The 206204-nt window shown below is 42.7% G+C and overlaps 3 protein-coding genes across 10 annotated transcripts in view; all 3 read left to right on the top strand.

The window, feature by feature from the left end:
• BOD1L1 (biorientation of chromosomes in cell division 1 like 1) overlaps positions 1-3543 on the top strand; it is a 53752-nt gene extending 50209 nt beyond the window's left edge. Inside the window, exon 27 of the mRNA XM_049632632.1 lies at positions 2258-3543. Coding sequence (XP_049488589.1) covers positions 2258-2375 — 118 coding nt within the window. The 3' untranslated portion in view covers positions 2376-3543. The remainder of the gene's footprint in view (positions 1-2257) is intronic.
• Positions 3544-21322: 17779 nt separating this feature from the next.
• Positions 21323-24031, top strand: NKX3-2 (NK3 homeobox 2). The gene is made up of 2 exons (XM_049630320.1): positions 21323-21877; positions 23399-24031. The coding sequence occupies exons 1-2, from the start codon at positions 21412-21414 to the stop codon at positions 23932-23934; spliced, it is 1002 nt and encodes a 333-aa protein (XP_049486277.1). The 5' UTR covers positions 21323-21411; the 3' UTR covers positions 23935-24031.
• A 43294-nt stretch (positions 24032-67325) lies between these two features.
• Positions 67326-192317, top strand: RAB28 (RAB28, member RAS oncogene family). Of its 8 annotated transcripts, none has more exons than XM_049630314.1 (8): positions 78042-78314; positions 82967-83063; positions 88205-88293; positions 100448-100577; positions 148560-148663; positions 152920-152997; positions 163080-163199; positions 163617-163788. In XM_049630314.1, exons 1-7 carry the CDS (start codon positions 78240-78242, stop codon positions 163173-163175), a joined length of 669 nt encoding a protein of 222 aa, XP_049486271.1. In that variant the 5' UTR covers positions 78042-78239; the 3' UTR covers positions 163176-163199; positions 163617-163788. The 8 variants fall into 8 exon arrangements, with proteins under 8 accessions (XP_049486274.1, XP_049486271.1, XP_049486273.1 ...); XM_049630316.1 differs by lacking the exons at positions 163080-163199; positions 163617-163788 and adding exons at positions 161539-161633; positions 162866-162953; XM_049630317.1 differs by lacking the exons at positions 78042-78314; positions 163080-163199 and adding an exon at positions 67326-67416 and having other exon boundaries at positions 163617-163925.
• The last annotated feature ends 13887 nt before the right edge of the window (positions 192318-206204 follow it).

Below are 206204 nucleotides of genomic sequence, written 5' to 3'. Positions count from 1 at the left end.
CCCCCCCCCCCCCCCCCCCGCTGCTTCGGTGTCTTTGCTGTCCTTCCTGCCTCACCTCTCGCCTGCTGTGCGGAGGATGGCAGTGGGTCCCCCTCTGGACTGTAAGCTTCTTCCTTGAGATGCGGGGCGTGTCTTACTTTCCGTACGTCATAGCACCGAAAGATAGAAGATTCTTCACGCTGTACAAAAGCTGTCTCGACCTGTCCTACGACAGTTTGCTTCTCACAGCATATGGGTGTGTATAATGTGTACATGCGCTGATATCCCCACGTCCTGGAAAGGGAAGCGGACTAAAGGGCCAGGCGCCTTTCACATAGATTCTCCATTTAATCCTCATTATGTGGAATGTGGTATTTATCCTTATTTCATCAGGGAGGGGATGAATCTCAGGAAAGCCTGGTCCGTATTTCCCAAAGCGGAACTGCAGACCAATCATGGACACTCTCGCTAGGAAGAAGATTGCCATTCTGCAGGGTGGGGGGGCCGAGAGTCTGCGTTGCCAACAGCCCCAGGTGATGCTGGTGCCGCTGGTCACAGACCGCATCCTGGGGGTCCCACCCAGCCCCCACCCCCGGCCGGGAAGAAGCACCCTGACCGAGAGCTGCTGTTCCCCGCCACATGGCATGGGGCACAGGCCCGCCATACACCGGCTGCTCGGCAAATAGGTGTTCACTTAGTGGCCGGCGGCTTCCCCGACTCGGCTCGAGGTGGACGTTAGCTCATGCGGGCCCACCGGAACCGCGTCCTGTACAAGCGCAGGCGACTCCGTTTGAGTTCTGTCCCTGTGCCGTCAGAAGAACGATAGAGCAAACGCATTCTCCTGTCGGTGTGGCCCCACTGGTCCGCCCCTGCAGACTTGGCTTCCGCGGTGTTCTCCTTCCCGGGTAGCACACGGACAGGCGCGGACACGTGCCTGCGTACCCGGTACTGGACCCAGCAGCCGCCCTGGAGAAGCAGCCTAGCGGACGCGGACGCGTGGACGTGATTTTCAACTTTCCTTGGCCCCAACCGCACCAAAACGGTTTTGCAGCATCACCTGTGTTCACATTCTGCCTCTATCACCGAAACAAAATTTTCGTGAACGAAATTTAATAGAAGCAATGCCGGTGGCATTTCCTATTTGCCGGAGGTCTGTTCATATGTCGTTCTAGAACGATGACTGTATCCTCTAGTTGGAAGAGAGTAGCTCGCTCTGTGATGACGACGGCTTCCCGGAAGGAGTTGCTTTTGAACTGGGGCCTAAAAACGCGCACGTTTGCTAGACGGGAGGTGTGGGTGATTCTCCAAGAATTCACATGTCAAAGCACGAAAACGTAAAGGAATGTCGTGTTTGGGAACGGCAGGACTTCGGCAGGACCGTAGTCCAGGGTGGTGTAGAAGTCAAGGGCTAACTGTAAAGGACTTTTGAATTCTCGGGATGACTTTATCTTGAAAGCCATCAGATAGTCAACAGGGACATCCATATAATACTAAACAGGACAGTGACACGATTCGTTGGGGTTTCCAACAGATCATTGTCACGGCAGACAGGAGAGCGAGGAGATTGGCCAGAATGCTCTTAGGAAATTCCAGTGCCTTTTTTTTTTTTTTTTAAAAACGTTTATTCATTTTTGAGAGAGAGAGACAGAGCATGAGCAGGTGAGGGGCAGAGAAAGAGGGAGACACAGAATCTAAAGCAGGCTCCGGGCTCCGAGTTGTCAGCTCAGAGCCTGATGGGGGGCTCGAACCCATGAACCGTGATGTGAGCCAAAGTTGGACACTTAACTGAGCCACCCATGTGCGCCTCCCCCACCCGCCCCGAACTCCCCCTCCGGTGCCTTTTCTACCATTGCCAGCCCTTCTCTGTAAACTGGCCCGCGAAACACGATCAGGCCCTCGCCCAGACGTAGCGGACAGCCCTGCTGGGGTCCCACTGGCCGTCTCAACTCGGGGCAGTGCGTGGAGGAGGTTACTTTGTAGACAGAAGAACTAGGACCCAGAGAAGAAGGTGCTTGGACCCAGGCGGGCACCCGGAGCGTGAGGGAGCTGGAAGCAGATTACAGGCCTCCGAGCTGCCCTCGTGCCGTTTGTATGACTGGTCAGCGGATGACCAGTCAGCACTGCTCCCCCCTAGAGCCGCCTCTTCCTGCGGAAACGTGACCCGGGCTTTCTCCTCCTGGCTCTAAAGTCCAAAACCTCCCCTTGTTTAAAGAACTCCCAAGTTACTGAAGCCGTTCCCTTCAGCTCTCATCACTGCCTTGACTTTTCTTTCCTGCAGATCGAAGGCCCAGCTCTCCCCTCCTAGCAAGCGCAAGAGGGAGGCCAGCCCCCCCGGAGCCCGAACTAGAGGCCAGCAGAGGGTGGAAGAAGCCCCTTCGAAGAAGGCCAAGCGGTGATCCTGGCCACCGCCGCCCCTGGCTTGTGGGGGACACCGCGGAGAGAGGAGGGACGAGCCTCGGGGCCATAAGCTTTTTTTTTTTTTTTTTTTAAACCAGGGAAAGGACATGCATGTGCTCTGAGTTTCTAGGTGCAAGCTTTTTCTTGTTCTGTTTTAAACAGCTTTATAAACTACTGTTCATAGAAGATATTATGTACATTTATTTCAGATAAAGGAAAATAAGTTTACTTTGTATCTGAACTCAAAACAAAGTAGTTGTATATTTTAACATGTGAAATTGGGATTTCCCGATGGGACACGTCACTAATGCGAACCCTTCCAGCCCATCAGACACCAGGCTGCCTACTGGTAATCTGTGTACAGTATATAAACATGTAAAAATAGGTTGTATTTTACTCTATGTATGATGCTAATCAATGAACACTTTATTTATTTTACAGAGAAAACTTATCTGTGAACTTTACTATATATCTGTTTATTTTATTTTATTATTTTTTTTTATAAAAAAAAAGGGGGTGGGGTGGGTTTCAATGCTATGCAGTCATCAGTAGAGATGTTTTAGGACGCTGCCTGCCTTGTAACTATATGAATATGACCCGGCAGGAAATACAGAATCTTCTCGCATGTATCCCAGTAAAGTAGTTTAGCTCCAGAAAGGGTCTGCATTGCTTTTCTGTTCACAGCTGTGACTGTTTTTAAGAATGTACCTTGTTTTTAGATTACGCTCGCCTCTGTGGCTCTCCTTCCAGCCCCACTGGCGCGCGAGGTCCTACATCCCGTCACCTGCAGCAAAAACCTCTCTGTCGGTGTTCGTTCCTCCCCTCTGTGCTACTCCGAGGCTTCTACCCATTTTCTTTCCATATTGTCCTTTCTCGGTGACGAGAAATGCATTGAGATTAGGTCACTCCTGTCTATCGAGCTTCAGGATTTTATGTTGTTTTATACACGGTGATCTCAAGATAGAAACTGGCTTTATCGCCAGGTTCTTTTTTAAACATGTTTTAACTCCCATATGAACAAACTGTCCAACCTAAGTTTTTTCATAAGATTAAATTTTTCTTAAGATCAAATTTGTCTCTAGCAATGGATGTGATGAGTTGCCAAATAATTGAGATTATTTTAAAATGTTTTGTTCATATTGTTTTATAATTAAAATTTACATTCAGTGTGTGTGAATTTTTTTTTTTTTGACTCTTAATGTAAGGTGGATATTTCTGTCATTTTACATGGTTTCTTACAAGATTTTATATATAAATTATAAGATGTTTCCAAAACTTGAGCGGTAAGATTTTTTTTTTTTTTTCCGTATTTTAAATGTTCTTCCTGTGAAAAACACTTCTTCTCTTCAAATACTTGGTGTTGGAGATACTGTTCATTTTCACTTTCAAATAGGAGTCCGTGGTGGCCCCTCGGTAGAACTGAATGTTGGATCTGGAAGGGACCTTGGACACAAGAACAAGAGAGTTACTCGTTTTCATTTAAGTGGATGAATTTAACCAAAGCTCAGAAATGGAAAGTGGCTTTTCTTAGTCAAGGGAAGAAGCCAGAGTTGGTTCCAAGGCCCCAAAGTCCTGGAGCCACAGTCTCTGCCCTGTGGGGTTTGGATTGGATTACCAGAAACACCTCAAACTGTATTCTCAGTGCGAAACCTGCGTGTGCGGTTGGGTCACAGCCGTTCTGGGCATGGCCTGACAGCGACAGAGTCGTCGGACCAGGAGGAAGTGCTGCCTCTTTATAAAGTTGGAGCTAAATATCGGCACTGGGAAATGCAATTGGCCACTGTGGCTTCCAGTTGTTCTAAAAGCCAGGTAGGGAGGGGACACCGTCCCATGGGGCACCGGAACTACAGGGGAGCAGTTCTCGGTCATCACGATGATTCAGTCCTGCTGGCGTTTAGTAGAAGGGAGGAGGTCAGAATGCTGAACGTTCTGCAGGGGACGAGACCGCCCTCGCCTCCACAGAAACGTCTGCGCCAAATGCCTGTAGCTTCCCCCTGGAGACCCGCACAGACCATCTCCGTGTTTGCCATCCCCTGGTCTCCGCCCAGCTACCACTGTCCCCACCACTCTCTGCCCCTCTGCGAGCAACATGAACACCAGCACATCGCGGAGCTGAGACAGGGCTGGAATAAGCCAGCAAGACTTCCCGAAGGGGCAGAAAAATCCCCTGGTGGAAAGTGATGTGGCTAATTCCTCTTGAGCTAAAGCTGGTCATGCATGACCACAGTCCTTCCCTGCCTACTTGAGGCCTCTGCACGTTATGCCCCCACCCCCCACCACCACCACCTAGGCTTTTTAAAGACTACAACCTACTAACGATGTCCTGCCCTAAGCACCCCAATTAGGAATGGCTATCTAGTGTTCCTCTTCCCGGCGAGATCTCAAAGTGGGTTGGTGGCAAAGTTGGGACTCGACTCTCCTAACCCCCAGGTCGGGGTTCTCCGTGCCAGGCCCCGTGGGAGGGGGCCACTGATGGAATTCGACAGCAGGCCCACCGACCTCAGGACCATCCTGTAGTGGAGCCCAGACATCGAGCGACTGGTCAACCTACTAACCGATTTGAGACTGGCGGTTGACGATTCGAACTCAAATGCCGAAAGGTTTGCTTGCTTTCTGTGATTTTCGTGTCTTCTATTCATCCTATGTGCAAGAGCACTTTACATTTCCCCGAATTACTGCTTAGCCATCATTATGATGAAGTCAAGAATAAGGCGTTCTTCACCATCCGCTGACACCTCCTTGAGGCGAAGGAAATCGAGGGCCTGTCTTCCCATCGAAGCCACCGTGCTGGGGAATATGTATCTGACAAGCTCCTGCACCAGGCCTGGCACCAGGGATTCGAGTCTGAACCCAGGTGTTGAAGGGTGACATCAGTGAAACAGCTGTGCTTCACAGAGATTGCTGTCCAGGCACAGGACCCGGCAGGGGGAAGAGGGAAGCCAGATGAAGGACTAACTCCTGACAGACCAGAGGAAGAGGTCATTTGCTTTCTTTTAAGTATAAGGCGAGTTTTCAGCAAGGTTAGAACCTAGAGAAGAGAACATTCTAGAAGCTGACGAGCAGGGAGAACTGGAGGCCATGATGGGTGCCATCTTTACCACCAGGTCAACTTTCCAGAAAGTTCCTGGAAGCGATAACTGTTTCAATAGCTTCACATCACACAAAGCACTAGTTCCAGGAGAGGCTTCCTCACCCTGCGGCCCTTCTGGAAAGTTCACTGGATGTATCAGCAGCACACATAAATTTCCAAGAAATTAGGTTAGTTTATTTAACCCAGAAGTTACTAAACCTAAAACCCCTGTTTCCTCACCCCAACGCATACACACACACCTGCACACCCAGAAACGTAATTCAACATCCACGGAAACTGATGAGGTTCAAAACTGAAAACTCCACTCGGTTCTTAGCCCTGTGAAGGATATCGGCCCCCCTGTTCTATGGCAAGGAGAGGCGACACTCAGGTTGTATCACTGACTTCTAAGGACACACACACTACGTGTTGCTGGGACTGGAACCGAGATGCCGTGAGCCTCGTCAGCGTCCACAAGTGTGGCCGTGACCGTCTGCTGTGGCAGGAGCCAGGTGACCCGCGGACACACGTAGGCTGGAGCGTCCTTGCTCCCTCTTAGTTGTATGCTTGACCTTTTTAAACAAATGATATAAAACCTGAATTTTGTTAAATAGTAGCATTTTTGTTCTAAAAGTAATGTCTTGGTTGTGGAAAAAATTAAAAACGAAACCAAGCAGGGGCACCTGGGTGGCTCAGTCAGTTAAGTCTCCAACTCTTAATTTCAGCTAAGGTCATGATCTCATGGTTTGTGGCATCGAGCCCCTCAAACGGAGCCTGCTTGGGATTCTCTCCCTCTTTGCCCCTCTCCACTTGCACTTTTTCTCTCTCTCTCTCCCTCCCGCGCCTCTCAAAAATAAATAAACATTTTAAAAAACAGGAGGCAGAGATGGAAAAAAAAAAAAACAACAACCAAACCACTCGTAAGCCCACAAGTCAGATATGTTATTACTTTGATTGATACACAATTCCTCCAGACTTTTCTTTTTACGTACATATAAAACTCATATGCCATATTTCATGAAATCTAAGATGCTATTGACTATAAAATGCATCATCATTACTTTATATACTAAGAAAGAATAAACTGAGAGTGTGACACTCATCATAGTCTCACCAGAGACATGAATCCGTCATACCCACTTGTTGCTTTGAAATGAAAGGGACTGATGATTTCCTCCCACCGTTAGCTGTGTGCCTGGGAATGCACCACATAATCCTTTGCACATAGCTCAGGAACAGGATGGAACAGCCTCACCTGCTCTGGGATATCTTCCTTTCTCGTCTCACACGGAACTTGGTGGTTACTTTGCAAGAAAAGATGAAATCACAGGTATTTTTCCCCCAACACGGCATCTGCCTCCCTGATACGTCAGGTATTTCTTGCTGCCAGGTTCCTGGGACTTTCTGAATACACACTACCTCTGTTTTATTGCCAAATCATGATGCAATCTTTGAAAAGACACTTTAAATGATGTTTAAAATCAAAGGACACAGAATCAATGATGCACATCATTCACAGCAGTATCAATAGTTAGAAACGAGAACACATGACGATAACTGTAGCCTAACTGCCACTTGATCAGTACAATTTTAAGATACTTCCTGGGGTGCCGGCGTGACTCAACAGGTTAAGCAGCTGACTCTTGATTTCGGCTCAGGTCATGATCTCACAGTTTGGGAGATGGAGCCTCAAGTCGGGCTCCGCACTGACAGTGTGGAGCCTGCTTGGGATTCTCTTTCTTTCTCTCGCTCTGTCTCTCTCTCTCAAAATAAATAAATACACTTGGGAAAAAAAAGATACTTTCTAATTCCAGAGGTGTTAAAACATGGGAGGCAAAAGTGTGCCTTTGAATTAATGAAATAGGTAGATAGATTTTTTACAAAAATGAGATTTTACATATCTACATTTTTATACTCTTAAAATATTACGTATTTATGGAATATTTATTACAATCAATATACAAGTATATAATAAGAATATCATATGTCTTAGATAATATACATAATATGTAAGTATGGATATATGTATATACATATGCTATAAGATTATATATATAATGTATATGTGTATATACATATATATGATGTATGAACATATGCTATAAAGAATTTTTTTTAATTTTTTTAATGTTTATTTATTTTTGAGAGAGAGAGAAAGCACAAGTGGGAAGGAGGAGAGAGAGGGGGACAGAGGATCCAAAGTGGGCTCCATGCTGACAGCAATGAGCCCAATGTGGGTCTCGAACTCACAAACTGCGAGACCATGACCTGAGCCGAAGTCAGACACTCAACCGACTAAGCCACCCAGGCGCCCATGAATGGGTTTGTTTATGTACGTATATATGTATTTTTGAACGAGAGAGAGTGTGCACAAGTGAAGGAGGGGCAGAGAGAGGGAGAGAGAGAATCTTAAGCAGACTCCATTGACAGAATTGTTCTTTAAAATCTCATTTACTCACCCTTCAGCTTGAGACACAGAATCATAAATACCAACACCTCCTGGAAGTTCCCAGCATGCCCACAAAGTTACCGTGACCATTATAAATACAAGTTTATCATTTTACTACATGCGCATACGACCCTAAACAACATTGCAAGTTGTGAACATTTTTACACTTTACATAAAGGGAATTTTTTTTAATTTTTTTAATGTTTATTTATTTTTGAGAGGGAGAGAAAGACAGTGTGTCAGCGGGGGAGAGCCAGAGAGAGAGGGAGACATGAATCCGAAGCAGGCTCCAGGCTCCGAGCTGTCAGCACAGAGCCGGACGCGGGGCTCGAACCCACAGACTGCGAGATCATGACCTGAACTGAGGTCGGCCGCTCAACCGACTGAGCCACCCAGGCGCCCCTCACACCGTGTTTTAAAAGTCATCTCCAGGGGCGCCTGGGTGGCGCAGTCGGTTAAGCGTCCGACTTCAGCCAGGTCACGATCTCGCGGTCCGTGAGTTCGAGCCCCGCGTCAGGCTCTGGGCTGATGGCTCGGAGCCTGGAGCCTGTTTCGGATTCTGTGTCTCCCTCTCTCTCTGCCCCTCCCCTGTTCATGTTCTGTCTCTCTCTGTCCCAAAAATAAATAAAAAAACGTTGAAAAAAAAATTAAAAAAAATAAAATAAATTAAAAAAAAAAAAAAAGTCATCTCCAGTAATGGGTGTGGCTCCAGTTGGCTCATTTTCACCACTGTGTAGGATTCCAGTGAAAGACTTTATCACAATGTACTAAAGCCATTTAGTTGCCTGTTACTGGTCTTTGTGTCATTCCCGGGTTAAACAATGCTTCCATGAGTATTCTATGAATATTTTGTGGGCAGACCTTCCCAAAGTTACTCATACCGTTGTACGCATAGAAAATTATTAGCGTAGGCTCTACACTATCCGCATGAGACGAACTCATGAACTGTGAGATCATGACCTGAGTCGAAATCAAGAGTTAGACACTTAGCCGACTGAGCCACCGGGGGTGGGGGGAGGGAGGGGGGTCCCGATACCACATCAGTCGAGGGACATTTGGGCTCTTTCCATAATTTGGCAACTGTCGATAGCGCTGCTGTAAACATTGGGGTGCATGTGCCTCTTTGAGTCAGCATTTTGGTATCCTTTGGATAAATACCCAGTAGTGCAATTGCTGGGTCCCCGGGGAGTTCTATTTTTAATTTTTTGAGGAACCTCCATACTGTTTTCCAGAGTGGCTGCACCAGTTTGCATTCCCACCAGCAGTATAGCAAATCATTTTAGACCTGTTTCATCACGGTCCAGTCGGATATGAGAACCCACATCAGTTATTGTAATAAATCATTTAATATAGGGAACTGGCTTTGACTAACAAGCTCAAGGGGGACACACAGACGTAATACAGAGTAACTTCAGAAAGCAACCGTCACCCCAGCGTGGCTTGGGGGAACGTAAAGACAAGACTGAGTGTGGCAGGAGACGGAGGGGAAGCCCTGCAGAGCTCAGGGACTCAGACTCAGCAGCAATGCTATCCAGGTGGTGCTGGCATGCCTGACACAGGACAGGGGAGGCTCGTTCCGGGAGACTGAGGAAAAATCGGACACTGAAGCCAACGGTGACCCATCAGCTGCCACCGCTGCAGCGAAGAACCGTTGCAAGGGTGACACTAACAAAAGAGGGAGCCAACAGGAAGCAGCAAATCCCTTCCCCGGCTTCGGCCTCAGTCTCTTTTTAGTGCCTCCAACTGACAGACGGTGGAGAGCCAGCCGCCCAGGGAGAAACCGGGGCTGCAGACGGCCGGTCCCGATGCTACGAAGCAGCATCGAGAGGCGTGGCTCCGGGATGAAGAAACAGTAGCTTAGTAATTGGCACACGCCACACTCCTGACGACTCACCCTCCACACCCTGCTCTGCACCCAGGAACAACGGGCGGCTTGTACATTTCCCTCGTTCTCCAGCAAGCTCAGCAATGCACTTGACGTCTGCTTGCACTTGACGTCTGCAATCCCGGTATGTAATTCATCTAGCATCTGGGCGTTTCGTTGCAGTAGGGCTGTGCTAAATTCCTTCTGTGCTATGGTTCCTAAAGCGGAAACTCCAAATACATTTTTCAAAGCCTCTGCAGAAGTCTGTGTCCTCATTGACTCAGTTTATATCTCCTGACGGATCAGCCTCTCCGCTCGCTTTTAATAAATGTGTTTCCTATGACCACTCGCGGAATCCATGCAATGCTTTTTTTTTTTTTTTGTCATCTTTTCAAAATGAGTTTATCATCAAAACTCAGAGTTGTTTTTATTTGCGGAAACCAATTTGTCAGTCTTCCGCAAGGCTTACTTGAAATAGTCAACAGTTTTTCAACCGAAAAGAAGTATTCAACAAGACCTTGCCTTTTCCTATTTTTGGCTCACGCGTCCCTGTTCGCCCTCAAACACCGTTGTTCATTTCACCCCCGTCATTGTGGGGGCCCTCTGGTCCTTTAAAAAATTCTTTCCCCAGTAAACATGATTGGCGTTTAAAAGGATACACTTAGTTGTTTTGGGTTCTTGAAATTAAAAAAAAGCAAATCTAACCTTTAAGTGAAATCCATGTCTCAATAAATGTGTCCCCCCTCAACCCCCGGAACCCTACTTCCTTCCGGCCTGAATCTGGACTGACTGCAGAGTCGTAGCTTAGACAGAAGATACCACTGCTTTGCCTTTGTGTACTTCACTAAGAATCCTTTCTGACCTACAAGAAGCACGTGTCTCCAGCCCAGGTCACCTGCGCTTGTGCAGGGATTTCTCCAAAGCCTCCTCGAGCTTATTCCTTTGACAGTTCCCAGGACAGCTCAGGCCCATCTGTTCATCTGACATTCCATGAAGTCCACGTGCTACCACGACATCCTGTTTTCGCCCTTCCTGTTCCTCGCCACGCTTACTCAGACAGAATGACAGTTCGCTGTAATTCTTTGACATAAATCTCCCCAGTGAGCTTTCTCCCCCACCCTACACCCCTTTCTCTGAAAGCACAGCCTTCTGGCCCTTTCCCTTTCAAAGCCCGGTCCAAAATATCTCATAATGGAAATAAACATCTCCAAGTTGGGCCTCAGAAGATGATTTAACAACAACAAAAGAAACTGAAATATGTTATTTGTGTTAAAAAGCTAGGGGAAGAGCTATGTAACTGAGGATGATGGAGAACTAACCCGTTTACAGAGCAGGCATCCCAATGCAGTGGCCATGCTCTGGATGACCTTGAATAAACCACTTGGCTCCTCTGAGTCTCAGGTTCCTCATCTGTAACTAGAAATTCTGATTCCTGTCCCACCAGTCTCATTGTGTTGTATGAGGATCAAACGAGACCATACACTCAATAAATATTTGCCAAGGGACTATGATGTGCCAGACACCCCCACCCCCCCACCTCCGGGCACTGGGGGTGCGACAGGGAGTCATTTAAAACACTGTGTTTAAGTCACTGAAGGTAAGGGAACTATCGGGACTTCATCAAGATAAAAAGCTTCTGCACAGTAAAGGAAACAATCAACAAAACTAAAAGGCAGCCTATGGGATGGGAGAAGATACTCACAAATGACACATCCGATAAAGGGTTAGTATCCAAAATCTATAAAGAACTTGTCTAACTCAACACCCAAAACACAAACAACCCAGTAAAGAAATGGGCAGAAGACATGAATATATACACACACACACACACACACACACACATGCGCGCGCGCGTGTATATATGAATATTACTCAGCCATCAAAGAGAATGAAATTTTGCCATTTGCAATGACATGGATAGAGCTAGAATGAATTATGCTAAGCAAAATAAGCCAGAGAAAGGTAAATTCCACATGATTTCACTCATGTGGAATTTAAGAAACAAACAGATGAACATATGGAAAGTGGGGGGAAGAAGAGGGAAACAAATCACAAGACTCTTAACTGTAGAGAACAAACCCAGATTTGATGGAGGGACATGGGTGGAGGATGGTCTAGATGGGTGATGGGCATTCAGGAGGGCACTTGTTGGGATGAGCACTGGGTGTTGTACGTAAGTGATGAATCACTGAATTCTCCTCCTAAACGCAATATTGCATTGTATGATAACTAAAATTTAAATTTAAAAAAAAAGGAAAGGAAAGAAAAACAAACAAACAAACAAACATTGTGTTTATGAGATTCATCCCCGTGGCTGCCTGTGGCTGTAGACTGGTGATTTTCATTGCTGCATAGAATCCTATTCTGGGATTACATCATACGTGATTTATCCATGATATTCTGAATGGGCATTTGAGTGGTTTCCAGGCTTTTGGAAACTAGAACACAAGGCTATGGACATTCTGGCACATGTCTTTGGAGAACGTACCTGCACATTTCTGTTGGGTCAACTCCCTTTCAGTCTTTTTCATTAGGTCAGAGAGAGAGTCTCAGGTTGACACCTGTACGTTGTATTGTCTCTCCAGCACACGACGAGCTGCTCCTGTAAGAGAGCCAACCTCAGGCCCCCAGTCTTCGGCATCCCATTCTACCCAGCTAGTTTACTAATGCTGTTTTTTTGGCATTCCATGTTTTTTCAGATTATACTTGGCAAGAGGTTCCCAGTGCCCCATTTATTTACATACTTATATCCAAATACATGCTCTTTCTACAAAGGTTCTTTTGAAAATAAATCTTTTTCAAGTTTATTTTTTTTAATTTTTTTAAATGTTTATTTTTGAGAGAGAGACAGAGCATGAGTGGGGGAGGGGCAGAGAGAGAGGGAGACACAGAACTCGAAGCAGGCTCCAGGCTGTGAGCTGTCAGCACAGAGCCCGGTACAGGGCTCGAACTCACGAACCGTGAGATCATGACCTGAGCTGAAGTCGGACGCTTGCTGACTGAGCCACCCAGGTGCCCCGTTTCAAGTTTAAAAAGTAGTCATTTAGGGGCACCTGGGTGGCTCAGTCGGTTAATCATCTGACTCTTGACTTGGGTTCACATCATGATCTCACGGTTTGTGAGTTCGAGACCCCTGATAGGCTCTGCACCTGTAGCATGGAGCCTGCTTGGGATTCTGTCTCCCTCTCTTTGCCCCTCCCCAGCTGTCTCTCTTAAAATAAATAAATAAACCAAAAAAAAAAAAGAGTTTTTAAAAGTAGTCATTTAAATAAATCTATTAAGCAACTAATGATGACAGGTGGCTACAGATGGTAAAAAAAAAAAATGTGAAAAAGGTATCAAACACTGTAATGTAGGAAACGCTATTCTAAAAAAGCCACACTTTCGAATGAAATATCTTCGTTAATCATCGCTGGGCGGCAGTTTGCCCAGATGAGTTGCTCTAATTATAGACAAAGTGCTCAGGTCAGGTGTCCCAGCAAATCATTCCAAAGCACTGGGTTTCCTCGTTTCCGGGAGGGAAAGGTCACAACAGGTACGGGTGGGAGGGGAGCAGAAGGACTCCGAACTAAAGCAATACGTGAGCTGAGCTTGGCAGGTGGAGGACAATATCTCTGAAAAAAAAAAAAAAAAAAAAAGTACATTTTCCTGCTTCCGTGTTCTTTGCCAACTTTGTGGGTCAGTGGGATCTCCACCATGAGGAATAGGGCAGATGGCGGGTAAGTGGAAGAAACAGGAGCCAAGGTTGGAGGGTTTCGTGGGAACATCACGGCAGACATAAGAAATAAGAAATATTGGGGGAAATAAGGCCGGAGAGCACCCTCAGTGATCAACGCCTCCACCGGACGCCGTCACCCTTGACCTCGGTGTCACTGACAACTTGAGTACCTGTGAAGTCTTGACTAATTTCCCCAATCTGTGACTACGGCTCTTTCCAACTCATATTCCTGATACGCATGCTCCAGCACGCATCTTACTCTTCCAGAACTTCTAAGCCGTCGATCTTAAATCTATCCATCACCTTCCTCGTGTCGTCATTTTGCCCTGATCCAGCTTCGACTCCTTGGCTCCGAGCCTGAAATCCCCAGCTGTCTTGTTCTCTGTTCACGGCCCTGCCACACCCCAACCTCGGGAAGCCCAACTGTTTACCAGTCTACCTGTTTGGTTTTTTTCTTTTCATTCTTTGGCTTTCAGGTTTATTTTGTTTTGTTTTGTTTTACCCAGAGCCGGGGAATGTAGCTGGACAGAAGGACACATCTGTGCTAACCGGTCACACTTTCGGTGTAGGCATGTGAGTCTCAAAAACTCCCTCAATCCTGCCCAGCTGTTCTACCTTACCCTGGAATCTTCCTTCCCCGTTATCCAAAATGACCATTTCTCACCTCCTCTCCCCTGCTCATACTCAGCCTCTCTCTCTCTCAAAAATAAATAAACATTAAAAAAATGAAGGAAAAAAACAAAACAAAACCAACCACTTCAATAATGGGCAAAGGACGAGAACAGACCGAGAACAGACCGTCTCCAAAGAAGATACTCAGACGGCTAATAAGCATATGAAAACAAGCTCAATGTCCCTAATCACTGGGGAAATGAGAATCAAAACCCCAGTGAAATGCCACTTCTTGCCCATTAGCATGGCTACTAGCAAAAATAACACAACAAGAAATAAAAGTGTCGCCAACAATGTGAAGAAACTGGAACTGTGGCCACTGTGCGTGGGAATGTAAAATGGTGCGGCCATTATGGAAAAGAGCATTGGGATTCCTCAAAAAATTAAACACAAGTTACCGTATGATCCAGCAACTTTATTTCTGGGTGTATACCCAAAAGAACTGAAACCAGGGTCTTGAAGAGATGTTTGTAAGCCCATGTTTATATCAGCAGTATTCACAATGGTGCCAATGTATAGATGCAACCCAAGTGTCCACTGAGGGATGAATGAATTGTTTAATATGGGGTATATATGCATACAATGGGGTATTATTCAGTCTTAACAAAGAAAAGAAATTTTGACTTGTGCTACAACATGGATGAAACATGAGGCCATTATGCTAATGAAATAAGCCAGTGAAATATGCTAGTGAAATAAGCCAGTCGCCAAAGGACAAGTAGTGAAGGATTCCGTTTACAGGAAGAAATTAACGTAGTCAAATGCGTAGAGACAGAAAGCAGAATGGAGGCTACCGAGGAATGGGAGCTTGTTTCACGGGTTCAGTTCAAGGAGCTTCAGTTCTGCAAGAAGAATGCATTCTGCAGATGGGTGGGGGTCATGGTCCCACGGCAACGTAAATGTACGGAAATGCCACTGAGCTGCAAACTTCAAAACGGTTAAGGTGGTACATTGTCTGTTATACTCATTTTACCATGCCTTTTTAAAAGAAATCAGTAAAAGGAACATACTCCTGTGGTACTTGGCTGGTTCAGTCAGTGGAGCAGGTGACTCTAGATCTTGGGGTCGTAAGTTCGAGCCCCACATTGGATGTAGAGGTTACTTAAAAATAAAACCTGTTAAAAAACATACTACCAGAACAGATGCCAAGTCTGGCTTTTCCCTCCATCTCTTCTTCTATCTCTACCACCACCTAAGGGACTCACTAGCTTCTAGCTGGTCTCCCCAATTCTCCATTCGCCACCGCCTGAATCTTTTGGTTGCAGAACAGCCAGATGCAACTCATATTCAGTTAGCTCTGGGCCTCCGATCTCCCTGTGGCTTCCAATCATGCTTAGAATAAAGGTCACCCCCTTGACTGTGGCTTATAAAGTTCTGTGCTGTCTGGTCTCTGACCACTCTGCCCCTCCCCCCTCACTCTGGCCACGGGAGTGTCGTGTCCGGGGCCTTGAGCTCTCCGACTCTCCCCACCACGTGCCCTGCGCACTAGTTTTTCCCTCTAAAAATCTCTTCCTCCATATCTCTTTCGGCTTCGAATCTCACGCCCAATGACTGAGCTGAAGTCGGATGCCCAACCAACTGAGCCACCCAGGCGGCCCCGAAGATTTTGTATTTTTTAATTTTTTAAACATTTATTTATTTTTTGAGAGACACAGATAGAGCATGAGCAGGAAAGGGCAGAGAGAGAGGAAGACACAGAATCCGAAGCAGGATCCGGGCTCCAGCTGTCAGCACAGAGCCCGACGTGGGGCTCGAACCCACGAACCGTGAGATCGTGGACCTGAGCCGAAGTTGGATGCTTAACCCACCGAGCCACCCCGGCGCCCCAGAAGACTTTGTATCTTACAAGCATCTCAGACCCGACCAAGCAGCAGCACATAACATCTTCCTCTTTATCTACTCAAACCTGCTCCTGTGACTTCACCTCCCCACTCCTCAGATTATCACCATCATCATCCACCGCCCAACCGACAACCCAAATGAGAAAATACAACCTGAGGGACAAGATGGGTTCGTTTTAATGCCTGAACTTTCCGATGTTTAGGGCGAAATATCCCCAATTAGTGTCCTGAAGAAATTGGTTTCCGAAGAAACAGAAAAACCTTCCTACCGCACCATTTAAACACACTGAGAGCGTGCGCTCTATATGACCATCCATCAGGAGCCTGGAGCCAGCACTCTGGAGAGGCAGCCCGCGGAGCCAGCACAGAGGATGGAGGGGCTGTTAGGCCAGGAGGTGTCTGGGCTCTCCCCACTGCAACCACTTCGATTCTGAAACTGGTCCGTGTGCATCCCTCCAGGCTCCAATCTTCCCCTGGCCTGGAGTGGGAAAGTCTCCAGTGGGGGGTCCCGAACGCGTCTGCGTGAGTTTTTAAAATGGAACACCCCCACTACTACATCACGGACAACGTGAGGCTCTGGAAACAGAAAACTAGGAGCAAAGACATCCCGTTTTGTGAAGCCAACATTTTCTTCCTGCCTAAGCTGCTTATCCCGGCTCGTCTCTACACGGGTACGCCACACATCCCTCAGGGGCGCCCGCTAGGTGGCGCCCGTCCTCCACTGTACCCGGGCGGGTTCGGGAGTCCGCCCCGGGCTTTTTCAACAGGAGAGGTGATCTCCAGTCCCGACTTTTTACAGGTAGGAAAACGAAGTTCCAAAGTGTCTTTCGTGAGGTCGTATCACTGCATCCCAGAGCCGCGAGCAAACACAGGTCCCCCTATTTCTGAACCCAACCAACTTCCATCACCTGGCTGTCTCCCTCTACGCACGGTTTAGTTTGTTGATTATAATGATAATGCTGTGTTTCTTTCTTTGTATACAACAAGGTTTAGGTTCAGATGTGCAGGCCTTAGCGTCCTTTATTTCCAAATGCCCGGAACAGAAAAAATCGTTAGACTTGCCTGCCTGGATTCTTTCTTTGATTTCCTTAAGTTCTGAGCTCCTTTTCTGATGAATGAGTAGCATAGAAATGCGTAGGGAAGGCCATGGAAAACGTTTAATGAGAATAAATGTGAAGGTTTGAGAAGACAACGGTTAGAGTAGAAAACCCAACCAGATTGGCTTTTGACAACGTCAGAACTGAATCCTGATTTCGCCACTTTTAAACCCCGTCTCAGTTTACTGACCTATAAAATGGGGATAATAATGTTTTCTACTAACCACACCCCCAGGGTTGTGTAGGTTAAATAACACAATAGGCCATGGCTGCTGGTACACGTTGGTAAACAACACTTGTTTAAATGTAAAACTCCCTTGGTCCACAGTAAAGCTGCTGTCTTCAGACTGATACATCCGGACCACGTTTGTGAAAAGCCCTGACGCGGGAGGCCAGGAGCTGAGGTCTGCAGGCAGGAAAGCGGCATAGAGCTTGGGGCTTTGGGTGCTGCGGGTGCTTCAAGTGCCCTCAGAAGCCTGGGGGAGGTGGAGGTGGACAAGTGCGGGTGGAGACAGGCGGTCAGTCCCCGGCGCAGCCTCTACCTAGACCTGGCTCCGCGGGCCTGCGCGCTTCCCCCCTCCCGCCTGCTCACCAGTTCGCGCCGTTCCGCAGCGGCCTCGTAGGGCACCAGATGCAAGCCCTCGTTTTAAAGGATTGGAAACCTTGGCCTAGAGAAAGCAGGTGACTTCAGTCAAGGTCATCGGCGTCTGAGGGCCGAGTCCCGCGTGGCCTCCCACTCCCTCGGGCCACTCCGGGCACAGAAGGCGGTCTCTTCCCCCGGAAACCGAGGCCGGCCAAGGGCGCAGGTGGAGGGCGGCAGGGGCGCGCCCCCGGTGGCCCCGCGGGAAAATGCCGGCTGACTCAGGTCCGGGGGAGCGCCGGGACGTGCGCGTCAGCTTTCGGTGCGCGCGGGAGAGCCGGGTCCCCCCTCCCCGGCCCCCACGTCTCCCGCACCCCCCTCCCACCCTGCGCCCGCGGCCCGCACAGGCTTCGCAGCCCAGCAGCTCTGCGGAGCAGTGCAGTGCCCGGGGCGGGAGGGCGCAGCTGGGCAGGGGGCGCGCAAGAACCCAACTGCGGAGAAGGGAGCGGAGAGCGGGGTGGGAGGGGGGAAGAAGGAGGGGAGGACTAGGAGAGAGCCGGGCGAGGGGCCGGGGAGGAAGGCTCGGGCGCGGAGATCCCCGGCCGCCTCCTCGAAGGCTGGCCGGCTGCCGGGGCTCCCGGCTCCGCCGATCCGCGGGGCCGGCCCAGGCCAGAGCGCGGCGCCGACGGAAGGTCAGGCGCGGTCAGGCAGCCGCGGGGTTCCAGGAGCTCGCGGCCGCGCCCGGGACCCACCGCCCTCCGAGCTCCGGAAGCGGGGCCCTGCGCCCGCGCGGCCGCGCCCCTTCCCCGCCGACCCGCGGCCCTTGCGCGCGCTGACCTGCGGAGCCGTGGCCACACGCCCCCACTCACCGGCCTGGACTCTGCACGTATCCCGGGCAACCTCTGCCTACTGCTACGTCTGCTCACCGTCCCCCAAAGCCTTTTCACCCGCCTGCCAACGCCTTACCAGGAGCAGCTTCTAGTTGTAGCTCGAGACCGGTGTACTTTTACCCACCTCCCGGCCCAGCCTGCAGCCACTCACCAGACCTTCGGGTCCTCAGCCGCCGCAGTTGCCCGGAGGTGACACGAGTCTCTGTCGCTTTCGCCTGCTGAAGTCTCGGAATGCGGCCACTTTCCTGCGCTCCGGGCACGCACGAAAAACGGACAACTCAAAATCACCGAAGTGCCTCTTTAACGCCTTGTCAGCCTCTGCCGTAGACTGGCAAAGGGCAGATCCTGCTGTGATGTGGGTTTCTTTAAAAAAAAATCATAAATACGTGTGAGGGGCAAGGAAATAGTAGTTACTATTTTCAAGTAAGTCTTGGTGCAGCCCCCAAACTTACCCTGATACTAGGTCATTCGACCTCCAAAACATCTCGGTTGCCTGTGGGTGCGGAACTCTATTGTTTGTCCACACCAGGTCCTGGCCCCACAAACGCATAGCTGTTCTGGGACGCACAGTTCACACCTGCCCATCTCTCACCTTCTGGGCGACCTGTGTCAATCTCCTCCTGGATGCGCTCCCCAGAGAATAACAGGATGGTGGGGGAGGGAGGTCATTTACAGAGTAAATAAAGGTCAGCGGGAGGGAGGAAAGGACACGCTTTCTTTTGAAACCTCACGAGCATTCTGTTCTGTTCCCCTCCCGGCCTGAAGAGCGTCCGTTCCTTACACTGGCCAGATGCTAACACCAAATTCAAGCACCTTTCCCTTAAAAGTGATGTAATCCTAAAGAGCTGTAAAGGGCAATGATCTCTTCAAGTGCGAATTTTTCACCCAAGTACACTAACGGATCTGCACCGCCGTGTGTGGGATGCAACAAAGCATCATGTAGCTGAAGTGCTGGAAAATGTAGACACGGCAAAGCCCTCCCAAACGTACACCCTGAGCCCGAAAACTATGAATAGTGCATGTATTTCACCCTGCGGTGCGCAACAAGAAACAGCAACAACAGGGGGAAATGTTATTTATTTTAGTGACACCAACAACACCAATCCCAGCATTTACTAAACTGAACTCACGGTTCTCTAAACATACTCAGTGGTTCAAGCTGTGTCTCTGGCGTTGTTACACCTTCGGTAAAATGTATGGAAGACAGTAACATATGTCACTTGAGCAAATTTTTTTATTTAGAAATAAATAACGTAAATAAGTAACAAATGTTTTCATGCCACAATATTTGTGTTCCTTAGCTTGGTTCCTTCTGTTATGTAAAACAATCCAGGACTTATCTTTTTAAGAGAATTTCATGTTAAGTCAAGATCATTGCTACAGTAATTTCTATACAGTCCTTTAAGCAAACACATATCTTTTCTAATCTCATTCAACTCACAAGTAAAAGAATATGTAAAGAACAAATGGAAAGATTTTTTTTTTTCTCCTCCATCCTGGTGCAAAATGTAACAAGCTCCAATTAAGTTCAGTATTAACCGTCCAGGGAAATGACCGCGCCATTTCCAGACACTCTCCCAAAGATGCCTTCTCATTTCTCGCCTGACTTTAGTCCTCTAACTGTACCACCTTTTTTTTTTTTAATTGCTCTACAGTAATCGAATCAAATAAAGTAAGGTGAAGAAGGAAAAACAATATTTCTAATGATTTTAATTAACTGATTATTTCAGCGGAAAGAATTAGCAATGAGGCAGCCACGAAACTGTAACATAGAGGTTTTAAACAAAAGCAGCAGCATTCTGTTCTTCTCTTAGGACCTTCCTAGAGAACGGAAAACGGCGCGCGCGATTTACCGAACTGCGTTATTTTGGATTTCCCCCCTCCCCACACTCCCGCCGCCAGATTTCGACTATTAAATCGAATCCCTAAAAGCGCTGGCATAGGCGGATCCTTCCGCAGCGGTAAGACACTTGGTTTCTCGGCCAGAGTGTGTGGGTGGGTGAGCCTCCCAGTCGCCGGAGGATGCTTCGAGGACCGGGGCTTGGGAGGAAAGGGGTTAAGTCAGACCCTGACTTTCTCGGCGCAACGTGCCCAGTTTTGTCTGTTAAAGTCAACGTCGCCCAGCTGGAGCCAGCCAATAGGCGGCCGGGAGGGCCCGGGACGGCCCAGTGAAGGGGCGTGGCGCGAGGCTGTCACTCAGCGGTGAGGAATGACACCCGGGCGGGAGGGGGGGGGATACGGCGGAACGCCGGGGAAGGAAAGAGAGAAGAAACAGATAAAACCAGAGCAGGGGGTAAAAAGGTGCCCCGCGCCTCTCGGAATCCAGAGGCCGCCGCCGTCGTCGCCGCCGCTGGGGGTGGGCTCCGGAAGAGCCCGACCAACGGGGAGGGAAAGGACGGGCCAGGAGCGAAATCCTGCAGCCCGGGAAGAGACCGAGGCGCAAAGAAAAAAGTGACTCGGGCCGTGCGCCCCGGAGGCGCCCAGAAGGGGACTGCGGCCGCGGCGGGGGCCCCGCCGATCCGCCCTCCGCATCCTCGGAGGGGGCAGACCCCGGCCCGCCCCTAAGGGCGCGAGGCGATGAGATAATCCAGCTGAGCTGCGAAAGGAGAGCGTCTGGCGCTGGATTGGGGGGGAGGGGGTCTCCGCGCGGGGTGGGCCTCGGAAGTGGGGGTGAGGGTCGGCGCTGATCCCGGGCCAGAGGGGGGCGGGGGCTGCTGGGCCGCGCAGGAGTGGGCTGCAGGGGCCTCGCGCGCCCGGCTCACTCGCGCTGCGGCGGCCCGCGCGCTCCGTCCAGCTCGGAGCTGCCCCGCGCCCCAGCCGCCCGGCCGGCCGGCCGCTCCGGCCCGCGGCGCAGATGGCTGTGCGCGGCGCCAACACCTTGACGCCCTTCTCCATCCAGGCAATCCTCAACAAGAAAGAGGAGCGCGGCGGGCTGCCCGCGCCAGAGGGGCGCCCGGTGCCCGGGGGCACCGCGGTGCCAGTGGCTGAGGCTCCCGCTGTCTGCTGCTGGCGACTCTTCGGGGAGACAGACGCGGGCGCTCTGGGGGGCGCGGAGGACTCTCTGCTGGCGTCGCCGGCGGGGACCAGAACGGCTGCAGGGCGGACCGCGGAGAGCCTGGTTGCTTGGGACTCGGACTCGGCGCTGAGCGAGGAGAACGAGGGCGGGCGGCGCTGTGCGGACGCGCCGGGGGCCAGCGGGGCCGGCCGCGCAGGGGGGACGCTGGGCCTCGGCCAGCCGGTCTGCGAGCTGCCCGCCGCCAAGGACCTGGAGGAGGAAGCCGCAGGCCGGAGCGACAGCGAGATGTCGGCCAGCGTCTCAGGTCTGCCTGGGCTTCGCGGGGAAGGGGGCCGGGCCGGGCGTAGTGGGGGTGGAGGGGTCGGGCGAGGAGGGCAAACACGCCGAGTGGGGTGGGCCTGCTGTGTTCACCCTGCGCTCTGGGGCCCCGTGGCTGGTCGGGGACCGAAGCTATTGGCGCTGGCGCGGACTGCTCTGATCCTCCGGGAACTGAGCCCGAGAGAGAACCGAGAAACTCCCCAGGGCTCTGCGTCCTGCGGTGAGGCCTGAGAGGTCCAGGGACAAATGTGCCCTAGCCTGGGCTAGGAAAAAAACGCCGCGCCCTGGCTTTAAGTGCGTCGCCAGTGCTTCGGCCGTGTCTGGGTCCAGATCCCCCGAATCAGCGGCAGGGAAGAGCCGGGGCCCAGAGACCTCGGGTAGCCAGTGCCCTGGACCCTGGCCCATAAAGCAGAAACGCCCAGGGCCCGGCCCTCAGCTCAAGGATAGGTGGTGAGGGCGACCCCTAAGTGGTACCGAGGTCGTCCATCCACCCAGCCTGGGTTTTCGGGGGTGTGGGGGCTTATTTACCTCTCCCAGACCCCAGGGTCAGGAGAGCTGGGAAGGGCGGAGGAGCGAAGACCTTGGCCACAAACCCTGCAGCTAGCTGAAGACAGAAGGGCTTGGTGTGGGTCACCCCAAAGGTAGCAGGGAGAGGGACAGCCTCAGCTAGGGCTGGCAGGTCATTTGGTCGGAAAGACCCCCGTTCCTATCCCTGTCTGCCGGACGCCGCTGTAGGCCTCACGCTGGCTCCAAGTAAATAGTGTTTGCCAGAGGCCGGAGCTCTGGACCTCTCTGCTAGGGGGCTGTGTGGAGATCCAGGAGGAAGCTGAGGAGCTGGCGTCGGATTGGGGTTCAGGGACCCCAAGCGGGGGCACCTCCCTCTCTTCACCCTCGGTCCCTAGCCCTCCCCTCATTTGCCTGCAATAAGAGAGATAGAGAGAAGCCCACTAAGGCTTTGGAGCAGCCTGTTGCCACGGCCGCCGCAGAATTCCGGGTGCTTGGGGGTAGGTGGGTGGGTGGGTTAGGTCCCGAATACTTCTGTCCCGGGGATTCGGGCCCCCACCATCCCCTTGTGTGCAGTGGACGCCTGTGTGCTGAGACCGTGTGTGTAAGCGTGAGTGCGGGGAGGCCGGGGAACCCAGGGAGGGGAGTAGTCTAGAACCCTAGGGCTCAGCGCCGAGAACGGAGGAGGTGCTCAGACCCCAGTGCCCCACGATCCCGAGGGGAGCCTGGGGCCCAGAGAAGGCAAGGAGCTGGATGTCGGCCACGCAGCGTGGATGAGGCGGCTGAGTCCGTTTCCCTCGCAGGACAGGCCTAAATGCGAGAAACTATGGGACAGGGTTCCGAGACTGATTGCCGGGGAGCCGCGGCTTACACAACCTCCCCAAGCGTTCTTCGGGGATCAAAGTGTACTTCCGTACCCTACCCCACCCCCACGGTCGAGGCCGGACCTCGCTTCCCTGCGGCGCTGACGGTCTGTTGTTTCTGTTCCCCCTGGGATCCGCAGGCGACCGCAGCCCGAGGGCCGAGGACGACGCTGTGGGCCCCGGAAGCGCACGCGTCCCGGCGCTGTGCGGCCGAGGCGGCGGCGGCGGTGGCGGCGGACCGGCGGGCGGCGCGGAGGAGGAGGAGGAGCCCGCGGCGCCCAAGCCGCGCAAGAAACGCTCGCGGGCCGCCTTCTCCCACGCGCAGGTCTTCGAGCTGGAGCGCCGCTTCAACCACCAGCGCTACCTGTCCGGGCCGGAGCGCGCCGACCTGGCCGCGTCGCTGAAGCTCACCGAGACGCAAGTGAAGATCTGGTTCCAGAACCGTCGCTACAAGACCAAGCGCCGGCAGATGGCCGCCGACCTGCTGGCGTCAGCGCCCGCCGCCAAGAAGGTGGCGGTGAAAGTGCTCGTACGCGACGACCAGAGACAGTACTTGCCCGGCGAGGTGCTGCGGCCACCCTCGCTGCTGCCGCTGCAGCCCTCCTACTATTACCCTTACTACTGCCTCCCCGGCTGGGCACTCTCCACGTGTGCAGCCGCCGCGGGCACCCAGTGAGCCGGCCTGGGGCGAGGCAGCAAATGATCCCTGCGCCCCAGTTCCGGACGGCCGCGGACGGCTGTGCAGGTTGTGCTCTGCACAGGGGCGCTCCGCGGAGGGGGCAAGTGGAGGATGAAATCCAGCCTGGGCTCAGACTTCCAGGAGTGCGCCCTGGCAGCGGCACTGAGTCTGTCCAGAGAGGGCGCCTTTTTCTAATTCGAACAGAGGCACCCTATGGCCAAGGGGCCTTGCTCCCCTGTCGCCCGCCTGGAAGCTCTGGGACATTATTTATTATCACAACAAAGTTGGATGTGGATTGTACCTGCCAGGAGACCACGTTTCCCTGGAGCGGAAAGAACTCCTGGAGATCACTTAGCCTGAATCCCCAGAATTTCAGGCTAGCCGGGAGCTTCGTGCGCTAGGCCACAATAGTTCATGGTATCCATGCTACCAATCTATGTGTATCGACGTATCTATTTTTTTTTTTGGAAATTGCATTTGTATCAAAGAGGTGCGGAACCCTGGCAGCCCCAAGGAGCCCCAAGCCATGGGGTTGATTTGAACCGTGAAAGGTTTGGTTTTCCTGCCCTCTGCCCCACCCCTCCCCATGTCAGAGCTCGGGTGGGGATGCCCTATTGGGTGCTGAATGTAAAGACGGGAGCCTCTGAGCACAGGGCAGGGCATAGATCCCCCCCGGAATCTTTCCCCTGCGAAGTCCAGGGCCGCCACCAACTGGGGAGCTTCCTGGGAACCCCAAACCAGGAGACAGCAAACCCAGCAGCCCTTCACAGAAACTTTCCTGTATTTCTTTTTATTTTTTTAAAGGAGGTTAAAACTTGTAGCACTTTTCAGTTGTTTGTATTCAAATAACGGTTATTTTTGTATTCAATGTGAATATCCCTGACCAGCCTTTCCATGGCATCCCTCGCTGTTCAGCCACCTGGCCCTCTGTCCCTACCAACCATCCTCCGAGATTCTTGCGTTCTGACCCAGGATTCTGTCATCCCTCTCCCTGCCCCGAAGACAGATGATCCTGTCAACCTCGTCGCTTTTTGCCTCCTTAACGGCACTGTGCACTCATCTAGAATATTAACTTTAAAAAGATTTGTGAAGTTTGGAAGCTCTATTCGCTTTATCTTTTTTTTTCCTTTAATTTATAAACTTTTAGTTTAACATGCCCTCTTGGACGCCGTGTTTTCTCTGAGCCTCTCTCCGTCTGGCTTTGGGGAATCCAGTACCGTGAAAATGTCTGGGGCTCATTTTCCCAACCACTTTTCGGTCCTGGACCAAGAATGCCTCTCCCCTCGAGGAAGCGGCCGTATTTCCAGCCCCTCAGAAAGTGCTTAAACCCATGTAGTTCAGGGAATGGCGATTTAGGAGATTTTGCAGAAGTCACAGATGAATCCCACTAAATCGGGAGCAAATGCCTAGGATTCCCTTTTATTATTATTTTTTTCCGTGGGACTGGTTTCTGAGTCTGGAAATCGTTCATAACTGAACCTGCACCCAGCTTCAACCCCCTCCTAACCTGCTGACTTCTGCACCTGCCCATGTCCTCTCTGCTTTTGGCTTTCCGAGCGTTTCTGTAAGTGACCCTGTCTTCATTTCGTTTGGAGAATAGGCTAGCAAGAAGCTGAAATTCTAAAGCGACTAGGGGCAAACAAGGCTATAATGAGGGGACCCCCTGGGAGGGCCAACTGAGCTTTGACCCAGGCAGGGTGAAAATGGCCCTCTACCTTGTTCCAGAGCGATTCCACTCTCTCTGTGACACGGTGTCATCTGATCCACACAGAAGCCTAAGGCGGAAGCAGAGAATGAGTGGGGAGAGGGTTATTTATTATTTAACTTTTACAGATGAACACAACCCTCCCCCCCCCCCCCCAGGCCCCGTTCAGACTCCCCAGGCTGTCAAGGACTGGCCAGAGCAAAATGCTCACCGCTGCACTCCCCTCCCGCCGGGTCCGCGTCGAGCAAGGAAGAGTTAATGCCACATTGGAGGCTCTGAGGCCTTGGGGCCGCCGGCCGGCCGCCGGAGCGGGGAAACGCCAAACCCAGGCCCCAGCTACTTTCAATTTTACCAGGCACTGAAAGGCCGATCCGCCCTCCTCCCAGGCCGTGACCTTTTCCAGCCTCAAGACCCCTAGGCCTTTGTAGCCCAAAGTCCTTGGCCAGGGGTCTGCAGGCCGCTCGCCCAGCAGGCAGCGGGGTGGACAGTCGCGACTTGGGCTTTACCAAACCGATTCCTGTTTGTGGACACAGCAAACCGCAAAGGGAACAAGGCACAGGCCCTCGGGACATGCACACCCTTGTCCCCGAGTCCAACTACCTTCTAAGTGGTTCCTGCAATCATTTTGTTCCTTTTTGGCATGTTTAAAAATTCCATTTTAACCTCATAATTAATCATGAATGCATTTTCCTTGTAGAAAGAAAATTTTTGATAATGCCAGAGTCTCTGCCCTTCCTCTCCGCAGAGATCGCCACAACGAGAGGTTTCCCCGGCGGGGGTGGGGTGGGTGGAGAGGGTCGATTACTTCCCTCTGGGAAAATGTCAGATACTTGTGACTGGGGCCCAGGGGGGGTAAGTTTGTCTTCCACCCTTGCAGCTCTGGAGTTGACAGGACTGGGGATTTTCTTTCGGGTAGGCCCCGCAGCGCCTGCTCCCTTCGCGTCCCCTCTCCGCTCCCTGCCTGGGCCAGTGCCGCCGGGCTGGCTCCAGACGCCTGGGGAAAATGACCCAAACGAATTCAGTTTGCCCCGGGTTGTGGCAGTTTCCCTCTGACCTCCCCCGCGGCTGGCCCTGCCACCAGCGCCTTGTGATCTGATTCGTGGAGTCGGAGTCAGCCTGCGGGTCCAGCCGGGCTTGGGGAGGTTTCCCAACGCACTTGGGAGACCCAAGACCAGCATCTTTACCTGGGCCCCTGGCCGCGGACGCGGGACCTGTTGGAAACAGGCGGTATTACTTTCTGTTTCCTTTTCCTTCTCCACTCCCACCCCCACCTTAAAAAAAGAAAAAAATGGGAGAAACAGTCAGTCCTGCTCCCTGTCCACCTTGACGGAGGGAACCTTAGTCCACTCACTCTCTGCGCCCCTGGCGTGCCCTGTTCTCTGTCGGTTTCCTTGGGGCCTGATTTCCCAGAGGAGCTGCAGCTGAGCCCAATGTTGGGGGGGGGGGTACCTTTTCGTCTTTCTCAATCCTTTGGGGCCGGTAGTGAATCTCAGCGCTGGCCTTCGGTATAGTTGGGGACGACGTGCACACTTACAGGGGTAAACTATAGCGGGAGAAATGGCTGGGAAGGGGTGCGAACAGCTGTACCTGCACTGAAATCGGCCCCAAGGATTCAGGCTCAGCCCACGATGATTCTTGGGCTCTGGGCAGCAAATTTGGGATGACAGGCTGTCAAATGTCTCGTGTGTGTGTGTGTGTGTGTGTGTGTGTGTGTGTGTGTTTAACTCCAACCCCTGGCCTGTTGGCCTTGGCTCTCCCAACCTTCCTCTAACTCCAAGCAACTAGGTTTGAGGGGCTCACTGACGCGAGGGCGTATCTCGGTAGAGCTGGGCCAAACCGGGGAGCTTAGGAATGAGTTCCATTTCAGAAAATAAATGGCTTCCGGGCCGCAGAGAATCCGCACCCACCCGCCAGTCCTCCGCGCTAGGGAAAGGGACAGGTTGACTTGGTTCGAGAAGGTCCGAGGAAGGCTCCCACAAGATCTCCCTTTTTCTCTGAGAGCCCAGTCTGGATCCCCGGACCCCGAGGGGCTGCGCCCCTAGAGGGGCGGTGTCTGAGGGCAGCCCGGAGTGGGGAGCTTTTGCTGACCCGGAAAGTGGCAAGCGTGGGAGCGCCGCACCGAGCATCGCACAGAGGCCAGACCTCCTCCGAGGCCTGCAGAGGTCCCACCGCGTGGGGATCCTGCGACTCTGCGGCCGCCGGAGCTCCATCCTGGCCAGGCCGACCCTCCACTCACGTTTCGTCGGTGTTTGCCAGGAAAAGGTAGTCTCCGGCCTCTGCCTCCGGGGAAGCTGCCGCCGGCCGAGCCTGAGCAGCGGAGAAAATTAGACATCTCCCCGCAACCCGAACACTGGCGGAGGAGCTCCTGGTCCGCAAAGCACGAGGAGGAATCGAGGCAGACTTGTGCTAGGCGGAAGGGGGAAGTGGGAAGGGGGGTGGGGTGGGAGGCGCCCTGCCCAGGCGCTGCAGGGCTCCAGTCTTGCGGGCCACCAACCTCACCGTGCTAGCAATCTTAATTGGGAATCACACCGAGCTGCGTGAGGACCGCGGGACACAGCAAATGCTTGAAAGCGCTTCGTAAGTTGAAAAGCGCTGCGGGCGGTAGCGGCTGGGAGTTACGCACGCGTGGCTACTGCACAAGCCCTGGCTGAGAGTGAAGGCCGCGCCCAGACCCGCCAAGGAAGCGGGAGCTGAGCGCTCCATAATCCGAGGGAGGCCCGGGCAAGCAGTCAAACAATACATAATAACAACAACCCCAAACATCGGTAACTACGGTCTGTTGTCAGGGACCTTACACCTGAAAAGGTGCTTCCGTACCCTGCTGCGCAGCGTTTTCCTGTGGCCGCCTTAGCTGCGTGGGCTTGGTCTCCATTTTACAGACGGGGAAATTGAGGCTCAAAGAGGCAATGTGACTTGACCGAAGTTAGAGGCCATAAAGAGGCCTTTCGGGGTCACTCAAAGCTCAGAAGCATATTTTAGTATTTGAGGCTGGCAGTGTGGATAGATGGTCCTTTAGAGCAACATCTCCCAGGTTTGGCTTTGGGTGATTGGATGCGTGTGCTTTGAAAACCATTAAGCACGGTACAACCAGTGTGGACTCGCTACTACTGTGGCCATTATTATTATTATTATTATGAACTTCTGGGCAATGCTCGTAGGCAGATCTGAAACAGTCTCCCTGAACTCCTGCACCCTTCAGGGTTTTCCAAGTGACCTGGATGTGCTCAGCGAAGGGTCCCTTAGAGGTGTAGGGACTCTGGGGCTTGGCCAGTTTTCAAGTCTCCTGATCAACATGTTGTTGTTGTTGTTGTTGTTTTTTTTAATGAAGAAATGCCAAAGCAGGCTGCAAAAAAAAAAAAAAAGTTATACTGTAAATGGTTACATCATGTAATAAATTAATTTTTTTCTGTAGTTACACATAGAAATTATTCAACATAAATTTGGTTGCCCAAATCATTAAAACGTTTATAAAAGAAGATTGATTCCCAAGGCCCCTCAAGCTGGGGTGGTCCGGTATGGAGTCCAGGTTAAGTTGAACGATGAACTTCTTTCCAACCTGTTGGGTGTATAGGAGGCTGTGGGGGGAACGTCAAACGTCCATATTTGGGGCAGTTTGCGGATGTGACAAATGAGCAGATGGCCCCACCGCCCCGCACCCCGCCGGGAACGCTGCTGTTACGGTTACTTTTTGCCGTGGAGCGGGAGGGGGCGGATAGGGCGGATAGGGCGGATGGGGGGCAGGCGCCCTCCTTCTGGCGGATCCAGAGCCGACCCAGAATCGGCAGAACAAGCAAATGAAAGTTTTTGTTGGAATGTCAAGTTCAAAGGGAAGACGCAGTAGCTGCGGGAGCCAGGGCAACACCTTCCCCGGAGTGTCTGGCTAGGTGCGCTAGATCTTGGGCTCAAAGCTTCCTCCTTGCCCGCGGGAGAGTGCGTGTCCGGCTGTCTCCTCCCCCACCCCGGCCTCCACGCCCGGAGCCCGCGCACTCCAAACCCTCCCTCCCAGAAACACCCGCATTTTCTCCAGGGGTGCCCCGCCCACAGGCCCCGGTGGAGCCCCCGGACCCCAGCGGTTAGTGCGCCCGGGAGTTCAGAGCGCGTGATCTGGGCCTAGGCCTCGGTGCCTACATCACTCCTTACTGTTTCTGCAACAGCAACTAGAGTTCCAGGCATAAGGGGGGCTTCTGGTGGCTTCTCGGTGAGTCCTTCCACTCCCTGGCCTGGCCCGCTTCCTGTCGCCACACTCAGGCATCCCGACTGAGCTGCGCGCCTAAGACTTGGGGGTGCGCCCTATCCTTTTAGGGGAGTGCGGCCCTGGACATCTGAGATGTCCAGGTGAGAGCTTCTCTCTCCAGCCTGCACAAATCAGACTCCATGGCCCCATAGATCCATAGAGTGCTTCTGCCTCGGGCCTGAGTCTACAGGCAGGAGTCAGCTCTGCCACTGACTTGATGAATTGGAGGCAATTAACTTCTCTTCTCCGCATCTATATTTAAAAAAAGAAAAAAGGTTGTGACATGCGCTTTAAATCTGGGTAATGTTTGGAGTCCACACTCACCTCTGGCTTGGAGTGGAGGTAAAAGACAAAGCCTTTCTGCTTTAAATAACGAGCCGCGCCCTTCCTGAGCAGTCTTTTGGAGGGAGAGTTGTTTTGTGTTATTTTTTAAAAAGGAGCTAGGTCCCCCAAGTTGCCGCACCGTGGGTCTCCCCAAGGCCGTTATCTCTGGGCCTCCTCTGTCCACTTCCCAAGCCTGGGTGGTCAGCCGGGTTGGAAAGTCCAGCTTTTCCTCGGCTTGGGCTTCTCCCCACCCACCGCGCTCTGGAGTGGGGGAGACCTGAGGCTATTCCGCCTCTGTGGCCGCACTGAGCCTTGGAGAGTCCCCTGTCCTTGGACGGAAAACACGTTAAAAAAAAAAAATTAATGCCACTGGTGCCTTCTCTCCCATGGTCCACCAGAAAGCAAGGGTGGGCAGCAGGCTGTAAAACGAGCCAGTAAAGCCGATTATTTTAATAAGCTTATTAACATTTTTGAATGGCTCCCCTTGTGCGCGCCAAGGCCTCCCTTGGCGGTGTGGCCCAGCAATGCGGGGGCATTTTTTACGCAAAGACAAGCTGCTGCCCTGGGCGCAGGGGGGCCTGGCTGGGCTGGGGCTGTGGGGGTGGGTGTGGGGGTGTCCACAGTGTTCTCTCAGGGACCTCGGTGTCCCCCTCTGGTCCATGCCTTGCTGTGCACAGCCCAGCCCGACAGACTGCGTCCATTGAAGGATGTGGGACTGCTAGGTTAGAGGTCGCCAAGGAGCTGGAGTCACCTAATGTGGCCCCAAAGCGTGCCCACGGCTTCGAGGAACCCGCAGGTCTGGCCTTTTGTTCCCACCCTGCTATAGTTTTGCTTGTGTTTTTGCAACGATCGATTGTCAATGAAAGTGGCACCTCTCCCTGAAGATCGAAACACTAGATTGTAAAATCTCACTCGTGTGCAGGTGTGAGGGCGGGCCGACAGGGGCTTGGTCCGCCCGCACGCGAGACCTGGAGCTGGAGTGTCGCTAGGCTGACTGACTTCTGGGAATCCCTCCCTCTAGGGGAAGCTGAACAACAGGTCCTCCTCCCCCCACCCCCACCCGGCCTTCACCAACTGCGTTGGAAAGGAAGCTACACACGGTATATAGGGTGAGGAGAAAGAGTAGACAGACCTCCTAGGACACAGAGCAGGTGAAAGAAAAAGTCGGCTAAAGGGAAGACCTAGCCTGACCAAGTTCATGGTGGCCCTTCAGGCCTCAACATACAGGTCTCAGGCCTTCCCTGACTCAACCCTCCCGGCAGATTTCAATTAAACGTGCCCCCTGAGGCTGTCCCACTGTCTGGTTCCTTATCACTTGCTGCAGTGATAAGTAATATTGGGTTCAGTATCGTGCTCTGGCATCATCTGACCTGGCCTTCCAACATCCAGGAAGACAGGGTCCCAGGGTCCGGAGGGCTTGCCCCTGAAGTGGCCCTAAGTGCCTCGCATGGAGTCTGTTGCTCTTTGACGTGCTGTTCATACTTGAAGGACTCTTGAATGACGATCAGGATCCTTAAAGCTTTGTCCCTGTCTGTCCCCACTCCATCCTCCCCCTCGGCCCGAGTGCGTATCCACAGGCCGGCCTTGAGGCCGGCTGCACTTTCCCCAACCTCACCAAGTCTTGTTCTCCCAGCTGGGCTCAGGGAGGAGCTTCGAGGGTCTCCGGGTCAGGCTTCCAGGCCTGGGGCTCAAATTCTTCCTGGCGCTCTGGCAGCCACCTTAGCTGTGAGCAAACTGGATAAAGCCTCTCACCATCTCATACTTCATCATATTAAAGTGTACACAGTAGGGGCACTTGGGTGGCTCAGTCAGTTAAGTGTCCAATTTCGGCTCAGGTCACAATCTCACGGTCTGTGAGTTCAAGCCCTGCGTCAGGCTCTGTACTGACTGCTCAGTACAGCTCAGAGCCTGGAGTCTGCTTCAGATTCTGTCTCTCTCTCTGACCATCTCCCACTCATGCTTTGTCTCTGTCCCTGTCTCTCAAAAATAAATAAACATTACAAACATTTTTTAAAAATGTACACAGTACCTGACCAACTAAGGACTGAAAAAACCATTTTCCTGAATAATATTGTGCTTCCGGTTTTTATGGGAGGGGGACTTGGGGTGGGGTGGGACACTGGTCCAATTTCAAAATTGGACAGGGGCTATGGTGGAGAGTGTCAGCTGGCCCACTGAGTGCAGAGCCGGGCCAATGGATGGGGACACCCTGGGAGAGCTATTTTGGTGGATCCGGTGGTGGGCCTTAGCTGGAGGGGGGGCGGGGGCTCATTGGCCTTGGGCACAACGGCCTCATCTAGAGGCCTTGAGATGAACTGGGTCTCCCGTCCCCGTCCCCGGGGAGCAGACTTGTGATCACCACCTAAAGGCTGTGCTGTTAGCTGGGACCACTGCTTTTGAGCAACTCTCTGGATTATCAACTCAGGGCCTGGCGCTCACATGTTTTTAGATGAAAGATTCCTACTGTCCAGCGGCTTGTGTTTCATGAACAGATTCTCCCGGCCCATTTCTGTTCAATGTCGGCGGCAAGCAGTTTTGGTTCCATGAGTAGCCTCAAGGAGGGAGAAGCTGGTGCCTGCAGAAAGTTCACAGACAGAAATGCTGAACCCAGGCATCCAAGTACATCTTTTTGATTCTCCAGGAGAGAAGGCGTTAAGAGCTTCCTCCTGAAAAACCCCATGGGAACAGAGACTTGGAACTAGACGGTTGGTGAAGACCCACATGAAGTTGCTCTGCTGAAAATAGAGATAATTACCCTCCCCCCAACCGCCGCAAAGATGGGGTAGTCTAAGAACGGAGTGCTTCCTGAACAATAGGCACCATGAAATGCTCACAGCCTAACTGATAATATTTTTTGCCCAGTTAAATAAAGACATTTACCAGTTAAAGAAACGTATCTACGGAGATGGGTAGGGGTGGACAAGAGATGTTGAGTGATTGTAAAAGCAAGCAAAACGGTGCGAACAGTCAACCCGCACCGCAAACCCTGCAGGCAACAGGTCCTGTGTATTTTTGCGACTGCAGTGATGCTTTTAAAATAAATTCAGTGTGTAGACTTTTAAGGTTTAAAGAAGACGTACATCAACGGCTTTCCAGTTGATTCCTTCTTTTTTTCTTTTTAAGATTTTATTTTGTTATGTAATCTCTACCCCCAAAGGTGGGGGGCGGGGCTCGAACCTACAACCCCGAGATCTGGAGTCGCAAGCTCCACGACTGAGCCAGCCAAGCGCCCCTCCAGTTGTTTCCTTCCATCCACAAGAACTGGCAGAAAAGTTTCTTAAAATAATTGTTTTCTAAGATGCGTATTATTTATTTGATTTCCGCTAATCCTTCTGTGCAATGCTGCCTACGGGGAAGCACTCCCCCACCTCCATGCTGCTGCTGGTGTCTGCGGGAGGCTCGTGTCCTGCTTTATCATTCGGTCTGGAGAAGGCAACCCCAGAACACCCTTGGAAAGACAGCCACAGGATAGCAGGGAGGAGAGCTGGGGTCTCACCCTTCACAGGTGTAGGTCAAGGGGAGACCTCAATAGAGCTGGGAGGGGAATTACAGAGAGGGTGTTTTTCCCTTTCTTTCTTTCTTTTTCTTTCTTTGCTTTTCTTTCTTTAGAGAAACCTCCTTTTGTGGAACTGCTGACAGTCCCTCTTTCCTCTTTCATTCATTTGTTTGTCCAGATATCCAGCAATATTTGTTGGGCGGCTACTCTGTGCCAGGGGTGCAGAGGAGAGAGGCCCCATCCTAGTGGGGTTTACCGTCTAGTGGGAGGCAGGGATGAGAGTGCCGAAAGGAAAATAAAGCAGGCCGTGGGGCGGCGCGCGGCGCGCAAGGGGTATCATTTGCGAGGTTAGTCCGGGAAGGTCACTGGAATGTCAACCGTGTGTTAACAGGCTTTCAGTGCGAGCCGTTCGCTAGGGCTGAGTCTCCGCCTGGCTCCACCAGGAGGTCCCTTTTCGGGCCAAGTCCCTGCCCCGTGGTGTCCCTTCCTTCAACCCCGTCTTTGAGTCTTCCCTATTCTGAGAGCGTGGGGGCGGAGAAAAGGCCGGGAGCTCCCAGAGCGGGCCGCTCCTGCCTTCCTCCCGTTTGAACAACTTCCTTCACCTCGCAGAGGCCTGCGGGAGGGCCCAGCCTCGTGCCCCAGGAGCTCTCGGAACCGATCTCCAGGGCTGGGAGCGGCTGAAACGCTGAGAAGTTTCCGGAGGGGGCTGGGGCCAGCCTCTCCTCCCCAGACAGCAGCCGTCCAAGCCTGCGCGGGCCAACCGCCACCCTGGTAATCAGTGCTTTATTTAGCGCTTACTCTGTTTCCCTGAGTGCTTTCCTTGAATTATTTCATTCATTCCTCCTGGCAGCTCCATCCCTGTTACCCCACTTTGGGGATCGACCCTGCGCTGCGGCTACTGCTGGCGGAGATGGGGTTCGAACTAGACTGTCTGGCTCCAAACTACTTAGCGCTGGCCATATTTCCGCTCTGTTCCCCACCGCAGAGCCGCGGCCACCGGCATCCCATTTACGGAGGAGAAGAATGAGGCCCGGGAAGAATGCGCTGGGTCAGGCACCGAACTGAACGTTTCAGTTTCGTAGCTCATTTCATTTCCACCGCTTCTGGGCGAGGCGAGATTCCCCACCCAGTAGCAAGAGACTCAGATGAAGGAGGGCCTCGGGCCGCATCGCGGGGTTAAGGCTCTGGAGCCTGGGCGCGCTTGGCTGTCACTTCTCCCGGCTTCTGTGGCCCCTGGGCGAGTTCCCTAACCTCTGACCCTCAGCTTCCTCATAGGAAGGAACTCTGGAGACCTAGGTGTGGTGGGAGATAATGGGAGAAAATGTGGGCAAAGCCCACAGGACTTGGTGCCTGTACAGAGCAAGCTCTCCGAGGTGACAAGGGTCCAAGGCAGGACAGGAACCAGCCTTCTTTCACTCACACTGGTCTTCCCCCCCCCCCCCCCCCCCACCCGTCCCCCCCCCCCCCCCCCCCCGCAGCAGAAGGAGGGGGATTTTCCCCAAACTCCCTGCAGAGGAGAGCAGGGGATAGTAAAATGCCTTTTCATCTGGGCAGGGGACTGAGAGGGCTGCCCGTAAAGGAAGATTTCTTACTCTTGGTTCCCTTTACCATTTACTTCTCCTTGGTGACAGTGTGGTGTCCCATGACACCACGGATCCCTCTGGGCTGGTGGCTGGGGCACCCAGGGAGGCACAGTGGAGGACCCGGCGCTCTGTTTCTTTGGCAATGTGATGGGGAAGTGGGTACGAGGTCTACCCAAGGCTCACGGGTTGCTCTGAGTTTACCCCTCCGTGATTTTCAGAGATTCTGACTTCGTTTCTCAGGTCCTGATTGGCAAGGGCGTCTCAGCTGCGGCTACCCAACCCTAATCTCCAACCCTTCCCAGCACAAAGACAGGGCCTGTCACGAGGGCCCCAGTGCAGAGGAGGGTGCTCCTACAAGGGAAAAGGCATCTCTCAGGTCTGAGGGTTTCTGGTGCTCGTTGGTGACCAAATCTGATCTCATTTAATCCTCAGGAGAACCCCATGAAGTGGGTGGGATTATCTCTCCTTTGCAGATGAGGGAGCCAAGTTCAGGAGGGGTCAAGTGACTAGGGCAGGGTCACACAACTTCCAAGTGGTGAGCAGAAAACTTACCCCGGGGGCCTGTGAGACTTCAAAGCTTCCAGCTACTGGCCAGGGACACTTCTGTGCCCCACTCCCTCTCCTGGGGTGGGGTCTGGGCGGTGGGGAGAGGTGAGGAATTCCCTGGTGGGGGGCGAGAAAGCGGGTATTAATTCTCTGGGCAGTTTCCTATTAAGAAAACACGGTGCTGTGGCCCGCCTCCTGCCCGGGGCTGCTGCTCGGCCGCCTGAAGGCGAGGCCTGTATATTTGTAGTTTGATTCCGCCCGTCAAGCCTAATTTCTCCCTACAACTTAATGGACTCGGCTTGACATGCGTAATGATTCCTAATCACGAACATTATTTTCGCTAGCTCGGAGACATGTTCCAGTTGTTGTGACAGATCGCGTTTCAGCCATAATGACGGAAAATTACCATTTCTAATTCTCCGGTTTTTGACACCTAAATCCACACACCATATGTGGCAGCGGGAACTGTGGGCCCCACGGTTCTCCCTCCCCGCTGGGGCAAAGAGATCTTGCGGCCCGTGCTTCCCCCCACCCCCTCGGCCGCGCCCAAGGTGGGGGGGAGAGCTGGAGGGGCCCCTGGGGTGGGCCCATCTCTGCTGGCTGCTCAGTCTCCCGGCCTCTCCCTCCAACAGGAGGTTCCTCCAACTACCAATGGCAAACACCGGAACTTGGAAGGGACCTCAGAGGCGGATGCATTTTTAGGGACCCCTCCCTTTGCAAATGAGGGCACAGAGGGGCAGAGAGGGGAGTGCATCTTGTCCAAGATGTCAGGGCTGGTCATTGGAGGGGAGGTTCTTCTCAAAACCATTTCTGGAGTGCTGAGCAGTAAGACTGTTGTGTCCCTCGGCCCGAGAAAGGGAGACCTGGCATGTTCCTTTACTTGCAAGCTTCGGAACGAGGGAGGCAAAGTTTTCTAGGGAACGTTGTGGCGAGAGTTCATGCAGAGGAAGAAGTTGAGGCACAGAGAGGCTAAGTAAGTAATTTGCTCCAAGGGCTGGTACAGATGGAGTCGTGCCCGGAACCCAGGCTCTTGACCACTTTCCAAGGTGGTGCAATTCACCTTGACCACTCATATCCAGCGCGCACACCAGCAGGGTGCAGATTATTATTCCCACCTAGGGTGTGAAGAAATTGAGGCCAGTAGGCAGAAAGCTGAAACTGTGAGTCCCCCGTCCGTGTCTCGGGTGTTGCTCGTTTTTAGAGGCTCGGTGGACCCAGAGGACCTCTCTATTGGCCAACATTCTCCAGTTTGCTTCAAGAGTAGCTTCCCTTGTGCTCCTCGAACTCCCCCCCACGTCAGGCGCGTCTTCGGGAGACCTCGAAGAGAGAGAAATGGAGATACAGCCCCTCCACCAGGGGGTCGCAGTAACAAGGGTTCATCACACAGGTGTGAGGGCCTGATAGTGACTGATGAACTTTGTTCTAGGGAAGCACGAAGGTCCACCGGCCCGGGAGGAGTGTCTGCTCAAATTGACTACTTGGCCTTGGGAGTTATGTCATAGAACCTCAGATCCATTCTCTGTCCGATGGGGATGAAAACACCCACCTATGAATATGGTTGAGGGAGCGGTAGAGACCTCTTGTCCAGGTACTGGGAAGGCGCCAACCTTCGCTGGGGCTCCATTCCAGCAAAGCCACTGTGCCACTTCCACGGTGGTGGGTGAGGGATGCTCCTGTTGCTAAGGAATGCAACCCAATCTTGAAAGGAAGCCCCGAGCTTCCCTAGAGGGTGTAGGTGCCTCCTAGAGGTTATCTGCTGTCTGTGCAGAGTCCTGAGCCAAGGATTCGAGGGTCCAGAAGAAGAGGAGACCCCGGGTGCTCTCTACAAAGTCTCTTCTGGGAGGGACTGACCACCTGAGTTTGCAGACATCACTCCGATCTAAGTGCGCAGAAGCAGCGTAGACCCAGCAAGTGGGCAGACCAGACGCCCACTCTGGAAACAGCTGGAGAAGGGAAACAACGCGTCCCGGTCTGAAAGGGGGGCGGGGTGGCTCTCCGCCTCCACATTGCCCCATCCCCACCACTCCACTGTCCCCGCCCCAGTGCCCTCGGCTCCCTGCCGTCCCTACTGCCTGGCATCTCCCCACGGTTCCCCGCGGGTCTCGCCACGCAGGGCGCCTCTCCCTGCACCCAAGGTCTGCTGTGGACCACACTCGGTCACCGCCGCAGCCTCACTTGTTGTTTCCAGGTGGCCTTAAGCTAACAGATACTTAATCTGCTTGTGCCTTGGTTTCCTGTTATGTAAAATGATTTTTAGAAGATAGATGTAAACATTGATCTCACTGCCTAACAGTAAGAGTTCAATATTGTTAGCCCTTATTTCTTCTTGGTGTATGAACTGCCCTTACAGACACGTGTGTTCCCAGTATAGAGGAAGATGATATAATCATGCTCTGGTGAGCGCCTGGGTATGACCGCTCAGAGATAAGGACTTTAGGGATTACCTGAGTTCAAGGCTGACCTGACCGCTCACAGTTGGGTGACGCTGTACCCATTACGGCCTCTTGGAGCCAGCTGCCACCTCTCCAAGAAAGACAACAACTTCCATTTAGCAGTGGAAACTCCAGAATTTCCTAACAGGAAGGGCCGGGGAGGCTTGGGTCATCTGGAAGTTAGTCTTAAAAGTGTTCTGCAGAACAATCAGTCTCTTCTTAGATTGGATGCTGTGATCCACTGGAAGGGACCCCGCAGGCGTGGCACCAGCTGCCCCAGTCCACTGGTAGAGAGCGAAGTGCTGTGCTAATACACCTATCATAATCCCTCAGGTCTTCGGGTTCGTGCAGACACAATGGATGAAGTCTGATTGACAGGGCACTTGCTGCCTAGCCCCTCACAAAAGGCCAGCGGAAGGGCCGAATTCATCTGGGGCTCCCCAACTCCTCCTCCGCAGGACAATTGATCAGAAATCCCCTTTACTTGCCAGATCTTAGAAACCACTTTGCGTTTGCCCGTGGGATTTAAAAGGTCCACAGGCTTCAGGACCTATTTTGTAGATTTAGAATTAGAGCATGTGAAAGGTTTGGCAACTTGCCTAGCACACAGTCCTGGAAAAATGGAAGCCCCTATTCCTAAATCAGATCATAAATGCCTGGAATAAAAGGGCCTAAGCGGGACCTTCTGGGACACATTCACAAGAAGCCTCCCGGGGCATTTTTAAGCCTTCCCGGATGAGCCTGCAAGAGGCTTGTGGTGCAACTTCTGTCCATTTCACTGAGGGACATCCCGAAGCAGAGAACTTTCCTGCTAGAATTCTTTCAGACAGGAGGCTATCTAGCAACTCATTTCGGAAGAAGCGAAGCCGGGGGGCCTCTTAGCACCTGCTCCTCCGGCTCCCGGGTGCCCAGCGCGGGTGCTCAGGGCGGGTTGGGATGAACCGTGCGCGCGGCTGCACCTGCGCCCGCGGTTTGCTCTGGGGCACCTGGTCGCGCCGGGTGCCCGGCGCACTGCTGGACCGCCTCGGGCGACCCAGAACCCTGAGGTCTGGGAGAGCGAGCAGGATCTCTGCGCTTCCGGCTCTCCGGCCCTGTTGGCAGGGGCCGAGGGTCGGCATCCGCCGGGCTGGCGGCCGCAGTGCGGGCGTCTCCCTGCGTTCTTCACGTCTGCGCCCCTTCCTTCTGATCCTTACGGAGAGGTTGCTGTCGAGACTGATGGATAGCACGCTCGCTGCTCTGAAGCAGGATAATGGAAGTGACCGCTAACGATTTGGTGAGCTTTCCACAGGGGTCAGTCTCCATGGCAAGCTCCCTATGCCCATTCGATAATTTGCCACATCCGTTCTATGAGAGACGTATTGTTACCCCCATATCGCAGCTACGAGGACTCAAGTGCAAAGAACTGAATTTTTCTGTGGTCCTGTAATTTCCCGAGCAAAAAAGCTGGGTTTGAACCGTGGCACCTCGCATCTCTAACCGCGCCTCTACGCTGCTTTCCGCAGCGTCTTTCCGGCCCAGAACGGTGCCTGGCTACTTGCGGAGAGAGGAAGGCATTGTTCTCCTCTTGTTACTAACGGTGAGCAAGCGGACAGACTTGCTGAGCCAAGCCCGGGGCCCGGAAGGGGTCTGATGCCACGCTGGCGTGTCTTCTCCCCTGCGACCGAGGTGGACTTGAGGAAGGGGGACGGGGCCACCAGCCGGATCCACCCTGCCTTCAATACCTGGGTCTTTCGGTCCCAACCAGAGCAGGGAGTTCTGTGAATTAGGGGCTCTCAGCCCGGCGCGCAGAGGACACTGATTTAGTTTTATTTCCGAGCGCTCCAATCAGAAGGCCACCCCATTTCCGCGGACTAAACGTTCCCTCCACCCCCCCCCCAAAACACTGAGTCCCTCAAGGGTGCTGGAGGCCGAGGATGGAGAGCCAGGAGTGTATGCGTGTGGGTGGGGGGCTGCTCAGGGCGGCTGCGATCTGGATCCTGTCGGTTTCTCCTAGCAAGGCACGCAAAAAGGATGAGGCCAGGAATCCGGTCCCGGGTTGGTGCCTGGGGCAGCCTCGCGGGTGGGAGGGTGAGGGGGCGTAAGCCGGGCCTGAGTGGAGTGTAACCGGGCAGGAGGCGCGGGCCCCCCGCGGGTGGGATGAAACGGCTTAGGGGCCGCAGGGGCAGCTTGAGTTGGGTGCGGTGGGGTTGAGGGGCGCAGTCCCCACTCTCACGAAGATGGCCTGGCCCCCACGCACGGACACCTGCCAGACCAGTCCTCCCCTTGCCCCTCTTGGCGAAAGCCACGCAGGGTGCAGTTGGCCGAACCAGCCTCTGCCCTCAAGCTGGGGGCTCCGTCCCCCCCCCCCCCCGGAACCCCCCCCCCACCCCGAACGCCAGCCTCTGGGTCCCGGGGGGCAGGTGGAGGGAGTCGGTACGCAGGAGCAGTGGGAGCCAGGAATCTTCCAGGCCCTAGCAGCCCTGTGCTCCGCCCCACGCAGGGCTCGTGCGCGCACGGCCCCAGCCGCGCAGGGCCGCTGCCCGCGAGGGGCTTTGGGCGCCCCCGCCCCTCTTGGTGCTGTAGGTCCTTCTCCTGTAAGATGGGGTGGTGATGTCTCTCTCTTTGCGAAGCTGAAGATGCTTCTGAAACGCAAAAGCTGCGATCGGCCAGGGCCCAGCAAGCCTCCAACTTCAGCCCGAGTCAAAACTCAGAGGGGAGGGTGCTTGCTTTCACGGGGTGAGGGTGGGGCCCCGAGTCCGCGTTTTCGCCCCACGGGTGGTCCTGGTGCACGTGGTCCGGGGACCTCACAGGGAGACCGCCGCCTGCGGCGGGAGGGGGGGGGGAGCGGTAGGCGCGTGCAGAGCAGTCCGGCCTGGGCCGGGTCAGCCTGTCCCGACAGCCTGGGTGCCGGGGGCAACGGGGGAGCCAGGGACAGCCAGAGACTCGCCCTCTGGGAGGTGACAGTTTAGCAGTCGAGAGTCAGGCCTGGGAACAGGACTCTGCCTTTGGGCTACTTCCTCCAGCCAGGCGGAGGTCCACGTGCCGCCACCTGCCCCAGTTTCCCGGAGTCGCTTTCGCGCGGTCGGTGTGGTGGCGCACGCGGTGGGGGTCCGGGACGGCACAGGCGTCCCCGGGTCCCGGCAGGGGAGGGAGCGGCCACGCGCTGCAGCTTTCCTGGGGCCCCGAGCGCTTTGGCGGGGGACCCAGCCGACACTCCCTCCGGCGACGAGGCGTTTGCCAACTTGGGGAGGGCGGTCACCAGCTGGGGAGTCTAGGGTCCAGCGTTTCCCAGCTCTGGTCTTGCAGCGGTTTGTGCCGAAGCACTCGAGCAAACTGGGTCCCGCTGCAGCCGACCGGCGGAGGCCTCATTCTCCTCGCAGGGAACAGAAGCGTCGCTTCCTGCCACCCTGGGCGGGGGTCACGTCAGGCTTCCCAAGCAAGCGGGTTTGCGCCCGGCCTTGTGCCAAGGAGAGCCACCTGCGGAGGCCGCGGGCGAGTGCCGAGCTGAACCCACACCTGGGAACGTGCCCCTCCCCGGTTCCCTCCTCAAAGCCCTTTCCCGGCCGGTCTGAAATGAAGCGAGAGGTTCTGTCTCCTCCCTTGGGTACAAGGCAATGAGGTTGTCGGGGATTCACAAGCAAACAGTGTTTGCTCGCCTTTACCTATCCAGGTGAATTATTTGCGGTGACTTCTAATTTCCTTCCCCCAAAGAAAACCATGTCCTCCCACCTTTCCACCTTTTTTTTTTTCCCTTTAGCTTAAATGCTTATGAAAAATTGATGGAAAAACATCTTCAGTGGCCTTTGGGTTTCTCCTAGAAAAACAGCCCAAACCCACACCTCACTAGTAATAGTGAAAACCTTAAAATTCAGCTCTTTATCCCATGCTTCCCCAGTTTTCAACTGACAACGCAAACATGTTTGCACTTCAAATGCCAAACTTGATATCTGGCTGTTTTACAGAGATGGCTTGGCTGAGAAAGGACACAAAAGGTAACATGTTAATTCTGATAGATGTGGGGACCTTTTGCGTTTCCTAAGCCGGCCATCGGCTTGCTGAGTGACCAAGCTAGTCATTGAAAAGTGTGTGTCAATATATTGGCGGTTTATAGGGAAGAAAAATAAGGTGGAATATTGAGCTAGTGAAACTCAGTAAGAATACCGTTAGAATTTTCCCTTATTCGTCATTCCCCCTTGGTTTCTTTTACATGGAAATCCATATAAAACACAAACTATTTATATAAAAGTTTGCAGAGTGTTGCGTTAACCAAAAATACAGGGAATGAAACAATTAAGGAGCACATACAGGCATATTAATTACCCCACCTTGCACATGCAGGTATATGTTCTACATGGCATTTTTCATTACTACATGAGCTGTTAAATGTATAAAGTAGGTACATTTGTGGGCACATTAACACACTATGAGAACTTGAACTTGTTCATTTCCTGGCTTTTATGGGCCTGGTTGGGCTGTATGGGCTTGCTTTACACAGGCTCACATGCCCTGAACTCCCATTGACTTCTGGAGTCCCCACCTCCATGGACAGAGGGAGGCAAGTAGAAAATGGCACCGAAGGGTAAGCTGGCTAAATCTATGTTGTCCTATATGCCCAGCAACAGCCAACAGCCCCCCCCATCCCCACCCCACCCCAGTGGCTGTGGCTCTGGTCCCAGGGACAGAAGAAAGCTCTTGATCCCTCAGGAAACTGGGCCTGGGTAGTTTCTTCAATCAGTTTGTCTCTTCAGAGATCATTTGGCAAGAACATCATTGTGCTGGAGGGGTGCGTGTGTGTGTGTGTGTGTGTGTGTGTGTGTGTGTGTGTTTTCCATTGGTGTGCCTGGGCTGTTCTTCCAACTTTACCTTACAAATAGGAAACCCAAACTGAAGCTTCCTTCAATAGATATATTGATAGATAGGTAGATTCCTTGCTCCCTTAACAGAGTATCCAGTTTTCCTCTTTAAAGTAAATGAGTATGAAATAATCCTCACCCCCCTTGCAGACAGCGAGCCACCTGGGCTTTTATCTTGGGTTTCTCTACTCCTTTATTTGTAAACATAAGACTAAAAATATTGATAAGGCAATTAGACTCCCAGTAAAGAACAGGTAGATTGGCATAAACATAAATAATCTTGGGTCCTGATGGGTGTTGCAATTAAGAGAACTAATTTATATTACCTATATTGAAGAAAATTGCTTGTGTATGCAAGAGAACTGAAGGGGAAAAAAAAGTACATACCTCTACCTACCATTCATACAGTTTTTTTTTTTTTAAGAAATCAAGATTCTAGCAAAAAAAAAACAAAACACGTAGTTAATTTGAATCTGGAGTTAGAATAAAGAGCAAGGTTTGAGAACTCGACGGTGGACCATAAAAAGAAATTTCAAAATCAGCTTCAAGACAAATCTTGAAATAAGTGTTTAAAATACAATTTGGTTTACATGCACATGGCAAACGAAGGAACATAGTTTTTAAGATGGTAAAAGCCTTTGAAGAAAAGTGAAACATGCTCTTTGTCACTTTAAGTCTTGTTTACAGAAACAGATAACCAGAGGAGTGCCTGGATGGCTCAGTCAGTAAGTGTCCGACTTCAGCTCAGGTCATGATCTCCTGGTTTGGTTTGTGGGTTCGAGCCCTGGGTGGGGCTCTGCTCTGACAGCTTGGAGCCTGGAGCCTGCTTCGGATTCTGTCTCCCTCTTTCTCTGCCCTTCCCCCACTTGCACTCTGTCTCTCTCTCTCAAATGTAAATAAACATTAAAAAAAGAGAAACAGATAACCAGATATTTTGGAGGGAAAAACCTGACCTACCGTGTGTGTGTGTGTGTGTGTGTGTGTGTGAAGTATTTTATGAATGATCCAGGTTTTCACATTTTATCTGGTGTGTATAAGCAGTGTATGATGGGTCAATTGAAATCTGAACTGAATACTGGTAAAGTTTTAAAAGATGTGACTGGCCATTTTTAGTCTAAAACTACTCCATCTAATTTTTAAAAATAATCAGGTTGAGCATGGAGATAACTACCATTAGGGAGGGCTTCCCAGGTGTTAGGCACTACGCTTGATCCCTTACAAACATTATTTCATTTCCTTCTTATGAAAATTTTTGATATGATCCCTAGTTAACAGTTGAAAAGGTGGAGCCTTGCAGGGTACAGTTAACTTTCTTACAGTCTTATGGGTAGTAAAGAGTGGACCTGGGATCAGTTGACCTTCAGATGCAAATTTTAGCCACTACTCTAAGCTACTCTCTCCATTGATATGAATAGCCATGTTTCACTGAACAGACATGAATTCACAGAACCTTGTATTAAAAAAAAATGTTTACTAAATTAAATGGTTCGAGCTGAAATGGAAGAATTGGCTATGAACTTAGACTTTGAGAAAAATTACCTGGCTTTCAAGAAGGTGGTCTTATTTGCTAGGCCTAAAATGTTTTACTTTACTGTTCTGTTTTGAAATGTCATTTTTTGGAACAAAACCAGTGGTAAGGTTCAGAAATGGAAATGCCGATATAAAGGATGAAATGCTGGAACTTTTTCAAGTTGTAAACCGGAGGGGGCTGAGTTGGGGGATTTCATATGCATATCAATTTCGTATCAGACCACTTCATATATCTGATAGATTTCATGTGGCCTCTTTCTGTGAAAAACATTTTTCTTTAACATTTGTTTGCTAAAAAGTGTAACTCCAAGCACCAAATTCCCTGGCTTGTCTACTGAAGATATTCAGCGTTTTGAGTGTTAAGAACTGCGAATTAATCCCCGGGAAAAATTCCTTCCATTTCCAAGTCTGCCAATGCAGGATTTTCAGAAAGGATAGTTGACCAAGGAAATTAAACTCCCTTTTACTATGCAGATGTCAAGAGAGAGCATGCTCTTCAAAGCAAAACTATGAAACAGAAGAATTTTTTCTTCCCTTTGAAATGTATTTTCTTCTTGCTGTTGGTATCTAAATTGAGTTCCCTAGGAAAGGTCTAGTTTCTTTCTTCTTGGTTACTGTGTGGCACTTTTTTTTTTTTTTTTTTTTTTTTTTTTATCACCCAGCAACAACTTTGTGTAAAGGAAATTTAAAATTTCAATGGCAATATCCAATTCTCTAAAATGGAGAGAGTAAACTGGAATTAACATACATGCCATTGAAGGTTGAAAATTTAAATTTGGTCCTAATTGTCCCAATACTTAGAATTAGCGGAATTATTTTGTGGTTAAAGACTCTTTAATAGTATTTCTAGAATGTGGTACATGCTGATTGAGCAGGTTAATGTGCTGCCTTTTTAATAGGGAGCTCTTGCTACTGGCTTACCTTCCATAAGGCATGCACTTGGAGTTGTTTTCCAGGGCTGTGAGCGCTAATGAAGGCCAATTTAAAGCAATTTTCTTGAAGATTGCTGTTCAGCGCCGTCTGACTTGTAATTCCAACACTTATGCCAGGCAGGAGGGTGTAGCAAGAGGTTAGTAAATACAATTATATTAATATTGGTGTTATTTTAGTTACTAAGAGTTCAGTTATCTTGAAGGCAGCCAGTCAACTAATATAGACCCGGACTACTCAATGCACGCATTACACCAATAACCCTAGCATTTTAACAGACCTTGAAACTACGTGTCTGAGGAAGGGTCAGCATGTAAACACTCATGGTCAGGCTGAGCTTGCTCTGAGCTGATGAATGAGGGCAAAAGATCCTTCTAGAGTGTAGTAGATGAGTTATGGGCATGTGTTACCTTAGATATGTCACTGCCATGTTTACCGTGGAATGATTACAGCGTCATTTTTTTTTGAGAGGTGAAATGGTTTTGCTCTGTTAGAGATATTATATTTGTTTATATTTTCTGAGCAGGATGCAATCTTTCAGAATGGACGGAATAACACAGAATCAGTGGCTCAGTTGGACATACAGAATTCACACAGAGGCTAGTTCAGTGATCTTTGCACCATGAAAACTCAGTAGGGTCCCTCTAGCCCAGTGACTTCATTATTAGGAAAATAAAAAAGGGAAAATACGGCTTTTACACATTCTTCTGTCATTTTGCAGCCTCCCAGCCATTTTCAGGTTTCACTTTTCATTTTAAAAACAAAGTTTCATAGGCTCCCTTCCAAACTATTTAATTCACTTCTGGCAACTAAAAGGAAAAATGAGGCATAAGTTGCTTTTGAAAACTGAGAAAGGTACCTGTATTACTGAACATAATATTGTGTATGACTTAATTAGTATAATATTTTATACCTTCAATTCCTTTGAGACTAAAATGAAAAAATGTTCTCTTTGAGGCAAAGGATAAAACTGATTTCAAATACAATGACTAAAATAGGGTATTTTTTTTTTTTTTTGCTCTTTCTTATTTCTAAATTATTCCTCCTTGATTAAGAGAGAATGAAAAGTTCCAGGGAGGAAAGCTTAAGGGTATCTAATATGCGATCAAAACTAGTAGGTTGGTATTTGTACATTCTTTTGCGATTTTTGAGCTGTAGTATAGAGATTATTTGATTTATCAAAAACATTTCATGGAATTTCAATGGAAATGAAAATAAATGATGCGTGCTACATAAATTTTGACATTTGAAGAAAATTACTTTTTTTCCCCTCCAAGTATCAGCTTATATTGATATGTAAGAATGTGCCCTTTTATATGAAAGCCACAATTATAGAAATAATTTAAATAAAATTTAAAAGGAGGTCAGTTGAATTTCCATTGTTGTCAGTGATTTACATTTAGTTCAATAATTTAACTTTTAATATCTGAATAGTGGCAAGGTAATTCAGGATGAAGTTTCCACTTTGGGCCTTTTCCCCCAGTTTGTGTTTTGACTTGCATACACAACAAATGTATTCTTAAAAAAAAAAAAAAAAAAATGAAGACGTTGAGGTTGGCATTCAAGGCTTCTTTGAATGTTAAAAAAAGTGAGATATTTACAAGTGTAATGAGCACTTTTTTGGTGCTCACTTCAAAAGAATATCAGATTCATATTGATAGCAAACAATTTTAAGAGATTTTATTACAGTGGCCCTTGTAAAAGTGTGAGAACACATCCTCTCTCTCAGAGTTTCTCTTTGTCTTTCCATTTACGTGGAGAATAAGGAAGTGTGTGTAATTTATTACTATTAAGGAACTTTATGAATGGTCTTTCTCATATTTCCCCCTTGGAAGCCATTAGATAATCTGTTTTTGTAATACTGAGTCAAACATTTGGTTTAATATTCTTTTTTCAGAACAGACCACATAATCATAGGATTATTAGACATGTCATAATTTTTAGAGGTGTCTTAAACCCATGCATGGTTATTCCTGTGCTGAGTTTCCTAAAGTTACAATCTTTAATTCTTGTTCTCAAAAGCAAACAAACAAAAAATGTTACCCAAGATGCACATAAAACATGCATTAAAAGCGTTTCCTACTCTATGTTTTTTTATTATCCCTCTACCTTACCACCCACCAGTGTTGTGGATTTAAGAGAGTCGACATAATTGAGTAAGTAAATTACCAAAAACCTAGGCAGCTGCTGCAGACGCCTAGCAATTGGCTGTTCCTTGGTTCTAATGTTCTCGTATTAGCACATTAAAACAAGCAGAAAGGGGGCTCTTAATTACGCCTTGCTTTATGGGAGCACAATAAATTCCTTTTGTTGACCTTACTGCAGGCTCAATGGTGTTTTTGTGCAGTGTTGAATTAAGAGATATCAAAAGTCATAGATTGAAGGATTATTCTGAGCATTTCAAGAACGTGTAAGTAGGTAGTAATGAACCCCCGGTACAACCCAATCTGCTCGTCTGAATGCGAAAGTACCAGTTATTCAACATTTCACACTGACAGCTTGTAAATGTAAATTTTATTAAATGCACAGCAATAAAAATTTGTAGGTTTCTGTCACTTTGAATTTTCGTGGCTCAAAATGAGGCCTCGAGCCTTTTAAATCACAGCAGGTAAAAGCAGAGCTCTCAAGCGTTCAGCATTTTCAACCGGGAACTTTTTTCAGGTTTCACGATGTTCACTTCATTTGCTCACATAATATCCTTTGCAGGATTCAAGAATGGATGTGTTATGTCACTTAACAGGATTGCATTTTCCACTGCCCTTATATCACAGTTCACGAAATGTTTCCCTTGCAACCCAGGAGAGGGAGCGAGATAAGAGAGAAAAAGTGTGTGTGTGGGGGGAGGGGGGGGGGGGGGGGGGGTGGGGGGAGGTTGTTTAAAAGGAAATGAAGAAATTAAAGAGATAGAAAGATTAAGAAGGTTATAAGAAAGTGTACCGTATTAATGTTTTGCGATGTGAATTTTTTTAACTTGTCAAGCTCTTTCTCTTGGAGATGTGGAAAATATAAACCTGACGGAAGTCATAGAAGATAAACATAATAGTGAGGAAATATTGTGGGGAATAAAATCTTGGTTAAAATATCCCAAAGGCTTGTAAAACCTAGAAGGGAACATCAAAACCATGCATGTATCAAGGCTCAGTCTGTTGGACAAAATGATAATTGATGTTTCATTAAGGAAGTCTGATGCCAGATTTAAGTAACAATTGTTTCCTAGGTTCTCACCTTGCTTAGTAACAGAAGTATTTCATTTCTCTACTTGTCCTATGGAGAAGGAGTTTCAACTGATAACCTGACAAACGTCAGAGTTTAAACTAGTACTTGAATAGGCAGTTTGTCAAATAATATTCTTTTACCTTGGTGAATATTGTTGCCAGAAGTGACTTTTCTGATGAGACTTACGAAAAGGCATTTGGCCACCTGCAGTTGTTAAATATCCCCCTGGCACTTTTCCTAAGAGTTGAAGTATTAACCCGTGTTTTGGCCACATTCCAGTTTGGGCTAATGGCATTCATCCTTTCGAAGTTTCCTTTGCAGATTTAATTGGGTCTGACCCTTTTCTTCACTTGAAGGAGTCTTCCCCCCTCCAAACATTTCCATTCTGGCAGAAAGAAGACAGTCATCCCTTCTTCGACTAAATTTCTGAGAGTATGAGGATGTTCTGTGCATTATCAAACTGGCTAAGGGTGAATTTCAACACTGTGCATGTATTAGGATTAGGCGACTTTTTAGCATTTATAAATTATAAACATCATTTGGCGGATGCATAGAAACTCCCTTCAAAAGATTTTACTTTTAGGGTACTTTAAGAGAGGATGTAAAGCAGTTATTTTCATTTCAGAGTTTCAACGACTTATTTTTATGTGTATTTTTTTTTTTTTTAGTGTTTATTTATTTTTAAAAGAGAGAGTGAGACAGAGTGTGAGCAGGGGAAGGCAGAGAGATAGAGAGAGAGAGAGAATCCAAAGCAGGCTCCGGGCTCTGAGCTGTCCCCACAGAACTCAACGTGAGGCTTGAATTCATGAATCGTGAGATCATGACCTAAGTCAGTTGCTTAGCCAACTGAGCCACCCAGGCGGCCCTCAACAGCTTATTTTTAAAGTGGGGGAAATCAAGAATGCCTTATGATAATAATTTACACATATTAAAAGATTGTGATTATTAAGATAGTGATCACATCTCAGGAGGCTAACTTTCCTATTTGTATTAAAAGTCAAAATACTCAGGGTGCCTGGGTGGTTCAGTCAGTTGGGCATCCTACTCTTATCTTGCTTCCGGTCATGATATCATGGGTTCGTGGGATCAAGCCCCACATTGGGCTTTACGCTGATGGTGCGGATCCTGCTTGGGATTCTCTCTCTCCTCCTCTCTCTGCCTCTCTCTCTCAGAAATAAATAAACTTAAAAAAAAAAAGTCAAAACCCTTTCTTAAAGACCCATGGGGACCAGCTAACATCTATTTGAAGCTGTTACAATTTTAATAACTCTTGTTATTGCTGGGTCTACTGAATCAAAACTAGAGTCAAGTATGGAGTACGTATCAGTCAAATGGTTTTTACGTTTTCTTTTTTTTTTCAATATATGAAATTTATTGTCAAATTGGTTTCCATACAACACCCAGTGCTCATCCCAAAAGGTGCCCTCCTCAATACCCATCACCCACCCTCCCCTCCCTCCCACCCCCCATCAACCCTCAGTTTGTTCTCAGTTTTTAACAGTCTCATATGCTTTGGCTCTCTCCCACTCTAACCTCCTTTGGTTCTTACGTTTTCTTAGCTAATATGTTTACATTTGAGAGGCAGTCACTTTTGAGAATATTTCTATTTATGGTTTCTCACCTTCCCTTGTCACTTCTGGTTGGATGTGCTTCTGACATCAACGCTCTGTCTTGTTAGGGTTACCAATATTTTGGTGGATAGCTGTTCAAGGGAGGGAGGTGGAATCAACATGGACAAGTGGCCTAAAATCATGGAATTTCAGAGTTAGAATTTCAGGACTCATACTTAGTCACCTTACTTTATTTTAATCTGCTTCATGTTGTTGTTTTTTTTTTTTTTTAATTTCAAATTACATAGTAATACATGGCTATTAAAAATACATCAGTTATATAAAGTAAAATAATTTACTCTCCCTCCATCCCCCTCAATCCTAGAACCTTCCCAGTGGTGATTACTGATGTTGCTTTGGCATTGGTCCCTCCAGACACAAATGTATTTTTGTACATAATTTTGTTTTGTGTGAGTTATTTCAAACATAAATGGAATCATACCATACCTTTTATGCATCCTGCTTACTTTTCACATTTTAAACATTGTTTTAAAAGTTTTCCATATTAGGGGCACCTGGGTGACTTAGCCAGTTAAGTGTCCGACTTCGGCTCAGGTCATGATCCCAAAGTTTGTGGTTTCAAGCCCTACATCAGGCTCTGCACTGATAGTGGGGAGCCTGCTTGGGATTCTCTCTCTCTCTCTCTCTCTCTCTCTCTCTCCTTCCTCTGTTCGTGCTCTCTCTCTCTCAAAATAAGTAAACTTAAAAAATATATTTAAAAAATTAAAAAATAAAGTTTACCCTATTAGTACATATAGATATACCTAATTCTTTTTGCCTGGGGCTTGTAAATCCATACTATGAGTCACCTCCCAAGTGTTGAATGTTCCATTATCATAACCATAAGCCCTTTGCCCCTCTTGATATACGTGTGGGATTATTGCTCTAGAGTAAATGCCCATGGACTGTGCTGCAATCCTCTTATAACCGAGGCACCCAGACTCCACAGAGATAAAGCGATTTGCCTAAAGGATGCACAGTTTTGGTAAAGCCAGGACCAAAGCCCCGGTCTCCTGACTTGTAGTTTACTGACTTTTCTGTGACACCATATATGGTGGCTATGCTGATGCTCTGCCGGAATCCTCTGTCCCCAGGAAACGCTCTCCTCCTCAGAGGCTAGGGCCACTTCTGGCTGCTCACAGCTGCATTCCTCAGGGAGAATTGCCCTTGGCTGCAGGAAACTGCTTTGGCCCAGGTTAAATGCCCCCCTCTCTCCCCCCAGAGGGTCTCACGGTGAATGATGGGCTGATTTCAGAATTCAGGGACCTGGCTCTCCTCTTTCAATTCGGGACAACCCCAAAGAGCCACACCAGCCCCAGAGCACCAGGTTGGGTTAAGGCCTCAGCTGCAGCTATATTCAGGGTCAACTTCTCTTGCTGCCCAGTGCACACTTCCCTACAGGAATATCTCACTGGAGCACCCAGCAATCAACCTCTTTTTTCCCCTCCCCAAGCCACCTTCCGCATGCGATTCTCTGGCTCAAAACCTGTTGTCAGGGAACCCCATCCGAGAAACATATAGCTTCATGTATATGTTCCTGAAATATGAACTTGGAAGTTCAGAGGCAGTGCGAGAAGTGACGTTCAGAACTAGACGGTGTCAACAGCGTCAGCGGTCCCTGTAGGCTTGAAGGCTACGTGTCAGCATTGAAAGCTAAGCATTGCACATAACTGGTACTACAAGAAAAAGTGCAGAGACGGAAGAGGGAATGTGTGTGTGGGGGGTGGTGGGGGGAGAAGTAGAGATGAGAGGGACTACTTTAAACACATTTTTTTAATGTTTATTTTTGAGAGAGAGACAGAGTGCGAGTGAGGGGAGGGACGGAGAGAGAGGAGACGCAGAATCTGAAGCAGGCTGCACGCTCTGAGCTGTCGGCACAGAGCCCGACGCGGGGCTCGAACTCACGAACGGCGAGATCACGACCTGAGCCGAAGTCGGAGGCTTCACCATCTGAGCCACCCAGATGCCCCGAAAGGAGTTTCTTAAAATCATTTTTGGAAAGAGAGACGATAAACCTCAATCAATGAACAGATGTATTAGGATTGAGAAGTCGTGTTCGCCAGAGTTCCTTTTCTAGGTACAGGACTATCTTTATGGGATAATGCAGTGATTAGTGTAATGCTCTCTCATTTCCCAACCTTCCCCCCAACACCCTCAACCTGAATATGCAGACATAGGTGGGCGCCAAGAGCTCAGAGGATAGAGAGGGAGGAATGTAAAGTTCGAAGGGAAATCAGGAAGAAGGAAAATGAAGACAGGGTCGCCAGGAGTTGGGTTGCTTAGAAAAGACAGACAGGAGGGACCTGGGTAGAAAGGGGGCTGAAATAGAGCCGCTGAGGGACAAACGTCTGAAGGGATTTCTGTCAAGTTGTTCCCTATGAACCATAGTCTATAGATTCCCCTCACCCTTTGTCAGGTAAGGGTCCTCCCCCTACCAGGGACCCTGCCTAGTGACCTCGGCCCCCAGCTTCAGTTGATTAGACCTGTAATGGACCCCTGAACTCATGTGGGCCAGTCAGAAATTTGGAGTTGGGATTCAGAGACAGAGGATTCATGTCTGTGTGCGGTTGGAATTATAGTAATGTAAGCCTGGGAGCTGAGGCATGGCTGTCTTCCAGACAAGGAAGCAAAGAGGACCAGGCTACATAGAGTGGACTAAATTATGTGCATAGAGAAAAAGAAATATGAGAGACAGGCAGAGTACTCTGTCTCCCTTATGGATTTCTAGGTCTTGCTTGAAGTCTGTGAGGCTCAGTTCCATTCAGGTCCTTTCGTTTTATGGGAAGCTCTTGTACCCCAATAACAAATTAAGTCTAGTCCAAGGTACATTTTACTACTTTAATTAAAAGAGTTTTCCAGGAGCGCCCGGGTGGCTCAGTTGGTTAAGCATCCAACTTCGGCTCAGGTCATGAACTCAAGGTTCGTGAGTTCGAGTCCTGCACTGGGCTCTGTGATGACAGCTCAGAGCCTGGAGCCTGCTTCAGATTCTGTGTCTCCTTCTCTCTTTGCCCCTCCCCCGCTCGAACTCTGTCTCCGTCTCTCTCTCTCTCTCTCTCAAAAATAAATAAACATTAAAAAAATTTAAAAAAGGTTTTCACTTTCATTATCTGAAGAAAATGAAAACACTATCTCAAAAAGATATCTGCACCTCCATGTGCATTGCAGTATTGTTTACCGTAGCTAAGACATGGAAACAACCTAAGTGTCCATTGACAGATGAATGGATAAAGAAAACGGGGTCTACAATGGAAAATTACTCAGTCACAGAAAAGTAGGAAATCTTGGCACTTGTGACAACATGAATGGCCCTGGAGGGCATTATGCTAATTAAAAGAAGTCAGACAGAGAAGAAAAATATTGTATGATCTCACATTTATATATATGGAATGTGGAATCTAAACAACAACAACAAAAACAAAAGAAAAAAGAAACAGCTCATAGATACAGAGATCAGATTGGTGTTTGCCAAAAGTGGGGGGTGGGGGTGGAGGAAAGGGGTAAAGGGGGTCAAAAGATACAAACTTCCAGTTAGAAAACAAATAAGTCTTGGAGATGTCATGTAGAGCAGGGTGACTATAGTTAAGAATACTCTACTGTTTATTCGAAAGTTGCTAAGAGAGTAGATCTGAAAAGTGCTCATCCTAAGAAAAATCACCACAACTAAGGGAGGCGATGAATGTTAACTAGACTTATTCTGGTGAGTATCTTGCAATATATAAAATGGCAAATCATTATGTTTTATACCTGAAACTAATATAATGCTGTATGTCAATTATACATATAAAAAAGGTCTGAACGAAGGATGGCGGTACAAGAAGTTGGGTTGCAAACAACAATAGCCCTTTAGAGAACATGTAGAATTGACTCTGTTGAAGTGATATAAAATGGAGTAAATAATGGAGATTTCGCTAGAGTGGGACAGGCAAGTAGCTTGATTTTGTAACTTACAACCATACACATATGCCCATGATTAAAGTGGAGAAAAGAAAAGTGTTGAGGGAAAACCATTTTGCAAATTCCCTTAGAGATCACTAGAGAAAAGAAATGGGTGTGGAAGGGAACATCCAGTGTATATCAGGTGAAAGAGTTCAGGAAGTGAGTTGATAGCAATACTTATGTCTTCAGATGAAGAAAATGTTACAAAGAAGCAAAGCCAACTTTACATTTAAATGGGATTATATATGAGCACTTATAGACGAAAAAGGAAAAATGTAGAGTGGTGGGTATTGTATTTGTGTCAAAAAATGGAGGTGTCGTGTGTTAGTTTTCCAAGTAACGCAGACTGAGTGACTTAAATCTATTGTCTCCTGGTTCTGGAGGTGAGCAGTCCAAAACCAAAAACATGACCAGAGGGGCCATGCTCCCTCTAGAGGCTCTGGTGGAGAATCTTCCTTTGCCTCATCTCAGTTTCTGGTGGTTCCAGGTGTTCCTTGGCTTGTAGCAAGATCACCCCAATCTCTGCCTCTGTCTTCATATGGCTTCCTCCTCTCTGTGTCCCCGTGTCTTCACATGGCATTCTCCTCTTTTCTCTCTTATAAGAATACCAGTTATATTGGATTAAAGGCCCACACCAATGACCTCATTTTAACTTGATGACATCTGCAAAGATCCTATCTCCAAATAAGGTCACGTTAACAGGTGCTAGGGGGGTGGGGAGCTGGAAGGTTGGGACTTCAACTTTTTTTTTTTTTTTTTTTTTGGTGGTGGAGGGAACAATTCAACCCCAACTGGACTGCATGGACATGTTTCATTATTCAGTAGACAAATGTTTTTCTACTGTAGATACTGTAGCTCATATCTTCCAAAAAAGGCCACCACGATGTCTCCCATTCTAGGTCCTCTTCTGCAGTGTGTCCTTACCACTCCTCCACTGATAGATGGAGTGTAATTCCCTTCCCCAGAATACAGACCTGCTTTAGTGAATCTTGTTGTAACCGGTAGAATGCAGCACAAATGATACCATATGATTTCTGAAGTTTCTCCAGAAGAAGCCCGGTGGCTTCTGTCTAGGTCTTTGGGAATGCACGCTTTCTGGTCGCACCTTCTCAGGATGCTCCCTCTGGGCACGTGGCCGGTAACCTGTGATCAGCCCAAGACGCCCAGTGAGAGGCTGCATGTCGGTGCGCCAGATGGCAGCCTCAGCTGAGCCAAGTTTTCAAGTCATCCTTGCACAGGATTTAGGCATTGAGTGAAGAAGCCCCCAGGTTACTCCAGACCTAAGGCATTTAGGTCATTCCCTGTCATTTGATTCTTCCCAGCTGTAGCCCCAGGCATTGCAAAACAGAGACAAACCACCCCTGCTGTGCTCTGCCCAAATTCCTGACCACCAGAAGCCCTGAGGATAATAAAATCGTACTTGTCTCAGGCCACCAGTTTGAGGGGATTTGTGATGCAGCCACAGTCATTGGAATGCTGGGGCACAACTCATTAGTTGCGTTACAACGTGAGTTTAGTGGGGCACTAAAAATTAAATTAAAAATTAAAAATTTTGTATGCTATATCTTGATATTTTATGTAAAAATATAAACAGCATATTTTTGTTGTTAAAGTATATAGTTACATTTCTTTAAAAAAATTTTTTTTAATGTTTATTTTTGAGAGACAGAGGGCGAGCAGGGGAGGGGCAGAGAAAGAGGGGACACAGAATCCAAAGCAGGATTCGGGCTCTGAGCTGTCAGCACAGAGCCGGACATGGGGCTCAAACTCAGACTGTGAGATCATGACCTGAGCTGAAGTCGGATGCTTAACTGACTGAGCCATCCGGGTGCCCCCACAGTTATGTTTCTTAAATAGGATTGCCAGTATATCAATTAATAACCCCAGTGTCAGTGAGAACCTTCTTCCCAACCTCAGATGGAAACTTTCAATATATATATTTTTAAGTTTATTTATTTATTTGGGGGGGGGGCAGGGGACAGAGCAGAAAGAGAGAATCTCAAGGAGGCCCCATGCCCGGTACGGAGCCCAGTGTGGGGCTGGATCCCACAAACTGTGAGATCATGACTGAGCTGAAACCAAGAGTTGAATGCTTAACCAACTGAGCCACCCAGGCACCCAGAAACTTTCAACATTGTAACAGTAAGTGTAATATTTGCTGTAGGCTTTCTGTAAATTGGTTTATCAAAATAGGAGATAAAGTATTTTATTCTGGTTTGCTAAAAGTATTTTTTAAATATTTTATTTTTATTTATTTATTTTTAAAGTTTTTTTTATTTCTTTTAGTAATCTCTACACCGAATGTGGGGCTTGAACTCATGACCCTGAGAATAAGAGTCACATGCTCTTCCAATTGGGCCAGCCAGGCGCCTCTAAAGGATTTTTTTAAATCATGACAGGATGTTGAATTCTACTGAATTAAAATCTTTTCCTCCATCTATTGAGATGGTCATAATTTGTATCCTTTAATCCTTAAATGTAGCATAGGGTATTATTTAATTTTATATTGTCAAACCAACCTTATATTCCCGTGAGAAGTGCAACTTCATCATGACTTTAAACCAAGTTACTCTATGCCTTTCTTTCTCCTGCTTGTACCCAATTATTGTCATGTATTTTAATCCTACCCTTTTAAGCACTACAGGATATGATTATTGCTATCTTATATATTCAGCGTTCATTTGTTCACTAACTTATTTATCCCTTTCTTTTCTTTTCTTACATGTCAGTCCATATGGGATCGTTTTTCCTGCTTGAAGTGTATTCTTTAAAATTTTCTTTAGAGTGGGTCTAATGGTGGTAAATCATTTCTACTAGCCTGGAAATACCTTCATTCTGTCTTTTTCCTTGTCCAATATTTTCTCTGCATATAGAAATCTAGCACGATGGTTATTCACTTGTAGAACATTGAAGGTTCAGTTCTTCAGTCTTCTGACTTCAACTATAGCTGTCAAGAAGTCAAGGGTCAATATACCTCTCTTTCAGTGGTAACTTTTCAGATCCTCTCTTTGTCTTTGAAGTTCTGTGTTTCCACAGGATGTATTTGGGTGTGGATTTATTTTTACTTAACGTGTTTAGGATTCATTGTGATTCTTGAATCAGTAGATTAATGTTATTCATCAGTTTTTGGAAAACTCTTTCTGCCCTTTATCATGACAACTCTCCCCTCTTAGCACCTGCTCTGTTTCCTCTTTCATTGCATTCTGGAGCTCAGATTAAATACTCGATAGATCTTTCCACTTTATCCTGTAGGTTTCTCAATTTTTATTTCATATTTTTAAAAAATATTTTTTCTTTCTGTGCTGCATTCTGGATACTGTCATCTGGACGGCCTTCTAATTCAAAGATTCTTTTATCATCTTTGTCATATCTGTTGTGTTTTCAGTCTCAATTATTTTCATTTTCAGGTTATGAAATACTATTTGATTTTTTTTATGTCTGCTCTGTTGTATTTAATAAATTCCTTTTCCCCGCAAATATATTCGAGCTTTAAAGCTTACCTTTTATCTCTTAAAAAATTTTTTTTAATGTTTCCTTATTTTTGAGAGAGAGAGAGAGAGGGAGAGAGAGAGAGCAGTAGCAGGGGAGGGGCAGAGAGAGAGGGAGACACAGAATCCGAAGCAGGCTCTAGGCTCCGAGCTGTCAGCACAGAGCCTGACGCAGGGTTTGAACTTGTGAACCACGAGATCATGACCTGAGCTGAAGTTGAATGCTTCACCTACTGAGCCAACCAGGCGCCCCTCCTTTTATCACTTTAAACATACCAAGCAGATTTTCTTCATTATCTGTATCAATAATTCCATTTTCTTTTCTTTTTTTTTCTTATAAAACTAATTGTGGGGATGCTTTGTGCATAGGGTATGGGTGCCTACCTCCAGAAATGATTTGTTTTTGTTTTTTCCCATGTACCTAAGAACACTGAGGTTGGAGATCCATTTTAAGCTATACCCATGGCTTGAATTTTGTCAGTTATATATGTGGCATAGGTCTTCCCTCATAGCTTGCTTTTAACTTTACCATGTTTTTTATTGAACTAAAGTTTTTTTTTTTAATTTTAAGGAGAGCATTAAAATTTTTCCTTGTCATTTTGTTTTAGAGGTCCCTATTCTAAGTCATATGTTCTTAAGAGGTCCCTATTCTAAGTCATAGGTTCTATATTTTTTACCTAAAATACTAGAAAGTTTGATTTTTATATCTGTAAATTATGTTTATTTATAGTGTAAGATAGAAAATTTATTTCTTTTCCTAATGAATATCCAGTAGTCTAAGTGCCACTTACTAGATAGTTTATTTTTTCCTTGCTGATTTGAAGTACCATGTTTCAGTGTATGTAAGAGTCTATTTCTGTGTTCTCTCTTCATTCCATTGATGCCTTTACCTCCACATAGTCTGCTTAATTTGTTTTTCTTTTTCAAACTTACTTGACTACCAAAATTTAGGATCATCCTGTCAAGTATCACATTAAAACCTGTTTGAAAAATTAATTGAAATTGGGTAGAATTTTTGTAGATTTGGATCTACTTTACAGTAGTAACTTTAAAAAGTTTTTAAGTCTTGGGGTGCCTGGGTGGCTCAGTTGGTTGAGCATCGGACTTCGGCTCAGGTCATGACCTCATGGTTCGTGAGTTTGAGCCCTGAGTTGGGCTGTCTGCTCTCAGCACAGAACCCACTTTTGATCCTCTGTCCCCCTCTCCCTGTGCCCCTCCTCTGCTCACATTTTCTCTCTCTCTTTCTCTCTCAAAAATAAATAAAACATAAAAAAATAAAAACAAACTTTATTAAAAAAATTTTAGTCTATCTATGAATATAGTATATATCTTTATTTCTTCAATGATGTGTTATAATTTTCTCAACAAAATTCTTGCAGATCTTCTGTTCCTCATTACATTTATAATTTTTGTGTTTGTATGTAGATGGTATCCTTTTTTTTCTTTATACTTTCTACTTGATTTAGCTGGTCTTTAGAAATACCATTATTTTTTGTATGTTGATCTTATATCCAGCAACTTTAATGAACTCTTTTTTGTACTCTAAGTTTATTGAAATGCTTCTTTGGCATTTCTATGTCTTTGATCATATCATCTACAGATGATCATATCATCTACATCATCTGTCTTTTCCTTTTGAATGTTTATTCCACTTAAAGTATTGATTAGTAAGCATTCTTGTTTATTCTTAAGAATGTTTCAATAGTTTTGCCATTTAGTGTGATGAAGGTTGTGAGAATTTTGAAGAATTTGAGAGTTATTTTTTTTTATCAGATTAAGTAAGTTCTCTTCTATTCCTCTTTTTCCTAAGTCCCCCCATGAGTTAATACGGACTCTTGTTGAATGCACTTTTGGTCTCTGTAATCTTGAAAGAGATAAATTCTTTTGTCTTTTCAAGACCTGAAGTCATTTATGCCCATAGTTTCAGTTCTATCTATGGTCTTAATCTTTAATTCAACATGATTTATACCTTGAATTCTATTTGTATACTTCACCTATATAATTTTATATGTACACAGTAGAGGAAATTGCCTCAAATCAAGAGGTTATAGAACTATTTTAACTAGAAGTCTGATCGAAAGATGTAGTACTCCTAAAAAGATATGTCTGTATCCTAATCCCTGGGACTTGTGAATGTGACCTTATTTGAAATGTGTCTTTACAGATGTTATTAAGTAAAGGATCTCAAGATGAGATCATCCTAGATTATCCAGGTGAACTCTAAGTCCAATGATAAGTGTCACTCTGAGAGACATACAGAAGAGGAAGGTGGATTCCTTACACGGTCTTCTCCCCCTTCTCTCTGTATCACACGGCCACAAGCCAAGGACTGCCTGCAGCCACCAGAATCTGGAAGAGGCAGGGAAGGTTTCTTCTCTAGAGTCTTTTTTTTTAAACTCTTTTTAAAAATTTATTATTTTATTTATTTATTTTTGAGAGAGAGACAGAGCACAAGTTGGGGAGGGACAGAGAGAGACACACACACAGAATCTGAAGCAGGCTCCAGGCTCTGAGCTCTCAGCCCAGGGCTCGCCGCTGGGCTCAAACTCATGAATCAGGAGATCATGACCTGAGCCAGTTGAATGCTTAACTGACTGAGCCACCCAGGCACCCCTCCACTAGTCTTTAGAGGGAGTGCAGCTCTATGGACAATTTGGTTTTGGACTTCTGGCTTTCAGAACTGCGAGACAATAGATTTCTGTTGGGTCAATTTGTTATGACATCCCTAGAAAACTAATATATTAGGGGTTCTTTATTCTTGTTATTAATTCTTTCTCTATTTTATATGTTGCAAACCTCTTCCATGAGCCTCTTGTTTTTTAACTGAGTATGGGTGATCATTGTCTCTTTTCACACAGGGAGTCCCATTGTCTTCTGAGCTTTTCTTCCAGAAAGATTAAAAAAAATTTTTTTGTGTGTGATTACGGTAAAGGTGGAGTCATAGCAGTCTCAAGAAAAAGTATGGTTCTTATTAGAGGCACTGAAAGTGGAAAGTCTCTTGGTAAAACACAAATCAATTTTGAAATTGTTGTAACATTATTGACAGTACTAATTAAGGAAGGATCGCACCTTCACACGAAGCAGGAAGACATTTTTATTATTCTGGGGCAATTAGACAGGGAAAATAAATCTATAAGATTTATAGAAAAGCAGCTGAAATCTATTCATTCAGTGTGTACTCAGATGAAAAATTCCATGTACATTTGTGTATGTGTGTTAAAGTATCATTGCTTATAGTATTTAAGATGTAGCCTTTTGTAATGTCCTGTATACTCTTTTCTTAGTCTGAGATAGAACTTTGTTTTTATAAATATTTCCCTTTAGAATGACTTAAGCCTAGAAAATCCCAGACCGATAATATGGTGCCACCAACAGTTATTATTATGCCATTGCTATTAATAGATACTATTCAGTAGCTCAGTAATTAAGTGCATTATCTAAATAGAAAATTGCTTTCAAGATTTTTAGGATAGGTATTACATTGCCATCATCTCTAAAAGCATGGATTTTCCCCCACCTTGGGTCACCAGTAGAGGATCTTCATATGCATTCACACGGATAAGTATTTTTCTCATTCGCTAAGAAGAAAAATTGATATTTTGCACGAGGGTTTTGGAGCAGAGAAGCTGGAGTCTCTTAGCTTGGCGTATCATACAGTGGAGCTCCGAGACAGGTATTTTCCCTCAAGTACTTCAGCGGTGACCTCAACTACTGGGGCTCAGATTCAACATAATTGCAGCACAGCAAGGGAGGCCCTTCTGGAAACCAGCTGCTTGATCAAGGATTCATTTATCAGGAGGATTATGACTCCACACATTTTTCTAAACTGTTGTGGCCATTTAAAGGGGAAAAAAAAGAGAGGAGTCTGGGGAACTAATTAGGAAGGAGTGGCTCCCCTCCGAGTCGTGACCTTAACCCCACTGAGAAAGTGTGGGATTTACTTTACCTAAGTAAGAAAAGAACATAAATAGTTGGCAAAAATGCTTTGTGCTGTGAGTTCCAGCAGGTAATGAATTGGCCTGATACAGAGAGAGAGAGAGAGAGAGAGAGAGAGAGAGAGAGAGAGAGAAACAAATGCAAGAGAAACTCCGAATGCTTTAACAATAGCAATTAAATGCATTATTATGGCATATTATTTTGCGCTTTCCTGATTACAAGAAAATAAATCAAGTCTGTGATTAGCGCATAGAATATAACATGCAAACCATTTTCTTTCTTCTTTTTTTTTGGTCTTTGGTAGGTCATGAAGTTTTGCCACAATTCTGTTATTCCCCTCCGTATATTGTGTTTTCTCTGTCCGCATTAATGCCCTTCGTTTATTTGGAAAATCCTTAGGCTTCGCCTTGTAGAATATCACTTCTGCATCTCCTCTGCCCTGTCTTTTTCCAACTCCTGTTGAGTATTAAACCTTCTCATCTTATTCTCCATGTTTTTTTTAATCCCTCTTTCATTTTTTTAAATCTCCCCAAATATTTGTGTTACGTTCTGAGTAATTTCATCATGTCCACCTTCCGGTGGCTGAGCTGTTTCAAATGTACTGCTTAATCCATTCGCTAAGATTTCAATTTCAATGGCTGTAGTTTTCCTTTCTTGACGGTCCGTTTTTAATAATACAAAAACCAAACAAACCCGGAGCGTTCATTTTTGAAAGTCTTTCGTTGTGTGTTGGGAAGACTTTCCATCTCTGTATAGTAAGCAAACTGGCAGACAGAAGAAAATGTAATAGCGAGAAAGTTCAAATTAACCACAGCCAGTACTTGTACATCTTTGTATAGTTTATAGAGTTCTTTAACATATTGGTATTTAGTTTGATCTTCATGGTACTCTTATGAGGTGCTTACTCTTATTTCCATTTTATGAGTAACAAACCTGAGGCTCAGAGACTTACCTAAGGTCTCCAAACTAGTAATAAGTAGAGCTGAAATTAACACACATGTTCTATGACTCTCGTTCTATCCCATAATTTCCCAGCACATAATCCTTAAATTATTTTTGTGTACTTGCCATGGGATGGTGGAGGGCTGAGTAATTAGGGAAAGGTGTCTTTATTCCTTTATCTATAAATTAAACTTTCTTTGGAAGAAGCTAATCGGGCTCAGCCCAAGATAACTCCAAATGTTTCCTCCAAATGACAACGCCTTTTCAGAGTTACTTATTTTTCCTTCCTTATTTTTTTTTTACTACTTCCTGCTTTATTTTTTCCTACTTTTATACCCCCCCCCTTTTAGGATCTTATGTTCTATATGGCAATTTACAAATTACAGTCGATAATAATTTAAGATCTACTACTTTTTCATTTATTGGATCATTGTGAGGATGAAGTTAGATGATGTACATCCAAGTTCCTCATGGTGTCTGGTTCATAACGGGCATTCAAACAAACAGCAACTGGTAAGCTATTTTATTTGCAAAGAAAGAATAAGTGCTAATCCAATGAAGTCGTAATTCATCTTGTATCCCTTACAGCATGTATCAGTCGTGGTTCTCCAGAGAAATGGAACCACTAGTGTGCACGTGTGTGAGTATGCATGTGTCTGTGTTGAGAGAGGGGGAGAGAGAGAGAGAGAGAGAGAGAGAGAGAGAGACTGATCTTAAAGAATTGGCTCATGGGACTGTCGGAGGCTGGTAAGTCTAAAATTTGTAGGGTGGGCTGGTAGGCTGGAAACAGGATTTCTATGTTGCCATCTTGAAGCAAAATTTCTTCTGCAGGAAACCTCAGTTTTTGAAAATTAGCCATCACACAGCGTGTAGTATTAATCCACAGCTTTGTGTAAACAGAGCCTACATCACATGTTTTTATTGAATTCAGTTAAACTATTTTTTTTTGGCGAATGTTTCTCATGTATCACACCAAGCTTTAATTTATCCATATTGCATCAGAAAACTTACTCTCTCCCTTTACTCACCTTCCAAAAAAGATATTTGAAAAATATTGGCATCACTAGCTTCACTGTGGAGCTTGCCATGGTGACGGCTTTTCGACAAATTTCAACTGAATATTTGTAGTCTAATGTGTTTACTTGGTATTAACATGAGAAGCTTTAAAATAGGTCCTGACATAGATTTGGTGTTGTACTAAACACTGTATATGTATTTTTAAGAAAAGATTTTACTTTTAAGGTTGGCTCAGTCATTTAAGCATCTGATTCTTGATTTTGGCTCAGGTCATGATCACCTGGCTTGTGAGTTCAAGCCCCACGTCGGGCTCCACAACAACAGTGTGGAATCTGCTTGGGATTCTCTCTCTCTCCCTCTCCCTCTGTCCCTCCCCTGCTCGCGCACACTCTCTCTCTAAGTAAATAAATAAACTTAAAAAAAAAAAAGATTTTATGTTAAGTAACCTCTATACCCAATCTGGGCTCTAACTCACAATCCCGAGATCAAGAGCCGTGCACTCTACCCCGTGAGCCAGCCAGGCACCACTGTATATATATTATCGATAAGCTTTATAACAACCCTATTGAGTAAGTACTATTACTAGAATATCTATTTTATAGATGAGGAAATGGAAACTCATAGGATTTAAATTACTTGTCCCAGATCATAAACTTAACTACAAGTGAAAATCTGACCTATTTGAATGTAGGCTGTAGCTTATAGGCTACAGCTTTAACCACTAAGTTTGGGCACCTCTTCGTGTTCTTATGATACTAATTTATTTTAGTAATAATACCTAAGGCACTGGAAAAGCTTTAAGTACATTCTGAATCAAAGCATTTGTATGTAGTAACTGAACTCTTAATACATGTAGGAGAATTGAGGCCTTTTTCATATGAACCCTTCTACAACAAGGATGTAAGAACTGGAAATCAGTTTCTTAACTACTTCTAAGATTTCTCTCTTGGAACTTTTTAGTTTAAAAGTAGGGTTTCTGAAATAATGTTTTAGGCAACATTAATTCTGTATGGTATTATTAAATATTACTTGGAAAAAGGGTTCTTTGGTCAAATAAATTTGGGCAAATCTGAGTTAAAAAAGTCCAAAGAGATTGTTTTCTTCAGTATTTCTGAGTGTGGCATGCTGAAAGGGCATGATCACTTTCCAAACGTGGAGTAAGCTATAGCCGGTCACAAACTTTATCTAAACAGCAATTCATGGGACTAGTGTCCCAAAGAACACACTTCTGGGAAATGCTGTCCCAAGGTTAAGATAACACTTTATAATAGCATCTTTCTTGTTGGAATGATTTAAATCTAAATTTAACAAAGTAGATAAGCTGGAAACCCAGACAGCTAAGGGACACCACCGGTAAAGCAGTTATGTTGTAGAGGAGAGCTGTGTAAAACAAGGTTCCATAAGGGATCAAAGTCAAGGATATTATGCCTCAGAGAACGTTTGTGCCATAACTCTCCATGGAATCTGGAAGTGCAGAGTTTCCTTAAAATCACTGACTTCTCTATGCTCCTTCTGGACGGTCAAGGAAATCCACATTCCCAAAGCTCCCACAATCAAGTTTCAAATAATATTTTGCATTTGTACCATAACTTCTCTTTTTTCAAACCATTTCTACACCTATTACCTTATTTAACTATGTCAGACTCACTGGTAAGTTGTGATAGGTCTGGTTTTCACAGCTGTAGAGGTGATTTGAGAATTCTCCTGCTTTACAAATTTTTGGTTTTGTCTGGAGCTATGCTTTAGGAATCAGTGAAGCACATCCCCAAGCAATGAGGCAGAACTATGGACAGCTGGGAAATTGCAGCTCGCACACCAGCTTGGGATTCTGTTACCAGCAAGGGTTTTTTTTTTTTTTTCCTTTTCAAACAAAGGCTCTTAGATGATTATGAAACTAACAAGTTTTCTGTATTCATGGAATCTACTCACATCACGGAGTTCTCATCTGCCCACTGTGAGAAGGACTGTAGCTATTTAACGTTTTGTTGTTGTTGATATATTTTTCATGTTTTTTTCTGATTATAACACACAGGCATGCTCACTGTAAAGAATTCATACAGTGCAGAAATGTATAACATGGAAAGTGACAGTTCTTGACGATCTCATTGCTATCAATGGGTATTAATAATACGGTTTTTATTCTTCTAGGTGTAATTTTACTATTTATTTGCTATCAGCTATATACTATATTATGTTATGTTACATTATACTATTTTAATTTAAGAATAACGTACTTACAGAAAATTGCACTGTCTTAAGAATACACCCTAGCGAGTTCTGGGAAAGTGGACACACTCATGTGACCCACGTAAAAAAATAGAACCTTACCAGTCCTCCAAAAGCTCCTCTTGTGTCCCGCTCTTGATCACTTCTTCCTCCTCCCCAGAGGTACCCCAGAGGTACCCCAGAGGTAACCATTTATTTGACTTTGAATTGAATACCTGAAGTTATTTTTTTGAACGCTTTATAAAGGGAATCATGGAGAATATGCTCATTTGCATCTGGCTTCCTTTCATTCCACATATTGATGAAATTGTTTCACACTGTAACATGTAGCAACCCATTCATTGTAACTGCTGCATAATTTCCCGTTGTGTGAATATACCACAATTCGACTGTGGATGGACATTTGCAATGGTTCTAGTTGTGGGGTATCATGAATAATGCTGCTGTGAACATTGTTGTGTATGCATTTAGGTGCATTTCGGTCAGATAGACACTAAAAAATGAAATCGTTGGTCTATTGGACATACATTCAGCTTTAGGTGGTGATGCCGTACTTGTTGCCAAAATGGCTTCAGAAAAATATACTTCTACAAACAGCACATGGAAAGTTGAAATGCTCCACATCTCCACCACTTGGCAAGGCAGTCTTTCTCATTTTAGTCATTCTGGTGTGGGTGTGGTGACGGTTCATTGTGGTTTTCCTTCACATTTACCTGATTACTAATGAAGTTAAGAAACTTTTTTGTTATTGGTAATTTTCTCAAGTGTTAATTCAAGCCTCATGTCCAATTTTCTATCGGGTCATTTGTGTCTTTTTCTTATTGAAATAGGTATACTTTCCAATTCTAGATACAAATCCCTTGTGAGTTATGTGTATTGAAAATACCTTCTTTCACTCTTGGGTTTTCATTTTTAATTTTCTTAAAGATGTGTTTTGATGAGCATAATTTTATTTTTTTAATGTTTATTTATCTTGAGAGAGAGAGAGAGAGAGAGAGAGAGAGAGAGAAAGGGAGCGGGGCAGAGAGAAAAGGAGACAGAGAGAGAATCCCAGAATCCCAAGTAGGCTCCACTCTATCAACACAGGCTCTGTCACACGAACCATGAGATCATGACCTGAAGGGAAATCAAGGGCTGGTCGCTTAATGGACTGAGCCACCCAGGTGCCCCTTGATGAGCGCAATTTAAAAATGTTAATGTAACTCATTTAATTACCTTTTCCCTTAAAGATTGGTTTATCTTGTGTCTTCTTTAAGAAATCTTCACCTAGCCCAATATCATGAAAATACTTTCCTGTGTAATCTTTTGAAAGCTTTCTTACTTTATTTTATTTTCTATTATTTTTTTTAAAGAAAGATCTACATCGAATATGGGGCTTGAACTCATGACCTCGGGATCAAGAGTCGCATGCTCTACTGATTGAGTCTGCCAGGCACCCAGAAAACTTTCTTACTTGGGACAAAATGCCTGGAATTGATTTTTGAATATGGCATAAGGTAGGAGTCAAGATTCATTTTTGTTCTATATGAATATCTAATCGGCCCAGTGTTATTTATTGAAAAGTGTTCTTGTCTCGGTGTTCTGGAATGCCAGAATGATGAATCGAGAAAAAAGGTATTATCTTTTGGAATGGCAATTATTTATTTTGAACATAGTCCATTTGTCTTTTATCGTCTTCTCTGTATTTTCTATCCCACTGCTTTTGTGTCCTTCAGTCTAGATATTGTTTTTTGACTTCCATGTTAATTCTGTCTTCAACTATGTCTAACCTGCTATTCAACATACTTTTGGGGTTAATTTCACTTATTCTATCTTTTATTGCTACTTTCCATTTGGTCCTTTTTTTAGTTTCCGCCTCCCTAACAAAATTCTCAATCTTGTCCTATAAACCCTTACACATATTAGCTACCTAAAGTCCCTGTAGCATAGCTCCATTATCTGGATATCGGTGGCATACTTGTGTAGCTCATAATTTCTTTTGAGTTTTAGTCACAAAGTCTTTCTCCTTATATCCTAAGTGTTTGACAGAGAGTCAGAAATTGATCATGGGAAATTATAGAGCTACTCTGATATTCCTCCAGAGAGACTATAGCTTTGCTTCTAGTAGTTCACTTAAGGGCACCAGCAACCACCCCCCCCTTCCCCTCCTGCCCCCGTCATCTGAGTCCAATGAGGGATTGAGATAACACAAAACTTGACTTTAGTTTCTGTGGAGATGATTGTTTTCTGGTTCAACCACCCTCACTTCTAAAATGGAACTTTTCAGTGTCTTAAGAAAGATGGGAGCTGATGTGTGCTTAACTCTCATGTTTGCTCAGACCTCTGTTCCTGGCTCTTGAGAGCACTACTTACCTATTGTTCAACTCAATTCTTTTTTGTTGTTGTTGTTAAAATTTTTTTTTAATATTTATTTTTTGAGAGAGAGAGAGAGAGAGAGAGAGATTGAGCGGGAGAGGGGCAGAGAGAGGGAGACAGAGTCTGAAGCGGGCTCCATCCAGTCTCTGAACTGTCAGGGAAGAGCCTGACATGGGGCTTGAACTCACAAACCATGAGATCATAACCTGAGCCAAAGTCGGAAGCTTAACCGACTGAGCCACACAGGTGCTCCCTTAAAAACAAACAAACAAACACACAACTTTAATGTTTATTTATTTTAAGGGAGAGGGAGAGAGAGAGCAGGGGAGGTGCAAAGAGGGAGGGAGAGAGAGAGAATTCCAAGCAGGCTCCTGTGCTGTCATCTTGAAACCCGACCAGGGGCTCGATCTCATGAGAACCGTGAGATCATGACCTGAACCTAGACCAAGAGTCAGAGGCTTAACTAACTGAACCTCTTAGGTGCCCCTCAAACTCAACTCTTGAATCAGCAGATACCTTCTGGGAAGAGTGGCCCTACAGCTGGCTTCTGCTCTTTGGGCTTCCTTTCTCCATTAGATCTTTGGTAACTCTCTGATAACTTCAAACAGATTAAAATAAATGTTATGGCTAGCTTTTCCAGCTTTCCTCAGTGGGAAGATTGGTCCTAACTGACCTATTGTTGCTGGAAGCTTATATGATCCTAATGGTGCTTTTTGCCACATGGATATATAAAGTTTTAGGTACACAAATTATTGGTATGTAATTTTTTGACTTGAATTTTATGCGATGCTTACAGGAACTATTTCCATCCAAAGTTATAAATATTGTCCCATTTCCCCCTAGTTTGTTATGGCTTTATTTAAAGAATATGCTTTAATTTCATGTGGAATTCATTTCAGGGTAATGGATGAGGTAAACATCCAGTTTTGAAAATTAACACCTAGTGGGTAATAACATGTCTTCCCCACTGACTAGAGATGCCACCTTTTCTATTTATTTAATGGCTTTATGTATTGCAACCCTTCTGAACTTTTCTGTTGAAGGAATTCATCTATCTAGTCCCGGGTATTTTCCATATAATTTTTAAAACAATTTTTAAGTGTATTTATTATGAGAGAGAGAGAGAGCAGGAGAGAGGCAGAGAGAGAGAATCCCAAGCAGACTCTGCACGGCCAGAGTCGAGCCTGACACAGGGCTCGAACCCACGAATTATGAGATCATGACCTACGCCGAAATCAAGTGTCGGATGCTTAACCGACTGAGCCACCCAGGTCCCCTTTCACATGAGTTTAACTATAGTAGTTTAACAATACTTTAAAAATATCTGGAAGTTCTAATCTCTTTTCAGTATTTAAAAATTAAGCAGGTGTTACTTATTATTATTTTTTTTTTAGATATTGATATAAATTGTGTTCCTGATCTGTTTTTAGTCAGCTTGGGCTACCATAACATAATATTGTAGACTGGGTAATGTAAACAACAGAAGTTTTTTTTTTTTTTTTTTTCTCACTGTTTTAAAGGCCAGAAGTCCCAGGCTCAGCAGGTCAGTTTCTGGTGAGGGATCTCTATCTGACTTGCAGATGGCTGCTGTCTCGTTCATTCCTCATGTGGCTTTTCCTTGGCATGTGCAGATGTAGGGAGGGAGATCTCTTTCTCTGTCTCTCTGTCTCTGTCTCTCATTCTCTTTCTCTTCTTATAAGGACACCAGTCCTGGAGCTCCTGGCTGGCTCAATTGGTGGAGCACGTAACTCTGCATCTTGGGGTTGTGGGTTCATGCCCCACATTGGGTGTAGGGGTTACTTCAAAAAATATTAAAAAAAAAAATAAGGACACCAGTCCTAGGACTCCACACCAATGACCTCATTTAACCTTAATTACCTCCTAGAAGCCCTAATCTCCACATGCAGTCACCTTGGGAGGTAAGATTTCAATACATGAATTTGGTGGGTGGGTGGGGGTAAGGACACCATTCTTAGGTTGAATACCTAATCCCCACTGTTTCTCTTCTCTCTTATCCATCTTCCCGTTTTGAGATTACCACTAACTAGAATTTTATGTTTACTATTATCTTTTGGGGACAATTTTTATCATGTATATACATATATATGCATATATACTTAGTTTTGAGCTCTTGTTTTAGAGCTTTATAAATATGGTATCATGCTGTATGTAGTCTTTGGGGATTAGCCTTTTTCACTCAATATTATGTTTCTAAGGTTAATCCACACAGCTGTATTTTATTCATTTTACCCTCCTATATAATATTTCCTTATGTGAGTATGTCAAGATTTATTCATTTTGCTGTCAAAAGATTTTGGATTATTTCTTTTTTTAATGTTTATTTATTTTGAGAGAGAGAGAGAGGGAGAGAGAGAGAGAGTGTGCGCACGCACACACACAAATGGGGAAGGGGCAGAGTGAGAGGGAAAGAGAGAATCCCAAGTAGGCTTTGTACCACCAGTGCAGAACCCAACATGAGGCTCAATCTCATGGAACATGAGATCATGACCTGAGCTGAAAACAAGAGTTGGATGCTTAATTGACTGAGCCATCCAGACGCACTGGATTATTTCTCAAATGAAAATGAGCCTATGAAAATTCTTGCACAATTCTCTTGGTGCATGATGGGATTTTTCAGGATCCACACCTAGGGGTGCAATTGCTAGGTAACAGGGTATACAAATCTTTAATTACACAACATAATGACAAATTGTTTTCTAAAGTGGTTTCATATACTCTCTACAAGAAAAGTACAAGTTCCTGTTGATCCACACTCTCCTGAACAATTGGTGTTGTGCTGGTTTTAATATCATTGTTAAGCCCCAACCCCACCTTCTCTATGGACTTAGTATGATAAGGGCTAGTACTCTACTCGGCATTGTTCTTTTGCTCATTTTCTTCCTTTCAGTTTCTGCCAATGGCAGGGGTACTAGAGTTTTGAAGGTAGGAGGATACAGAGGAGCTTTTCTTCCCCATTTTTGGCGTATTCCTATCAATGTTCTTCCAACAATGACATTTCACCTCAGCAGCAGCAGCTGGTTATTTCTAGTTTCCCACTTCTTTCCACACTCCTAGAATTAGCCTCATTGTGCTCACATAAAGGCACCAGAGCAGTGGAATGGTTTTTTTCTCCTCTGTGGGGAGTTCTAGCTCTGGAGGGGTCCCCTGTGCAGATCTTCCAATGCATGGCCTGTAGCAGCAAGTGGAACTCTGTCCTCAGAATTCTGACTCAGCTACTTGGGTTCTTTCTGTCCCTGAAGCACAGCAGCAGTGAGCCAATAGTCTGGGTCCCAAAGCCCCAGGCTTCCTTCGAGCTTTAATGTTATGATAACTCCTGACCTCTTCCCTTTATTCTCTGGGTCTTGGGGTAGTAACTGCCTCCAGGAGTGACTAACTTGGTGTTACTGCAGTGTTTCCTTTTTGGTTTTTTTTTCAGTCTTTCAACACCATGTAACCAATTCCCTATGTTAAATTCTCTCTGATAACATTACTATGTGGTCTCTCTTTCCTTGACTGATAAAGATTTGTTGGACTTCTTAAGTTTTGCCAATGTACTGGGCATGAAATGGTATCTCATTGAGCTCTCTTTGTGTGTGTGTGTGTGTGTGTGTTTCTGCGGTTATATTAAGGAGATTGGACATTTTTGCATAAGTTTATTTTCCATGTTTCATTTTCTGTAAAATAACTTTTTATGAATGTGCTCATTTTTCTACTGAATTTTTTTTCCCTATTGATTAGTAGTTCTTTGTGGATTCTGGATATCAACTGGTTTTAAGTTTTAGGTGTTGGAAATATCTTCTCCCAGTTTGTGACTTCTACTTTCCCTTTCTTTTTTTTTTTTTAATGTTTATTATTTTTAGAGAGAGAGAGAGGGAGAGAGAGAGAGAGAGAAAGAGTGTACAAGAGCATGAGCGGGGGAGGGGCAGAAAGAGAGGGGGGACAAAGGATCCGAAGTGGATTCTGTGCTGACAGCAGAGACCCCGATGTGGGGCTTGAACTCATGAATCGTGAGATCATGACCTGAGCCAAAGTCAGACGCTCAACTGATTGAACCACCCAGATGCCCTTCTACTTTCTTTATGGTATCTTTTCATTAGTCGTTTTAAAATTTATTGTAATTTTCTTCATGTCATCTTTTATGATGAACTCTTTGCGTCTTGTTCAAGAAACCCTTTTCTCTCTCAAGATGAGAAAAGATAGGCACCTCAAATCATTTAAATTTTGATTTTCACATTTAGAATCTTGATTACGTTGGGATTGTGTGTGTGAGAGACAGATGAGATGTAGGATTCCAGTTTCATTTCTTTTTCTGTATGGTTTCTAACTACTACCTACCCTTTTATCTACTACCATATATATTGTGCCATATATCAAAGTGCCATGAATATGGGAGTCTATCTGTGGCTCTCCATTTTTTTTTATAACGGTCAATTTGTGTATCCCTGAAATAATATACTGTATCTTAATTAATATAACTTGATGCAAAATCTTGACGTCTGTAAAGCAAATTCTTTACTCTTCTTTTCCAGGAATATCTTCCGTGTTCTTGGATCCTTGCCTTCCATATGTATCGTTCCAAATTCCATGAAAAATTGTATTAGTTGCATTTACACTGTAGGTCATGTGATAGAACTGATGTATTTCCAGTATTATGTTTCTATACATGGACATGAGATATGTCACCATTTATTGTTTATTTACTGTCTTTCAATGTTTCATAATTTTTTTCCCTATACATATTTGAGATACATTCCTAGGTATTGCATGACATAGTTGCAATGGTAAATAGTGTCTTTTGGAAAAATTGTGTTGTCTGGTGATCCTTTCATCTCTTGCCTCTTCCCTTAATTTTCCTCATTGTTCATTCTTTTGGGTGAAGTTTAACATTATCTGCCATTTAAGACAGTCAGGGAGGTTTTGGTTGAAAATGAGCTCAATCTGTTTATTTGTGTGGAACTGGCATGTTTATGATGCTGAATGAAACCCCCGTGCGAAAACTGAAGTTTCAGTGGAGACCACTAGATACGACAGATGAGCCACTCCAAAAGCAAATCAACGCATCTAGATGTTACAAAGGTGTTCTCAAAACCCAGCTCCATGATTATTAAATGCTCCAACCATCTCAAGGCTATAAAACGTAGATGGACGATTGGTGTGTGTGTGTGTGTGTGTGTGCGTGTGTGTGTGTGCGAGCACTTGTGTGCATGTGGGAAAGGAGAGTGCTATTTTGTGGTCTGTGGTTTTCTTTGAGGGAGACATGAAGCGTTATTCATAATATCCCCAAACTTGAAACAATCTATTTGTCCATCGATGGTGGAGTGGATAACTCAATTGTGGTTCATTCGCACAACGGAATGGTATGCAGCAATGAAAAAGTACGAGCTATTGCCGCACATAGCACCGTGGATGATTCTCACAGACTATATTTAGTGAATAGAGCCAGATACCAAAAGAGTACACACTATATGGAGTCTATTTATATAAAGTTCAAAACCAGGTAAAATTAATTTATGGTGCTAGAAGTCAAAGTGGCAGAGGAGGTAGGGACGGAGAGACAGCACAAGGGAGCCTGCTGGGATTCTGAATTGTACTGTATCTTGATCTCTGTGGTCGTTACATGTACCTGCAACACACACGTACAGATGTGTATAAACAAGGGAGAAGAGAATTTCAGGAAGAGAGGCTTGCTTTTTATTTATTTATTTATTTATTTATTTATTTATTTATGTCCTCTAGGAATTTAACGGACCGATAAAGCCTATAGATCATTTCTATATTTTTCTTACGTTTTCAGCAGAAATACAGCCACAGCACCCAAGCGGAAAGCATGGCCATTATTCTGCCTTCCTGAACAATATTTTACCTTTGTTTCCAAATCTATCCTCACTTGGGCTTTAATCCTGAGGCCTGCATCTTCAAAATTATGCAATATTTAAAAAGATGACAGAAAACGAATGGATGGCTCTTGGATTTAAAATGATAGCAGACATGGGGGTTTTGAAATTAGTTTACTTGTTGATTCACTTACCACTTTTTCGTCTTAATTGGTGATAAATAGAATGTTCCTATGTTTTTACTCTTAACTCTATCCATTGAATGTTTTATTACCTATTTTACCTGAAACTAAGATTTTCCTGTTGATGTATGAAATATCTGTGTTCCTCCTTGGATTAGCTTCCTGTGGCCATTGTGACAAATTACCATAAACCCGGTGGCTTAACACAACACTTATTCTCTCATAGCTTTGGAGTCCATAAATGCTAAATCCGCATTCACTAGACTGGCGTCAAAGTGTGGACAGGGCTGCACTCTCTCCAGAGGCTCTATGGGGAGAATTCCTTCCTTGCCCCTGCCAGTTTCTGGCGGTGGCTGGCATTCCTTGGCTTGGGGCTCTATCATCCTAGTTACTGTCTCTGCGGTCACATTGCCTTCTCTTTTTTGTTTGGGTCAAATTTCTTCCTGTCTCTCTTTTATAAGGTATGTATGATTGCAATTAAGACCCAACCCAATAATTCAGGATTATCTCTTCATCTCAAGATGCTTAACTTAATCACTTCTGAAAGATACTTTTTCTGAACAAGGTAATATTTATAGGTTCCAGGGATTGGGACCTGATATCTGTAGGACAGTCACCATTCAGTCTACTATACCTCTCCACCAAGTTGCAGGGACCATGGGAGCAGAGCCCTTGTGTATTTTGGGTGCTCTCATTGCTTAAAACAGTGTAATGAGAATGTCTGGCACATAGTAGTCATTCAGTTAATATATGTCAGGTAAGTAATCATAATGAGTAAATTTGAAGATCTTCTTTTAGAATAGGGGAGATCTGTTTTACTCCAAAAGATAGCCAATACCACTAGTTGGGATTTATAGTGAAGGGCTTCAGTTCATCTCAGAAAGAATATTCTAATAACTAGACCTATCAGTCCACAGTTCGAGTTGCTTCATGAGGGGATAAAGTCCTTGTATCTGGATGTATTCCAACAAGGTTTATCATCTGTTAGGGAGGGATGCTACAGAAGGTATTTTAAAATTAGTTGGGAAGGTGGTAGCAGAGAGCAGTCAGGTTTGTCTTGTGTAAGTACTTTCACTTCTTCATATCTAAAGAACCCTAATCTCCTGAAATTTCTAGAATTCTTCTTTAAGCATTTTGTTAAATTGTTGGTTTTATGACCACCGAAAAAGATTCCCCTAGTTTATGGCCCTGTTGTGGCTGTTTTACGGAGGTGCCACAGAAACATTTTTTTTTTTTCCCCCATGGATCAGCTCTATGTCTCTGCAGACTGTTAACACACCATACTGGAAGCTTTCAGTGCTAGTTAGCTTGAAAGAGGAATTTTTTTTTTCTCTTTAATTTACAAGTATGGCTCCAAGTCTTCAAATCTAATTTTCAACCTGGAATCTTGCCCTTGATGTATAAAATATGGTCACTAAAATAATGCAATTGGCTTGTTTCATGTAGCAACACTGCCCAGGGATGGATCCATATGCAGATAAGTGAGGTCTCTCCATCACGGCAGTTGTCTCGAAAATTGATGATAGGAAAATGCAAAGTTTTCTTCTCAATTTCCTTTCACATGAAGCCACACACGATAATTGATCTTATGATCTTAACTAAATCGAGTTTTTGGCCAACGTAGTTGTGCCAGTTGGGATGTTTCTATCTGCAAGTAATGGAATTCATTGCCAAAGTGCCCCATGACAAGAAGCTTGGAAGATGGGCTGAAGCAAGTTGAGGCAGTTCCAAACATTATGTCCTCACCCAAATAATAACAGCAAGGGAAAGGAGGGGGAGATGTTTTTTCCCTGCATGTCGTCATCTTCTTCTACTTCTTCTTCCTCTTCTTCTTCTTCATCAGGGAGGAAAATCTTCTCCAGATGTTTCCCAAAGCATATCCTTTTCTGTCTCATTGGTCAGAACTGGGTTACATAATCATTTCCATTAAGGATGAGTAGAAAAGCAAATTTCTATAACATTAGCTCCCTTCATTGACAAGAAGGGGTTAGATCTGTCCTCATTAGAAACAGATTCCTCAAACTAACATTTACAAATAACTTTGCAAATCCCTTTGAGGTACTTTTTCTGATTCTCATTAACACACCTAGTAATGTAGGAAGTTGTTGGTGGTGGTTGGGAGTAGGGAAGGTACTGGGAACTACTACTAACTGGGTATCATGGACTAACCGTATCTACAGATGAAGAGACTAGACTCTACATAAGAAACCTGTCTAAGGTCACATGGCGAGGAAGCAATGATGCTCCAATATGGACCATCGCTAATGATGATGATGAAAATGGTAATTACATCAGTTAACATTGAGTGCTTACTAGTATATGCCAGGCATTGTGCTGTTACTTCACATTGATTACTTCATTTAATTTTCAACCTTATGATGGAGGTAGTGCCTCTGTTTTGTAGATAAGGAAACTGTGGTTCAAGGTCACACATTTAGTAAGTGTGGGTCTACGATTAGAACTCCAATGCTCCCCTTAGGGCTGGGCACTTCTTAAAACTGTACTGGTTTCCTATTCTACTTCCTACATTCTTTCCAGGACCACTGCCTCTGAGCTAGGCTTTCTGTCCCTTAAGCTTGCTCATCTGTAAAATGAGATAATTCTACCTACTTTATGGGGTTCCCGTGAGGAATTAACCGTGATAATCCCTGTAAAGTAGTTAACAACGAGACAAGCATAGGAGTAAGTTGGCATTATTATTGTAGAATTTATCCTACTATCTTGAAATTTTCAGTTATGTCTTTTTACCTACTCTAATGGACTGAGATCATCCAGGACAGCAGTTCTTGTACTTTTGGGATTCAGGGCCTGTCTACACTCTTAACAAATTATTGTAGACCCCAAAGAGCTTTTGTTTATGTAAGTTACAGTTATCATGACTGCTTTGCAATTAATACCAAGAAATGTTTGAAACTTCGTAACAAGCACACGCTTCCTTAACTGTCCGAGTAATGATATCATACACATCATGCATCCCCTGGAAAACGTACACTCGTGAGAGAAGGAACGCAGAAAAGGCAAAAAGGTGTTTGTATTGTCATGAAGATAGTTTTGACTTTATTGGGAACCCCCCAAGGGTTTCTCGTACCACACTTTGAGAACTGCTGTTCCAGGGTACTTGCTAGATTAATGAAACATCGGATTCTGTTCCGTCGAGAAAATCCACGGTTTGAGAGATCAGAATAAGCGCTAGAGCTCCGTTAAACGGCAAGCCACTATTGCTGTGCCCCCGAAGGCAGCGCGATCCCGAGCGACGTCCGCGGCGTTCACGCTCCTCTGGGGTCTCCACCCCCGGCGCCCACACCACTTTCAGAGGCTCCGCCCCAGTGCGCTGCCCCTCGCAACCGGCTTCCCGGGCGCCTGGAGACAGGCCCCGCCCCACCGCCTTCCATGGCAACCGTGGCGCGCAGCCCAGGCGTCTACGCGCCCCCCTCCCCCTCGGACTAAACCATTTGCTTCAGGGACCTTCTCAGGAGGTGATGGAAACACGGGAATATAATACGACGTCTGAGAGCTCCTCAGCTTCCACTTTTCTACCTGGTTGGAACCCTATATTTTAGTTTTATGCTTCACAGCTGCCCCTGCGAGAGGAGCGCCCATCTCTCCCTGCTCGGTTCGAATGCCTCCCCCATCCCAGGCCGGCGGATGGGTCGGCTCGCCAGGGAGGCTCGCGGTCGGCGCGGGTTGGCCCAGAGGAGGGGGAGCGCGACCGACGTAGCGCGTGGGGGGGGCGGGGCCGCGCTCAGGGGGGAGGGGAGGTAGGCAAGATGGCGCCCGGCGAGTGATTCACCCTAGATACGTCCAGCGGCCGCTGAGACACCGGGGCGGGGGGTCCTGCCCCCACGGTCGCCCTTCCTCCTCTCCCCCACCCCCGGAGACCCCCCCCTACCCTTCCTCCCTCTACCTCGGGGTGGGGGTGGGGAGGGCGAGCCTGGTTCCCGGGACACCATGTCGGACTCTGAGGAGGAGAGCCAGGACCGGCAACTGAAAATCGTCGTGCTGGGGGACGGCACCTCCGGGAAGGTCAGTCCTCCAGCGGGCCCGCCGTCCCCGGCCTGCAGGAACCCCGGCGCGGCCCCGGCCCCCCCCCCCCCCCCCCAGCCTTCTCCCCGCCGCTCTGCGTCGCCTCATTACCCCAAGGGCGGGGGCCCACCTGGTCGTGTGGCCTGGGGCCAGACACGAAGTAGGCGCTGGGTGAAGGCTGACGGAGCTGTCCAGCTCCCATTAAATTAAAAAAAAAAAAGAAGAAAAAAAAAGAAAAGAGAGAAAAGAAAAGAAAGAAAGAAAAAAAAAAAAAGTCACTCCCCAGCTCTCTCTGCCCGGATCTCGAACTCCTACTTCTTCAAGAGTCGGGCCAGCATCGCCCTCCTGGGAAGCTTTCCAGCTTCTCGCCTCCGACGACTGGCAAGACATCTGCCAGGGCCTCTTACTTGTTCTTCTTTTAGTCCAGGACGCACTTTGCCTCCGCGCCCCCCACCCCCGCCCCCCAGTTTCCGCGCCCCCGGCCGCTTTACGGTTTCGGATACCAGCACTGCGCTGGCGGCTGCCAGGAACTTGGCTCTGGAGTCAGATTCCCTGGGTGCGCCTCGGGGCTCCATCGCTAACTGGTCGGGGCAGCGGAGGGCAAATTCTTAACCTATTTGGGCTTCATCGGTCAGGTGGGTATGGAGAGGGGTCGACTCAAAGGGTGCAGTGTGCAAATGCACATGAGATGTGAAAACCCACGTAAAGCTTTCAGAACGCGGCGTGCACCCAATAAACGCCGGTTGCTGTTTGATGGCGTCATACCTCGTCGTCGCTGCCGCTCATGCAGCACCTGTCCGCACAAGCATTCATTCAACAAGTACCTGGGCGCTCCTAGTGAGGGCCGGGTGCCGAGGGGGTACGGCCGCCCTCCTGCCAAAGGGGATCCTTGCTTAGGGTCTAGCCTTTGGGGACGGTTGGTTGAGACCGAGTGCGCGAGAACATCCGACAGCCAGTCTCCTGGCTTCTTAGGCTGAGGCTTTTAACTCTGGGTCGTGGAGCTCCGGAAATGGTGTAAAATCCTCTCTCGGTGCTTGCTCTTTGGTGAGGGTCCACGGGATCCCGAAGGGTCAGTGACTCTCCCCCAAATAAAGCGAAGAGCTGCTGCCCGCGGTGCCTTCACACCTGTCGCTTCTGTCAAAGGCGCCCACGGTTTCTGGAATCTTGCTGCAGCCTGTCGCCGTTCCTCCCCTCTCCCTGTTCCCAGCCAGAGTCTGCAGAAACGCAGGTGGTTATTGTCCGCCAGTGTCCGGCTTCACCGATCCGTGTGACTGGTGTAGCTCGGACCCTGGCTTCTGTGGCGACGCCTGCTCGTTACATCTTCCCTGGCAGTCGGCCCTGCAGAGCTGCCCCTGGCTTTGTGGGATTCGAGTTCCCTGGGGCACCTGGGAGAGGTGGCATCCACATGCAAAATGGGGAGCATTCCGTTGATTTCCTTCTGCCTTTCCGGGTGGAGATTTTGTTACTGATTTTTATTGCTGAGGAAAAGCGACCTCGTACCCTCTAATGACCTTTGAAGGTTTTGGGGAAGCAACTGTTTGAATAGTTCGACTGTTTTAAATAAATCGGCATTGTTTCTAACACTCTTATTTAATAAAAAAAAAATTAAGTTGTGTATTTGTATGGTTTTATTCAATTTCCTTCTGAATACCTTCTAATCTTTCATCTCCTAAATCTTTTTACAGTCAGCTCATAACTGAATTTATTTCCTGTTTCAAGTTGTAATGACAGTCTATAGCACCAATACACTTGTTTAAAGAGACAAAAATTGCCCTTTATCCTGCATTCTATCATAAGTCTTTAAACTTTTGCTCATTTTTTTTTTTTTTTTCCCTCCTAGTATATATCAGTCTTCATACACCTGTGACTCAGTTGAAGTTTTTTCATCATGTTGTATCTGGGCTTTTTATTTAGCCTGCCGTATGTTTTTTTTTTTTTTTTTTCTCTTATTGCTAATTTAATGTGAATAATTGCAGTTTTTCATCTCTTTATAAAATTCCGTCTAGTGTAGGACAGGGCATAATTTCTCTCCCTTCCATACTGTTGAATTAGGACTATGATTCTGCTTCAGAGGGTAACAGTGGTAACTCTTTATGGTGTTCTGATTGAGTCTGTCATCTCGACTAATCTATTTGAAAGTTGTAAAGGCATTTTCTGCCAGAGATTCTCAGACACAAACATCAGGAACTGAACGTTTTTTCTGTTGGTATACCAAGCTTTTTTCTCCTCCATACCCTGTCCAGCCCTCAAGTTACTGGCTGCTATCAACATCCCCATTCTGTTTCCTTTACTATCCTTTTATGAATTCGGCCTCTCTTTCATTCTTACTTGTATCCTGATTCAACGCCTGACTCTTTTTTCTAGCATGATTTTTTCTTGTTAGTTTTAACTGCTGGCATTTAGATACACATGGACGGAGGCAGTGGAATATTGAGATAATCACTAACAGTTTCTCCAGGAGAAATATAAGCTCCTCCTCCTAATAACATGTGTTTCTATTTCTTTCTGTTTTGATTCATACTTTTGATTTTATTACACATTTCTTAAGATTTTTTTGAGGCAGAATGTTCTTTTTTGGTCTCTTTTTTTTTGGTATTAGTAAATGTAATATTGGTAAAAATTATAAGCAGAAGTTCACCCCAAAAAAACCAATATAAAGAATCAGATAAAAATGTTTCAGATGTGGTAGATGATTGTTTAAGAATGATATTTATATAATGACTTGTGAGAACTTATTTGAGTATGAAAGAGGCAGAAAGTCCAGATGATTGAGGAAGTGCTTACCACTGATTCAGCCGATTCTCTGTTTGTCCAGAGATGGTATAAGAACACATGTTAATATTCTGTGTTCCCAGTGACCTATGCTTTTGACAGATTATACTTTATTCCGATAAAAATCCTAGCTTTACGTTTGCCTCAAAAGTGTGAGGGTAGGGCTTTCAGAATCTTGCAGTCCTGTTTCCAAGAAAAGAACCTTCGAATTTTTCTAAATACTCATCAATGTAAAAATACTGAACTTTGAAAACCCTAAATGAATGGGAAAAATTACCTTAAATGGCACGATGCTAATGCTATATGTGCCTTGAATTTCTCTTTGTCTTATAAAAGTATATCAACCATCCCTGTGTTAAACACTTTGAAACATCTGTACTAAATAGTGGTATTTTTCTCTAGAACTATGAGCCTCTTAACAGATTTTGCACTCTAAGTTAAACAAGCTCGGTGGCATAAATAAAGCTAAATGAAAAACAAAAAGCTTTAAAAAGGAATGCTTACCTTTTTCATTCTAATCTCTTAGTTTTTATACTATTGTTCAGGGAAGCCAAATAAATTTTCATTTGGGTGTAGTGAGTTTATTTCTCAGTGCCTGGCAGAACCTCTTTCCTATGGTGTTCAATAAATATTTGACCAAATATCTTAGAAATTTATTACAAGTTCTGAGTGTTTAAATAATAAAAGAATTGGAGTGAGGGTGTGCAAATTGTTATTTGTGTGAAAAATCTGGTTCTTGTGTCAAAAGGAATTTTAGGTCTTTTTGTTTGAAGGAATTGAAATGTGGCCAAGTTTTCTTTTGCATTACTGCACTTATGTCATAATTAATTATACTAAGTTATCTTCGAAATTTTATTTTAGTTTTCGTTATTTTGGGAGTTGACATCTAATTTTAACTTTCAGAGTAAAAAAGGGTAATTTTCACTTAACTTTGGGAGTCTTGCTTAAAGAGCATAAAAGCTTCGTGAAGCTGCCTTTCTCCTTTTTGGTGAAGTGTACAGATAAATAGTGCATTTAATGTTTAAGAAGCCTTTAAGTTATTGAGTTATTTCAGTTGTTACCAGAGTGATGATTCTACTTTGATATGAAATGGTACTCTAGAGTTTTGAGTACAACTTTGAGTTTTTATTTAAAAAAAAATGTGTATATATATATATATATATAGATATATATATCTATATATATCTATATATATATATCTGTTCTGGTTATAATAATCTTGTGACTTTTAATCTTTATGGTTGTTGGATTGAAGATACTTATTTTTGCCTATAATATTAGTCTCAAAAATGCTTTTTAATTTTAAAGATAAATATTATCACAGTCATTCTATAGGATCATTTTCATTTAACATCTTTAATGTAGAGAAAAATTAGACATTTAAAGACACTTTTTTGTGGGGAAAAAAGAAATTATATAAACAGTCTTTCCCCCTTTTTAATTAGTACTGCTTGTTATTGGCTGAGGGCACAAATACTCAGAATATTTAACCTCAGAAATGAAACTTAGAATTCTCTGAAATTTGTATTCAACTGATATCTATAGATCTACATATCTTTAGTCGTGTTGTTTGAGTTTTCTTGTTGCTAGATCTCAAATTCTGATTTCCAGCAAGAAGGAGCTTGACTGACTATCTGGGGATTTAAAGAGATCCAACCCACTAGCCTGTTGTCCCCACGGATAGTAGTTGCAAGTGAATTTACGTGGGGGAGTGTTAAGTCCCTCCTCCCCTTGCAACTGATTAGAACTGCTTAAAGTTGCTTGTTGGATTAATGGGAGTGTAAATACTAAGATTACTTAATAAGGTTTAGTAGTGATTTTATGTTTACATTTCTACAACAAAGACATTAATTTTGGTTTTCTATGCATCAATTTTTTAGACCTCCTTAGCTACGTGTTTTGCTCAAGAAACTTTTGGGAAACAGTACAAACAAACTATAGGACTGGATTTCTTTTTGAGAAGGATAACACTGCCAGGTAAGAGACTAAAACATCTTAACATAGTAAATTGTATATATCTTACAATAAGAGACATAGGGAGACATGCAAAATAAATTTGGGGGTCGCTTCTGTGTGAAAATATATATAATTAGCAAATCTATCTTCAGAGGTTAATTTTCATCAGCATCTACCATGACGATGAATTGTCTATGGGCGTGAGAGAAAAGTTTATATACTCCCCTACTCTCCTGCTATTTTTGACCACTCTACACATTTTTTTGAGGATACATAATAGTTGTTTATAAAATTCTAAAAAGTTAAAAAAATCAAATGCTGTACAATTATAAACAGATATTGTATAAACTAAATGTGAAAAGACTGGAAAGGATTATTTTTTTTAAATATTATTTTGATTAGCCTCTGCTTCAGTTTTTTGTTCGAGAGAAAGTTGGAACAGAAGTATAATGTAGCTATGGAACTTCTGTGCTCTAATATGTGAATGCTGTTTTATGCAAGGCAGCATGAAATTGCTGGCATTTAATAGACCACTAAAATTTAGGGTCCCTAGGCACTCATAAAAATACAGTTTGAGCATTCAAGATGTTTCAGTTCACCATGCAAAGAAACTATTTAGATGCCAGTTGCAGCACATTTTGTGGGAAATACAGGGAAATAATAACAAAAAGAGAGTGGTTTCTGTTTTAAGTTAGTTTCTGAACAATTGGGGCTTTAAAATGCTCTGTCCATTCATTTGTAATGGTTAAATTATATGTTTAAAGTATTTTATTAAAACCAGTTTATCTTGATTGACTTTCTGAACCAGTCCATCCCTCTCCTCTCTGAGGAAACACATTTGAATAAAAACGGTTGCAAGTATAGCGTCAGATTCATATACTGGAGCATGAGTGATATAGTGGGCAGGGGTTTAATAAATTCCAATATTATTGAAATATGTTAGCCTCTCAAGCATCCCATCTATCAGACATCTCTCTGTGAAAGCTTTAGAGCAGCTAATGAAAACTCTTGGTAATTGAAGGTATTCTGCATATCTCACTGGTAATATGCTCTATTATATTTTGTGACTGAATGCAGCTACCAATGAAGAATGCATTAAAAGATACAGTGTGACAAAAGATTTCCAACTTTCCATTCTAAGTTATTGTTCAGCAAGAGGCTTAATGAGAAACATATGCATATTTTGTTTCAATTGTATTCACTTTTAATCTATTCAAAACTGAAAATCTCATTTTATTATTCTCACTAGTGTGGATAGGTCAACGCTACATTCAGAATTTTTACAGCAGTCACTGGCAGAATACATGCTCAAATCATGTAATATACATGCTGGAAGCTTATTTTTTGCAACAGTGTTTTCAGGGATGCCAATTGTACAGAGAACTTTAATATGTATATAATTATTGACTGTTTTTGATGCTAATCGGCAAAAGCATCAGCTTTCTGTACCATTAATATTAGTTTTTCTGACTTTTTTAGTTCAGAGGCTTAAATAAAGGAATAAGCACCACGCAGATATTAAGATATTTTAAGACTGGTTTTGGACATCTTATATATATATAATATGTATGTGATGATTTCGGATTTGTTGCACAGTGTGACCCATTTTAAAGTTTTGATGACTTTGTAAAAATACTTGGTATTTTTTGAAATCAACATTTATAGTATAATATTTTAGAGTTAGAGAGTACTTCTATTAAAAATGATGTTAGGAAATTGATAGTCCAATGAATGTGTATTTTAATATTCCTGATTAAGTTTTTATTTTGATGGGTAGAGTTCCAGAAAAAAAAAAAAATTTTTTTTTAAGGCAGTTGGTTTTATGCTGCTTAATAGACTCAAAATATGTTAGAAATTTCAGCAGGAAGAATTATTTTAATATAACTTGATTTTATACAATTAATAGTATATTAACAAATGAGATAAGTAAATTACAAGGTTCATAGTATATCCTTTATAACTTCAACCTTAATTTTAACTGTGTCAAATGTAGAATGATTAATATTTGTATCGCTAGCTAAAACATTATAGACAGCATTATTGAATTTATAGAGTGTACTAGGCAAATCTAATGTTTGTTAAGTTTTCTGGTAAGTCTTCTGTCCATTCAGATCGTTAGAGGTGTAATACCTCCTGTCCATCTATTGACATTCTCTTCATGCAAGTTTTCAAGGTCATTACTTTGTAAATATTCATCCATTTTAGTATATTTCATGTTCCGGTATGCTGTATAGTCTGGATGCAACCACTGTGCAGATTTTACTGCTTAAAATAGTGTATCTGTTAGTCAGAGATTCTGCTGATAGAGCTTCTTAAGAGCCTTAGTCAAAATACTTTCAGGAAGCTTGTGGGTACAGTCCAGTAAACAGCGTTCTACTGTGAAAAGGATTTCTAAGTCTTTAGTACAAGAAGTGGGCAGACTTGTGTTTTTAGTTCCATCTTGACTATGCAGCACTTTAAGTAAGGTTAACCAAGGCTCCAAGTGTACTTTTACAAGGTCACTGTTGAATCCTCTTGGTGGCTTTGATTCATACCAAAAGCAACTTACCTGTATTTTGTCACCTCATTTATTTTATTTTTTTCCCTGGTTACATGTCGTTTCTTACTGAGGAGCAGGAATTTTGTAGCATTTTACATTCAAGATTAGATTGCTGACAATTTCCTTAATGTTATTAGTTGGAAATTTATGTTAGATGGATTTTTGGTTTTTAAAAATTTGATAGTATTGATTACTTGAATACTCATATATAGGTTATTAGGTATGTCACTTTGAAAATATACTTGGAAGCTTTATATGTTTATGTTTGGGAAAACTGAAATGAGTATTAACTTGAATTTCATCCGTATGTGATTTTGTTTCCCAAATAGAGGACTCTCATTTATTTTTATTTTTATTTTTATTTGTTAATAAGCCTAAAATTCAAATGTGGAAGTTAAAAATATGTTTCTAGATATATGAAATGAGTAAGAAATTAGTATCATTTGTTGAAGCTATACTGGTAGCAAAAGTGTTTTTTTTCCCCCCCAGCTTTGGCCTAGCATTGTGGGTTATCAGTAATGCCTAACTATTTTTATTTGTGAGGCACTAGAATATGTATATTAAGGAAATAAGAAATAGTAAAGAAATAAGCCAACAACAACCAACACACTGTATTTGGAAAGGTATGGATTTAAAAAATACCTGCAACACATGAATATAAATCAAAGCTTCTTGGATGGGAGACAATTGAATAAACAATGTAGAGTCTTGAAATGATGTAGTCAGAATTTGGAAACGTGTAATGAAACTCATGTTCCTAAAGTTGTAGTTAAGGTGTTCACAATAACTAATTCAGATAGGATCTCGCTATTAGAATTTAAAGAAAGAAAAGCTTTCTATTTCTTGATATAAAGTTAAGTGATAGGAGTTATTGACCTTGAAGAAAATGGGATTAAATGCCTTTTATTAAGTGTTGCCTAAAATCCTGTAAGAAAGTTAATTTTGTTAAACACTGTTGGTTTGAAGTAAATAAATGACTGTAAGAGTGTGCAAGTAAACTGGATAGAGTACTGCCTGTTTATCTAGGGGCTTCTGAAGCTGTCTGACATAGATCTAGTGACTTCTGGCCCTTTCTCACCTGCTTAATTTGAGACCACATCAGAGGAGAATGAGTTCAGCTTTGAATCTTGAAAAATTTAGATTTTTAAGTAAGTGGGTTTATCCCAGTTATTGGATACAGTCTTAGTTTGTGACATTTTGGTTTTCACATTCATAGAGCTTTAAGAACATTTTTGTCATTACTCTGTGAGCCTTGACGGTGTATGTGGGAATGATGACGAGTGATAAACTCCAGGAGCTCTCATTAATGCCCATGGAAGTTCCCCATGTAAATCCTTTGCCCATTGGCAGATGCAACAGACCCACCTCAAAATAATGGAAAGACTGTATTACAAACCCAACAAAACTTAGAGTCAAGGGTAAAACTTGGCTGGTTAATCCAGTGTTATACTTGCTTTTCAGTGGAATGGTGAAACTGACATTCTCCAAGTTGAGTGTTTTGCATTGGTATAAAAATTCATGTCTTTATAATCTTTTTTATTGTTGCTTTTGAAGCAAGACCATTTTTTGCTGTCTTTAGGTTTTTATTTTGAGTTTTCCTTATTTGCAAATCATTCAGAAAGATACATTTGTAGTATGGGAGTTCATTTTGAAGGTACTAATTGAGACTTTGTCTAACTTTGGAGAAAACTGTATGGTTTTCTTAGGAGAAACAGTTTGAAATGTTAAAAGCATGTTGGACATGGTCTTTAACTTCTGGGGTTCTGCATTGATAAGAGAATAGCTTATCTCATAAATTTTTGGATCAGCTGAATATTTTGCAAAATAGAAAAAAGAAATTTAAAGATTGCTTTTTAGTATTTTAAAATGCTTTCATTGTGCTTGTGTGGGGAAGATTTACACCATTTTATGAAGGCTTCGAAGCACATGTAATAGTTTGTTTCACCGGAAATTCTTTGAACAGTTATAAATGTATCATAATATTTAGTGAAATACTGGGTATCTATCCTGTTACGAAGATAGCTATCATATGTGTTTATATTTTATAGGTTAAATTTGAAAACATGTAGTTTTAAAAAAAATGTGTTTACTATTGCATATAATAGGTGACATTCAAATTTTAAAGGTCCATTAATTTGAGTTGAAACTCTGGGTCCATTTTTGTACTCTATTATTAATCTATGAGTATTAGAAGCTATGGAGTTTAGATTACAGCAAAATTCATTATGTGCTATAGGGTAGGTTAGTATATACGGCTCTATTTTTATTTTTTAAGTATATATTTTTTTACCCCACATATAAGTGCTTTATTGTTCTATTCTCTGTTTAAGAAAATTACTGTTTTTTTAAGTTTTAAGAGGTTTATGAATTAAATCTTTCTTTTGTTTTGAAGGTGATTATAAATACGGTTCTATAGAAATGGGGTAAAAGTATAAACCTAAATTCCCCCACTATAATATCTTTTGGCAACGTTATTTCACAGTTCCAAATATCTGACCATAGGAACATGCAGAATAAAAGGCAAAATAGATTCATAGTTTATCATTGTGACTTAGTGTTCTCTGAAACTGTATTCTGTTATTTTGTTACTTATCTTTTCTGCATTCTTATTTTTATATTCAAGGAAACTTGAATGTTACTCTTCAAGTTTGGGATATAGGAGGACAGACAATAGGAGGCAAGATGTTGGATAAATATATCTATGGAGCACAGGTATGACATTCTGTGATTATTCCAGTATTAAAAGATCTTCTCCCAGCACATATAGCTGGGTACACGCACGTGCACACACACACGCACACACAGACACACACACACACACACACACACACACACACACTATAACTTGATTTTTATCTGATATGTGGAGAGACTGATTTTATCTTTGTGCTAATCCTTTGGTTTCATCGTCCCCAAATTATGTTTGGAATGATTTGGGTCAGGGAACTGGTGTGACTGTAATACCTTTTGTATGCTTACTTATATTGTTAGGTATTATGTCAGCAGTTAAATAAATGCATGATAAGTGATATATTTATTAGCTGATTTGGTTATAGTGACTGCTTTCAGAATATTCAAACTGAATGAAAAATATAGAAGGGAAAAATTTAATTTCATTTTAAGTTGTAAGGACAAAAAGCATATTTATATATTTTTGTGCTATAAAATGGTTTACTAAATATTTATAATTGTTCAGATTTAATACATATATGAATCTATTATATGAGCAAACTAAGTATGAAAAATTATATATATGAAGCACATACAATATCTTAACATAATATATGATATCTTTTCAGAAGAAAATCTATATAGAAGGAGAAAAAATCACTCAAATAATTATATAACACATTTTTTTTGGCAACATGAGCTTATATGGACATAATTTATAAGTTGCTAAATTATTATACAAATAGAAAACATGCATGGTAGTGATATACTTTAAAAAGTTAATTATTGACATGCTATTTAGTTTTGCTTTTTCTTCCACTCTAGTGTGTGTCTTTTACACCATCATGGAGCATTAGAGGGGGTAATAGCCATAACCCTTATTTGGTTCTCTGTTGGAGTTTAATGTTTTAAGTGGGAGGATTTTACCTTGGTTATGTGGAACTATGTTTGTAGGAAGTGACAAAGACAGGAGACAGAGTCAGACTGTTAAGCACTGTTCTGTATGCTGATGCTTGGCATATGCCATTGCCTTGATTTTGGATGGAAAATAGATTCTGAATTATTTTCTAAAATATTCAGAGAAAAGTACATGAAGCTCATCTGGTTCTGAATCATTTGTGAAGGCCCTAGAGTATTGGTTTTTGCACTATTAATATATAGATTTGGATCTTAGAACTATTTTTTCTATGCGTTTTCTTCTGCATTGTTCTTTGTCTCCTGAAACTCTTGTTGCTTATTTAGCATTTTTCACTTGTAACGTATGACTTAATATTTTATGCGTATTCATTTTTCTTTTAAAAGATGAGTCTCAAGATTTTTGTGTCTGGCTTTTTGTTGTTTAATTTTTTCTGTTTTAAACTGATTTTATTTAAAGTAGGTATTAAGCTAAAGAAAAATTTCTGGACAGAGATGTGTGGGAAGCCATAGTTGTTATTTTACTCCCCTTTTTGGTAAAATTGGTTTCGAAAATAGTAGTCTCTTTCCTCTTTGTCCATTAAAGTATACCTTCAAGGGTGCATATTGGACTTAAAAAAAAATAAATATTAGATGTGTCAAGCTTCTCAATATATTTGACTCTGAATGTCAAATAAAGTAACTTTTTATTATTTAGATTTATCTAGAGAACAGGAAATTTTATGACTCTCAGGGCAAATAATAATATGAAATTCAATTAATGAATTTTTTTTGACTTAAAAATTGAGAGAATATAGTGCTCATGATTTGGATTCTCTTAAATTTACCTTCAGATCATTAAAAATTTATTATTTGATTTATGTAAATTAATTCAGTTTATTAATATAAAATTATATATAAAACTAATGATGTGAAATTGACAGGATATAAAGTTAACCATTTTAAAAGTATGTAATCAGTGGCATTTAGTGCATTCACAATGTTTGTGGCCATTCTTTTAAATCATTTTTTTTTTACAGTGCATATTTTATGCTATTATGTAACTGCTTAAAAATCAGATATTATTGGTTAAATTTGTAGAAATTAAAAAAATTTCATCTTTTCTGAGAGGACCTGACTTCAGTAGGATGTCTTCCTTCTCTTCTTGTACCTCATATCTTGTGAGAAAGAGCTTGTTATATTTATATTCCTTCTTAGAACTTGTCAAATAAGATTTCTCTTTTGAAGGTACATGGGAGGTTTTTTCCTTTGGATGGTACCTTATATTATTTATATTTTACAATTTCTGTGAATGTTATAAGCATATGTCTTGTCTCATTAAACAACAATGTAGTACAGTATTTCTGAGAAGTACATGAACATTTCCATGAAATTGTGCCAGGAAATGGGGAATTCTGAGGTGATAAAATGAATTATCATAAATTAATGATAACATAGTAAATTTTCCCTGCTTTCCAGAGATTCTAAACTAAATTATGCATAATACATAAACAACATTTACTAGTAGTTTCTTTTGTAAAATATATGTAGATTAAAAAAATTTTTTAAATGTTTATTTATTTTTGACAGAGAGAGAGAGACAGAGCACGAGTGGGGGAGGGACAGAGAGAGAGGGAGACACAGAATCCGAAGCAGGCCCCAGGCTCTGAGCTGTCAGCACAGAGCCCGACACGGGGTTCGAACTCACAGATTATGACCTGATCGCAAGATCATGACCTGAGCCGAAGTTGGATGCTCAACCGACTGGGCCACCTAGCTGCCCCGATATATGTAAATATTTTATCTAGGCCAGAGAAGCTCAGACTACAATTCACTACCATAAATTGGAGGAATGTTACTTTTTAAAAATATTGCTTTCAGAAGCATTCTAAATAGTATTTTAATATACTCAATCACTTTATATTGTGTAGTCATATAATTATTCTTCAGAGTGGATCTGTACTTTTTCCAGAGTTCTTGTAGATGCTTGTGTTGGTTATGAATACTTTGTATTTTGGTATACATGCTACAGGATAGAAATCTTTCAGAAATGATGTTTTGACTGGCTGTTTTGAGGAAGGACATCAGTTTACTGTGTATTTAGGATTTTCTTTTAGGTTCTCTAACTTCTGTATGGTGTATGGAAAGCCTCATCTTATACATACCTGGGCTATTAAGCTAATGCATCTATTTTTCTTTTTTTTTTAAATTTCTTTTAATGTTTGTTTGTTTGTTTATTTATTTATTTATTTATTTATTTAACGTTTATTTATTTTTGAGACAGAGAGAGACAGAGCATGAACAGGGGAGGGGCAGAGAGAGAGGGAGACACAGAATCTGAAATGGGCTCCAGGCTCTGAGCTGTCAGCACAGAGCCCGACGCAGGGCTCGAACTCACGGTCCGTGAGATCATGACCTGAGCTGACGTCAGACGCTTAACCGACTGAGCCACCCAGGCGCCCCAATGTTTATTTATTTTTTGAGAGAGAGAGAGAGAGAGAGAGAGAGAGAGAGAGAGAGAGAGACACCGAATATGAGCGGGGGAGGGGCAGACAGAGAGGGAGACACCGAATCCGATAAGCTCCAGGCTCTGAGCTGTCAGCACAGAGCTGACTCGGGGCTCGAACTCACTAACCGTGAGACCATGACCTGAGCTGAAGTTGGACGCTCAACCAACTAAGCCGCCCAGGTGCCCCTTGAATCGATTTTTCTGAAAACATTTCTTAACATCAGAAAGAGGTTTACTTGTAGGCTGGGAATGAACTTAGATTCAAATGGAACTGATTATTTCACCCCGTTCACATTTTTCCCCTAGTAGCATTAAACTTCAGCAATCGTCTGTTGAACAGTGTTGGTTGAAACAAAATTGGATTGACACCCAAGAAAGAATTAATGAGGTATTTTGACAAGAACTAGTTCTAAGAATTGAAGTATTTCCCAGTTAAATTCCCAGATTTTAAATTAACTTAAAATTTTCTAGGAGTCTTCAGAAAGATGTTATAGGCTATTTTTCATAGTGGTTACGAGCAAACACACAGTACATAGTGTTTAGTGCCCTGTAACCTGTGGCTAACAGAGGCTAATAACAAACCTCAGAGAAGGACTGGGTGTTTCATTTTTGTAGCTCTTTCCGTCCTGGAATCTAAGTGGTTTGCAAACACTGCCCTACTGAGCATAAACTCAATGAAGTGTAGTCACTTGTAAGGCAGAACATAACTACTATTGTGTGCCAGTGCCCCCCACAGATGAGCTTGCCTGTTAACCAGCTACAAAAGGATTTGGTTGCCTGGATGGCAGCTGGGGAGAGAGCGCATCTCAAAGCTGGACTCTCTGAGACCCTCTGCTGTCTTTTACTATGCATTTTTAGTTGGCTATTTGCCAGCTTAGAACTGATTACACACCTTTCTCGGATTAGTGTTCCTTCTTACACAGCAAAGTATGTGTTGTTAGGACTGTGGTATAATCTGTATGGTCTAATCCATTTCTGTGTATAAAAGGCTGTAGATTATTTGTCATACAAATCAGGGAGAAAAAAATACCTGCTTTGTGGGATTTGGGACCCTTTCAGTTTTGGGAAGGTTAAATGGTGTACGTACTGTGTGGGTTGAATTTTAGAACTAAATCTATGGAGTCACCTACAGGACTTAAATGTTGCCACCAGTGCTCACGTTTCCTTGAAGACTTCAGTGTTCCTTGGAGAATGGTTTCTGCCTGGTTAATGACTCGTCGTGTTCATCAGATATGATGATCAGTAGAGAGATGAAAACAGAGTGCTGTGTGAAGAGACTTTATGTAATATTTACCAAAAGTGTTGAGGTTTATGAAGAGAAGGGTGATAGTATCTTCTGGGGAATTTTAGGTGGAAAAAGTGAAGTGAAGGCATAGAAAATATAGGGAATTTTTGTTGAAGAATTTGAAACTATAGAAGAATGTATTAAACTTGAGATCTGATTTCCAAAAGTCCTATCAAAAAGATTTGGGACGAAGAGGAGCAGTTGGAGGGTAAGATGGGAAGAGCAAGCATGGGGCAGTGTGGGGAAAAGATGGAAAAAGATGAATGGTAGATAGGAGGGTGATAAAAGCCCATCAGGGACAGGAGACGTGATGATGGATTTCGATGGCCACCGGCTTGCCAAGAAAATGACTTCCAGCAGTTCCTGGTAGATTCTTCATGGGTTTCCCCTGTTGCCAAGATGCGTTGCATTTCTGAGGGAGTTACACCTTCTTGTGGCTGAGAGGATTCTGACAGTTTTCTGGAAGCAGTCAGAAGAGGTCTGGATTGATGGATGTGGGGAGATACTTAGGCATTGGGGGTGCTTGTGTTCTAGGCTCCTGAAGAGGTGAGTACTTAGAGGTCTGGCTCTGGGGTAGACTACAAAGGAATTAAACTGGAAATCAGTACTTGAAAGATAGCTGGAAAAACTCAAAATCTATGAAGATTTAAAAACATGTTTTTCAATAACACAGAAGTCTCCAGAGAAGTTTTAAAATATCTTAAATTAATAAAAATTGTGGGAGATAGCAAAAACAGTGCTTAGAGGAAAATGAATAGCAGTGAGTATATATATTAGAAGAGAAGAATCATCAGTAATCTAAGCTTCTACTTTGAGAAACTGAGAAAGAAAAGCAATTTAAGCTTAATGAAAGCAGAACCAAAAAATAATAAAAACTAGAGGAGAGCTCAGTGAAATTTTAAAAAAAGAAAATAATGGAGAAAATCAATAAAACCAAAAGCTGGGAAACCTCTAGCCAGGTTAACCAAAAAAAAAAAAAAAAAAAAAGAGAGAGAGAGAGAGAGAGAGAGAGAGAGAGACAGGAAACACAAATTAATGAGGGACCATCGCTACTAATCCCATAGGCATTAAAAGAATAATAAGGGAGTAACGTAAATAACCCTATGGCCAAAAATTTGCTCATGTAGATGAAATAGACCAGTCCTTTGAAAGACACAAACTACCAACACTCATACAAGCAGCCTGACTCCCAGGCTTGGTATGATTTCCAGTCTTATAAATTTGTTAATGTATGTTCTGGGGCCCAGAATGTCATCTTACTTGGTGCATATTTCATGTGAGTTAATTGTGAGTTAATTGATTTTCTCCTTGCTTAATGTAAAAGTCAATGAAAAAGGGGCATTGAAGTCTCCAACAACGCTAGTGGATCTGCAGATTTACAGTTCTATCAGGTTGCCATTACATATTTTGATAGTCTGTTGTTAGGTGGGTATACATAAAGGGTTGTTATGTCTTCTTGGAGAATTAACTCCTTTATCATTGTGCCAATTTCTGTACCTAATAACTTTCCTTATTCTGAAGTCTGCTTTATCTGAAATGAATACGAGTATGCCAGTTTTGTTTTCATTAGTGTTAGCATGGTATTTCTCTATTCCTTTACTTTTAATTTGTGTCTTTATATGTAAAGAGAATTTCCTGTAGTCATCGTATAGTTGAATCTTGGTTTTTCATCTATTCTGATGATCTGTCCTTTAATTGATATATTTGGATCATTCACATTTAAAGTGATAATTGACGCATTTTGGTTCATTTCTACCATACTTGTTTTTTATTTATGTTTGTCTTTTGTTTCTTTTTCCTTTTCTCTTTCTCTTACTGTTTTATTTGAGCATTTTACCTTCTCTCTTTGCCTATTAGTTATACTTGAACAATTTTTTTTAGCAATTGCTCTAGCATTGCCAGTATACATTTTTAACTAGTTTCAGTCCACCTTCATCTGACACCGTATTGTTTTGCATGTAGTTCACATACTTCATGAACGCATATTCTCCATTCATCCCTCTTGTCCCTGTGACACTGCTGTCATTCATTTCACTCACCCATATGTTATAATCACTCAATACATTGTTAGTATTGTTACTTTAAACTGTTGTATTTTAGATTAGTTAAAAATAAGAAAATAAATGCTTTTGTTTTATCTTTACTTATTCCTTTTCTGAAATTCTCGTTTTCTTAATGTAGAAATGAGTTTCTGACCCATATCATATCGTTTCTTTCTCCCTCAAGGGCCTCTTTTTTTTTTGTTTAAAAAAATTTTTTTTTAATGTTTATTTATTTTTGAGAGATAGAGACAGAGCATGAGCAGGGAAGGGGCAGAGAGAGAGGGAGACACAGAATCTGAAGCAGGCTCCAGGCTCCAAGCTGTCAGTACACAGCCCGACGCGGGGCTTGAACTCATGACCATGAGATCATGACCTGAGCCCAAGTCAGATGCTCAACCGACTGAGCCACCCAGGCCCCCCCTCAGGGGCCTTTTTTAACATTTTCTCTGGGGCAGTCTTGTTAGCTCTGACTTCTCTCAGGTTTTGTTTATCTGAGAAAGTCTATTTCTCCCCCACTTATAAAGGATAATTTTACATATAGAATTCTAGATTGGTCTTTTCCTTTCTTTCAACACTTTAAATATTTCACTCCATTCTTTTCTTATATGGTTTCTGATAAGAAATTCACTGTAGTTCTTATCCTTGTTCCTCAGTAGATAACATATTCCCTCTCACCACCCCTTCCCTACCCCTAGACTTCTTTCAAGATTTTCTCTTTGTGTTTTGTTTTACACAGTTTGGATGTATGCTGTGCCTACATGTAGATTTTTTGGGTATTTATTCTACTTGGTGTTTTCTGAGATTTCTACATCAACGGTGTGGTGTCTTTAATTGATTTTGGTAATTTCTTGGCCATTATTCAAATATTTCTTAAGCTCTGTTCTCTTTTCTGGTGTTCCAGTTATATGATATACAAATCAGAATTGTCACATAGTTTTTTAATGTTCTGTTTTATTCATTCTTTTTTCTCTTTGCATTTCAGTTTTGGAAATTTCTATTAGCTTATCTTCAGGCTCATGGATTCTTTCCTAGGCTGTGTCTAGTCTACTGATGAGACCCATCCATCAGTGGCATTCTTCATTTCTGTTACAGTGTTTTTGATAGCTAGCATTTTCTTTTTGTTATCCTTTAGTGTTTCCATCTCTTTCTGTACCTTATCTACCTGTTCTTGCGTGTTGTCTACCTTTTGTACTAGAACCTTTAAAATATTTATCATAGTTGTTTTAAAGTCATCATCTGATCATTCCAAAATCTGTATCATATTTGAGTCTTACTCATATTCTAAGGCTTACTTTTTCTCTTCAAAGTGCCTTTTAATGTGCCTTCTAATTTTCTGTTGAAGGCTAGATAAGAACTCAGGTAAATAGGCCTTTAGTGTGGAGCTTTATGTTAATTGGCCAGGAGTTGGTCTGCGTTTAATGTTTGCTGAGGCTCTAGGTTCCAGAGACGTCAAATTCCTCTAGTGTCCTTGTTTTTTTTCTCCCTGTCCTTTTAGACATCTCAAAGCACTCTTCCTCAGTTGAAGTTTGTGTTTAGCAGCTCTTTCAAGTGTAGTATACTACTATTATGCCGGAGCCCAGTTGGTGTCGTGGTGAAGTGTAGGGAGGGGGAGGGAATTCTCTCATTCTGTGCTCTTATGACTCAGTCATAGCCTTATGGTGGGCCTGTGTCCCTGGGCTGTGACCTTCACAGGTATTTATTAGCTCTTCCCACTTAGGTGACACAGGATGGCTAGAAGGAGCTAGAGATGGGAACTTGTTCTACGCCCATGTGATATAAGACACTCATTAAGCTTTATTCCTGGGCAGTGTGCCTTTTTTATGGCTAATACTCTGGGCATATTTACAGTGGTAATGTCTCCCTCCCCATGTCAGAGCCATGTGGGGATCTTTCTTGATTCTACCGAGAGGATGTGGTAGGGTTTCTGGAGGTAAAATCCATGAAAGTGTGGGGGTACCCCCACAGACTGTGTTGCCTGGTAGTTGTTCATTCTCACAGTGGAACACAGGCAGCCTCCACCAGTTTATCAAAATTACCGTTTAAATGTTCCCACCGTTTCCTGGCTATGGTGGCTTCTGTGCCAGGTTAGCATATTTGGGCTGTGACTCTTTGGATTCACCTGTCTCCCCAGATTTCAGGGTGGTGATTTACCCTGCAAACTCAGCTCTCTGTTTTGTCCAGAAGAGTCATTGATTTTGTTTGTTTAGATTTTTTCTTACTGTAAAGACAGACATGATGACTTCTTGGGTCTTTACGTGTCAGAACTGAAGCTGAAAGTTCTAGAACTTTTTTGTGTTTTGATGTCTTTTTGGTTTTCCCATTTCCCTTTTTGGATTTTGACCACATTGGTATAGGTTAGAACTGATGAAAAATTGCCATATTAGGAGCAAAGATGGAATCATAGTTTTTACATTAAGTGGTATTGAGAATGGGGTATATGATGTTTGGTTTGTGGATAGCTAGATTAATGAAAGGCATATAACCTTTTGCCTTTCTCATGACTTCTGGAAGATTCATACTTACTGATCTCTGAAAAATACTGACACACACTGGTTTAGCTCTGGAATTGGCCAGCTTTTCCTTAGAGAGCCAGACAGGAAATATTTTAGGTGTCACAGGCCGTACTGGCTCTGTTGCAGCCACTCAACTCTCCAGTGGTAGTACAGAAGCAGCCCTTGATAATACTTAACCAGGTAAGTATGACTATATCTCAATAAAAGCTTATTCACAAATATGGGCTTTGAACTGAGTTTGACTTGGGGACCATAGTTCACTGACTTCTGGTATATAATAGATACCTATTCTAAGCTTAGTGTTTAGTTTTTATTCTAAGCTCTGGTCTAGTACTGATCATTAAGGGTTGTGGCCATGTTTTATTTGCATCATATGCACGTACTGGCCCATGTTGAGATGAAGATTTTCACATACTGATTTAGAAGGGTTCCAAACATCTTAAGGTTTAAGACTCATCGTGGGTCAGCAGCTCAATCTATGAGTTACAAAAACTATCACAGAGTTGCCTTGAAAATGTGATTCTTGGGGTGCCTGGGTGGCGCAGTCGGTTAGGCGTCCGACTTCAGCCAGGTCACGATCTCGCGGTCCGTGAGTTCGAGCCCCGCATCAGGCTCTGGGCTGATGGCTCGGAGCCTGTTTCCGATTCTGTGTCTCCCTCTCTCTCTGCCCCTCCCCCGTTCATGCTCTGTCTCTCTCTGTCCCAACAATAAAAAACGTTGAAAAAAAAAATTAAAAAAAAAAAAAGAAAATGTGATTCTTACTCACTCAGAATAATAAAAATTCCCAGTATTTGTGTAGTATGTTAGTTTTTAAATAAATCTTTTTGTTACTTCCCATAATCGCTTAGACATGGCAGCTATCATCAAGGTAGATTACAGAAGCGTTGCTCAAGATCAGTGGATGGTAGGGCCAGGCCAGGACTGCAGTCCAGCGGCGATCTGACTTTCAGGGCAGAGCTCCTTCAACACAATATGTGATATCATTCGAGTCAACTGAAGGTGGAGTCAGTCGTTTGAAGATTAGCTTCCTTTCTTCCTCTCTTCTTCTCTATACGTGCTGCCAAAATGAGTACTGAAGATTAGTTTTCTTCAGAGGCCAGTTCTGGGGCATTATTCTTAATAAGAAAAGTGGGCTTGTGCTGATTATTTCAAATAATTCTATTGCTGGGCATTATTTCAAAGCATTTAGGAAGACAGAAAGAAGTGTCTAAGCTACCAAAATGAATCAGACAAGTGATTTTGCATGAAAATTATAGAATATTTAAACTGGAAGGGATGTTAGAGACCATTTACTTTCAGTGATCTAATTTTAGAGGCAAACAACCTGAGACCCAGAGGAGCTAAGTGACTTAGGGGCCAGTGTAATTTAATAAAAGAACATGGTCCTAGAAGGTTATAATAGTAGTATGCTATTCTCTGGCTTGAGAAAGGCAGTTGTTAAATTTTCGGGAATTTTTGTGAGCCAGTCGTTAAATACATTCATGATTAAAAATACATAAACTCATCAATTATATTAAAAACGAAGATATATGCTCAAAATTCATCACTTACTAATCATTTTACCATATATTTTCTTAAGTAGGTTCTTGAAATTATTGATGTCTAATGTACCTATATGGTTCAGATGCAATATGGCTATGTCCTACCCAGCTTTGTTGAGTGAAGTGACATTGATAGCTTGAAAATGGCCACAGGGGAGTATTTGTACCACATAAATAGGCAAATGAGACAAATAACACTCTACCCTTCCCGACCCCCACCACGGCGCTAGCCAGTTTATTAATATTTACCAGCATATCACTGGTCGTTACTTTTGTGTTCTATACTTGTCTGTTTATGTGCCTGGCTGCAAGACTGAGTTTCCTGAGGTTTGGAATTTATATCCTTAGGACCCAGCACAATGCTTGGCATATAGTTGGCAGACAAATGCTTATAGAATGCATGAGTAGACTTTATATTCACACAGCCCTTGATTCAGATCTGGCTTCCTCACCTACCCTAGTGGTAGTGGTATGTGACCTAAGTATGGGTGACCTTTGTTATTGTAGCCTCTCCTTATTAGTAAAATGAGAATAAGAGTTAGCAGCATTAGATGATTATTGTAAGGACTAATGAAAAGATCTAAATATATGTCTAGATGGATAGTAGGTACAAAAATGTAGTAAAAGTTTGTGATTATATCCTAAGAAGGAGGAGACGTAAATGCTATTAGGGTCCAGACTTAGACTATATGCAGAGCTTTGTATTAAGTGTTTGACCACGAACTGGATGAGAATCAAGAATGTGGCACTGTTATTTTTGTGTGTGTACATACTTCTCCTTCCCACACAAAATAATGGGATATATTAAAAGGAATATGATATATAAGAGGCAGGAAGCAATCCCTCTGTTATATTTGGCTTTGTTCAGGCTCTTATTACAGTATCATGTCCAGTTTTACATTGCTCATTTTAAAGAGGATGTCAAAAAACTGTATGTAGTGTGTCCTGGGAAGAACCCAACAACTATGATTAAAGGGATAGAAAATAGGTCCTTTGAGGCAAGTTTAAGGAATTGAGTTTGTTTATTCTGGAAAGGAGATGGTAAAGGAGTCACTTAACTGTCTTCAAGTACATGAAGGGTTATTACAAGGAGGATACCCCAGTGTTGTTTTCCAAATGCACAGAGGACCAAAAGAGGAAATCGACTTACTTCATTTAAAGAAAATTGTGTTAAACACTAAAATTGACTATCAAGGGATGTCATGGAATCTCATTTTTGAAAATATTTAGAAAGAGCAGCAGCAGATGGTTATTTACTGGAAGGTTTACATGTTTGACCTCATGAAAGTAACAGGCAGGATTGTAGACCTTTGCAGCCTTTTCACCCATGATAGGATTTTTTCGTATTTGTGGTAGCTCACCACGTCTATGCCAGGTATCTTACAAAAAGTTCTGTAACTCTTTTGTGACAGGGAATCCTGTTGGTATATGATATTACAAATTATCAAAGCTTTGAGAATTTAGAAGATTGGTATTCTGTGGTGAAGAAAGTGAGTGAGGAGTCAGAGACTCAGCCGCTGGTTGCCTTGGTGGGCAATAAAAGTAAGTCATTAATGCTTCTTTCTGTATCGTTGTTTATCTGCCTATCCTTTAGTCTTTGTTCCTAAACAAATTTTGATGTGTAGAAACATAAAAGATACAGCTTTCCTGGAGTAAGTAAATTGCTTGAAGAGAAAGTTTGCATGGATGTATACGATCTTTTCAGTGACAGTTCTGATGCTTGATCTCACTGCCCTGCTGCTTTGGCCGATTCCCGTTAAGGTAAGTTCTGTTCTGACAGTGTGTGTTTTGGCTTCCTGTGGTCTAAGGAAGCAGCACGGACTATTAAGAACAGCAACACAGCTGCAGATTTTATGATATTGCACTGCAGCTTCAGCTCTGCCCCAGAGATTTTGAGAGAGAGATTTCATTAAATGATCGTCCGTCGTAGGGAAGAGAGCAGCGTCGGGTGGAGTTTTGGGTGTGTGGTTCCTTGCTCCTGTTTCTCGCAAACGTCTCTCTAAATTTTGAGATTAGTTCTAAAGTACAGATAATTGCTTGTGTTGTTTTGTTTTTTGAGAAAGAGTGTATTGGGGGAGGAGTCGTGTGTGGTGAAAAGGGTGGATAATTTTTGAGATCTGTCAGCTGGGCTATTATATACGGCATATAAAATTATAAGGCTGAATTTTGTACAGGACTGTTGGTTCATAGCCCTGCAGTGCAGTTACCTGGAAAAGGAGACCTTAATAAGGGTTTTTAAATATATAAAATATTATAATATGACCTAATCTTCTACAACTGTTTGAGGTCACAAAAAGAGAAAATGAATTTAAATTATACCATGGAGGATTTAGGTCAGGAAGAGTTTCCTGACTACAAGCGTTGTTAAACCAATACCCAAGTATACTACCAAGAGAATTATCTTCTCCAAAGGTCTTTAAAAGTATAGTGCATTTTTTTGGTCTGTAATTATTTAGGAAATAGTACTTCCTGAAGGACTAAACCAAGATTTCTTCATTATGTGGTTTTGCACACTTAGATGAACATTTAATAAATCCAAGCCTTACTTTAAAACCATTACAAAACAGGTGTGGATATCATTTCTCTGAAGAGTTAAAAATACACATTTTATAATAGTGTCTAGAAAAATAGTATTACAGATCATGAAATGGATGCCTTGGGTACAGTTTTTTTTTAAGTTTTAGGTGAATTTTACTTTTCTGTTCTGTAAATAATTCTAATTGAGTGAATCTGATGCTTTTCAATTCATTGAAATTCCCCTTTAGAAATCATAAGTTTTGGTGACCTTACCTTCTATTTCTGAGTGCAGCTTTTCATTTTAGGAGACCCATCCTTTCTTTCTTTCTTTCTTTCTTTCTTTCTTTCTTTCTTTCTTTCTTTCTTTCTACGTTTATTTTTGAGAGAGAGAGAGAGACAGACAGAGAGAAACACAGAATCTGAAGCAGGCTCCAGGCTCTGAGCTGTCAGTGCAGGGCTTGATGTGAGGCTCAAACTCATGAACCCTGAGATCATGACCTGAGCTGAAGTCGGACGATTAACCGACTGAGCCACCCAGGTGCCCCTAAAATTGTTTGTGTTTTTATGAAAATATAGTAAACAGAAATTTGGACTGAAGATTGAGGATACTCTTAGGTAAGGATGAATTATAGGTTTATTTTTACTAAAAATTGTGTTTTATTATGTTTAAATATAAAGAGTACCTAGAGTAGGTTAATGAAGTAGCCAGTAGAGGAAGAGATTTGCTTTAATGAAATAGAATTAGTAATGACTAAATTATTTCAGTGTATAATACTTAAAACAAGTTTATTTTTTCCATATTCTGAAAGGCTGTAAGACACTAGTTAGTGATTTTTTTTGTAGTATAGAAGACTTCAAATGAAGTATTGAGTCATGGTTAAGATCATAGGACTTTGAATTTAGAGACTGCTTTTACAAGGCCAGGTTTTTTCACTTAACAGCAGTGTGACATCAGATAGGTTACTTTATATCTTTATACCTCAGTTTCCTCATCTGCAGGTAAAGATAGTAGTTTCTGTCTGATAAGGTTAAAGATTAAGTGAGATTTACATGGAAAGTGCTTAGCATGAGGTCTGTATACTGTAAATGCTCAGTAACTATTATCATCATTATTATTATTAATCACAATAGCCTTTATTTTTTTTAAAGTTTTTTTTTTTAATGTTTATTTATTTTTGAGACAGAGAGAGACAGAGCATGAACGGGGGAGGGTCACAGAGAGAAGGAGACACAGAATCTGAAACAGGCTCCAGGCTCTGAGCTGTCAGCACAGAGCCTGACGCGGGGCTCGAACCCATGAACCGTGAGATCATGACCTGAGCCGAAGCCGGACGCTTAACCGACTGAGCCACCCAGGCGCCCCAATCACAATAGCCTTTAAAAAACACTGACTATAGCTTCAATTTGAGTGATCACAAATTACAAATTAGTACAGCTGAAACAGACATCTTACAAAAGTGGCCTGGAGGAAATGGTTCCTAGAGAATTCCTTTGTCACTATCTTATGCCTCATTTATTTCTTAAAAAAAATTTTTTTTTTTAAGTTTATGTATTTTAAGAAAGAGAGGCACACGGGGTGGGGGCAGAGAGAGAATCCCCAGCACTCTGCACTGAAAGTGCAGAGCCCGACGTGGAACTTGAACTCACGAACCGTGAGATCATGACCTGAGCCAAAATTAAGAGTCTGACGCTTAACCGATTGAGCCACCCAGGCGCCCCCCCTCCTTTTTTTTTTTTTAGATTGATACTTCTTGTACCATAAGATGGGTAGGGCGATTCAGTTCAGCAAACACTCTTGAGTGCCATTTATGTGTATTCAGTTAGTCATTGTTAATTTGCACAAAGTTTGAGCTAGAGTGCTTTTAAGTAGTGAAAGGGCCTGTTAACCTTACTCTTAGTTTTTTGGGGTTTTTTTTTTTTTTTTTCTTTTTTTTTCTTTTAGCTGACTTCAAGTTTTCTAAAAACTTGACTGCCTTTCTTTTGCTCTGTTTGGTTGTTGGGATTAATAAATACAATTATGTCCAAATCTTCATGGAAGGCCCTACTTTTTCCTAGCAAGGTAAATATAAATTCCTGCTAGGTCTTTTCCAAAATGGGAAAGAGGGTAAGTCAACTGTTTATTCTGTGTATTTTACAGAAGTTCTGTTGAACTTTGATCGTGTCTGTAGCCCGATGTGGGGGAGATGACTGATAGGCACCTGGAAACAATGATGTTACCATCTAAAGGCAATTTCTGCAATTCACAGAGCCATGTTTACCAGGTCTGATACCTGGTTTCCTGGTTTTGAAAGTCTTGGTCTCCCACTTGACCAGAGCCTACACTGCAGAACCTGGGGGTTTTCCATTCATGTCCTCTTTATGGGCTTATTACAGGTGCACCTGGCCATGGCCTAACACCGCACCATCGCCTCTCGCACGAATACTGCAGTAGCTTGCTAACTGTCCCTCCTGCTTCTAGCTTTGCTCTCGTACTATCCATTTCTCTAATGGCAAATCATGGTATGCCTCTTCTAGTGCTTTCTCATCACACCTAAAATGAAACCTAAACTCTTCATCCAGGTTTACCAGACACTAGGTGATCCGGCTCCTACCTGCCTCTTAGACTTCGTCTGTGTGTTCCCTTGCCCACTCTGTGCTAAGACACACTTGTATTTTTTCCTCTGCTTTAACATTCCAAGTTAATTTGTATCATAGGGTTTCTTCTGCTCGAAGTACTTTTCTCTTCTGCTCTTTAGTTGATTGGCTCCATTTTATCATTTGGATCACATCTTAGATGTCATCTCCTCAGAGTTGCTTTTCTTGACCACTCAGTGTAAACGAGCTGTGTAGTCCCTTTGTCTCAGGACATTCTGTTTCACTTCTCTGTGTCACCTCAGTGCCATCTGATGTTTCTTGTTTGTTTCCTGTCTGACTTTCCCTGCTAAAATCTAAGCTTAATGAAGCATAGGGACCTCATCGCTTAGAATAGTGCCTGAATGAATGAATACTGAATGAGTGAATAAAAGCCTTTTCATGAAGCCTCTGTTGGAATTAGAAGTGTTTATGGCGTGGGATGTGTTATTAAGGGAAAATGGTTTTCTTAATGAGGAAAAATACATACGTAGATACAGGGAATCTATTAGATGGCCTTCAGGCCCGGCTGGCCTACTGAATTCCACTTGGGTGAATAATGTCAGAGAGTTTCTTAGGAAATATTTTGAAGTTATATTATGCTGGATTATGTTCAAGATAAAATGTCATAGATTTTATATCATGATTTTAGGTTAAATAAGTACCTAATTATTTAAGTACCTCTTAAAGAATTAAGAATTTTGCTTTTTCCTAAAGTGACCTTTATGTAATGATAGAAAACCTACGCTTTTTACTTTTTATTTATTTTTAATTTTTTTGTTTAATTTCAAAAACCATCTGCATTGAAGTAACAGTTTTCATGTTTCTTTCAGTGTTTCAGGGAAGGTTCACATTGAAATTAAATGAACATTCAGGAATATTCATTTTTTTGAATTAATTTTAAATTCAATCCATGTTGTTATAAGCACATGGCATTTTAATTTGTCATTTTGTTATTTTCTATCTTTAAGCTGTTATGTTTTCCTACTATCTGATCCATCAGCTAGTTTCTCCCCTGACTAGCTAACATTCTCCGTTGGATAGATTGTAAACAGAAATTAACAGGGGTTGCATAGAAGCTGCCCTCTTCCTGATTTATAGTTTCTTAGTCAGTGGAGGGGTGGTGGTTATCAGTAACTTGTATTGGGGGTAGGAATTATCATGCTCCAAGATAGAGTGGATAGATGAATGATTTCTGCTCTTAAAGATATTAACCAGATCCTTTCCCAAATAAAGACTAATAACTCAGATTTTTAAACAATCTTCATGACAGATGAGGGCATCGAGAAGAGTGCATCAACACTAATTAACAATGTTGAGTGTATATTCTTCTTAACAGTGATTGATTGTTCTTGGAGTACTATCTCTGCCCAGGAAGTGATGTGTTACACTGCGAGGTTCAAAGGTCACATTTTAATGTACTCTGTAGTTGTGTTCCCTGAACTCAATGGAAATGTATTAGTAAAACAAGTACATTTCAGGTTGGAAAATTTAACTGATACCCTCAATAAAATTATGACAATTTTTTTAAAGATTATTTTTAGTGATAGAGGAGCGTGAAGAAATGGTTATGCATCCGGCTTGAAAAGTTTCATGGGGATTTACATGAAAGTGCTTGCCTATACTGTGACTTTTTGAGACTTCAAAAATCCTTATTTTATCTGGAGAGTAGAAATAGGAAACTGTGAGGTAGGTGACATTTACTCTGGTTCCTAAGTTGAAGAGTTTGTATCAACTTCTGTAAAATTTACCATCTACAGTATTATAACAAAGTGAACGAGTGAGTCATTATTATCAGTTTGCTTAAGAGAATTTGTAATTTATAAAGCATGAATCAAAACTCTTGAAGATTTGAAAAATTCATTCTGTTTATACATTGTGAATTAAAACATTCCACCTCTTTGCCCATTTGTTTTAATACTTTGGTTCTTTTTTGTTCTGGGAATAGTAATCCCAAAGTATCAGATCCAAGTGTCTTTTTCAGATGGACTTTATATTTTTGTTTCTATTGCTTCTTCTTCCCCCCCCCTCTCTTTATATGTAAATTTGTTTAACTAGAGCTATGGTTATTTGCTAGTAGGTGCTGATAGCATCTGATTCTGATAGTGAAAGCATCAGTATTTTGTGTACTGAGAGTGAGCAGGGAAGGGGCAGAGAGAGGGAATCCCTGTGTTGACAGCCCGGCGCCTGACACAGGGCTTGATCTAACAAACTGAGATGATGACCTAAGCCGAAATCAAGAGTTGGATGCTTAACCAACTGAGCCACCCAGGCGCCCCTAATACATGCTCTTAAAACTATTCTTTTACATGATACTTGACACTTCTGCTGAACTTTCAGAACATTTTGATAGTATTTCCAGTTTAATTGGTGGAGTTGTTTCCTCAAATGCATAAGCTTGCATTCAGACTGGTGTTAGGACTGGTAATTATTGGGGAACAGAATGTCAGATGAGTGCTTTTTCATAATACTAATCAAAAATCATTTTCACCTGACAATTGTTGCAGTGATGTTACTATGTCATTTCAGAGTAACTTTTTTGTAGATAGTCTACTTCAAACCATTTGACAGTATTGTAATTTCCTCAGCCTGAGAAGTATTAAGATTTCTGTGGTTTTGCTTTGTTTGGGGCAATTATGTAAGCATTGTGTATGTTATAACAATAGGTTTATATGATTTCTGTCCATCTTCTTGTCATGATAGAGTTTATTAAATGCTAAAGAAAGGATCATCCACTTTACTTTTTATTTCTTTTATGATGAATCTCTGATTTTAAAAATTAGAAGAAATTATAAAATATTAAACTTAATTTTAATCTATTAAAAGTTAAAAATATATAGCATTGTAAAATGTATAAATTAAACTTTTATTGGTATAAAAACAGATTTTGTGAAAAGATTTAAAATTTTCATTAATGTAATTTAAGTCCCTTTAGTAATTTAAATTTATTTGCAGTGATTGAGGAACAAATCCAATATAGATTAAAGGAACATTTATAGGGAGGATCAGAAAACTTTAGCTTCTGTGCTAGGGCTGTCATTTTATCTGGTTATGTCACCTTGGGCAGTTTACCTAATCACTTAGGATCATCCTCATGTATAAAATGAAGGATTATACTCAGTAATCATAAGCACCTTCCATTCCTAAAATACAATGACCCAAACATGTCCAGTAATAAGTCTGCTTAATAGAACATATTTACTGCCATATATATTTTTTTATAATTTGTTTAATGTTTATTTATTTTGAGAGAGAGAACACTCACATACAAGCGAGCAGAAGAGAGGCACAGAGAAAGAGAGAGAGGGAGAGAGAGAGAATCCCAAGCAGGTCCTCCCACTGTTAGTGCAGAGCCCAATGTGGGGCTTGAACTCATGAACCATGAGATCATGACCTGATCCGAAATCAAGAGTAGGATGCTTAACCGACTGAGACACCCGGGCATCCCTGCCATATAAATTTTTTTTTTTAAATTTTTTTTAACGTTTATTTATTTTTGAGACAGAGAGAGACAGAGCATGAACGGGGGAGGGTCAGAGAGAGAGGGAGACACAGAATCTGAAGCAGACTGCAGGCTCTGACCTGTCAGCACAGAGCCCAGTGCGGGGCTCGAACTCATGGACCGCGAGAACATGACCTGAGCTGAAGTTGGACACTTAACCGACTGAGCCACCCAGGTGCCCCCCTGCCATATAATTTTAAGAGAGTTTAATTTTAACTTTATGTGTATTGTAAACACTGTCTTCTTATCTTTGCAGAGATGGTTTCTTAGGTCATTTTATTCACTTGTTAGATTATTAAGAATCTGTTTTCTTTATACATGGATAAGTGCCCATACCTAATAATAACAATAATAAATCTAGCTAAGATTTATTGACTTCTTACTACTTGCCAAGCACACCCTGGAACTATGGTCAACTTTGGAGTGTTTGGGGGCTCTAAAAATAGCATTTCTTCTTAATTTAAAATTGTTCTTGAAGTTAGATTTAATTATTTTTTATATTCTATGACATTTTCTCAAATTTCACATGAATGTGTAGTTTTGCAGTATAAATAGAGCAATTCAGCATGTATTTCCTTTTTTTTTTTTTTTTTTTGCTTTCTTATGTCTTCTTTCATTCATTTCATTTAAAAGTTAGTGATTGAGCCCATACCTGTCTAGGTGTTAGGGATACAGAAATGAAGAGACAAACTTTTTTGCCCTCATCTAGCCTGGTTCCAGTAGAAGAAGGTAGTAAATAAGTAAATCAGAAAATATATAATATGTTAAATGATGGTAAGTTTTGCATAGACAAAGCAGGAAAGGGAGAAAAAGGAAGACTTGGAAGAGGGTGTTAAGATTTTAAATATGGTAGCAAGGAAAGTTTGAGAAGATGACATTTGAACAAAGAGATAAAGGAAGAGACAGAGAGTGCCATGTAGATATTTGGATGAAGAGTTTCCACGGCTCCTGGGTGGCTCATTCGGTTGGGTGTCCGACTTTGGCTCAGGTAATGATCTCATGGCTCTTGAGTTCGAGCCCCGCGTCAGGCTCTGTGCTGAAAACTTGGAGCCTGGAGCCTGCTTCAGATTCTGTGCCTCCCTCTTTCTCTGCTCCTCCCCTGCTTACGTTCTCTCTCTCTCTCTCTCTCTCTCTCAAAAAAAAAAAAGATTTTTCCAAGTAGGAGGAAGAGTAGGAACAGAGCCCTGAGGTAGTATTTTGTTCTTGATTTTGTTTTTTCTCCCTAGGAGCTATGAAGAGGGAGTGTGTGTGTGTGTGTGTGTGTGTGTGTGTGTGTGTGTGTGTAGGTAGCAATTAGTAGGGAATAGTCAGCGAAAGAATAGTGTAGGACATGAAACTAGATATAAAGAGGGAAGGATCTAGGAAGAAGACAAATCAGGAACAGCTTTGTAGGCCATTGTCAGGGCTTCAACTTTTACTGTGTGTGAGATGGAAACCCACTGAGGGATTTCAGCAGAGTGAAGTGATTTAACTTGAAAGGATCACTGCAGTTCTTGTTTTGAGAATTTACTACAGTGGGTAAGAATGGAAACAAAGTAAACAGATAGGAGACTGGACATATTTCAGGTGAGAAGTAATGGTGGCATAGACTAGGGTTACAGCAGTGCAAGTGGTGGAGAAAATGAGTTGGTTTCTGGATATATTTTGAAGGGACAGGTGATGGATTTTCTCATAGGTTGGCTGTGGAGTAGAGGAGAGAGGAGGCAAGATAATGCCAAGAGTTTTGGCCTAGGCGTTTGGAATGCTGAAGTTCAGGTTACTGACGTCAGAAATTGAGTGCAGGAAGAACGGATTTGGGTGAGGATCTCAAGTTTCCTTTTGGACGTGTTAAGTGTGAGGTACTTCTATTAAGCATCTCTGTGGAGCTACTTAATAGGTAGTTGGATATATGAGTCCGGAGTTCAGAGGCAAGAGAAGGTCTAGAGATAAAAGTCTGGGAGTCAACAGCATATTGATGATATTTAAATCCTTGAGACTGGATGAACTTTACATAGGAGTGAGTATAAAAAGGGAAGAATTACAGAGATTAATCCTTGGGTTACAGCCATGTTTTAAAGCTTGGGGAAATAAAGAGAGATCAGCAAAGGAATTGGCATGTGGCTAGTGGAGACACGAGGAAAGTCTGAGAGTGAAGTTTCCTGGAAGCCACATGTGAAGGTGTTCTAAGAAGGGAGTGATCAACAGGTGAGCTCTAAGAATGGTTATTAGATTAAGCACGCTGAGGGGATTGGTGATCACCTTGGCAAATAGATTCATCGGAGTGGTGGGGGTGAGAGCTGAGTATAGTGAGTTGGGGAGAGAAAGGAAGACAATGAGTTGTAGATGACGAATAGAAGCAACGTGTATATGTAATGCCAGTCTACAAGGGAATTGACACATGGGGCAGCAGCTGGAGGGAATGTGGGTCAGAACTCTTTGGTGTTGTTTTTGAAGGATGGGAGAGATTACAGCATGTTTTGTGTTTATGGGAGGAGAGAGACAGACATGGAGGTATGTGTGCAAACACTTGATGATTAAGCACGTCTTACGTCTTCTTTTGTTGTTTTAGCCCTGATTCTATTTTTGGATACAATTTTGAATGAGTCAGCTCCACTCCTTAATCTTCAGTCTATTGCACTGATTCTGATTTAGTGAAAAAGTAGAACATGAGGGGTTTGTGAGGACTTTCCCAAATCTTAAACTCATCTTAGAGGGTTGAGAGACATGAACAAATAGAATAGGAGTAGGACAGAATGCTAGGTAGTTTCTTGCTTGATTTTAATAATTATTAGCTATTTCTTGCTTTTTAAACTCTGAGATTTTTCTGAAAAAGTCACCTTTTTTCCGAATACACGTTTCCTCCCCCCACCCCCTTTGCAGTTATCCAGGTGTTCTGTAATTGAAGCTCCATGAAGGCAGAGACTGCTTTGTTCACGGCTGTCTCTCTAGTATCTATCTAGCTTAGTCCCTGAACACCCGAAGTGCTCAGTAGATACTTGTTATGAATGACTTGAAAAGTATTCATTCTCCACTGAATGAATAGTGAAAAACGGAACTATGGACTTTTTGAGATGATAAAGTGAAAATAATACTGTTCTTCCAGCTTTTGTGTAATGCTGAGCCCAGGTTTTTGAATCAGAAGAGGAGTTTAATAATGACAGACTCATTTCATGCTTATGAGTCACTATCACATCAGACCAGGCAAGACACCTGCTACGTTACACATGTAGTTCTTTTGAAAACCAAACTCCTAACTTTAATTAATCTCTTAATTTTCACACAAAATTTTAGTTTAAAAAAGATGAGAAATTGTATTTTCCCTTATAGATATTTACTTTATAGTGCGTTCTGGCACGTTAATATTGTCCATACAGTGGTTAAGGGCACAGACTTCTAAGTAAGACCACTTAAGTTCAGATATGGGCTCACTTATTAATTGTTGACCATGGTAATGTACTCACTTCTTTGTAGCTCGATTTTCTCATCTGTAAAGTGGGAATAATTTACAGGGAGGTTGTTGCAAGACTTATTTATATAAAGCTCCCAGAACCAATGCCTGTATGTAACAGGTGCTTTGTGTTAGTTGTCATTATTGTGTCTCCTACTGTGTCCTCAAATTCTGTCTTCTAATTATGGATAATGGGAGGAAGTATTGCTAGGTATATATAATTTTTTACTTTAAGGATTTAAAAGTCAAGACCATTAAAAATCATGTGAAATGTCTCTGAAATACATAGTGATTAAAATTTCAGTTATTATTAATATTTGGAAGCCAGTCTTCATTTAGCTTATATTTTAGAAATACATTTTTCTGAAAAATTATTTAAACTCAGTGGAGGTGATAGGATTTTGATATCTAATCTTAATGGTGAAAGCTGATGTATAGTTGCCATGAATTTTATCTCAAGTTTATTTTGCTATGTAGACATATGTCTAATAAAAAAAAAGATGCTGCATAAACCATCATTTGAGTTTCAATGTGCTTCTGTTTTTGGTGGAGGTATAAATGTTATTTCTGGCCGTGTCCTTCATACTTAGCTCTTCTTACAACAAATGGAAAGGCCTTAATTGTACCTAAGGGAATAGTTAATCCACAGTGGACATATGGTGGACAAAAGCCGAGTCTAGTGAATGAAATAAAATTATAAATGGTAAACATGTGAATGCTTGCAAAGTCTGGCAGCCATGAAGGATGGAGTATTGTTTGAGATTAGCAAATTTGTGTGCAGCATAATAATTCTTTTCTTGACATGTTTGGATTGTACAGGTTTATAGAAATTCGATTAAAAGATTCTTATATATAAAGCATATTTGTCTCTTTTATTGTTCATTAAGCTTTGTGATATGACTTTGATGTCAACAATAGAGGCTGATGATCTCACATTTTTGGAAAGTTACTGCTCTTTTGATTGGGGGCAGTTAATTAGCATTAACCCAGAACAGCTCTTGGGCTTTATGGATTTGAGCATTATATGTGGTTGCACTGCTCCAGCAAAAGGTTAAGTATTAATGGAAAACGGTCACAGCCCTTTTACTTAAAGAAAACATGTTACTTGTACGTTTTCTTTTGATTTTACTTTTACAGTTACATTGAATGTCTTCATTCATTTAGCCATCCATAAAGCAAATATTGTTGCACACGCAGTGGATAATAAGTCTTTTTAGGACTACTTGTGTGGTATGTCACAGATCATTAACTGCAAGTAACCACCTGACTTAAGGGAAGCCTGGAAGCATCATTATAGTGAAATAAGCTTTTATTTAGGTATCACTGCAGCACATTGATTTATTGAAATGTCACCAGTTGCTACTGTGAAAATATATTCTCGTTATCATTCAGGGAAGGGTAGAGATTAACTGCTGTAGACTGTAAAAGAGATCTATTGCTGACAATGGAAAAAAATAAAAAATGAAAAAAATGTTATGTGGTCTGTATTTGATCTAATAATTACTTTTAAAGAAGTAATTAGGTAATTAGGCTAAGTTAGGTGATTCTTTAGGATGCTTTCAAGTCTGTGTGTGCTTCTACATATGTTTTGCTTTCTCCCTAATTTGAAATACCTTTAAGTTAAGCAACATAGAAAGGCAGCAGCAAACTTCATTATAACAGTCCATAAAGTAGTAAGTTCTTTCTGTGAGCACATGGCTGCTTTCTAGGCAAATATATCATGGATCCTACTTTCAGGAAATTTCAGGTCTTGTTGTGGAAGTGAGATTAACATAAAAAGTACAAAGGAAAGACAACATATAATTTGGTACTGTCGTATCAGTGGGAGGGAAAAATTGCCACCTAAGGATTAAGAGGAATGTGTAACTCACACTGAGTCTTTGCAAAAGTAGTGGGGTTTGGATATATAAATGGAAGGACTGAAATTCAGGCAAAATGTTAACATTTTAAGATAAAGTGTATTTAGGGAGAATTTGACAGAATCTTGAATCCTTAATTATTTGATTCATTTAATAGAGTCTATGCCAGGTATTTACTATTTTTCAAAGCAGTATAAGCTATGTGTCAATTTGATTTTATTTGGGCTTTATTATTAAAATCATAGTAAAAATTACATTATAGCTTTTGGCATTTTGCTGCCACACACACACACACACACAGTGCTTAGGTGGGTAGCTTACTGTTCCTTTTGGACTAATGCTGAGTTGTTTAAATATAGTGATGGTATGGTGTTCCCTTTTATAGAACATTTGTTATGTGCCAGGCATTCATGCGAAGTGATATCCGTTTATGACTGAGGAAGCAATCTCAGAGACGGTAGATTGGTTGTTGTTAGATAGCTAGTAGGAGGTGGAGCTGAGAGTTGAACTCAGCTGTTTGCCTCTTGAAGACCTTCACTCCTTTCCATTTTGTTACAGCTGTTTTGAGCCAATTCAAGGATATCTATCCATATGGAACTTAACGTTGGCTCTTTTGCAATTAAATAAAAAAAACACTAAAGAAACATATGTATACATATACCATAACACAAAAAGCTGGTAGAAAGTTAACTTTTGCTTTAGGGATGTGGAATTTACTATTTCTAAAGCCCTGCTGCACCCAAAATAATTCAGCTTCTTGGGAAGGATGTCCAGAGCCCTTTTACACACTTATATCTCCAAAGAACTCATTTTAGTTTCTTGAAATAGGAGTTCTATTTCTTTATTTTGTTTTTGTTTCCATGCGAAGAAAATCTAAATAACTGAAAAATATTAGAGCCTGGGTTAATTTGGCAGGGTTGCCATAATGAAGTACATCGGACTGGGTGGTTTAAGCAACAGAAATTTACTTCTTCACAGTTCTGGAGACTACAAGTCCAGAATCAAGGTTTCCTTTTGAGACCTGTCTCCTTGGCTTGCAGCTGGCTGGCAGTCATCTCCCTTCGTCTTCACACGTTCTTGCCTCTGTGCACGTCTGTATCTTAGTCTCCTGTGAGGACACCAGTCAGAGTGGATTAGGGTCCATCCGTAGGACCTTGATTTTACCTTCTTACTTTACAGGCTCTATCTCCGAACAGAGTCACATTCTGAGGAACAAGAGAATTAGAACTTGAACATATGAATTCGTGGGGATGGGGGTGACACAGTTAAGCCCCAAACAGAACCATTATGTTTAATATGTTGGAAGTAAATCTCAAAGAATTCTAGAAGTTGAAACTAGAAGAATCTAGAACTTTTTTAATTTTGTTATTTTACTTACTAATGAGAAAACCAAAATTAGAGCTCTTTTAGAAACATGAAAATTAGTGGGAATTAAATTTACAAATTACCTTTTAATATTTAGTATATAAAAATGTGGTTTATTGTGGTGATGAATCAGATTATTTAAATAACTTTTTTGTTTGGTACTAGGAGAATCAAATGCACATACTTTGCAAATTAAGGAAGAATACTTCTAAAAGTAAATGGTGCCCTCCCTCTTTTTTTCTGTTCCAGTACTTCTAAAAATATAATGGAAGCCAAAGGAAGGGTGATAGTGAATTGATTTACAGAAATACAGTATTACATATGACTTTTAGAAACATATTTAACATTCAAATGTACTTTTTTTTTTTTAATGAGTATGTAGTTTTAATTACAGAAGCTTGGTTTTTTACCTCTTTTTGAACTAATGCTTTTCTATGGATTTTTCTCAAATTTAATAAATGTGTAATATGGAACTATAAATTTTAAATAATTTTTGGTAGATGATGAGGTACAAATGAACTATACAAGAAGCTACTGGGTACTTACTAAAAGTAACTGTGTTTTTAAGAAGTACTTCGTATTATAATCTATCAGTTTCTATATGATCAAAGATTCTGATGTTGATCCCTCCTCTCCCCACTCCTCTCCTCTCTTCCAGTGTAATGTGTAGTGTTGTATAACTGTCAGGGGCACAGTATAGCAGTTCATCCATTAGTGCCCATATATTACTCAGTGCCCATCAGGGTATGTGTACGCTTAATCCCCTTTACCTATTTCACCACCCCCTCCCCCATCTACCTCTCCTCTAGTAACCCTCTGTTTGTTCTCTATAGTGAGGAGTCTATTTTTTTGGCTTGTCTCTTGTTTGTTTGTTTGTTTGTTTTGTTTCTTAAGTTCCACATATGAGTAAAATCACGGAATTTTCTTTCTTTGGCTTATTTCATTAAGCCATCTGTATAGATCCACCCATGTTGTTGCAAATGGGAAGGTTTCATTCTTCTTAATGGCTGAATTATTTATATATGTGTGTGTATACACACGCGCGCGCACACACACACACACACCCCACATGTTCTTTATCCATATTCATCTATCAGTGGGCATTTAGGCTGCTTCCGTAATTTGGTTATTATAAATAATGCTGCAGTAAGCATAGAGGTACATATATCTCTTCAAATTAGTGTTTTTATATTCTTTGGATAAATACCCAGTAGTATGACTATTGGATCATAGGGTAGTTCTATTTTTAATTTTTCAAGGAACCTCCATACTGTCTTTCACAGTGGCTACACCAGTTTGCATTCCCACCAGCAGTGCACAGGGGTTCCTTTTTCTCCACATCCTCACCAACAATTGTTTCCTGTGTTTTATATTTTAGCTATGTGTGATATCTCATGTGGTTTTGATTTGCATTTCCCTGATCACAAGTGATGTTGAGCATCTTTTCATATATCTGTTAGTCATCTGGATATCTTCTTTGGAGGAATGTCTGTTCATGTCCTCTGCGCATTGTTTAATTGGATTATTTGGGTTTTGGCTGTTGAGTTGTAAAAGTTCTTTTTTTTTTTTTTTTTTTTAAGTTTATTTATTTTGAGAAAGAGACAGTGAGTGGTGGAGGGACAAAGAGGGAGAGAGAATCCCAAGCAGCCTCCCTGCTGCTAGCGTAGAGCCCAATGTAGGGCTCAATCCCATGAACCATAAGGTCATGACCTGAGCTGAAATCGAGTCAGATGCTTAAGCAAGTGAGACACCTGGGCACCCTGAGTTGTTTAAGTTCTTTGTATATTTTGAATGCTAATCCTCTATCGGATATGTCATTTGTAAATATCCTCTCCCATTCGGTACGTCATCTTTTGGTTTTAGTTAGCTTTTTATTTTGATGTAGTCCCAATAGTTTATTTGCTTTTGTTTCCCTTGCCTCAGGAGACGTATCTGCAAAGATGTTATTATGGCCGATGTCAGAGAAATACCTGCCTGTGGTGTCTTCTAGGAATTTTATGGTTTCAGGTCTCACATTTAGGTCCTTAATCCATTTTGAGGGTGTGTGTGTGTGTGTGTGGTGTAAGAAAGTGGTCCAGTTTCATTCTTTTGCACGTAGCTGTCCAGTTTTCCCAACGATATTTGTTGAAGGAACAGTAGTTGTTTTTTCAAGTAAATCATCACAGAAAAAATTTTCTGGTGCAATAAAGGCAGTCATGGCACACTTGATGTAATCAGTTGTGCTCTGTATTACAAATAATTTAGTAATAATGAGGCAGATCTATGTATGTAATATATGATAACTATATAATGTACTATATGTCTATATAAAGTATTACCTTGTATTCTGATTGGCTTTCTAAAGAGAGAGAAATGAGTGGAGATTCAGTAAGTGCTTTGGGAATTGTGCATACATAATTGTGTTTGATGGCATTATTCATCGCATATTGTATTGGAAAAAAATTTGAGGATTAAAAGAGGCTCTGGGAGTCTTGGATGCACGATTTAAAGTTTTGTCGTCCATGTATTAGTTCAGATTGTTAAAATAGGAATCAAAACACCTCTTATCAGTCCAAGAGACCATATAGTATCTTATGCTTTTATAGTTTTTTTCCCTTTTATTGTTTTAAGATGCTGTAGTTTTAGGATCTTTTTTTTTTGTTTGTTTTGAGATATAATTCATATACCATAAGATTTGCCATTTTAAAGCATATAGTTTTTAGAATATCTACTAGGTTATGCAACCATTGTCACTATCGAATTTCAGAACATTTCTGTTACCCCCAAAAAGAAACTCTTTGCCCATTAGTACTCATTGCCCTTTTCCCTTCTTCCCCCTTCCATTCCTAGCCCCTGGCAAGTACTAATCAACTTTCCATCTCTGTGGGTTTGCTTATTCTGGGTATTTCTTATAAATGAATCATGAAATACGTGGCCTTTGTTTCTGGGTTTTTCACTTAATGATGATGTTTTCATGGTACTCTGTTATAATGGGTATCACTACTTCATTTTTTTTTTTTTTTTTTTAACGTTTTTTATTTATTTTTGGGACAGAGAGAGACAGAGCATGAACGGGGGAGGGTCAGAGAGAGAGGGAGACACAGAATCGGAAACAGGCTCCAGGCTCCGAGCCATCAGCCCAGAGCCTGACGCGGGGCTCAAACTCACGGACCGCGAGATCGTGACCTGGCTGAAGTCGGACGCTTAACCGACTGCGCCACCCAGGCGCCCCACTTCATTTCTTTTTATGGTTGAAGAATATTGCTTTATGTGGAGACACTTTACCACATTTTGTGTATTCATTTATCAGGTGATGGACACTGGCTTGTTTCTAAGTTTTGGCTATCATAAATAATGCTGTTATGAACATTTGTGCACAAGTTTTTGTGTAGACCTGTTTTTCATTTCTCTTGGGAAGATCCTTAGGAATGGAATTGTTGGGTCATATTTGAGGAAGTGTTTGAGGAATTGCCAAGCTACTTTTTACAGCAGCCGCCCCATTTTACACTTCTACCAGCCATGTATGAGGGCTGCAGTTTCTCTACATCATTACCAGCACTTGTTGTTCTCATTTTTTAATAGCCATCCTAGTGTGTTTTCTGAAATATTTCATTGTGGTTTTGATTTGCATTTCCCTAACGATTAATGATGTTAGGTATCTTTCAATGTACTTAATGTCTATTTGCAGATCTTCTTTGGAGAGATACATATTCAGATCATTTGCCCATTTTTTAAATTGGGTTAACTTTAAAAAAATTATTTCTTTAAATTTAAGTGAGTTAACATACAGTGTAGTCTTGGCTTCAGGAATAGAACCCAATGAGTCATCACTTCCATATAACACCAGGTGCTCAACTCAACAAGTGCCCTCCTTAATGCCCATCCCCCATTTAGCCCATCCCCCCACCCATATCCCCTTCAGCAACCCCCGGTTTGTTCTCTATATTTAAGAGTCTCTTATGGTTTGCCTCCCTTTCTGTTTTATCTAATTTTTCCTTCCCTTCCCCTATGTTCATCTGTTTTGTTTCTTAAATTCCACATATGGGTGAAACCATATATTTGTTTTTCTCTGACTTATTTCACTTAGCATAATGCACTCTAGTTCCATCCACATTGCTGCATATGGCAAGATTTCATTCTTTTTGATCACCAAGTAGTATTCCATTTATTTATTTATTTAGTTAGTTATTTAGTTATTTATGTGTTATGTATATATTTATGTATTTACGCGTATATATAAATTTGTATGTATATATTTATGTATTTATGTGTGTATATTTATGTGTATGTATATTTATGTATTTGTGTGTACATGTTATATATTATAATTATATATAATATATTCACATACATATATACACATAAATATATATTCACACACATACATACACATATTATAATATATATTCACATACATATATACACATAAATACATAAATATTTACATACACACAAATATTATATTATATCACCTTCTTTATTCATCAGTCAATGGATGTTTGGGCTCCTTCCATAATTTGGCTATTGTTGGTAGTGCTGCTGTAAACATTGGGGTTGCATGTTCCCCTTTGAATCAGCATTTTTGTATCCTTTGGATAAATACGTAGTAGTGCAGTTGTTGGGCCATAGGGTGGCCCTGGTTTTAATCTTTTGAGGAATCTCCATACTGTTTTCGAGAATGGCTCTACCAGTTTGCATTCCCACCAATAGTGCAAAAGGGTTCCCCTATCTCTGCATTCTCGCCAACATCTGTTGTTTCCTGAATTGTTAATGTTAGCCATTCTGGCAGGTGTGAGGTGGTATCTCATCGTGGTTTTGATTTGTATTTCCCTGATGATGAGTGATGTTGAGCATCTTTTTATGTGTCTGTTAGCCATCTGGATGTCTTCTTTGGAAAAGTGTCTATTCATGCCTTCTGCCTATTTCTTTACTGGGTTGTTTTTTGCGTATTGTGTTTAAGTTCTTTATAGATTTTGGATGCTATCCCTTTATCTGATGTTTCATTTGCAAATATCTTCTCCCATTCCATCCGTTTGCCTTTTAGTTTTGCCGGTTGTTTCCTTTGCTGTGCAGAAGTTTTTTATCTTGATGGGGTCCTGATAGTTCACTTTTGCTTTTATTTTTCCTTGCCTCTGGGGACATGTCTAGCAAGAAGTTGCTGCGGTCGACTTTTTATTATTGAGTTGTTAGTGTCCTTTATATGATATTATACCCTTATCAGATACATGATTTGTAAATATCTTCTTTGATTCTGCAGATTACCTTTTATTTTCTTGTTAATGCCATTTGATACACAGAAGTTTTAAACTTGGATGAAATCTGTTTTATCTTCCCCCCCCCCCCCCCCCCCCCCCTTTGGTTGCTTACACTTTAGGTGTTATCTAAGCAATTGTTGCCCTATCCAGGGTCATGAAGATTTATATCTATGCTTTCTTTTAAGAGTTTTATAGTTTTAACTCTGTAGGTTAGGTGTTTCATCCATTTTGAATAAGTTTTTTTGTATTCTGTGAATAGGAGTCCAGGTCTATTCTTTTTTGCATATGTGTATGTACCAGCATAGTTTGTTGGAAATACTCTTTCCCCATTGAATGGTCTTGGCACTTGTTATGGTCAATTGACTGAAGATGTATGAGTTTATTTCTGGACTCTTATTTATATTTCATTGATCCGTATGTCTGTCCTTGTGCCAGTACCACATTGAATTACTACTGTAGCTTTGTTTGAGATTAGGAAGTGTGATTCCTCCTATTTTTTTTTTTCTTTTTCAAGATTGTTTTGACTATTCTGAGTTCCTCGCATTTCCATATGAATTTTAGGATTTACTTGTCATTTGCTACAAAGAAGTCAGCTGGAAATTAGGTACATATTGTGTTGAATCTGTAGGTCAGTTTGGGGAGTAATGCCATTTCAACCATAGTAAGTCTTCCAGTCCATGAAATTGGAAGTTTTTTCATTTATTTAGTTTTTCTTTAATTTCTTTTAACAATGTTTTATAGTTTTCAGAGAGTAAAATTTATACTTCTTTTGTTAAATTTATTCCTAAGTATCTTATCCTTTTTAATGCTATCATACTATTATAAGTAGAAATGTTTTCTTAATTTCATTTTTGGGTTGTTTATTGCCAGTGTATAGAAATGCGATGATTTCTGAATATTATATTCTACAGTCTTGCTGTGCTAGTTTATTATTTCTAATAGTTTTATGTGTGTGTGGATTCTTTAAGATTTTCAACACATAAGATCATGTCATCTCTAAGTGGAGATAGTTTTACTTTTTTTCTTTCCAACGTGGATGCCTTTTAATTCCTTTTCTTGTCTAATTGCCCCAGCTAGAATTTCCATTGAACAGAAATGATGAGAGCAGATATCCCTGTTGTGTTTTTATCGTGAAAGAGTGTTGGATTTTATGAAATGCTTTTTCTGTATCTGTTGAGACAATCATCTCTTTTTTTTGTTTTGTTTTAGTTTTTGTTTTTCTGTATTCCAGTTTGATTATGAATAGCCTCAATGGACCTGTCTTTAGGTTACTCGTTTTTCCTGCCTGCTGGAATCTGCTATTCTGTTGAATCTGCTATTTTATGACTTCAACTTCTCTAGTGAATTTTTCATTAGTGCTTATTAATTAACCCCATGATTTTTATCATTTCTGAATCTGTTTCTCTGACCGGCTTTTATCTTAGTATTGCTCAGATTTTCTTGTTTCTTCATATAAATACTTATTGGGCTTGGACAATTTTGAATGCTGTATTTTATTACCTTCTCTTGTGCTTTGGTAGGCACTTAAATTTTTTGTAGCTTGAGTTTTTAAGCTTTGTTAGAGTCCCTGTACTCTAGGGCTAACTTAGTTCCATTCCTAAGGTGCTACCCTGTTGTGTTCTCTACTTAGTGCCCTGGGTATTCAGTGAGTTCCATCCTCTGTAGTTGGTTGGAAGTTGAATATCTCCTACATCTAGATCTGTGCATTCTGGCAATCTTTCTGGTTCTTCTTTGCCCAGCCTTATGGAATTTTGCCCTATACACGTGTACCTTAGTCCAGAACAGGCTCAAAGAGACTCTCCTAAAGATTTCTGGACTTTTTCTCCTTGTAGAATTGTCCTTTTCGGTAGTCTGTTGCAGAGTCCCAGGTGCTTCTGCTGATTTGAACTGTGTTCCCAGTTTTCCCTCGGCAGTGAGCTGATGGTGCTTACTTCAGTTCTCCCTTTCCTTTGTATGGTCCAGAAAGTCAAAGTGACTGTAAACTCACTTTATTTGTATCTTATCTCTCAGGGGTAATCTGGCCTGATGTTCAGTGTCTGCTGAATGTATTTTGTCCAATTTTCTAGTGGTTTATGGTAGGAGAAAAATCTTGTCCCAAGTATTCTATTGTAACTGGAAGTAGTAGTACTCTAAGAAAGTCATCAAATATTTTATATCTTCAAAACGTTTTGTATTTTCAGATTTGTATATCAAATAAAACATAGATTATACTTACCAGTGTTTTATGTTAGGTTTTTTTATGAAGAGAGTTTCAAGATTAAAAATAATTAGAGAAACTCAAAACTAGATCAGTTCAGGGGCACCTGGGTGGCTCAGTTGGTTAAGCATCCAGCTTCAGCTCAGGTCATGATCTCGCGGTTCATGAGTTCGAGCTCTACTTTGGACTCCCTGCTGTCAGCCTGTGAGCACAGAACCCACTTTAGATCCTGTCCCCGTCTCTCTGCCCCTCTTCCACTTGCACTCTCCCCACTTAAAAAAAAAATCAGTTCATTTCAGAATACCAATCTATAGGGAATTTCACTCATTTGGGTCATGAGGCTGAGCCACTTTCTTACACCGTACATACCTTGATTTCATGGAAAGTAAAGAGAAAGACAGTGTTGATGATGATTAAAAAAACCACACAAACTGATGTTTTTTTTAAGAAAGTGGCCCTTGAAAATAAAAACCTCTGAAGTACATGTTGTTACCCATAGGGTAAAAATATTCTTGTTAGTGATACTCTTTAGAGTATAGGTTACTAAGACTAATAGTTAAGTACTTTAAAGGTCAGCCAAATATTTTGACTAATACTATTGAATAACATGAGTATCATCTCAGCAGTGCAATATAGTAATATGCTTACTTAGCAAATATCTGTTAAGGGCCTGTTATGCCTAGGAATCATACTAAATACTGGGAATACAAGAAGATTAAGGTGTGGTCCCTATCCTTAAAGACCTGATAGTTTTCAAGATATGGTCATAAAATTACAAGGAAAGTTAGAATCATAAGGTTGGAAGTATGGACAGTCAGGGGAAGGTGGGATATTACATGGAGATCAAGGTAAAGGATCAGTACAATGTGAAGACTATGGAATAAAAAAGGCATAGATGTGGATGACATATCATTTGGGGTTTTATGGCATCATTTATGTTTTTTTCCTCATGGTTCTCATTGTATTGAGGCCTCACTTCAGGTTCTCCTCCTCAGAGAGTCTTCCCCAAGGTTGCTTCTTAAATTGCACAGGATTCCTGTGAGATTAGGTGAGACCAGATGGTGACCTGAGGTGAAGAAGAGGATGAATTCTGCTCTGTCCTCTCTTCCCCATTAAGGCCTTTGCACTGAATCTTTGCGGAGTCTCCCAGGAATTTTTTCAAAAGATGGGAATGTCAAAGAGAGGGGCTCCAGGTTGAAACAGCAATCAGGGCAAATTTGTGTCCTCTTCAATTTGAACATTATCTCAAGTTTAAATCTCTAGAGAAAATAGATTTGATAGTAATATGATAGTCATGAAACTTAAGCCAAAGTTATCAGTGTGACATTTGAAATCAAATCTTGCCTTTAACCTAAGTTTTAATTTCTTCTTTATTAAAAAAAAATATTTTAGTGTTTGCTTATTTTTGTGTGTGAGAGAGACAGAGAGAGAGAGAGAGAGAGAGAGAGAGAGAGAGAGAGAGGAGGGAGGGGGAGAGGGAGGAGACACAGAATCTGAAGCAGGCTCCAGGCTCCAAGCTGTCATTACAGACCCGATGCGGGGCTCAAACTCACAAACCATGAGATCATTACCTGAATCAAACTCAGACCCTTAATCGACTGAGTCACTCAGGTGCCCCAAATTCTTTTCTCTTTTATTTCGCTACTGTAATACAAGTAGGTGTTGAGTGGGAATGGAAAGGGAAAGTAGTATCTCAAAGTGATAACATTATGTATGTATTGTTTAGAATTAATTCAGCTCCAAAGTATGACTGTTGTACTGTTACGTTTTTCTTGCCACAGAACTTCGTATACATGTGGTAAATGAAAAAATCAAAACCCAGAAAACTTCCAGGATGTATTAAAGCCAGGAACTTTGCTAGAGGTTAGAAATTTCTATTGATTTGGGGCACCTGGAGGGCTCAGTCAGTTAAGTGTCTGACTTTGGCTCAGGTTATGGTTTCACGGTATGTGAGTTTGAGCCCTGCATTGGGCTCTCTACTGTCAGCCTGGAGCCCGCTTTGGATCCTCTGTCCCCCTCTCTCTCTGCCCCTCCCCTGCTCGCTTTCTCTTTCTCTCTCTGTCTCTCTCAAAAGTTAATAAACTTAAATAAATCCTTAAGAAAAAGAAGTTTCTATTGATCCTCCTATAATGCCAAATTCAAGATCTTGAAAAAAATATATGTGGATCAAATTTGGCTTTCTCTAAGAATTCCTCCTGCTCAGTTGCCTATGTATACACCCCCTGCAACCTCCACACCAACAGCTTTAATGTAGGATCTTGAGTGCTTTTCATATTGTTTTTAAGTTTATTTATTTTGAGAGAGTGCAGTGGAGGATGGGCAGAGAGAGAGAGAGAGAGAGAGAGAGAGAGAGAGAGAATCTTAAGCAGGCCCCATGCTGTTAGCGCAGAGCCCGACACAAGAACTTGATCCCATGACCTGTGAAATCATGACCTGAGCCAAAATCAAAAGTCGGGCACTTAACCAACTGAGCCACCCAGGCGCCCAGTCTTTAGTTTTAGTAATATCCACGGAAGCTTATTTAATTCCGGAATCAGTTGCCTGCTTACTGATACTCTTTTTTTTTTTTTTTTAATATCATTAAGACTGATTTTTTTAGAGCAGTGTAAGTAAGATTCACAGGAAAATTGAAGGGAAGGTACACGGCTAGCTTCTCCCATTTTTCACACTCCAGAGTGGTACATTTGTTACAGTTGATAAATCTACACTGAAACATCATAATCGCTTAAAGTCCGTCATTCCCTCTGTGATTCATTCTTGGTATTATGCCTTCTCTGGGTTTGGAAAAATATGCAGTGACATTTGTCCATCATTATGGTGTTGTACAAAAGCCATATTGGAATCAACAAGTTTAGATTATTCTTCTGAGGAGTTTTAAGAAAGCAGAGAAATAGAAGTAGGGGATGGTGAAGAGTTTTAAAATTATTTTTGCTTTTGTTTTTTCGGATGGGAGAAATACGTTTGTATGTTGATAGAAATGAAGTAATAAGGTGGAACGGATGATGTAGGGGAGCGAGGTTAGAATCACTGCAGTGATGTCATTAGATGGTTGAAAAGGGGTAGGATTTCGGGTGCAAATGTTTGGCTTGAGGTAGGAGCATGGACCGTTTATCAATTCATAGTAACAGGAGTATAGGCAATTTCTTATACCATGTTTGATGTGTGGAAGGTCTCGGCTGTTTCCAGTTTCTCAGTGAAATAGGAAGCATAGTCTTTGTTGTGGGTTAAACTGTTTTCTTCCAAAAAGGTATATTGAAATCCCGACCTCCAGTACCTGTGACTGTGACCTTATGTAGAAATGGGATCTTTGCAGATGTAATCAAGTTAAGGTGAGTCACACTTTGATTAGAGTTAACTTTAAATCCAATGATGTATCCTTTTAAGGAGAGAGAAGTTTGGACAGAGACAGACAAATGAGGAAGAAAGCCATGTGGAGGTGGACTCAGAGTTTGCAGCGATGCAGCCGCAAGTCAGGGAATGCCAAGGTTTGCTGGAAACTTCAAGAAGCTAGGAAGAGGCAAGGCACCGTTGTTCCCTGTAGCCTTCAGAAGGAGCACAGCCCTGCCAGTACTTTGATTTCTGACCTCTAGCTTCCAGAATTGCGAGAGAATGAATTTCTGTTGTGTTAATATAAGCCACCTAGTTTATGATACGCTGTTAATGGCAGCTCCTGGAAACGACCAGCCTTTAACTGATGGGGAGAATGGAAGAAGCCCTGAGGTTTTGGTTTCTTCTGGATGTCTCTTAACTTTTCTTTCTTTGACCTAAGACTTCATATGATGTCAGGCTGCCTTGACATTTTCATTGGCTGGTGGGTAGAATGTTTCTCCCCACTTTTAACGGACAAGGCATCTCTTCAGGATTCTCGGCTTCACACTAGAGTCTTGGTACTAGATTTCTCTCCGTTTGCATCTCCAAGCACATGAGTTTTCTTCTGGGCAGGTTTTAGAAAAGCTGACTGCAGCACTTAGAAAGGATGGAATCTCCCTTCCCCTCCTGGTGGGCCAATGTAGAATTAGTTTAGAGTCAGTTAAAAGACTGATTTTATTATTTTATTTTTTTAGCATTCTGTTATAAAAATTTCCAAACACAGAGAAGTTGAGAGAAGTTTTCAGTAAACACTTGTATACTTACTGTCTAGAGCAAGGGTTAGTAAAATTAAAAAAAAAAAAATTGGGGGGAGAGAGACAGAGCATGAGTGGGGGAGGGGTAGAGAGAGAGAGAGAGACACAGAATTCAAAGCAGGCTCCAGGCTCTGAGCTGTCAGCACAGAGCCCACATGGGGCTTGAACTCATGAACTGTGAGATCATGACCTGAGCTGAAGTCGGACACTTAACCGCCTGAGCCACCCAGGTGCCCCAAGCTTTTTTTTAAAAAGATCCAGATAGGGGCACCTGGGTGACTCAGTTTGGTTAAGCCTCCGAATTCAGCTCAGGTCATGATCTCACAGTTTGTGGGTTTGGGCCCTGCATCAGGCTCTATGCTGACAGCTCAGGGTCTGGAACCTGCTTCAGATTCTGTATCTCCCTCTCTCTCTGCCCCTCCCCTGCTTGAGCTCTGTCCCTTTCTCTCTTTCTCAAAAATAAATAAACATTAAAAAATTAAAAAAAAAGGAAAAGATCCAGATAGTAGATATTTTAGCCTTTGCAAGCCATGCAGTGTTTGTTACAAGTGTTCAACTGGCCCATTGTAGGGCAAAACCAGCCACGGATGATATGTAAATGAATGTGTGTGGTTGTGTTCCAATCAAACCTTATAGATGCTGAAATTTGTATTTCATACTTCACATTCATGTCATGAGTTATTCATTTATTTTCAACCTTTAAAAAATGTACAACCATGTTATTAGCTCATGGGCCATAACATAAACAGGTGGCAGACCACATGCGGCCCACCGGCTATAGTTTACTGACCCCTGATGTAGAGTTTATAATGACTGTCTTGCTGTTTTTGCTTTACCACGTATCTGTTCATCTGTCCACCCCTCTATCAGTCTAGCAGTTCAGCTACATTTTGATGCATTGCAAAATAAGTTGCAGACAGTGCTCTTTAAACCTAAACATTTCATTGTATATATCATTACTTAGAGTTCCTTTTTTTTTTTTTTTTCTGGTGGTGAGATTTAATGACAGTGAAATGAAAAAAATTTCAAGTACCATTTGTTGCTTTTGACAGTTCACACACCTGTAAAACCTAAATCCTTATCAAATACAGAATGTTACTATCCCAGACGAGCCCGGTCTTCCTCACTGACCTCCACACCCCGCTGCAGCCATCGTCTCTACCATGATGCAGAAATGAAAGAAGCAGAATTGTAGCAGCAGCCCCCAGAAGGCAAACAGGAAGAGACTGGAGATGAGAAGGACAGGATGCTTGCATGTTTTATTTTTTGCATTGTTCTTCATTTTTTTAATTGACTCTTTCTTGAGAGCCAATAGCTCTGTGGCCTCACATTCATGTTTTTGATTCCTTACGATCTATAGATGCTTGCTTCTTCCTATTTAAATGTGTAGATAGAATTGAATAGTATTAGTAGCTGATCCGGGTTTTAAAATGTATGATGAAAGCCAATTTGGATTTTCTTAGCAGTTGTTATGAATGTGAGGACAGATCTCAGGGCTTGCAGTATATTTCGCCCTGAACATAGTGTATTGGTAGGATGTTGAAAGGTCAGGCTTAATTTAATTTAGATATACAGGCAAGCAACAGCTGAGGCACCCCCCCATCCATTTTGAAGTTGAGGAATTTCTTTGAATTTAGATATACAGGCAAGCAACAGCTGAGGCACCCCCCCCCCCCGTCCATTTTGAAGTTGAGGAATTTCTTTGCACCGATTTACCACTGATTTCCCAATCTGTATAGCTGTCTTTCACTCTTTGTATTTTTGTAAAATTTGAGGTTATGTGGAGTTACTGATCTGTTTTCTCTCTCTGGTGGTCACCTTGGCTGACCTGAAAATGTTCCCCCAAATTTCCTTCTGTGTTTTGTTTTGGATAGTACTGGTTACATTTTGCACAGGAAGTGACAGGCATGCTGCATGCTTTTTGTCTCTCGTAGTCTCTCGTCAGTGCTGAGTACCAGGCACTGTGTCAGCTCTCTTACAGTGTAGTGTCCCTGATTTGTTTGCTCACGTTGTAGTTATAGGATTGCACATGGTTTTCTTTCTTTCTCTCTCTCTTTCTCTCTTTCTTTCTCTCTCTCTCTCTCTCTTTCTTTCTCTCTTTTTCTTTCTCTCTGTCTCTTTCTTTCTTTCTTTCTTTCTCTCTCTTTCTTTCTCTCTTTTTCTTTCTTTCTTTCTCTCTTTCTCTTTTTTTCTTTTTTTAATGTTTATTCGTTTTTGAGAGAGAGAGATTGAGACAGAGCTCAAGCAGGGGAGGGGTACAGAGAGGGAGGCACAGAGTCCAAAGCAGGCTCCAGGCTCTGAGGTGTCAGCACAGAGCCCATTGTGGGGCTCAAACTCATGAACTGTGATATCATGCCTGAGCTGAAGTCGAACGCCTAGCAGGCGCTCTGGTTCCAGTTTGTTCTTGTGTTTATCAGTTCTAGCTCATCCTCACAGGTTCCAATTTGTCTTTGCTCCTCTTCTTATCCAGTTCCCTTGCTGACTGCTGGTCTGGCTGACCTGTAGTGACTTCAGGCTCAAGATTAGATGCAGAGGCAGCATACTGCACCTACTGCTCCAAAAGCTTCTGCACCCAAGGTCTAACTCCTACAACAAATACTTCTTCTTTATCACCAGACCGGTTCTGCCTCTTTGATCCAACCCTGATTGATACACTTTACCCGTTCTAGGATTCATATAGAAACCTTTTATATTAGATCCCGTACTTAGAGAGTTGTTTCTGCCAGCTCATTTTATCTTCCAGGAATTTTTTTCTCTTCTACTCTTGGCACCTTTTCCTTATTTTTTAAAAATACTGCTATGTATTCTCATTTTTAATATTTCATCTGGCATATTAATGGTACTTTGAGCCTTAAATAACAGTTTGGATTAAAAAATCCTTATTGTGCTTAAGGGCTGGTTTTAAAAACATTTAACAGGCATATTTTATTTTATTCTTTATTTTATTTATTTAAAAAAATTTTTTAGTGTTTATTTTTGATGGAGAGAGAGAGAGAGAGCATGAGCAGGGGAGGGGCAGAGAGAGAGGGAGACACAGAACCTGAAGCAGGCTCCAGGCTCCAACCTGTCAGCACAGAGCTCGACGCGGGGTTCGAACTCACGAACTGTGAGATCATGACCTGAGCCGAAGTCAGACACTCAACCAACTGAGCCACCCAGGCGCCCCAACAGGCATATTTTAAAGATAGTTGAAGTCTTTTTTACCAAAAAGACTCATGTCACAAAAAACATTGAGCTGGGGAAGGTACAAAAAACCCAAAGAAGTCCTCATATTTAAAGGGTCTAGAGTGAGACACAAATGTCACTTTAAATCAGCTCTGTGTGGCAGAGGCATAATGAAACATGTTTGACAACTGACATTCAGACATAGCTTTGCATTATGCTATAGCCATATAATGTAATGTGATGTGATGATCAGCATAAAGTTTTCTTTTTGGCAACTTTAAAGTTTGAACAGCTTTCAGTGACATGTGATTGATTCTTCATTGGAATTGGCTTGCATATCTTTTTTTTTAGCATAACTATTTAGTATCAGAGGTTGAATGTTTTGACTTTTGAGGTTCACTTTTTTGTTGGCAATAGAATTGTTTCTGACCACTCAAATTAATTGATGCCACTTTTGCCCCACATGAGATCTTATTGTAATGCTTTATTTTTTTCTAAGACACATTTAAAAGACAATGTAGTAAATAATTATTGAATGAATTGATTCCAGACGGGGAGATCTGAAAATATTATTAAATTTTAATAAAATATATTGTTAAATATTAGTGGAGTAACTTCATAACTTCTTACAGTGCCATTGATGCCAAAGATGCCATTGATATACTTATTTAAAAACTCATTTTTCCGTACATTTATGTCTCATTGAAGTTTTAGCATAGTGGAGTATTTAATATATGTCACTGTGTAATGTATTCTAAGGCATTGTTATAGTGTTATTCTAGAGTTATTCTACAATTACTATGTAACAGATGTTTTGTAGAATTTTAAAGTAAAGAATGATCATTCCTGGGTGGCTCAGTTGGTTAAGCGTCTGACTTCAGCTCAGGTCATGATCTCACTGTTCATGAGTTCGAGCCCCGCATCAGGCTCTGTGCTGACAGCTTAGAGCCTGGAACCTGCTTTGGATTCTGTGTCTCCCTCTCTCTCTGTCCTTTCCCCACTCATACTGTCTCTCTCTGCCTCTCAAAAAATGAATAAATGCTAAAAAAAATAAAAATTAAAAAAAATTATCATTACATACTCGATTTAGAAAATGTGGAAAATGCAGAAACCTATGAAGACAAAAAAAATATCACTCATAATTCTACCTAACAGAACCGACCACTTATTAATATGTGCATGTATTCTTTCAATCTCTTTCTGTATATGTATTTTTTCACTGACGGTTTTAAACCTATGTATTTTTCTTGAATGCAGACCTGTTTTTTAAAGCTGTGTTTTGAAGAGCTACCTAAAATTTTACTGATTGGATGCCTTGTAGGTTACTTATTTTTCTATTTATGATTATTTCTTTGTGATTATTTCTGAATTCAAGAACCATGACTTCTATAATGTTCACTATTATAAGAGAGACAGTGAATCAAGAGTCCAACTTAAATGAATAATAGATCCCAGTAAACTGAGAAAGTGATAAGAGGAATGGAAAGAGGAATGGAAAACTCTTATTAGGTTCTCTCACCTAAAAAGCTTTAATGCTTATTCATTCTAAATTCTCAAGGTGTAATCTTCATTTATTTTTGAAATAGTGAGTATTCTGAAAAAGGGGAATCAGAGTTCAGTAGTTTCCTTTTCATTGCTCTCCCACGATTACAATATTCATTAAGAAATCTCAGAATTTTATCCATAAATATTGGTTGCATTACTGATATGTAATTAGCAGGAAGGCTGTCAGCTTTTCTTATTAAAAGTTTTTCTTTTAAAAGAAGTCTGTTTTTTGATAGCCTCAGAATCAGATGATTCATTAACATAAGTAAAGTTACCTATCTAAAGATACACTATAGTTTTCAGTTGGATTTTCTGTAATCTCTACCTTACAGTATAATTCATATAGGCTGACAGCTTTCTTTTGCCTCTTTTGGGTGTAAACACGTGTGTTTATTGTTTCAGCTTCATAGAACATATTGCACCTATGAGAGATATTTCTGAGATTTATGTTTTTTTTAAGATTAAAAAAAATTTTTTTAAATAATCTCTACACCCAACATGGGGCTCAAATTTACAACCCCAAGATCAAGAGTTAAATGCTCCACTGACTGAACCAGCTAGGCACTCCTCTAGGGTTTAATTTTGAATAAGAAGTACTCTGTGCTGTATTTGTATCTATTTGAATGTCTTTTATTTATTTTTATTATTTTAATTTTTAAAAAATCTTTATTTATTTTTTTTTAGAGAGAGAGAGAGCACAGGGGAGGAACAGAGAGATAGGAAGACACAGAATCCGAAGCAGGCTCCAGGCTCTGAGCTGTCAGCACAGAGCCTGATGCGGGGCTTGAACTCATGAACTGTGAGATCATGCATAACCTGAGCCTAAGTCAGACACTTAACTGACTGAGCCACCCAGGCACCCCATATTATTTTAATTTTTTTAATGTTTATGTTATTTTTGAGAGGGGGAGAGAAAGAGAGTGAGTGGAGGTGGAATAGAGAGAGAGGGAGACACAGAATCCGAAGCAGGCTCCAGGCTCCAGGCTCCGAGCTCTCAGCACAGAGCCTGATGCAGGGCTCGAACTCATGAACTGTGAGATCATGACCTGAGCCACCCAGGCACCCCTGTTTGAATGTATTTTAATGTTAGGATGTATCATTTAGTTACATACCCCAGTAAAAGAAAGACTGATAGTTTTAAGTCAGTCTCTTAGATTTGAGATTTTGCCTAGGTGGTTTGTATCCTCCTCAGCCAGAAGATTTTCACTGAATCTTCCAATACAAGCATTGACTTCTCAAATATGGGTTTACATTTTTATTAGGAGACACAGATTTTCTACACAAAAATGATAAATTTTTTGAAAATGAATACCTGAATGTAGAGTTTTAAGAATCTTCAGAAGTGTTTATTAAATCTTACTTTAGAATTTTTCTGTAATTTGGGGCTAGCCAAAAAGTACAGAGTGGTCTGTTCAGTCGTAACAAAAAAACCCCCAAAATGGCAGGTGTCTGAAAACAAAAAACAAGTGAGTGCTGTTAAAACTTATCAACTGAATTTGCCCGTTTTAGTTTCAGTTTAAAAACGTATTTTTTTATTTAAAATTGAACACCAAAATGATTGTATAATTTTGTTTCATTTTTTATTCCGTCTTCTTCCTCACCACTGCTACATATAGCCATAGAGTTACACCTTGATCCACCAATATATTGAGACTGGACTGAATTCTTTGTCAGTGGAGATTAGTATTTTCTAGGTTTGCAGTTAAGCTCCTTGTTTCTTTGGGATCTCTTTTTTTTAAGCATTAAAAATTACTGATCACTATTCTGTATTTAAGAATTTATACGAATTGATTAAATTTTACATTTAATCTTAGGTTCGGGAGTGAAATTTTCCTCTTTCAAAGGAAGTTTTCTGTTAGGAATTATCTGTATTCTTGCTTATTGACATTTGGGCTAGCACCACCTTCTGAGAGTTTGTTATAGTTTAATATCAAAGTCAAAGGGACATTTTATAATTAAGAAAATGCTTTCAGCTTTTATGAGAAGTAAATTTTTTTTTCTAAAATCAGTTTGGTTAAAACACATGCTGATGACCATTAAAAACAATTGTGTGTTAGAATTTGACTGTTATTATTGTAAGTATTTGCACACATTCAGTTTCTACTTACATTTAAAAGTATCCATTCATTCATGCCTTTGCTGTACCAAGCACAGTGGTGGAGGAGCCATATGATAGTGTTGTCCTAGAGTGATGTGCTTGGCACACAGGGGCACTTTACAGCAGAAGTAAATATGTAAACAGAATCTTAAGGGATATGTCTCATCCCTTAAGGAATGTACCATACAGAGAAGGCCAAGAAAGACCAGTCCAGGACTTTAGAAGCTAGGAAACAGTCTGAAATATAAGGGAAATTTACATTTGTCCCAGCTGGAAGTTAGGGTGTAAGGCAAGGAGAGTTGAGAAACAGAGATAATGTTTTAAGGAGTTTAGATTTTCTCCTGAGAGCTACAGAAGAGTGATTTGACCAGTAGTGTAGAGCAGGGGTCAGCCAACTATGGCCCATATCCTCTTTTTGTATGGCCACTAGCTAAGAATGTTTTTTATATTTTTAAATGGTTGGAAAAACATCAAAAGAATGATATTCCGAAAATTATATGAAAATCGACCATTCATAGTTTTATTGGAAGAGAGCCACACTTATATTTTACTGTGTTTGTGGCTGTTATTTTCACCACAAAGGCAGAGCTGAGTAGTTGCTATGAAGAACGTATGACCCACAAACTCTAATATATTTACTGTCTGACACTGAACAGAGAAAAGTTTGCCAAAATCTTGTCTAAATACATAAATTAAAATATAAAGATATTCAAAATGGATAAAGACACAAGGACCACTTATATGCTATCTATAAGAAACCCACTTTAAATATGAAGATATAGACAGGTTAAAAATAAAAGGAATGAAAAAGATATATTCTGCAAACACTAATCAGAAGAAAGTTGGAGTAGAAAATTATTAAACAAGGAATTTAGTTCAGGGATTAAAAAAAGATATTACATAATATTCAGAGGGTTACTTCACAAAAAAGTAATCATAATCCTTAATGTGTATAAACCCACAAACATAACTTCAAAATACTTAAAGCAAAAACTGATAGTAAAGAAAAATAGGCAAATGAACCATTGCAGCTGAGATTTCTCACTACTGGCAAGACTTCTCACTGCTCTCAATACTGACAGGGCATATACACCGTTAATCAGTCAGGACATAGCGACATGAACAACATTGACCAGCTGATTGGTGTGATGGACATTTATGGAACATTCCATCTGACAGTGGCAGAGTAAATGTTGCTTTCAAGTGCACACGGAACAAGACATTATATTTTGGCCTATAAAAAAGTCTTAAAAATTGAAAAGAATTGAATGTGTTTACTGTCAATAATGGAATGAAACTAGAAATCAGTAACAGATATTTGTAATATCCCCAAATATTTAGAAATTAACTCACTAAGTAACCAATGGGTCAAAGAAGAAGTCAGAAAAAATTAAATATTTTGAATTTAGCAAAAATGAAAATACTGCATATCAAAATTTATGGGATGCAGCAAAGTGTTAGTGTTTAGAGAGAAATTGTTAGCATTTTTAAATGCTTATATTTGCAAAGAAAAAAAATTTCAAAAAATCAGTGATCTAAGCTTCCTCCTTAGAAACTAGAAAATGAAGGGCAAATTAAGCCTAAAGCAAGCAGAAGAGAGGGAAAAGTGAAGGCAAAAGTAGAAATCCAAAGCAGTAGAGAAATCTATGAAACCAAAAACTGGTCCTTTGAAATCAGAACAGTAAAATCGATAAACCTCTAACCAAACTGAGCATGAAAAAAATAAGACACAAATGACAATATCAGAAACAAAAGTGAAGAATTTACTACACATCCTGCGGGTATTATAAGGAGAATAAGAGAATATTAAGAAAAATTTTACTTCCATAAATTTGGCTACTTAGATTAAATAAATTCCTATAAAGATAGAAACTACCAGAGTTCATTTGAGAAGAAACAGGTAAACTGAATACTGCAGAAATCGAATTCATAGTTTAAAATGTTCTCACAAAGAAAACTACAAGCCCAGATGTTTTTACCTATGAATTCTACCAACACGTATGGAAGAAATAATACCTGTTGTATATAAAGTCTTCCAGAAAACCAAAGAGGATATACTTCCCTATTCACAACAGCAGCATTAATCTGGTACTGAAATCAGGTAAAGACACTATAAGAAAACTACGGACCAATATTCCTCATGAACACAGATGCACACACAAAAAATCTTTAACAAGATACTAACAGTGAATTTAGCAATATACAGAATAAAAAAGATACTATGTCATGTCCAAGTGGGGGTTTATCCTGGAAATTCAAGGCTAATTCAGTATTCAAAATCAATTAATATAATTTGCTCTATTAATAGGCTAAAGGAGTTTAAAGCCGTTTGATAATTTCAGTAGATATCTAAAAAGCATTTGATAAAATTCAACATCCGTTTTAACTCTGAGCAAACTACGAATGAGAAGGAACTTCTTCAACCTGGTAAATGGAACTTATGAAAAACCTGTAGTCAATATCATACTTAGTAGTCACAGGGTGAATACTTTCCTCCTGAGATTAAGTACAAGGCAAGAATGTCTCCTCCCACGACTCTCATATTCAACATCATTCTTAAGGTGTCCTGGCTATTGTAAAACAGTAAGAAAAAGATATAAGATGTACAGGTTAAAAATGAAACAAAATGACCAAATTCTCAGATGTGATTAACTATGTTGAAAATCCCTGTGTTGAGGGTCACTCTGACAGTGTGGAGCCTGCTTGGGATTCTCTCTCCCTCTCTCTCTCTGCCCCTCCCTCTCTCTGCCCCTCCCTTGCTTGCTCTTTCTCTTAAAATAAATGTAAATAAACTTTAAAAAAAAAAAAAAAAAAGAAAATCCCTGTGTTGAGAACAGTGTATAAGCATAAAGAAGACCCAAATAAGAAAAATACTGTATTCAAGGATACAAAGGCTCAGTATTATAAAATTGTCAGTTTTTCTCAAATTGAGTTATTGATCCAGCATCATTTCAGTAAAAGTCAGATGGTATTTGTGTGTGTGGTGTTTAAGTAAGCCAAATCTAAAATGTATGTGGAAGAGTAAAGGACCAAGAATAGTCACTATGCTTCAGAATTAGGTGAGGAACCTTTGCCCTGCCAGTGATCAAGACTTTTTATAAGTAGCTTTTAATAACGACAATGTGGAGTTCATTCCAGGAAACACAGTAGAGGTACTGGCAACGAAGCTCACGTAAATGGAACTTTGATGTTATTTTGAAAATGGTCTTGGAGACCTTGGAGAAAGAGTAGAGTGTTTAATAAGTAGTCCTAGGACAGTTGTTTACTTGAAAAAGAAAATGGATCGCTATGTTATTCCCATACACAAAAAACTGTTCACTTGGAATGAAATGTTAATGGCACAACTGTTTATTTATTTATTATTGAATTTTTTTTCTTCTTTTTTTAATATGAAATTTATTGTCAGATTGGTTTCCATGCAACACCCAGTGCTCATCCCAACAGGCGCCCTCCTCAGTGCCCATCACCCACTTTCCCCGACCTCCCACCCCCCATGAGCCCTCAGTTTATTCTCAGTTATTAAGAGATTCTCAGTTATTGAGAGTCTCGTACGGTTTGCCTCCTTACCTCTCTGTAAGTTTTTTTCCCCCCTTTCCCTCCCCCATGGTCTTCTGTTAATGTTTATTCATTTTTGAGAGACAGAGAGAGACAGAGTGCAATGGGGGAGGGGCAGAGAGAGAGGTAGACACAGAATCCGAAGCAGGCTTCAGGCTCTGAGCTGTCAGCACAGAACCTGACGCAGGGCTCGAACCCACGAACTGTGAGATCATGACCTGAGTCGAACCGACTGAGCCACCCAGGTTCCCTGGCACAACTTTTTAGAAGAAAAAAATAAAGGAATTTCTCTCTTACCTTGGTACATAGAAGGGTTTCTTAACCAAGATGCAGTTAAATATTGAATATATCAACCACATAAGATAAACACGTTTGCCTCTCTCAGGTGACACATTAGAGAATTCAAAAGATGAGCCACAAACTGGGAGAAGGTATTTATAATAAAAGTAAATGACAAAAGGTTAGTATACTTTACAGATATATGAGGAAAAGACAACTCATTAGATAAATGGAAATAAAACAGAAATAGGGATTTCACAGAATAAGAAAGACAAATGACCCAAAGAGGTGAAAATAAGTGCAGTCTCATCACTAAGAAGGAAATGCAAAATAGGACCACAGGTAAGAAATAAGATACAGATCAAGAAGCCTCAGAATAACAGCGATGGAGACATAATATGAATCTATAAGAATTCATACTCATTACTGGGTGGATTATAAATTGGTACAATCGCTTTGAAAATGACTTGGCGTTAATCTGTGAAGAACATTCATAGACGATGCTTGGTCTTAGCCAAAAGGCCGAGAAGCAGTGAACATTCGTAGAGTATGATTCAACAGTTTTACTCTGCCGTGTATCTCAGACTGCTTCCCATGTGTGTCAGGTGACGTGTACTGTGAATGATCACAGTGCTTCGTTGTTGGTAATAGCCAACAACTGGGAGAAGCTTGCGTGTCCATCAGCGGGCGGAAAGATCTCTAAGTTGTGTTGTGTCTGTCCAGAGGTGTCCTCTGTGGCGGTGAAAGCAAGTGGACTGTTCGACTTGGGATACCATGCCTGAAAGGACGCGGTATGAGAAACAGACCGTCTCGGAACACTACACGTGTGAAGGGCAAGTTGTACGGGAGTTGAGAACGCAGACTCTGGAGCTGGATTGCCTTGGGGTGGAATTCTGGCTCCCCTCCTCGCTAGATGTGTGTCCTTCCAGAAGTCCTAAACCCTTTCCGTGCCTCACTTGTTTCATCTGTCAACGACGGTAGCTGTGAGGATGAACGGATACGATACAGGAGTAAAGCACGTGGAAAACTGCGCTGCTTTGTGTATGTTAGCTGGTCCGACTGCCCTCTGTTCTTTTACTGTTTCCTTTTTGTTGCTATTTGAAATGATGTTCTTTCATTGCGCCTCTCTCAGTAGATCTAGTCTGTGGTGGGGAATTGGAAAATATAAAGAAGAATTGGATAACCATAGTGTCATTGCCAGTTGAGGCAATTCTCACTGTGGCTTCTGTTCTTTGCAAGATCCCAGGGTATGCTGGTATCTAGGCAAGACAGGTACACTTTTTTTTTTGTCCCATGCAAGTCTGTGTATGAAAGGCATAAGTGAACTTGGACCTTATTGTGTCTATTATACCTATCTATTACATATATATCATGCAGAATTTTGCACACAAACCTATATAGTTCTGTGCAGGTATGCGATTCCCTAGTGAGAATTCCTGTGGAGAATGTTTAAAACGTGAATTGATTTCCCAGTTCCCTTAGGCTTTTGGCATGTGGGCTAATGCTAATCTTCATGATTTATGCACACATGTTCTAGAAAGCAATAGTAAGTTGTAGACAGCTACAGATGTAGAAAGATTTACTTACTCTGTGGTGCCGTGTTCTCATTTCGACCTATTATTTCATTTTAGCATGAAGTTAGAGGAGAAGTAGTTATCCATTATCTATCGCCAGAAAGAATTTAGGTGATCTAATGAAGCTAAATAAGTTGAGGAAATAATATGAGTTCTCACATACTCCCTCCTGTCCTGTTGATTCTGGCTGCTGTTGGTGTTGGTCTCGTGACTCTACGGAGTTCATGTTCCTTATCACTTCAGAATTCTTACACGTTGCTTTGTGATACGTATGTGACTACAATACAAATGCAATGCAAAGGGATTAGGCAAATTCTGTAACAATATAGAGAATCTGTGAACATGTTGCAGGATTATTAGAAGCAAAGTAAGTAACAAATGAGGCTCTGGCAGAGTCAGGTGGTAAATAATTGAAGAGAAAATCCACAGGACTCATGGCGCATATAGGAGGTCAAAAGAATAGGCTTTGATAAAGGATTGATCAAGGTCCTTGGGAAAAACTATGAAAACTGTCAGTGTTTTTGCAGCAATGAACCTTCTTTATGATCATATGAAAAAATAGGTTTGAGGAAAAGACTGTCATGATTATCATTTTAATAGGAAGTTTTATATAGTGAGATCTACGTACATAAGAATATGTAAAATCTACGTACAGATGAGAGAAGAGCCATTCCCGGGTTGGGAAACAGAGCATTGTATTGCCAAGCACCCCAGAGGCCCATGAAGTGTCTTTATCAATCCTCTTTCTAGCTCTGGAGGCAACTATTATCCTTCGTCCTAATCTTTTCCTTGCTGTTGTTTGTGGTTTTGTCATCTGATGTTCTTCACCGGCATCACTGTCCTGGGAAGTGTGATGTGCAGGCAGGTCCGCTCCTTGTACTGTCGAACAGATGCCAGCGCTCAGAGGCCCGGCAAGGCTTAGCTTCTGGTGTCTTCAACATTGCCGGACAAACCTTAGCTGCCACTGCAGCCCAGGCCCCGTGACCCCAGACTGGGATGCCCTGGCTCTGCCACTGGCCAGAGCTGACTTAGTCCCCATCCCCAAGGTCTCTGGGACTTGGTGAGACATCATTACCTGATGTCTCCTCTCTGGTGCCCCTAATCCCACAGCCGGGACTGCCGAACCTGACGGAGGGGTGTGGGGCGCCCGTGTGGGGAGCCCGGTGTGACTCAGGCACTGCTTCCCTTCCACCACCCCTCCCCCGTCCCCCCCTCCCCCCGTAGGTCATACTACTTACTGCCGCCTCTTACTCCAGCCCAGCCTCCCTCTGCTGTGCCAAGGCAGTGGCTTTGGTTATTTAAATAAAAAGGAAGTGGGACTGGAACTCAAAAAAGAAAAAAGAAAGGCCAACACGCAAGTGGACGCGTGCAGCTCAAACTCAGTCCTTCGAGGGTCCACTGCGTATTATTTTAGACACAGTTGATCCTTTTATTTCTTTTAAGAGCTTAAAAATGTTTTTGTCTTTATTCAACACCAACTTTGTCAGTGGCTCTTGTGTTCTGTGCTTTCCTGTGCTCATCTGCTTTTGTTTTTAGCTGCACGTAACAAAAGAACCAAATTAGCAGGTCTTAAGTAATGAGTTTGCCATCTCAGTGTATTTGATTTCATGAAATCCGAATTTCTGTGTTTCTAAAGCATCATGAAACAATTGAAAGGAAAATCCTAACCTGAGGGGAATGTTTGGAACAAATTTGGCAAATGTCCTTATCAAAGAAAGTGCTTATACACATTGATAAGGTTAAACACTTAAAACACAGTAGACAATGGAAAAGAAAGGAAGAGACATTTGATAAATAAATACAAAAACTAGTATATACACACACACATACATATATATATATATATATATATATATATATATATATATATATGTACACCCATATAAAACATCTAGTGTACAGGAAAAATGGTAAACTGCGTTGAGGTCTTTAAATTTATACTAGAAACTAAAGTAGTTTCTTTGATGACACCTTTTTTCTTTATCTGTGGAACACAGTGATTTCCAGGCAGTTATGTTTTTTTAAGAAGGTTGGTTTAAGAATCTACAAAGTCAAGTTCTGGTAATTTTTTATTTTGTGGCATTAGCAATTCTTCTAATACAGTATGATTTACTGTGTCATCAGAGAAAGACAGCATTAGAGAGTGTACATGGCAGGGTAAAATTAAACACATGCTCACAATCAAATTAATGTATTTCATCTGTCTTCAACTAATAACAATCTGTCATGTTATCTATCTGAGTAGGGGCATAAACAGTTTATTTTGTGTTTGGAGTAACTTCCTGGAGGTAGTTAATGTGACAAGTAGTTTGTTTGAATTGAGTATAACCAGATCAACACTCTAGATGTTTCCTTGATACCCTAAAAATTACTGTGAAAATCTGTACAAGTGCTGTGTTTCTATTTTGCTTTTACTTAAGTTAGACAGCAACATATTTTACAGTCATTTCACGGAGAATATTCTGTTTCTGCCATCATATATGAACTGAGGGGCAAAACCAGTTTATCCTTTTAATGCTTTCTTTCCACTGATAGGGAATAGACATTAATATTTAGCATATATATAGACAATAATAATTAGCATCGTAGAGCGCTTTCCCTTTTTGTAAAAACCTGTAGTAATACATTCGGGCTTGGATGAAAAAGTCATATTCATTATAGAATCTGTTTTTATATCATGTTGAAAAATGAATATTAGGAAAATAGGAATATTGTAAAGTTTCAGACCAAAATAAAAAAAATACTATTATGTTTTTTAGATTTTAAAAATCTTAAAATTTTTCATCACTTAGTCTCTTATCAGTAGCTCTGATTATTATACATTTGATATGTTTTTTTTAATATACCTAGTTTTTAAGCTATTTATTACATTTGGTACTATAACTTTGAAGACTGCTCTGTTCATTATATCAGTAATCCTATTGGTAGATGTAGTGGAGGTCCTGAATAAGGATGCCTGAATGCCAGTAAACAAATAGGACTTACAAAGAGAAGTTCTCACATACTTGGCTAATTAATATTAGTGTGTGTGTTTTAGAAGTCAAAATATATACATATTTTAAGCACATGTAAATCAAATTTAGTACATTATTAAAGGTATTTTACTTGTCATATTTGGGCTAATCATGATGGATCATTTTTAAACATTATGTAATTTCACAATTTGTACAGCTGCAAGTACTTTGCAAAAGACTTTATATAATCAAGTGCTAAGGCAAAGAGTATCTTAGTTTATAATGTTGATGGGCTCAATTTTATGATTTACTGTTAGTAATGAATACTTTTAAAGTACTAATAAGTAGTAACCAGGTATTTAATAGTTTACTTTTTTATAATGATGAGAATTTAAAGTTTGTATATCTATATTCTTTTAACTAAATCTCTGTTAGGTTGATGTTAGATAAAATAAGGAAACATCATCCCCAAGGCTGATGTTCATTCTTCTTTGCAAGACATTGAATGGCTTGGTTCTAATTCTGGTGCTACTGACAACTAGCATTGGGTCTGTGGTTAAGTCACCGTGAGCCTTGGTTCTTTTATGTGTGAGTTAGATGAGTGCTTTACCTATTTGCCAGGAGTGTTACCAGGTCCGAGTGTTTTGCAGATTTTGAAACGGAGTTTAGATTGTTTCTGGAGTCTCGTAGAATGGTTTCTCTCTGTTTTTGCCCTCCCATCCTTTCTCCTCATCTTTTCTATCCAAGTAATTTTTTCAAAACACAAGATCACATCGTGCCATGGGCTATGACCCTGCAAGGGCTTCATGTTGCTGAATTTGGCTCCTATCTTCCTGTTACACATGCCACATGTCCCCACTCTTGATCATTATGTTTCTTGGTTTTCCTCAGTTGTACACATTTTCCTCTGTTTGGTTTTGTCCTAGTTCCAGTGACTGCAACATTTCTCTCCTCCAGCCTCCTCTTAGCCTGATTGGCTTGTTCTCATCCTTTATGTCTCAGATGAAAGAGGTCTCCTATAGCCATCGTATGAAACTGTCATCATTACTCTCTTGGCTCCTGTCACTCCCCATCTGCTCCTCCTCCCCCAGTGAGTCATCTGTAGGTTGATTAATGTAGGATTGTTACAATTTTGGGGAGGAAGAATCATCAGCTGCACATGTGTAACACTTGCCACCTTCTATTTTGAAAGTTACAGATAATGGTAACTATTTCCATATACAAGCTGGCTAAACGGAAAAAAAATGCCATATTCATCAAATCTGTAGGAGTGCACCCTTTTTTTTATCATTTGTAATTTTCTTTTGAATGGTCTCTGAATTTGGAAGCAAGGAGTTGTCACTGTATAGTGAATGGAAGTGCTTTGAACCCAACAGGGGAAAGATGAGGGTTTGCTAATATATGTCACCCAGAGGGATTTCCTTTTTGTGCCTATAGTTTTGCTCAGGTGGACTGGAATACATAAGGTAAGATGGGTGAAAATGTGGCTGTGTAGGTGGAACCTTTATGTGTATGAACTCCTTAGCACCCCATACAGGACCCTCATGCCCCAGCCCTGCTGATTTCACCAGTTCTTGGAAGCCAGGTTCTTCCAGATGCTCATGCACATTTTTTTTTTTTTTTTTTTTTTTGCTGATGTTGTTAAGGAATGTTCATCCTCTCTATCCCCAAGGTTGTGTGATTGTTTTTTCCCCTCATCGTTTAGGAGGCAACTGAAGCATCATCTTCTCTGTGACATCTTTCCTAGCCCTCTGAGCAATTCTAGAAATTTCATTTCTCTTTTCTCTTGCTGTACCTTGTCTTACACAGACCACTATTGTTCTCTTGGTCTCAGAATTCCATTGTATAATATCTGTCTACATGTGTTTCTCTTAGCCTTCCTAGCAGTTATAGCACTTACAAGGTGCTGAGTAAATAATTCACGAATAAATGAATGGATAGACAGACCATAATACACTAATACTTACTGAGTATGTGCCAGTCACATAGTATGCGCCTTACCATGTACCAATCAGTGCTGCATGTGCTTTATACGTATTTCCTTATTTTATCTATCACAGTAACATTATGAGGTAGGTATTGTTATTGCCTCCTCTTATAGGTGAGAAAACTGAGATAAAGGGATTGATTTGTTCAAAATTCCACAAGTGGTAATAGAATAGGAAATCAAACCTAGGCAGTCTGGCTTTGGAGACTGCATTCTTTACTTACCATGTCTTACTTCTTGAGGTAAATCAGTGAATTTTTGAAGAACCACAGTTTTTTTTTTTCTCCCCTATATTTGCCTTAGTGCAAACAATTGAGAATTTCAGAAAAGTTATTTCTTGTATGAGAGTAGTTCTTATATGTAATATATCACTCCAGATCAATAAAATAGTAACAAAGATCATCTACTGGTGTATGAATAACTTTTTGTAATAACTCTTTATGATGACATTTGATGTGATGTGACTTATTAGAATAATTGGTTATTAAACATCATTTACTTCTTGTTACTCATAAAATCGGTCTCTGTATTCTAATATACAGGGCACTTTATCCTGAAAGTTACCCAAGTGGATAAATTTTGAACCATCACATCAACTTATGGAGTTAGTATTCCATTGGAATTAGGGCCAAATGAAGGATGAAGTGACAACTTTAGATTCAAGATTGGGTCTTGAGTTGTTAGCTCAGTTAACTAATGATTCAGGACCCAATACCTAAAGACCCATTATCTACCTTATCAGTAAGGACTGGAGGTGGGATAGGTGACCTTGTTCATATGCCTCTTTTCAGACCATTCTCCTTTGTCTTCCCTAAAACCCTTAGATTTGAATATCAAGCCATGTGATTATACCTCTTGCTACTTGTATTTGTTGGCCTTATCAGCCAACCCCTGCCTGAATCATTCCTTGGATTTCTCAGAGAAATTTCACCTGGGTTACAGTCACACCATTGCTGTCACTGTCACCATTCTTGGTAGTTTCAGTATCCATATGGACTGTCCTTGGTCTCTCATGTTCCATGAATCCTTTACCTCCAGTCATCTTGCCCCCGATCGACACCAACAGAGTTATTCTGAAGACCTAGTCATTAACGGTTTCTGAGCTTTTCCCATAGTATTGATACTAATTTCATATATCCCAATCTGTCCATTATCTCCTGTCTTTCCAACTCAGCTTCTTTAGTAACTCAACTCCAGTAAGTTTTAGACCCACACAAAACCTTAACATCAGTTACCAATTACATCTTAACAGTTTTCAATTTCCTGAACCTCTCTTTACCCAACTTGGATTTCACGCTTCATCAAAATAATCACTTCCTTACGTTTACTGTCCTCAATTTACCTGGCCTTCTTTGCAGTAATTGTACGTGGTACAGTTTCTCTGCTTAATTAGTAAGTAATTTCTCTGCTTGAATGCACCCCCACCTATGTAGCTGAATGTGGCTGGAACAAGACCTGTAATATACTGTGTCTCATCTTAAATCCAGGTTACTATCTGCAAGTGATTTCTCAGAATCTCTCACATCCCACATCAAATCCATTAGTATTTTGTATTTACTTTTTATTCCAAAAATATATTGAGAATCTGCCCTACTTTTTATCATCTCTACTGCTACCAACTAGAGTATTGTCCAAACTACCATCTTCTCTTTCATATATATATATATACATATATATATATATATATATATATATATATGTATATATATATATATATATTTTTTTTTTTTTGGACAAGATTAGAGGGAATTTTATTGCCTTACATAACTGAAAAACCCAATAACTATGCTGTGTTCAGGTGTGGTGTGATCCAGGGACTTAAAAAATACGTACAATCTCTGCAACCCAGTCTCTCTTGGCTCTGTTTTCTTTCCTGATGGTTTTGTTTGTTTGTTTGTTTGTTTGCTTGTTTTCTTAGATTTTTACAGTAGCTTCCTCAATGGCTTCTCTGCTTTACATGTGACTCTGTAGTTTATTCTCTGCAGAGCAGCCCATATTAACCTTATAAAATGTGACCTGCACACCCTTTGTGATCTGGTTCCTAGCTTTTTAAACCTCATTCCCTACTGTTTCCCTTTCTTGTTAACTCATTTCAGCCACTCTGGCCTCCTGGCTTTTCTTTTACTGCTATGCATAATCTTCATTTAATGCCGTTGTCCTTATAGTTTCTTCTGCTTGGAAGGCTTTTCCCAGATTTCCTTGCCCCTTAGCCTTCTGAAGGTCTTTGGCTTACCTGTTTAAAATAGTACTTCCCCTCCTGTGCCCTTTATTTTTCTCCATAAGATCTATTAGCAGTTGCCATACTATGTTATTTTATTTGTCAGTCTCTTGCCTTTACTAAAATGTAAGCTCCTTGGGTCCCCAGCACCCAGGACAGTGCCTGGCCATAATAGGCACTCCTATATAACCAAATGAATGAATGATCAATAAAGTGGCTGTCCTTAGAAATTGTTAAGCCCAGGGGAGCCTGGGTGGCTCATTTGGTTGAGCATCCAACTTTGGCTCAGGTCCTGATCTCACGGTTTGTGGGTTCAAGCCCTGTGTCGGGCTCTGTGCTCACAGCTTGGAGTCTGGAGCCTGCTTTGGATTCTGTGTCTCCCCCTCTCTCTGCTCCTCCCCTGCTCACACTCTGTCTCTCTCTCCTTTAAAAGTAAACATTTAAAAAATTAAAAAAAAAAAAAAAGATTGTTAAGCCCATGTTTAAGCAGAGTTGTAGTGTGGTTGAGGTGAAAGGAATTGCACGTATGTATGATGTTAATGCCTTTGTCCTTCAGTTGCTTAGATATTGGAAGGATATACGCCAGAATGTTTGGGAAATGAGTATGTATTACTGTTATTAGGAAATTTTTATTCCATTTTCAAAAATAAAATATGAGAACTGGAAAGATGATGTAGCTCACTGAAGGACATAAAAGAAATTAAACGGTAGCAGTGAGAGTATTATCGCATGTATGATAGATGACTACTGGATAATAATCTTAAGGATGCTCTTAAAAGTGAAGAAAGGAAAGATTTTAGCATTGTCTCACCATAACTTTATCTTCAGGGTGTACATGTCTGGGTTATTTAGAATTAAGTATTCCAGTAACTGTGTCCTCTTCAGGGTTGCCCACTAAATTCTAACAGAACAGAGGAAAACTTTGTGGTGAAGTTCTGTGAGGGCCTTTTCTTGATCTGCTGTCTCCTTTGTCAGACTCTCAGTTATTTAAAATAACGTTTCTGATGGTCTTTTATGTTCTAAAAGTAGGGTGGTGGCTTTTTTAGGACCTGGATTGTATATTTTTCTTTTTGTCTTTTCTTTCTTTTTTATTTTTAATGTTTATTTTTGAGAGAGAGAGAGAGAGAGAGACAGAGACAGAGTGTGAGTGGGGAAGGGGCAGACAGAGAGGGAGACACGAATCCGAAGCAGGCTCCAGGCTCTGAGCTGTCAGCACAGAGCCCGATGTGGGACTCGAACTTGTGAGCCGTGAGATCATGATCTGAGCCGAAGTTAGACAGTTAACTGACTGAGTCACCCAGGCGCCCCATGGGTTATATGTTTTTTATCTTTGGGTTCTCACTGCCTCCCACAGTGCTTGGTGTATAATAGGTACTCAATAAATGTTTGCTGGATAAATGTTGCTGCTGTTTTCAGTTGACCAGTGATAGTACTAGTTTCTCATGGTTATCTTCATTAGGAAAAAAACTCGTACTTGGGTGGTTAATTCCCCAATGCTATAGATAAATGTAAGTGGTAGTTAGGGAGTTGGGGGGCAGGTGGTAGGGAGGAAGAAAGAGAAAGAAAAAACAATACTGATAGACTATTCCGTTTGAAAAGACAAATGCACACACACATTAAGTGACAAACTTCATGTTTGTTTCTTTTTAATTGGACAGTGATTTCATTGGGTAATTTTCTTAGTGACATGATTTGTTCTTACTCATGTTGCATTAGGAAAGCATTTTAGCCTCAATATTATGATAAACTAGATGTATAAATGTCAGTGCTAATAGCTCAGTATTTTAGTCTTCTACAAATTGATGCCTGTGGTATCTGGACATTTTTTGGCTTGTTCTTGTAAATAAGGTCTCGGTAATGTTTAAGGAACAGCACTTGTGGCCAGAAAGGAAAAAAGCTCCACATTATCCAAGCTAAGCAGTGTAAATGGGACTCAGAAATCCCCCACTAGATCAGGAATCTCCTAGAGAAAGATCTGTTGAGCCTACAAACTAAAGACCTTCGATATAATATTAAATAAAGCCTTTTATGTAGTATGAGAGCATTTTTTAGTTGATAATCAATTGCCACTATTATGTAGGCTTAGTAGATTTGCAAATTTACAAGTTTTTACAAGTCAGTTGGGTCCCTTCCTCAGGAAATCAGTTTAAGTTTTTTTTTCCTATATTGACTCAAAGAGCCTAGTTGTCCTTAAATCCTGTGAATATATTTGCCTTATAATTTGACGGCATTGAGTCAACACCCTTATAGGGTCTGTAGTGTTGTAAAAGGAGAAACTGTTCAATAAAGGATCACATTTGAAAAAATAGACTGTGCTGGATAAAGCCAGTATTGGCTTTGGTACCGTGCTTTGCTTTAAAGTACCTACAACTTTCAAGGAAATAGTCGTTTGCCCATTACTTTCAAAATGTACACTTTAGATTTGGAAAGCAACTGAGCTGTATCTTTGTGAAATCAAACTGTGGCTATAAATAAAGTAAACATGCAACAAAATATTGTTATCTTTTGGCACAAAATTAATTTTGTATTTGTGTTAACATTAAAGTTTCTAGGGATTATAGAACTATTGTAATTATTAAGGTAATTAAGTTGTTTCAAACTAAATATGCTTGGGGAAGTGCATCTTGCTTTCAATTACAGTGACCTTTGAACAACATGGGGGTTAGGTGTGCCCATCCCTCGTATAGTCGAAAATCTATGTATAACTTTTGGCTTCCCCAAAACATAACCACTAACAGCCTGCTATTGACTGGAAGGCTTACTGATAACATAAACTGTCAATGAACACATTTTTTATTCGCTATATGTATTATATATTCTTTCAGTAAAGTAAGGTAGAGAAAAGAATGCTATCAAGCAAGTCATAAGGAAGAGAAAATACATTTAGAGTACTATACAGTAGAAGTCCACGTGTAAGTTCAAACCCATGATGTTCAACAGTCCACTGTAATCATTGTGTTTAAACATGTGATGCCAAGATGAGATCTTTTTTGTGTCTCATCAGTGTGCCTGAGGCTGTAGATAATAGGAATGAGTACTTTCCGTTTTTTGAGCACTTTTCATGTGCTGGTCATTGTGCAATGTTCATGGAGTCATTCTCAAATAACTATATGAGGGAGGTCTATTTGTTATTCTCTGCTTTTAGATTTATAGACTCAAGCATAAAGAGGTTAAAGAAATTGCTCAAGGTTACACAGATAGTGTCTAAGCTGGGATATAATATTGGAAAGTAAGTCACACTTAAACTTGTTAACAATGTATTGATTGACTCTGATACTGAGTTTTGTTCTGTTTGTTTTTGTTCACTTTTCTAGTTGATTTGGAGCATATGCGAACAGTAAAACCTGATAAACATTTACGGTTTTGCCAGGAAAATGGTTTTAGTAGCCACTTTGTCTCAGCAAAGACAGGAGACTCTGTAAGTAAAATAATGAATACCGCATATTATAAGTGATCTTTTGTTTATTAATAATATTCATAGGAAGTATACTTCCCAGGCATAACTTTTGGAACAAATTGATTCCTGTTGAAGATATAAAATAGATATAATGTTTAATTGGTCTGTATTACATTTGCAATTCATTTAACGTAATTTTATGGATATTTTAGGGAATTTAAAAATATGAGAGTTAAAAAGAACATAAGAAAAGAAAAAGAACGTATAAATCATACATTATCTCAGCATCCAGAGGTGATCACTCACAACCTCATATGATTCCTTATAGTTTTCTTTTTCTGATGCGCACACTCAACATTACTGCTGTTGCTGTTAGCAAATTGAACTCACTCTGAATGCTTGCTTTGTGACTGCACTGTGGTTCTCTCATTCTCTCGCTATCTCTGTGCTAAGGATGAGTCCTGGAGAGATGATGTAATGGGGTCCAGGGTGCACAGCTAATGAGTGGTGGGGATAGGATTTGTAAACCCAAGCGGTGACACTCCAGCGTTTTGAACTGCACTAAACGTTTATTTAAAAAATTAAGATCATAATGTAGAAATAATTTTGCGTTTTACTTTTATTTAAAAATGTATATGCAGAAAGTTTTGCCATGTCACTTAATATTACTAAATAGATTTAATAATCCATACTACCACCAACATTTGTATGAGTGCCATATCATGGCACTATTTTTTAACATCCAGGATTTATGTATTTACTTTTAAATCTTTGTCAATTTGGTAGGCAAAAAAAAAAAAAAAAGTATTTTCCTATTTTAGCTTCTTTTATTGATCAAGGTTAAACTTTTAAAGATTTCATTATCTATTTATTTTCTGATTATTATAGGAACCCTTTTCCCCAAGATAATGCAAACATCAGCACATACCCACACATGCCACTTAAAAACATACAAAAATCAGTACTCCTTGGTAAGTCTATCCATGGGCTGGGCTTCTACTCTCATTTATCTTCCTTGGAGTCTTTTGTCATTTTGGAATTATTTTAACTTCCAGTATTTTAGTTTGTGTTTAACCACTCAGTATTTTTTGTGTACTTATGTTGAGCCACCACTAAAAATCCTCATTATTTTCTTTTTAAATGCAACTTTGAAGTCGTTTGTTCTTATGGAATCACTTTGACACTTGTAGTCCTCTCCATCTAGAGGTTATTCCCCTCGTCGCTTGAGGAGTTGCACTCCTAATTTACTGTACTTTTCTCTAATACTACTTGGTCATAATCCTCGGTGGTTCCATGTTCTTTGTCCTCCACACTCCACCTCAGCCACTGGCTCCCGTGCTCTGTCATTACAAATCACTGCAGCTCTTTTGTCATCTCTGTCTCAGTGTCAGACGTCCTAATCACTGACCACCCTCCCATCTTTCCAGCTCATACCCCTGACTGCCCTAATCCAGTCAATCTGCAGTCCAGGCAGGACCTATAGACCCTGATCTGAACATATTTTTAATGTTCCTCACCTCCTGTCATGTTCTCATTTTCCTCTTTTCCTAACTTAAATCTCAGGTGCAATCAAAATTATGGCCGTGCATATGCCCTTAATTCCATTTCCCCACTTTGAGAGTATCAGACTCACTTGGCTAAGTCTTCACTCTGGTTTACAGCAAGCCCCCACTGTTTTGTGGCCGTACCCAAGTATTTGAACAGAGGCATGCTAGCTGTTTCACTCAAAATTCATACTCATCAACCTGAGGTAGGCCCTTAATGCTGCCCAGTAATTATGCCACGTGTCCCTAGACCATGTCTCTGCTGCTCACCTAGGATGAGCTGTTGACTGTTTTTATCACTTCCCTTCTCTCCTCAGATCTTCAGCATTTCCTCGTCCATTCTCTCTGCTGATGGCCTTTTTTCCTAGTTTATAAGGAGTTTGAAGCCAACAGAAGACAGCTGCATACTCTTGCCACATTTACCCCTACTTGCCATGTTTGCTGCCTCTGTTCCCATATTTCCTGTCTTCTCTACGATTACTGTGGGAGACCTTCTGTGCTCCCAGGCTCAGTGTGTGTTAGTCCCATTTCTCCTTGCCTAGTGAAGAACATTGCTCAGCAGTTCTCTCTTCTTCCTACATCATTGCTTGTTTTCTGTCTACTGGATTATTCTATCTGCATATCAAATATTATGACTTCTCTTATCTTAAAGACAAGGAACTGTGGAGCCCACATCCTTCTTGAGCTCTAGCTTTCTTTCTTTCCCCTGGTTTCAGTGGGATGTTTTGAAAGAGTAGCTCCCAATTCTCTCTTTGCAGTTTTTCTTGAACAGTTGCGGTTGGACTTTTGCCCCCAGTATTTGATGCACACTACTGTTATTAAAGTCACCAGTGACCTCCTTTTTACTTAATGCGGTGGTCAGTTCTTAGTCCTCATCTTACTGGACTTAGTTGTGGCATGTAAAATAGCTGATCACTCTCTCTTCTTTGAAATACTTTCCTCATTACCTTCCAGGATACTGCCCCTCCTGGTTCTCCTCTTCCCTTGCTGGCTACTCTCTTTCATTGCATTTTGCTGATTCCTTTTTCTCTCCAACTTCTGAATAATTGGAGTGCCCTAGGGCTCAGTCCTTAGGTATCTTTTTCTAAACTTACTCCCTTGGTCATCTCATTTAGGCTCAGGGCTTTGACCAGACCTCTTCCCTAAACTCAAGACTCATATATCCAATTGTCTGCTCAGCACCTCCACTTAGATGTCTAATAAGCAGCCCTAACTTAATTCAGGTTCAGAACTGGACTCTTGATAGTCCCTCCTAAAATCCCTCATTGTCTTCCCCAGTTCAATAAACGGCAGATCTTCTACTCTTGCTAAGGCTGAGAAAATTTTAGAATCAGTCTCAACTCCTGTCTTTCTTTTACATCCCACACCCCACATCTGTCTATTGCCAAGTCCTGTTGGCTCTACTTTCGTGATATGTGCAGGATTTGGTGACTATTTTTTACCCTCTCCTTGCTGCCACTTCGTTTTAAGCTGCCATCATCTCTTACATCAGTGTCCTTGCTGGCTTCTCTTTTTGTACCCTTGATCTTCTACTGTGAGAATACTCAATACAACCATCAGATTGACCGCATTAAAATAGAAGTCACATCAGGCCATCTTCCTATGGCTTCCATTTAACTCAGAGTAAAAGCCAAAGTCCTCCATAGCCTGCCAGATCTTGTGATTTGTATTGCCTTCATCTCTTTGCTCATTTTCTTCCACAAACCCTCTCTTTGTCTCCATTCCAACACACCAGCTTCCTTGTTTTCCTTGACTGTTGACCATCAGACTGTAATGTATAATGCTTTTTAGGATGTAAACAACATATGCCTGTTGGGTATATGTATATCTTTTTTTTTTTTTATTAGAAATCAAAATTAAATTTGTTGCAATAAGTATTCAGTAAACAATCATGAGATAAGTAGGAGTAAGAATATAAGACACTTATGAAGCAAGACAAGTTATACATCATAGTCAGTGTGCGATTGGAGCCCTAGGAATCATAGTGGGCCCATTATAAGCCACATATGTATGAAAGGCTATTTATAGAAAAGTATTGTTGATTTCTATTTAGTGATAACAGTTTATTGTTCTTTTACTCTGCACTGATAAAATACAGTAGACATTACTAAGTTGTTTTGCTCAAGATATACGGAGGATTTATTGAAATCCATGAGAGCCACAAAGATTATTAAAGGGTTGGAAAGTAAGACCTTTTGAGATAGGCTAAACCCAGACCAAAAATGGATACAGAATTGGCAGTGAAAAACCTGGGTACTGAAGTATAGGCTATAATTTATTTTCTAAAATTTTTTTTTTAACGTTTATTTATTTTTGAGACAGAGAGAGACAGAGCATGAACGGGGGAGGGTCAGAGAGAGAGGAAGACACAGAATCTGAAACAGGCTCCAGGCTCTGAGCCATCAGCCCAGAGCCCGACGCGGGGCTTGAACTCACGAACCGCGAGATCATGACCTGAGCTGAAGTCGGATGCTTAACTGACTGAGCCACCCAGGCGCCCCTTTATGTTTAGATCAATTTAGTGAATTGTATGATTTTCAAATTATGATTCAATATTTAAAAAAATTATTACTCTTAAAATGTTAGTGTATTTGACAAAGCTATTTTTGGAATAACCTGGTACATCATATTTTTGCAATTCTTGCTGTTTATCATTTTTTAGAAAATTCAATTTATTTGAAGGAACTTAAGCATGCCTGTTTTAAATCATTTAAACTTATTTTTGTTATGTAGGTCTTCCTGTGTTTTCAGAAAGTTGCTGCTGAAATCCTTGGAATCAAGTTAAACAAAGCAGAAATAGAACAGTCACAGGTGATTATATTTGAACTTTATATTTTTAAAAAACAATTTATTTCCTAAAAGGCATTAATTTTCATCACTGACTCCCTTCACATTTATGCATTCTATGTACATATCCCTAACAGCCTTAGGAATAAATTGTGTGTGTGAATCAGTGTTTATTGTGGAAGGTGGAAGATGTGAATAATTTTGCCAAATTATGATGCCCTTCAAGCTCCATTTTGTCCTAAAGTTGAGATTAATATAATACAAATTTCATCAGTGATTAAATAATGGGTTAAGATGTTGATCATATTGTTTTATACTTCCTTAAGTTCTTCCAGGATTACTGTACTATAATATTTTTTGTATTTCATATAAAATGGCAGAGATTTATCAAAGTTCAGTCTCAGCATTTACTCCATGTTTGCTTTGGTAAAACATTATGTTTTCTTTATGTCTCTGTTCTCCGTTCTTCTCTAAAACATCCCCCCCCGTAATGATATTAATTCTTGATGTTATTTTATCATTAATTTAATACACAGTTTAATGATGGTATTAATTATTGAGAATTTCTGAATTCTTTCACTATTTCTAGAAATTCTTAGACTAAGAAACAAATGTGAATACCAACAAACAAGCATTTAAAATACCACCATAATATTATGCAATTCACATGTTTGATAGAATGAAAAATCAGAGAAAGAGCCTATCGTATAATGTTAAGCTTTTGGTTTGCTGAGAAGGCAACAAATAAATTACCTTTTTCCTCAATCCCCTCCGCTCTGTCCCCACCCCATACAGCTAAAAGGGTATAATTGTCCTTTTCCCTTTTTATATTTTTCTTTAATTCTTTCAGTGTTCTGTTTCTTATTTTTATGGTCACTCTGTGTGCGTGCGTGTGTGTGTGTGTTTTAAAACAGAGCAAATATCAATTGAAAATTGTCACGCTGATGTGGCTGTTTCTGGGATTTGATTATTATATTGAAACTGTGGAAATCTTTTATTTCTTAGCTTTCAAGACTTATTATGGTAAGGTACAGTGTTAAGATATTTTATGCCATGTAAATTGCTCTCAGACATATAAAAATAGCTACAGTTGACTCTTGAACAACACGGGAGCTAAGGGCACTGACATCACCCTCCGTAGAGTCGAAAATCCATGTGTAACTTTTGGTGTTCCCAAAACTTAACTACTAATAGCCTAGTGTTGATTGGAAGCCTTACTGATAGCATAACCAGTTGATTTTCGTATGTTATATGTATTATATACTGTATTCTTCAATAAAGTAAGCTAGAGAAAAGAAAATGTTTTTTAAGAAAATCATAAGAGGAAATACATTTATATTACTGTATTTATATAAAAAAAATCCAGTATAAGTGGACTGGTGCATTTCAAACCCAAGGTCAACTGTGCTTGGCTTTGGCCCAGGAGGATGGCTACAAGGAAGAGCAATGACCATGACTTGCTTGATTGAATGGAACTTGGCAGACTCCAGAGCTCGAATGATTTCTTCTCCTTTTTAGCTCCTTTTTTTTTTGTTCTGTTTTTTAAGTTTATTTATTTATTTTGAGAGAGAGCGCACACAAGCGAACACGTGCGCATACATGCACAAGTGGGGGAGGGGCAGAGAGGGAGGGAGAGAGAGAATCCCAAACAGGTTCTGCCCTGTCAGCGAGGAGCCTGATGTAGGGCTTGATCTCACGAACCATAAGATCGTAACCTGAGCCGAGATCAAGAGTCAGATGCTTTACTGACTGAGCCACCCAGGTGCCCCTAGCTTCTCTTTCTAAATGATGTTTGTCTCTGGTTAATTAGAGAGTTCATGAGTGATTATCATATTGATCATATAGATGTGGTATAGTGGTGGGTCTAAAGAAGATTTAAAGGAATTTAGTTTCTGCCTTAAGTGAAGAAAATTATGATCATGTACTAGGCATTGTGTTACCTCATTCAACCATCTTCTTAACTCTGTGGGGCAGGCAGTATTTCATCATTTTATGGGCAGGGTATGGAAACTGTTAAGATTGAGTAACTTGATTTCACTGACCTATGATTAGGCAGTGGTGGAGGCAGGATTTGAACTCAGGGTCATTTGAGAATGACGCTGCTCTATTGGAAGATTTGCTGGGCAGGTTGAAGTAGGAGGAAGAAAATGACGGAAAGAGAAGCTCGTGTGGACAAGCTGAAAAGCTTAAGTTATATTTTAGAAGCAGAAGGGCAGTTTGGTTAAAATAAATGACCATTGCATTGTAGAGTGAAAGGGATTTGAAAAACGATTATGGAGATTTATGAATGCCAAGTGGATACATTTTATGTAACATGTAGATAGTAGGAAATCATTTTTTAAAGCTGGGAAATAAAATGAAAGCAGTTTTTAGGTAGGAGTAATCGAATGGCTGTGTGCACACACGTGTGTGTGAGTGTGCGTGTGTGTGAGAGTGTGTGTGGTTGGTAGGGAAAGAGATTGAAGCAAGGAGACTATACTGCCTTCATGTGATAAGGACTGGACTCAGAGAGGAAGGGAAATAATGGATGTAAGAGAGCAGAATCAACAGGGCTTGTGGATCGACTGGATGAAAGAGACAAGTCCAAGATTACTTTGCAATTTCCCTCCTAAGGGGATGGACAAAGGAGAGCCCTGGTGACTGGTGGGCCCTCCCTAGAGTGGAAGGTGTGCTGATACATCGCAGGCAGCCACTCCGGGAGAAAGTTCTCTGTACTGCCTCATCTTCACAACAGTGGTCAGTTTCAAGAAAAACTCCAGAGAGATGGACTAACTTGGGATACTTTTGAAGGCAAAGTTTTAGGGAGGCTTTAAGGTTCTTAGCTCCCTCTCAGTCACCAGAGCCAGATAGCTACTATTTTGACATTAGAGATGGATTTAACATCTAGGCATATTTTTAAAAAAAAAAATTAATGTTTATTTATTTTTGAGAGAGAGAGAGAGCGAGAGAGCCCACCCAAGTTGGGGAGGGGCAGAGAGAGAGGGAGACACAAAATCCGAAGCAGGCTCCAGGCTCCGAGCTGCCAGCACAGAGCCCGACGTGGGGCTCAAACCCATGAACCGTGAGATCATGACCTGATCTGAAGTTGGATGCTTAACTGACTGAGCCACCCAGGCACCCCCTTTTTAAAAAAAAAAAATTATTGTTTATTTTTGAGAGAGACAGAGCACAAGTGGAGGAGGGGCGGAGACAGAGGGGGACACAGAATCTGAAGCAATCTAGGCATATTTTAACTGCGGAGGTATCCAGATGTGTAAATTACATGGCTCTCTATACTTCCTGTACACCTTGTAAACCTTGTTTGTTTAGTGCACCCTGTCATCTTGTTTATTATGTGATGACATTTATTCAATCTTCAGTTTGTTGGTGGCGTTTACTTTGAATTCATTTCTTTGAGAAGGAATTCAAGTTACTAGAGCCCTCCTTTGTTGTGTTTGTCAGAATCCTTTGTGTAGGGAAGCCTCATTTTTCTTTCCTGAATCTGACGAATTTGGTGCCTTTGCCATTTAAATTACTGATTGCACAATGAATGTTTCTCAGTGGAAACATTTTTGAAAGTTTATTTTTTAAAAAGAGATTTCTAAGAACCTTACTTGCAAGCCAGCCAGCTGTGGTGAGCCCAGAGTTCTTTCTTTTTTTTTTTAATTGAAATTTATTTGGTATATAACACTGGATAAACTTAAGGTGTATGACACATTAATTTGATACATTTACATATTGTAATATGGTTGCAGTTGTAGTGATAATTAGCACCTCTGTCACATTACATCATTATCCTTTCTTTTTAGTAGTTGGAATGATTAAGTTCTAGTGTCTTAACAAGTCTCATGATTATAATACAATACTGTTGTCTATCCTCAAGGTACTGTGCGTTTCATCTCTAGAGTCTATTTACTACTCGTTGAAAGTTTGTACCCTTAAACGGCATCTCTTTGGTCCTCCCCATCTCCTATCCCCTGGCAACTGCCATTTTATTCTCTGTTTTCACACGTTTGACTTTTTAAAATTTCACACATAAGTGATACCACACAGTGCTCGTCTGGCTGACATCTCTCATTTAGCCTAATGGGCTCAGAAGGATATCCATGTTGTTGCAAATGACAGAATGTCTTCCTTTTTCGTGGCTTAATACCACTCCATTATATATATTTTCACTACATTTTTTTTTATCCATTCATCTATTGATGGACACTTGGGTTGTTTGAGTATCTTGGGCTATTGTAAATAATGTTGCAATGAACATGGGGATGCATATACCTTTTCAAATTAGTGTTTTTCTTTGGCTAAATACCCCAAAGTGGGATTACTAACTCATATATATGGTGGTTCTGTTTTTTTAATTTTGGGGGGAACCGCCATACTGTCTTTCATAGTGGCTGTACCAATGTATGTTCCCACCAATAGTGCAGAAGGGTTCCTATTTCTCCACATCCTCACCAACATTTATTTCTTTCTTCTTGATGATGGCCATTCTAACTGGTGAGTGAGAGAGAGAAGGAGAGAGAGAGAGAGAGAGAGAGAGAGAGAGAGAGAGAGAGAGGTGGGGCATGGAGGCAAGGCAGGGTGGGAGAGCCCACGCACACTTGTTTTCTGTGTTTTTTATGCCATTTGAAGGATACCTGGGGGAATTTAGTATAACATTTGATAGTGTTTTGTATTATTTTATGGAGAAGGAGCTGGATGGTAGACTCACCAGACACATGGGAATTGATACTTTAGTAATTGAGTTTGTGACATAGGTATTTATAATCAGATTAGAGTCTTAGTTCCATTCAGTGATTATGTAAAGAGATTCTGCTATTTTAGTTCTAACCTGCATTGTTCCTCTCAGGAAGTTCTAGAAAACAAGTTACCAGCACGTTTTGCAAGCTTTGCAAGGAAGGGAAAGGGAAAAAAGGGAGGAAAGAAAGGGCACACAGTTCATTAATACAGCAGACACTGTTTGATGGCCTCCTTCATGCCAGGGACCACAGCAGCGTCTGGGGATACAGAGAGAAATGCACTAAAGTCCTTGTCCTCAAGGAGCTCCCAGAATAAGCGGGGACAGACAGCTATTTAGACACTTAATGTGCACTCTGGATGCCTTTTCCACAATCCCTGATTTAAGCAATAGCTGCATTTGTATCCTTTATCTGTTCTCTGCCCTGCCCCACCCCTCCCCTCAACTCTTCTCCTGTAACATCCTATAAAAGTTAGGACTAGTTGTTAACAGATGTCCTCATTTCCCATGTTGCTTAAGTTTTTGGTTTGTTTGTTTACAAAGTAGTCAGACCTTTAGGGGAAAGAACGAGTTTCCAATTGCTGTTCTCTAAAACGTACAGCATTTAGCTTTTCAGTAATCCATCAGATCATCTAAGAAGAAAATACATCGTCCTGTGTCTTCCTTCTTTCAGTCTGAATTGCAAGGAGGCCTTGCCATATATACTTGGTGTTAAGAGTTCTTAATACATTTTTAAGCCTTGACATTTTTCACTTGCCAGTTAATAAACTGTTGTATTTCTGTTTGGTTCCAACTTGGTAAGCATTAGTTTCTTTAAAACAAAAATTTCTCTCATGTCTGAGATACTAAACTTGCTAACAATATATGTATTCCTTATGTCCCCTCTGAGTATTTTCATACTATATATGAACTTACCTAGTATAGGACCTGGTATGTAGTAGGCATGCTCAAGACTTAACTAAAGTCAGCACATAACTGTACGACTCAAGCACTGTTTGACCCCTGGTCCTAGGGTCCCTCTCTTCAGCTGTATCTGAAAACTGATCTTCCTTAAGGAGCCATGAGGAACATAGATTCTTCTTAACCTACATGTTAATCTTTATAAATTTTTTCAACCTGTTCACAAAAACTGCCCTGGGATTCTTTTCTTATCCTGAACATCCTTGTCTTCCTTGTGAAACGTATTTACTCACTTTGTACATACTACTCTAATTCTCGGATACTGAACATTGCTTCATGGATCTCCATATCATATCCCATGTTTTTCGTTCTCTCCTCGCCTTTTAAAGTTACTTTCTCGTATGGTGTCCAGATCTAAAGGTGGGACTTTAGAGACCATGTATATAAACCTTGTGTTTTATAGACCAGGAGGTTGTGAGCACCAAAGCGGTAAAGTAACTTTCACCCAATGTAATGAAAGCTACTGGCAGCATCTGATGGCACATTGTATGGAAGAAAAAGAAAAGTAGTTTCCTTTAAATTCCTACAGTGTGCAAAGTACTGTGCTTCAAAAAAAATGCAATATCCATGCTTTAAATGGTAATTTACAATTTTGTTCCACTTTGAGTGTTTATCCATCATGATATTCTTTAATATTTTACGTACCTGTGTTCCATGCTAGACTCTTAGGCATCTCAAAACCAGAGATTATATATTATTTATCTGAATGTCTTCGATATCTAGAATAGTGATTGGCTTTGAATGAGTGATAGTGACAGGTGTTTTAGCCTTCAGGGTATGTTTACTCCACATCCTGAACATGACAGACCATGAGTTTTACAATAGTAAATGTGTTGCTGCCGTCTGGATTAAGACACAATTACAGAATTGGCCAAATTTATCTTTAGTGTCTTCCCACGAGTCTATCCACTCCTTACACCGTATGGCCCCAGCTCCTGGGTTGCTTTCTTGCTTGCCCTCTACATAGCTACAAGTTCGTTTCCAGTATCCACTCATAAATACTCTTCGGCAAATAAGGGTTAAGCTGGTGCTCTTTCCCCTTAGGGCCACTTCTTTATTTTGACTCCATTGATTCATAGCAGAGAATAATAGCAGAGTATGCTTTGTGGCTCCACAAGTAGAAGTTGGTGTTTTGTAGGTCACATTTTCTCTGAAAACATCACTGAGTGGCTTGTAAACAAGCTGCCTACTATGAAATCACCTACCATGAAGTTTACTGCATGGAAGTTATGTTTTTCTCCTCATAGAAAGCAAAGTTTTGAATCTGCAGAGCCTTGGTCTAACTTCCAGTTCAGAAACTTCGTATAAAGCTTTATGTCGGACAGCCAATGCCTCCGAGAAAGATATTGCCTTGTTAGTTCTCCGTTAATTTGATGAAAATTAATGGTGAAAATCCAAATCATTTATGTTAGTCAATACTTCAACCAAAATGTTTTGACCACAGGTCAGTAACCTGGTTGTGTTATAGGATAGGGTTTAAACAACATTGCGGAGGATTAATGAGTTGCTTACTGATTATGAAAATCCCTTTTCTTTATTGTAACCCATAGTTTGGCCTGAAACGTTTAGGTTTGAGGAGGTCAGATAATGGTGTTCAACGTTAATACCTCATGTGGCAGTTGGTAATGCTTCTGTTGATAGCATCAGGCCAAATGCCTAGTAAATCATGAGTCTTGTCCAGAAGTTAATGCTGCTTGCTAGAGAACTGGAGCGGAGCCCATCCAAGGCTAATGTACCAGAGCACCCTCTTGGTTTACTTTCATTTGTTTGTCCACAGTCTCTATAAATGTCGTCACAAACAGCTGCCCAGATTAACATGCTTTTCAATATGTGTTAATAGATCCTATTATGAAGAGAGTTCTTCTGAAATCAGGTATTTGAAATCGTAAAACAAGAGAGGGTAATTTCAAGTCTACCACACTTGAGGGCATGTTTATCATACCTGCTTGTGATACGTTCTCTTCTCATCTTCAGGGTCATAGCGATCCAAACCGAGCAAACTAGTTGTGCTTTTTCACTTAACCAAACACTTAGATATTTGAAACAACAGCTCTTGGGCTTAAATATTGTATGTCAGGAGTTTTGTTTTTAAATGATAGAAAAGTATGCTTTGTGCTTGTTTACTTCTATATGGAATTTGGAAGCGTGAAGGTAAGGGTTGTGTGGGATGAGGGAATGAGCATCAAAATTAAATCTTTGACAAGGAATAGACATTATTAAATGTAAAGATCGTGACACATGGCTTCCTCGGATTTATGCATCCTCTCCCCACCTTCAGAGAAAATTAATTACTCCTTCCCCTGTGTTCCCACAGCGTAGTATAAGTCCACTAGTAGAGCACTTATCTTGTATGGCAATTAGCTATGTACGTGTTTCTCTGCCCATTAAGTCCAGAGCTCCTTGTGAACAGAGCCTGTGAACTCCCCCGCGCATTCCCAGTACAGGATGACTGGCACAAAGAGGGGTCTTCGGTAATGTCGAAGGAGATGGAATTAAGTACTTTCACTGCGCTTAAGCATAGAAAAGCCCTGTAATTCCTTGCTGTCCTCTGAAATTCTGGGCACTACGTATATTATGTGTAACTGTGACACCAAAAATGGAACTCACAGCTCGTCTGGGAGGGTCAGTAGCCATGTCTATTTCAATAACTAAATAGAGTTGCAAAGAATTACGTTTCCTGGGTCTTTGTTCATTTTCTTTCCTTTTATATGCATATATTCTGCTGTTTCTTTTGTGACGTGTTGAAAGTTATGTGTGTATTTCTTTTTCTCCTTTGATGCCCCCTTCTATTATCATCATTGAACATACTTTCCATTTTTTTCTTTCTTTCTTTCTTTTTGTTTTTCTTTCTTCCTCATCTTGTTTGTATCGTACGGAATTGGCAGCATATTGTCAGGGCAGAAATAGTGAAGTACCCGGAAGAAGATAATCAACGTACCAACTCTGCTCAGAGTAGAATCTGTTCAGTACAGTAGTGCAGGTATTAATGGGTAAATGATTGCAATTTGGGGGAGGAGGGCGGGAGAACTAGCAGTTGCTATCTTGTTCTTTATTCTGAAGTTCAAATGATTATTGTACATTATTGGGAATTAATATTGTGTGAGTCCTGTTTTAGAACTTTGGAAAATTGATTCTTTGCCAGGACACCGACAAATTAAACAAGGAATTGGAACAAATTAAAATAACATTTCGGTTACTTTCAAACATATTTGTCTTTATAGTTGTGTTTATTGCATGTGCAGTGATGTGGAGAATTGAGACAGTTATTTCATTATTCACTCCTTCCCATTTTTCCTGAAGTAACGTGGTAATCAAAAGAGTATTTTTAAAATTTGCCTTGAATTACCTTTCTTTGTCTGCTCGTGTGTGCAGACTTAGTAATAGAGTTGAGAACAGTAAAGGAGCTGTTTTAATTTAAATTATTACTTAGGGCATAATTGCTAAATTCATCATTGAAGATATTCCTTGAAGTGTGGGTTAGAGGGATGGAAAGAAGAGTTAAAAGTGTCTTTTGGTTTAAATTATTTTAAAAACACGAATCTGAGGTAATCTTCTAAATTTTTCTTTCTGTATTTTGTTAGAAACATTATTCATAGCCCAATAGTGAGCTCTTTGGAAGTAAGTTAGGGATTTGGGAGGAAAGTTTTAAAAATTGGGCTGCTCAAAACATTTCTCCTTTATATGTGACTCCTATTTAACATTTACACATTTTCTTACTAACTCACAAATTGCTGCAAACATTCTAAAAAAGTTACGGCTGGAAATAATGTCTATTTAAATATTAATAAATAATGACATTTTTACTTCGAAATTATGAGGTCTTACCTATGAATTAAAATATGCTGAATGATTAATTTTAATTCTTTTGCCTTAAATTATAAGGCATGTTGATTTGTCAATTTTTTATTAGACTTTTGGTGACCTCAAGTTAGCGTCATGAAACCAGGGAAGACTCGGCAAGGGAATTAATATTCCATCCTTAAAAAACAAAAAACAAAAAACAAAAAACAAAAACCCACATCCCTCTCTCCCCACCGTCTGAGCTCTACATGAGTTTGTTCTCTGATTGATTCTTTTAATATCCGCTCCGGCTTCATTTATGATGTCTGTCATCAGGAGTTCACCAGAGTTCAGAAAATAAAAATATACTTTAAGGAGCTCTTTCTAAATGTTCTGATGTCCTGATAATGACTCTGTTTTCTTTTATGACAGAGAGTGGTGAAGGCAGATATTGTAAACTACAACCAGGAGCCCATGTCAAGAACTGTTAACCCTCCTAGGAGCTCTATGTGTGCAGTTCAGTGAGCACAGCTTGCTTTTGTCCCCGTAGTCCTGGCTGCCCCTCGCCTCTGTGTGGGCCCGGCGCCTCTGGAAGCTTGTGTTCTCCGTGGCCATCTCTGTTGTTCAGTTAACGCTTTCCTCTCAGCTCCCTCAGTCGGCCGCAGGCCGCTCCCTGGCCCAGACGGAATTCCACTTCTGGACGGCACACTTGGAATCCGAAATGGCCCTTCTCTGGACTTAGACGGCTTCACTGGAAAAGAATAATGTTGGTCCTCTTTACGTTCTCCCTTCTCTCTCACCTGATGTAAACTTTTTTAGACAAATCTCAAAACTCCACGAGTCTTGGTCAGCAGCCAGGATTTGGCCACGGCACGGTTTCATTCTCTTCTCTGAACTCCTACCTGGCAAAGTACGCGTCAGAGTGCAAACATTTAAACAAGTAACGTATTTTATCTACAGATACTTCAGAAGGCATTCTTTTGCTATCTCTTGTGAGTGAAAATATCTAAAGTTGTATCCACCTGAAAATGCTTGAAATAAAGCTCTAATAGATCTATTTTTTTCATTTTTTAAAAAAAGGCCTAAATGGTTTCTATAGTAGCTATAGCTCACAGAGTAGTGAGTATTCGATATTGTATTTTTATTACTGTATCATGCTCATGGTATATTGTGTACTACTCAGGTTAGATGGCTTTGTGAATTTGGAGAACTGTCCAGCTGGTGCTGCACGCGGACGTGGTCCGGCGACCGTGCAAGAGCCCTCCCAGGACGCGTCACCACTGCTGTTGGATCATTGTGGGTCGGACTGTCCCTGATGTTCAGACGTTCTTCTGCAAATAAACTCATTCCAGTTACTTTTCGTGGGGGTGTTTTTCCTTCTGCCGTTTGCCTTGTAGTGACAGTAAACGGTGTGTTCGGGTACTGGATGAGCGATCACGTCGCGTTTCCTAAGCGTTCGGTCACTTCGAATTGTTAGGTTGTTCCGTTGGACGGATTCGGGTCCAGACCCTGCAGCCTGGCAACGTCAGGGGCTCCACCCTCCACCCGTCTGCCTTTCCTCCTGCCGCCGGCCTGTGCCCTGCCCGCCTGCGCACAGGCCGAGCGCGGGCTCGCCCCTGTGTGCTTCTGGAGGCCCTGCCCTCCCGTCTTGAGGTCCAGGTCCCTCTGCCTGGCCTCCCTCCCGCTCCAGATGTCTGCCTCCTGCCAGCCGGCCTCAGGCACTGTGAGGGCCTGGCTCTGTTTCTCTCAGGCCCGGCTGTGTGGTGTTTTTCGTACTGAGGCACGGTGTCTGGCGTAGTGCTTGCTTCGTATTCGCCACACGGAGACAGGCACGGATGCCGCCCCGCCACGAAGCTGGCCCTCGTCTGCACGGCCCACATTCCGCGTGAGCGCCTCTTGGATGGCCGTTCCCCCTTCCCACCTTGAATCATGGTCACTTGCGTCCTTGTGTTTTATTGCTTACGAAGCCATGAGCCTGTGGAAGGACAGTCCAGGTCTGTCCCGGGAGTGTCTAAGGGGGGTGGGGGGGTGCCTCTCTCGGGGGAGACTTACTGCCACAAGTACGCGCAGAAGTCTTGGACACCTAATTTTACAGCTGTAAGGGATTTTTAGAAAACTTGTTCTTTCGTATCCTGTGTGGTTGAGGAAACTGAAGTTTGGAGAGAAGAAGGAGCTTTCCCAGAGGTCATGGGATCAAAGCTAGACCCGATAGGAAACCTGTCTCGAGGCCAGGGTGACCCTTTCTCAAGAGTGATTTGAAGTTGAAGAAATTTAAAAAAATCGTGACTTCTGTAGTCCTCAGGCAACAAGTCCACCTTTCTCAACGGTGGTTTCTTTGTTTTTTATTTTCTAGCAATTAAGCAGCCTTTTCAGCCTTGCAAGGCAATAAGCCCTTCAAGGTATTTCATTTTATCCTTCCCTTCAGCCTCTCCTACCATGCTGGCCAGGCTTCGACGGAGACTGTATTCTCCCTATGTTCCTCAGGAGAATAGAAGTTTGAATAAAAGAGAGCTCAACTCTCAAGGATCTTACAATCTAATAGGAGAAATGTTTGTTGTTGCTGCTGTTGTAAAAGCTGTGATTAAATCTACTATTAAACTAAACTTGCCCAAGACGGTACGTTCAGCAGGAGATGAAGCCATGCTCCTGCGGTCATTTCGTGTTGTTTTTACGTCCGTGTGAAAACTGGAAGATTTTTCACAGTTTTTTTTTTTTTTTTCCCCCTAATCCAATTACTGCAGCACTAAAAGGTATGACTTGAAAAATATATATGATTGTACAAGCTCAGTGCTGCACGCATTCTAGCAAAGGCAGAGAGAAGTTACGAAAGGTCTGTGATCACACCAAAGCACTTTAGTTGTATGTTTATAAAGTTAGAGCACCGAAGGGGACTGAGCTGGAGCAGGAGGGAGAATGGTCTTTGTAGGGTTTGCTTTGTCCTGGACATTTTCAGGCACTTGTCACATGAGCTATTTTTTTTTTTTTTTAATTTTTTTCTCACATCAGTCTGCAACATGAGTATCATTGCCCTCATTTTACACACGAGGGCCCCAAAGCTGAGAGGGAGTGGTTATAACCAATTCCCTCCTTGAGTACATGGTAAAGCCAGGATCCGCACAAACCATTTCTGAGACAGGATGGACAAGGCTGGGTATTGATTTTGGCTGCCTTCCATTTGTGCAGATCACAAAGCTGACCTCCTTGTGGGGAGTTGACCTGGCCTGAGTGTCTCGAGAAGTAGTGATGTCCACCACTGGTCCCTCCACCTTTGCACACCGGCCACCTAGACCACTAGCGTCGTCCAAAGAGGCTGGTGGCGGTTAAGTTTGCCCTCTATCCCTGACTTGAGGACAGAAAGTGTGCCCCCCACCCCCACCCTGCGCCTTTGGTCCCATCGGTTTTGTCTTCCCCAACTAAGCTTGACCCATCATTGAGAGCCTTTTGGCCCAAGGAGAGCAGGCACAGCGAGCATGCAGTGTAACATATGGCCAAAGCAGATTTCTGAATTCCATATTACAATTTTCCCCATACCTCGGGTTTTATTTTTGAAAGAAAAAAGTAGGATTCGTGCTTATTTTACTTTGACTGTTACCTCTCCTGTCTACAGTTTTTAATTTAAAAAATTACAAGTCTTTCCGTCTAGTTTTAGGCACTTCGTCTCCTGAAGACACATGCTATAAAGTTTCAAACGCATTGTGGTCACTTCTGTTGCTTATTGAACTTTCAAAAAACACAAAAGTTTTCAGCCAGAACTGGTCATTGGATGCTGCCTTTCAAGTGCACCCTCTATTATGTGTGGCAAACCGCTCTGGAGTGGTTTTTGGAGTGGCCCAAAGAACTCCTGCGACTGCTTTATTATTCCAGGAGGAGGTAAGCCAGGGCCCTTTAAAGTCGATCGCTGAAACAATGTGATGGAGCATAATAATTTGTGTGTCAAATTTAAAACTAGAGAAGTTTTCTGGCCATCGCCCAGGCTAGTGATTGCTGTAATGTTGGCCATCCTGGAAGACCGTTGCAAGACTCAAAGGCCGCGGAAACGCAGACCTACCGAGCATTCTGGTAGACATCTGTTCACTGCCTCCCCAGCAGCCACGCCACCACACCTCCCACAGTATTCCCTGGTTGCCTGGTGGAGCCCTCCTCCATTTCCAGTCACTCAAAGCCCTAGGAGTGGATCCTCACTGGCTCGAACCCATTAGGATATTAATTTTTCCTGGCCTCGGGGATTGGCTCAGATATGAGTGGATAACTCCATGAAAGTTAATGAAACTGGAGGGGACATTTGCTGAGGTTTCGGAAAGAGAAAAGAGAAGAAAAAAGTTTCCATCCCCTGAGGTTTCCAGATGACTCTTTGCCCACTGGACTTGAATGAGCAAGGCTATGGGCCCGAGCAGCCATGGCAGCTGTCTTGAGAACACAGAGCCGGGGGGCTGCCCAGGTACGGAGCTGATGTCAAGGGAGCAGAGGTGACGAGCGGGAGGGTCCCAGTCCCTGAAGTGGAGTCCCGGATCCAGCCATGCCACAGATTGTTTTAACAGCGTGACTCAGTTTCCTTTCTCATTTCAGCTACTGTTGATTTATTCTTTTCTTAATTCTTACATAGGCAACTGTTAGGTACCGGGGCCTTTGCTTGGAACCAAAGACAGGGGTGAACATGATCTGTGTTTTGTCCTCAAGACCTTAGTCCAGGCACATGCACGACTCTTCAAAGTGTAATGACCCTGTTGAATGCCTCAGTGAAGCCAATATAGGAAGATGTGGCTTAGCAGTGTGTGTGGCAAAATAAGGATTTCAGATAACAGGAATCAGAGTCAACGGTGGGAAATAATCACCTTCAAAAGCTAATGTTATCTTAGGCTACATTAATGCCAAGAGAGTTTGTTCTCAAGGTGGTTTGTGCATACAGATCATCCAGAGGATCTTGATCCAGGAGACCCCAGGTGGGGTGGTTCAAGGTTCTGCATTTCAACAAGCTCCTAAATGGTACTTCATGCTGCAGGCTTTTGGATTACACTTCGCACTGTAAGGAATTAGACCATGCCTGCAGCATTTTCCCCCTTCCCAGTACCCCTCTTTAAGAGGATGACAGGGCATGTTCTGATAATGGTGAGGGGATCCGGTGTCCTAGGAAACAGTTGAAGGAAGACAGTATGCTTAATATGGAAAAGGGAAGGCCTCAGAGAGACTCTGATCATACTCTCTAAGTAGGTGAAACACTGTAGTTTAGAAAAAGATGAATCTTCTACTGTAGAACCTATAGGACCTCAGAAGTAGGATGGGTAGGCAGAAGCTATAGAAAGATTTCAGTCCAGGTCAAGAAAGAACCTTGCAAACAGCTGCTTCCCAAAGAAGACATTGCTCTGTGGAGTGTGCCACATTGCAGGGCTGCAAATTCGTGGGCCATCAGGGACTAGGTAGATAAATGAATGAATAAAGAATGATTAAGAATGTATGACAGTAAGGAGTGGGTATTAAGCTGGGGTGCTCTGTCTAAAGCCATTCCAATCCCAATTTTTAAGTTCTATCTGCCCAATAAAACCTAGGTATAGACAGGGCCACTTCTAACCCATCATAGAATTGTTGGGCCAATTGGACAAACAAAATGTTCCTTTCTCAAGTCACTTTGCTTCCGTCCTAAAGAAAGTTGCCACACTATTTTGTTAGAACAAGGCATTTTACTGTGCTGGAAAATGGGTGATAAATCTACTATACTTGTGATATGAATGGCAGCCTACGGGTGTGGTGCATTCAGTCCTTTGGTGGCCGGATTGCCACCCTTGTGACTGTAAACCTTAGTGTCTGGATGTAAAACTGATGGAATTAGGAGGGAGAATTATTTGTCAAACTTCTACTTAGCAAAACCCTGGTGTTCATACTGGGCCCTAGGGACATGCGCTGCCCAGGGATGCGTTCTCTGCCCTCAGGTTACCAGGGCGTCATGGCATCCTGGGTGTCAGGAGAGAAGCCGTGCTGATAAACAGTGTGAGGGGCGCTGAGGGTAAGTAAATTCTGTCTGGACGGCGTGAGGGAGCGGTCAGGACAGATCTGATAGGGGAGGTGAGGCTTGGACTGACAGCCCGGCCTGGGGCACCCTCCCTCCCAACACCATCAGCCCGGGGAAGTGAACCTTTCTGTAGAGTGGGGCCTTTGGGCCGAGCTCAGAACCGCATACATTCCATTCTGTCTGGTCCTTCATCGCATCAGTTTTCCACCCCAGAGAGCTGGAACCGAGAGGAAAGGCAGACTATTTGTTTTAAAGTGCTGTTTCCAAGTTGTACTGAATGCTCCTGGGCCTCCCACACTGTAGATTGAAGTGAGGCTCAGGGCTGGAGGCTGGGCTGGAGGGGCAGACGTCACCGGTACTGTGCACAGGCCAGCTCAGTGAGCCACCGTCACCTAATCCTGGTGACCTGGCCGCCTCAGTCCTTAACTAACCTGAATCCACAGGCGGCACGTGGCTAGGACTCCTAGCTACCGTATCTCATCCCCTGATGCCCGGATTGCTCCAACGGCCTGCTTCCTGCAGAGACCTCCACAATGTGCTGCACACAGCTGTGAGAATGAACTTGACCCATGGGTCTCAATTAAGTTACTCTTGTTCCAAACTCCTCAGTGGCTCCCCATGGCCTCTTCATGAGAGGACAGTGACCTCCTCAGCCTGACATTCAGAACCTCTGACTGCCTCCCCATGTTTGCTTCTGTGACATCCGTTCGTCTTCAACTCTGGTGACTGCTTCATTCTAGCAAGTGGGTCCCCCTCCTCTGGGTCTCCACTGGGATTTTCTCAGTGGAAAGAGAGACCCTGAAGAGGCAAGTTAGAAAACCCGCGGCTTCTGCTGGCTCAACAACCAACGGGCTGTGTGATGAGTGGCACCACTTGACGTCTCCAGGCCCAGTTTCCTGGGACCCATTTGTGAAGCACGGTTCTGTTTGCTCTTTGTCGTCACCATGGCGCATTATGGATGCAGAGCAGGTATACTGAGCTCTTTGTAGACATCTTCTCAGTGCCCTGTGTGGTAACCAGCCTTTCAGATGGCCCCATGACCATCGCCTCCTGGTATTCACATCCTGTGTTCTCCCCTCCTGTGCCGAATCGGGGCTAACCCATGTGACCCGTAGAATACTGCAGACGTGATGGGAGTTCAAGAGGCAGTACAGCCTCCACCGTGGTCCCTCGAGTTGTTCCTTCTGAGGGAAGACAGACACCATGCCACGAGGACGCTCAAGCAGCAGTGTGGGGAAGGCCACTGCGAGAAGACCTCCCACCCACAGTTAACCGCCCCTTGCCAGCTTGGGAGTGAATCCTCTGGCTTTTCATTTGGCTGCAGCCTCACCAGAGACCCTGTGCTAGAAGCACCCAGCTGAGGTGTGTCCAAAGTCCACAGAAACTAGGAGAGATAATAAGTCATTAATGTTGTTTTAGGCCACTAACTCTTGGGACAATTTGCTTCACAGTGCTGGGTGACCAATACTGTGGGTATTTGTATTCTCTCTGACAGATGGAGAAACTAAGGCTTAGGGCAGTTTAATAACTTGTTGGAGGATGTTGTACAGTTGGGGAATGATGGAACAGGGATCCAAACGCAGGTCTGCTGGGCTCAGAAGCCTGACTTCTTTTTTCTTTTTTAATTAATTTATTCTTTCCACCTAATGTGGGCCTCGAACACACAACCCCAAGATCAAGAGTCACGTGCTCCTCCAGCTGAGCCAGCCAGATACCCCAGAAGCCTGACTTCTTAGGTATTGTGTGATACTCCTTACTTATTAGCATCCCTGTGGCTGATTCACAGTACGTGCTTATTAAGCAATTTCAAATGAATGAACAAACTTCTTTCATGACTGAACATTTAAGTGGATTGCATGTATAGATATATTAAAAATAATGAATATTTGCAGTCTCCATTAAGTCAGGTTGGAGTTTCTTACTGCCTAAGACTAAGTTTAGTCTCCAAATGAAAAGACCTCTGTCATTTTTCTGATTATATAGATATTCTAAAATACTCATGCACTGTTGGTGGGAATGTAAATGGATGCAGCCACTGTGGAAAATAGTATGGAGGTTCCTCAAAAAATTAAAAATAGAACAAGAATGTAATCCAATAATTCCACTTCTGGGTATTTTTCTGAAGAAAACAAAAACACTAATTTGAAAAGGTATATGCGACCCTATGTTCACTGCATCATAATTTACAACACCCAAGATCTGGAAACCAGCCAATGTCCAGTCGATGGATGAATGGATAAAAATGTGCTATGTATATATGTACATGCAGTGGAACATTAGCTGTAAAAAAGGATGAGGTCTTGTCATTTGTGACAGACCTACGGGGTCCTATGCTAAATGAAATAAGTCAGAGAAAGACAAATACCATATGATTTCACTTTTGTGTGGGATCTAAAAAAAACAAGTGAACAAAACAAAATAGAAACGGACTCTTAGGTGCAGAGAATAAGCTAGTGGTCGCCAGAGGGGAAGGGGGTGACAGGATGGGATAAATAGGTGAAGGGGATTGGTAGGTACAGACTTGCAGTTATAAAATAAATAAGTCGTGGGGATGGAACGTACAGCATAGGAAATACAGTCAATAGTGTAATAATTTTGTATGGTGACCGATAGTAACTAGACCTGTCATGGTGATCATTTCATTGTGTATAAAAATATCAAATTGCTATCTCGTACACCTGAAACTACTATAATATTGTATACCAACGGCAATTTTTAAAAAATATGAATAACTTTCCTATTTCTCAGCAATAAGCATTAGATGACTTTTCAAATCAGTGGGGAAAGGGTGTATCACTCAACAAGTAATATTAGGAAAACTAGCCAGCAGTAAGGAATAAGTATAAACCTGGATCCCTGCCTCACAGCACAAGTCCACTCATATAAGGTAGAATTTTAAGAATTATTTTAACATACTGTAAAATGCTTAATACAGAGGAAAATAAAGAGGTTACAATCATCCCTGCCCTGCTCATTATCGTTGACATTTTGATGAAAAGCCGCATTCTAGATCTCTCTGTGCATCAGTCCACAAGTCCAGAGGCTATACTAATAATGAGCTGCATTACATTAAATAACTCACTTTGCGATGTATGTTTTTCGCTAAGTGCTATCATAGGTAAACATCCATAACATAAACACACATCATTTTTAATGGCTTCCTGGTCTTTGAGTGGATAATCCAATAACTTATGTAATCATTCCTCTATCTATGGACATTTGTTGTTTTCCCAAGTTCTCACTGTTACTGGAAACTATGCTTTGTTGAGCATCCTATGTATAACTTTCTGTATTTGCCTTTATGTTATTATCCACGGACTAGATTTCCAGAAGTAGGATTCTGGCTCAAAGGGTATTTTGAAAACAATTTTATATTCTCATAAATTTTGCCAAACCGCGTTTCGGAAATATTGTACCACTTTTTCTGCTAATGCCAGGTGACACTGTCCATTTCCCCATGACCTTGGCAACATCAGAGTACGATGAGTTCCTCGTGTAAATGTAGCGGGTTCACTGACCTGCCTAGTGCCCTCCACAGCACGGGTGTGGACGGACTTTCATCAACAACCGTGAGCAAAGGCAGATATGGTCTGTGTGCGACAGCGAGGACTCACGTCTACAGGAATGCTTCCCTGCTGCCTCCTATTTCGGTCCTAAGTGTTTTAGTATGTCAGATTGTTCCTTGTATACCCAGTAAATATCCTTAGAAAGCTTTCATTCTGAATCGTTTATCCTAACTCGAGTTGTATAAAATCACGGCACGCAAGTGGCTTTATTAAAACAAAAATAGCCAGCCTTCCATAGAAGGAGCCTTTGTTTCCTTGTTTCTCTCTGCCTTCCTCTGAAGTCTTAGTCCTCCCTGGCCGCAACCCCTGCCATCCGGCAGAACTTACTAAGCCCTCGTGCCCCTGTCTTGTACATGGAAGGGAATCCTGCAGCTTTTCATGGGACCGCGGCCCCAGCAGAGACCCCGGGCCCAAGCGCCCGGCCAGCTCTGAGCAAAGTAGGAGCACCGAGCCGTCCCACGGCCAAGTCTCTCCTGTTCACTCCTCTTCCGACCTTGAGCTCTCCTTGTCTGAGCCACTCGCCAGCTGTGTGACCTTGGGCAAATTCCTCCACCCCTGTCAGGCTCCATTTTCTTCATCCACAGCGAGTTTGGTACATGCCGTCCGTGGTTCCCAAACCTGGCTGATTGTCAGAATTACCTGAACGGCTTCACAAAATACCGATTCTGGGGCTCGACCTCAGCTGCAGGGCCCTGGATTCTGTTTGGAAATCATCAGACAGGGGCGCCTGGGTGGCAGAGTCGGCTGAGTATCTGACTTCGGCTCAGGTACTGGTCTCATGGTTCGTGGGTTCGAGCCCTGCGTCGGGCTCTGTGCTGACAGCTCGGAGCCTGGAGCCTGCTTTGGATTCTGTGTTCCCTCTCTGCCCCACCCCCACTAATTCTCTCTCTCTCTCTCTCTCTCTCTCTCTCAAAAATAAATATTAAAAAAAAAAAAAAAAAAAAAAAGGAAAGCACTGGACAAACTCTTCTCTCAGTGTATCTACTGCTCCCTTATGTGACCCAGAACATACTGCCAGTTTTGAAGCCTCAATCTGCAAATCTGTAAGATGGAATGATAATCATGGTGACTGCCCTAGGAGCTTCTTCGGGCTGACATGAGACCCTAATCATGGGAGGCAGGACTTCAAAAACTTACAACAATTCCAAACAAGCATGTGAACTGTTGGTCTTTTCTGTGTGCTTTTCTTGGTGCAACTTGGGAGTCCAGTTTTGGCTCACCAATCCTGTGAGGGCCCCCCTTGTTATGGACAGGCAATCTGCTGAGGCCCCTCTTTGGCTTCTCCCACCAGCAGATTAGATTCCCTTGAAATCTCCTCATTTGTTTCTAATTTGGGGACGGGGGCGGGGGGTGTGGATTGTCTCCTCCTGGCTTCCCAAAGACTCTTGGCCGTTGAACCAGCTTAACCATTTCCTCTCACCGCACCCCACCCCCTGCTCTGTCGCTTGTTCTTATCCTCTGACACTTTCTCAGATTTGTCTTCCAAATTGGCAGGTGGCCCGCTAACGGATTGGCTAGCTGCCCTGTGTTTGGGTCAGGGTGGAGGAAGATGCCATCGAAGCTGAGTGAACCAAGATGTGCACCCCATCCCACACCTCCTTCCCCAACCGAGAACGGGGGGGACCTAGCCTGGCTCATCTTTGGAGGCTCACTCCTGAAGACAGTGGAAGATGAGGGAAGGTAGAGGGAAGACATCAGAGGTTTACTGAGTAGCTACTCTGCACCAGGTACCGCGCTCGGCACTTTGTACGTATATTTCATAACAGGCGGCCTTTCTATCGCATCTGCTTTGCCAGGCAGTATTACATAGGCCATCTGGTTTAATCCTCGTCCCAGGCCCACAGTGGCAGTTGTGACTGTCATCTTACCAGAAAGCAGAGACTCAATGGAGCGATGGGTCCTTGTCCAATATCACGCTGTCAGTAAGAGGCAGGACCAGGATTTGAGCCCGCCTCTTAGTGACTCTAGTCTGTCCCGCCCAACGGCAATGGAGTTCATTCACGCTCCACATTTAGCCTTTCCATTTCCAGGGACATGCTTGAACCTGGAATGGGGTTTCTCTTAAGTTTTTGGAGCCAAAATTATTTTAATTTTATGGCTAGGAAAAATGTAAACTTACATTTTCAGCAGACCAGAGATGATAAAGTATGCATTTGTCAAATAAAATTCTTTGCTGTGATAAAGTAAATCATTCCTTGGCCTTGTAAAAAATGAGGCCTCACTTGAACTGTTTTCACTTCAGCCTTTGCTAATATTTCTGTTATCTCCATTAGGGATTACAATGATGAATGCCTTTTATTCGCGTCGTTAAGCACTTCAGCGAATGTGTGAACACACAGGGCATCATAAGTCATAGGGAAATGAAACAACATGGTCTCCTGGAAAGAAGGAAAGTCTCGAGAGTCTGACAGATCGGGGCGGGCATTCTGCCCCCTGCCACTCTCTAGCTATGCAAACTTGGTCAAATTCCTCAGCTTCTCTGGGTCTCAGTTGCCTAATGTGTAACACATAGATAATACTTATCTCACTGGGTAATTTTAAGGATGGAATGAAATGACATACTTCAGGCACTTCGCACAGTTTCTGGCATGAAGTAAGTGCATAATAAATGTCAGGGTTATTATTGGAACAGCTCTCAAGGTAACTAGTTATTTAATGACACGCCCCGGGGCTCACGTTAGTTATTAGTCTTTTGGGCAGCAAGACTGGGTCTCACTAGGCTTACTGTCTGCGGGGGCCCAGCTGCTGATGTCCTTCTGCGCCTGTTAGAAATGGCTCAGGCAGTAGGCAGGGGAAGCTCATTAGTGGGTATGTCTGTGGAGATCTTTTTGGCTGCAAGTAATGGAACGTTTAACTTCAAGTGTCTTAGACAATTAAGAATATTAATCGCCTCTTACCACACGTATTCTCAGGGTAAGCTGATTCCAGGATTGTTGAACAAAGCTGCTCAAAGATGCCACCAAGTTCCCAGATGCTTTCCTTCTTGTCTTTGCCATTCTTAGCCTGTTGGTGGTTAGGCTGGCTACCTCATGGTCCCAAAATGGCTGCAACAACTCCAGGCTTTTATGTCTTTATACTGCAAAACCCAGGGGTCAGAAAGAGGAAAGGGGATCCATCTTGTTTTCATGTCTCCTTTAAAGAAAGATGAAAAATTTCCCCAAAGCCCCACCTCCCAGAAGACTTCTCATTGGCCAGGATTTTATCAAATGCTCATCCCAGACCAGTGGTAGGGGGAATGGTTAGGGCCGGTGACTCTCAATTCTGGCAGAGAGTGAATTGGCAAGTCTTTAAAATACGTTCAGGTGTCTAGGTTATGCCCTTAGAGATTGATTTAATTGGGCTTTGTTCATGTCCTTTTGTACACTCAGGTGAGCGTGTGTGTGTGTGTGTGTGTGGCACACGCATTCCAAAATGAACATCTAGGGTTAGGAATCATTGGTGTAACTCTACCAAGTTTTAGCTCCTGGTATGGGGGGTGCCTTTTTGGAAAGGGAAGTATGGCTATCTGAGTAGACATCCAAAAGAATCTGCCAACATAGGTACAGTTCCAGGGAGCTAGGAAAGCTCTGGAAAGAGGGACTGGCATAGGAGCTGAGAGCCCCTCCCACCTGAGACACGCACGGGGCCCTCGGCAGGGGTAGGTGGTGGAAGGTTTTCGATGGCCGTGTAGAAAGAGCAAAATGTCGATCCTGGGTGGATTCTAAGCTGTACCAGAGCCTGAAGAGTCCATGCTTCATGGCTTAATGGAAGCTCTGGGCATGGCCAGCCTCCCCTGTGTCAACCCGGCAGCCTCTTTATCTGCCCACCATCCAAGAAAAAGAGTCAAGTGTAAAGTAACAGTTCATGCAAGTGCACCATCAGGTCACTGAACCAACATGTTATAATTGGTTAAAAACAGCAAGCTCCCTTCCCCGTTTATAAACATCTCCTCGATCAGCTCTTTGTAGCATATACAACCAAGGAAAACGAATGTCCCTGTGCCCATTGCCCTGGAATCACTGTCCCCTGTGCTTGTCCAGATGACCCTCCGATTCTGCTCAGTCCAGCACCCGCCCGACACTGCGCACACGGACTCACCTGAGCAGAGTTCTGTGCTGCTTCTGGGCTGAGGGCCAGGCATTTCCCAGGAGGGACAAGTTGGGTCCTCCAGCTTTAAACGGCTTCGAAAATGGGGAAAAGGCAACTCCGGGAGACGGCGCATAGGGGAGTGATCATGGACTGAGAAGTCAGGCAACCCTGGGCTCAGATTCTGGTTCTCAAGTTCAATGTGGTGTGACTTTGGCAAGTTAATGAGTCACGTTGTAAATGTGTTGAATTTCTGAAGCTTTAACTCCACGCAGTCAGTAAAATGGCATGAAAAGAAGAGAACTACTCTCAATAGGGTGGGCGATGGTGGGTGATTTTGCCCGCCGGTCCCTTCAAGGAGCACGTACCCTGGAGCGAGAGGTGGGAGGTATGGATCTGTGCTGAGTCAGTTTTGTTCTGGGGGTCTCCTGCTTCGAGAATCTTGTTGTGTTGGGTGCGATCCAGGTACTTAGGGCAGTCATATTTGACCACAGACCTTTTTTGCTTTGCTTACTAACTTCAGAATCCAATCCAAGCCCTGTGCAAGAAGAGATTTCCCCATGGTGGTGGCACTGCTTCGGCCCTATTAGGTCACTCTCCCTTCCAAAGTGGGAGTCTTCTGGAGAGAGGAATCTGTTTCCTCGCCAGCGTTTTGTTTCCCTTGCTGCTCTTCTCTTCCAGAGCCTAGTACAGAGCCCTACACTTAATAAATACTAAAATGAACACTTGGTGCCTGTCTGTTCCCAGCTCATCCTTAAACGACAGCAGAAGGCATTTAATTGTGACTCACCCTCTCTAGCCAAGCTGGTCAGCTCAGGGTGAGTTCTTGATCCAAACAGATCAGTGAGTTCCTTTTCCAGGATTACTGAATTGAGGAAAGGAACAGTGCCTTAGAAATGCAAGATGGAGACAGAGTTTTTGATGGCATTCAGACCCCTAGTTCCAATGCATCCTGGAGCCCAAAGACGTGTCTGGTCTTGAGCGAGAGCCAGAAACATTCTTATAAGAAACTCACATGCTGGGGTGCCTGTATTGGCTCAGTCAGTTAAGCATCCGACTCCTGATTTCGGCTCAGGTCGTGATCTCACAGTTTGTGAGTTTGAGCCCCACATATCGGGCTCTTTGCTGACAGCGTGGAGCCTGCTTGGGATTCTCTCTCTCTCTCTCTCTCTCTCTCTCTCTCTCTCTCTCTCTCCCCCTCTCCCTCTCTCTCTTTCTCTCTCTCTCTCTCTCTCTCTCTCTCCCTCCCTCCCTCCTTCCCTGTCTCTCTGCCCCTCCCCTGCTTGAGCTCTCTCTCTCTCTTTCTCAAATAAATAAACATTAAAAAAAATATAAGAAGCTCACATGCTTACCTAAGCTAGTTCAAGGCATGTACTTTTGGCCAAAGTAATCGTAAGCCACACAGTAATTTAGGTAGAAAATAATCCAAGGTCACTTGGGTTGAAGGTGCAGAGATTCTGTCACATTGGCAGACATTCTCACTGGCAAGCCCCTGCCTTAGGAATGAATGCTGCTGAGCAAATTGTGACATGAGTATATACTCTATAGATGATAGTCTATTGGGTCAGTCAGTTGGGATGCACTGGTTATGTGTCCTCAGATGTAACTGAGGAGTCAGATGAACTGTAGAGACTGTCGGCTTTGCTTTTCTCCTAATGACTCTTGCTTCAGGCAACTGCAATTTGGGCAAATGGCTCAGCTTCGGGGCTTTGGTTCTGCCCAACCTAGGGCATCCTGTTCCCGTTCTGTTGCTTTTGGTAAAACCCTAACAAACTATTTCAGCAGGCAATGTGAGCCCGAGATTTGGAAGACCTCAATTCTAGTTTGCTCTGTGATTACGAACAATTTGCTTCATCTGTCTGGGCTCCCACTGAGTGCTTTGTAACATGAGAATATTAGATCGGGAAGGAAACCTAGGCTTGTCTTGCCACCTTCCTCCACACTACTAAGCAGCTAAGTGCACTTCTGTCTTCCCACCCAAGTTACCACGCCATGTTCCGTGTGCAAACTCAGGAGTATTAGAAATATACCTTTATTTTTCTATTACAACGAACTTAACTTTGTTTTTTTTAATGTGTATTTTTGAGAAAGACAGAACATGAGTGGGGGAGGGGCAGAGAAAGAGGGGGAGACAGAGAATCCGAAGCGGGCTCCAGGCTCTGAGCCGTCAGCACAGAGCCTGATGTGGGGCTCAAACTCACCAGCCGTGAGATCATGACCGAGCCAAAGTCAGGTGCTTAACTGACTGAGTCACCCAGGCGCCCCAACAAATTAAACTTTTGTCTCAAGCTCCTTTTACACTTGAGTCGTGTGTCCCGTCTTTCCCCAGGGTCACGGACAAGTTCTGGAACCTTTTGAAAGAGACTGATCGATTTGGTCTCTACTACAACTATCCTCACCAGCATCCATAGAGACGTCCCCCATTATCCTGTCTCGTCCTCAGTCACTGGTAGTTAAGTAACATACTCAAAGTCTCAGATGGTTTGTAAATGACCACATGGAATGGCAAGCCCCAGACTGTGAAATTCTAGGTCAGTAAAATGTAAATATAGACATTTAGATACAGATACTGTCATATATAGATATAATAAGTATACACATGTGATCCTTTTTAACAATTCTCCAAAGTCACTGAGGTAGATTTCATTACCCCCATTTTACAGATGTAGAGACTGAGGGTCCATTTTTGTAAGTAGCTTGTCCTAGTAAGAAGAGGGCACGGAGATTCTAACCCAGTTCTGCCTCACTCTGGTACCTGGGTTCTCCCCGTAAGGTGCCTGTCTCAATTACGTTTGCAGAATTAGGTGAGACCTTTGGCAAAGTATCCAACGGAACACAGGCTGACTTCAGAGATGGCTGGCACATCTGTCCCATGGTGAGGACAGAAGCTTTCCTGTGGTCTGGATGCAGTTCTTTGGACACAGCAACGAAAAGCCTGTGTTCATGGCAGGGGCAATCTTTGGATTCTCCAGGGGAAGGGCAGTGAAGGAAAAGGTGAGAACTAAATTATGAGGCAGATGGGATGGTCCCATCAGGTGTAACTTGAAGAATGGGAGAAAGATTTCTAGCAGAGGTCAGAGGTATCTGGAGCTCTGATTCTTGGATACATTTATGTAGAAGGATGAGAATTATCGCCTATGGAAAAACTTACCTGTTGTAAGTCCTATTGTATTATTTAAAAATTTTTTCAGAATACATTCAATGAACTTGTAGAAAATCAAAGACACGGTACTAAGAGGCACCCACAAAACCTCCATACCTTAACATGATCACAGTTGATGTTAATAACTTAGACATATTTCTGAAGTTTCTTATAAAAATAATTGTGACTCTTGAATTAGGAATTGTTCATCTTTTTTGTTCAGCATCGTTTTATAACTCCTTTTTAAATATGGCCACGTCATTTCATGACTATATGTGAGCATAAGATATTTTGTTTTATTTTATGTAGATATAATTATATAGCCCTTTCCCCCTTTTTGGACATGGAGGGATTCCCCAGCTTTTAAGCTCTAGCAAATGGAGCGGTTTCTGTCCTCTGCTCTTGCAAAGGAATCTCTATGCCTCGCCTTACCTTCTCACAGTCTCAGATGAAGCCACAGCACCTCTTCTGTCCACTTGGGTTGCCAGTCTCCTGCCTGGGCACCTTCTATGGCATCTTAGAGGGTGGATGACCCCATTTCTCTCCCATCTTTTTTTTTTTTTTCTAATGTTTATTTTTGAGCATGAGCGGGGCAGGGGCAGAAAGAGAGGGAGACACAGAATTAGAAGCAGGCTCCAGGCTCTGAGCTGTCAGCACAGAACCTGGTGCAGGGCTCGAACCCAGGAGCAGCAGGATCATGACCTGAGCTGAAGTCAGACTCTTAACCGACTGAGACACCCAGGAGCCTCTCCCATATTTTCAACCCATTAACACTTCCAACCATGTGTAAGTTGTTTTTTTTTTCCTAAAATATCCCCCCTTGACCTTGAGTCTGCCGATTATCCCACCTATTATCTCTCTCCTCACCCAAGAATACCCAGGGTATTCTGACTTCTGTCTCCTCCATTCCACTGGAATTGTTCTTGCAGAGGCCCCTGGATGGTCCCTATGGACTTTTCTCTGGGTGTATCTTTAGGACCCTGCTTCTCCACCTGATTTCCTTGGCTTCCATGACGTCCCTGTCTTAGTCCCCCTCCAAGTTCTCTGTGCCTTGGTCTCCATCCCCTTGTACTGGTATGTCTCATCCATTCCTGCATGTTGGTGCTCCCAAGGATCTCATTCTTGGCTCTCTTATCTTCTCACTTTAAAGACCCTCTCTGCCATTTCATTCATTCTCAGTTTTAATCACTTTCAGTAGTTGCTAACCTCCCCCCACCAAACCTCCGTTACTATCTTGAACCATTCTCCTAAGCCTTATTCAGGCTTCTATCCTTCCAATTTACAAACACTTGTCAAAATCTTCACATGCGCTAGGATTCGCTCTAGGTTGGATTAAAAAATGAATAAAGCATGGTCTCCGAAACTCATATGTCCATTGGTTACTGGATGTCTCCACTTGGATGATGCACACATTCTACAACTCTTCTCTTCTCCAGATCCGCTCCCATGCCTGTGCTTAGTTACTGGTATCACACCCAGCTAGGTGCCCAAGCAAACTCAGGGCTTATCCTAGACTCAATCTCTATATCCTGTGACTCTGTCAATGAATGTTTCTGAATCTATATGCTGCCCTTTTCACCTCTCACTACAGCCCCATCCTTGGCCCTCATCTCCTACCTATTCTTTTGCAGTTACCTTTTAATGGACTTGGGGGCCTTCAGGATGGTTTCTGATAACAAATATGGCTACATCATCCCTTGGTTGAAACTTCTGGTGGCTTCCCATTCCGTATGGAGTACACTTCAAGTGCTTTCCTGGAATATCCTTGTTCCCTACTCTATTGGGCATATCTAAGGGCATCCTCGTCCTTACCCCTTTAGCTATTTTTAATGCCACTCTGCATGTTACACTCTATGCTTTATAACACTGAACTGCTTGTAGTTTAACCATCTTAATTCCTTAGTAGAGGCATTACTCTCTTTACCTGTAATCCCTTACCTTCCTGTTTCGTTTCTGCAGCTCCATTTTTTCCTTAAATCTAACCTCAGTCTTCATCATCTCAGAAAGCCTTGCCTGGCCTCCTCCTCCGCATCGCATAGGCTTGGTCACCCCAGGTTCTGTGCAATCCTAGCAGCCTGTACATGTCTTCTTCACTATATACATCACACTGTTTATCTGTTCACACACCTATCTTCCTTAGGAATTCAAACAAATGTTGAACAAATTAATTAAATATCCCATGTATGTACCTAGAAATTCTGTGTTAGTTGCCGATCACTCTAGTTCAGAATAATTTGTGCAGCTTCCCATCATAAAACCAAGGGAGAAATGTATCCTCAGGATTCTCCAAGGTCCCCAGTTGGGCCAAGAACTGGGATTTCACCTTTGACCTCCTGACTTGCCATTTTAGGCACTGACTTTTTGACCACAGCAAAGCTCCCAGAATTTCAAGGCACTGGGCAAACTCTCTGCCCCACAGATTAATTTTAGAGTCATTGAAATTCTGCCAGCTCTGGGGGCAATGATTGGGAGCCAGGCTGACAACCAGCAATGGAGGAAATTGCTCTGTGTCTATTTCAAGATGAGAGAGTTGTAACCACGGTCTCTCCCCCAGTGATGCTGTTCGAAAAAACATAAATTTAATACTTTCATGAAACTCAATCTTCTAACCATAAGAGTTTCAGGGCTCTCTTTGATGTTCAGGAAAAGTAGCTTAGTGCCAATGTCTCTTGCACATATGGTGTGAAAGCCGCCTCGCACATGAGCTCAGCATCTTGGGTCCCTAACTATTTGGAAGGAGTAGTTAATATCTGTTTCAATAACTCACCAAGTATTTATTCAGTGCGTGCTATGTTCAAAACATATTGTGTTGCTGGAGAATGAGTATAGATTTCTGGGTCAGATGAAAGGGTGTTCACATCCTATCTTGGCCCCTAACTGGCTGGACATCATTGGCAAACCCTGCTTCCCACTGAGCTTTGGTTTTCTCATGTGTGTGAAATAGGTTTAGAATATTTACCTTTCAGGGATCTAAGAAGGATTATGTGAGGTAGAGTAAAAAAGAATGTTCCTAGCACAGTGTCTGGTACCTAAATGGTCATTTGAGAGAGAGGCCAGGAGAACCCAGTTTCCTACAAGTGTAATTCGAGTTGACAACTTGAGGTCCTTATCTTATTACAAGTAGCATGAAAAACCATTAGGGATGCATCCATTAGAAATGTGTTTGGCTGTGGAACGCAAAACCAGTGGCGAGCCAGTAAATGATTAACAAGTGACACTCTGGGGAAAATTAAATGTTGATTTGTAGTTTTTGCTCATTTCTATGGTGGAAATACTCCCACCATGGCTGATTTCAAGCTCCCATTATGATGTCAACCAATGTGGAGTTGAGAAGATATGTAGTACCTGGTAGAGTGTGTACTATCACGTATAGTATGGTGTCGGGAGATACGTGCCATCCCCACACTCAGATACAATACATGTCCATAGCCTCATGAGCATAGATAATAGCAAAATTTGTAAAATATTTGGGAATTGATGAGTTTTCAGTATTTACTGCCGTTAACCAATGTATTTGAGTATAAGATTATATAACTTAATTTTTTATGAGATTCTTTATTTTTAATGTTTATTTTTGAAAGAGAGAGAGAGAGGAGAGAGAGAGAGAGAGCAAGTGGGAGAGAGGCGGAGAGAGGGAGACTCAGAATCTGAAGCAGGCTCCAGGCTCTGAACTGTCAGCACAGAGGCCAATGCAGGGCTCGAACCCGTGAACCAGGAGATCATGACCTGAGCCGAAGTCGGACGCTTAACCGACTGAGTCACCCAGGAGCCCCTATAACTTAATTTTTAATAATGTTCAAGTTTAACTGGCTCACTAAGTTTCTGAAAATTTAACGATTCTCTCTCAGGATCTGGTTCAGTCAGTTCCAGCACACTGCTGCCCAAAGTCCTACTCTAGTGCCTTACACACTCACATTTTATTTGTGTTGTGGTGATAAGTTCAGGGATGGGCAGCTCAGGGCTGGTGGCTTGGTGAGGTCATCAGGGACCCAGACACTTTCTGCTCCACCATCCTGAGAATGGGTCCTTCATCCTCATGGGTATTGCTGCAAGATTGCAAGATGGCTGCCATCCCTTCAGACTCCGCACCCACATCCTATGCAGCAAGAAAGGGGAAGGAGAAAAAGGGTGACGTGTTTATTTGGGAAGAGACTCAGTATACTTTCCAATTGCTGCTGTAACAAATTACATGTTTAACAAAAAAACAACAGTGGCTAAAATCAGCACAAATTTATTACCTTATACTTCTGGAGGTCAGAAGTCCTTAATGATTCTCACTGGGCTAAGGTTGAGGGGTCGGTAGGGCTGTGTTCTTCTGTGGAGGCTCTAGGCAGTCACTGAATTTCTTGGTTTATGGTCTCATTCTGTCCTCAAAGCCAGGAATAGCCAGTTGGGTCTTTCTCTCCTCATATCACTTGGACTCTGCTCTTGTCACATCTCTTTCTCTGATTTCCCTGCTCCCCCCTTGTTCATTTATGAGGCCCTTGTGGTGACATTTGACCTACCTGGCTAATCCAGAATAAGCTCCCCATCTCAAGATCCCTACCTTAATCCTATATGCAAAGTCCCTTTTGCCAGAGAAGGTAACATTCACATGTTCCAATGATTAGGACATGAACAACTTTGGGGGCCATTATTCTGCCTACCACAGACACCTTCCAAAGGGGCTATTTCCTACCTCCCACTGCCCAGATATGAACTGTCACAAGGCCATCCTGAGTACAAGACAGGCTGGAAGATCAAGTTTTAGCTTTTAGAACAATATAGAAAGCTTGAATAAGGAGGCAGCAGTTGGAAATGACAATTGTGTCCGCCAACCAACAATGTCTGCCATATTGGGAAACAGAAATTAATAGCCAAGCAGGTCTGTCCAGAAGTCTGCTACTTGACTCAATGTAATTATTATTATTTTTTAAATAGGCTGCTATCCTAAATTAGTAATTGGTGGGTTTGCTATATGAAAGGTCATTGTTTGAGCATACTTCCTTGCTTGCCTGTCCTTTTCTCTTCTTCTCTTCCTCTGTGGGTTTATCTCAGGTTTCTAGCCTGTCTCCTGGCATGTAGTAGACAAAGGAGATGAGTTTCCAGGCTCACTTTCTTGTCTTACCCAGGGTGGGTGAGAGGTTGACCACTATTCTCTTCAAATCAAGGTGGAGGGGATAGGGATGTAGCATAATCCAGTTGCTCTCACCGATCCATCGTCAATCTTGTTGGACAATTTGTCCCACGTGGCTCTTCCATCCATTTTTCAATTGCTGAGACCCTGTAATGGGAGGAGTCATGGGCAAGGAGTTAGGTAGTCAGATATGTTGACATGGAGACTAGAGTTGCCTACAGGGAGGAAGGACTTCCTGGTGCAAGAGGACACAATGGCTCCTCACTGGCTTCACCACAGTACCTGACGAGAAGCAGGTCATAGAAAAGTTTGTAACTGGGAGACCCGTTCCTCCCCAAGTTGGCCACTGCAAAGAGGATAGAACCCAAGAGCAAATAGTCTTGTGGTGTCACTCAGGTAAACCTCCAATAGGCAAGCAGGGGAAGTTGGAACAAGACCGTGTCACTCAGGGTCCCATTTATAAGGTAAGAAATGGCAGGACTTCACTACCCTCAAAAGCTTTGTTGCGCTTAGAAACTTCTAGGCTTTTTCATTTTGACAGAGATAGCTAATGTGACAGTGCATCTCTGAGGTGAAGCTGCAGCAGCTATGTTTTTTAGAGTTTAAGCATTTTCGTTCTCCTTCCACAGTCCTGATTATGTCTACTTTGCTAACTTGCGTATGTATATGTGCTTCACCAATCTTTTGGGCGCACAGGTGAAGTAAAAATAAATGTGAAAACGAACAAGAGATTGGACAAGCAAGAGGCAAGCTAGGAAATCAGCTCTGGGCGTCCGAGGGAAGCCAGGACGGTCAGAGGGCCGGGGGACTGAGAAGCCACAGGAAGCAGGGGGCGATTTGGATAAACACTTGATGTCTCTATATGGTGCTGAGGTCGGAGGAGGCCCGGAAGGAATTTCAGGGAAGAGATATTATAGACTGAGAACTTCCCTTTTGAGCCTCTCTAAACAAGGGCTTCGTATGCATATGGAGTGGTGTGGTTTTTCTCGATGCCGCTTCTCCTTTCTGTAAACCGCATGTGCTGCATAAATGAAGCCTGGAGTCGTCCAGATGCCGTTGAGCCGGCTGAGAAGCTGCCCGAGGACACCCGGGAGCCCTTGGAATAGGCTCCTTGCCTCTCTTTGTCCCTTCCCGTGCTCTGCCTCATGGTAGTAGCCTGGATTGTACAGGATCTTGTGAATCCACTTACTCCTGTCTGCCCGCGGGAGCCTTTGGAGGTAAACTTGATTCATCCAGGTGATTCAAGGCATGTTTTGTGACAGGGCATCTATGTTCACACATGGTGTGGGGCCAGCACAAACCAAAGGCTCTCCACCTCGACACACGATCATTGTTCAGACACGCATGGGAAGCACACGTTCTTTAAAAAAAAAAAAAATGTGGTTAAGTATATATAACATAACACTTGCCATTTTAAATAACCTTTTAAAGTTGATTTATTTTGAGAGAGACAGAGAGCGTGCATGAGCGAGGGAGAGGGGCAGAGGGAGAGACAGAGAGCATCGCGAGCAGACGCCGTGCCCAGCGCAGAGCCCAGCGTGGGGCATGACCCGTCGCATGACCATCATGACCTGAGCCGAAACAAAGAGTCAGGCGCTTCACGGACTGAGCCACCCAGGCGCCCCCCCCCCCATTTTAATCATTTTTAAGGGCATGGTTCAGTGGCATTAAGTACATTCACGTCGTTGTTCAACCATCGATACTGTCAGTCTCCAGAACTTCTCCAGTTTTCCAAAGGGAAACTCTGTTCCCATTAAACAGGGTTCTTCCTGTCCCTTCTTCCTCGCCTCTGGCGACCACCATTCTGTACCATCCCACTGTCTGTTGCAATGAACGTGACTACTCTTGGCACACCATGTCAGTGGAATCGTGCAGTATCTGTCCTTTTGCACCTATATTCTTTCAATTTGGGTGATGTCTTCAGGGCTCATCCATGTTATAGTACGTGTCAGAGTATGTGTACTATGTGTCCACGCAATTGTATGTATATATCCTATTTTGTTTATCCATTCATCTCTTGCCAGGTGCGTCTCATTCCGGTTTTGATGTCTGTTTCCCTAAAGATGAGTCACTTGGGGTATCTTTTCATGCACTTATTGCCCATTTGCAGATCTTTGGAGAAATGTCAACTAAGGTCTTTTGCCTCTTTTTATTTTTTTTAACCGAGTTGTTTATTTTTTGTTGTCAAGTTGCATACGGTATGGAATACTTGCATAACAGATCAGGGAACAGTGATAAGTGTCACGTTCAGAGTCCTCACTCGCCAGTAAATGGGCCTGCCCACCCTTCCCTCATTTTAGGTCAAGGTTTTAAAGTTTCGTTTACAACCGTTTGTGTCTGGAATATTCCAGTCTCCTGTTGTCACCTTGGCAATCACTGGGCATTTCAGCGAGAAGATATCCGTGCAAATGGCATAGCATTGTTTTAGAACTAAGGAATCCAGAGAGAGGAGAGTTGGAAATCTGGCAGCTGGTCTATTGACTCTATAATGTCGACTTGGGCAGAGGGCCTGAAATGGTAGAACCCAACCCAAGTTTTCCATGTTCTAATTATCTTTTGACCACTGTTGGGCAAAGCTCCATTTGGCTTACCTTACTGGCACTTCTGCTGCCCATGCCGTCTTGAGGGAAAATAGGGTGGCTCTCTGAAGAAAACGCCATGGAATGTTAAAAAAAACAAAGCAAGTCGGCCTTACGGCCAGGGGTGGGGGGATGTGAGAGTGGAGTGAGAAGGAACTCCAGCCTCTGAGTACCCCTCCAAGTCTTCAGAGAAGCCCAAGAAGCGACTACATCTTCAGTCCTCCAGGAACTTGCCCTGTCAGCGTTGTGTGGCTTCAGTTTTATTCCTCTGCCACTCTTGATTTCTGGAGCCATCCATCTTCTGGGCATTGCTCGTCGACGCTGGCCCCAGGGCTGCTGATACCTACTAGCACCTGCTCAAGGCTGCTGGAACTGGCCTCAGACACACCACGTCCACTTGGTGCTCTTGGCATCAAGGTTCGCAGGTACCCTGCCCTGAAGCTGTCCCATTCTTCTCAGATTTGCTTTTCTATGGCAACCCCCTTACTGCAAATCCAGCCCGAGCCCTGTGTACAGGACCTTCTGGCTCTCTGTCTACCTGACAACAGGAGCTCTACCCAGACCCACCCCACAGATGCAGACAAGTTGCTCTCTCACCACACTTGTGTCCAGGAGCTCACTCTCTTGAGGGCAAGCTTTGCTCTTCCAGGACAGTCTTATCTCTCTTCCTTATTAAAATATACCCCGTTGGGACCCCACTATGCCTCCATCATTGCCAGCTGTGAATAAACCTCAGGGTGGGCACAGATGAGGCTCAGACTAGGATCCCAGTGTATTATTCTTCTTAATTAATTAATTAATTAATTCAAGTTCAAGTTACTTAACATACAGTGTAGTCTTGGTTTCGGGAGTAGAACCCAATGGTTCTACTTGCATGTAACACCCAGTGCTCATCTCAACATGTCCATCACGTATGTAGCACATCCCCCTACCCACTGCCCCTCCAGCAACCCTCAGTTTGTTCTCTGTATTGAAGAGTCTCTTATGCTTTGCCTCCCTCTCTGTTTTTATCGTATTTTATCTTTCCTTCCTTTCTCTTATGTTCATCTGTTTTGTTTCTTAAATTCCACATATGAGTGAAATCATATGATATTTGTCTTTCTCTGACTGACTTATTTCACTTAGCAGAATATACTCTAGTTCCATCTATGCTGTTGTAAATGGCAAGATTTCATTCTTTTTGATCACTGGGTAATATTCCATTACACACACACACACACACACACACACACACACACCAATCTTCTCAATCTTCTTTATCATTCATCAGTCGATGGGCATTTGGGCTCTTTCCATAATTTGGTTATTGTTGATAGGGCTGCTATCAACATTGGGGTGCATGTGCCTCTTTGAATCAGCATTTTTATATCCTTTGGATAAATACCTAGTAGCACAATTTCTGGGTCATAAGGTAGTTCTATTTTTAATTTTCTGAGGAACCTCCATATTGTTTTCCAGAGTGGCTGTTTTCCGGTATATTCTTTTGAGGAGAAAGACACTCTATTTCAGCTACAGTTATTCATTCACTCGTTTTCCCTGGAGATGATTCTAACAAAAACGTACTTCCATGTTTCAAGTTGCAAGGTCTAAATTTTATTCCTTCACTGAGAATACTTGGGCATTGTATCTTAAAATGTTTTGCTCTGTTCTTAAGTACACACACACACACACACACACACACACACACACACACCTACTAACATATTCATTTCTGAATAATCCTGGGGAGATTGAGGGACCTAGAGAATTTAATTGAGTTTAGAGTCTTCCTGGAATAACTAAAAGAACAGCCATTAAAGGTTAATGGGATGCATTTATTATTCTGCTAGGCTCTTCTGTATACTCTTTCAATAAACAACTCCAGTGGAGAAGAACCCAGAGCTAGTCTGTATAACATTGGGACTCATGGATGGGGAAGGCAAAGTGCTGTGCTCATTGAAGAAATATTTCCTTTTTTTCACATGGCTTTAAATGGCATTATAATCAAAGATGGAAGAAGCACTTGTGGTTAATTTAACAGATCCGTTAGTAAAAGGACCTTTGGACACATATCCAAACTTTTCATTATATAAATAGGGAAACCGCTCAAATGGGGAAAATAACTTGCTTGAACTCAAATCCTAAGAGCCAAGTGTCACTTGTCCATCATCTGTGGCCAAATAAGCCTATGCGGGTAGTTCTGAATCATAGTTATTATCCTCAAACTGTTTGTAAATGGTTGTTACTGACTAGTAATGACTCGTGGTATTTACCTTTCCAGGGTCTAACATTTTAACATGTCACAGAAACTTGATGCCTAGGAAGAAGGTTTTGATGGTAAAATCAGCTCTATTCTAAGACCATCTAGAAAACGGGCTGGGCAGAGCTCTTTACCTAGGGTCTTTGGAAGGACTTCCAAATTTGGAAGGACTTCCAAATTCCACTGATATTATATGAATTATTTTACGCACGGGTAGGTTTGTGTGTTTTCTTTAGGGAGAGGATCTGTTTATCCTGGACTCTCTTGGTTGTATAAGACAGAAACCTTGAGCATAAAGGTAATTTATTGGCTTATTTTTCATGGGCTTATACCCAGGGCACTAATAGCTTCCAGAATGGCTGAATATGGTTATTCTGTTTCTCTTTTCCACCTCTCAACTAAACTCGCCTGTCACTTCATTTCTGATTTGATGTTCTCTCTCCTTGGTGGACAAAAGAAAGCCATCAACAACTCTACACTCACCCCTCCCAGCTTAGTACTTCCGGATGGTAAGAGAGTGACTGTTAGTCCCCAGCATGGGTCACATAGACCAGCCTTCACCATCCCTGGGGCTAGGGCCTTGAGCTCCTCTGGCTGATCACCCTGGGGTTGCACACACTGATATTGACAGTCTTACTTCTATAGCCATATGTGGGGAGAGGTCCACACAGAGGGCAGAAGGAGGGGGCCGGTAGTACACATGGAGCATAGGCTGCCATTCTCCAGATTTTCAAAGGGTCTGTGATCGAAAAGTTGAAAAACTGTAGGCATTTCTAAGAGCAAAGGCCATATTATGGACCTCCTCCTAAACACTCTCCTGGTCTAACTTAAGGAGATAGGATGTTTTATTTTTATCCAGGAACACATGTTTTGCTTCATCCACACAGGTGTGCTTTGAGTTCTCACGCTGCGATGTAAATGTGTTTGCGATTTCAGTTTCTTATTCGGAGACATTTTGTGTCTGGCTTGGCTTCCTCTGTGCAGTCTACAGGTAGGGTCCCTGCCAATTTACATGGAATAAGTAAAACAGTTCTGCTCTCTGTAAGATGTAATTTGCACACCATGTGATTTTGTCACAGCCTGACCGCCTGTGGCTGTCATCCCTGGAGGAGCTACACAGTTCTCGTCCATCAGGACCCAGGAGCATCCTAATCCCCGGAGATCTCACTGCACAACCTTGCTTCCCTCAGCCTCGGGGCCTGGGAGCCCACCCAACTAAGCGCTGTACCGAGGGCTCAAAACCTTTACAGAATCCCATGAACGTTCAACTTGTTTGGTCTTCCTTTCTTGGGGAATTAAAAGAAGTAATATTTGGGGCCGTTCTAAAGAGGGGAGTCATCCTCCCCTGGATTGATAGAGAACACCTACCCAGGAGAATGGAAATTAGACAAAGTGTGGTGCTGATGAGGAACAGAGGGAATGAGCTTTCATTAGGTGTACATTAGAGAATTTGTGTTAGTGTTCCCCTGAGGCTCTTTCTGATGGCCTATCAGGGTGTATTGAGGGGCTATTAAACTCCAGGGCTTTCCGTGTGGGAAGTCAAGTGGGACGGGGGTGGGGGTGCCGGAGGTGCAAGGAGTCGGGGACAGGAGGGGGTCCTGCTCAGCTCTCTTGTCTCAGGGGCCATCCTGCTGGATCAATAACCCTCCGCCGACTACCTCCCTAGAGAGCTAAGTTCTGCCACAGGGAGTATTCTCCCAGAATTCTACCTGCTACCTTCCCTCAGGTCACCTGTGAGGCTCCAGAGACCTAGGAAATAAAGCTCTAGTACTATGCTAGAGATGTTCAACTGAGCCTATCCGCATGCTTGCCCAGGGCTGAGATGCTGGGGTAGGGATATTACACGAGTCACATTTGTCAGTTGAAGAGCACGGTGAGTTGACTGTGCAGAAGAGTGTCTTGTCAATGTGAGCGCCACCATCTCCCACCTGGGGTGAAGATTTCATGCTCCTCCCTAAATCACAGGGCCTGGAACCTGGGAATGACCCTTCCCAGAATTCCTTGCAGCAAGCCTCCAGCTCGGATTTCATTATCGACAACGGGCCCCAAGAGGTGACTTACAAGGGGGAACAGAGGCCAAATCAGTATCATCGCTTCTCTGGCAGCAGTGAGGGGTGGGTTTGGGCAAGTCGGGGGCTTTGTGGTGGCTTCCAGGTGTTATCCTGGAGTTAACCCTTTGCTGCCTGTGGTTTTCATCAGTGGTCATTCTTTGACTCCTTCAACTTTGGCTCCTTTCGAAGTTAGTAGTGAAGCAGGGGGCTGGTGGAAGCCGTTCCTGGCTCTCTCTTCTTCAGGTCTCCCTGTGGTTTCATTAGAACTGATTTCCCTTTCTGTGTGAACTACCTGCAGTGTATTTTTCTGGCTGTTCCATGACTGCTATTGAAAAGCGTTTGTATATGCAAAGATGTCTGTGCGTGAGAGGGAGTGTGAAAATTCAGAGTTTTTGAAAAGCCCAAAGCCCGAAGTGGGCTTGGGAAGAATACCACGTGCTGTAAGCGTTACCTCAATAAAGCAGTTATTTGGGGACCGAGTCTGATGGAATTTCTGGGCAGTGGCTGTTTGATTTAAGAGAGGATATTTAGTATTGTAACATACTATTATCTTCAGAATGCTAAGAAACCAAAACAAAACAATCCAAGATATTATTTTGTTAATGTGAATTCCTTGAAGTGGAGCTCAATGAAATCTTGGTTGGTGGTGGTACCTGGAAGACAGGAGTGATTCTTAAGGATTCGAAGGAGAGAGGCCTGAGCCCCGCAGAGGGAGGAGCTTCAGGTTCTCCACGGGGCTTGGGCTGCTCCCTCACCTTTGTGGGTCTATGCTCAAATGTTATCTTGTCAGTGAAGTTCTCTATGAGTGAACGCCGTTTCAAACCACCTTCACCTCCACCCTTCTGAGCCTTGCCTTTTCCCCATTTCTGCTTCCTTGCTCCCTTTTTCATCATGGTGCAAGGTGTCTGACAGACTGTGTCTTACCTGGTTTGCTCTTACAGTGCAGAACCGGCTTGGGATTCTCTCTCTCCACTGACTCCCATAAAGGCAGATAGGTTTAGTCCGTGGTGTTCACGGCTCTACCCTCAGTGCCCGAACTCTCCTTGGCACCTACTCGACACTCAAGAGGTAGTTGTTGAACAAGCGAGTCTCATTACCCACACACGTAACCACAGGTAATACTTTCTTTTCTTCTTCTTACATGTGTATTTAATATAGCTCTATACGGGATCTTAGATTCTTGTTTATTTTTTTTAAATTTTAGTCTTTTCCGCTTAGCCTGAAGGAGTGCATCTCAATGGAAAATAAAACGAAGATGCACACGTTTTTCTCCAGGATTTGAGGTGTGGAGGGCGGGGTGGGTAAAGCCTGGTATGTAGCACTTGGCTAGTCTACTGGCTCTGCCTCCTGCTGGGGGCTCTTGCTGGTGTCTGAAGGGAGGAAAGTGCCACAATGAAAACAACAGTCTTCACCGCACATCACCGAAATATCTGAAAATGTCACTGAAAGAGACAAAGCCAAGAGGGTAGCAGATTTTCCCCAGACTTCCCCGGGCTGGGGAGGGGGCAGCACAGTGGTCTCCCGCTTCTGGGGCAGTAAGTGGCCCAGAGATGTCACCCGACCAGGCCCGGCAGGAGAAGACGAAATGGCAGGTTCTGTCCCTCAGCCAAGAGGGCCTTGTTTCCGGCCAACAGTGTGTGTGTCCTCGGACACACGGGGGACACCGGATGGGGACTTTTTGAATGGATTGGGAAGAAGTAGGAGGCAGGGGCTCCCGGAGAGCCTGACAATACTGTTTTTACACTCGGATTGCGGACTCTGTTTTACTCTCAGGCTGCAACAGCCTCAGAAGCCACGGATTATACCTCTGCTTCTCCAGCTCCCTGGTTGCAGAGACCATGAGAGGGACCCCTTCTGTTCTTTCCTGTCCCTTTTCCTCTGTGCTGAGACGACAACTTCAGTACAAATACAGTACGGCTGTCATGCCTGCTGGGAACAGGCACGTATCACGTTAATTAAGTTGTTTTTTCAGACTTAGCCTTTGTCAAGTGGTATTGGGTGGCTCTGATTTAGTGGTAAATACAAATAATACTCAGAAGTCTTACATCTTGGGGCGCCTGGGTGGCTCAGTCGGTTAAGCGTCCGACTTTGGCTCAGGTCATGATCTCACGGCCCGTGAGTTAGAGCCCCAGGTCGGGCTCTGTGCTGACAGCTCAGAGCCTGGAGCCTGTTGCAGATTCTGTGTATCCCTCTCTCTCTGACCTTCCCCTGTTCATGCTCTCTCTCTGTCTCAAAAATAAATAAACGTTAAAAAAATTTAAAAAAAAGTCTTAAATCTTATGAAAATACTTGTTGATGAGACAGTGATCTAGAACATCATCATCTAAGAGAACTTTCTGTGCTGTCCACTGTGGTGGTCATGAGCACACGGAGTGAGGCTGGTGTGACTGAAGAGCCGAACTTCTAAATTTCTTAAATTCTTATCAATTTGAGGGACGCCTGGGTGGCTCAGTCGGTTGAATATCCAACTCTCAGATCATGATCTCATAATTGATGAGTTCGAGTCCTGCATCTGGCTCTGCGCTGGCAGCCTGGAGCCGGCTTGGGATTCTCTCTCTCCCTCTCTCTCTCTCTCTCTCTGCCCCTCCCCTGCTCCTGCTGGCTCTGTCTCTCTCAAAATAAAGAAATTAATTTTAAAAAGTTTCTTTTCATTAAAAAATTAAAAAAAAATTCTTGGGGCACCTGAGTGGCTCAGTCAGTTAAGTGTCTGACTTCAGCTCGGGTCATGATCTCGCAGTTCATGAGTTTGAGCCCCATGTCGGGCTCTGTGCTGATGGCTCGGAGCCTGGGGCCTGCTTCCGATTCTATGTCTCCCTCTCTCTCTGCCCCAACCCTGCTCATGCTCTGTCTCTCTCTGTCGCAAAAATAAATAAAAACGTTAAAAAAAAATCTTAGTAGTCTTGTCGTGATGAGCACCAGGTGACACAGGGAAGTGTTGAAACATTGTATTGTATACCTGAAACTAATATTAGACTGTATGTTAACTAGTTGGAATTTAAATAAAAAGTTAACAGAAAATTTGATAGCCACATATGATCAATCTAGAATATACTTATATGCTTTTAAAAAGACTATCATGAAAATCAAAACACAAAATTTAAATGAAAATTTAATCCTCAGAGAACAGCAGTCTCAATGACATGTACATTCAGCCTTTCTGTACTTTTGCTTTCATTTTGCTTTTTATGTGATGATTTTGATGACTAACCCTTGATATTTAGGAAGGGATCCCAGGGAAAGATTGACTTCTTACATCCTCTGTCAGTAAGAGATTGATCCTCTGGGCATGCTGAACCAGACTAAGGGCCAGACCCGGGTCCAGATGCATTCTCAAAGGATGTGGCCACTGAGGGCCACCAACTGGCTGGCCATCTTTTGATGTCACCTCTTCCACCTAGAACCTTCTTTCCAAAGGTCAGTGGTACTCACTGTAACTAAGAAGACAGGCACAACCTATTGAATGGTCATTTTAGGCCAGACACCATGGTAGATATTTCTGTAGGTATCATTGCATTTTATTCAACTTTGCATGAGCAATATTTTCATCCTTGTTTTATATATGAGTAAACTGAGCCACTCTCTTCTGGTCACATAGCTAGAATGGGACACTTGGCCTTGAGCTTAGGACTCTGTTTCCCAAAAGACAGTGCTCTTCCTCTGTGCCACCCTGTCACCATAGCCAGGCTCAAAGCAGCCTGAGGTAAGGCAGGAAATGTAACTTGACCCACATGCACTCAAATGAAAGGGATCTTCCTAAGCAGCAAGACATGAACTTGGGTGATTCTTGAAAAGCTTATATCCCTTGGGCTTCTGGCTTCCACTTTACAGAGCATATGTTTAAAATGAAATCCCCTTCCACGTCTTCTTGTTAAGCACTATGATTGTCTATGCGAGATACTTGTTTCTGTTGGGGTCTTGTCTGCAAAGGAAGACTTTGTTCACAAAGTTCTCAGGACTGGGGACCCACAGAGTCACATTCTAGATCATCTAAGTGAGCAGAAGCTGGTTCCCTCCACGCACAGGTTACAGCCCATCTCTGGCTTCACTCAACTGTAGAAACACCAGAGCAACGATAGTGCCTTTCGCAGCTGTCCAGTCAGAGACACAGGCCAGATCTTCAGTTTGACTGAAGATTAGAGAACAAAGCAATTGCTATTTCCCAGGAATCCTGGCCCCAGGAATTGTGGGTGGTGGTTGGCAATAACAGACGATGCTGTAGACAAGAGGCATTCCCAGAGCATCACACACGATGTCTTTGCTTTGAAGACAAGATCAAGTTACGTTGGTCTTCATTCTGGGAGAATCCCACCTTTGACACTCGATGTGTGATCATGCTTTTCTTTTCTTTTTTCCTTTTTTTTTTTTTTTGTAAAGACCTGATGAGAGTTTATTATAATTCAGTTGGTAAGCAAATTCAATTATTTAGCGACACACATTTTAATAATTACAGTGTCGAGTGATGACATTATACCAGGACATATTCAAACTTGAGGAATTTCGTATAATGTTTGGAACACATATAGCATCTACCCCCATAATAAAACTTCAGGTTTATCATTATTTGTCTGACAGTTCTTCTGGTGTAACTCAATGTACTGAATAAACTAGATTAATTAGTCTGATTAATTAGGAAGCTCCTCTGTGCTTCCTCTGAACAGATTGTGGGTGGTGCCCTTGGAAGAGCTTCCAACTCCGAGTTTACACAACAGCCAGTTGGGGTCCGAGAGGAGTTTTATTTGCTAAGGAGCCCTTTGTAGCTGGGTGGGATGTGGTAGTGTTTTGGAGGTGGGCAGACCTTGTGTCCATCCTGTCTGTCCCTGCTTAGCCATGTGACTCTGGGAAAGTCATTTCTGAAAGGACTTCAGGTAGCTACTTCTGGTGTCACCCACATCTGAATTTGGGCCCACGGACCAGTCTGCTGGTAGGCTGTAAGCCCACGAGAGATGCCTCACCTCCAGGCTAAAGCATTTAACCACCAGCATGAGACCATCCTGCACTCATTTCTACAGCTGTGCCCACTCTGGAAGCACCCTGTGAGATGCACCTTCCAGACAGCTGGGCAGGATGAATGTCTGAGCCGCCACAGGAGGCCATCCCTTCTGGTCATCTGAATCCACAGAGGACTTTATGGGAGGAAGAAAAGCTAATGAGATGTGAGGGTGTTTCCTACCAAAGCATGATCTTAGCCATTTCAACAAATACATCTTTTCCTTTTCTGTCCTGAAAACACTGAGAAAGGGCCAGGAGTTGTGTTCTAGATCATGCTGCACTGGTACTGAACCTTGGATGAACATGGTTTCCTTCTGCCTCAGCATCGCTTTGCAAGTAGTGGGTGCTTTTGTGTGGAGAGGCTATTTTGATGATGAAATTAGGTAAGGAAGAAAATACGATAGAGATTCTCAACCTGGTGGGCCCAACAGCCCAGTGCCACATGGAAGGAACAGCCACATCCTGGGGCAGGCCACTTTCGTTGGAAAAAATAATTCAGACCAAACTTTGGGAACCACTGTTACACTATTTCAAATCTGTATGCGCCTCAGGGCCTTTGCATAGTGTTCTCTCTGCCTGCTTTGCTCCTACCAGGTATTTTAATAACTCGCTCTGTCAGCACTTTCAGGTCTTTGCTAGCTTTCTTGATGAAGCCTATCCTGAGTGCCTCATTTAAATCACAGTGACTGCTGGTTACCACCATGGCCATTCAAATTGTTCCTTACTGTGCCCTGTTTTTTTTTTCACAGCACATATCACTTTCTAAGATCATATTATTTACTTATTTTCTAATATTATGTAATTTATTTACTGTCTGACTCCTCCATTAGGACACAAGGTTCATGATGGATTATTTTGTTCATATATATGTTCCTAGCACCTAGAATGACATCTGGCATATAGTAGGTGTTCAACAGATATTCTGGGAAGGAAGGAAGGAAGGAAAAGAGGAAGGAGGAAGGAAGGACAGAAAGAAAGGAGGGAGGAAGGAAGGACAGAAGGAAGGAAGGAAGGAAGGAAGGAAGGAAGGACAGGAGGAAGGGAAGGAGGAAGGAAAGGAGGAAGGGAAGAAGGAAGGAAGGAAGGAAGGACAGGAGGAAGGGAAGAAGGAAGGAAGGAAGGAAGGAAAGAAGGAAGGAAGGAAGGACAGAAGGAAAGGAAGAAGGAAGGAAGGAAGGAAAGGAGGAAGGAAGGAAGGAAGGAGGAGAGGGAGGGAAGAAGGAAGGAAGGAAGGAAAGGAGGAAGGGAAGAAGGAAGGAAGGAGGGAAGGACAGAAGGAAAGGAGGGAGGAAGGAAGGAAGGGAAGAGGGAAGGTAGGAAGGAAGGAAAGGAGGAAGGGAGGAAGGAAGGAAGGAAAGGAGGAAGGAAGGGAGCGAGGAAGAGCTCTGTGGGACCAGACACTGGTTTATTAACCACTAGACACTTTGATTTATTAACTGCTATTACCTCCAGGACCCAGAACATTCATGAACAGATTGGCGGGCGAGTGGATAAATCCAGTGGATCTCCAGACTCTTTATGTTGCCAGAAATCCCCCTCATGACCTCTAGGTCTTAGTGACAATTTGGGATGTCCTTGGGCGTCACACCTCATGCCTCCCTAGTGGCAGGATAGACTAAAAGGGTTTCGGTGTGATTTGTGTGTCTTATTTTATTTACTTATTGATTTATTATCAAGGGAGCTTATACTGAAAGGCTGCATAGGTCTGCAAGGGAGCCTGGACCCCAGTGGTACCTCCCTTTCTCCTCCCTTCCCGCCCCTTCCTCTCTCAGTGCCTTGTGCTGAGGACTGCATCCTGAAGGGGTACAGGCCTCTTTAGGAGCTAATGCCTTTGAAGGCTGAGCAGTGAGACAGGTTGAGTCTTGGGTGTCAAGACCTGTTGCTATTGCCCATCTGAGTGGTCTGAGCCCACGTTGAGAAGCAGTTGGGAGGAGTGGAGAGTGGCAGAGCCAGTCTACCCCCTGACCTCTCCCTGTTCATCTCCCCCCTGATCCTGGGGGCAACTCCCAGCAGAAGCCAGTGTCGGCCAGTGGGTGTCAGGTACATAGTCCTGCAACCGTGTGTCAATTACTGCCGTGGGTGTTGGCCATGGCATTTCCATGTATGTTAGGTGCCAGGAGCAAGGACCCTTTTGGAAAAAGCTTGTTTAAAATCCACGGTCTAATTTGATCGTAGCTTTTATGATCCTTAGATTCTTGATATTTATCTTTTTTTTTTTAAAGTTTATTTTATTTTTGAGAGAGAGAGAGAGGGACAGAGTGTGAGTGGGAAGGGGCAGAGAAAGAGGGAGACGCAGAATCCGAAGCAGGCTCCAGGCTTTGACCTGTCAGTGCAGAGCCCGATGCAGGGCTAGAACTCATATACTGTGAGATCATGACCTGAGCTGAAGTGGAACTCTTAACTGACTGAGCCACACAGTCTCCCCCACTTAACTACTTTCTTGATCTGTCTAGTATGCTGTAACAGAATACCCTAGACTGGGGGGCTGAAATAACAAACATTTATTTCTCAGAGTTCTGGAGTCTGGGAAGTCCAAGATCAGAGTGCTGGCAGATTCCCTGCCTGGTGAGACCTCTTCCTGCCTAGCAGCTGGCTGTCTTCTCACTGTGTCCTCACATGGTGGGAGGGGCAGGGAGCTTGCTTAAACCTCTTTATAAAGGCACTAATCCCATTCACGAGGCCTCCACCCTCAAGACTTGATCACCTCCCAAAGACGCCACCTCCTGATGCCATCATCTTGGGGATTAGGATTTTGCCACATGAATATCGGAGGGACACCAACATTCAGTCTGTAGCAACTACCAAGGGATGAATAAACGAAAGACTTGAATTTCACTTCATTGGCAATCCAGCTTTCACGTGGAAGGTTGTGGCACTGAAGATTATGACCTGAAAAGTAAGCAGGCTTGGACGAGCAGAGATGGGAGGATGAAGGACACTTGAGATAAGCGTTGTCCAGTGAAAACTTCTGCAGTGTTGGAAATGCTCAGTATCTGTGCCATCCAATATGGTAGCAAATAGCCATAGGCATCCATGAAATATTACAACTTCCGATTTCGTTTAGTTTGAGTTAACTTGAAGGCTACTAGCCACATGTGATTGGTGTCAGCCATACTGGTCAGTGTAGCCCTGGGGAGCTCCCGCATCAGGGTCACGGTTATGAGCATCACAGGGGATTGTGAAGCCTTCACTTCTGGGGGAGCGGGGAGGGGTGGACCAAGTGAAGGGGTAGAAGAGGTCCAAGAGAGATGTGAGATGCTTGTCAGGTGATGGATGTCACCAGAGGAACTGAGCTTTGTTGTGAAGGCTTGGAAGACCTGGTCAGAATTCTCAATCTGGGAAATAACTTGACAAGGGGAAAGAAGGAGAGGGGGCAGGATGAGTGGGCACTGGGGAAGCCGGAAGGCCAGATATTAAGCTATTGCAATCAGCATTCCTTATGAGGCATTTTAATACTGTTTTGAGGACGTTTGTACCAGCCAGGGAAAAATAATTAGTAGATAAGTTAATCAGGGTCTTCTTTGTGATGGTTCGGGTCAGGGTAGACTTATTTGCTCAGCTATGATTTTACCCTTTAAATTCTTAGCTCAAACTTTATTTGCGGCAATAACCGGGTTGAGCTGGCTTACATAAAAATGAGTCATGGTAAGAAAGACAGCTAGATGGCTCACGGTGTCCGGGTACCTCTGCAGACTGAAACCGAGAACCGGAAAATGAGCAAGAACGAGGAAGTCCTCCGTCTCTCCTGGTTTCTGCTTCTTCGTGCATCCGTTTTGCTCTTCTCTCTGCAGACTGCTTGCTCCCATGATGGGAAAACACTGCCTTCAGGGGCTTGAGTCTGTATCTCCTCAGCTGCAACCACATCCGAAGACTCATGGACTGTCCCGGAATCCTCAGAAACAGGGAGTTTGCTTATTGCCCATTTGTCAAGGGTTGTCCCATGGGTCATAACATCCTGTACAACTTCAGGTTGCACATGCATGAGTCTCAAACAGTTCCTAAAGAAACCCCAACGCAGGTGATTTGGGTCACAAGCTATCAGCTGGATCTCTAGAGGAGGTAGAGGCTGAGGTCAGCCGTGTAGACAGTCAACGTGTCTATATAATGGAGACTCTGGACACGAAGTCTCAGGTGGCTAACCTGGTTAGCAACACTACATTTGTTTTGTCACAGACTGCTGTTGGGGAAATTGGTGCTGTCCACAGTTCCACTGGGAGAGGACAGCAGGAAGCCCTATACATAAAATTTTCCTGGACTCTGTCCTATGGGTCTCTGTCCTTGGATGATTTTAATCTGTATCTTTTCACCGTAAATAAACTATAATCATAAGAAAAAAAAAAAAACCCAAACAAACAAGGAACCTGGGTCAGGTGCCCACTTTGATTCAAGTGGCCACGGCAAGAAGGGCAAACAATAGCCAAGGGCAGCTGGGCGGGGAGAAAAATTTCCAGAAGCACAAGGTCCCTGTGTCCTGGACAGATACACAAAGGGTGGCCATCACAGTCAACTCTTGCCACCCTCATGTGAAAATATGGGCGGAGTGGGTCCCATTTGAGAAATGCAGAACCGACAGGCATTAATGCCAACAGTCAAACCGTGATTAGAGTTGACAGTCAGAATGTAAACAGAACCCTGACTGGTCAGCTCTGCTGATTTTTCTTTCCCGTTGAGCTCATTAACTTCTCTTGGGCCCACCTTCCGTTAACATGCGCTCCAGACCGAGAAACAGCAATTTCCCTGGGCTAGGATAAAGAGGGCTCCTTCTGTTCTGTAAGGTACAGGGAGAGGTTCAGGGCACTTAACGGCACAGCACGACAAGAACGGAGATGATTGGTCATCGTTTTGTAACAAAACTGAAGAAGGGGTAGTGAATTGCCCACGTCGGTAAGCATACCTTATGTTCTCGACTGCTTTTTAAAAGGTGCCGAAAATTAACAATCTAGTAAGAGTAGTTAATAGAGACAGAATGGTGGGTGTTTTGTGACATTAATCAAAGAATGGCTATAGTGGAGGCCACTCTGGTGTTAATATATACCGTGATTCCCCCGCTCCCCATTTTGGAGAAGAGACAGTCACTCTCCCATTTGGATGATGCCTAAATCCTATAGAATACCAGCTGGCAAAGAAGACAGATCATCTGGCAAGGTGCTACCCTTGCTGCTCGTAGAACTAGCTTTTTTTTTTTTTGGTCAGAGAACATAGATTCTCAGGGTGTGGGCTTTGTAAGTGTGAGGTCAAGATGGGAAGGGTCCGAGAACAAGGAGAGAATGTCGAGGGTAAAGGACCTGCCTTTTTTGCTCTGCCATATCCGCATAAATGTTATCTAGACTTTGCTTTGCCTCAATTGCTTTCACAACCTGTATCTATTGCCCATGTCTTGAACATCCACTATGTGTCAGGCACTGTTCTAAGTAGTTGTGAGGGATCAGTGAGTAAGACAGAAAGACGCCCACCTCCTTTCTGCTTCCGTTCTAGCGTGTTGGCACAGTGGGAGAAGACAGATGATAGGTATAATAAGCAAATTACATAACTGGTCTCAGAAGCTAACAGGCCTGGCCAGTACTTTGATGGGAGACTGCCTGGGAATACCAGGTGCTGTAGGCTTAAAAGAAAAGAAAAGAAAAAAAACGTAAGTTATATAGTGTATTAAAGGTGATGCCGTAGAAAAGGAAAAAGGCAGGGCAGGTTCAGAGGCTAGGACTTATTGAGCAAACACTGGAAAGAGTGGAGGGTGAAGCCTGCGCTATTCAGGGAGATGCAACAGCCAGTGCAGGGGCTCTGATGTAGGAGAGTCACTAGACTCTTCCAGCAACATCAAGGAGACCAGGGTAGTTGGAAAGAGGTGAGAGAGGAAGGGGTGAAGATGGTGTCAGGATGGGCAGCACGTGTAGGGGGTCGTGCAGGGATCTGGGGGGCACTGAAAGGTCAGTTTTCATCTAAGTGACATGGAGAGTCACTGAGAACCTGTGAGCGAGAGAGCAGCGTGCTCTGACCGTGTAAGTTTTGGAGGCATATTTTACATGCAGTAAAATGCACACAGCTCTGAAGAGTCTTAAAATTTTTTTAAGTTTATTTATTTTGAGAGAGAGAGAGAGAGAGAGTGAGCAAGGGGGAGGGGCAGAGAGAGGTGAGAGAAAGAGAGAATCCCAAGCAAGCTCCGTGCTGAGAGTGAAAAGCCCAATGCAGGGTTCGATCCTACAAACCGTGAGATCATGACCTGAGCTGAAATCAAGAGTCGGACGCTTAACCGCCTTGAGCCACCCAGGTGCCCCTGAAGAGTGTCATTTGATAAGTTTTGGAAAACAATGAAACCATCTCCCAGGTCAAGATTTAGAACATTCTCCTCAGTCTTGAAACTTCTGTCATGACCCTTTCATACTGATTACATTTATTATTTCCTTCTATTTTATTTATTTGGGTCTCATTTTCTCTTTTTTCTACTTTGCGGAGGTGGGGCTTAGATCAGGGGCCAGCAAACATTTTCTGTAAAGGGCTAGGCAGTAAATGTTTCAGATTTTGGAGGCCATACACTCTTTGTTGCATTTACCCAACCCTGCCCTTGTTGCACAAAGCTGTCATAGGCGGTCTGTAATCTAGCCAAGTGTGGATGTCTTCCAATAAGACCGTTAACAGCAAGAGGCAGCAAACTGGATTTGGCCCCTGGGCCATAGTTTGCCAGCTCCTGGATGTCATGACTGATTTTGGAGCTTCCTTCTTTTTTTTATTTTTGCTATTGTGTTGTTCAATTCTAAGATTTTCATTCCTCTTTCTTTATTTCTTTGTGTAGACTCTGTTTTGTTTTTATTTTCATTTGTTTCAAGACCCTAATTGCTCACCGAGGCATTTTTTATCATGGCCGCATTAAAATCTTGGGGAGGTTTTTTTGTTTTATCTTGGTCATCTTGGTGTGATTGTCTTTTCTTATTCCAGTTGAGACGTTCCTGGTTTTTGGAATAATGAGTGAATTTTTTTTAATCGAAACCCCGACATCATGGGAATTAGGTTATTGCAAACTTGTGTCGGCATTGGCCTCCTCTGACTCTGCTCTGGTGGGAGAGGGTGGCACCGCCTGATGGCTCCTGGGTGGAGGGAGGAGTCTGGGCTCTCTGCTTGACCTCTGCTGATGCCATCCTGGCTGAGACAGGCGAGGTACTTAAGGTTCGCTGTTCCCCAGCCGCCCCCCACCCCCCGGGCATTGCAGAGAAGTGGCCTGTTACCCTGAGCAGTGGAAGACATCCGGGTGTTCTTCTGGCAGCCCCCCACCACATGTCCCTTTACCTCCGGGTAGGGGTAGAAATTCAACCTCCTGGAGCCCATTACTGCCTAGCAGAGATGACCGTTCCATTCTCCAGTTTGCCTTCTCTGACACCATCCTGGTGGTGGGGGTGGCTGTTTTGTGACAGACTGATGAAGGTAGGGGTCTTAGCTCCTCCTTGGCCTCTGCTGGCTGTGGTAGGAGTGGGGCTGTGGGCTTTTCTTTTTAGCTGGAGGAGAACAGTTAGTGTCTGAAAGTTCCCTATCTGGTTAGACTGCACTTTACCTAGTTCTGTGTGTGTGTGTGTGTGTGTGTGTGTGTGTGTGTACATGTGCTTCTTTCTTTCTCTTTCTTTCTTTCTTTCTTTCTTTCTTTCTTTCTTTCTTTCTTTTTCTCTTTCTTTCTTTTCTTTCTCTTCCTTCCTTCCATCCTTCCTTTCTCTTCCTTCCTTTCTCTCTCTCTTTCTTTCTTCCTTTCTTTTTTTCTTTCTTTCTTTTCTTTCTCTTCCTTCCTTCCTTCCATCCTTCCTTTTTCTTTCTTTCTTTCTTTCTTTCTTTCTTTCTTTCTTTCCTTCTTTCTTCTTTCTTCTTTCTCTTGTCTGTGCCTCTTGGGGTTTGGGTTTGTTGGCTTCTCTAACCAGTCCAGAATATCCAAGGCAAATAGAAAACCCAGGGACTTCATTGTTGCATTGTTCCTTGGGGCCTGAGCTCTCCCGCCAGTCTGCCTTCTCTCCATCTTCACACGCCTCATCGCCTGCTCAGAGTTGAACTTCAGTCCCCATAACTCACGTACATGCTTCCCATTCAGCCATCTTACCTGGATCTCTTCGGCCCTCACCACTTTCCTGCGCAGAACCACTCTTGTGGTTTTTAATGACTCCTAGATCTCTACACTCCATGTCTCTCACCTCCTAGTCATGGCTTAGATTATTTTGTCTGCCTTGGAGGGACTTCCTCACCAGAGAACACCTCATCTTTCAAAATTCTGCTTAGTAGAGCCTTCCATGATGCCCACTATGAAGGAGGAATTTCTGTCTTTGCTCTTCCCCTGCAGTGCTGTGTAAATATCTCCGTTATTGAACCTCAACAGGGAGGCCAAGAAAGTCTCCACCGTGTGCTGGGCACTGTGTCAGGGGCCAGGACTCACTGGTGAATACTGCTTGGTCTCCTCTCTCAAAGAGTTTGAGCCTGGCCTTCTCACCACGTCGTAACAGAGCTCCTAGTTTCCAACCCCGACAGGCTGTCTCCTGCTAGACCCAACGAGGACAAACCTATGTCTTAGACCGCTTCTGTTCTGCAACCATCTAGCATCAGACATGACATGTAACAGGAACTTCAATGCCTGAAAAATCAAGTCATACTAAGAGCAGGACCTTCACTCTTGGGGCTTGTTACCATCAGCAGTGGGGTTGGGATTCCACGGACACCAAGCAAGGGATTCATCACCGGGGATATGCCAAAATCCCAGCCATAACATTTGTATCCTCAGGAATTAAAAGTAGTTGCTCTATGTTGTGGCATCACACACTGTAGGAACTTATCATAGAGACCAACTAATTAATCCAAGGTTTCCACAAGCAGGCATATGTTGGACCGATGGAGTACAAGATGACTTAGGGTATAGATTGATTCATTTTTTAATAGTTTTATATCTTGAAAATATTTTAGAAAAATACTCATAGCGTACGCATGATAGTATTTAACAAGTGAATACGTTTAAAGGCAAACATTAGATAATCATGTGTTAAGTAAGAGAATAGGTAATATGAAGAAATGGTAAAAATCATGAAGGTGGGTACAGGAATGAGAACAGTTTGCTTATTTTACAGATGACTACAGGCAAGGCAAGGAAGAGTTTTGCTCAAGGTCCTACAGCTCGAGAGTGGCTAAGCAGGAATGAAGCCTCTGACCACTTTGGTGTCCAGCTGGAGAAATTTCTAGGTTGCGTTCCTCGCTCCAGGTGGTTGTAGAGAAGGACAGACTGGAGAGTAGGAATTTGGGTGTGGGCACCAGGTGGCCTGTTTGGAGCCATGGAAGAGTGTGGGAAAGGAGGAGGAAACCAAAGGGAACAGAGAGGGCTGGAGTGTGATAATAAGCCCTCAGTTGAGCCTGGGCTGCCGACAGCAGTGGGTGGCCTCGCTCTGGTTCCAGCTTCTCTCTGCGGGGGGCAGGGTGGAAGCTTCACTTCAAGAGAGGCTCCTGCCCTTAGCTGCATATTAATGCCAGTGGACCCTGGTACCAGAAAAGGGCCAAGTAAGGAATTTTTTTTCCATTCATGTCCAGACAGTGTCTCTTTTTTATTTTGTTATACCATGTAGTACTCTTTGGTGCCTTTGGATTGGAGGTATGTTTTCATCCCACTGGGGGAACTTTCTTTGGGGATTGGATTGGAAGGGACAGAAGAAAGGAATCCCGCTATCCTTCCATGTTCTGCTCCCCAGCCTGCCCTGACAAATACTGCAGCAAAGAACAAATTTGACTCTACCAAGAAATTAGTTCTTCAGAGAAATTCGACCTTGTCTGCACAGAGGACTGGGAGCTATCAGTGTGCTGGAGTTGGCTGGCTGTCCTTGGAATGAATGTTGTTTAGGGTTCCTTGATTTCCTTGGAAGGATATCTTCTTGAATGGTTGGATTTTTTATGCCAGGATTCAATGCAGAGGAGACTGCCCCCCAGGCTCCCCCACAGAGCATTAATTTTCCCTCCTTAAACAGCAGATATCAAGAAGATATCCTTCCAAGGAAATCAAGGAACCCTAAATAACAT

This window comes from Panthera uncia, chromosome B1, assembly GCF_023721935.1.
Source record: "Panthera uncia isolate 11264 chromosome B1, Puncia_PCG_1.0, whole genome shotgun sequence".
Taxonomy (NCBI): Eukaryota; Metazoa; Chordata; class Mammalia; order Carnivora; family Felidae; genus Panthera; species Panthera uncia.
The sequence above is the reverse complement of the archived record's forward strand: the minus strand, read 5'-3'. Positions and strand labels throughout refer to the sequence as shown.

Bases quoted from the DNA above. Each gene is read 5' to 3' on its own strand.
- NKX3-2 (XM_049630320.1), top strand. From the start codon at position 21,412: ATGGCTGTGCGCGGCGCCAACACCTTGACGCCCTTCTCCATCCAGGCA. The intron at 21,878-23,398 runs GTCTGCCTGGGC...TGGGATCCGCAG, and splicing joins GATGTCGGCCAGCGTCTCAG to GCGACCGCAGCCCGAGGGCC.
- RAB28 (XM_049630312.1), top strand. From the start codon at position 78,240: ATGTCGGACTCTGAGGAGGAGAGCCAGGACCGGCAACTGAAAATCGTC. The intron at 83,064-88,204 runs GTAAGAGACTAA...TTTATATTCAAG, and splicing joins GAGAAGGATAACACTGCCAG to GAAACTTGAATGTTACTCTT. The intron at 148,664-152,919 runs GTAAGTAAAATA...TTTGTTATGTAG, and splicing joins CAGCAAAGACAGGAGACTCT to GTCTTCCTGTGTTTTCAGAA.